The 279,616-nt window shown below is 44.6% G+C and overlaps 3 protein-coding genes and 2 pseudogenes across 10 annotated transcripts; 1 reads left to right on the top strand and 4 right to left on the bottom strand.

Annotated features, from left to right (window-relative positions):
- The first annotated feature begins 2,534 nt into the window (after positions 1–2,534).
- On the top strand, positions 2,535–71,664 carry Myo7a (myosin VIIA). 4 transcript variants are annotated; one of them, XM_032895664.1, is made up of 49 exons: positions 2,535–2,763; positions 4,229–4,288; positions 14,633–14,746; positions 18,939–19,091; positions 23,517–23,701; positions 24,130–24,251; positions 24,332–24,474; positions 24,650–24,763; positions 26,166–26,319; positions 27,200–27,276; positions 27,531–27,650; positions 28,278–28,420; positions 29,074–29,284; positions 29,715–29,850; positions 32,168–32,274; positions 38,010–38,147; positions 39,925–40,083; positions 40,389–40,481; positions 42,453–42,547; positions 43,678–43,762; positions 44,273–44,491; positions 44,835–44,942; positions 46,193–46,402; positions 46,791–46,994; positions 47,219–47,395; positions 47,909–47,998; positions 48,887–49,014; positions 50,807–50,933; positions 51,563–51,682; positions 52,061–52,234; positions 52,899–53,126; positions 53,795–53,965; positions 56,067–56,184; positions 56,848–56,974; positions 57,545–57,714; positions 58,403–58,593; positions 59,107–59,231; positions 59,605–59,762; positions 60,601–60,754; positions 64,557–64,712; positions 65,155–65,260; positions 66,016–66,129; positions 66,883–66,970; positions 67,137–67,243; positions 68,059–68,244; positions 68,646–68,762; positions 69,518–69,601; positions 70,426–70,545; positions 71,011–71,664. In XM_032895664.1, the coding sequence occupies exons 2-49, from the start codon at positions 4,271–4,273 to the stop codon at positions 71,098–71,100; spliced, it is 6,534 nt and encodes a 2,177-aa protein (XP_032751555.1). In that variant the 5' UTR covers positions 2,535–2,763; positions 4,229–4,270; the 3' UTR covers positions 71,101–71,664. The 4 variants fall into 4 exon arrangements, with proteins under 4 accessions (XP_032751555.1, XP_032751558.1, XP_032751557.1 ...); XM_032895665.1 differs by lacking the exons at positions 2,535–2,763; positions 4,229–4,288 and adding an exon at positions 21,871–21,890 and having other exon boundaries at positions 14,648–14,746; positions 18,939–19,095; XM_032895667.1 differs by lacking the exons at positions 2,535–2,763; positions 4,229–4,288 and having other exon boundaries at positions 14,618–14,746; positions 68,646–68,756.
- An 8,885-nt stretch (positions 71,665–80,549) lies between these two features.
- On the bottom strand, positions 80,550–163,910 carry Gdpd4 (glycerophosphodiester phosphodiesterase domain containing 4). Its single transcript, XM_032895071.1, has 17 exons — positions 163,728–163,910; positions 159,953–160,056; positions 154,863–154,956; positions 153,536–153,595; positions 150,636–150,734; positions 150,472–150,565; positions 149,176–149,250; positions 148,148–148,293; positions 147,711–147,793; positions 129,677–129,827; positions 114,711–114,932; positions 112,930–113,084; positions 109,067–109,214; positions 101,826–101,908; positions 100,247–100,296; positions 81,436–81,528; positions 80,550–80,581 (listed from the first exon to the last, which is right to left on the bottom strand). The coding sequence occupies exons 1-17, from the start codon at positions 163,908–163,910 to the stop codon at positions 80,550–80,552; spliced, it is 1,872 nt and encodes a 623-aa protein (XP_032750962.1).
- LOC116894736 lies at positions 135,499–137,002 on the bottom strand (annotated as a pseudogene).
- Positions 163,911–181,434: 17,524 nt separating the features above from the next.
- Positions 181,435–186,975, bottom strand: LOC116893147 (annotated as a pseudogene).
- Positions 186,976–187,033: 58 nt separating this feature from the next.
- On the bottom strand, positions 187,034–264,577 carry Pak1 (p21 (RAC1) activated kinase 1). Of its 5 annotated transcripts, XM_032892975.1 has the most exons (16): positions 264,444–264,577; positions 261,805–261,898; positions 239,566–239,779; positions 231,741–231,841; positions 231,089–231,236; positions 226,789–226,826; positions 213,613–213,729; positions 210,499–210,673; positions 208,488–208,551; positions 204,937–204,985; positions 200,720–200,832; positions 199,078–199,195; positions 195,234–195,333; positions 194,126–194,322; positions 191,274–191,411; positions 187,034–188,296 (listed from the first exon to the last, which is right to left on the bottom strand). In XM_032892975.1, the coding sequence occupies exons 3-16, from the start codon at positions 239,753–239,755 to the stop codon at positions 188,210–188,212; spliced, it is 1,635 nt and encodes a 544-aa protein (XP_032748866.1). In that variant the 5' UTR covers positions 239,756–239,779; positions 261,805–261,898; positions 264,444–264,577; the 3' UTR covers positions 187,034–188,209. The 5 variants fall into 5 exon arrangements, with proteins under 5 accessions (XP_032748866.1, XP_032748865.1, XP_032748868.1 ...); XM_032892974.1 differs by lacking the exon at positions 261,805–261,898; XM_032892977.1 differs by lacking the exon at positions 261,805–261,898 and having other exon boundaries at positions 239,566–239,776.
- Positions 264,578–279,616: the final 15,039 nt, after the last annotated feature.

Genomic DNA, 279,616 nt, shown 5'->3' with positions numbered 1-279,616 from the left:
CAGACTGCAGATGCTTCACCTGGCATCTAGACACTGCCCCCTGCCCCCACCTCCAGCAGAACTGGGCCAGCAGCTCTGTTCTTGCTTTCTCTCTCTTAAGCTAGGCCAGGCTGGCTCCTGGCTGTGAAGGAACCTCTGGTCCCTAGGAAACCCTGAAGACTAGACAGGTGGGGACAGGGTAGAGCAGGGACAGCAGCGGCTTTGTTCACCGTTTGCACCCAGGAGGCCTTGTAGTGTTACAGTTGCAGTCATCAGCCCTATGATGTACACTACATGGACCAGCAGGACCTGGCCTTCACTCCTCCAGGCTACTATGCCCTGGGGTCAAGGGAGAGGAACTCTGTTATCTTCTCAGAATAAATATTACTGCCACTCTAGAGGGACCTTTCTGTGTCTGTTTCATTTGTCCCGTTCCTCCTACCCCTACCTTATTCTCCCCCCCCCCAGAGTAAGGACGTGAAGAATAATAAAGGAAGAATAAGGACGGAAGGGTAAGCAAGAGGGTTGGAAATCACAGATGAAGCTGGCCTTGCTGGTTGCCCTGTGAGTCAGAGCCCAGCTCTGTGAATCTTTGAGGTTCCCTACTGCCAGTCATCGTGGGTCTGGCTTTGCTGAGCTCTGCCTGTCCAAGACCGTGGAGACATGGGAGCATAGTTCCTGTCCTGGAGCAGCTTTCCAGCAACTGAGGAGAACGTGCAAATCACATCTGATCGTAGTACTGGAGTGTTCGTGATCGGGCAGTGTAGAAGTCCCCAGGAGCTAACTCTCAGTCTCTCAGGTCAAGACCCGTGTCCTGTTCCAGTGGAGAGGAAACAGTTACGTGCAGGCCATAGACAGAGGCGGCCAGGACAAAGATGCTGGGAAGGTGCAGGTAGCCAGAGCTAGGAGTTCATAGGCCAGGCCACTGGCAGAAGCTGGGTTCGGGTTGTGGAAAGCGAAGCGGATAGAGTACATTGATAGATTGGAGGAGTGAGGGGTGAGTGAAGTTGGTAGGAACTAAAACCAGTTCTGCAGTGTTTCGGATGTGGTGCCTTTAAGAGTCTCAGGTGCTGGAAATCAGTGCCCCTTCTGAATGGTGCAGAAAGCAGGCCGAACCTGGAGGGGTAGGGTGGAGTGTGAGGTGTCGAGGAAGGGATAAAAATGCTTTCATAAGAGGCAAGGTGGGGGGGGGGCGAGCACTATGCTAGGACTTCCTTTTCTGCCTAGGCAGAGACAGTGAGGCAAGATGGGCATCTTCGACAGTCGCGGTGAACTACGCACACATGCTTGATCTTGGGTGGCTCGATTTGGGGAAACAAGCATGGGTTTCTAGGTTTCTCCAGTTGGTGAGCTGCTTAACTGAGTTTAGGTGTTGAGAAAGTGTTTCTGTTATGGTTCCGAGACCACTTTCTCACCCACCCACCATCTTCCCACCATGCACCTGGTCCCCAGTGAAGCCCACCTGCCCCGGTTGCCACCCTGTCGATTGGGCTCTGGATGCTCCAACCTGTGTCTCTCCCACTCTGTGCAGGCTCGTGTGACTCACCTGGTCCATAAGTATCAGCTCCGTGGGTGAAGGCTGCATTGGGTGCAGTTTGGCCTTGGACCTTGTTCTTCCTTAGTCTTGTAGCACTTGGCTGTGCCCAGCAGGTGGCACCATTGTGCCATTGATCTTCCCCACCATAGATTTCCTCCTCCTCTTCCTCCTCCTCCTCCACCACCACCACCACCACCACCACCACCACCACCACCACCTATCCCTGCCCCTCAGCACCACCACAACTCCCTGAAAAGCAGCTTCCCTGCGGAGATGTCCCAGCTGGTCAAGATGGGGCAGAAGAAGAGAAGGGGGCCCATCTCAGGAGGAGGTCCTCTAGCCATGATGAGCATGTGTGTCCTGTTCATTCCCACCCACCCACTTTTAAAAATCACACATTTAAATCACACACATCAGATGAGTCTCTGTCCTGTACGAGGCTGCTGCTGCTTAGGTGACTTTGCAAAGTGCCTGGATAATTAGATAACGGCACATTCAAGACTCCTAGAACAGACTGTGGGGGCAGGTTGTAAGGCCTGCAACGGGGAATGGGGGTGCATCTTGGGGAGTCCTTGTTTGGATGCTGTATCCACCCAAGGGTCCAGGTATTACCAAGCCTTCTATCTGGTCCCTAATAGTGTCCTAAAGGAGAGAAACTGGGTGAGTGGGGAAGACTACTGAGAGCTGAGACCCAGCAAAATCATGATCAAGGTGGACAAGATCAGGTGTCCCAACCATGCAAAGATAGCAGGTAGTAACACTCATGGCAAGAGACCCTGAGGCCCAGATGGTTGACCCCAGGCTGGAGTTCCACACTGGCCAGCAGTGCCTCCTGGGGCCTCCATGCCTTGCACCCCTGCTGGGACTAAGCCTGCCAGTGCTTTACACAGCGCCTTGGGCAGCCTCTGGACATTAGTCCCAGCCCCAGCACTGCCCGCCCCTCACGCTGATGTCACCACATCCAGACCTTGGAGGCCCCCCAGGGCTCCGCCCCCTGGGAGAAGGCTTTGGAGGAGAGGGCCGGTGCCATTGCAGGCTGGACAGCTGCCCCGAACAGAGAGAAAGAGTGACCCAGGGAGACAAGAAACAGAGTAGCCCAAGGGAACCCCACAGCAACATCAGAGCAAGACTCAAGCTGGGGCAAAGTATTTGCAGGCTCCAGCCTCAGCTTCCAGAGTCCTCCAGACCTGTGACCCCTGGCCTGAGGCTGGGGGGGTGGTGACCCAGAGGGTGTGGATAAGACCCAGGTAAGGATGGGCTGCCCTGGCTGGAACTTTTGGACTGGGGAGGAGTTACAGGCTGGGGCCTCCTCTGGAGGCCCTGCCCTACAGCCTTAGGTTCTGGGGACTGGACTCCCCTGAACCTACAGGGGCCTTGCCACCACAGGCATGGAGAGAAACTGTCCTGAGCTGTGCAGATGGAGGTTTATGCCCTGGATGAAGGAACAGTTAGAGAGCACAGAGCCTGTGGAGTTGTTTCCTGGTTGGAGCTGGGTCAGGGGTATCCAGAGGCAGGGGGTGGGGAGGGGAAGATGGGAGTGGAGGGTAGGGGCGAGCGTGGATGCCTCTCTTTCTAGGTCTTTTTGGTCAGCTCCCTGGTACTCTTATCTCTTTGCACAAGTTGCTTCCTCTCTGTGTGCCTTACATTTCCTATCTGTGACCCGAGACTATGAAGGTCAGCATCTAGGGTTGCAGAGGGTTCAAGGTAAAATCAGACGTGGGCCTAGAAGAAACTATGGTCTTTGTTCTCAATTTGAAAAGCAACAGTGTTACACACAGTCTAGTTCTCAGTCTTAGAACTGGAATGGAGAGGTGGGGTCTCGTGGGCCGGATAGAAGGGACCCCAGCTTTCCCATGGGTCTTCAGCTCTACCCTCTAAGGTCCCAGTCTGTCCTGCAGCATGAGTGAGGCAGGAGCCAGGCAGCTTCTTCAGATGCCGGCTCTCATGACCACGGCTGCTGCCCTTACAAACCCCAGGGCAGTGTAGGTCCCCAGAAGGACCATATGCCCATGGAGACCCAGGGCATGGTGGTCAGGGCTCAGGTGTCAGGTAGTGTCGTGGGCAGAGGATCAGATGTCCTGGTGCCTCTGAATGGGCCCTTGTGAAAACTTAATGCTCATTCTGGGGGGCAGGTCAGGCAGGGATGGGAGGGGCCTCACGCAAAGACCTATGGGCTGGAGCTGCTTCTGGTGACCACACTCGGTGTGGCAAAGCCACCTTGAGCCTATTTCTGGGCCCAGCTCTGTGCTCGATGAGGTAGGAGACGAGGCTCACAAACAGGTGTTAGACCATTTTGTCATGTGTCCTAAAACTGGAGCAGTTCTGAACTGGGACCGGAGCCAGACTTAGTTCTGAGTCTTCCCTGCCCTGCTGTGTGACCTTGGGTAAGAGATGGTCCTTCTCTGAGCTTTGGGCAACCTCAGAACATTAGTCCCAGCACAGCTTGACCCTCATGCTGATGTCTGGTACAGGGCTAACCACACTACTTTCTAAGAACCCTTTGGGATGACAAGGGCTGAAACAGGCTTTGGGCAGTGGAGGTGGTGACAGTAACTGAGGCTCTGGTCACATAGACTGAGCCTCGATTAGAAGGATGGGGGTCAAGGAGGATTTCCATGAGGTAGGGAGGGGTATGGGGTTGGGGAGGAGCCTAGGTGGCCATGCATATCCAAGCTACCTGGGCTCAGGGCGTGTCATGGTCTCTTCCCACAGAACGGTGTCTGGTCACTCGGGCAGGTGCTCTGACGTAGAACCATGGTTATTCTACAAAAGGTGAGTTCCTCTCTTCTCTCTGAGAGCTAGAGAGGGCCATGTTGGGTACCTCATCTCCCACCCTCCTCTCTATGTGCTTAGCCATGGAAACTGATGCCAGTTCTTTCTCTCGTCATGCTCCTACTTAGCCTTCAGAACCCAGCTGTGAAGAATTCCCCGCCTCTGACATAGCAGGTCACTGACACGTGTCTCTGGGCAGGAGTGGTGATTCATCCCCCTGAGTCCCAGACATTCCAGGCAGAGGAAGCACATGCAAAGGCCCCCGTGTGGAAGGTCTTTGGGGAAGCAGTTAGCAAGTTTGCTTAGGGAGCACCTTGGACAGAAGTGAGTCAGGGTGACAGGGCCCAAGCTGGAGCTCCCCAGGGAAGAAGCACAGGTACTGCCCATCAGCTGAGCCTTCCAGTCCCCCTAGTCCTCAGAGCCACTCTGGTTTCTCACCCTCAGCCCTTCCCCGTGACCAGCCTGAGACTAATGTACTTCTTGGTCTCCAAACTGGGAGCCAGGAATGTAGGCAATGCGCCAGGTGGGCCGGCACAGAGACTTTGGGCAGAGAGGCTGGGTGCTGTTGGGGCTCAGTCACCAGCTTCCGGTTGTCTCAGGCTATGAGAGGCCAATGGAGCACCTTGGCTGGAAGCCCCAAGGCCACGCAGGACCCGTGTCTTAAAGGCAGGCTACTGGTCTGGGTCAGAAAAATTTTCAAGGGCTCAAAGCTTGCTCAATGGCCTATCAGAGAAAGCCAGAGACAGACTAAATGGGGTTGATGGGTGGTGATTCACACAGACACCCCCATAAGGAGGATCTGGGGTCTCCATAGCCCTCAGGGGTGTTCCCCGGGGTCTCTGAAGCAGGCCTCTACCTGACTGGACTCCTCTTTCCCTGGACTATTTGCTTCTGACTAGCTGGTGGCCAGCTTCGTCCTGCAGGGTATCTTTTGGGAGCAGATCTCCAAGTGAAAGGTGGCTCTACCCATCTTCAAGTGGGGCATACCTTTCTATTACACTGTTCATCCTCCACAATGCCCTGGCCATGGAAGCGCTGCGGGCTCCATCTTGGACTTTGATGATGCTGGGGGAACCTTGAGCTGACCATGCAGGTCCCTTCTGACTTGGGGCCTTGGCTATAATTCTTGAACTGCAGATTCTGTGCCTCGTCTGCTGCACACCCCTGCCTGTCTCACCCTCTGCTCCTTCCCCTGACCTTTGCTTCCCCCTCCTGCCTGGCTACATACTCCCAGGCCTCAGGGTAGCCTGTTTTGGGGGGAACCTCTTTGCTCATGTCTTCTCTGACTTCCTTGACCTCCCTAGAGCCCTAGAAACAAAGGCAGCTTCCTCCTGCTCCTCGGTTTCCCAGCTGGGAACCAGCACCCCCACCCCAGCCCCACTGAGGTTCTGGAGTTCGGTGCTGAGCATTGCCCAGCTAAGAGTGACCGTTTGAATTCAAGGGCTGAGCTGGACTCCTGTCCCCTTGGCTTTTCAACTATGAAGCTGTAAGCTAATTGCTGCCATCATTTGCAAAGGGCTGATGGTAGCTCCTGCCTGTAGGTTTGACAGTATAATGTCCTGCTAATAATATTGTCCAGCCTAGGCTTGACATAGAAGAAGTCCACAGAGGTCAGCTGCCTCATACCGTCTGATAACAGTGCTGTGATGTGCTCTCTTCTCTTACTTTATTTAAGATGAGGAAATCCCAGGACACCTCAGAGGATCCGATGGTTCTTTTTCCATGTGTAGGTCGCCCTCATGGGAATGTGAATGGCAGGTTGTTCATTCAGTTTCTCTCCTTCCTTCCTGAACCACAGATTCAACCCTTGTATCTTCATTTCCCCTTCAAACCCATCTTTCCCAAGACACAAAGGACAGTGGGCTAATTACCCAAACTGCCCTACTCCCAGAAAACCTTTCGCTTTGTGAAGAGTTCCAACTGGCCAGGAGTGGTATCTATGGTCAGCATCCTAAGTGATTCAGTGAAGCTATGGGGTGGGAACCCAGGCTATTTCACACAAGTGAAGAAACTGAGGCTCAAACAGAGTCATTGAAACACAATCTGAGCAGGCCTGGACATGACAGGAACAAGGGGCTGATGGGGAGACAATTGTCACAGAAAGGAGGCCTGGGGAGGGGCCCAGGGGAGGAGAGGTCAGACTGTCCCTGGGCAGCTTGGCGGGGTAGAGACTTTTTGTGGAGAAGCCTGCTGCCAGTCTTTATGGCCTTATGAGTTGACAGAATCCCTAAAGAGTCTTAGGGTATCTGAGGCTCCCTCTCCTAGCCAGTTTTCATCCACCTGCCCCACAGAGCCCCCGTTGAGGCCTAGCTCCATGCCAGACAGAACCCCAAGGATGCAGACCATTCCCTGCCTCTCAGGAGAAGTTCCCAGACCAACTGAGTGTAATCTGGAAGCCATGTGATAGCACAGGAGGATAGGAGGAAGCCTGGGAGTCAGAATCAGGAAAGTCATGAGGCTATAGCAAAAGTCCCCCCTACTCCTACTCAAGGTCTCCAGGAAGATGTCCGCAGAGTGGCCAACCCGGGTGACATTGCAAAGGAGACTCCAGGTCTCTGTGGTGCACACTCAGCTTCTTTGAGGACCCTGAAGAGGCATTTTGCTTCAGTCTGACATGACTCTTCCCCGTGTTCTGTGGTAGGCCAAGGTAGGAACCATGTGAACTTGACCCAGTTCTGCAGGCAGAAGGAGGTTTGAAGATAGCTCTGGGCTGCACGCTGGTTGGATTGTGACTTAGCACAACACAATGCCTTCTTTGTCCCTTGTTACAAGTCATGACTTCGAATCTGTTAGGCCTGATATCGGTGCGAACACCAGCTCTCTCTCTTGGTTATTGTTTGCCTAGAATGCTATCTGCACAAAGACCTTGGATCAAAAATGGGCCTCGTGCGGGCAGCCCTTAGGAGAATCCTGTGTTCTTGTCTGTTCTGTCAAGTTCCTCCTTTCAGTTGGTGCACATTTATCTACTGGTCAGGACTTGACTTGCTGAGACCAGGCTCACTTATCCAAGGTTAGCCTCCAACCTGCCTATAGCCATGAATGACTGAATTTCTGGTCCTATTGTTCCCACCTTCCCGGTGCTGTGGTTAAAGGCATGCACCATGACTGGTTTATATGGTGCTGGGCTTCATGCTAGGCAAGCACTCAGCCAATTGAGCTATATCCTCAGGTCCCCGCTAAGGCCTCTGCTGCTGGGCTATTTTCTCTCTAGACATTTTGTAATGTCTCCAATTCTTTCATCAGTGATATCTTTTGTGTTTAATTGTCTTTTTAATTTTCTATTTTGATTTCTGTTTCAAGTCCTTCTTTTTATGAGTTTTTCTTTGTGTGTGTGTGTGTGTGTGTGTGTGTGTGTGTGTGTGTGTGTGTGTGTGTAACTTTAAGGGCAGGAAGGATGGCTCAGCAGTTAAGAGTGCTTGCTGCTCTCCCAGAGGCCTGAAATTCAGGTCCGACACCGACACCCACCCACGGTAGGTAGCTAGCTCACACCAGCTAGGAGCTAGCTCCAGGGAACCCAGCCTGTGCACTCACACATCTGGCATACGTACACACAGACACACAGACACACAGACACACAGACACATAAATACAAACAAATTCTTAAAAATAAACATTGTTTAAAAAAACTTCTAAAGGTTTTTTTTTCTCTTTATGGCTTCTCTTAGGGTTACAAATAAGATCTTAAATGTATAACAATATAAAAACCAAAATAACTTCGATGGTATATGAGACATGCACCTCTGAAGATCCACGTTTTCCACTTTCACAGTTTACATCTTTACATACTGTGTGTCAAACCTATTAACATAGAGTTACCACTGCTTTTTCTATTTCCAATCACAGGGGTGGGGTGGGGGGTTGGGGAGGTGGGAGAATTACACACCAAAGTACAATAGTGCTATGTAGACCAGGCTAGCCTTGAATTTAGAGATCCACCTGCCTCTGCCTCTCAAGTGCTGGAATTAAAGGATTTAAAAGCCACTGCCTGGCTTTTAAAACTTATATTTAATTTAATTTTTTCTTGAGTGACTCTTGCTATGTCGCTCAAGCCATCCTTGAACTCACGGTGCAGCATAGACCAGGCTCGAACTCCCAATCCTCTTGCCTCTGCGTCTTTGGTGTTATAGCCTGTGCTACCATACCTTGATTTTTAACATTTGAAGAACACCCTCTTCCTGTCTTCAGCCCCCCATGGTTTCAGAAGAGGAATCAGCCGTACACATAGTAAAGACTCAGCATACAAGGAGTCACCTCTCTCTTGCAGCTTCTGCCTCTCTCTCTGTCTCACAAGCAGACCTGTTTTTCTTTTTCTTTCTTTCTTTTTTTTTCTTTCCGGAGCTGGGGACTGAACCCAGGGCCTTGAGCTTGCTAGGCAAGTGCTCTACCACTGAGCTAAATCCCCAACCCCAGACCTGTTTTTCTAGTGTCACCTGCAGAGACAACCTCCCAGCACCCTGCTGGGCCTCTGGTGGGGGTGGGGGCTCTCTCCAGCCACCAGATCCATTGTCTGTCTTTCCCCCTGTCCTTGGCATCTCTTTGTGCTCTCTCTCTCTATCTAGAGCACCCTTTCCCTTCCTCGAGGAGGCCTAAGAGTCTCTCACCTATTAGGAGCCACCAAGCACACAGGATTTGTTCACAACACCCATGGGTCCACAAACCCCTCTTTGGGGGTTTCCTCATCATAGGCAGATGAGGAAACATATGTACCCCAGGTTAAGGAGTTTGTCCGAAGAACACAGCTTGTGGCCAAGTGGGATGGAATCTAAACTGGCTCCAGAGTCCATAGAGCAGATTTGAAGGCAGCGCTGACCCTTATCTGGTGGTTCTCGCTTATCTGAATCTCGTCCCACCAGGCCGAGAGCTCAAGGACATGATGTGTTAAAAGGACCCTCTGTGCCCTGCCCCACCCTTGGTTCTGTATGGACAGTTGGAAAATGCCCAGACTCCATGCTGGCTCCTCCCCTGCATTCTGTGGTTTTCATGGGCAGGCAGGCACGGGGAGGTACCCTTATAAGAGCAGGGTGTGGAACGGGTTGGTGGCTGCAGGACGGTGCCCAGATAGGATGGTGAGGTCCTGAGTCCCTGAGGCAGAGACTGGGTTGTGTGGGTAGAAGGAGGTGCTGGTCTGGCCTGACTGCCCTGAGTTGCCTGTGGCTTCTGAGTATCCTCCTGGTTCTCCCATTCTTCCCAGCCCCTGCTCCCTGCTGGTGTTTTCTAAGGGAGCAGTTGGGTTTCTAGGGTTCCAGACCAGAAGGGTTGTATGAAATGGATAAGAGAAGAAAAAAGAGAAAAGAGGTTAGAAGAGAGGAGGGCAGAGAAGCAGACAGGCTGGAAGGGTGGAGCAGGAGGCTAGAGGGCATCATGGATGGACAGTGGCCTCTGGCTCAGGGCTCCGCATCGGCTGGAGCCTGGTACCTCATCTTGTTTGGATACAAGAACACAGAAGCTCTGCCAAGCTCCTACAAGGTAAGCCTAAACTATCTCGGTGACTGGGGCTCCTGGGGGAGCCAGGGAGCCTCTGAGACACCAGACCACCCATAGGTGACCCCAGGGTTTGGGAGAGGAGGATCAGACAAGCTCAAGTTCCTCTGAAGATGCCTCCCTGGAGATTCATTCGTTCATCCATTCATTTTACCAGCTTTTACCGCCCTCTGTGCTATTCCTTTGTCTAGAAGAGCACAGTGGGGAGGACAGACAATGGATCTGGTGGCTGGAGAGAGGCCCCCCGAATTTTATTTTATTTTATCTACCGTCTTCCACTCCCCAGAGGTGGCCTGGGAACCACCTTTCTCTGTAGTCCTAAAACTTTTCTAAGTTTACTTGTGCTCCTCCTGTAAAAAACAGACCGATTTTCTCCAACACTGCAGCCAAGCTGTGGTTCCTGGAGCTCATTTCCTGGCTGCGGTTCCAGAGAAGCACCCTGGGAATCTGGGGGTGTCAAGGTCCCTCAGTGGGAGGGGTCGCAGCGGCGCAGTGCCCCTTCCTCTCTAGGCCCACGGGCGTCACCTAAGCCGCCGTTGCCATGGGCCCGTGGCAGATGGCTGGGTTTAGGGTTCCCGAGAGGGTGGCGCGCGGGATTAGGTGAATTAGGAGCCTGCGTCCCGTCGTGAGGCCACCAGACCCAGCGCACCATGGAGTCCCCCAAAAGCCCTGCTGACCTAGGCGAAGCACCCGCCCCGCCGCCTGGCAAGTGGGCTCTGGTGCGAAACTTGAACCAAGCGCTCAAGACCTTCGCGGTCCTGCCGGTGAGCCCCGGGGCTGGGAGGGGAAGGCTCACTTACTTGAGCCTCAAGTCCCCTGGTGGTCAGACGCCAAGTGGGAGGCAGGAGCTAGAAGTGCACAGGAGACTGCAGCCAGCCCTAGGATGCTGCATGGGACTAGGGACTTTGGTGTGAACTTGGCCAAAGGCACACATCCCAGGGTCTGAAGGTTTTGTCATCTGGAAAACCAAGGATGCCATGGGGGAGGGACAGACTAGCTGGACCAAGTTAAGAATAGCATTCCCAGCTTTTACTGGTGTCCAGCTCAGGGAGCACTGCGAGGCACATAATAGGGCACCTAGAGTCCCCTCTCTCAACAAAGGCTAGTAATTCGCCACCTTTCCTGCTTCTCGATGCCTATGGCAATACATTGGTCACCTCCCCGCCTATGAAATGGCCCACGGTGGGTAGAAAAATGAGTGAAGGGCCATGTTCTAATTGAGGCTCCTGTGGATTCACAGAGGTTGGAAGAGGCAGGAGGGGGCTGAGGACTGTGGGTTGGTACTGATGTGATGTGACCCCAGGTCTAGAATTAGGGCAGACAGCAGGCACAGGTGGCATTTTTTTTTTCCTCTGGGCCTCAAGTTTTCAGATACACTGACTCCTTCCCTTCCAAGACTGCTGAAAAGTGAGGTCTGGGAAAATTGAGTGGTACAGCCCCAGGCACACAGCACCAGGGGCAGAACTGAAATTGGAGCCCATGACTCTTGACTACTGCGCTCACTGCAAATGCTAGCTAGCAACTGGGGATGGGGCGTGTGCTTGAGGACAATGAGACCGCCCTGGTGGCTGGGTCTGCATAGCAGCTGGGGGCCTGGGCCTGGAAGGGGCTGGTCCTGGATTCACTGGACAATGGAAGAGCTGCGAGTTGGCCCAAGTTACACAGCACCCACCCAAGCATTTGCCGTGTCTCAAATGGGATCTTCACTGCAAGGTGAGATCCCTAGAGAGGTGCCTTTCACAGCATGGTTTTTGGGCAGTATGGTGGCCTGAGTCTGGCCACAGGTTGGGACTTGGGGCCCTTCATGGCTTCCTCCTTCTTCCCTTGCATCTGCCAGTCTTGTCGGTGAGCAGTGATGAGAGAATGCCTCAAATTCCCTTTTCTTCTTGGGTCTTAGTTTCTTCACCTATAAATTAGATGTTTTTGTGTCCTACGTGCCTTGGGAATATGATCTACCTCCTGGGACGAGCTGAAGCTAGAAGAGTCATTTCTGTTTGCTGTATGTTATGAGCACCTCCGTCTCCCTCTCTGAGCCTCTCTCCCTGGCCCACATGAGGTATCTTAATTTGGTTTTCCTGTGTTCTTTCAGTGGGATATATCATCCTCGTGTGCCAGGCCCTGTGCTGGGCCTGGAGACATCGGTGAGGCAGGGACCTGGCTCTCAGCTGTTCAGTCTAGGTTTGCATCTTGTCTTGAGGGCTGGGAGTCGTTCAGCCAAGAGCCCCAGCCTGTCTTGCTCAGGGATAACCCTCTGGAATGTGGGGAGAGAGCTGGGGCCTGGGGTTTCTCAGGTTCTGGCTGGGTGACAACAGGGCTGTTTTAACCTCTGAGAAACAGGGGACTCTCCGCATGAGGGTATATCGTGGAGGTTAATACAGTAGTTTATTTCAGAGGAACAGCTAAAGTTCTGGAAGGTTCTGGGACTTCTGTAGAGCAGTCATCCAGCACATGGGCCAGCAGGCAGAAATCATTTCTATTTCTTCTCCCCTCCATTCCTCCTTCCCTCCCTTTCTCCCTCCTCTTTTCCCTCCTTCCTGCCTGTCTTTCTCCTTTGTGGCATTGAAGATAGAACCTTTCTATGGCCTTTGTGTCTTGGGCAAGTTTTCCACCTTGGAACCATATCACTATTTGAAGCTTCTACTTTGTGCTCACTCTCTCTATCCACACACCCCCACCGCTCAGCCCCCCCCCCACAGTCACATGCCTGTCCCTCACACACAGTCACATGCCCTCATGTACACTCACACCACACACATGCTCACATCCACCCACGCTCCCCTGCCTTCTCTCTCACTGAGGTCTTTCCTGAGCCAGGCTGGGCCTGGGTGAGAGGCTGGGCCTAGCCCGGCCTGAGATAGCGTGGTGCTGGCCTGTGAGATCAGCAGAGGGGTCTATTATCCACTCAGCTGCCAGAGGGGGGCTGTCAAAGTGAAACCCCCGGGGAACTGGGGGTGTAGTTTGGGGGATGGTGGTGGTAAGAGCTTGTCTAGAGTGGACAAAGCTCTGGGTTCAATCCCAACTTTGTAAACCAGGTATTGCGTGTCATGCCTGCAATCTCAGCTCTCTAGTGGGAGAGTAGTCATCCTTGGCCAAATTTGTGGCCAGCTTACATGAGACTGTCTCAAGAAAGAAAGTGATAATCATGTGTGCGGGTGGCCTCATGTCACGCTTAGGAGGAAACCCAACCCCTATGTGTGGTTCACAGGGCCCTGTGGACCTGGTGCCCATTCCTGCCACGACTCACCTCACGGCAGCTTGCTCCTCCTGGAACCTTCCCATCTCTTCCTGCTTCCTCTGCCAAGGACAGGCAACCTGCACACGGATCTCTCTCAGAGTGCAAACTCAATGCTCCCTAGCAGGGCTGAGGAAGCCGAGGCCAGGGAAAGTCACTGCTGTGTAGCTGTGTGAGTGCACACAGGTGACCTAGGTGCTGAAGGTGTCTGTCAAGCAGTTGGAGGGGTTAAGTTGGAAGCAAAGGGGACAGTGAACGCGAACTCTCCCATCCTCTGGGCCTGGTCATTTTTCTTACCAGTCTGGGATCAAGCAGGACCCGGGCGGGACTGACTAGCTTGTCTCTGGCATGCACTAACTTCCATTCACACGAGCAAGCCATGGCCCACTGTAATTCTGGTGGGAGAGTGAGGCTGAAAGAACTACACCAAGCCCTCCCCTGTACTGGGGGGGAAGGACACTGAGGTTCAGGGGTCAGCGAGCAGGGCCTAGGACCCTGGCTCCTGACTCCAGGCCCCGAGCTCTTCCCACTAGGCCATGCAATGTGCCAGTTTACCAGGTGATTCTATTTCCAACCATACTTGATCTGAAATTATATGCTTGTTAAGATGCTAAGTTCTCCCACACTCCAGGAGAGCTTGGGAGCCCCTCCCAAAAGAACACAGTTAAAAAAAACAACATTAAGATTGGAATACAAGCAGATATTTTATTTCAAGGCCACCAAGGACCTTTGTGTCCTGGACCCCAGGCCCTCTGTCCTCTCCATAACTGCCTCCTGAATGTTCCCCCCTGCCTCGGGGCCTTTGCTCATGCTGTTCCTGATGTCCTCTCCCTACCTGGCTGCTTTTTACCCTTCAGATCTCAGTGCAGAAGTCTCCTCCACTGTGTGGTTCACTGGCTGCCAACTTGGAGTGCCATTCTCTGTCACTTTGGGTTTCTCCCTTCTGCTCTGCTCACCAGGGTCCACAGGGATTCTGGGAAGAGCTTTGTATTCAGTGGCTGCCCAATACATGTTTGTTGACTAAATCAGCAGGGAATAGAGTTGTTCTCAGTCCAGCTCTCTAAGTTCAGCTACCTGAGTTAAGTGTCAAGCTTTGTCCTGGATGCTGCAGAAAACAGGAAAATGCTCCTCTCCACGTTCCAGGTCTTGGCTCTCCTCACAAACAGGAGTCCATGTATCCTTGTGCCCCAGGCTCAGCAGAGAGCAGTGGGCCCACAGGAACCCATTGCTAGGGTGATCTGATGGAGCCTTCAATGTTTGCACAGTCTGGTGATCCCTGGGTCTCCCTTTAGGGCAAATAGAACGTAATTCAGTGTGCCTGCCTTAGTCTCTAGTCTGTCAGGTATCTGCCTGTATCTCCAGAGGCCGTGATCTGCACAGCCTCAGATGGGCTGAGGTTGCCCTCCCATACTGTCAGCTGCTCCTCTTCCTGAGCCTCAGCTCACTCTCCTGAAGGTGAGGGGACCTGGCTTACAGAAGAGGCCATTGAAGATATTAGACCCCAACCTTAGGCATGGCCACCCCGAGGCTCCCAGAAAACAAGGGTTCCCTCACCCCTCCCTCCTGTCAGATTCCAGAGAGAGTCTCTGAGTATGCTCTCCAGGCTCAACGTCAGGATCTTCTGCCTACAGGGGGACTATGTGTGGATGGACCTGAAGTCGGGCCAGGAGTTCGATGTGCCCATCGGGGCCATGGTGAAGCTCTGTGAGTCTGGGCAGATCCAGGTGGTGGATGACGAAGGCAATGTGAGTAACCATCTCTCCCCCAATGAGACCTGAGAAGGCTGCAGTGACAGGGGACCAGGAAGTGTCCAACTGCACGCGCATGCGCACGTGCACGCATGCACGCACGCATGACGCATGCCATGAATACGACACTTCCTCCTCTGCTTCTACAAGAGAGCTTCCTATTTGCACATTTCCAAAACCTCAGGCCGTTCTGGGACATAGGGTTGAAGGCTGGGTATGCTACGTTGGGGAAGTTCCTTGGCATGGCTCAGTAGAGCTTCAGGGTCAGGTTCCTTCCTTCTAAGCCTCGGTTTCCTCTTTAACGAGATTCCCATGGGAGCCTGCATATGTGGAACACCTCAGTATAGTTGGTGTCCATCTACGCATACTGGGCTTAGCCCTATTGGCCCGTGGAATTCATCATCCACATCGCCCTCAGATAATCAGTCTCATGGGAAAAGACCCAGAAGTGCAAGCTTGGTAGATCGTGATGATGCAGCCTTGAGGAAGGGGACAAAGATCAAAGAAAGGGGTGTGTGCCACTAGGGAGGCGGGTGGCCTATGTGAGGACCATGCATAAGTTCACAGCATGTGTATGTGCCTTTGCATGTGGCTGTATGTGCACGTGCATGCATATGTGTATGCATGTGTGCACATGTGTGTCTTTGTGCCTGGGGGACATAGATGCAGTGCAGAGCATTGGAATGTAGTATTGTAGTGGACACATAAAAGACCCAGAAAGCTCCTATTTGTCATAATTGGGATTGTGACCAGTGCTGTGCCTGGCTCTAGGGACAGCCTAGCCTGGGTTCCTGTCTTAGTCTCTTGGTCTGAAGAAAGCCGAGAGGGAAAAAAGAGTACACGTCCTGTCGGGACAAGGGAGGCAGGAACAGGAGCTGTGGGCCTAGGGCAGGGAATCACTGATATTCCTAGGGCCCCACAGGGCCACCCCTCAGGACTCTTGACCTTAACTTCTGTCTGGATTCTCAAGACATCTGGGAAAGTCAGGGCAGACAATAACTGTGACCCCATCGGGTGACTGTGAGTCACAAAGTTCACCAACAGTGGTGCTGGGATTAGAATTTAGGACCCCTGCTTCTGTGTGCATTCCTGCCGCCAGCATCTCAGCAGCAGCTCCAGACTCCGGTTGTAGGAGAGAGGCTTGGCCCTGGGCTTGAGGCCAGAGAGCCCTTCCCTTCTTTCTGAGGCTCTAGTTCACTGTGCAGGGAAGCTGTTATGTGACTGAGTCATGGGGAGCTGCTGGGCAGGGTGGGCTGGCAGCTGACAGGCTGGTGAAGCTCCCTAGCTCTAAGGATGAAGACCAGGGACTCTACCTGAGGGTACAGTTTCACCTGGATCAGGTTGCATGTCAGATGGTATCCTGTAACTCTGTGTCACTGGATCCTGAAGGTCCCCTCCCATCCTGCACACCCCTCCACCAAAGCCTAAGAGAGAGGACTGCGGGGGAGGGGAGAAAGTTGTAGGGGGGCGGTGAGACTGGCTAGGAACATAGGATTCGGACAATTATGGAAGCTGAGGCCTTGGGACCCTCTTTGCTATTTCCTTCCTCAACACTTTAGGTCATCGCCCTCCACAGTCCTTTCACAGACACAGTGGCCTGAGAGCAGGGCAGTCACCTCTGCTTCAGCAGGGCTCAACAGAGTGCTCAGAAAGGCTCCCTGGAGAACACTGCAGAACCAGGAAGCTCTCTGGTCTTCCTGCCTTTGCAAAATGCACTCCCATGCCTGCCAGCAGACTTCACCCTTCCTCAGCCGAACACCTGTTCCCTTCCCCAGACAGTTCTTTCCCAGATGTGTCCCCAGTCTTCAGAACTGTCTGTGATATTCCTGTGTGCCCTGCTGTCTCTCCCTCTCTCCCTACCTTCTTCTCTGTCTTTCTTCTGTGTCTCTGCCTTTTTTCGTCTCTGTCAGACTTTAGACACTTCTTGTCAGTTTCTCTGTCTCTGTCACTCTGTCCTTCAGGACCAATGCTCCACTACTACGCTTGTTACTCTTTGGCCTCTGCTGTGGGCTGTGGACCTTGACCAGAAGCCGCTGCCCTCAGCAGGGTGTCCTCCCACATAGGAGGTGGAGTTGTTTCTTAACCTGGTCATTCATTTCACGCTGAGTCTGACTGCCACTGTGAACCCAGGTCCCACTTCTCCGTTGTGTGTCCTGAAGAGAACACTTGTGGTCTTTATAACCTGGTGGCTCAGGGTGTCCAACCCATACCTGGCTGAGTGTATCCCAGGCCCCAGTGACCTGCACACCTGACAGGATTCTCCAGAGGAGATAACTTTCCCCTCCCCGAGACGGAAGCACCATTGTCTTTGCTGTTTGTGGATGAGGCCCTGGAGGCCCAGGAAGGGGGTGTAAATGCTTGGCCTCTGTCCTCTCCCCTCCCCCAGCTCCACAGAGTTCACCAGCCAGGCCTGTGAAAGACACCCTGGTGGGGCTGGATTCCCATTGCAACTGCCCCTGCCAACCCCTTACGTGCCACGCCCACACTGTCTGGGAAGGGCTTTTTTTGCTGGTCTCTCAGCCTGGCCTTCTGTCCTCACTTCTTACAGGAACTGTCTCTTCTCTAAGGTCTCAGCTTAAATGCTTCCTCCTTGGATCGATGGTCTTCAGTATCTGCCCACAGTAGCTCTGTTGAGCTCTCTGACTGACCTATTTTGGAAGGAATTGTGGACCCAAGGGAGGGGCGAAGAACAGTAGCGAGCTGCCCAGAGGCCCTGTGCTCTGGTCCCATGCAGGGGTTAGGGGAAGGGAATTTTCCAAATGGATCAGCTTTTATCAGAGTGTTTGGGAGAGAGGAATGTTCCACATGGCACTGAAAGTGTAGCAGGTCCTTGACATCACTGCTGGGCCCCTTGTGCGTTGGGAATGGCTGTGTGAGGGCCTGGATTGGATTAAGTTTTCCTTCTGGAGTGCCATGGAATGTTAGGGAAGCTGGAGCAGGCCTCTGGCTGGCCCTGCCCTGCCCTGCCCCTTCTGAGTTGGTGGGTAAGCTACCTCTTCACCCCTAGAAGCAGGGGCTGAGCTAAGGCCCGAGGAGAGGAAAATGTGGATGAGAGTGTAGCTGCCGTGGTGGCAGCCATTAGAGAGTGGGATGACCAAAGTCATGTGACCAGATCTGTCAGGGGCAGCCTGGGACTGAAGCTAGATTCCTGCTAGGAACTCCCGTTGGAGCTGATGACATCTAAGAACAGCTGGAGGAAATAAGTGTGTGTGGGGGTGTCTTGACAGGTGTGTTACATCTATTAACAAACCTCTGGGTTTAGGAAGCTGGGAGCAGAGAGGTTCCTTCTACCGGCAGAAATTATGTTACACTATGTTTCTTTCTGGCTCAAGGTGAGGGAAAGTGAGTGTGGGCGGGCTCGGGCCTTAACAGGGACCACAGGTCAGAGTGTGGTGATGTGAAAAGGCTTTTGACCCCTGCAATCCCAGGAAATTGAGACTGTAGTCTTCAGACGGAAGAATTCAAGAACTTCCTAGATGCCCTCGTCTGCCATCTGGTGGCTGTAGGGACCACTGCAGGAAAGAGCACACTATTGCAGTTCCTACCTCAGCTCACAGGTCCAGAAAGTCTCCCCACCCCAGCTCCATATACGTTACCATTCAAGCTTGTGAAGGCCATTCTGGGGCCAGATGCCCATTGCTACTGCCCCTGTCCACCCCTCACATGTCACACCCACACAGCCCAGGAAGGGTTGTTTTTCCTAGACCCAGGCCTGGCCTTTGCTTTTCATTTCTTACAGAAATTTTCTCTTTCTTCAGGATTCTGCTATTTATTAGTTATTTCCCTGGAGAGGTGGTTCTCAGAACTTGCCCACAGTATCTCTGTAGAATTCTCTGAACATATTTTTTATGTATTGCTTACTGGCCCCTGGATTTTAAGCCAAGCCCTTTCAAGTTACTGTGCTTTCTCTCTATCTTTCAAAGTGACTAGGGGACCTGAGCCCCTTAGTGATAACCACTGGTGGGGGTAACCACTGGTGGGGGTAACCACTGGTGGGGGTAGCCACTGGTGGGGGTAGCCACTGGTGGGGCAAAATCTTTCCCCTGCTCCCCTTATGTGTCTATGGAGGAGAACTGTCTTGATGAGCAGAGACCAGTAAAATCCCCAGACTCAAGCCAGTCAGAGCTGATCACAGACCCAGTCTGGGCCCAGGAGCAGCAGCTGACAGGAAGGGCTATGTTCCCTGCAGGAACACTGGATTTCCCCTCAAAATGCCACTCACATCAAGCCAATGCACCCCACATCGGTGCATGGTGTGGAGGACATGATCCGCCTGGGGGATCTCAACGAGGCAGGCATTCTTCGAAACCTTCTCATTCGCTACCGGGACCATCTCATCTACGTGAGTACCAACCATGGCTACCCCTGTGCTACACCCAGAGGTCTAGGCTCCTGGGACGTCATCAGCTCTGCACTGGGGTCCTCCGCCTGAGGCTCCACCCCTCTTATTCATAAAAGTGGCAGGCTAGGTCTACCTAGAAAGCGATGTGGCCAGACCTCATATCTGGAGCTGCAAAGATTTGTGACCCCAGGAATCTTCTTGGCATTGTCCTCCTACTAATGAAAAGGGTCTTGTTTTGAGTATTCTCTTAAAAATGAACTATTTATTGTATGTGCTCAGGGGCACGTGTGCTAAAGTTACCACATGTGGAAGTCTGAGAACAACTTTTGGGGGCTATTTCTCTCCTTCCACTGTGTTTTGAGGTAGGGTTTCTCTTGTCATGGTCCTGCATGCTCTAGGCTAGCAGGCTTGAGAGCTTCCAGCCAACTCTCCTGTAGGAGTGCTGGGATTACAGTTACGTGTTCCTGCATTAAAGGTTTTACACAGATTCTGGGCCTCAATCTCTGGCCCGCAGGCCTACACAGTAAGAGCCTTAATCTCTGGAACAGTCTTGCTGGCCCTTTATGGCTCAGTTTTGTTTTTTTTTTATTAACTTGAGTTATTTCTTATTTACATTTCGAGTGTTATTCTCTTTCCCAGTTTCCAGGCAAACATCTCCCTAATCCCTCCCCCTCCCCTTCTTTACGGGTGTTCCTCTCCCCATCCTCCCCCATTGCCGCCCTCCCCAACAATCACGTTCACTGGGGTTCAGTCTTGCAGGACCCAGGGCTTCCCTTCCACTGGTGCTCTTACTAGGATATTCATTGCTACCTATGAGGTCAGAGTCCAGGGTCAGTCCATGGGCTATAGTCTTTTAGGTAGTGGCTTAGTCCCTGGAAACTCTGGTTGGTTGGCATTGTTGTTCATATGGGGTCTCGAGCCCTTCAAGCTCTTCCAGTCCTTTCTCTGATTCCTTCAACGGGGGTCCTGCTTCTCAGTTCAGTGGTTTGCTGCTGGCATTCGCCTATGTATTTGCTGTATTCTGGCTGTGTCTCTCAGGAGAGATCTACATCCGTTCCTGTCGGCTTGCACTTCTTTTGCTTCATCCATCTTGTCTAATTGGGTGGCTGTATATGTATGGGTATGGCTCAGTTTTTAACCAGATGTGTGTACTATAAATTGTAGATTTCCTTCTCGCTGATTGCAATGGGACCTACCTCACTGTGCTCGCAGGGGAAAGACTGTGTGTACTCAGACGGTACGCATGTGTGCACATGTATGTGTGTACATGTATGTGTGTATACATATACATGCACACACATGTGTTTGATCATGAGTACTTGTGTATATATTTGGGTATGGGACAAACACACATGTGTGGACACATGTGTATATACCTTTACATGTGTGCACATAGATGTGTGAACTTTGGTTCTTTCCACATACAGTAGTATATCTATTCACAGTATTCTGTCTTTCCCACCAGTCTCATCCTAGACCTCATTTTTGGTACTGTGGCTAGTGTGGCCCTGGGTGCTGACAGGGTGTTCTTAGCTCCCTTCTCTGCTAGTCCCTGGAGATAATCGGAGACGCTGCTCTCTCAGCCCATCGCTGCCAGTCACGTAGTCACGTAACGGACAGTGCTGCTGTGTCCTGTATTATGTGTTAGACAAAGGTCTTGAACCAGAGTCACCAAGCAAGCATCTAATAAAATTACTTCAGACAAAACGTTGGGTGCAATGAGACACACACAGCACCCCCACTTTCTTAAGGAGTTGGCTTCATTTGGCAAAGTGACACCAGCCAGGTGAAGGACATGGGCAGTGCGGCCTGGTGCAGCAGGCCAGTAGGAGCTTTGGGCCTCAGGTTCAGCGGCCACCCACCTCGTCTGCAAGATGAAGAGTTACAAGGCTCTTTTAGAGAGATGTATACCATGACCTGAGGTTGTAGGAAGCAGGGATGGGTCCCAGCAGAGGGCAACACAGTGAAAGCCCACCTAGGCTGCAAGTGGAGGAGAGATGGAGCAATCGTGGGGACAGGAGCCAGACAGAGAAACCAGATGGGGAACAGTAAGGATCTGGTGGCCCATGCCAGGGAGGCCAGCTGGATGGCAGGCTGGTAACAGGGAGCAAGGAGTGGAGGGCTCACCTGATGAAGGGTGTGATGCATGGTACTGGAGGCTGAGTGGCCATCATGTGGTGACCTCCAGGAGGTAGGACACTGAGGGATCTTGCACCCATGAGTCCCTGGAGTTACATGCAGAATGGGAAGGGCCCTGGGGCAGTAGTGGAATAAGAAGGTACGTCCACAGCACTAGGAAGTCTTGGGGTGTCGTAGCATCTCCATATTTCCTTCAGTCACTTCCCTGCCATTGGGCCTTTTAGGGTGACTTTAGGCTGGATCATTGGGTCTGAAATAGTAACAGATATCAGTCTTTTATAATTGCCAGGATGACCTTTCTCCAGCAGATCCCCCCAAATGTCATGGCCTTTCATACTCCTGTTCTCTGTAGCGGTCCAGCTCCTTCCCCCAGCCCCTGCACTGGAGGATGCAGAGGTTCCTTGGAGCACCAATGCTGGGGGAGGGGCTGCGGAGTGACTTTATGGAGCCAGCCTCTGCCCTGTGTTGGTGACAGTGTCACATTCTTGAGCAAGACTTAAGAAGGAGATAAGGTGGCTCTTATGCCTCTGGTACCCACCAAGGGTGGCACCTTTGTCTCTGCAGTGGCTGTGGGAGTGGGCAGGGAGCACCCCTTTCACAAATAAGCAGACTGAGGCTGGCCAAAGCAATGTTCCTTGAGGCTGTCTCTCCGGTGGGGATGTGTTTCCCATCTGGAGATCAGAGTCAGCTATATTCCACAGTTGTGTGGGGTGGTGTGTAACAGAGGGTGGCCACAGGGTTCCCACTCAATTGTTTAGCCTAGGCCCAGGCTCGTGGAGATGTCTTTGTGGTCTCTTTTCCCATTGACTAGTTGTCTCTCTACCGGTTACTTTGACTAGTTGTCTCTCTACCGGTTACTTTGACTAGTTGTCTCTCTACTGGTTACTTTGACTAGTTGTCTCTCTACCGGTTACTTTGACTAGTTGTCTCTCTTCTGGTTACTTTGACTAGTTGTCTCTCTTCTGGTTACTTTGACTAGTTGTCTCTCTACCGGTTACTTTGTAACATACCAGCTGTAGAGGGCGGGTGAGTAGCAGCCCCTGGGAGGCTTGTTGGCTCGGCTGGGCTACTCCTCTTGGCTGGGCTACTCCTTTTGGTCTCCTTGCTTCATTTCTTTTCCTGTAGGGGCTCTTGGCACTGAGCTGAGCTGTAAAAGCTAGTCTTAGGTGTTCCTGACTGCAGTGCTTGGAAGAGTCAAGAAATGGGGTCTCTTGGCTTAATGAGTGCTTCTCTGTGTTGCTTCCCCGGGCTTGGGCTGGGTACCACAGCTGTCTTCCCTGCATGTCATACTGGGCTGAGCTGCTGGGGAATGTGGATGTTCTGGTGTCATGCACTGAGTCCTGGGAAGGTGGTAGAAGTTGGAGGGACAGCCAAGGCTGCCACCTTCCCTGTGCAGACACATCTGTCTCCAGTCTTTCTAGGCCCGAGACATCAAAACATCTATCACCAACAACAAGCAAGGCCTGACATTTTCTAACTTGGAGGGAAGAGGGAAGAGGGAGGAGGGAGGAGGGAGGAGGGAGGAGGAGGGAGGGAGGAGGGAGGAGGGAGGAGGGAGAAGAGGGAGGGAAGGAGGGGGAGGAGGAAGGAGGGAGGAGGGAGGAGGGAGGAGGGAGGAGGGAAGAGGGAGGAGGGAGAAGTAAACCCATACTATCCTGACGCTTCTCTGTGTGACAGGATCCATCTTGGCAGTACATCTTGCCCCTGCTCTCATACAGCCTGAGGTCCCCAAACTGGGACAGGCACGAGCAGGCAGCCTCAGGTCCCCATGCTCCATACACGGGGCACAGTAGCCACTCTGCCCTGAGTGGAGCTACAGAGAAAGTCACCATCCAAACCCCAAATCCCGGCTCCTTCTGTACCACATTCCAGCCCCAGCCCTCTGCTCTTCATGACTTGGACCATTCATAGCTTCCTGCCATCCCAGTCTCCCCTCAGAACATGGTCCAGTTTTTAAATTTTGCTCTAAAAGTCTTAGGTACAGAGATTGGGGCCAAAGGAAAGAGCCAACCTTTGAATTGTCTCTGCTTTGTACTTTGAATCTGAAAACACACCACCTTCCATTTTCACAAGAACAGTTCCGTTTCACCCATAGTACAGATAAGACAATGCCATCCAGGCTTAGGGACCTCTTGCTGTCCCCTCGTCTGGTCTCTGAGCCAGACCAAAAGCCAGTCTGAGACCCCCCATTGACTCCTACCGTGTCTGTGGACTCCAGAGCTGCACAGGGCAGAGACCTTCCACAGTCACCAGACAGTGCGAGCTGCTCTCCCTTGCTGCTTGCAGACATACACGGGTTCCATCCTGGTGGCCGTGAACCCCTACCAGCTGCTGTCTATCTACTCGTCAGAGCACATCCGCCAGTACACCAACAAGAAGATAGGGGAGATGCCCCCCCACATCTTTGCCATTGCCGACAATTGCTACTTCAACATGAAACGCAACAACCGGGACCAGTGCTGTATCATCAGGTAGGTGGTCCAGCCTCACCCCCAGTGAGAGCCCCGCTTCTGCTGTCCTGCTAACGCACTAGGAATTGTTCCACGGTGACACTGCCATGGGGCTCCCCAGGGGCTGGCTGTGCTCTCTGTGCTATGTCTTAGTGTATGGAGTCACCCCCACAGTCCAGATTTTACATTTCTTTTCTCTTAACACTACAAAGGCTCAGGCTAGCTTTTGAGGTTCACATTGTTTCCTGGGGGTTCCTATTAAGTGATGGTCAGCTGAAATCTGTCTTCTTTTCTCTTGGGCAAGGGAAGAGGCCAAAATACCAGTTGAGCGGTTTGCATGCTTCATATTCTTGACCAGTAGGGATGCGGGTGTGGCAGAGCCCTATGTCCCTGAGGGCTGGTGTGACAGCCAAGGCTGAGGACTTTCCTGTCTCTCCCACCCTCTGCAGCGGGGAGTCAGGAGCTGGCAAGACGGAGAGCACAAAGCTGATCCTGCAGTTCCTGGCGGCTATCAGTGGACAGCACTCATGGATCGAGCAGCAGGTGCTGGAGGCCACCCCGATCCTGGAAGGTAAGGCCAGGTTCTGAGGGTGAGCTGGGTGCTGGCACTGGGTCTATCCAGTCTCACCTGTGTTCCCTACCACCCTGCAGCATTTGGGAACGCCAAGACCATCCGCAATGACAACTCCAGCCGCTTTGGCAAGTACATTGACATCCACTTTAACAAGCGTGGTGCCATTGAGGGCGCAAAAATAGAGCAGTACCTGCTGGAGAAGTCACGAGTCTGCCGCCAGGTGAGCCCTGGCTCCCAGTGTGAGTCGGTGCCTAGATAGGCTGGGTGGGCACCACCGTCCACATAGTCTGGGCCACCTGTTACCACACTGTACTTCCTTCTGGTCCTCGAAGTGTTCAAGGTCCCCCAGGAGACTCCTGCTCATGTGTGCTCCCAATCCTGATGTCTACTTCCAGGCCCCTGATGAGAGGAACTATCACGTGTTCTACTGTATGCTGGAGGGCATGAATGAGGAGGAGAAGAAGAAGCTAGGCCTAGGCCAGGCCGCTGACTACAACTACTTGGCCATGGTGAGGCCCAGGTGACATATTGGGGGTAACACCTGTCTCAATGATGTAGGGCAAGACCAAACTTGGCAGTGTGGCACTGTACCAGCCCATCCAGGCTTGCCTGTGCCTTAAACAATGTGCCCTCACTTGGGCATATGTCCCTAATGCATTCTTACCACAGATCCATTTCTCAAGGTCAACACAGAGCATGGGGCCATAGCATATAGGAGCAACAGAACCAAGCACATGGACCTGCTCATACGCTAAGCTAGACTTTAAAGGTCTCTGCTGGGCCTCCTAAGATTGAAGGAGCTGGTTGCTGAGGCCTGGACCTCCAGGATTTGTTGATGGCAGGCTCTGGTGCTGGTTTCTGGTGCTCTGTGGCTCTAAGGCAGTGGGTCTCCCTCTACCCCTTTGAGGATTGAATGACCCTTTCACGGGGGTCACCTAAGACCATCGGAAAACACAGATATTTGCATTACAATTTATAACTAGCAAAATTACAACTATGAAGTAGCAACAAAATAATTTTATGATTGGATGTCACCACAACACAAGGAACTTTACTAAAGGGTCGTAGCACTAGGAAGGTTGAGACCCACTGCTCTAGGGGCTGTGCACACAGACTGTTAGGTTGAGAATTCCAACTCTATTCTCCAGAGAGAACCTTTTCAGGATTTAAGGTGTTGTGGGTGGGACAGGACCTTCTCTTCTGTAACTAGCTGGCTGGCTTTCTCTCTCTCTCTCTCTCTCTCTCTCTCTCTCTCTCTCTCTCTCTCTCTCTCACACACACACACACACACACACACACACACACAAATACCACACACCACATACTACATACACACCATACACACACTCAGAAAACACACAAACACATCATAAAACCATACATACACACATGCACACCACATACAGCATATACCACACCACACACATATTGCACACCACACACACAACCACATACATACCACACACCACATACAACATACATACACACACATGCACCACATACAGCACACACCGCTACATACAAAGATATACCACATACATGCACACACACATACATGCACCACATGTGTACACCACACACACACACACACACACACACACACACACGCTACTGAGCAGGCTGTGTCTACACTTCCCCTCTGTGGTTCACACATGGTTACAGTTGGAGGGAAGTCCCCCACGAGTGGGCAGGCACCCTGGAGCTGTGTGGAACTGGGTGAGGTGTTGGTGCTGTGAGCTGTGATGGAAAGGAGTGGTTGGGTGGGCCTGTATAGTGCCCAGTTCTTACTCATGTCAGAGTGCCCCAGAGAAGACCACAAGACCATTCTAAATATTCTGGGGTGTTGCCCTCCTGACATCTCCTTGACACTTCCCTACCTCCCTCTTTTATGCCTCCCCCCTCCGTCCCCAGGGTAACTGCATCACCTGCGAGGGCCGTGTGGACAGTCAGGAGTATGCCAACATCCGCTCAGCCATGAAGGTGCTCATGTTCACGGACACGGAGAACTGGGAGATCTTGAAGCTTCTGGCCGCCATCCTACACATGGGCAATCTGCAGTACGAGGGTGAGGCCCCATGGTGCCGTGGTCCACAGTGCCATACTCTGCTCAGGGCAGCATGGCACCTAACTTCCAGGGGTTGGCAGTGCTGTCTGCTGCAGTGGGCATTACAGGGGATGCAAGTCAGGCTGATTTCGGTCTCAAGGGTGGTACGCTGTGTGGCGGTCCCCCACAGAGTCGGCAGGTGAGGCATTCAGAGCTGGCTGCAGCCCTTTAAGACCTCTTCCACATTTTTTTTTCTTTAAGACTTAGTGTTTTCAAGAGAGGCTAAAGCTTGGAGTTCACACTGTGGTGCGAATGGTCAAACAGCTGTCTGTTAGACAAAGCAGGGCATGTACACTTATTTGACACTACTGCATACTAGAGTGAAGTGGTCCCGTGGAAGAAGGCATTGGATTACACTATGCCTTTTCACGGGTGTCCAGCATGGGTCCCTGGCAGAATAGAAGCTCTTGGAAATTCATGCAGTGAGTGAGTGTCCCCAGGACAAAGGCAACCCTGGGCTAGTGAGTCTGGAGAGGTAAGGGGAAACAGGTGCTTTGGGTAGAGACTCTGAGGACCAAGAGTAGGAGGTTTGGTGAAAGGATGAGTTCCCAACGCTGGTCCCAAAATACCGTGGTTGCCACTGGGTAGAGGCTGAGAGGGAGCCACTAGAGGCTCCAGCTTGGGTGCCAGCCTCAGTGCTAGGTGCTGTCATTTAGGGTCCATAGTCTCATGGTGAGCACAGACTGCTATGAGAACATCAATCAGATGTATACTGACCATGCTGATCCCACCCTCTGTGGACACGGCAGGTTCCTGAGAATAGGCGTGCCATCCTGCTCTCCTCAGGGTCCCCCTGCCCCTCTACCTCCCTTTGTGACACCATGTCCCTTGCTTCTGGCAGCCCGTACGTTTGAGAACTTGGATGCGTGCGAAGTCCTCTACTCCCCATCGCTGGCCACGGCAGCTTCTCATCTCGAGGTCAGTGCTGTCCTCTCCTAATCCGTCTGTCCCTCTGAGGGAGGGGCCTCTGGTTCAGTTGGGCTGAGGTGGGTACCATGGAGACCTTGGACTGGAGAGTTCTGTTCAAGGAACAGTGTGTGGGCCTGGGGCGCTGTTCCTACAAGGGATGGTGCTGAGAGGTCTGGGCTGGGGCTCTGTGATGTCTAGGAAGCCAAGTAGGGTGAAGGGGGACAGTCAGGGTGGGGCTGGACCAACCTGGGCGTGTGCTCTAGGTGAATCCCCCAGACCTGATGAGCTGCCTCACCAGCCGCACCCTCATCACCCGTGGGGAAACGGTCTCCACCCCTCTCAGCAGGGAGCAGGCGCTGGATGTGCGAGATGCCTTTGTCAAGGTGAGAACCCAGTGGCCATCTGTCCTCTTTGCCATGAGTTGCGGATGGACGGGTGCAAGATGTTTCCAAAGCTTGTCCATCCTGTGGGCTGGACTGCTCACTGAAGTCTCTGGCTCTCTGGTGCCCAATTTCCCTCTGCCAATTTCTAAGCCCCAAAGCCAGGCATCCCAAAGGAGTTGGCTCTGCGTTCCTCAGGGGCCCTGCTTTGTCCCCTCAGGCTTGCTTTGACCAGCTGTTCTCAGCACCCTCTAGGGTCTCACGGGGTCTGGCTGGTGGAAGAGAAGACTCCCAGTCCTTGTGTTGCTATAGCCACATACTTGCCAATCAAAGAGTCCCTAATCCGTACCATCCCTGTGCCGGATTCTGGACCTTTAAGGTCGGCAGAGGACGGAGAGACAAATGAGGGAAGATGCTGAACCCCAAAGGAACTCCTTCCCAGCCTTGGGGTCAAGGGAAGTTCTAAGGGAGCAAATGAGTGGTTGCTGAAGCAGGAGTGCATGTGCGGTAGCAGGGACTGCCCCGTGAAGACCTGGGGTGTCCATGCCATCTAAGGCTGGAGCCCAGACTCGGAATGACTGCTGCTCAGGGAGGGCCTGCCTTGCCCCGTGGCTGATGGGTACCTTTCAGGGCATCTATGGGCGGCTCTTTGTATGGATTGTGGAGAAGATCAATGCAGCAATCTACAAACCACCCTCTCAGGAAGTGATGAACGCTCGCCGGTCCATTGGTCTCCTGGACATCTTTGGGTTTGAGAACTTCACCGTGAACAGGTAACGTGGGGGACCCCAGGCCTGGGAAATGCTGTGCCTCTTCCTGTAAGCTGCCTGCCTCCAAGAACAGCCTCAGGCTTGGGAAACTTGACTTCAGTCCTGCCTAGCCTCAGGTCAGCTGAGGCCAACCCAACTGGATACTGGGGACGGTTTACCTGGGTACTTGGGAGGTGGTCTCTGGTCTCTGAACTTATGACCTGAATTGTTGCAATTCAATTCTCGTAATGTAGAATGTCACAGAGTCCCCGAGACCACCACACTGAATATGAGAGTCAAGGTTGCTGCTTAGCTGAGCTGGCTTCAGGGCTCTCTCTGATTGCTGGATGTTTGTCAGTCTCGGCCTCTCAGTGACAATCTGGTGTCTCTCTAGGGCCCACCTTCCCACTATTCTGGCATGTCCCCTATGTAGGGCCTGGTCCCTCAAGGGGAGAGCCTTGAGCCTGGCTTCTAGCCTATCTCTGTAACCCTCAGTGACCTTGGGCATGTCCTTTGCCCTTGCCGGTCCCCAGTGTCGTCTTCGGCATAGGAGTTGGACTTGATAGTTCCACCCTAGCCCACCCGATGGGAGCCTTGTGTCAAGCTGCTGAGACAGCAGGGCTGGAGCCAGGGCAGAGGTTGGGTGACACAGGTCCACGGTCCCCTGCCCTCTGCAGCTTTGAGCAGCTCTGCATTAACTTTGCCAATGAGCACCTGCAGCAGTTTTTCGTGCGACACGTGTTCAAGCTGGAGCAGGAGGAGTATGACTTGGAGAGCATTGACTGGCTGCACATCGAGTTCACTGACAACCAGGAGGCCCTGGACATGATCGCCAACCGGCCTATGAACGTCATCTCCCTCATCGACGAAGAGAGCAAGTTCCCCAAGGTGGGCACAGCGAGCCTCAGCTTCCCCACCTGCAACCTGGGAGAGGCAGCACCAGCTGCTTCAGGATAGATGCTAAAGATAGAATTTGGCTTGATCTGGGGAAGGAAGCACAGTATTGCTCCTGGGGTCGGGGGTAGGTATTGAGATTAGAGTCTTGCTATATTGATCAGGCTAGCCTTGAACTCATGGGCTCTAGACATCCTCCAGCCTTAGCCTTCCGATTAATTTAGTCATGAAGAAAAAGATGCCTTGGCCTGGAATGCTTATTTAAAGTTATGTGGTTCACCCACCTCACAGATTGGCAGTGAGGCTTACAGTCTGTGCCAGGGCGTTGGGGGGGCAGTTACTGAGAAAGTCAAGGGAGGATGGGAGACCTCCGGTAGGGAGGCCCTGGAAGTCAGGCTTGGCAATAGACACTCTATTCCCCCAGGGCACGGATGCCACCATGCTGCATAAGTTGAACTCACAGCACAGGCTCAATGCCAACTACGTGCCACCCAAGAACAGCCATGAGACCCAGTTTGGAATCAACCACTTTGCGGGCGTTGTCTACTATGAGAGTCAAGGTACAAGCGGCCGTGGGTGTCTGTCTCTACTTGTACTCAAGCCTTCTCTGTCTCTAGGTTACGAGAGTGAGGCCACAAGGTGCAGAGTTCAGAAGGGACAGAAGAAACCACAGGAAGCATGCCATTCTGTGCTTTGCTTTTAGTTTATTTTTGTCTTAAAAATAAACAAAACCAGACAGGGTCCCACTAGGTAGCCCTAGCTGGACGGTAAACTCACTATGTAGAGCAGGCTGACCCGGAACTCATGGAGATCCCCTGCCCCTGCCTCCTGAATCTGGGCTTGCTTTTGTTTTCTTATGATACTGAGGATCAAAGCTGTGCCATAAATGCCCCACCCCTGAGTTACATCCCCAGGTGGTTTTTAAAAAACACATTTAATTGTGACAAAGCACACAGGATACAAAGTTTACCATTGTAAGTGCTTTACAATTCAGGAGCATGACTCGCATTTACCACCGCCCCTTCCAGGGCTTTCCACAACTCCATTGTCATCAGTACCATCACAACCCACTCATCATTAGTACCTCCCACCCTTTACCTAGTCCTGCACCTCCATTCTACCTTCTGTGGCTACGATCTCACCACCTAGGTGCCTCCTGTCATTAGAGCCATGGGATTCATCTCTTAGAGTCTGGCTTACATCTCTGGTCAGTCTGGCCTGGGTTCATCCATGTTGTGGCCGAGGGCATTTTCATGGCTGACTTATACTCTGGCACGTGGCTATACCACAGTTTACTTGTTCATGTGCTAACGGGAACATGACTGTTTGCCCTTCAGCTAATGCAAACGGTGCTGCTGTGGGCATTGGCTCTGTGCGAGCTCCTGCTTTGGGTTCTTATGGGAAACTGAAGCTCAGAAGGAACCGGTTCGTGTGGGTGCATGAACCGTTCTTCCATGACCTGGTACAGCCCAGTAGACACAAAGTGAGGCCTAGAAACTTGCAGCAGCATGACCAGTGCATTGAAGTGGATGCCCAGGCATCTTCCTTCTCCCAAGAGCATGCAACGGGTTCATTTAAAGCTGAAAATTAAGGGAGCTAGAGAGAGAGCTCAGCAGTTAAGCACTCTCTCAAAGGGCCTGAGCTCAGTTCCCAGCACATGTTAGCTGGCTCACAATTGCCTGTAACTCAGCTCTAAGGCATCCAATGCCCTCTGCGGGCACCCACCTATAGGTGTCATATACATCCAGAAGGACAAATCTTGCTGGGTATGGTGGTGCACTGAGAAAATAGAGACAGGGAAATCTCTGTGAGTTCTGGATCAGCCAGATTCACAGTCTGTTTTTAAAAATAAATCTTAAGAAGAAAATCTGGAAATTAGGCAGGGGGGTGGAAGCCCAGCTCACCTCACCCGCAGTTCTGCAATCCCTGTAGCTTTGCAGCCTTCCTGCAGAGAGCCCTGATGAGCCTCCCAGCCAGCCAGGTGTGAAAGGCCAACCTCATGTTGGCATTCACTGTGGGTGCAATACACTGAGATCCCGCCCATTGTCCCGAATGCTCCCACCCATGAGGCCCATTGCATTCAGAGCAACCTAGGGGTGGTGGGCCATGCTCCCACATGAACTGGTCCAGAAATCAGTGTGTGTATGCAGGGCCTGATACAGTGGTAAGCACTACCTTTCTCCTTTCAGACAGGGACACCAAAGCCTTGAAAGGGACTTTCTTCATGTCACATGTGAGGCTGACATAGCTCTAATAGGAGACCCTGCTGTTGTAGTTCACCCTTCCAACATCATACCAGATTCAGGATCTGCTCTCGGGGGTGGCCCGAGTCCTGTGTTTGGCTGTGTTGCCACCCCTCAGGCATCTTTAGCCTGTGGATACCTCATCTCACGCACCTTCCTAGTTCCTCTGTCCCTGAGAATGGCATGTTGGTGCCAGTTCCAGAACACAGTAAAACACACTGTCCTGCCTAGTCATGGGGTGGTGGTATTAGCTGCCCCATTGATGGCTTACAGCATCCACATGTAGTCTCCCTCAGGTGATTCCTTCGCTGGACTCTGGCATCTCAGTTCAAAAGGCCCACAGTGGCTTAGGGATGACCCGGTTGGGAAGGGAGCCTCATTCTGTCCTTGAGACAGAGACCTCCTGTACTTCCTACCTAGACTGCGAGTGGGGATGAGTATTTGGGGGTTTGCTCCTCGTTTTCTCTGTGATCTTGGGTGAGCTACTGTCCTCTCTGGGCCCAGTGCCCACACTGGGGAATGGGTGTGGGTAAGCGAGGTGAATTCTAAGGGTCCTTCTGGCTTAGATGTTGTGGGTTTGGGGAGCCCTTGCCCAGTGATTGTGGGGGCAGATATGACTGTTCTCTGCTGCCAGGCTTCCTGGAGAAGAACAGAGACACCCTGCATGGGGACATCATCCAGCTGGTCCACTCTTCCAGGAACAAGTTTGTAAAGCAGATTTTCCAGGCCGACGTTGCTATGGTAAGATTGCTGGATGTTCCTTTGAGCAGAAGGGGCCCTGGAAACTAGGCCTCTCGGTATGAGACTCAGAGAAGGGCTATGAGGGAGGTCACTTGGGTCCTTACCACAGAGGCCCACCTCTAGACAGTCACAAGGGGAGACATAGGATTGTGTGGAAGGTGGGCCGCCCTGGACCCTGAGCGGATACAAAGAACTGCGTACTCTGCCCCTTTGAAGGGTAGGCAGTGTCAGTTGGAGTTCTTGCTGGGCTGTACGGCTTTTATTCCATTCCTTTCTATGTCCCTGTTTCCCAGGGCACAGGAGAGGGGAGCAGGGAGGGTAGAGCCACCATTCTCCCATGCCGATGCAGGTGTCTGACCTGCTTGGGATGGTGGCCAACCTTCACGTCTACCCCAGGCCCTCCCAACCCTGTCTCGGTGGCTGTTTGGCTCTCTCACGCACATCTCTTCCTCCTCACCTGCCTGTGGTTCCCCTTGTAGTTTCTCTGTGGTTATTCATCCGGCACTGTCGGCCAGGCAGCGGTTTCCTCGAAGGTAAAAGCCCCAGCCTGGGGCCCAGGATGACTGCGGTGGGAGAGCTCACCCTCACGGGGCTGACTCCAAGGGAGAGAGGGCTGGGTTTTTCTGCCTTTTGTGGAGTGTGGGGGCTGTTTTGTTTGTTTTGGGTTTTTTGGTTTTTTATTTTTGTGGAGTGGTTTTTTGTGGAGTGGTTTTGGGTTTTTAAGTTGCGTGTGCTGCAGAAATCTCTGTTTCTTAAAGGGGAAACTGAGTCCTATGAGAAGAAAGTTGGAGAAGGTCCCTAAGCCTTTTCTGCCCCACCCGTTATTGTAACTGCTTCCATGATCACATGCCCTAAAGACTCAGTGGGTCTCTGAGGACACGCTGAAGTGTAGGCACAGGTGGGCTTCTGTTTCGTGGAGCGGGACTGAGGTCAAGGAGGGCTTCATTTACCCTAACGACACATCCTTTGGGGAGATCAGCTAGAACAACTGCTTCAGGTCTTGGCTGCCGTGGCATTTCCCATTCCAAAGGCTAGAGGCCATGGCTACCACCACCATTCCATCTCCTCTCTGCTCCCCCACTCCCCAGTTCGTTGTCTCCTCTCTGTCCAATGCTAACAGCACATATTTGGCCTCCCAGAGCCCTAGCATAGACCCAGCACCCTGAGTGTCAAGGGGAGAAGTGATACCAAACCTGTCTAGATAGGGACTATCTTCCTTCCTGTGGAATTCCTCTGGTCCCCACACACACACCCACACACACACACACACACACACACACACACACACACACACACACACACACACACACACACACACACTTTCTTTCCTGGCTGTGATATACAAAGAAGACACTTTAGCAGAGATTGACTGTGACCTTGGACAAGTCCCTTCACTGTGCTGAGACAGGTTCCAATCCTGATGCGACTCTAGAATGGGTAGTCTGTGAATGTGCATATTCATGTGCCTGTGTGTGTGTGTGTGTGTGTGTGTGTGTGTGTGTGTGTGCGCGCGCGCATGCACACATATGGGTATGGAGGCCAGAGGGCCACCTTAGATATTGTTCCTCAGGAGCCATACTCCTCCTGCCCCTTCTATGAGACAAGTTCTATGAGACAAGCTTTCTCACTGCCCTGGAGCTCGCCATGTAGGTTAGGCTGGCCGGCCCATATGTTCCAGTTCTGTTGTGCCTGTTCTCTCCCCCAGCACTGGGGTTATGAGTGTGTACCACCAAACTTACCTTTTCGTATATGGGTTTGGGGGAATTGGAGTCAGGTCTCCATGCTCTCAAGGCAAGAGCTCTACTAACTGAGCCACACTCCAGTCCACGAAAGATCTACAACTCCTGGGAACGGGACTGCTCTTCCCTCGGGGTGGAGACCTATCGCAAGCAATGCTTACAGGAACCTCAGCCCTCTGCTTGGGCAAATCCCTAACTCCTGAGTGCTCATCCTTTGACTCTTGTGTCTGCTGCCCCAGGGCAGTTCAGGGCATCATGACCTACTCATCCAGGGATCAGAGAAGCGGAGGTAGGCCATCTTCCAGGCATGGGCTGTACCTGGAGGAATGTCTCATCCAGCCAAGTCCACAGGGCAGCTGCTCACTCCTGCCTGCAGTATGCCTGCTCATTGGCAGACACAGACACCATGGTGACATCCGCCTTCCCTCAGACCCTTTCTGTGCCCCGTTCACATTGGCCTCTGAACTTTTTTGGCTTCAGTCTTTGCCTCATCCCTGAACATCCGCCGATGTCCCAGAAATCAGTAATCCCTGAGAAGGAGGCTTTCCCTGAATAAAACAGAGCCAGATGAGAGCCCGGATGGCTGAGGCTGGGAGAGCAAATCCCACACAGCCCTTCATCTACTCAGCCATTCACCCATTATCTACAAATACTTATTGAGTGCCTTCCATAGGCCACATGCTGCTCAAGTCCCAGAACACCGCAGTAAACAGGTAGAAACCCAACCAAACCAAACCCCGTACTTAGTCTAGTGTTCCAGCAGAGGGGGAACCGTGAGAGATCCAGTAAATTAATAAAGCATGAAGTGTTTGTGAGGGGGCATGGAGAGGGATGAGGCAGGAGGGTTGGTTTTAGGCCCTGTGATTTTGCATGAGGCACAGGACAGCCATTACTGGAAAATTGGTAGGAATGTGAAAGCCCCCCTCCCCAAGGCGGGCTTTGCAAGGAGAGGGATGGGCGTGTGCAAAAGTTCCAAGTGTGCTCCAGGCAGATCCAAGAGACTGGAGTTCCAGGAAGGGTGCAAACATACAGTGGGGACCAGAGGCTCCTGGAGTAGATTCTGGGGTGTCATGGATCCCCATAGGGACCTTGGCTTTCCCTGGAGGAACCGATGTCACTGGAGGGTTTTGAGTGCAGAGGGATGTGGCTAATTTCCTTACCTGGGCCCCAGCTGCTTTGTGAATGGGGTTGTAGAATGCCTGATGGGGTGGCAGGGCAGGAGCCCAGTGTGAAGGCCGAGGTGGGGAAAGGAAAGAGCTAGGCTGAGGATCCACTCAGCTATGGAAACTGTGGGTGGCATCAGATTCTGGCAAGGACCCAATGGCTTGTCCCATATAAGAGAAGGGTCATGAGGAGAGTCCCTAAGGATTTGGCTTGCACAGCAGTCTGTGCACCTTGAAGGACACCAAGGAGCTGCACAACCATACCCCAGGTGACCAAGGTGTTGATGTGTGTCCTGGTGCACATAGGCCCTGGTGACACAGCAGTGAGTGAGGCAGACCTGTCTTTGTGAGGCAGGGCAGGCAGAGGGAACAACTTCAAGATGACAGAATCTTGAAGGGTGTGTGGTCTGTTCAATGTCGTGTGTTCTCATTATGTATGTCCTGTGCCACATAGTGATCATGTTATGTGCATGTTATGCATGTACATGCAGGGTGTGTGCTGTGAGGAAGGTGTGTTGTGTGCTCTTAGTGTATGTGTGCCATGTGCATGCATGGCCGCTACATAGTGTGCTTGCTGTGTGTCGATGCCATGGGGCGTGAGCATGATACATATATGCACAGGTATGCATGCCACATGTACTTTATAGTATACATTCAGAAAGTGTGCTGGGTGTTGTGTTCTTACCATGTTTGTGTCATATGTATGCATTTATTCTGGACGGTGTGCATGCTGTGTGTGAATTATATGCATTTGTCATGTGGGGTATGTATTTTGTGAGTGATTTGTGTGGTATATACATGCCTGGTGTGGACAGGTCATGTCTGCTTTATGGTGTGCATGCAGTATGCATGTTACACATGTGCATGTAGTGTTTGCATCATGTACAGCATGTGCAGTGTCTGCATGCTCAGGTGCCACCTGTGTGTATAATTCTGTATGATGCCCATGTGTATGTGCTATGTGTGTATGTTCTGTGTGGGAGTGTGTACACGGTGAGATGTGTGCACTGGGTGCATGTATGCTACGTGCATATGGTGTGAGTTATGTATCTGCTCTACTCTGAATTACATGCTCGGTATGTATGTGCTGTTGCTGAATCAAGAATCCTGATGAGGCAGAACAAATATTAACCTAGCCCTAGATCCCCTGAACACAATTTTTAATGTTCTTCAACGGAACTTGAGGTGAAAAATACTTGTTTCAGAACCAAAACATTTGCTTTCCTACAGGGTTTATTAGAAGCTATAACATATCAACTGGATTTAGTGCAGGTTAAGTACCTTTATCTCCCAATACCCCATACACATGCCTCTGCATCCCAGATTTACAGTAGTGTGTGTGTGTGCGTGCACACGCGTGCAGGTGTGTAAATGCAGCACAGGTGTGCAGAACTCCCCAGAGGTCAGCAGAGGCTGTCGGACCCCCTGGATCTGGAGTTACAGGTTGTTGCAAGCTGCCTGTGTCCTCTGAGAGGTCAGAGCAGTAAGTGTTCCTCTCTCCAGCTCCCTGCACTCCATAGTTTCGATGCAAAAGGATATGATTGAATTATAGCTCTAAAAACATACAACAAGATCAAATTTACTAGTGAGTTCTCACACAAAAATGCCCAGGAAAACAGTATGTGGTGGTACTGTGTTCTTTCTAATCTGAGTTCTGCAATATTCCAGAAGGCTTGTTTCCTGTTTGCTTGACCTCAGCTCTTCCCGAGTCCCCTTTCTCCCTGTTATTTCCCAATGTTCTGAGAAGACAACATATAGGTGGGGGTGGGGAGGAGAGGGCCTGGGTGGCTCAAGCAGCAACTGGGAGCGCAGCAGCAAGGGGCACAACAGCTGGGAGCACAGCAGCTAGGGGCACAGCAGCTGGGAGCATAGCAGCTGGGAGCACAGCAGCTGGGGAGCACAGCAGCTTAGGGGCACAGCAGCTGGGAGCACAGAAGCTGGGAGCACAGCAGCTTAGGGGCACAGCAGCTGGGAGCACAGCAGCTGGGAGCATAGCAGCTAGGGGCACAGCAGCTGGGAGCACAGAAGCTGGGAGCACAGCAGCTGGGAGCACAGCAGCTGGGAGCATAGCAGCTAGGGGCACAGCAGCTGGGAGCACAGAAGCTGGGAGCACAGCAGCTTAGGGGCACAGCAGCTGGGAGCATAGCAGCTGGGAGCATAGCAGCTGGGGAGCACAGAAGCTAGGGGCACAGCAGCTGGGAGCACAGAAGCTGGGAGCACAACAGCTGGGAGCACAGCAGCTGGGAGCACAGCAGCTGGGAGGATTATCCAGATTACCCACACTGCCCTGGTCTACAAGCAGAGCAGGGTAGGTCATGAGCTGTGCTGTCACCTCCAAGGCTCCCAGGGGGTGCAGTGACCACCCCAGGTGGCTGCTTATTGCACATGGACTCTCCACTCATCCCATCAGGAGGGTAGATGGCAATGTTTTCACTTAGGAAACAATGAAGACTCAGTACTGTTGGTGGTCAGCCTAGGCCATATATGGGGTTTGAATTAGGTTTGTCTAACTCCTGTCACTAAAATGACCTCAGTATCCTGAGGATGCCAAGTCTTACACAGGGAGGGAATAGGACTCAGAGAGACTGCTGCTGGCCCAGAGTCTCCCAGCTGATGGTAGGGGTTCTGGAGGGACACTACTGGGGTCCTAGGGAACGCCCTATAGTGGGTCTCTGAGGTCCAAGTTCCAGCCCAGATCAGGAGATCCCCAACTACCCATATACTGGCCTCGGTGACCCTCCCTGGTGCTTCCCTCCCTCCAGGACAGCTGCTGGAGGGTGGGAGGGGAAAGGCACGGCCCCTCCCATCACTGTCTGTCTGTCCCCTGCTACAGGGCGCAGAGACCAGGAAGCGCTCGCCTACACTCAGCAGCCAGTTCAAGCGGTCTCTGGAGCTGCTGATGCGCACACTGGGCGCCTGCCAGCCCTTCTTTGTACGATGCATCAAACCCAATGAGTTCAAGAAGCCCATGGTGAGCCTTGGAGGGCGTGTGGTGGGCAGGGGTGGAGGGAGGAGAGGGAGGGGGTAAGATGGATGGGGCCGGTGGGCAATGGGGAGCCTTGTTCTCTCTGGGGACTAGGGGTCTTGTCAAGTTGCTGGGAACGTAGGGGCTCCACGGTCATGTTAACCCTGGCTTTGCTATCTCCCAGCCGAGCGGTTGTACATAAATCAGACACTGCCCTGTGCCTCAGTTTCCTTGAGAATGAAAACTCACAGCCACCTTCTCCTCAGAGACCATGCTCCAAGTTTGTAGAGTGCCTGTTATGTGCTTAGTAAATACAAATGTGCTCATGATAGGGCCCCTCCTTTGAAAGCTCTCCTCCCCTTAGTTCAGTGCCCGCCTCCTCCAGGAAGTCCCTCTGGACTCCTTTGCTAGAAGGTCCCTCCTTTTTACTATTAGTGACAGCATTTGTTAGCCCTTCCATACACGGAGTAGAGTCCTTTCAGCACATTGCCTAAGAGGAAGTGGCAGTCCTGAGTTGTCACATGGGAGCTCCGGGACTGAGGGGCTCAGGCAGACTAGCTGCTAGCCCCCTGCTTCAGTGCAGGCCCTGAGAGGTGTTGTTTATCCAAAGGAGGGGAGAGGTGGGGGAAGCTGGGTGTGGGACGTGGGGAGGGAAGGAAGGAAGGCTGGGGAAAGTGGCTGAGAGGGAGAGGAAATGGAGCGCAGAAGCCGACCTTCCGCACGCTGTCCCCGCCAGGAAGCCATTTCCCAGCGTGGGTGAGTCCTGACCTCTTCAGACCTCAGGTTTCCCTGAGCAGGGCATGCAGGGTGACAGAGCTGAGCACCGGCTCCCTGGAACCTTTTCCCAGCCCAGGCCTCCACCTTTGCAGGAGCTTGGCCCCCTCCCCCTCCTCTGAACACCTGCTACACTGAGGATGACATCATTCATGTTCTTGGTTGTCACAAGGTCTTGCTATGCAGCCCTACCTGGCCTAGACCTTGCTATACAGACTATGCACAGGGACCTACCTCTCTGCCTTTGTCTCCTGCTTGCTGGGATCGAGCATGACCAACCCAGCACATGATGTTGCTATTCTTAAAGTAAATCCTGCCCCATATTTCTCTGCTGCAACCCTTTCTTGGTTCCAGTCACCCATGGGACAAGGCCCAGACTTGTAGCTTGGCTTCAGAAGGCCCCTGGCCTTGCTTTCTGCCTTTTCTGTCCTTCTGGACTCAGGGTGTAGTCCTGCCATGAAGCCATCACGGTGGCTACTATGAGCCGGTTATAAGGCAGTGCCTCTTCCCTAAGGACCTAAGCCAGCCCCTGGAGAGTCATTTGGATAACATGGTTCTGCTTGGGGGCTGTGTAAAGGGTGGCCTGGGGTTGTGAGGAGTACCCACCTCTGGGTGGCCTTCACTGTGTCCTGGCCTAGGCTCTTCAGCTCCCTCCATGTCCTCCACCCCTAGCAGGGCATACACTTTAAAGCTTCTGCCCCTTCTCACGTGCTCACCCTCCTCCAGCCTTGGAAGACCCTCCCCTAATATCCATGAAACCTCTTACGTCTCCCAAGACACGGACCTGTGTCTTCTCTGTGATCTGATCCTATAGCACACAGTTGTCCACGTGCAGGTCCCCACTTCCTGCTGCCACATGGGTCTGACCAACAGTCCTGGCCTCCTGTCTGGCTTTGCTCCTAGGAGGCCTCAACTTCTGTGTGTTTTCTGCCTGTGCTGGTCAGATACGGGACAGGGCCTGCATCCCAGTAGTGGCCTTGCCGTGATGCCTCTGGTTCTGGCCCCGCAGCTCTTCGACCGGCACCTGTGTGTACGCCAGCTGCGCTATTCGGGCATGATGGAGACTATCCGCATCCGCCACGCAGGCTACCCCATTCGCTACAGCTTTGTGGAGTTTGTGGAGCGCTACCGCGTGCTGCTGCCTGGGGTGAAACCAGCATACAAGCAGGTACAAGGCTGGGTACACCAACAGGAGAGAGGACCCCGGTTTTACCTGTGACAGTGACTGGAGCTTGACATCTACTTGACTACATTAGGTACTTCTGCAAAGATAGGGCAGGATAGAAGGACACCCTTGAAGGACGCCGTGGTGTCTGTCATCCAGTTGGTTTGAGGAGAAAACAGACATTCACAGAAGGCAGGGCCAGGCTGGGTCAGTCACACAGCCATGCAGGGACAGACCTGTCTCTCAATCTTGAGAAGGACACTTGAGGGCTTTTCCATATACTGTCAGTACTCTTGTCTTCCGCACAGGGTGACCTCCAAGAGACATGCCAGCGCATGGCTGAGGCCGTGCTGGGCACTCACGATGACTGGCAGATTGGCAAAACCAAGATCTTTCTGAAGGTGAGCACAGCCTGTCCTGGCCTCCACGGCTCTGCCATGTCCTGAGCTCTCCATGATGTTTCAGAGGGGGCTACAGGGTATCTTGATGTGTGTGTGTGTGTGTGTGTGTGTGTGTGTGTGTGTGTGTGTGTGTGAGAGAGAGAGAGAGAGAGAGAGAGAGAGAGAGAGAGAGAGAGAGAGAGAGACGATTAGAGATAACTCACGGGGCCAGGCACTGACTCCAGCTTAGAGCTGGATAACCAAAGTGTGTTGGTTGTCTTGTCAGACCAATGCCAGGCATTCAAACCCTGTGGTGGTCTGTGGTGTTCAGCCTGGTGTATTCGGGCAAGTTACTAAGCATTTCTGCCTTCTCTTCTATCGTGACAGGCTGGGCCTGTGATGGTCTAGAGCGGACCTCAGGTCGCTCCTTGTGGTTTTCTGCAGGCAGGGTCATGAGGGTCAGCTGTGTGCTATCGCCTGTGGTTCTGTCTCAGCACCCAGGTACAGCAGTCAGGGCTCCTGGCTCCCACAGCCTCTTAGGAAGTGGTGAACGAGACAGAGAAACTGGGCCCTGACAATCACAGCCCTGGAGAGCAGCTGCACAGGGACTGCGTGGGCTTCCCCATTTCCATTTCCTCTGTCGTGGGGACAGAGCAGGGCCCCTCCTCCATGGGGGCAGGGCTGAACGCAGGACATCTGGGAGAAGAAAGGGAGGAAGCAGCCTTTAGTGGGGTCTGGTTAGGGGTCCCTCTAACTCCTCTTGGTGTGGGCTTTGAGTCAGCCACTGCGTCTCCTATGCAGAAAACAAGGCTTTCTGCTTTGGGAAATGTTTGTGTTCCCTTTGCTCCTTGAGTGCTGGTTAAACAGTGAGTTCTGTGTGCCTGGCCTCCTAGTGTCTCCCTGCTGGTGGTGTGGGGTAGAAAGTCCTGTGCCCAATTCACAGGTTCAGAGAAGAGTGAGGACTGAAGTCAAGCTGGGAGGAGGGGGGCAGGGAGCAGGCTACTGACCTGAGCTACCAAGGGTCAGGTATGCGTTAGTATAGAGAACAGGCCGAATGGTGTACCTAGCACCGGAAGACTTGCAGGGCACCACTGCCCTTACGTCACCCATCTGTACTCTTTTTTTTTTTTTCCTGGAGCTGAGGACCGAACCCAGGGCCTTGCGCTTGCTAGGCAAGCGCTCTACCACTGAGCTAAATCCCCAACCCCCCAGCTGTACTCTTTAGGAATCCTTCTAAGAGCCCACATGTCCCAATGTCACTCCCCATCCATCCACCCGCCCACCTGCTCACTGAGAAGGCCATGGTGAACTTCTGAGTCTCACCCGGTGTCGGTGATTACTAGACAGTTTTTTCTTTTTTTAAGCCTTCCCCGTGTGAGACTCAAAGGCCAGGCTTCCAATCAAGGCCACATCTGCCTGCTCTTCTGTGGCTCTCACACACCACCCAATATTATGCCTACCCACGGAACATTCCATCTGTATGTGTCTTGATTGAACCAGTGAGGTTTCACGGTTCATCTCACTGGAAGGAGGACTGGGCTTGGACATGAGGGGGCTGGGGGAAAGACTGGAGATGTCAGTGGGACCTGGAGTGGTCTTGAATGTCAGGTTGACGCATATGCTATAGGGTATGTGTGGAAAGTCATAAGGAGGTTGCCCAACTGCCTATGAAGGGGACGGTCAGAGGGGGACTGATGGACACCAGGGGACTCCTGGCGGGGAGTCTGTGCCAAGATCCTAGATAGAAAAGTAGCAAGGTCTAGGGCTGAAATGATGGCAGGGAAGGCAGGAAGTGACAATAGTGAGCCAGTCTCCAGTCCCCAGGCTTCTGGGGAATGGCCGCAGAGTCTAGAAGGTCACTGCACAGGCCTTGGCAGGGTTAGGAGTCTGGGGTGCACATAGAACCCTAAGCCTGAGTTATGAAGGAAGACTGGTTGTACCTGGGTTGAGTAGGTGGTCCTGGGGATATTGATCAGGAGCTCTGCCTTCCAGGACCACCATGACATGTTGCTGGAGGTGGAGCGGGACAAGGCCATCACAGACAGAGTCATTCTCCTCCAGAAGGTCATCCGGGGCTTCAAAGACAGGTCTGTGTCAACGGCTGCTGCTCTCTCAGCTCCCCCATTGGGAATGTGCTTGGCTCACCCCCGCTCTCCCACATGAACACCAGGCTCAAACATGAACACCAAGGGCGCACATACAGGCACCATCGCACATGCACACACATGATCACAAGATCCCCAAGCACACGGGTACGAGGTTTACGCAGCTCTGCCATGTCACAGAATCCGGACTGCACGGTCGTCTGCCCTCCCCAGACACGTGGAGACGAGGGGTACATTTGCAGACACTCTGCCCTTCTGGACAGGAGTGGAGGTTTATCAGCTGTGAGGGACAGCTCACATTCTACACTAAGTACACGCATACCCCTGAGATGGCCCACACATGGCGAGACCAACTCTAAAGTACGCTTCAGGAACCACAGAATCCCACAAACCGCTGTCCACCTGGTCCCTCCCTCTGTCTCCCCCTTACCTGTGAGTCTGCCAGCCTCTTCCTCGATGCCTGCTCTTCCTCCAGGGTTCCCACCCCGACTCCCACCATCCGTCCTCCGTGTGGCTTTCAGTCTCGTTTCTCGCTGCACACAGCTTGCAGGCCCCGGAGTGCTGGCTTGTGCCATGACCCACCTGTCCTTCCCTCCAGTGTTTTCTGATTCTCAGCAGACTTGCTGTGTGGTCTCTGTCCCCATCAAGCCAGAGGTGACTGTGGTATCTGAGAAACAGCCTACTGCGTGCAGGGGAACGTCACTGGGCTCCTCAGAGGCAGACAGTGACGGGGGCTGTAGTTCCAGCCTCCCAGGTCTCAGCTTCCTCAGCTACAAAGGGAAAGATTTGGACAATGTAAAGCTTCCCTTTTGGGTTACCTCATTATTGATCTGGCCATATATCCACCCACTCAGTGAGCATCTGTCTAATTCCTGCCATAAAGGTCTCTTGTGATAAGACTGCCAGGCAGGAAGGACAGACACTGGCATCACTTCTTATTCCTGTCCAGATGGTGGCACTGTGGCGCAGAGGTTCTATGCCTTGCCCAAAATCACACAGCTTGGAGATCACAGGGCAGGGGCCCAGTGTGCTATAAAGGCACACCTGGGCCCTGACTGACTCTGGCCACCGGCTGTCTGCTCTAGAGTCACCCATCTCTGTCTCCCTTTCAGGTCCAACTTCCTGAGATTGAAGAGTGCAGCCACACTGATCCAGAGGCATTGGCGGGGCCACCACTGTAGGAAAAACTATGAGCTGGTGAGTCCCCTCCCCAGCCCCAACCCCTGATTCTGTTAGTCAGAACATGGAAGCAGCCTGGGTTACCTTGGCAGCAGGACTTAACCTGCATCTTGAGATGCCCCAAGCAGCCCTACCTGACCTCCAGTCAAAGCCCTGGTTTATTTAGCTCTAGGGGCTCATGTTTTTGAGCTTTTCTCTTGGAATATGTTGGTGAGTTAAGCATGAGGCTGAGACTGTGGAATGATCCAAAATAGACCTGGTCACATGCAACTCTGCGGAACATCTGGCTGCAGCCTGGACTTGGAGTAGGGAGATGAGCAGAAATGGACACTGGTTAGTTGAGGCTGGAGTTCCTGGAAGGATGTGGGCCTCACTGTGGGCTCTGTTTGAATGACATCGATGGTACCTTGGTGGGTCCAGTCTGATGGAGGGCCCAGTCTGATGGAGGCTTGCGCACTGGGTGTTGCTGCGGGCTTCATTCATCTCTGCCGGAGCTCAGGTCTGAGCATGGCTTGCTGTCCCTTGCAGATTCGTCTTGGCTTCCTGCGGTTGCAGGCCCTGCACCGCTCCCGGAAACTGCACAAACAGTACCGCCTGGCCAGACAGCGCATAATAAAGTTCCAGGCCCGCTGCCGGGCCTACCTGGTGCGCAGGGCCTTCCGCCACCGCCTCTGGGCCGTGATCACCGTGCAGGCCTATGCCCGGGGCATGATTGCGCGCCGGCTACACCGGCGCCTCCGAGTTGAGGTGAGAGGGTTTCTGAGCCTCAGGAGTGGGTGGTATCTAAGTGTGTGCTACCGCACGCAGGTATCTCCTGACCCCTGCCTGGTGCTGGCTGAGGAAGCCAAAGCCACAAAGGAGTCTTGGCATTGCCTGCAGGGGTGGACTAGAGACTGAGGCCCGGGTCTCTTGTGAATTTTAAGGAGACCACACATTTGGCCTGGCTCTGGGATCCAATGAGCCCGACCCATTGGGACCAGGGGACCAACTCAACTGCCTTTTGGAGTTTGGGGGAGATGGGGGTGAGGTGAGGCAGAGCTGTGACAAGGGCTACATGTTTCTCTGGCCACACGACTGCTCCTTTCCTCAGTACTGGCGGCGCCTTGAGGCAGAGAGGATGCGGCTGGCAGAGGAGGAGAAGCTAAGAAAGGAGATGAGTGCCAAGAAGGCCAAGGAGGAGGCGGAGCGCAAGCATCAGGTAAGACCGACCTCCGCGCTCTAAGCTGCTCTACAGTCTGCCTCTGTGGCTTTCCTCCGTTGCTGGCTGCTGGTCTCCTGTCCCTGCCATCTTCCTCCCTCCTCCTAGGAGACACTTCTTCCTGGTTCCCTCAGCACACAGCAGCTGAACTCTCATGTGGGGCTTGGGATGTGTCCACCATACCTTCCTGGTTAGCAGTGACACCCAGAGCGAAAGCCGGACAAGGGAGTGACTAGGGTCACACAGCCTGACACAAGGCTGTCAGCCGCACATGCTACCAAATACTGAAGTGTGGTTCATCTAAAAGCCATGGTTAAAATTGTGAGGTGCACACAATATTATGACCACTTAGCTGCAGGGCGGGGGATGTAAGGTACCCCAGCGTAATTTTTATACTGATTACATGCTGTAAGATGATATTTGAAAATATAACTGAAAATAGTTAAAGCATTATTGATATTGGTTTTACTTATCATCATCTCCGCCAGCAGCAGCACCACCAACACCATCACCATCATTACTTTGCCTTTTAAATGTGGCTCACAGTAATCTTTTGGTCAGCTCTAGTACAGTTCCCAGCTCCACAGCCCAAGACTTCATGGTTTCTGTGGCCTGGAAACAGGAGGACATGGAAAAGGGAGAGTGTGAAGGCAGGGGCGAGGGAAAGGAGAATACTAGAGGGGGTGTCCTCCTGTGGTCCAGGGATGAGGGACATCTGTCTGCCCTAGATGGGGGCGGTACAAGCACAGTCAGTCCACCACTGTGTCAGAACCCTAGTGGGGCTGCTGCTGCTGCTGCTGGTGGTGGTGATGGTGGTGGTGGTGATGGTGGTGGTGGTGGTGGTGGTGGTGGTGATGGTGGAGGAGGGGTGGTGGTGGTGGTGGTAGTGGTTGTGGTGGTGATGGTTGTGGTGGTGGCGGTGATTGTGGTGATGGTGGTGGTGGTGGTGGTGGTGGTGGTGGTGGTGGTGGTGGTGGTGGTGATGGTGATTGTGGTGATGATGGTGGTGGTGGTGATGGCAGTGGTGGTGGTGGTGATGGCAGTGGTGGTGGTGGTGGTGGTGGTGATGGTGGTGGTGGTGGTGAGGGTGGTGGTGGTGGTGGTGATTGTGGTGATGATGGTGGTGGTGGTGATGGCAGTGGCGGTGGTGGCGGTGGTGGTGGTCCCTCTTGGGCTCCCCGAAGACAGCTATTCTCTGAAGCTGTGTTGCTGGGTGCTGACTTACTTCCTCTGCATCCCCCCAACCTCAGGAGCGCCTGGCCCAGCTAGCCCGCGAGGATGCAGAGCGGGAACTGAAGGAGAAGGAAGAGGCTCGGCGGAAGAAGGAGCTGTTACAGCAGATGGAGAGGGCCCGCCATGAGCCTATCAACCACTCAGATATGGTGGACAAGATGTTTGGCTTCCTGGGGACTTCAAGTGGCCTGCCAGGCCAGGAGGGCCAGGCACCTAGTGGCTTTGAGGTATCAGGACTTTGGGGCGGGACTTCCTGAGGCACCCCAGAGCCTCCTCTGTCTCCTCTCACATCCTTTGCCCTGTACTAGAAGGCGGTGGTGACTGACTGGGTGAAGACCTACAGGTCTCAGATCCCATCCAACCTCCTCCTGCCACGTGACCCTGGTCCACCCGCTACCCCTCCCTAAGGCCATTCTCAAGCATCTACCCTTTGTCCTTGAGGCTCCCCTGTGTGCTGGGCTGTTTGGACAGTGGAGAGAAGCAGCAGAGGGCTTGCTTTCTGGGAGGAGGGGCTGGCTCTGTAGAGGTAGAGTGGTGGGGACAGCCTCTGTTCTGGCCCTGCCAGCTACAGGGCCTGGCCTAACAGTTAAGATACAACCCCTCTCTGCCCATCAGGACCTGGAGCGAGGGCGGAGGGAGATGGTGGAAGAGGATGTTGATGCTGCCCTGCCCCTGCCTGACGAGGACGAGGAGGACCTTTCTGAGTACAAATTCGCCAAATTTGCTGCCACCTACTTCCAGGGCACAACCACACACTCCTACACCCGGAGGCCCCTCAAGCAGCCACTGCTCTTCCACGATGATGAGGGTGACCAGCTGGTGAGGACACCTGCGGCTGGATCATGGCTCACAGGGCCAGGATGGGGTGGTGGATGCCACACTTGTCAAGTCAAGGCTGGGCTTCGGCCTGGCACCCAACCTGGGGTCAGAGCACATTTGTGGTGGCTGTCTATCTCTCCAGCCTCCTCTCCAAGGCTCTCTCTATGGCATGAACCACTTCCTCCGTGCTCCCCGGCTCTCTAACATGTGTACTCCACCCTCAGGCGGCACTGGCTGTCTGGATCACCATCCTCCGGTTTATGGGGGACCTCCCAGAGCCCAAGTACCACACAGCCATGAGCGATGGCAGTGAGAAGATCCCTGTGATGACTAAGATCTATGAGACCCTAGGCAAGAAGACATACAAGAGGGAGCTGCAGGCCCTGCAGGGCGAGGGCGAGGTGAGGCCACAGGGCCCCAACTGACAACTGTCTTGGGCTAGTGGGGATGATGTCAGCATGCAGCCTCAGGTAACCAGCAGAAAGCATCCTGTGGTCTAGCTCTCTCCACCTCATCCCCGCCCCAGTCCCCTACCATTCTCTGTCTACTTGGGATAATGTGTGATCATTTGCCAACTGTAAAATTCTCACCATAACTGAGGGGCCACACTGCAGACCAGACAGACTTTGCCATGGGAGACACCTCCAGAGACGCCTCGCTGGGAGGCCTCAGACATTAACTATGATTTTCTGAGTCTCAGCAGGGTTGAGGATAGAGGGTGGCCTCGTGGCCTGCACCTTGTGAGCATCTGTGTGGAATTCTCACACACACACACACACACACACACGCACACGCACATGCACGCACACACACACACACACACGCATGCATGCACGCATGCACACACACACCCCACACCACACCACGCCATAGCCCCTCTGTCCAGAGGTCTCATCCCCGTGACTATTTCACAGGCCCAGCTCTCTGAGGGGCAGAAGAAGACCAGTGTGAAACACAAGTTGGTACACTTGACACTGAAGAAGAAGTCCAAACTCACAGAAGAGGTAAGGGCTTCCTTAGGCAGCCAAGTTGCAGCACAGCTGAGCTGAGGGCCCTGGGAATAGGAGTAGGAGGAGAAGCAGACGATGCTTCTCTCTTCTGCACAGCACAGCACTGGAGCAGAAGTGTATGGAAGCACCTGGGGGAGGGGCTTCCCAGGGTGGGGCCAAGCACACACGTGAGAAGGAGGGCACTTCTGGCTGATGCATACACCATGAACTTCAACCCAGGACCTGCCTGGGAGCAGACTTCTCTGTAGTCTTTCTGAGTATTGGCACCGCCATCCGTCAGTCCATCTCTCAGCGTCTGAGACTGCCAAGGCCTTGTACACAGGGCTGTGTAGGCTGAGGGGGGTGGGGGGCTGGGACAGACAGGCATGGGTTCAGATGCTATGAGACCCTCGCGTGGCCCTTTCTGTCTATGATGGAGGATCTCTTGCTGCATTTGAGTGCAATGTGGGGCTGCTTCTGTAGCTGCGTGAGGCCGAGAGACAGACACACATCTACTGAGAATGGAGGGTGGCCATGCCAGGGCCAGGAGCCTTGCTAATTAGGTGCTTGTGAACCAGGCTGTACTTCGGTGTGAGATAGTGCTCTCACTCAGTCAGGGATGGGACATATCCTGGCTGTAAGGGTTTCCCTTGGGTGGGACTGAGGTACAGAGGGCCACAGAGAACTTACCCACGATGCAGGTGGCACCGAGCTGGTGCTCCCAGCCATGCGATGTGGTTATTAGTCTTTAAGAATGGGGCGATGACAAGCTCGTGGGCCATCCATTGTCCCTTACTCTCTGCAGTAGCTGGCAGGGACAGCACCCCATCTATGATGCTATCTGCTCCCTGTGAGGAGCCTAGCAGGTGCAGCACCCCAGCCTCGCCTGTGTCCTTGTCCTAGGTGACCAAGAGGCTGCATGATGGGGAGTCCGTGGTACAGGGCAACAGCATGCTGGAGGACCGGCCCACCTCAAATCTAGAGAAGCTGCACTTCATCATTGGCAACGGTATCCTGCGACCTGCACTGCGGTCAGTACCCATGGGGCAGTGGGACGCTGGGGCTGGGCTTCTCTAGGCGAGCCTGGGGGTCTCAGGGCAGCTGGCAGCGGCCCCAGCACCTTGGCCACAGTGGAAGCAAAAAGGGCCCGTGTTAGCTCTGTGGCTGGTGGTCACGAGACCCTAACCCGTCTCCTAAGGCATCTCTCTGTGCCTCATCTGGCAAGGTGGAATAAGAACAGTACCCACATTTGAGAGCCGAGGGAAGGCAGAACTGCGAGACAGTGGATGGAGCTAGCAGACTGTAACCTGCAGCTCATGGTTCTCATGGCCTCTCCTGAGCTTTCTGATTTAAACCCACTGCAGCTAGCTCACCCTCGGTGCAGTTGGCCCAGGCCAGCGGCTAGGTTTTTCTATTCCTAGAGACCCTGCTATTCTTTCCATCCCCGGGTCAGGACAAGCCTCTACCGATGGCCTGGGTGTTGGAGACTTGGTGGGAAGACTCTGGAGTCACCCATACAATTAGCCCAGACAGATGTGGGGACCTGGGCTTCTCGGGGAACTGGCTAATGTGACCATAGGTAGAGACTTGGGATGCCAAGAGCTTGTGTTTATATTGGGAGTGTGGGCAAGAGACAAGTTCCATCTTCCCAATGGGGAAACTGAGGCCCAGCATTAGGAAGAGACTTTCCACGGGTTATTTGGACTTCTAGACCACCTACTTGTCACTCTCACCTCTCTCCATTGTTCCTCAAGGCCAATTGAGCTACTTGAGCCAGACGCCACCCAGGGCCACCAGAAGGGAGAGGTGGCCACAGGTTATCTGTCTGCCACATCCGAAGTAGACTTCAGGAGTCTTGTGCCAGGAGCCCCAGGCCACAGAAGGCTAGAAAGTGGACTCCCTTCTCTGGCTTAGCCACTTCCACCTCTGTTGGTTGAGTGGGGCCAGATGGGAGGTTCCAGCACAGGGTTCCCACTGATCTGTGGCAAATCTGACATCGATGAGCCGTGCTAGCCTCGATTACAGGCCTGATTGTTGTGGGAGGGCTGCTTGTCTGCTTTGGCTGTTTTAAATGACCCTTGTTCTGTGAGATGATTTGGGTCATGGGCAAGATGTGTGAGCATGCATGTGATAAAAAGATGACAACTTTAATTTTATTGGCTCATGAACTCTCCCAATTAAGAAGAAGTTACTGAATTAGACAATCCTGCCTCTTACCTGACACTGTCCTCAGAGAAGAGGAGTACTACATCATTGTGTGTGTGTGTGTGTGTGTGTGTGTGTGTGTGTGTGTGTGTGTGTGTGTGTCCCCTGGGTGGTTAAGCCCTCTTGGAGCTCCCAAGACCGAGAAAATGCTGTTAAGAGAAGATGTTTTTAGCTCAGTGCAAAGTGATCTATGCACCAAGTATTCACAAGCTGGAGAGATGTGTTTCAGAGTCAGAGTCCCTGCTCCCTGGCCCTGACACCCTCCCAGGTGTCCTGTGTGTTTCTGCCATGTCAGTCACGATTACTGAAACTGTCCCTGACTGTGGGGTTCCCTGCTCATGCTATATGGTTGGCCTGGGGCTAGGCAGGGTGACAGCAGGGACTGTGACCTTTGAACTCGTGTTAGGATACAGGTCACCTTGCAGATGGTGGACCCCATCAAGAGCTTTTGCTTTATTCATGGGCCATGCCTTCTTGGTGGCCCCCAAATGTAGACCCTCTTTCAGCCTCTTTATCTAGCCTGTCTCTGTCTCCTGGGAAGCCTTGGTCTGGCTGGTCAGAAGAGCGGTGGTGTAGAGGGGTGACTGGGTGTCACTCTGAGGTATTGTCTCCACTTAGGGATGAGATTTACTGCCAGATCAGCAAGCAACTCACGCACAACCCATCCAAGAGCAGCTATGCCAGGGGCTGGATCCTCGTGTCTCTGTGTGTGGGATGCTTCGCCCCTTCTGAGAAGTTTGTTAAGGTAGGAAGGTGGTCTGGGGTGGGAAGGGTGCAGGGCCCCTCTGTGCTGGGACACAGCATGTATGTGGCGTGTGCTTCCTGAGGCTCCACAAATATTCCTCATGTAGGATTCTGGGACTTCTCCAGTTCTGGAATCCATATTCCATTGTATGGACACAGCCCCTCCCAGATCCTTGAAGGTCTCACACGTGCCCAGCTCCTTCCTCCCAGGTCCCCTTTGCCCAGGGGACAAGCACTTGGCTCTGTCAGTCCCGTTCTATAGAGGTCAAGTGTGATAAGGATAGGACATGTATCTTGGGACAGGCACTTTGGTATCACTCTATGCCAGGCTCTGGGTGCCATGGGGGGAGACCAAATGGGGCCCTGAAGGGTATCATCCAGCAGCTGCACCAGGGAGGGCAGAGATAGAATGTGAGGATGAGGCAGGAGGTGAAGTTAAGGAGGTTGACTGCCTGGCCTTGCTGCCAAGATGCAGGACGTACACTTGATTCCAGGGATCGCAGGAGTAGGCCTAGAGAAGGGGGGTGTAGGTGGCCCTGCTGAAGCAGCGGGTCCTGGGCGTGCCTGGAGGGACTGCAGGCTGCAGCAGCAGCTAGGGTGGAGACTGCCTCACGAGTCCCCTGTCTGCAGTACCTACGGAACTTCATCCATGGAGGCCCACCCGGCTATGCCCCCTACTGTGAGGAGCGCCTGAGAAGGACCTTTGTCAACGGAACTCGGACACAGCCACCCAGTTGGCTGGAGCTGCAGGTCAGCAAGGCTCACACACATGCGTGTGAGAACGTGGTCTCTAATGCCTCAGAAGCACCCCTTCATGTGGGATTGTGGGGCTCCTTGGGTTCTGGAATCTCAGGCACCCGAGAATACGAAAGTCCCAAAGTGTCATTGGCTCTTTCTGCCTGTCTTATGTCCATGGGATTTAGTCAAGGCCATGTTTCTGCAGTGGTTTCCTCCTAGGCTTGGATCCCTGGCACAAGACATCTAAATGTCCCCTCAGGGTGGATACCTATGACACACCCAAGGGGTGTCCCAGTGGGATGCTGGTAGTATGGGGGTCAGCTTCTACCCCATAGGCAGCCTGGGCATTGAGAGAGTGAAGAGACCACAGACACTCTTGGTCACTTTCAGGCCACCAAGTCCAAGAAACCCATCATGTTGCCCGTGACCTTCATGGACGGGACCACTAAGACCCTGCTAGCAGATTCAGCAACCACAGCCAAGGAACTATGCAATGCTCTGGCTGACAAGATCTCACTCAAGGACCGCTTTGGCTTCTCCCTCTATATTGCTCTGTTCGATAAGGTATGGTGGCCCAAGCATAGCCCAGCCTAGTGCTGCCACCTGCTGGCTGAAGTGTTTGCATGCATGTGAGCTATGGGGAATGGGCTCGAAAGAAACGGTGTCAAGCTCTCCCACAACGGGTACTCCACAGTCAGTCAGAGGTCCAGAGCTCTCTCCAACCACGGGTACCCAGAGGGAAGCCCTTCTCTTCCTGCTTAGAAAAGAGGGCAGGCACCTCCGCTCTCCGGGGTCACATCCGCTGCTGTGATGTGTAGCAGTCGGCCCAGGCATCAGTCCGTTCTTTCCACATCTTCTCCAGCTGTGTGAGTCCTCCTGGCGTGGACACATGGTCTTTTCTGCTAAGCTGGGCCTGGAGTTTCCTCTGGCACTGGGAAGACCCAGGGACAGGACCTTGCACTTGGTCATAGTTTGCCTGGATCTTCCCTCATCAATTGGCCTCCAGGGACAATTTGCTTAACAACATCTCTTGCTCTGAGGGAAAAAGGACTCTCACATACACACACTCACTACTGAGCCTTGAAAGTCGGTCTCTGCACACTCCAAGCTCAGAGCCTGTCCCGGAGATCAGCTTCCTGCCTCCTCTGGGCCTCCGGCCATCTTTGAAGTCCTTCTCGGACCCTGCCCTGTCTTTCTTCCCACTATGCCGTCTCTCCTCTGCTCACAGGTATCCTCCCTGGGCAGTGGCAGTGACCACGTCATGGACGCAATCTCCCAGTGCGAGCAGTACGCCAAGGAGCAGGGTGCACAGGAGCGCAACGCCCCCTGGAGGCTCTTCTTCAGAAAGGAGGTCTTCACACCCTGGCACAACCCCTCGGAGGACAACGTGGCCACCAACCTCATCTACCAGCAGGTGGTGCGAGGAGTCAAGTTTGGGGAGTACAGGTGTGAGAAGGTAAGTGGGGTGCACGAGCCACAAGGGGCCATGGCCGCCTGTTTCCTGTCCACAGGCTAAGGGCGATTGTCAGATGGTGACGACACTGGCTGGGGAGCAGTTGGACGTTTCCCGGGTTTCTTGTAGATTCGGTGCTACTTAACCTCACACGAGCTGTGTGAGTGGATGCTTAGAAAGCTGTCCTGCTTACCCACGGGAAGGGGTCCATGCACTCTGCAGTGCGCATGCGTGATTCCTGTAGGGGCTGATGGGCATACTTGTATGGTTCTTAGTCTAGGAAGTGCTCTGAAGGAGAAGATCCAATCATTTAGATCAGGATTTGCAGGTGTTTCCCAGTTTACCTCCTTTTCGGGGGACAGAATTGAGGGTCTTGTTTCTGAAGTAGCGGTGGCGCTTCCTGTCAGCGACGGCAGGATAAAGATGGACTGCTGATGCTGACAGCGGTTGGTGGTGGTGATGGTGGCAAAGGTGACATTGGTGATACAGCAGTGCTGGTGGTGATGCTGTATATGTTGATAAGCTAAGTCTGACTCTATTAGAGCCACCACACTGGCTACCAAAATTGGGAACCATTTCTACCAACTACCTACAGGAGGCACGGCTGGGAACGGGGCCGGGGCTGGAAGGGCATCCCCAGGGATGGTGACAATGGCGTGTGTCATCCTCAGGAGGATGACCTGGCCGAGTTGGCCTCCCAGCAGTACTTTGTGGACTATGGTTCTGAGATGATTCTGGAGCGTCTGCTGAGCCTCGTGCCCACTTACATTCCTGACCGTGAGATCACACCACTGAAGAATCTTGAGAAGTGGGCGCAGCTGGCTATTGCTGCCCACAAGAAGGTAGGAAGAGGGAGGGGCTCAGAGGAAGGGCAGCAGCGAGCAGCCAAGGTGTCACAGCTGGCACCTGCCAACAGTTGCAGGGCACCAGGACATCCCGCCCCATTCCAATCCTACACCACAGACATCATTCATATGTCTCTATCACTTTCTCTGGGCTGGGCACCTGAGACACAGAAGGCTCAAAGCTGGTCCTGAGGCCTGCTGAGGGATCGAGGGGTCATGGATGTTGAGGGTGAACTCTCCTGTTGATTTCTATGCTGTGCTTTCTGAGTGACCACTCAGGACTGATAATGGGAGTTATCGGGGAAATGCCCCTCTCCCCCCTGTTTCCTAAGAATTCCAGTACCTTCCTACTTGAGAACTCTAGGTACAGGCTCCTTTTGAAGTCCCAGCCTTGATCTAATATAGGAGCCAAGGGACCTGTGAAAGCGGCCACTGGGTGTAGGTACTCATGAGGGGGCTGAGTGCCTCTTTCCTCCAAGGCCCTGCGGTATCAGAGCAGACCAGGCCTAGCCCCAGGTACAGAGGTCCCCATGGATAGTGTCTCATGCTGTACAGATAGGCCTCTTCCGCTCACAGGGTCCTGTGTTACCTTCCACACACCTTTCACCTTCTCTGGTTAGCTCCCTGCAGACCCACCTGGATCTGGACGCCATCTTCAAGGGTTTCCTCTAGGCATAGCCCCTCTCTCCTCTAGAGTATTTCCTTCCTGCATCCCTCCATCCAAGAAAACCTCTTGTTGGCCATGTCTTTTTGCTTCCCATTGACATCTGGCAAGTTTCTGAAACCTATCCGCTTTGCCTACCAACAGCCTCACCTCCCAGTTCTTGGCCTCCCCAGCTGCCCCTGCGTTTATTTCCAGCGAGGCATGTGTGCGTGGCTGCTTTGGGTGGTGTGGTGGTATTCATTGTATTTTGGAGTCAGGCCTTGGGGGCATAGTGGGACAGGCATGCTCTTCTGGGATCCACAGCTCCGTTCTGTCTTTCCCTGTGTATGTCAGAGCCCTGGGTTTCCCTGCACTGGACGGAAGTGAATTTTGGTCCTTTTCAGGAGGGTGGGAAGAAGCCACCCTGGACCTGGGAATTGCAGGCATTTCCATGTTAGTTCTAGGGTGTGGGGCTGAGATCGGGGTCTTCTGGTCTGGCTTCTCCCGAGGTTCCTGTCTTGTCTGCTCCTTATTACCTTACTCTGTTGTCACATGCACCTGTCCCTCTCATGAGGACACGGCCTGCTGGGATAGGGCCCAATCACTTCTTATAGACCTTATCTGCAAATGTGCACCCTGGGATGTGAAGACTTGAACGCAAGGATTTAGAGGGAAATTAAAACAACAATAACAATGACAAACCCTGAAGCCATTTTAAACATGCAGAGAAGTTTCCAGTTGGGGGCCCCCCTCACTGCTGTGTTTGGACTCGGGGGTGGCTCTCCACCTTCTGCTTTGTGGCTTTCTCTCCACACACATACATACGTATATCATATACTGAACACATGGAGATTAAATTGGTCACATCAAACTCTCAGCTAATGCTTACTGTCCCTGGCCTGTGGACATGTTGGCCCTCTTTGAGTGGCAATGCCCTATATGTGGTTGGTTGGCATGAACACTTTTATCTGGGGCTGGTACTGTCATGGCCACATACTCATTCTGACCCCCTCCATCCTACCCCAGGACCATGGAGTTCTCACCAGGAAACACACACTTCTCCCTGGCAGGAGTGTTGCAGCAGCTCTTGCCAGGCCTGACCTCCAGGCCCATCCTCTGACTCGAGGGCACGGCTCACGCATATACCTGCCTATCCAGCTTTGTAGAAACACACTCTCGGGACCCAGCTTCTTCTGCTGTGATGCCACAACCTCTCTCTGCTCCCATGCCTCCCCACACACATGTGCATCCATGTGTTTTCCTTTTCTGCCTAGGACCCGCACAGAAAGAGACTTGCAAGAGCTACGGTGCAGGCTGGATTAGAGAAAGCAGCACAGCCGGGGTGTCTGTGGGCTGATGGGAGCAGAAGCCCCTGGGCCCTCACCCAGTAGAAAGGATAGCATTTATAGAGCCTACCCCTGGCCTTTGATCTTTATCCCACTCTGTTCTCTGCAGGGAATTTATGCCCAGAGGAGAACTGACGCCCAGAAGGTCAAACAGGATGTGGTCAATTATGCCCGTTTCAAGTGGCCCTTGCTCTTTTCCAGGTTTTATGAAGCCTACAAATTCTCAGGTATCTTAGCCCCAGCCTTATGGAGGGAGGGCAATCATCTTTCTGCAGGTACCTGGTCTTCTCAGGTTCTGCTGCTAAGGGGTTATGGGAGACACATGCAGTCAGTAACAATGGTCCGCTGGTTTGAACAGCTGATCATTAAAGCTCTCGCTAGGGACAGAAGAGGGTAGCCAGGTTATAGATGGGCTGTTCTGTTGGGCTATTCCCAAGAGGCCGAGGGTGAATGGCTGTAGCTAAGGGGAAGTGACTGGCTGGTCCCGGCCCACACAATCCATCAGCTCCAATGGCCTTGTGGACATTGCTGGGTATCTGCTCTGTGTCAGCCCTGAGCTCATTCTGGGCTTCTCAGAATTGCCAGGTCTCAGTGCCACAGACAGCCCTGGGGTTCAGATGTCTGACCTCTCTCTACATCTCACCTTGGTGCAGGGCAGGGAGCAGAGGCAGGAAGGGGACCGAGGCTGTTTCTCAAGTCGGCATTCTCTTCTCACCATTTTTTGGGTTTCACTCTGTAAGGGAGCCGTGCTGAGGCTCACCGTCCCTATTTATAAACCAGAAATAAGCACCCTCCTGCAGAAGCCACCTCCTCGTAGTTATGAGGACTAGGGAGGAGCTAGCTCCAAGATCAGGGAGGCCCCCCTCTCAGAGCCTCTGTCACTGTCCCAGGCCCTCCCCTCCCTAAGAGTGACGTCATCGTGGCTGTGAACTGGACGGGCGTCTACTTCGTGGACGAGCAGGAGCAGGTGCTTCTGGAGCTGTCCTTTCCGGAGATCATGGCTGTGTCCAGCAGTAGGTGGGGATGGCCACCAGGGCGCAGACAGTGATGGGAGGAGAGGGCTCAGCTCTTGGGGACCCCATATAACTCGGGGTTAATCAATGTTATCGGTGGGGAGCTCTTTGTCAGCTGAAAAGCACCCAGAGGATGGTAGGGTTCGGGAATAGTCACACGCCATAGGGCAGTGCAGCACAGAGCATCTGTCTGGGGCTTGTGGGAGTGTCTCAGAGATGGTGAGGTAGGGAAGGCTTCCTGGTGGAAGAGGTATCAGCTGAACCTGATGAATAAGGACATAGATGGACAATATGCAGCCAGGGCGGGCCGCTTCTGGACCAGAGCTGGCTGTAACCATGGTTACAGCTGCCTTAGAGGGTGATGTGACTGAGTTTATCACCCCAGTGGCCAGGCCTTATCCCGACCAGGCACTGTGTGGGTGTCTGGGACACTCTGACAATTGGCCTTGGTCCCCTTCAGGGAGTGCCGCATCTTGCTCTCATTGGGCTGCTCTGACTTGGGCTGTGCTTCTTGTCACTCGGGCCGGGCAGGGCTGACCCCGGCTGGACCCTGTTCTCCGTGTTGGTCCTGTAGGGGAGCAAAACTGATGGCCCCCAGCTTTACACTGGCCACCATCAAAGGGGATGAGTACACCTTCACATCTAGCAATGCTGAGGACATCCGTGACCTGGTGGTCACCTTTCTGGAGGGGCTCCGGAAGAGGTCTAAGTATGTGGTGGCACTGCAGGACAATCCCAACCCTGGTGAGTGACCGCTGATGTGGGTGCCCCGGAGTGGTAGACAGACTGTACAACTGTCCTGGCCCTCACGGCAGGTGGCTGGTGCCTTACTATATTTGCTAGACACTGGATGCCGGGCAGAACTGCCTTTACCTGCAGTTCACGGAACACTTTGTCTCTTACCTTCTAGGACAACCTTACCTCCTATCACCAGTTCCGAGTTATATGGGGTCCTCCATACTTAATAACACAAAGGCACCCCGCCCAGAGCACTATGGAGGCCAGACTCGGAGGGGAGGCACGTGGGAAATGGTGATACACAGTGGCCATGGGAACCCAGAGGCTGTGGGAATTTGGTCAGAATTTGGCTATGGAATGAGGTCAGATTCTCCTCGCAGCCTGGTAAAGGGAGGAAGTATAAATGAGCAGGAGTCTGAGGCAGAGGGCAGAGGAGAGCCACACAGAGTAGCTGGTGTGTCCAAACTGTAATTGCATTGGCTTGACTAAAAGTAGCAAGGAGAAGGAAGGTCGGGGCGGGGGGCCTGCTTCGATGGCTAAATCTGGGTGTGGGGTTTGCATAAAGAATATGCAGAGTGAAGGACAGCATAGACCTCAGTGAGGAGCCACTCATAGGTCATCCGCCCAAAGGAAGTTGCTCTAACCCACCCTTGCTTTCTGTCCCCATGCGCACCTGCTCGCCCCTGCTTCAAAGCTGGTGAGGAGTCGGGCTTCCTCAGCTTTGCCAAGGGAGACCTCATCATTCTCGACCATGATACCGGCGAGCAGGTCATGAACTCAGGCTGGGCCAATGGCATCAACGAGAGAACCAAGCAGCGTGGAGACTTCCCCACCGACTGTGTCTATGTCATGCCCACTGTCACCTTGCCACCAAGGGAGATTGTGGTATGCGGCCAGCACCGGGAGTCTCCCTTGGACCCTCCCTTGCTTCTCTTCTCACATGTGATGATTAGAGTGAAGGGTTGTAACAGACTAATGATTTGTATCTTCCATGTAGATGGTAGATGGGGTTTGGGGGGACCACAGACTTAATGTACGGGTATCTTCTAAACTTACATCAGTTGGGGAGGGGAATAGGGGTAGGGAAGGAGGATCATTGTAATAATGTCTGAAGGGAAATGGGGCCACAGCTAGATGAACATCTCTTTTTTCATGGATCACAGACCAAGGATTCAGTACAGCTCTCCAGGCAGCTCCTGTGCGAGGCTCACGTGACTGGGCCTCTCTCAGCACAGCATGCTTGAGGCACAGGAACTGTGGACATGGAAAGGAAGAGCTTGGGGTCCACCACCATGGAGACCAAGTCTCCTTGCCCCAATCTGGAAGGCTCCAGCTCCACCAGATCCCAGGGGTCCCAGCTGAAGAGCTGACCCTACCTCCCTATCTCTTGCCTCCCAGGCCCTGGTCACTATGACCCCAGACCAGAGGCAGGATGTTGTCCGGCTCCTGCAGCTGCGCACAGCAGAGCCAGAGGTGCGCACCAAGCCCTACACGCTGGAGGAGTTCTCCTATGACTACTTCAGGTGATGTCGGGTTGGGGACCAGGATGGTGCATTTAGCGATGCCCCCACCTGTGAGCGGGGCCAGCTCAGGGGAAGCAAAGCAGTTTCTGTTGTCCGGGATGAGCCTCCTGTGTGGTCTCATCTATCCTTTCTTCCTCTGGGTGGCACATGTGTCCCCCCCAGCAGATCCTCCACCCTGGGGAAAGGGCTGGGCAGGAAGACGGATGCTGTGGTTTGGGGTGCTCAGCTCTGCCTGAGGGTGCCTGGGAGCAGGGCGGAGGTTCCTGGAGAAAGTGGCATGTGTGTGCATTGCAAAGCACGGCAGGAAGAGCAGGACGGGGAGGGGCTCACGTCCTGTGATGGGGCAGGTACTGACCATCTCTGTGCCTGACAGGTCCCCACCCAAGCACACGCTGAGCCGTGTCATGGTGTCCAAGGCCCGAGGTAAGGACCGGCTATGGAGTCACACACGAGAGCCCCTCAAGCAGGCCCTGCTCAAGAAGATCGTGGGCAGCGAGGAACTGTCCCAGGAAGCCTGCATGTCCTTCATAGATATCCACTGCCACGGGGGCTGGGAGGGCATCAGGGAGGGACTCGGGGCCGAGCATGGCGGACTGGGTTCTGGCGACAGATAGAAGACCCTGACTGGGCAGGTGGAACCTCACAGTTTGCAAGGGACAGCCTTGTCCTCTGCCTCCTTTGATCTTGTCATTCTGTTGAAATATAAGTATCTTATCCTGCACTGGGCCAGGCACAGAGACAAAGCTGTGACTAGAGCCAGCCCCTGGCCTCATAAGGATGCCATGCTGGCCAGAATCAGTGGTGATGGTGCCAGACCAGGAAGGGGCCTGAACCAGTCTTTAGGGAGAGCTGCCCTGGGGAGTGGGGTGGCATACACCAAGGTCCTGAGGCAAATAAGCAGGGCTATTTCAAGGGTTCAAAATAACTTAGAGTAACTGAAGGGCAGATGTATACCAAAGAAAGGCTCCCAGAGTCTGTTAAAAAACCACGACTGCTGGAGATATAACTGGAATAGGTGTTTGCCTATCAGGCCAAGGCTCTGGGATCACTGGGATCAGTCACACACACACACACACACACACACACACACACACACACACACACACACACACACACACACACACGATTATTAGAGAGAGAGTAGTCTGTGTCCCAGGAACAGGGGGAACTGCTGGGCAGGAGGAGGTAAAGTCAGATTGGGGATTGGACATTGTTTCTGACTGTCAGGGCTTGAGGAAGGGTGGCCATGATGGGGAAGGGAAGGGAAGTGCTGAGCTGGCCTCATCTACAGGGCCACGAGAGTCCAGCCCCCTACTTCCTAGGCTAGTGTATCTCCTTCAGCCACAGACCTTCCTTGACTGCCTCTCACCTGTGCTCAAGTACATGGGTGACTACCCATCCAAGAGGACACGCTCTGTCAATGAGCTCACTGACCAGATCTTCGAGTGGGCAGTGAAGGCCGAGCCCCTCAAAGATGAGGCCTACGTGCAGATCCTGAAGCAGCTGACTGATAATCACATCAGGTGAGCAGACACTGTGAGGACCTCTTGAGGCAACTGGCCCAGGGTCAACCTGTAAAGAGCCCCAGAAGGGGTAACCCTTAGAGCAGTCCTCCAAGTCCATGGCCCGGCTCCTCCTGCACCCACTCCTAACACCCGTACTGACTCGGACTGAGGTGGCTGTCGGCCCAGTGATCTGTCAGGAAAGGCTCCCATGCTGAGAGCATTGGGCCTGCAGGATATCCCTCCTTCACTTCACTGTCCCTCCATGTGAGATGGTGTGGAGGGTCTGTGACACAGGTAGGGGAGACATCTTATACCAAGAGCATAAGATAGGAGTTACTGGTATATACTGCAAGAAGAGGGGAGGAGAATTCCAAGAGGGGATTGTGCCCCAGTGAAAAGCCATCACACGCTGTCCCAGGGTTGATACAGAGACCAAGAGAGTCACAACTGATGTGTCTTACGGCAAAGGAGCTAGCCTCATGCCAGCAGGTCTAATGACTTGGAAGATAAACAACTGAGTAAGCTGGGAAGGTCCCAGTGCTTGAGTTAAAACCCCTGGTGAGAGTCCCTTTTGCCTACATGCATACCCTATGGTTAAAAGGGTTTACTAAGATCAGGGAGAGCTAATCCTGGGGCAGAGGTAAGTGCCTGCTCTTGGAGGTCCAGGGCTCATGTCATCTTGGGTCCAATCAATCAGCCCCTCCTCTGGTCTCCTCAAGGCTTCACAGTGAGGCTTACTGTGCCTTGATGCAGGTAAGGCAGGAGGGGGCTCTTTTGTAGGGAGATTTGGTCTTTGAAGAAGTCCCAGGAGGCTTGCTTTTGAAGTCAGGACAGCGTTTTGATCTGCAGTGGGTTTGTGTGGGCTACAGTTTAACAGGGTAGTCCAGGTAGCTGCTCCCAAGGGGCGAGTTTAAAGGATGGCAGGTCTATTGGCTAAAGCTTGTCCAAAAAGTTGGGACTATCCCAGAGCCTTGGCGGCAAGGCAGTCCAGGTAAGCTATTGAACAACTTCAGTGAAGGGGTCCTGCCATTTGAGAGCAATCGGAAGGAGGGTCTGGCGGATGGGAACGCAAATGAATATATCCTTAAGGCCTGACTCTGCTCCCCAGGAGGGGCTGGAGGCTCTGTCCCCAGAGCATGTAAGGATTGGGAGCTGTGGGGTGGATCAGGACCATGGCCTCATTTATAGCCCATTCTTAGAAGACTAGGGCCACTCTCTAGGATCCACTTGATATTTTGAGTACCAAGGTGGGAGTGTTGCAAAGTGAGTGCAAGAACTTGTTTATCAGTGAGAATCTGTAAACCTTTCTGCACATTAGGCTTTTAAGGATATTGGGATTTTCCTTTACTAAGTCACTAAGTGTCCTTACGGCTACTGTAACTCGTGTGGCTGTTAGTGAGTGCCCAGGAGTGGAGACGTCCCAGACTCGGTGGGCGCTTGTTGGTTATGAGTCTGTAGCTGAGATTATGGGGAGGATCTTTAACAACATTACAGGACACGGGGCTGTCAGGATAAGGTTCCACACCATCTCACACAGAGGGGAAGGGGAAGCTGGGCCAGGTAGAGCTCTCCCCTATGGTGAGCTTGAGTTTAACATTCTTCTGCTTCAGGCTGGCCCAGTGAGGAGGGCTATCCTGTAGGCCCAGTGTTCCCAGTGTTGGAGACTCTCCAGACAGACCATTGTGCTCACTGCCTTAATGGAGGTAGATGGGTTTTAAGTAAATGGCTCCAGTTTATATGGCGTTTGGGACAGATCTGATGCAGGGAAGTGACAGTTACCAAGATGACGCAGAGGTCATGTTAGCCACCTTGTAAAGGAAAAAGGATGTTCTCGGAGGGAGAGGAGCTGAGTCCCTCACATGCAATTCCCAAGTGACCAAGTGACCACTTGTGGGTAAAAGGAATTTGGAGCAAACTCCTCAGGGAGGGAAGAGAAAGGAAATGGAAGGGCAGGGTCACCAGGAGGAAGGGTTTGGATGTGTTCCAAGGAAGGATCAGGGATAGGGCTGGATCCAAGGAAGGTGAACCTAGGGTCAGAGTCTAGTAAGGCACAGTGGTATTTATCCCACAGTGCAGGATCCTGTGACAGAACCAGGGCATCCTTCCAACCCCTGGAGATAGAACTCAGTCTTGCTCCAAAGCCAAACCCATAGGCTGGAGCAGCCCCCAGGGAAAGTCACAAACTGATCCTGGCCATGAATCAGTCCTGAGCAAGAGGGGGACTTGTTCAGGAGTGAAACTCCAGCTCTCTGCAAGCTTTCAGATCAGGAATATTGGACAGCAGGGGAACCCACAAATGCAAGCACGACCAGTCACACACTTTGTCCTATCCCGCTCTGGAGAGCAGCAGATGCTGGACTGTGGGAAGAAGGTGGTGTGTGACATTTCCTTGGTCCAGCTGCTACTGCCATCCATACATGTGTGCAGTACATAGAGGGGGAGGAGGTCCCCAGAGGGGAAAGCGAAGCGGACTCTCACCCTTATGGAGTATGCAAGGCGGCCTTCCTTTTTCAGTTACCTTTCGTGTTCCATGAACAAATGGTCTTGGTCTATCACCCGCAGGTGGGAAGTAAGGCTTTTCTCCAAGGGGTTAAAAAAAAAGTCTGTGCCTTGGAGCCCAGCAATGGACTATTAACTGTCTCTGGGCTACTCAGGCAGCCACCACCGGCACCAGGTTAAGTAGCTAAGAGAGGCAAGGCAAGAGTCCCCTCCCCCCACTCCTGTACAGACCACTGAAATGCTGTGCAGGGCCGTATCTGAAGCGGGTGGTGATGCAGGTGGACAGAAGAACTTAGCTAGATGAAACGAGTCATGGGGAGATTTACAGAAACGAACTTTAAGAGAATGGTGGCAGAGTTCCCATTAAGCTCACCTTGGGAGAGAGGGAAAGCCCTTCTTAAGGTGGTTAAAAGGACAGTCATGGTCTCACCATAGGAGACGCCTGTGCTCAGCTCATATCCAGGCTCTACATTTTGTGTGGGGATGAGCTTTGTAGTGTATGCTCTTCCTTTTGGGGACCAGCGGTCTGTGTGAGACTCCATGTGTCACTCGGGCTCAGTCTCTAGATGGCCGAGGCTGTGATAGAATCCTCTGCAGCGGTGCCGGGGTGCATGGAGACAGGTTGCAGTTTGGCCTGGCATGATTTGATTTGTTCTTTCTGATGAGATGCTGGCCTTGCTCTCCCTTCGGAGGCAGCAGAGACCTTGTTCTAAGTCCAGTCTGCCCCGAGGTAATGACCACCTAGTTCTGGGACTAGAACCCAGCATATCCATCTGTATCAGAATGACAGACATATCTTCCCATCTTTGCAAGATTCACCCTGGAAGCAAACACACCAGACCTCTTCTTAGTGCCCGGTCTTCCCCTGGGCAGGATCACCTTTCATCTCTGTGTCAGAATGTGCTTTGTTCTTCAAAACCTACGTTAACACCGCCTTGTGTAGTGCCATTCAATCCACCCTGCTCCATCAAGCCTGTGAACCAAGGGGTGCAGGCGGGTGTAGGGGGTCTACTCTAACAATATAGACGGGTTCAGGAGCTCAGCGGGTGTGTAAGTTACTTCCTTGTCATCCCTCAGGATGTGTGGCTTTGGGGATGAAATCTCAATTGACCCAGACAGAGTGCTGAGTAACTGGACTTTCATTCTAGCACGGGAGTGTCCCCGTAGCCTGGCTACTGTATGACCTGGTATGGGCACGTGGCCACATTGAGGAGCACTGTTTGGTTCCGGTTGCTATGGAAGTATCTGTGTTCGGGTCCTTGGACAGAAGGTGTAGCTCCAGGGTGCACGGGTTCCTGTTACTCTGGTCCTTTTCCCACAGGTACAGCGAAGAGAAGGGTTGGGAGCTGCTGTGGCTGTGCACAGGCCTCTTCCCACCCAGCAACATCCTCCTGCCTCATGTTCAGCGTTTCCTGCAGTCCCGCAAACACTGTCCTCTTGCCATTGACTGCCTACAAAGGCTCCAAAAAGCCCTGAGGTACTGGAGCCACACCCCCAACCCCGCCCCCACCAGCACTGAGGGGCGGGGCAGCCTGGCCACGCCCAGCTGTAGGACAGACCCTTGGCTCACAGTGCGAAGCCCACCCCTGAGTTCCCCAGCTTGACAGAGGCAGGAGCTGCAGCCCATGCTGCCCATGCTGGCTACAGTTGGAGCTTAGCTGCTCCTCGAGTGGCTTTTGCCTTCTGGAGGACTGAGAAGGTGGCTCCTGGGCCCCACTGCAGACTCTGCAAAGCTCACTCACACCCTTTGCTCTTGCTCCCTCCCCTTGCTCCAGTCACCATCCCACTTACTGGCTGGGAATGCTGGGCATGAAGGTGGGAGTCAGGGTGGGGCCAGTCTCCTGTTCCCTCTGCCCGGGCTGTACAGCTGTACGGACCTAGTAACACGCTTCCTTTCCTCTCTCACTCCGCGTTTTCAGAAACGGGTCCCGGAAGTACCCTCCACACCTGGTGGAGGTGGAGGCCATCCAGCACAAGACTACCCAGATTTTCCACAAGGTCTACTTCCCTGACGACACGGATGAGGTGAGCCCCCCTCAGACAGGGTCAAGCTCCCTCACCCTGCACAGGGTGTCTGTAACAGCACCTACCACCCCGACATCTTGCCCTTGGGTAGAATGAGACTTGTTCAAAAGATTACAGACACTCCTGGGGAGGGGGTGTTAGGTCCCCTCCATCTTGGACCTTAGCTTCCTCCCCTCCCCCACTCCCGGCTCCCCAGTCAGGCTTTCTGTCATGAGTTGACATCTTACCTTGTATCCTGACAGTAGTGTTAATACTTGCCTGATCCTGGAGACTCAGATGCCACAGTAGGATTCTGTGACAAACTCACATCTCCCAGGACCCTTCCCATCTGTATTCTGTCCCATCTCTCCTGTCCTCTCTTCATCAAACTCTACCCTACCCCCACATTGCCACAGTCGAGGGCTGCTTTTCCCAGGCCATCCTCTAGGTTGGTTTTCTTTTTCGCCCTTCCCCCAACACGCACATACTGCTGTGAGTCCCGGCCTCTGCTCTCACTATCTGGACTTGGGCCTAGGGGCCAGTACCAGGCCTAGTCCAGCTTAGAGGGTCAGGACAGTGACATCTGGGAGGAGACAGGTGGGACTTGCTTTCTTCCCATGCTCTATGCGGATCTGGACCCCCTGGGATGACCTAATAGGTCAGGGGTCTAGGAAGGGAGGAACTCAGTCCCTGCCGTTGGGGAGGAGGGACAGCAGAGATGGGCAGTGGGGGGCTGGGGAGAGGTCCTGCAGAAGTTGAGCATGTGCCACCCCTAGGCTTTTGAGGTAGAGTCCAGCACCAAGGCCAAGGACTTCTGCCAGAACATCGCCAGCCGGCTGCTCCTCAAGTCTTCAGAGGGATTCAGCCTTTTTGTCAAAATCGCAGATAAGGTGGGTCTGCACATCTTTTGGAGACTTGCTGGGGCCCCAGGAACGTGTAGTGGATTAAGAGGAGAGAGGCGCCTGCATGGAGCATCTGTCTGCCCCCCTCACATGGCACAGCTGTCCTCTGTCCCCTGGAGCACGGCACAGGGCAGCAAAGCTCTTCAGAGAGCCGCCTGCTCAGGTACCCTGTGCTCTGCAGTCACATGGCTCATAGAGTTTGTCCCCTCTGAAAATCCACCCTTGAGGTAACCTTCAGAGGGCAGACTGCTTATTACTGCTTCATCAGAGAGGTTAAGTAACTCATCCATAGTCACACAGCAGGGATCCAGGTGTGCTGTCCCTAAAGGTCTCACTAGGCAGCCATAATGTCTCCACAAAAGGACGGCTTCCTAGAGCATCCTGAGAAACTGGATGTTTCCCTCTACTGATCACCAAGAGCTTCGTGTACTCTCTACCTCAACTGTGTCAAGCATGAAGGCCCAAAGACAAAGTCTACGAGGTCCTGGATCTGGAGGGTCTGTGTCAGAGCCTGTGGGAGGAGCCGGACGAGATGTCAGAAGTCAGCCGAGGCAGACTGGCCTTGTTCTTGGCTATGCTATATTAGACCTGTGCAGTTTTCCGTGTGCCAGAGACTGGGTGGGATGAGGCCATTGCAGGCAGGAGGCCGATGTTCCTGAGACAATAGTGACAGGAATGTCAGTGGGAAAATCAGAATCAAAGCAAATGGCCCAAAGCTACAATGGCTTGCTTCATCCCTAGGTCATCAGCGTCCCTGAGAATGACTTCTTCTTTGACTTTGTTCGACACCTGACAGACTGGATAAAGAAGGCACGGCCCATCAAGGATGGTAAGAGACTGGGCTCTGGGATGCTAGGGGAACGGGGACAGGAACATGTTGGTTCAAGGCCAGACTGTGAAGCCTAATAGTTAGCCAAGGGGGCGGGAACCGAGCTGGCAGGGTCAGGAGATGTTCTTTGCTGAGACTCTGTGTGACTAGCTGCTCTGTGCCACAGGAGTCGTGCCCTCACTGACCTACCAGGTGTTCTTCATGAAGAAGCTGTGGACCACCACTGTGCCGGGCAAGGACCCCATGGCTGACTCCATATTCCACTATTACCAGGTGCTCTCACTGAGCCCTCTGCTCCCCTCTGCTTCCTGGGCCATCAGCCTTGTGGATTCACTGTGAGGCTAGGGAGAGCTTTGACAGACAAGGGCTTGTAGCTGCTGCTTCAAACACCTTCCTGTTTCCAACATGTAGTCTCCAGACAGTTGTACCGGCTCAAACTTGTCTTGCCATCTTCCAGCCATACAGGCTCGACTGCTAGCTCAGGCTGCTTCATGCCCTGGGTCCTCTGGATGGGTAGCTGGGTGTGGATGGATAGATAGATAAATGGGTTGAAAGGAAGCTTCGAAGTGAATGGATGCTGGGTAAGTGGAAGGGTAGAAAGAGAGCCATTGACTCAAGTCTCTGATTAGCAGTGTGTCCTGGCCTGCCTCAGTTTCTCTGTCCTTCTAGTGGTGAATAACATGGTCCTGAGGCTCCAGGAGCCCGTGGACAGTGCTAGGGTGGTCACTCCCCTGCAGATGTCCTGACTCTCAGTCTGGAAATACAAGGGAGTGAGGAGAGGGCTGGTACTGTGACTGACACCCTTAAGAAGATAAACAGGAAGTGGCTAGGAAGGACGGGCCCAGGAGAGGAGGGATGTGGAACTGGTTCTGGATTTCTCCATCTTGGAAAAGGGTCAGCTCACCTCACTGGCTACAGGAAAGGTGGTGGGCGATATTCCAACATGGCTCCGCCTTCAAACTGCCACGAGCTGGGACTGTGCAGCACCTTTCCTGTCCTATGCCTCTCCTGTGAGGAAGCAGGGTCAGCTGAGGCAGAGGAAGTGCTGGCCCACAGGTGGGGGGTGACACCGCCTCTGTTTCTGACAGGAACTGCCCAAGTATCTCCGAGGCTACCACAAGTGCACCCGGGAGGAGGTGCTGCAGCTGGGCGCGCTCATCTACAGGGTCAAGTTTGAGGAGGACAAATCCTACTTCCCTAGCATCCCCAAGTTGCTGAGGGAGCTGGTGCCCCAGGACCTAATCCGGCAGGTCTCACCTGATGACTGGAAACGGGTAAACATGGAGGCGCAGCGGGAATGGGGCCTCTCAGAACGGTACACTGCACATCCCAGGGGTTGAGACACAAGTGCCGGCCAGCAGCTACGCGGGATGGCCCTCCCGTGTGATGAGGGAGCCTCTATTCCATCTCTGTGGGCTTCATTCTCTAGTCCCTGTGCAAAGGATTTAGTGGCCCTATGGTATTAATTTACCCCATCCTGGTTGTCATGGTGACCTGAATTTGCTTGCTACCCTCTGGTATGCATGGGTTGGGGTAGATCCGAAACCAATTGGCTGGGATATGTGGGGACCATGGCATAAGTTGGCAACACTGTCTGTTCCATGCCTGGCTCTGATGATGTAGACAGGCAGAAGCAGAGCTGTGATTGGCCCTCCCTTATTCCCCTCCCCCACAGTCTATTGTCGCCTACTTCAACAAGCATGCAGGGAAGTCCAAGGAGGAGGCCAAGCTGGCCTTCCTCAAGCTCATCTTCAAGTGGCCCACCTTTGGCTCAGCCTTCTTTGAGGTGAAGGTATGTCTTCAGGGATCTTCTGAGGGCAGGTAGGGGTAAAAGGTCGGGAGCGAGGCAGCACAGAAACTGGAATGGAGGTGACAGCCACTGCCTTGAACACCTGCTGGTACAAGGAGGAGGGGAGCATCCCTAACCCTGGCCCACTAAGGATGACCAGAACTTGGGCTCCAAAGAGAGACAGCCATGTAAACAGACTGGAGTAATGGAGAGTGGTTTGTACTGTAATAGTGGGTCCCGTGAGGTAGCAGAGCCAGGAGGTTATCTAGGGTGACTTCCTGGAGCAGGTGATGCTGGGTTTTCCAGGAAGTCCTTTGTACCCTATATAGACAAAGCCTACAGGCCTGAGAGCTCAGGTCTGGGCAAGAAATGAAAAAGGTTAATGCAGCTGATTGTGGTGAGAGACAGGGTGTCAGGCCAGTGAGGGTCAGGGTCTTCTCCTCAAGGGACAGTGAGACTGGGAGGTTTGGAACTGGGGCAAGAGTATCACATGGCTGTTCTGACCATTGGGCAACTTTCAGATTGAGAGAAAGGATGTAGTAAAAACTCCCAGGGAAGCAAGAGGGAGAAGACGGAACCGAGTCTTGGGACCCATGAGGCTGTGGGCAGGGGGGAAGCAGGAGGCCTGGCAGGGCTGGCTCCATGTAAGCAGCCAAGCCAGGTTGATTTTGTCCGGGCTCAGCTGGCTTCGTGCCTCCCTGCAAACTCCCGTCTTGCTCTGCACTCCTGTCTGATGATGCCTCGACTTTCTTTGCTAGCAAACGACAGAACCAAACTTCCCAGAGATTCTCTTAATTGCCATCAACAAGTATGGGATCAGCCTCATCGATCCCAGAACCAAGGTGAGCAGAGCAGGAGTGAGCAGGTGAGGACCAACCAAGGTCCCAGACATAGCCCTGTTATCTACTGTCCCCACTTCAGAGCCCCTGGGTCCCCATCTTGAAAGGCTGCCTGTGCTTGCCACATTGACTCATTTGCCCTTTCAAAATCGCAACCTTCAACTGACCACCAAATTCTTGCTGCTAAGCTCCATGAAAGTCCTTTTATCGCCCAGCATTTCAATGGCACTGGATACCACAGACCGACACCTCTTTCCAAAATGGCCCTTGACTATCTGGTCAGGACGGTAAATGGTGGAGCACATGCAGGATACCTATGCTTACCGAAAGGCCAGTCCCACTATGAGGCCAGAAGCTGTGCTCCTGAATGATTGATAGAAATCACTAATGATTGTGTTCTTGCTGCATGAGGTCATGGTCACATGGGCTCTCTGCCTTTCTTTGTCATTCTTAGACTTTTTTGGACTTCTACTCTACACAATCCAAGTATAATTGTGGCCTTCCAAGGCTCTTCTCTGCCCATTTTTCTCCTTAAACTCACCCAGGCTATCTCATTGAGACCCACAGTCGTCAGTGCTCTCAGGCACTCAAGTTTCTATATTTGGTCCAAAGTATACGACAGCCTCCAAGGCTTCCTTGGGCAAGGCAAGGCATGGAGGGGAAGGGACCTGCTCCCTGGCAACTCCACACAGAGCTGGCCTCTCCCTCGCGTTCCTTTCCTCGTGTGAGGGCCCAGACTTTCTTTGAGGGGTATCTGTGCACTGGAGCTGGGGTTACTGAAGCCATGGGGTCATGCTGTGTACCTGTGTGTCTACTTGCTCTCCTAGGACATCTTGACTACTCACCCCTTCACCAAGATCTCCAACTGGAGTAGTGGCAACACCTACTTCCACATCACCATTGGGAACTTGGTCCGTGGGAGCAAACTGCTCTGTGAGACATCACTGGTGAGAGTGTCTCCTAGTGCCTGGCATGGCTCCCTGCCTCTCCTGATGGAGTCTTAGAAGCCTAGTTTATTTAGGTCTGGGGAAAATGGCAGCTAGGGTGGAGGAAGAGAATCATCATTCAGCTGCTGTTTTCCTGTCTGGCCGTTGAGCCAGTGGAGGTGGGCCTCCAGCTCAAGTGTAACAGAAGAACTGTTAGCAATGAGACCATGAGCCCAGACTTCCCAGGCTCAGCTCACCTGGTAGGTTTGTAGTCACTCCTGCAGCGAGGCATCCAGGCTTAGAGAGACCACAAGTCTGGAGCTCAAGATGGCAAGAGGAGCCCAGCCACTCAAATGTGTAGATGGGGACAGCCTTGCTTTGCTTCTGTAACGTGCTCACTGCAGGATGTCCTGGGTGCCATGTCTGTGTGTGAGGGGTTTGCCCGTTCCACTCTGGGCTCTGCTCACTGCCTACCCTTGGTTTCAGGGATACAAAATGGATGATCTTCTGACTTCCTACATCAGCCAGATGCTCACCGCCATGAGCAAACAGAGGAACTCCAGGAGCGGGAGGTGAACAGTAGAGGAGATACTGGCTCAGGCCTTGGCCATCCAGGCAGGGAGGCTGGACCAACCATATCTGTTGGGCCTCTGACCTGCCTGTCACGGAGTCCAGACTTTTCTGCATCCACCTATGGAATCTGGGCTTGCTGTCACCCTACTTCGTTGTGGCCTTCCTGGTGTAAGAGCCTGTGCTCCTTGCTCACCTCCCCTGATTCAGAACAGCTCCATCAAGCAGCGTCTTTTGAGTTTCTGTACATGGATGGAACAGGGGAGTGAAGGACAGTTTAGCTCTCTCCATACTTGGAACAACCAAGCTATTTGTGCACTGAACTGATACTCTGAAACCCTGACTGGGTTCAGGGTCCTCAGTACTGGTCTCTCCCTTATGCACTACCACTGAGGACTCCTTGGAGGACCCCTTCAATATCATCTGCTCCAGGGAGCCCCCTAGACTACCTCCTGAGTCTGGACAAAGTCTCCTGATTCTAACTGGGTCACTTCTGTATGGGACAGTTATGTGCTGGGTGTCTGCTAAAACTCCCCTGACCAACTGAGAGCATAAACCATGTGTCTTATCCTCTGGTCTCATGGTGGTCTTTGTGGCGGAGACAATGAGGGGTCAGGGTACTGAGCTTTAGGGAGGGACCTGTGAAGCTACTTCTTCTACCTGCCTGACCAGGCTACTTTACATGTGGGGTTTGGCTTACTTCAGCCAAGGTGTCCTTGAGTCTCAAAAGACTATTTGAGACAGAGAGGGCTTGGGGGAAATTATTACCACTGGCCAGAGAGGAAGGCCCAAGCATGTGCCTCTCTCTCTCTCTCTCTCTCTCTCTCTCTCTCTCTCTCTCTCTCTCTCTCTCTCTCTCTCTGTGTGTGTGTGTGTGTGTGTGTGTGTGTGTGTGTGTGTGTGTGTGTGGGGGGGGGGTAGAGCAATAGAGGATGGATCACTTTCTGGCTCTTAACGAGAGCCAGTGGAGGCAGAATGGACCTCACATCTTGCCAGAAGCTTCTCCTTGACTTTTCAAGATATATCTAAGAGTAGTAATACTTCCTTGGTGAAATGCTAACATCCAGTGATGGTGCTTTGTGACCAGAATGAGACAGTGACGTCTGGGAGTGACTGGGTAGATCTGTGGCAGGGTTTTCAGACAGGACAGTGGCTGGAGTGAGTAGCTATTGGTTTGACAGTTGAGAATCCCTTTGAGCTGGTGATGTTTCCGTCAGTGTCTCCCTGAGACTTCACATTAAGCACTCAGGCCTCCCACATGTGTATGCCTAACCACACCAGGGGTGCTGTTCCTGACCACTGCACTGCATGGGTAGGAGAGGGCAGCTGGTGTACACAGCAGAGCACCCAAACCAGGCCGCCTCATTCTATGGAATGGATGCCTCAGCTGTTGAGAAAGAGGGAAATGCCCTGTCCTATAACATTTACATAGCTTCACAGTCGACCAGAATAACTGGCCCATGCTGTAGTTTGCTCCATGTCTTCATGCTGAGGGGAAGGGTGAGGCCGGGGGTGGTGTGTGTGTGTGTGTGTGTGTGTGTGTGTGTGTGTGTGTGTGTGTGTGTGTGTGTGAATGGATTGTCAGGAGCCATTTTTGCCTGCTAGGCAGGCTGGCAGGATGTTTTGTGGGCAGACAGATTTCCTGGCCTGCTGACCCACAGACGATAAGAGGAGATACTCCGAGGGTCAAGGTGAGGGGCTGGACGTTCTGTTAACCTTGGTGGAAGGAACAGGGAAGCCTCTGTGGGAACAGATAGCCTATGTATGTGGCAGCCACTGTTTCTGCTGGCTTGTGGCTTTGCTTCCCGTGGCACTGTGGGACATAAAATTGCTAGTGAGAAATAAACTCAGAGCTGTAGTATTCACTGGAATATTCTGGAATCTATCGCTGTGTCTTCTGCCCTTCCTATTGTTAGTCCTCACTCCCCACTCGGAGGTCTGTTCGACTCACGCTGGTGGCCCCCGGCGCAATGGATGAGAGAAACATCATATAACTCAACTCTCTCCTGCTAACTCTGGGCTCCAAAACGAGGGGTGGGGGAGGGGGGAACGACAAATGATTGCTCTGAGCTCGATTTTCCTGGTAAGACCAAAGGCTATTTATTGAATGAAATGGGATCATGGATTGTGAATCTTGGGCACTGGGGAGCAAGCAACCACCTGCATACAGATCAGAAAACGAGGGTGGGAGGAGAGCTTTGTCCTGGCTCAAGCCTAGGCCACCTCTCCATCCCTGACTTAGGAAAATGTCACTGCTGTGCCATCCCACAGTCTTCCTCAGCCTAGGTGACCACAGAGGGGCAAACCACACACTGGCTTCCTGAGAGGCTGCCTTTATTATAAGCTGACGTGACTAGACACTCCTCCAGCAGGAAGAACCACAGAAGCATACGATGAGACAGCCCTGCAAACCCAGAGAGCAGCCAGCTCCAGGTCCACGACTGTGCACCGCCATTTCCCCTGGCCTGTCTTCTCAAGTGCATCCCATAGAGGAGCTCGGCCACAGTGCTGCTCCTGAAAGCCTTGAAGGCCTCTACGGGAGCCTTGACCACACCCCACCATCACCATACTTAGGTTCAGAGAGGAGGAGAAGAGGGCAAATGAGGTTAAATTTTCTCTAGTGGGAGAAGGAAGGCATAATTGAGGAGGAACATGCTGTGTAAACAGATTTCTGGGAAGGGATTTAGTTATACAGGGGTCATGGTGGTGTTCAGTGAGGTGTGTACCTAGTGATCCCTTAAATGGGAACTTGGAGGTTTGATGTTCTCTATAGGCACACTGGTGGTTCGATATAACCCCTTAGGAGACGCAGTACTGTTGAGGGGAGCATTAGCGATCTCACACCCCTCTTAGGACACTTTGGTGGTTCGAGGTTCCTTTTGGAAGCTCTGACAGAGCATTGTCATCTTTGGGGGAGCCTCGAGGTATAGTATTCTCTTAGGGGTTACTGGTGGTGGCACTAATATCTCCCTTGGGGAGATACAGGTTGGCTATTCTTCTTGGCAAGTCCTAATGAAACAGTGCTCTCACTGGAGGAAATCTGGTGGTTTGAGAGAGAGCCTCCTCTTTCAGGACTGCTGTGAAACGGAGAGAGTTTGAATATCTCGAAAGGCTGAAATCTGGCCAGAGTTTTCCTATGAGTTTTGTGTCGTAGGCTTTTTTCCCTGAAATTCTGTGGGAAGAGAAAAGATAAACACAGATTTCTCAACTGCCACTCTCCAGATTTTTGTTTACTATACAGTGGGCTCATAGTCATCCATTGTGTGTTAGAACTGATTCCGGCAATTCTAATCATTCAATCCCTGCACAAGTTTGAACAAACCTTACAGATAACCCTCCAGTTCATCCAGACACACAAAAGTGGTTGTGTGATCAAGTGTGCTCTGTAAGCAGTGACTGACATTGGCTTCAAGTGATCAGCTGTGACGTCATGCTCCTAAATTCCCAGCACTTAGGAGGCTACGGCAGAATTACAAGCTGGGGGCCAGCCTAGGCTTCCGGATGAGCTTCTACTTCAACCTACCCCTCAAAAAACACGTTGGGGCTGGAGAGATGGCTCAGTGGCTAAGAGCACTGGCTGCAGGTCCTGAGTTCAATTCCCAGTGACCACATGGTGGCTCACAACAATCTGTACTGAGATCTGATGCCCTCTTCTGGTGTGTCTGGAGACAGCTCCAGTGTACTCACATAAATAAATCAATCTTTTTAAAGAGTGAACACTTTCCCCCACCTCTCATGGAGGAACTTTGACTTGCTTGCTATAATGTTCCCAATACCCAGAAAAAAAGTCACATACTAGAGGGCTAATACATTCTCCAACATTGTTGGTGGAAAACTGGTAGGTGGGGGAGCTAGGGAATTCAGATCCACCTTCATGTAGAAAATCAACTTTAAAAGTGGGTAAAGGGGGCTGGAGAGATGGCTCAGCGGTTAAGAGCACTGACTGCTCTTCCAGAGGTCCTGAGTTCAATTCCCAGCAACCACATGGTGGCTCACAACCATCTGTAAAGAGATCCGATGCCCTCTTCTGGTGTATCTGAAGACAGCTACAGTGTACTTATATATAATAAATGAATAAATCTTTTTAAAAAAGTGGGTAAAGTATAAAGAAAAAAATCTTATTACAGTTATTTGAGAGTTAGCAATATAGTGAGGAATTGTGGGACCCAAGTAAAGAAATGTAATAACTCAAAGAGGGAAGGTTATCCAACTGTATATTTCCAGCAAAACATTCATTTTAGATATTAAAAACACAAATATAGGTAAATACTTTTAAAATGTAGGTCATACCAACCCTAAAGAAAAGTCATGGTTTCTATTAATATTATACCAAATTGATGTGAGAATAATACTATTACCCAGAATAATAAAGGTTTTACTATTGACTTAATTAACGTCATAGTATACTCTATCCAATTACAGGATGCATTATTTTCATATATACATGGGAAAATCTATAGAGATAGGCTATGTTATAGGCATTAAAACAGTCACAGTAAATACAACGGACTAATGACTATTCCAACTACATTCTCTGGAAATAGGAATTTAAAGTGGAAAATAATAGCAGTATTTCTGGAGAAGTTGGAGCTGTGGGTCTAGCTCAGGAATAGAATGTAGGCTTAGCAAATACAAAACAAACAAAATAACCCAAAAAACCAAAAAAACTGGGCTCCAATCCCAGGCTCCACTAAGAATTCCCCCAAAGACATCTGGAAAATTCCCTAATATTTGTAACAAACAAGTTCAGTTTTTCCATTATTAAAATAGTCTATGTAGGGTGTACAGTGTCATTTCAATATATGTATGTAGCATGTAATGATAAGATGATAGTAACTACCATAACTAGTACCTCAGGTGTAATTCTATTTTTTACATATATTTTATTTATTATTTGACAACTTAATTCATGTACATAAAGTATCTTAATTGTATTCAACCCAAATTCCATCTATGACTCCTGCCAGACTCTCTCCAATACCTGTTTCCTCTCTTAATGTCCTCTTCTATTTTAAAAAAAAAATAAAAAACAAAACCCATTGAATGCAGTTGGTCTTGTCTGCGTGTGCAAGGGTGTGAGGCCATTCTACAGAGCATGGGTGCCCTTTCTGAGATCACCCCTGCGTCCCCAGCAGCCTTCAATTGTCTCTACAGCCTCAGCTCTGAGGAGAGCCAGCTAAGTCCCTCCTCTGTGCGTGCTGGAATGTTACTGACTGCCCGGATCTTGTGTAGGTCTTGTACAAGGTAATAGCTACTGGGGCCCAGGAGACAGCTTCTCACAGGGTCCCTCCCCATCCCCTGGATCTTACATTCCTTCCACCCTTCTTCACTGATGTTTCTGAGTCTCGAGGGGTGGAAATAAATGTCTCATTCAGGGGTAATCATCAACAGTCAATTATTCTCAGCACTTGGACCAGTTTTGCGTCTCCACATTAACTGGTCCCCTTTGCAAAATGGAACTCCTGTGGCCCAGGCAAAGGGGCCACTAGTCTAGGGATATAAATGGGATATTTAGGGAAATAATAGTAGTATGTTCTTCCTTTGAGCCCAAAGGCTTTTGATCAAGTTCATAGTTCCAGTGTTTACTTCCTTCTGTGAAGGAGTCCTCCAGTGCAGTCACCACAGGGCAGTTGGTTACACCAAGTTGAAATTATGTTACTCAGGAATATTGGTGTGCAGCATTTTTGTTGTTGTCGTAGCCCTGTCTGGCTTTGGATGCAGAGCAATGTTGTCCTCATAGAATGAGTTTGGAACGGCCCCCCTCCCTTTCAATTTACTGGAATAGTCTTTGAAGAAGTTTTATTAGTTCTTTGGAAGTTTGGTGAAATACAGAAGTAAAGACATTTGGACATTGGCTTTTCTTTGTTTGGATGTGGAATGGCTAATCTCTACTCTCAGCTTTGGCCTTGGAAGCACACCTTTGGGCGTGTTTGTCAAGGGTTTTCTAAATTAGGTTAATGGAGGCAAGAAGACCTACCCTAAGTATGTGTGGTACCATGCTGAGGCTGGAGGCCAGATGGCCAAACCAGGAGACAGCTAGCTGAACACTAGTGTGCCTCCTATCTGCTTCCTGACTGGGAATGGAGTGTGACCAGCTGCTCCAACTCCAGCCACCACACCTTCCCTGCCCACATGGACTGAATCCCTTGAACCGAGAGCCGAAATAAACCCTTCCTCCATTAAAGGTTTTTGTTTCGTCAGGTATTTAAATCACAGCAACCAGAGAGTTAATTCAACCCCATTTCTCACTGTTGTTTTAGGTTTTCTATGTCCTTATGGTTCAATTTTAGCGTCTCCTATGTCTAGAAGTCTGTTTCTCCTAGGCTTCCGGCTTCTTACATATAATTGTTCATTACTCTCCAGTGATCCCTCTCATTCTGTGGTGCCACGTTATGATGTTTAACAATGTCCATTGCTAAATTTAAAATTGGGGTCTTTTATCTTTTCAAGAAGCCAATTTGAGCTTACTGACTGTTTATATATTTTAGTCTCAATTTCGTTCTCATCTTTGTAATTTCTTGTCTTCTACTGACTTTAGGTTTGCTTTGTTATAGTTTTTCTGATGTCTTGAGCTTCAGCCGATAGCTTTTTATTCGTACTTTCTCTCTCTCTTTAAATGTCTATTGCTTTCTTCACATTTCCCTCAGGACTGCTTCTGCTACATTCATGGGTTTGTTTTCATTTTTGTCTCGATTTTCACAGCTTTCTCTTTCAGTTTCTTCAGGAACTCATTGACTCAGTAGCATGTTGTTTTGTTCCCATGATTTGTATTTGTACCTAAAAATCCTCTTGTTAATTACAGGTCTCATTGAGGCCAAGGAAAGTATATGCTATGACTTCAATTTTTAAGTTTTCTTGAGACTCGTTTGGGCCTAATTTCTGTGAGCTATCCTGGAAAAGTTCTGTGTGGATAAGGAGGAGGTGTATTCAGTAGCTCTTAGATATGATGTTTTGCAGCTGGGGGTGCTGTTATCCTGGAGTCTGTCCTCTTATACAAACATCTGTTATTTGCATGTGTTACCCAGCGCTGGGTACACATATATATTATGATTACATTTCCTTTTGTTGGATCAATCCATTTCTTTCTACATAGTGACTTTCTTTTCAGTTTGTTTTTAGTCTATTTTATGTAAAGTAATTGTTCACGCTTGGGTTTCTGTTTTCCTTTGTCTTTTCCCATCCCTTTACTCTCAGCCTATGAATCTCTTTACCAATGGAGACATTTCTCACAGGCCGTGTATCATTAGGTCTAGCTTTTAAAATCTATGCTGCCAGGAGCTAGAGAGATTCCTCCATGGTTAAGAGCACCGGCAGGTCTCCCAGAGACCCTTGCTTGAATCCCAGCACCTAAACAGTGTAGTTCACACCATTTCGTCCACAACCATCTGTAAGTCCACTTCCAGGAGATCTGATGCCCTCTTCTGGATTCTACAGGCAACTGGCATGCATGTGGTACACCTACATACACGCGAGCAAAACATCCAAACACAAAACACAGTAAAACAGTTTTTTAAAAAATTGGTTTAGCCAGCCTTTATCCTTTGAATGGAGACTTTAATCCTTTTGCGTTCAAGGTCATCACTGAAAATTAAAGACACCTTTCTGTCATTTCTGGTGTTGTGTTTATCATTAGACGATTGACTGCTGGGACTGAAAGCCTGAGTACCCCTGGGCTGAGGCTTGTACTTATTGTGATGGTTATCCTTCTGCTGCTGTATTTCTGCTGACATTCCTTGTAAGGTTGGTCTAGCCTTATGAACACCTGCAGGTTTTAGTTGTCTTGGATTCTGTTTTTCTCTTCTCTTCTGACGCACAGCTCTTTCCCTTTGAGTCTTTGAACATATCCCATCGTGGTGACTGAGAGAAATTGTGCACTGTAGTGAGGCATGGCCTTGTTGGAGGAAGTGTGTCTCAGTTCACTTCCTGCTGTCTGCTAATCAGGCTGTAGAGCTCTCAGCTCCTCTCCAGGCCCATGTCGGTCGGTACAATGTCATGTCTTCTGCCATGACAATAAGGACTGAGCCTCTGAAACTGTGAGTTGATCCCAAGCCAATGTATGAGAGCTGCTGTGGTCATGGTCATCTTCACAGCAACAGAAACTCTGACACCCATTTCCTCCCAACCGTTAACGTTTCTGTTGAGAAGTCTGTTGTTAACCTTCTAACACACTAATACTGCTTTTAGAGGTGGGTTTTTTTCTGTCTTGTTCCTTTGGCAGTTTGACTATAATACAAATCAGAGAGGTTGGTTTTGGTCAAATTTATTAAGGTGTCCTTTGAATTTCTTGGGCCTTGTGGACAATTTCCCCATAATTCCAGCAATCATTTTACTGAAGAGATTTTTCATTTATATCTTTAAAAATGTTTTAAGTTTGATTTTTAGCATATGACTGCCTGAATGTATGTGTGTACGCTGTATGCATGTCTGGTGACGGCTGAGGCCAGAAGAAGACACTGGATCCCCTGAACTGGAGTTGCAGATGGTCGTGAGCTGTGTAGGTCCTTTGCAAAAGTAGCAAGCACTCTTAACTGTCGGGCCATCTCTCTAGTCCAAAGTAAAAGGTTTTCTATTCCTTCCCTTGTCTCCTTTTCTGAAACACCTATAACACATGTTTGCCTATAAAATGCTGTCTTGGAAATCCATGAAGTATTCTCCATTTTAAAACCATTTCAGGGCTTTAATCTCAGAAATCCTTTCTTCTATCTGATCAATTTCTTCTACCATGGCTTAAATTTCATTTCTCGAGTTCTTTAAATCCAATATTTCTCACTGGTTCCTTTTTTATGATCTATCTCCCTAATGACTCTTTCATTTATGTTATGATCTGTCTTCTTGCAGTTTCTTATCTCACCTACTATCTAAATTTCTTTCAGTTCACTTTCTGAATACTTTTAGATAATCTCTTTACTTTCTTTTCCACTGGGGTCTGTTGCTAGACCCCTGCTCCTCTTGAGGAATTACAGTGCCTATTTTTATCATTCTACTTACATTCCTATGTGAAAAAAAATATGATGGGTCAATAGTTGCCTTTTTCAACACTAGACGGTGGCTTTTCTTTTTTGAGACAGCCGCTTTTTTCATTACATAGCCCTGGCTGACATAGAACTTGCTGTTTAGACCAGACTATTCCAGAATTTGCTGTAATCATCTGGCTCCGCCTCCTGAATAGGGGGTTTATAGCTGTGCGCTACCGAATCTGGCCTATAACTGTGGCATCTGCAGAAATGGGCTTTGTTGATTAGTCTATTGTGGATACTTTGGCTCAGTGCCCATGCCCCTTCCTTGGTTGTAATTCACATTAGCAAACACAGGGGGACATCTCAGCCTGGGATGAAGATGTTAGATCATAGCACTAGCTTAGACGTAGCTCCCTTAGGCAGGTATCAGTATCCAAGGCTCCACAAGCCGACCTTAAGGCTCTTCTGCACATGCTAGCCTGAACAGGCAATGATAGGCTAAGTTGAGAACAGGATGTTCAGCTGCTCCTCTAAGGGGAAGGAGTGTTGCACGTGCCATTCAGGAAGGTCTGGTTGGCGATCTTTTGGGGACTCTGGAGGACAGAGTCTGTCAGGCCTGGGTTATCTCATTGCCTTCAGGGCAGTGAAAGGTGCCCTGTGGCTGTTTGCTGGGGACTTCTCGGAGCTGTCCAAATGCCTCCTGGGGCTGCAGCGTTGAGGCTGCAGAGCTGCAGCTTAATTGTTCGGATCTGGAGGGGCAAGGTCTCAAGGTGGTCTTGGGCAACACGAACTCGAGTGGGTAGGAAGCCTAGTGTATTCTGTGCTCTTCCTCTGGGACATGGAGTGTGATAACCTTTAAGTTCCCCAAAGTAGGCACAGCACCTGAAAAGGCTGAGGGAAGGATTCTGTAGAACTGAATAATTTAGCTGTCTGAATCGTGAATAAGAACTTGTATGGGCCACCTTATTCCATCAGCCAACTCTGACAGGCTCAGTTTAACCCCCAGAACACATATGACGGAAGAAGAGAACCAGCCTCCATGGGTTGTCTCCTGGCTGCCACATGCATGCTGTGGGGCATGCACACTCATACCCAACGCGCACACACACACACACACACACACACACACACACACACACACCACACCACACTACACACACACACCACCACCACCACCACCACACACCACACAGCACCACACCACACCACACCACACCACAGTAAATTAGTTCAAATGTAATGTATTCTTAATGTTTTATTAAAGTCAAGGAAATTAGAAAAGATATTGAGATGAATGAGAACGAATCCACAACAGTTGCTATCTTTTCCCAAGGCTATAAAAGAGTAGCACGGGTCAGGGAGTTTATAAAAAGGAGAAGCTTACCTTTCTTATTTTTAGCAGTTAAATTGACACCAGGGGCCCCCTCTGGCTTCCGGTGAGAGATATCTGTATTTTCTGTTATGTCCGTTAGGTGATCTGTATATTCACGGGGGCAGAAAGACAAAAGAGTATGAGGACATTGCATTCAGCTTCTTTTATAAGAGCATCAAACCTTCCCCTGAAGACAGAGGGTTCACGCTCAGTCTCTCTCCCCAAATGCTCACTTCTGAATACAACCACATTGGGGATTAGGTTCCCACGTGGGGATTTTAGAGGGATGCTTAAACTACAGTAACAACATCATGTGACCATGGGGCTCGTGGAAGCAGTATTTAAGAAGGCCGTAGGAAAAGAGGAACCAATGAAACCCAATTCAGGAGAAAGAAAATATCGACGACAAGACAAGAATCAAAACCCAAAGCGGAGTCTTTGAAGGACAGGCAAGCTGATGGCTGATACGAATAAAGCGAAGGGCACAGTACAGCAATGTTTCAGAGGGAAATCAGGGTAGATAGGGCAGATGCTAAAAGAGATTAAGACCTGAGCACAGTGGCAATGACTCTAACCCCAGCACTCAGGAGGCAGATGCAGGAGGACTGTGAATTTGAGCCCATCTTGGGCTACACAGCAAGGCCCTGTGTCAAAAATTAAATGAAATTAAATGATAGAAGAACTCAATACGTAAACATGAAAAGGGGGACTAAAACATACCGTGCTAATAGGTCTGAGTTTTTGGAGTAGATTTTAAAAACTTCCTTGAAAGACACAAGCTACTGAAGAAATAAGCCCATTGCTTTATTATGAAAAAAAAAAAAAACAAACAAACAACAGGTACAGATAGCTTCACAGATGAACAGAGTACATTCCAAGCAATTGATACTGCAAAGATATTAAAACAAAGAAATTACGATAAAAATACAAAACAATATTGCTCCTGAAAACAGACACAAAACCCTACAGAAGCACATGTACATCAAGTGCAGCGTGCTCCAAGGAACCAGGTCATGTCAACACTGGTAATGAATCCGTTCAAAGAAACCCACACAGTCAGTCAGTAGCTGAAGAAGAAGTGCTGGAAAGTCTAAAGCACATCCTAAATGCTTTTCAACACACTGGTCCCAGAAAGGAACCCAACAAGGGGTATTTATGGGAAAACTCCAGGTAATATCATGCCAAATGTTTTTCTATTGGCATGGACACGCTCTCATCACTCACAAATTACTTGTAATTCTAGCCAATGTGATAAGGCAAGGAAAAGAAATCAAAGGCATCCAGATAGGAAGAAGTGAAATTTTACAGAAGGAATGACCACATATGTAGGAAACTATCTGGAGGGTCCTCAGAAATTGGAAATAGATCTACCTGAAGAAGACCCAGCTACACCACTCTTGGGCATATACCCAAAAGATGCCCCACTATGCTACAGGAGCACATGCTCCACTGTGTTCATAGCGGCCTTATGTGTGACAGTCAGAAGCTGGAAACAACCCAGACGTCCCACAATGGAAGAATGGATGACGAAATGTGGTTCATTTACACAAAGGAATACTATTCAGCTATTAAGAACAAGGACATCATAAGTTTTTCAGGCAAGTGGATGGAACTAGAAAATATCATCCTGAGTGAGGTAACTCAGACCCTAAAGGACATGCATGGTATGTACTCACTAATAAGTGAGTATTAGCCAAAAAAGTATGGAATCACAGAACTTAAGAAGGTTAATAGCAGAAGGGGGCAGAGGGATGGAGGGATATGGATGGGAGATGGGAAGGGGGAGGAGAGGAGAACATGAGCAGATATTGTGCAGGGGGAGACAGGAGAGAAGCCCTGAGGGCCAGCAGAATGAATGGGAATATGCAACCTTGAGGTATGAGAGGTGGGGAGACCCTCTAGAAAGTACCAGAGACCTGAGAGACGAAAGACACTCAGGACCCAAAGGGAGGGACCTTAGATGAAATGCTCAACAGTGGGGAGAGGGAAATTGTAGAGTTCACCTCCAGTAGAAAGGCAGAGAGATGGGGTTGCCATCCCACAGTCAAGAACTCTGACCTAGAATTGTCCCTGTCTAAAAGAACTGCAGGGACAGAAATGGAGAAGAGACTGAGAGAAAGGAGGTCCTGTGACTGGCCAAACTTGGGATCCATCCCAAGAGGAGGCTCCAAGGCCTGACACTATTACTGATGCTATGGTGTGATTACAGACAGGAGCCTAGCGTGGCTGCCGTCCGAGAGGCCCAACAAGCAGCTGACTGAGACAGAAGCAGATGCTTGCATCCAACCATTGGACTGAAGTCAAGAACCCCTGTGGTTGAATTAGGGACAGGCTGGAAGAAGCTGAGGAGGAGGGCGACCCCATAGGAAGACCAGCAGCCTCAACTAACCTGGACCCCTGAGATCTCTCAGACACTGAGCCACCAACCAGGTAGCTGGTCCAAGACCTCCGACACATATACAGCAGAGGACTGCCTGGTCTGGGCTCAGTGGGAGAAGATGCACCTAACCCTTGAGAGACTTGAGGCCCCGGGGAGTGGAGAGGCCTGACAATCTTCTAGGAGACAGGGGGGAGGAGGACTGGGATGAGGAACTGTGGGAGGGTAGATGGGGAGGGGGCAATGACTGGATTGTAAAACATTAAAAGTTATAATAAGTGTAGAATATGAAAAAATTAAAAAATAAACTCACTAGAACTAATGTATGAACTTCATAAGATTTCAGAATATGAGGGCAATATATGAAAATCAACTGCATTGTAAATACTCAATAATCAATTGGAAATTACAGTCTTAAAATACCGTCTTTAGTGGCATAAACTGTAGTATTTAGAGATAAATCTGAGCATTATGAAGAATTTCACAAGGTGTAAGTAAATGGAGAGAGTTGTGTTCAGCCTTTAGCATCTTCACGCTCCACAACTGCGGTTTCAACTGTACAGAGCGCACTGGATGGGCGTTCTAGACAATTGGTTAAAAACACGGCGCCTGTACGGAACTCGCAGATCGCTTTGCCTCTGTCCGTAAGCCACGCCACATGACGACTGTTTATCCCTTCTGCGTCCCCCCCACTATGGTTGGGGTTACGAGTAGTGCAGGGATTATTTAAAGAACATGAAAGGATGTGAATTTGCAAACACTAAGATACTCTACACCAGACAGGAGCACCCACGGATTCTGGTATTTTTCAGTCCTCACAAATGACACAGTATGCTTGAACTACATGTTTGCACCATGAGAATAAACATTATTAAAACACCAGGTTTCATATTTACACATATTTTGACACAATTACAGATACAAACTATAGGATGCCTTTAAAATATTTTATCGTTACTGTGTGTATCATCATCATCGTCGTCGTCATCATCATCATCATCATCATCATCATCATCATCATCATCATCATCATCATCAAAGGTGATGAGCCAACAAGAAGGCCAAGGGTGTAAAGCTGCTGGCCACCAGCCCTGGCAACTTAAGTTCAATCCCCAAAGCTCACATGGTGGAAATAAAAACCTGAGTCCTACAAGTTCTCTCTCTGACCACTATTGATGTGCATAAGTCTGGCAATGATATACATTGCATACAAACATGGATGGCAATTTTGTTTATAGCCCCGAATTGGAAACAACTCAAACATCTGTTAATGTGTGACCAGATATCCAAAGTTTGGTTTCCGTTGCTATACTAAAACACCCATTACTGATATTGCATTAAAACAGAAAAAGAGGGTTCAACCATCTGCTCCCAGACTCCTCTTCTTAGAGGAATCCCTGTGTCCTAACCCTGCCATACTGAGAACCAATATGGCGACTTCCGGGGAACAAACCACATCCAAACCACAGCACAGGACAAGAAAGGAGACACAGACACAGACAGCATGGAAAATCTGGAATTACTACACGGAATGAAAGAGCTAGATGCTATCTCGTTGGTTCTATTTACACATACCCCTGGAAATGCAAGCTATGCGGTGGAAGCAGGTCAGTGTTGGGCATGGCTGTGGTGGGAAGGCAAGGCGCAATTGCAGAGAAATATAAAGAAACTGTTCTTCACTGTGGGGCACGGGGTCTCAGCGTGGCTCGGGCTGGCACTGAGCTCACTGTGCAGCAGCAGCAGACCTTAGACACTGGGTCCTGGAGCCTCTGTGTTCCATGGTTTGGAATTACACATACGGCCACTTCACCCAGTTTGTTTCTTGAAATAAGGTCTTGCTATGTAGTCCTGCTTAGCCTCAAACTTATAGCAATTCTCCTGCCTCAGCTTTCTTCTGTCTGACGCCTGTAATTCCAGCATTGGAAAGCTGAGGCAGGAGAATTTCTGATTTTCCTGCTTGTGGTGGAGGTTTTACAAGTACACACCTAGCTCAAAACTCGTTACAGTCTCAAATAGTCACAGCTTACTACATGCCAATCAGTCAGCAGGAAAGTGTTCTTTCTAAACACCATCACTGGAGTTTGTTTAAAATATTTACTAAAGCTGGATATGGTGGTCTATCCTTATAATCAGCACTAGGGAAGCTGAGGCAGGATAGTTGTGAGTTTGACCACTCATCTATGGTGAGTTTGACACCATAGCAAGTTCAAGACCAGCCAGTGGGACATATTAAGGCCATTTCAAAAATCCCTTTTAGTTCCATCTATATGCAGGGCATTGCTCTGGGCGCTGAAACACACCAGGAAACTACTCTTCTACTGTGGAGCTTACATCCCAAGGGATGTAAATCCCTTAGGAGGAGAAAACGACTAGCAACGGTGGGCTGGTGAGAGTCCTTGCAGGTAAAGGAGCTTGCCACCAAGCCTGCTGCATTCAGTTGGCTACCCAGACCCCTTATGTCTTAGTTGGGTTTCTGTTGCTGTGACAAAATACCATGACCAAGTCAACTTATAAAAGGAAGCATTCGATTGAACTTACAGTTTCAGGTGTTACAGTACATGATGGTGAAGCAAAAGCATGGCGGAGAAACAGCTAAGAACCACATCTCAAACTGCAAGTAGGAGGCAGGGAGGCGCACTGGGACTGGCTGAAGCGTTTCTGAAACACCAATTCCACTCTTACCTCCCACAACAAGGTGACATCACCTAATCCCTCCCAAACAGGTCCACCAACTGGAGAGCAAGTATTCAAGCATGTGAGCAAATGCGCGTGCGCACACACACACACACACACACACACACACACACACACACACACACACGCACACACAATGATGAAAATTAAAATTAAAAAAAAAAGACCAGTAACGAAGTATGAGGGTCAGATAAATACTGCTGAAAAATGATTGATCAGGACAAGAGTAAAACTAAGTGTGTGATTAAGTGAGGCCAATAGCATAGGCCTTTCTCACGTGTTATCTGAGCCAAAATAACACCTTAAAGGAGCTGATGGTGGGAAGCCTTTTGGACACCCAAGGCAGATGAATCCAGCCTGTGGACAGCAAGTGAAGACGCACTGGGGAAGGAGCATTGTGGATGCTGGTGGGGAAGCGAGGTGAGTGTGCCTGGAAGTTGTGAGGAAAGAGGAATGATGCCAGCTGGATTTTAATGGCATCAAGTCACCGTGGCCACTATGCTGAAAGTAACATTGATTTGAGGACGGGAGGGAGGGCTGGACAGGCGTGGGAGTGGAAAGTAAGGTGTGAGAGGACTGCAAAGACTTAAATGATAGTAATGGTACCTGGCCCCTAGAGGCGGTGAGATGAGAATATAGAGATAGGGATATCCAGCGGGGTACAGGTATAATTAGAGGGACAAGCAACAGATTTCACCAATGGACTGACGTGGAGTATACAAGAGAGAGGAATTAGGAATTTGGTGAAGCTCAAGTAAAAAAAGTAGAATTTCCATTATCAGGAAAGGTGTAAACAAAGAAGGTTCTGGAACGGAAGAGCAGGTGTTGTCTGAGTTTTCCACCAGACATCTCAATGGAAATAACTGAGGATCGGAATCTAGAGATTAGGTGTTGAAACGCGACACTGAGACCAAGGAAATAAAACCTGGAAATATCAGCCCTGAACTACTTGTGAAACATTCGTGCGTATCCACACGTGAGGGGCCAGAGGGCCACTGCGGTGTTATTCCTTGGAAACTGCCTTCTTCAGTGTCAGAAGTTGAACTAGGACCTCACATGGTAGGCGAGAGCTATGTTCCTGGTCATCTTCTACCTCAGTTTTTGAGGTAGAGTCTCTCGTGAGGACCTGGGGTCCCCTGTAGGCCCCGAGGATTCTTCTGTCGAGTTGTCCCTAGTACTAGGGGCCCAGCATTGTACTTATGCTTGTTCAGTAAGCACTTCACCAACCGGACCATCTCCCCAGCCCTCCAGGTCATTTTCAACTACATTATTAGACTCTTTTTCTTTTTAGGCAGGCAGAAATATCAACTTATTTAGTAGTTGAAATCTCTCTCATAGTCAGCGCTGAGTAGTGAAGCCCATCCTAATAAACTCACCAAATAAAGAGCAGGGGACCTAAGGTTGTCACTAGGTCCAAGTCCAGTTTGGAGGCAACAGTAGCTCTTTTAAAAATATATTAAGCACTAGGGGCCTGGAGAGATGACTCGTTAGTTCAGAGCCCTGGCTGCTCTTCCTGAGGACCTGGGTTCCATTCCCAGCATGCACATCATGGCTCACAAGCATCTGTAACTTCAGATCTAGGGGATCTGATGCCTTTTTCTAGCTTCCGTGGGCAACTTCTAACACAATGTGGATGACCTTGTAGGCACTATGCTGGGTGAAACGAGCCAGTCTCAGAAGGAAAATATTATGGTGTTTAATACATTCAAAACACTTAAAAGTAAACATTCATTGGAGACAGAAGTGATGGTAATTACCGGAGGCTGAGAAAAGGTGGGGACATGAAAAGTGTACAAATTCAAGGTGTCCAACTTCATTTGTTGTGCATTTACACAATGTGGCACAATCACCACCGTTAAGACGATTAGCATATAGGAGCGGGGAATTGTTGCACAAACCTCTATTGCGAGCACTTGGGAGGTGGAGGCTGAGGAATCCGAAGTTTGAGGGTAACCTCAGCTACATAGCAAATTTGAGCCTGGGCTACATGAGACCCAGTTTTAACAAGACAAACGTGTAAATCATGAGAACCCCTAAGACATACTCTCTCCAAACTGCAAACCCACAACATTGCTAGCTAGACTTACGCGGCTGTCCAACCGATTTCGCTGGAACTTTGTCTCTCTGGCACCTGCTTCCCACCCTCCAGACACCTAGTGGTCACCCTCTGCTGACTTTTAGATCTTCCAGGCGAGATCGGGCCACGTCTTTGTAGGTCTGGGTTACCTCACTTAGTGTGCCATCCTCAGGCTTACCCAGGCTGTCTCTGATGGCCGGCCTATGTTTCCTCAGCACCGACTGATCTTCCACTGTGTGAACATCATCTTTATGAATGCATTTAGGTTACTCCATGTCTTTGTTAGTGAGTAGTGCTGCATTGGACAGGAGACTATAGACAGTCCCTCTCCGTGCCGATTCACTTTCTCTGAACATCCAGTCAGTGGCAGGATTGCTGAAGCTCTGCTTTCCTGAGGAGCTTCCAAACTTCTTTCTGTCCCGGCTGTGTTATTTATATTTTTACCAACAGTGCGCAGGGTTTTCCTTTTCCCACCTCTCTGTCTTATCTTTCTTCTTTCTGTACTAGTCATTATCTCAGTTTGATTTCCTGCTGCTGTGATATTGTTGGTGTTGTTTTGCGTTGTTTTTGCCCAACAATTCCAGGCTACAATCCATCATTTTGAGAAGGCAGTAGGAGCTTGAAGTAGCTAGCCACATTACCTCACAGTCAAGGGCTAACACTGAGTTAGTACACACACACTAGCGTTCAGTTTGTTTTCTCTTCTCTCATAGTGTCAGGATCCGTCTGTCCATGGAATGATGCCACTTACACTGGATGGGTCTTTCCTTCTCAACTGTGATCAAAGCAATCCCATGGGCCAACCTAATCTAGACAATCCCTCGTCGATCCTCCTCATCTAAGTGATTCTCGATGTGTCAGGTTGACATTGAAAACTGTCACAGCCATCCTAACGTATGTGTGGTGGGGTCACATTGAGGGCTTCATTTGCATTTCCCTAGTGATCGGGGTGCTGATCAGCTTTACTTACAGTTGGCAGTGTGTCTTCTTTTGAGAAATGTCTGTCTGGGTACTTCGTCCATTTAAATCAGCTCTTTCTTGCTACTGACTTGAGTTCCTTAAAAACCATGGCCGTGAACCTTTTACTAAAGTGTGACAAGTGACTGTTCCTCCTGGTGCACAGGTTGTCTACACCCTGACGAACATTTCCTTTGCTGTGCAGAAGCTCTAGTGTGACACAGAACCACTTCTCCAGTCTTGGTTTGTTACTCTCGTTCTTGGTGTCATAGCTAAGAAGCCATGGGCTCAGGAGGAGACCTCCCTGGCAGGCGCTTCTACTTGTTCTGCGGTCTGAGTCTGTTCACTTGTTTATAGCCCACTCAGTATTGTGCAAGTGAAAAAGTTTCGGATATGAACTGGGATAATTTACAACTATGTGAATGCACTTAATGTCCCAGCCCTATACCTAAAGCCAGTTAAAATAATGAACTTCGTCACTAGTATTTTTTTTTTCCGGAGCTGGGGACCGAACCCAGGGCCTTGCGCTTCCTAGGCAAGTGCTCTACCACTGAGCTAAATCCCCAACCCCTCGTCACTAGTATTTTATTATAACTTCTATTTATTTATTTGAGGCAGGAACTCAGGATGTCTTCCAACTCACAATCCCCCTGTCTCTGGTTCTGGAGTGCTGGGTGTCAGTTGTGCATCACCTGTCTGGTCATTTATCACGAGCAGTAAGTAAATGTAAGGGTTGGAGAAATGGTTCGGGTGGTAAAGCACTTGGTTTGGCAGGCGTGCAGACCTGAGTTCTGTCTCAGAATGTGCTAGAAACCAAACTGAACCAACTCTGGTGTGCCGACCTGATAATGGCCCTGTGGCTCAGAGGACTGGAGTTCAAGTCCCAGTATGCACATCAGACAGCCTCTTAAGTCTAGCTCCAAGGGATGCACACACCCTTCACACACACACACACACACACACACACACACACACACACACACACACACACACGCACACACATGCACGCACAAATAAAAATAATATAATTTTTTAAAAAAGGAAAGAAGCAAGGAGTAAAAGCCAGGTGTGGTGGGCAGGGCCTCATGTTTCTCTCTAGACCTGGGGAGAGACGCTTGCGTTTGCTGCCCAGTTAGCCCAGTCCAATAGTGAGCTCCTGGCCACTGAGGAAGGAAGACAGCATCTGAGGAATGATGGCCAATGTTATCTACACACGCATGGTAAATATAATATTTAAGACTGTTGTTATAGCCAGGAATGGTAATGCAGCCCTATAACCCCAGATCACCAGGAAGTTGAGGCAGGAGGATTACAAGTGTGGCCAATCTTGGCAACTTAGCAAAACCCTGAATTAAGATTAAAATAAACAAAGAACCTGTCTTTCACAACAGGGTGTTATTATTTTGCCCCCCACCTCCTTCTTGTGCACTGAGAGGGACACTAGGCACTCGCACACATGGTGAGTGTCCTACCATTGCGTTACAGCCCTAGGTCCCAGATTTCTTCCACATATTCCAAAAATTCCAAAATAACTTTCTTTCCTGGATCCCAAGAACTATTTCTGTCTGAGTAAGTTTATTCAGTTGATCACATTCCACCTTTAACCTTGAAGAATTGAATAACTGAACTTACAAATATTTACGTTTATTTTGACTCTTGTTATTGACTCTTCTCTGAGGGAAATGTCAACATGTGTTTTTAGTGACAGACTCTAGGGCTTATACATGGGTCTGATTAATGGTGTTTCTTTTATTTTTATGTTTTTAATCATTGTTCTTTCTGGATCCCGGACCTGCTTCTCTCTATGCTGGCGGGGATCCAGTTCTAACTTTCATTCAAGGCTGCTTCTGCCCACCAGGAATCTGGCGAACCTCAGGCATTGGGGAGCAACCACTGCACACAGATCAGAAAACGAGGGTGGAAGGAGAGCTCAAGCCTAGGCCACCTCTCCGTCCCTGACTTAGGAAAATGTCACTGCTGTGCCATCCCACAGTCTTCCTCAACCTAGGTGACCACAGAGGGGCAAACCGCACACTGGCTTCCTGAGAGGCTGTCTTTATTATAAGCTGACGTGACTAGACACTCCTCCAGCAGGAAGAACAACAGAAGCATACGATGAGACAGCTCTGCAAACCCAGAGAGCAGCCAGCTCCAGGTCCACGACTGTGCACCGCCATTTCCCCTGGCCTGTCTTCTCAAGTGCATCCCGTAGAGGAGCTGGGCCACAGTGCTGCTCCTGAAAGCCACAGTGGTCTTGGTGTGAGCCTTCTTGACCACACCCTACCATTGCCATTCTTAGAGAAGAGAAAATGAAGAGAACATGGCTAGTTCTTCTTTAAAGGCATCTTATAGGACATAATGGAAGTGATGGAATCTAATGTCCCATACTTTTTTTAGAAGAGTCCTTTATGATGGGTCCTGGTGATTCATCCTCCTTCAAGGTGGGCTGTGGGGTTTGTAAGGAAGCTTTGTTGGTGGTGGATTCTTGGGTATGTTGAAAGCCCTGAGTTAGTGGTTTAACCGTGTTCTTGAATGGTACTGGTTTCTTCTTGGGGGCTTTGACAAATTGAGCAGTGTGTGTGTGGTTCTTTCCTCTCCTGGTTGAGCTTTCATAGTGGACTTCTGGAGTCCATGGACTTCTCCCTATTTGGGCAGGAGGCTTGCTAGGTAACTGTGAAGTTCTTTGAATCTCAGAGTTTTCTGTGGGGAGGTTTAGTCTCTCAAAATCTGTAGGACAGAAAAGACACAAATACGGATTCCTCAAATGTCACTTCTCCCCAACCCCTGCCAGCCATGTATGACATCCAAGCCATCTCTCAGCATTATCTTCTCAACCTTTCCAGTTCTTTCCTCTAAGCCCTCTTCTCTCTCTAAACTGTACAAATGTTATTATGATCCTGGAGCCCAGCATGGAGGTGAAGCTTACAGATCTACTGATAGTCTCTAACTTACCATGGAAGGTCTCAGAAGTAAAGACCCAGCCTTTGCTCAGAGTTCATGCCTCATAAGCTTTGCTTATAAATCAGCTTAAATAAAAAAATGAATAACTCTCAACTAGAGTCACAAATTTGTTTGTTTGTTTGTTTGTTTGTTTGAGACAACGTCCCACTGTGTAGCCCAGGTGGGCTTGGAGCCCATTATGCAGCCCAGGCTGGCCTTGAACTTGTGGTGGTCTGTATACCTCATCTCTCACATATAGGGATTACAGGAGTGACCCACCATGCTGGCTGTAAAGGAAGCTTTTTAAGCACAGAGCTTTGACTTGTTATTGCCTGAATAGCGCTTCAAAATGTGCCACAAAGTAAGTACCAGGGAAGTGAGTTTTGTTTTACTGAGAGGAGAACATAAGCAGTAAAGACTTAAAATAATGGAGTGAGGAAATTGAGAACACGTCTGTCAAAGAGAAATAATGAGTCTAGTTGATCTGTAAAAACACGAAAACATGTTCAAATTATCAAGAAGTTTACCACTGTGGTCAGGGGCATCAACACCCAGAAGTTGAGTCTGCAGAGCAGGGAGCTCAGGGCTAGGATGGGATTTCTGCCTGCATATACTCAATCTGGAAAGAAGAGCAGCGCATGTGGGCTTTGCCTCTGAGCTTCTGAGATCTTTACATTCATGAAATGCTGATATCATTACATTTTTAAAGTGAAGTTCATCGGTAGTTTATAAGTGAAGGCATAAAACTGACCTTTTCCCCTGTCACCTGCCTCTCCAAAACTCTAAACAACACTGTCTATGTCTGACTCTTGGTCTATATGCTCTTGCCACAGCCTCTCAGCTACCTCTAAATCAAACAAGTAACTCTAGAGTTCCCAGAGTACTGCTATCCCCCAGCTGCTAAAATTGAAGGCAAAGACAGAGCTTCCAGGATCCCCTCTCACAATCTATCCCTACCACGCTCTCCCTCAACTCCTCACAAAGAACTCCACTGCCCCTTTGTAGAGATTGTGTCCCTCCAAACTTCTTTTATTGAATACTCAGTCACACTTGTCATCTCTCCTCCCCTGTAATCGTCCACACCTAACTCTGCCCCCAGGTTCCCCAGATCCTATTTACTCCTGGCAAAAAGCTCTCAAATACCTCCTAGCCTATTCCTCTCCCACTCAGGAAGGCCCTTTAGCTACTTCTGTGCAGTGGAATTTTTCCCTAATAAGTAAAGATTACAAGGAACCAATCACTGGTCTAGGAGGCGGGACTTCTGGGTCAGGGAGAGGAAGAGGGAAAACCGGAGTAAGAAACATGGTTTGGGACTGTGGGAGCAAGGCAGACACAATTTAGGCTGTTAGGTCAGGTGGTAGATCCACCACCAGAAGATTTCTAACTTAGGATAGTAGGGGGAAATTAGGATGCTAGGTTCCACGCCCAGCCATTGTGTTGTCTGTGACTCTAAACTAATATTGTGTGGTTTTCCTTCACACAGCGACTCACTGGGTCCCACTACTGACTGCTTGTCCCTTAACTATCTAAGTCCTGCTTTGCTTCCCAAAGCCAAGTTCTCTCAACCTTTCCACACCAACCCCTCAAATCTGCTACAGACCCTCCATCTCAGTTTGCCAAGAGCCTCCTGATTCGTCCACTTTCTTAAAATATCTCAATTTCAAAATCTACCTAAACATCTCAGGAAAGACTCTTCTGATGTAACAAATAAGCACGCGGTATTCTCCCTAACGCAGCCAACCTACTTTCAAATAACGATTGTTTCCCAATTGTTCTTATATAGCCAATCTAAATTCTCCTGGCTCTTCTGAAGAATTCTCAAGACTCCAGACACGTACCCCTGAACCAAGTTGTCCTGCCTATTGCCTTTTCCTACGGCTGGTGTCTCTTCTCCTTTCCCTGGTCTTGGGATCCCTCTTCCCAACTACTAGGACTTAAGAACCTAAAAGTTTCAAATGTACCTCCAAGAGAAAAAATTTCTCTAAATTCCTTGATGTCACCCCTGCCCCTAGGTCCATCTGTCCCAGCAGATTTCAGATCAACTACAGATTGCTCAAGCAATTCCAGCCTCAGCTCCAACTGTTTCTTTGGGATCTATATCCTTGCCCAGCCTCACGACCACACTTCCCTATGGTATAATAAAGCTGCCTGCTCTTCCTGACCTTGACCAGAAACCCAGCTTCCCTGGACCCCTAGCGACAATGCCCTAATGTCGTCAGGAAGCAGCCAGAGACAAAGAAGTCCACTTACCCACACCCAGTGACATAATAGTAAAAGTAAAAGGTGGGAATGAAGGGACGCTGGCCAGCCTGGGCATGGCGAGCATGACTCTGGCAGCCTCACCCTTCTCCCCGTCCCCTCTGCCTTGCTGAAAACCATCAGATTGCATTCCTAAAGCTACCACCAAGGCCTATTCCCTTGTTTGGCCACTTCCTCCTCCTGAGGCTGACCACCAAGGTCCAGCAACAAAGTATTGAAGTCCAGCAATCAAAGATCTCTTTGCTGCCCTAATTAACCTGACCAACTAAAATTAAATGCCTCATCCTGACAGAGGTTTCCACTCGTACTTTATAAACAGCCATTTCCCTATGGCCCATGTCTGTCTCCTCTCTGTCCAGAGTCAGTTCTCTGTTCCCATCTCCGGTAAAAAGCCCCTGTCCCCTCTCCCTTGCTCCTTCCCTCTCTCTCCTGTCCTCTCTTTGTTTCTTACTCTCTGTTCTTCATCACTTTAGGATAAATAAATCCCCTTTGTGCCAAGAATTTGGTCTTGGGAGCTCTGAGACGATATTGGTCCTTACAATATAAAATTATTAGGAAGATAACACCTTTCGATAATCTGTAATGAAGAATGCCAGTAACTATGGAAATTTTGATTAACAGTTCTCAATTTGTCCTTTGGGGGGTCCCTGGGAACCCTGGATACTTTTTATAAGGGGGGAGTCACTTAAAACAACTTTTATAATAATACTAATGCTGTTTGCCTTTTGTTCGTATTGGTCTCACGTGTAGCCGCACTTCTAGAGGCTACTTCACAGGTGAGACTCTAAGAGATGGAAAATTCAGAAGCAGAAATGAGAATTTTTGTCATTTCTTCAAATCTAGGTGTTGAGATTTAAAAAAAAAAAGGCTGCTATATTTCTCGCTACGTTCTTTTTCTAAAACTGATACATCACACAAAAACCTTTAAAAATTACTTTGAAATAAACCTGCAAATAGATAATGTGCGGGGCTGGGGTATTGGGAAAAGCCCGTCTGGAGCAGAAGTGGGATCAAGGTGTGTCCCATCCCAGAGATCTCATCTAGAGAGTGTTAGCAATGAGGACCACTCCCTCCCCTGCCCAGGGCCTGTGAAACCTGGTGCACAGACTTTTGGCCTCCACCTCCGCCACCCTTGAGGTAGCCATGGGTGGCCGGGTTACAGATCAAACTTGCTCTCCTTATAAGATAATTTCCAGAAGTACCTGTAAGTCTTCTTCATGCAAGTAAGGCACTCCCAGCACCTCAGCCCCCGCCAGTGAAACCCTGAAAGCCTCTACCCACTCCCCAAGGTTTGAGCAGCTCATGTCCCCCACTCCAATTAAACAAGCCTCTCAATGAAGCCTGCCTTCTAAGAAGTCTGTTTCCCCTGCCCTCACCCGTTGCCTGAGGTCTCCATTACCTCCAGCCATTCCCACTTTGCCTTCCCTCTCAGGCTGTTGAAGGATGGAGAGCAAGGTGGGAATGACAATGTTAGGGATAAGAAATGGGGAAATATTCTATGTTTCCAAAAGCATCAGTTAATAGAAAAGGATGCAAGCTTACAGGTGAGACCACCAGAATGTGTGCAGACAGGGGAAGGAGAACCATGACTCTGGCCAGTTGTCTACTTTCTCCTTGTTATGTTCCTAATTGTATTTATGTATCATATCTATGCCCCACAGCTACCAAAATACAACTTGTAGATATAAAACACATAATTGATTGAAAATGTCAGTGGCTAAAACTACCTAGTAAGATATTACAAATGACAAGAATGTCAGAGCTTTAATGTTAGAGAGAGAATTCTATAATAGCTTCCAAGTTTCCCAAGTTTTACTGCATATCCTTCTCATTTGAGTGTCATGAGGCCTTTAATTATACACTAGGATACAACACACACACAGACACACACACAGACACACAGACATACACACACACAGACATATAGACACACACAGACACACACAGTCACAGACACACACAGACACACAGACACACAGACACACACACACACACACACACACACACACACACACACACACAGCCTTTGTTCTGTTGTATGTAAAGACAGTGGTATAGTTGTTACCACAAGTATTTTACAGTGTATAAGATTATCATAACAGACTGGAAAGATATTCCCTTGTCTTGCCTTTGAGGATGGAAGTTGACATGGGCCATAAAGCTAGAATCTCAACGTGGCCTCCAGGAGATCAGAGAAAACTGATCAACAACAACAGATGGCGAACCAACCTGTGGGCTAGAACCCACTAGTAATCCTAAGAACTGAGAGAAAGTTTTGTTTTGTAAGTAAGAGGAGGCTGGCACCATGTTAAGTCATGTGATCTCTCAAGAGCGTGGGTGGGGGTAGGGAGGACTTAAACAAAGAAACAGGGAAGCAGCCTGGGCTGGCAGGCTGTAGGACCCCTGCTGTGTGATAAGTAATGGCAGATCAGAGAGTTAGAGAATAAAAGCTCCTTTTTAAAGAAAGTTGTTTAGAAAGTCTTTCAGGATACTCATATTCTTTCTAACGTGGCCTCCACAGGAATTTTGGGTTGAAATCCTAATTAGACAAGCTACTTCTTAATGACAGGTATTATTAAAAGGTGATTAAGTTTATTTTTAGAAAGAAGAGAGTAAAGAGATTACCTGAATCACATGGAGATTTTCACCCACAGTTCAGAACTTAGATAGAGAAAAATTAGTCACTAACTCCCAGTAGAGAGTTGTGATAAATGTCTGTAACACCAGGCAGAGTGAATGCAGACATATATTATAGAAGTTATTAAGGTTAAATAAAAACCTGTGGCTTTGGGTAGAGAGCTTAACAGATGGATATATTTTGGGCTAAAGTCCTGATTTTAAGTTGCTTATTGGTATTGGAATTGATAGAAGGTGTTTAAGTTTTTTTTTAAGGAGAGTACAGAGATTACCTGAATCATGTGGGGATTTTTATCCATGGTTCAGAACTTAGATAGGGAAAAATTAGTCACTGACTCCAAGTAGAGTATTGTGATATTTACAAGTTACTAAGGTTAAATAAAAATCTGTGGCTCCAGGTAAAGAGTTTAACAGATGGATACATTTTGGACTAAAGTCCTGGTTTGATATGTTGTTTATTGATACCAATATCAATTGATAGAAGGTATTTGGTTTGTTTTATGAATTACCCTGCTAAAGGCCATTGATGCCAGCTAGTGAGGGTTTGTGGTTTTGATATCTACCACAACAGGAAGCTCAGATTCTCTTAACACGGGCTCCACAGGAATCTTGGGTTAATTTCCTGATATCACAGAATACAAAAGCCTATCAGGTTCATTGTTTAGTTTACTTCCTTTTTAAAAAATTGTTTAATCTTCATAACAGGTGTGATTTTGAGTTTTATGGTTTTATTACCCTGGGAGAGAGTGCAAGATACAAGCTTTTCTGGCTACAGACTAAGGAAAACAGTATTTTGGGAGAAAGATTTGTCTTTGTGTTTTTAAGAAGTATGATTGGGCTCTGGAAACCTTACAGAGTCATACTGATCAGATTTGATAGAGGTAGACCGCCTGAAAAAAATTGATTCAGGAGAATCAAACAAGATATCTCGATTCTAAACTTTTGTCTTGAGAGTTGTATTTTACAGAGTGTGCCTACTTGGATTCCTGGTCTCAAGGTCTTTCTGCTGGGTCCAGTCAGGACACATCGGCTACAGCATTTGCTTCATTCTTCCTACCCCCTAACCCCAAGGATATCTCAATGCCCATGTACAGCTTGAAGAAGTTATAGAGGAGTCGTTGCCCCAATTCCCTGGACTTTGGAGGGCTGAAAGTGGTTATTCTAAAGTTGTTTTTTATGACAAATTTAAAATTGATTGTAATTTAACAGGGAGGAATTAGCTAGATTGAGTTGTACAGTCATAATCTCATTTGATAACTAAGTTAAAATCATATCTTTGCTTTGGTATAGAATTTATTTGTCAAAAAAGTTTAAAAGTGCAAGGTTTAGAGCCAGTTCTTCTACTGATGTCATTATAAACTTCTGAGTTGATTACACATGTGAGTTAAGGGCCAAATAGCAAGTTCATGGCTGACTTTGTGAGAGTGCTTTCAAGATAATATTAAGATATAAAGACAACAGTCCAGATTGTCTTATATAGATAGATGGTTTTCAAAAACATCAGAAATCCACAAAATTTGAGATTTAAAGTTATTTATCTTTTGTTGAGACATATCTTCTCTTAACAGTTCCCCTTTAGCGGAGTTAATGAAGAATTTGAACGTCTCTACCTCCAGGTGAGGCAATACTTTGTGGCTAGGCAGCCACTGGACAAAACTGTTTCATTTGCAGACTAATAAATACTGTCCAAAACAGGACAAATTATGCAGAATAGCTGACTGATAAGCCCTGCCAAGATAGGGTGATCAGCTCTTCAAAAATCTGCATTTCAAGAGTCTGTCAGTTGATTTTGGGCCAGAAGGCTGAAGACTTGCACTTACATGTTGCTAACAGAGGACTATGATGGTGGAGATTTGTCTCTACAACCTCTCAGTTCTGGAAGCTGTGTTAGACTTCCTATGTGTATAGATATTTGGTCATTCTAAGATTTCTGACATGGTTGAAGTTTGGCAGTCTTGTAAACAACCCAAGCTGTTTAGCATTGAGAAGGATAATAAATTTGAAAGAGTGGATTTTCAGATGGCATACGATCTCAAACCAGGATATAAGTCAGGTATAGAATTATAGTCTTTTAGAATAGGTGACAAGGTGCTTTAGGTAATGGACAAAATTGATGGACTGGGTGTTGAGTATATCATATGTTTTATAAATTGTAGAATGTAAGTGAAAAGGTCTTTTAACTGGACAAAAAGGGAGAAATGTTGTGGTTTGCCCTGGAGCTCTCTGTATTTTGATGCTAATTCCACTGCCCCAAGGACAGTCATTTACTCAGGACTCAGGTGACTTCACCTGAGAACCTTTTCTCCTTTGAATTTGTAAAATACAGGTGAGAGGCAGGTACAGGATAGAAGGAGCCCTGTCATTGGATGAGATGGAAGGATGGGTGGGAGAGAAGTTTGGAGGAAGAGGAGGAGACTTGAATGAAGAGGGGAAGAGACAGGAGGGGGAGAGGGAGGAGCCGAGGGACAGCAATGGAGGCTGACGTTAAGATTCCGCTCTGTGTATTTACAGGTTGTTATTAATGTTTTAAGGGATGGATGGTACTGGGCTTTGTATGTTTAGGTGGGCAATTATTTCTTATCAATTGGATCTTAAAAAAAAAGGAATAAGCTGTATTTATTCCACAGCCAGCATGCCTTACAGTGCCTAACGACATGATTCATAGCAGCAACAACAGAACTTTTGTTTCCACTGATGATTGGTTGAGTTTGCAGTTGGGAACTCAAGGACAAGGGGACTAAATGTTTCTGCTTCTCCCTGATCCCCAACCCTCAGTCCCCATACACCCTCAGCTCTCGCCAGGGCTGTAAAGAGCAGGCCCTGCCTTCTAGAGGCAATGGGAGGGACAAAGAGGTAGGAATGAGCAAGGCTTTGGACCTTACCTGCAGATGCAGTAGTTTCAAGCCACCTTTCTCTTCTCAGCTCTTTTACCCTGGAAGGAAGCAGACCGTGTGTCAGCTCGCAGGCCTCTTTTAAACAGCACGATGAGCAGAAGACATGCGTTACCCAGCCAGGCTCTCACCTGACAGAAGGGCCTGTGTCTCCTCCCTTTAAAGGCTAAGTCACCAATCAGAATGACGGATGTAAAGAACCACAGTCTACCTGAACTTACATCCTTCTTCCAGGCTGTTAGTTCTCTCTCTCACCTTAAAACCACAATTCCAGGGATGCAGAGATGACTCGGGCGTCAGCTCTGAGCACCGTCTGCTTTTCTGGAGGACCTTGATCCCCAGTACCCACCTGGTGGCTCACAACCCATCGGTAACTCCAGTTCCAGGGAATCTGACACCATCTTCTGGTTTCTGTAGGCATGAGGCACTCAGGAGGGCACACACACACACATGCAGCCCAAACAACCACACATAGAGAATAGTAAAAACAAAACAAAACAAAAACAAACAAACAAAAACAAAACAAGTAAAACCAAAACCCTGTAGCATTTGTCCTGCAAGGATTCTTAAATGTGCTTTTCTGAGCAGACATAAAAAGTATGGTTATGGAAAGGGGATGCTAGAGGGGTGAGGCGGGAGTGGGTAGGTGGGTAGGGGAGTTTCCTTCATAGAGGATGGGGAGGGCGGGTGGGAGGGAGGTTTGTGGAGGGGAGACTGGGAAGGGGGACATTTGAAATGTAAATAAATAAAGTAATAATAATAAAAAAAGAAAGTCTTGGGGGGTAGGGGACGAGTATGGTCCAGAAAGAGAAAGCATTTTTTTCCCTCAAGGTCACCCAGCAACTAAAAAGCAAAGCCAGGGCCACACCCTGCTCTTCCTGGCCTGTGTACCTGCTCTGTCCATTCTTCCCAGGAGGGGAAGGAGACGGAGGCCCTTGCTTGGACAGCTGCAATCCCAGGCCTAACAGAATGCACTGAATCCATACATAGTGCACTCCTGACGGGGCGCCAGTGAGAGCCCTTATTTGAAAACGGGGTGTGGTGGTTTGACTACGCTTGGCTCATGGGGAAGTGGCGCCATTAGGACGCGTGGCTTTCTTGGAGGGGGAGTTGTGGCCTTGTTGGGGGGAAGTGAGCCACTGTGGGGGTGGACGTTGCGGTCCCATGCTCCAGCTCTGCCCGGCATAGAGAGAGTCTCTTCCCGACGGCCTTTAGGTCAGGATGTAGAGCTCTCAGCTCCTTCTCCAGCACCAAGTCTACCTGGATGCTGCCATGCTTCGTGGTGATAATGGACTGAACCTCTGGAACTGTAAGCCAGCTCCAACTAAATGTCCTTTATAAGAGTTTCCTCGGTCATGGTGACTTTTTGCAGTAATGAAATTCTAACTAAGTTCCGGGGGGGGGGGGAGGTAAGCTGCGGACCGGAGGAAATGAGAGGCTGACATTCTAAACCCAAGTTGCCATGGAAGGTATCAGAAGAAAACAACCTTTTCCTCAGTTCTCTGTAAGACCCCATTTATTACTTTTATTTAGAGGGATTTTTCATTTAGAATTATAAATACATACTCACCAGTGATAACAGAATATAACGCCGATGATAATCGCAGAAGCAATATCCAGGAAAAGCCACATGAGCAAGTAGTAGCCTGGTGTCTGCAAAACATGAACCAACCGAAGGCGGATCGCTCTGTGGCTGGAAGGTTTTAAGTCCCTCACTCGTCTACGTGGGCTGCGGGCCCGTAGGAATTGGGGCCAGACGAGACTACCTGCAGCTATTCTAACAGTCACCCTCACACGTGCAAGGGATCTGCGAGAGATGCCGTGTGCCGTGCTCTTCATCTTCCTTGACTCTCAAGGCAGACATCTGTGGGAATTACAGAGAAGTCACACTGAGTCTGTCCTGGACCCAGGACTCCAGTACAGGTCGTCTCACGTCTTGTGCTCTCTTTCTGTAACATGGTCTCCGATATCGAGCTCACATCCTCATTGCTCTGGGAAGCCATTTGCAATGCCACTGTCTATGAACTAGTACCCGGGCACCACTGATCTGCATCAACGTTCTTCACAGAAACACTGAATTATATGTAATTCCCTTTGACCCACACACCCACCCCTCCAATCTCTACCAAGACCAGCTCTTTCCCCAGCACGCTGGGAACTCTGCACTGATTCACATGGATTTCTTAAGTCTCTGGTGTAATTTTTTTCCTCTACTCATTCATTGATCCTTCCCAGAGTTATTCTTGACGCTACAGAAGCTGGTGTTTTTTTAGTCTTTCTTAAGCTTATCTGCCCAAGGCTTAACTTTCAAAGGAGCAAAATTAAACTTTTCTTTAAAAAAAGAAAAGATTCTTTTTATTCGTACCACATACAGGTGTCTCCAGAATCCAGGGGGAAGCATTGAATCCCCTGGAACTTAGTTAACTTCCGGGCAGCTGTGAGCTGCCTGATATTAGCGCTGGGAATCGAATTTAGGTCCTTTAGAAGAGTAGCGAGCACTCTTTTTTTTTTTTAATCTTTATTAACTTGAGTATTTCTTATTTACATTTCAATTGTTATTCCCCTTCCTGGTTTCCAGGCCAACATCCCCCTAGCCCCTCCCCCCCCCTTCTATATGGGTGTTCCCCTCCCCATCCTCCCCCCATTACCGCCCTCCCCCCAACAATCACGTTCCTGGGGGGTTCAGTCTTGGCAGGACCCAGGGCTTCCCCTTCCACTGGTGCTCTTACTAGGATATTCATTGCTACCTATGCAGGTTGGAGTCCAGGGTCAGTCCATGTATAGTCTTTGGGTAGTGGCTTAGTTCCTGGAAGCTCTGGTTGGTTGGCATTGTTGTTCATATGGGGTCTCAAGCCCCTTCAAGCTCTTTTAGTCCTTTCTCTGATTCCTTCAATGGGGGTCCCATTCTCAGTTCAGTGGTTTGCTGCTGGCATTCGCCTATGTATTTGCTGTATTCTGGCTGTGTCTCTCAGGAACGATCTACATCCGGTTCCTGTCGGCCTGCACATCTTTGCTTCATCCATCTTATCTGATTGGGTGGCTGTATATGTATGGGCCACATGTGGGGCAGGCTCTAAATGGGTGTTCCTTCTGCCTCTGTTCTAAACTTTGCCTCCCTATTCCCTCCCAAGGGTATTCTTGTTCCCGTTTTAAAGAAGGGGTTTATCCTGGTTTTTTGTTATTGCAGATGAATTTGCAAATTGTTCTGTCTAACACTCTGAAGAATTGGATTATGGGGATTGCATTGAATCTGTAGATCTCTTTTGGTAAAATGGCCATTTTTACTATGTTAATCCTGCCAATCCATGAGCATGGGAGATCTTTCCATCTTCTGAGGTCTTCTTCAATTTCTTTCTTCAGAGGCTTGAAGTTCTTATCATACAGATCTTTTACTTGCTTGGTTAAAGTCACACAGAGGTATTTTATATTATTTGGGACTATTATGAAGGGTGTCATTTCCCTAAGTTCTTACTCGGCTTGTTGCTCTTTTGTGTAGAGGAAGGCTACTGATTTATTTGAGTTAATTTTATACCCAGCCACTTTGCTGAAGTTGTTTATCAGCTTTAGTAGTTCTCTGGTGGAACTTTTGGGATCACTTAAATATACTATCATATCATCTGCAGATAGTGATATTTTTACTTCTTTTCCAATCTGTATCCCCTTGATCTCCTTTTGTTGTCTGATTGCTCTGGCTAGAACTTCAAGAACTATATGGAATAAGTAGGGAGAGAGTGGGCAGCCTTGTCTAGTCCCTGATTTTAGTGGGATTGCTTCAAGTTTTTCTCCATTTAGTTTAATGTTAGCTACTGGTTTGCTGTATATGGCTTTTACTATGTTTAGGTATGGGCTTTGAATTCCAGGACTTTTATCATGAAGGGGTGTTGAATTTTGTCAAATGCTTTCTCAGCATCTAATGAAATGATCATGTGGTTTTGTTCTTTCAGTTTGTTTATATAAGGGATTAAGTTGATGGTTTTCAGTCCGTATATTAAACCATCCCTGCATGCCTGGATGAAGCTTACTTGATCATGGTGGATGATTGTTTTGATGTGCTCTTGGATTAGGTTTGCCAGAATATCATTGAGTATTTTTGTGTCAATATTCATAAGGGAAATTGGTCTGAAGTTCTCTTTCTTTGTTGGGTCTTTGTGTGGTTTAGGTATAAGAGTAATTGTGGCTTCATAGAAGGAATTCGGGTGCACTCCGTCTCTTTCAATTTTGTGGAATAGTTTGGATAGTATTGGTATGAGGTCTTCTATGAAGGGCTGATAGAATTCTGCACTGAACCCATCTGGACCTGGGCTCTTTTTGGTTGGGAGACCTTTAATGACTGCTTCTATTTCGTTAGGAGTTATGGGGTTGTTTAAATGGTTTACATGTTCCTGATTTAACTTCAGTACCTGGTATCTGTCTAGGAAATTGTCCATTTCCTCCAGATTTTCAAGTTTTGTTGAATATAGGCTTTTGTAGTAGGATCTGATGATTTTTTGAATTTCCTCTGAATCTGTAGTTATGTCTCCCTTTTCATCTCTGATTTTGTTACTTTGGACACACTCTCTGTGTCCTCTCATTAGTCTGGGTAAGGGTTTGTCTATCTTGTTGATTTTCTCAAAGAACCAACTTTTGGTTCTGTTGATTCTTTCTATGGTCCTTTTTGTTTCTACTTGGTCGATTTCAGCTCTGAGTTTGATTAGTTCCTGCCTTCTACTCCTCCTGGGTGTATTTGCTTCTTTTTGTTCTAGAGCTTTTAGGTGTGCTGTCAAGCTGCTGATATATGCTCTCTCCTGTTTTTTTCTGCAGGCACTCAGAGCTATGAGTTTTCCTCTTAGCACAACTTTCATTGTGTCCCATAAGTTTGGGTATGTTGTACCTTCATTTTCATTAAATTCTAAGAAGTCTTAATTTTTTTCTTTCTTTCTTCCTTGACAAGGTTATCATTGAGTAGAGCATTGTTCAACTTCCATGTATATGTGTGCGTTCTTCCCTTATTGTTATTGAAGACCAGCTTTAGCCTGTGGTGGTCTGATAGGACGCATGGGATTATTTCTATCTTTCTGTATCTGTTGAGGCCTGTTTTATGACCAATTATATGGTCAATTTTGGAGAAAGTACCATGAGGTGGTGAAAGGAAGGTATATCCTCTTGTTTTAGGATAGAATGTTCTATAAATATCTGTTAAGTCCATTTGGTTCATGACCTCTCTTAGTCTGTCTATGTCTCTGTTTAATTTCTGTTTCCATGATCTGTCCATTGATGAGAGTGGGGTGTTGAAATCTCATACTATTATTGTGTGAGGTGCAATGTGTGCTTTGAGCTTTAGTAAGGTTTCTTTTATGTATGTAGATGCCCTTGTATTTGGAGCATAGATATTTAGGATTGAGAGTTCACCTTGGTGGATTTTTCCTTTCATGAATATGAAGTGTCCTTCCTTATCTTTTTTGATGACTTTTAGTTGAAAATTGATTTTATTTGATATTAGAATGCTACTCCAGCTTGCTTCTTCTGACCATTTGCTTGGAAAGTTGTTTTCCAGCCTTTCACTCTGAGGTAGTGTCTGTCTTTGTCTCTGAGGTGTGTTTCCGGTAGGCAGGAATGCAGGGTCCTCATTGTGTATCCAGTTTGTTAATCTGTGTCTTTTTATTGGGGAGTTGAGACCATTGATGTTGAGAGATATTACAGAATAGTGATTATTGCTTCCTGTTATATTCATATTTGGATGTGAGACTATGCTTGTGTGCTTTTCCTCTCTTTGTTTTGTTGCCAAGATGATTAGTTTCTTGCTTTTTCTAGGCTGCAGCTTGCCTCCTTATGTTGGGCTTTACCATTTATTTTCCTTTATAGCGCTGGATTTGTAGAAAGATATTGTGTAAATTTGGTTTTGTCATGGAATATCTTGGTTTCTCCATCTATGTTAATTGAGAGTTTTGGTGGATACAGTAACCTGGGCTGGCATTTTTGTTCTCTTAGGGTCTGTATGACATCTGTCCAGGATCTTCTGGCTTTCATAGTCTCTGGCGAGAAGTCTGGTGCGATTCTGATAGGTCTGCCTTTATATGTTACTTGACCTTTTTCCCTTACTGCTTTTAATATTTTCTTTGTTTTGTGCATTTTGTGTTTTGACTATTATGTGACGGGAGGATTTCCTTTTCTGGTCCAATCTATTTGGAGTTCTGTAGGCTTCTTGTATGTTTATGGGCATCTCTTTCTTTAGGTTAGGGAAGTTTTCTTCTATGATTTTGTTGAAGATATTTACTGGTCCTTTGAGCTGGGAGTCTTCACTCTCTTCTATACCTTTTATCCTTAGGTTTGATCTTCTCATTGAGTCCTGGATTTCCTCTATGTTTTGGACCAGTAGCTTTTTCCGCTTTACATTATCTTTGACTGTAGAGTCGATGATTTCTATGGAATCTTCTGCTCCTGAGATTCTCTCTTCTATCTCTTGTATTCTGTTGGTGATGCTTGTATCTACGGCTCCTTGTCTCTTCCTTTGGTTTTCTATATCCAGGGTTGTTTCCCTTTGTGCTTTCTTTATTGCTTCCATTTCCTTTTTTAATTCCTTCACCTGTTTGATTGTTTTCCTTGAATTCTTTCAGGGATTTTTGTGTTTCCTCTCTATAGGCTTCTACTTGTTTATGTTTTCCTGCATTTCTCTAAGGGAGTTCTTCATGTCTTCCTTGAAGTCCTCCAGCATCATGATCAAATGTGATTTTAAATCTAGATCTTGCTTTTCTGGTGTGTTTGGATATTCAGTGTTTGCTTTTGGTGGGGAGTTAGGCTGATGATGCCATGTAGTCTTGGTTTCTGTTGCTTGGGTTCCTCGTGCTTGCCTCTAGCCATCCGGGTTGTCTCTGGTATTACCTTGTTCTGCTATTTCTGACAATGGTTAGACCGTCCTATAGGCCTGTGTGTCAGGAGTGCTGTAGACCTGTTTTCCTGTTTTCTTTCAGCCAGTTCCGGGAATAGAGTGTTCTGCTTTCGGGTGTGTAGTCTTTCCTGTCTACTGGTCTTCAGCTGTTCCTGTGGGCCTGTGTCCTGAGTCCACCAGGCAGGTCGCTTGGAGCAGAAAAGTTGGTCTTACCTATGGTCCCACGGCTCAAGTGGCTCGTGGGGGATTGCTTTTGAGCTCTCTGTGAGGGCCTGCGCCCCCTTTTCCCTGAGCCCCTGTGCACCGGGGTCCCAGATGGCGTTAGGTGTTTTCCTCTGGAGTCAGAAATGTGGATAGAGTGTAGTCTCTTCTGGCTTCCCAGGTGTGTGTGGCCCTCTGAAGGTTTAGCTCTCCCTCCCACAGGATTTGGGTGCAGAGAACTGTTGACTGGGTCCCTTCAGGTCTGGGCATTGTCTGGATTGCAGGGGACCTGGCGCTCAAGTGCCCTAGCGAGCACTCTTTTTTTTTTTTTTTTTTTTTTTGGTTCTTTTTTTTTTGAGCTGGGGACCAACCAGGGCCTTGCACTTCCTAGGCAAGCGCCACCACTGAGCTAAATCCCCAACCCCTCCTAGAAGCGAGCACTCTTTACTGCTGATCCATCTCCAGCTCCTAGACTGTTTCCTAGTGGGAATTGTAGAGTGTGTCTATAGTCCCAGCCACTTGGGAGACTAAGGTGGAGAATGACTTGAGGCCTAGAGTTTGAGGCTAGCATGAGTGGCACATCAAGACTCCCTTATGACAACCTGTTTTCTCTTGCATGCTGCTCAGTCGAATCATTCTAGGCAGACAGAAACCCAGGCTCTGTTGCAGTAACTGGCTAGTCACAGCTCCCTACATAGGTACTAAGTGACTGGATTTAGCAGAGGCAGCAAACCAGGTCTTCAGGTCCACCAAATCCCACCAGGGTGCCAGGGTAATACAGCTGGATGCCGGCTCATTGATTTAAGAGCACTGTATTCAAGAAACAGCTTTCTCTTCGCAGACAAAGGGCTCTGGCTTCTTCCCATAGCACTAGTGTGTGAGTGTGACCCTGTGTGTGTGACCCTGTGTGAGCGTGTGTGAGTGTGTGTGTGACCCTGTGTGTGAGTGTGAGTGTGTGTGACCCTGTGTATGTATGACTGTATTTGTGAGTGTGACCCTGTGTGTGTGTGAGTGTATATGACCCTGTGTATGTATGAGTGTGTGTGTGAGTGTGACCCTGTGTGTGAGTGTGACTCTGTGTGTGAGTGTGAATGTGTGACCCTGTGTATGTATGACTGTATGTGTGAGTGTGACCCTGTGTGTGTGTGAGTGTATATGACCCTGTGTATGTATGAGTGTGTGTGTGAGTGTGACCCTGTGTGTGTGTGAGTGTGTGTGTGTGTGTAGTATGAGTGTGTGTGTGAGACTGTGTGTGTATGACCCTGTGTGTGTGAGTGTGTGTGTGTGTGAGTGTGACCCTGTGTGTATGTAGTGTGTACGTGAGTGTGACCCTATGTGTGTGAGTGTGTGTGACTCTGTGTATGTGAATGTGTGACCCTGTGAGTGTGTGTGTGTGTGTGTGTGTGTGTGTGTGTATGACTTTGATTGAGCGTTCTTAAGCCTGCAATAGCAAAGCCCTAGAGTCAGACAGATCACTCATCATGAGAACATGGACCAAGACACCTGTGAGCTCCAGTTTTCTGTGGGGATAATAAAAATAATCTCCAATGAGATTAAATTGCAGCGTGTAAAATGCATTGTAAAGATTCAGCAAAAAAAGAACCCAGAAGCATTGGATGGTAAGGGAGAAGGCACATCTTCATTACTCACAGGTGTCTCTATTCTGAAGTAGCTTAACAGGGGTCGACATGGGGTGGGAGAGCACAGTCACAGCAGGCTTAGAATGATCTGGGCAAGCAGCTCACCATGAAGAAGAGAGGGTGGCTAAGCTGATTCAGGAGCTCAGTGTTGTCTGTGGTCACAGAGTTGACATTAGAACACCAGGCCAGCGAGAAGAGCCAAGGCTCATTGATGACATACACATTGATGTAGATTTTAGCTTTTTTATATTCTCTGCAACAAAACAGAGCCCACAGAGGGTTTCCACTCAGTTGTACTCTCCATAACTAAAGGGCAACAACCACATTTGTGCAAAGCTACTGCTTAAATCACCAGACAGACAGACAGCTTCAGATCTACTGCGACAGAATGGGCTGGGGGGGGGCACGCGGGGTAAAGGTTGGTCTAGTCCTTTGGCTCCCGCAGCACCAGTAATGTTCTGGTGAACTAAATGTCCTAAAACAAAGAAAACGGAAAGAGAAAAAGAGAAAGAATGGCTGGAGATGGGGGGTGGGGTGGACAACAACAGACACATTTACAGCATTTACAAATTTGCAGATATTCCCACCACAGCCAGTTTCAAACTACAACTGAGAAAACCAGTTGTGGCTCCTGAATGGCTGCTTCTACAAGCCACTCACTGTCTGTCATCTTGGGCATGTGGGTCCCCTGGGACTCTACCCTAGCTCTGCCCGCCCTGGCTCTGATGACCTCTTACCATTTTCTCACTCACTGTAACCCCACCCTGCTCTGTGTATGCAGACCTCACTCAACACCAGACTCCATACGGATACATGTTAACTGAGAGAACAAAGGAAACACCAGTGTTGTAACCATTTTAACATTTAAACATAACGGATTTTGTGGTATTTTTTTTTAACATGGCTTTGGTGGGAGAAAACAAACCCAGCTGTCTGTAAGGCACTAGGTCAGTGGACGCCTGGGTCTGATCTCTGGTGAAGGAAGAGAACGAGCAAAGGGCTAGCAGAGCAAGGCCAGGGTCACTTCGAACTCAAGTTCTCAGAAAGCACACCAAGTCCACCTCTGCTGCTGCTCGACCTGTGGGCTGAGACCAGGCGGAAGTGTTTGCCCAAGTGCTTCCGAAGCCTGGCCCAGTGGTCACACAGGAAAGTACAAGTCTGCCACACACTAGCATGGCAAGCCCCGTGCTCCAGAGCAGAGGTTTAAGATAATAACCGCGCTTTTCTGCAGGAGGCGCTGCCACCTCCCTGCTCACAGGTGAGAACTGCCTCTAAGGTCTACAGGTCACATAACTCAGGAAGAATTTAAAGGGGAAAAGTAGTGAAGAAAGACTTCTTTGTACTGTTTAAAACTATAACTCAAAATGCAAAGTTTTAAAATATGAATAAGAGCTGTAGAAACTGTAATTAAGAACATAATTCCCTTAAGAATTACTTCAAAGGAAATGAAGTACTTTGGAAGGAGTTTAAGGAGGCACTGAAGAGGTAGCCCTGAAAATGTGGAATCAGTGATGGAAGCAAGCGAAGAAACCAATTGACAGTGATGCTCACTCCCGTACTGGAGAACCAGCGGGCCAGAGCTGCCAGCGATTCCCAAGCTGACCTGTGAGGTTAATGTGAGCCCTAGAGAAGGCCAACAAAGGTCTCAACATAGTTAGGTCACCTGATCCAAAACACACATGCGAACGCACAGCTCTAGGAAAACCAAATCTTCGGTGGGGAGGGGGAGAGCGCCAGAGTCTCTCTCTACAGTGCAAGGTGGTCTTAAACTCACTGTGTAGTCCAGGCTGGCCCTGACAATCCTCAGTCTCCCATGTGCTGGGAAAAATAGACTTCAGTCTGGAGAAATGATAAGTGAAAGGGAATTAATCACTGTACTCCGCAGTGAAGATGCATGAAACTACTGTAATCAAGACAGCAAGGGGCCAGAGCAAGAGCAGACACATCAGCTAGTGGTCCTAAACAGAAACTCTGGAAATAGACCTATACAAATCTACTCAAATAACCTGGGACAAAGCTGCCAAAGCAAGTGAGTGGAACAGCAGATTTCAACACTGTCACCAATTTGAAAGGCCAGAGGCACTCTTCCAAAAGAACATTAAAATCTCAACCAAACCTCAGACTGTATAAAAATGAGCTCAGGATGATGTGCAAGCTAGAGTATATAATGCAACAATATAAACCTTATAGAAGACATAGAAGAAAAGAATCCTGTCAGCTCTTGAGTTGAGCAAAGAGTTCTTAGATTAGAGCTAAATGCTCACTTCCTTAAAGGAAGAGCTCATGTGCCAGCCTCTTCCAAATGGAAACACCGCTCTTGCTCTGTGGAGACCTTGCAACCTATTACGGAAATGCCACAGTAAGTGAGTCACAGACTAGGAGAATGTGCTCCCTTTTATAAAGATTTATTTCTATTTATATGTGTGCATGCCTGAAACTATTGTGCAAGTGCTCATAGACTCTAAAAGAAGGTGTCAGATCCCCTGGAGATCCAGCTATGAGTGGTTCTGAGCCTCCCAGCATAACACTGGGAACTCTGGGTACTATTGTTATCTACTGAGCCATCCCTCCAGTCCCGGGGAAATGCTTTCAAACCCTATCTAACAAAGGGTGGAAAGAATTCTCAAGATTTAATGGTAAAGAAAAGGAATTTGACTGGAGAAACCCATGAGCAAGTAAACACAGCATCCTTTGCCTTTAGAGAATGTATTTAAACAAACAGATGTCACTCCATGCCTATCCGAAGAGAGAAGACCAAAAAGTGACAACACCAAACATTACCAAGGATGCAGAAACTCTGGGTCATGGTGTTGGCAGGAATGTTCAATTACTATATCCAAGAATTTGAAATCTGGAGTACTTTATCCCTGATATAAAGACTTTTATGTGCATGAAAGTCCGTGTGCAAACAGATGGAAACAAGCAGATGTCCTTCCGCTAGCAACTTATTAAATAAACTTTGGTATACACACCATTGAACACTATTCAAAACAAAAAGGAACAAACTATAGATAAATGCCCTGGATAAAATTTAATGGAATTATGAATGAAAAAATATACTAGTCCCCAAATAATATGAGCTTGTTCATTCTTGATATAACACATTATAGACATTTTGCCAGGGGTAAAGATTGTAGGCTAGGGGAGAGGACAGACGTTGCAGAAGGGCAGCGCCAAGGACGCTGGGAACCACAGCTCAGGGAGTTGTTTTCACTCCCACCCCACTGCAGCTTCGTTCACAATGGCTAAGGTAAAGAATCAATCCAAGTCCCTACCAATAGATTCATAAAATTGATTAAGAAGTGGATTAAGAAAATGTGGTGCTTATATACAATGGAATACTATTCAGTGTTTTAAAAAGGAACTTCTGTTAGCTGCCCCAATATGGATAAACCCAGAAAACACTTCCTCATGAAATACTGTATTTTGGAAAGATAAATATTGTACGATGCACTTAAATGTGGGGTCTTAAATAGTCAACCTTACAAAGGCTAGAGTAAAACGTATATACCAAGCATGCAAAAGTATGTGTGGAGAGCCTGGATGGCTCTCCTGGTCAAAGCTGCCTGCTCTTCCATAAGACCCTGGTTCAAATCCCAACAACCACTTGGAGGCTCACAGTCATCTTATGACTCCAGTTCCAGGGGATCTCATACCCTTGGCTAGCCTCTGTGGGCACTATACATATGCACATACACACACCAGGGAAACACACACGTAAGATAATAAATGGATCTTTAGAATAAGGATTGAATGGTAAGGAATTAGAGTACAAGGAAAGAGCATCATCTACACATCATAAATGTTCATTAACAAGAGAAGGGAGGCAGAAAAAGCAATGAGAAAGCAGAGGACTCAAAGATGATATTAAACCAAATAAAGGGAGGGGGGAAGGAAGCTAAGTAGAACTAATATTTTGTAAATGTTACAGCAATGATGCATGCCAGGAGCAGGGGTAAAACACTTACCTCAACCCAGAGTAGAACAGTCTCTTATAGTCGACATTTATTATACTAATATTCTTTTGTGTGAGCTCCTTAATGGACCATAAACGGCCCACATGCCGAAAACCAGGAGCCATGTACTTGACATATTCTCTATCAAAACCCGGCAGCCAAAATATCTGCAAGGACAGACAGACAGCAGATGCTCAACTTTCCTGATACAAAGAGCCCAGGAAGAATGGGTGAGACTCCATCCCAGCCCTGGTAGTAGCCTACAGGGAGCAGAGAAAGAGTCCAGCCCTTGATGAAGCAATCTAATTAGTTATATTGTCTGATGAACTCTTAAAAATGGAGATGGCTGCTGTGGAATTGAGTTTTCCCCCAGACCTTTCCGTCCTCCAGTTAAACAGTAAGGCAGGGGACAGGGCAAGCATATAGAAAGATTCAGACAAAAAATAATTGATGGCTAAGGCTGTATCTCAATGGCTGAGCTCTTTCCATGAACTAGGTACTCAACAGAGGAAAAAACATTGGTAGATATAAGCATTAAGACACTATCCCCTAGTTTCTGATGCCAAAAGCCATCCTCGAGAGAAGCTACACGGGTGTTTCCTGGCAACAGGGGTGCTGCTGTGCCTCACCTACAGGAGAGCTCCATTTGCAGGGAGATACATATTTATTCTACTCACAGCATTGATTTATTTTGAGAAATTAAATGATTTGAAAAAAATTGCAAATAGTGATTCTACAAGAAGAAACCAAAACCAAATGAGGGGCAAAGCTTTACTCAACTAAGAGTCCGTGATCTTTCTACATCATTCTTTACAACCAGTGCCCTCAAAGCGGTTCTGTCATGAGGATCGTGACCCTGCTATCACGTTGGGTCTATGTTGAGCACTGGGTCGACCCCCTGCGTGTTCTCATATACACTGCTGTGCTTTGGTGTAGTCCCAGGAATTGACTATATGGTCCCAAGCACTTTAGGCAAGAATTCTATGGCTGAGCTATATCTCCAGCCCTCTTAAATTTTTCTTAATTTTGAGGCAGGGTCTTGTTGAGTTGTATAAATTAGCCTTGAGCTTATTCTATATCCATTCAAGCTTTAAACTTGCCCTTGTCTGGCCTCAGCATCCAGAGTGGCTGGAATTCGTTATGTATGACCAGGCCTGGCTTATATACATTATTCTTTTTTCCTGCACATGTATGTATGTGTAGCATATATATGTGAATGTTCACATGTACATGAATGTACACTGTGTGCACACGCACATGTATGTGCATACATGTAGAGACCAAAAGTTGGCATGAGATATCTTCTCCATTGGTTCCCATTTTATTTTTTGAGACAGGGTTTCTCATTGAGCCTGGAGTTTGCCAATTCCAGTTAGTCTAGCTAGCAATCTCGCTCTGCCCTGTCTCTGCCTCTTAAGTGCTGAATTACAGGTGGCTGTCATGCCGGGACAGCTTCCACATGGGTTCTGGCTATCCGAAATCTCACCTCCATGCTTGTGTGCAAGTGGTTCATGCACTGAAGCATCTCTCCAACTCCTAGATCATTCTTTAACAATACGCTAATATTATATTTGGTTTACACAGGAGTCTCAATCTTTTTCCCTATTGGGGTCATTTTGACTGGACCATTCTCAGACTGCCTTCTGTAGCTGTATAAGCAGTAATTTCCATTTCTAAGGGAAGCAACATCACTACTGATCTCAGAGAGGACATAGGTGAAAGTTAAATGCAACTGTGCTCCTGACCAGGTTCCCCACCCCCAACCTCTGACATACACACTAAGAAAGACATACCAGACGCTGCTCAATTTTAGAGTCGAGGATGACCCTTACTACTCTTCGGACAAAAGTGTTTCTCAGAGGATGTCCTGGTGGAGGGCCAAAAAGGTCAAATAGCACAATCTTCTCTTCCCTTTTTGCAAGTTCCAATAACTCACTCAGCTGTGGAATTGATTGGTTGCCTGCTCTTTTTTGATCAGCCTCTGATAAAGGTTTCATGCCAAAAAATGGCTTATGCTAAAAATAAATGTATTAAAGAAAACATTGGTTCTGGTCAAGCACTCCCACACTTCCTGCTCTGTGATTCCACACAGCTTACATTACCACTCAACTCGCTATGCTCTGACGTACGAGGGAAGGACAATGGCGTCTCCATTGGCAATGTGAGGGTTTGGAATGATCTCTTTAATGTCCTAGACTTCTTATACATACACCGGAAGTTCTCCATGTTCTCAGCTCTCCCTTTTAGTCTTTTCGTCTGTAACCCATGGTCCCCATCTCCTTTATAGCACATGACTTACCACACGGGCTCTTGCTGTCACAGCTTTGTGTAATGGAAAGAGCATATGCTTTGGTTTCAGGGCTCACTGTGTTTAGTCCTAGCTGTACCACTCCCCCATTTGTTTACCGTGTCGACTTGCTAAAATCCTACGCTACCTGTTCAAATGCTTCCTCCTTCATGAAACATTTAAGTATTCCTGAACTAATGAGACTTTGATAGCAAGAAATTCTGATGGTCCATTTTTTTGTGTTTCTATAAATTTATATCTTGTGCTGGCTTTGATTTGAAGATGTGTGTATTCATACACATCTTAGACCACAGTTAAAATCCTCACTCAGTAAGCCTCTTGCTGTTCATTTAAGTTCGACCTTATTCAAGTCTTCAAGACACTGGCACAATATAGCCAAACTCTTTGCCAGAATATCACATAAATGGCCTCTAGCCCCGTTCTGAATACAGCCCTTGCTTCTCTCATGAGTTGGGCCTCCACTCATGTTTCTCTTCACATTCTTGTCTTCCAAGATCCTAGGAGAATCACTCAGTAAGCTCTGTTTGCAGCATTCCAAGACTTCTAGGTCAGAGTTCCAAAATTCTCCACAGTCCTCCTGTACACCAGTTCTAAAGGCCTGAGGATTGTCTGGTACTACAATGGACTCCATTTCTCAGTACCAACTTTCTGTATTACTTTTCTCATTGCTAGACAAAATTCCTAGCAATAAGCAATCAGAAGGAGGAAGAGTTTGTTTTGGTTCATAGTTTGAGGGTACAGTCCATCATTTCGGGGAAGGCATGGCCACAGGAACTTGAGGCAGCTGGTCACATCGTATCTGTAGACAGGAAGCAGAGAACGATGAATGCCAGCTAGCGCTCTCCTTTTTATTCAGTCCAGGACCTTAGCCCAGGGAACAGTGCTGTCAACTGTTAATGTAGTTATTTCCAACTCAACTAACCTGATCTAGATAATCCTTTATAGTCATGACCAAAGGTTAGCCTAATCCAGATGACCCTTTACTGGCAGGACCATAGGCTAGCCTAATCCAGATGATCCTTTGTAGTCACATCAGGAAGTTTATCTCTTAGGTAATTATAGATCTGGTCAAGGTAACAAGCAATACTACCCTTGATCAATATTCTTAGTTTTAATATCCTAAACTGTAAAACAGGAAAGTGGTGTAGTAATCTGTGTGTTTCTAGAATTTTTTTTTGATCCAAGATCTCGCTGCATAGTTTAGATTGGCTTCAAACTTATAATCCTCCTGTCTCAGCTTCCCGACTGCTGGTATTAGAGATCTGTGCTACCACAGCCAGCCTCTGGGATCACTTGAAGATTAAAGGTGTACCTGATATGCTTGTTAGTGGATGGGATATACTGAGAAAGAATCCTGAACTTGAAGGGTGGATGAGACAAACTTCTACAACTGAAAACCAAAAGGAACCAAAGGCTGAAGCCTGTGAGAAGAGAACGCCCAAGGACAATGGGATGTAACTAATGAAGTCCCCAGGATCTGAGGAGCATTATATGTGATAGAAAACGTGGAGTTAACATGCATCCATCGATGGCTGGAATACCCTTCAGCCCTAAAAGATGAATAATTATGCCATCTGAGGTAGCACAGGTCATCTTGCAGGGCGTCACACTAGTGAAATAAGCCTGGCATATATGCCCATGTTAGTGTCAATAATATATGGGATCCAAGAAAATCAAGAAGTGATTACTACAGCCTGGTAGTGCTAGTGGAATGGTGGGGAGACGTTAGTCAAAGCGTACGAAATTTCATCTAAACAAAGAATGCTATGTGCTGACTATGATTTTAAAATGCAATAATTCTTGAAATAATAATGCTGGAACACAATTTAAGCATTCTCGCTACACAAAAAATGTCACGTGTGATAAAGCAATGGTTAATTGGTTTGATTTATCCATTGCCTGATGCAGACATATTTCAAAACAGCCTGTTGGGCCTGGGTATGTAGCTCAGTGGTAAAGCAAATGTCCAGCGTGCATAAGTAAGGCCCTAGATTTGATCCTCAGCACTGCAAAACCAAGCAAGAAAACAAATAAAAAACCGTTATGCACCGTAAGTACACACAGTTTTTATTATTTTTAGTGTGTATTTGAACATGTTTATTTGTGTAGAAATGTGTGTAGGTATAGGTGCACGTGCTGAAGAGGATATGTGTGTGTGTGTGTGTGTGTGTGTGTGGACTGGAGGTCGGTGTTGGACACCTTCCTTAAATCTCATGCTACCTTACTTTTTGAGGCGGGATCTCTCCTGGAATCAAGAGTGCACTGCTTTGGTTAGACTGATGGGGATCCTCAGTCTCTGCCTCCCTAGTACGGGACTGCACAGATTAACAACCACGCTAACTTTACATAGATGCTGGGTGTACACATTCAGTCTCCCATGCATGCGCCCTTCAGCTTTTCTATGTATTGAATGCACCAGCTACGATGTCCTGTGTGCTGCTCAGGGGTGTGTAAGTTGAGGATCTTTTTCTTTTTCTTTTTTTTTAGTGGTTATCTGCATTTCTTGGTTCAAAGGCTCTTTCTTCTAACTTCAAAGCTTGCAGTTGACGGTTGAGTCCCTGTCTTCAAACCTCTCTTGTCTCTCTTGGTAAAATCTTCCTGGTCACATCTATGAAAGTCCTTTTTTAAGGACTTGCTTGATTAGATGAGGGTCATCTGAAAATCAGAATAATCTCCTTCCCTGAAGCCCATAACCTCAATTTTAAGTGCAGAAACCCTTTTCCCATGCCTGGTAATATATTAATAAATTCCAAGAATTAGGACATGCACATCTTTGGAAAGTCATGATTCTGCCCACATGCATCATGAAAAATGATGAAATTATCTGAGGAGAAATAACTATCTTAAATATGTATATTCTTAACAACAGAGTATCAAAATTCATGATGTAAAACCTAACAGATCTGAAAAGAAAAATAAACCAACAATTGAACTCAATTGACTTCATCGTGCCTTAGTCAATATCTGATAGAATAAACCAGTAGGAAATCCATAATAACAGAGACAATTTAATCATTGTTATTTACCTGGCTCTCATAATAATGTCTATATCATTCTATCCAGTAGTTACAGAATATACATTCTCTTTGTTTAGGTTTGGTTTTTGTTTTTGTTTTTTAAGGATTGAAACTAGGGCCTTGCACATAGTAAGAAAATGAGATATCCTTTTTTATTAAATTTTTTAAATTTTGAGACAGAGTCTTGTTATGCACTCCAGACAAGTCTTGAATTCTTTGTCTCTTTCCCCAGCTTCCAGAGTACTGGTGTCAGAGGCAAAATTGGCACACTCAAGTGTACCAGAATTTTAGCAGAACCATTTTATTCTGACATGAGTCTGGAGTGATGACCCCCTAGCCTTTGTCATTGATTGTTATCTGAGATGTTATGGGGTTATCCTTTTGAAGAATTCTCAGAGCCTTTGCAAAAACAGTCCCCAGACATGACTGGCAAACCAGGAAGTCTTGTGTGGCTGAGAGTTGCTAAGGTGATGGGTCTTTTGAGACAACCCCTAGATCGGATCAGCTTTGGTATTAAGAAGTAGACTTGTTCAAGGTGCCTTTCTGTGTAACAATAAAAAGAGCTTCTAGGAAGTGCTCAGTCCTTGAGAAGCTGACCCCTTGCTGTTGGTAAGCCTAAATTCATCCTGCACTGTGTCTCTTTTCCAGAACCCAGAACACCGACACTCTAGGTTCAGTGAGAGTTTATCTCAAGAGATTAAGCACACAGTGCTTGAGAAGAACACCTTATATCCTCTTTTGTTCTTTATGTGTGCATATGTGTGTGGGTGTGTGCCCACACGTGTACACACACACAACACACACACACACACACACACACACACACACTTCCAGAAAAATCCAGGCCCAGCAGTAATTAGTATTGAATCTATTAAACATACAGAAAAGTGAACACCAATTCTATGAAGTCTCTTAAAAGACATAGAAGGCAATCCCCTCACTGTATGAAGCACAAACACACAACAATACATAAAAACAATGTAAAAAAAAAGTTTTTGAAGCAACAGCATAGAAAAGCTTTTACTGTTGTGGTCTAAAGAGATGAGGATGTCCGCCAAATGGAACAGTGTTGGCCACATGGTGCTGGTTTTGGAGATAAGAAAGATGCAAGATTGAGGTGTTTGTGGATTCTGAGAGAGTTTTGGAGGAGCACTGGGGCAGGCAATGTGTGGCAAGGTCAGAGTTCCTATAAGAAGGTCCAGAGAGGCCACTGAATGAAGCAATTGTCAATGAGAATTCCTAGAAAGAAGCTGTGTCTGCAAAGACTCACTGATTCATGGATTAGAACTGCAGGGATAAGGAGAGATTTAAGAGTCCAGGGACCAATTACCTTATTGTGGACTGACTGAAGCTCTCTAAATGGCTACTCTTTGCCCACCTCTGTGTCAGAACTAACATCTTACTATGAACGGATTCTTTTTGGAATCTACTTAGAAGACTAGTGACTTCCATCAACCCCTCAACTAAGAATGTCACCAGATACCACCTGAGGCCTGTAGACGCTCACCCATCTCTCTGTTTACCTTTCTCATGTTTCCACTACTGTTTTTTAAAATTGCTTTGACGTATGTTGCTTTTGTTCTGTAAATCTATGAAAAGACCTCCATATAGGAACATGGTATTTAGGTCACCCTAAGTCTGTGTTTCCAGGCCATGGTTATTCAAATTTGACTACAGGTCACTAAGGTGAAAGCTACCGAATTTTGTTTTAAGCTGGCAATTTGAAGGTGAAGTAGGAGTAGAGGATGCCCAAACCATGAGACATCCGCCAAGGGGAGCTGCAGAGCAGTCCGAGAGAGAAATTACGTTACAGACAGCAACTCTGTAGCGGTGGAGCCATATTAGCCCTCCGAAACTAAAGTCCCAGATATCAGGCATGAACTGCAGGGTTTAGTGTTTGTCCCGCTAGGTTTCAGTCTTGCTTTGCTCCGGTCTTCACAGTGTCCCCACTTCTCCCATTTAAAGTGGGAGCTATGCTCTGTACCATTGTACGCTGGAGGGTTTGGGGTTCTGTTTATAATTTTCACAAGTAGCGACTGTTAAGAGATTGTTCCAAGTCTCAGAAGGAACTCCGGACTTTATAATGGAGTTAAGACTGCCAAAGACGATGAGACTTTTGAAGTTGGGCTAAATGCATTTTGTGTCACGAGATGGTCACGAGTCCCTAGGGCCAAGGGGTCAAATGTAGAGATTTGAATAAAAATATCTCCCATAGTCTTATGTGTTTGATCTCTTGGTCCCCAGTTGGTGGTGTTGCTTGGAGAGGTTACAGAACGTCTTGGAGATGCAGCTTTGCAAGAAAGTATGTCACTGAGGGCAGGCTTTAAGAGTCGTTAGCTCCGTTCACCTCTTGCTTTATTCTCTCTGCTTCCTGTGTGTGGATAAAGATGTTGTCAGCCAGCCTCTTGCTCCAGTCGCCATGCAATGCCTTCCCTGCCTTTGTAGATTCTCCTCTGGAACTATGAGCTAACACAAATCCTTTCTTCCTTAAGTTTGTTTGTTTTTTTTGTTGTTGTTGTTTTTGTTTTTTTTGTCATGGTATTTTATCACAGCAACAGAAAAGTAACTGGTACCCTAGTCATTCATTCGAGAGTTTTGTTGTGTTCTGTTTGATGGGCATGTAATGAAGACTGTTTAAAAATCTGAATCTTATTTATGTTTCCGCAAACCATTCTTTGTATTTGGCCTTATTTCCCTGACCTCTCAATTCACAAAGGACTGTTTTTATTCCATCTCTACTTTACATAGCAATGTGTCCACTTGCATATACTCAAGCATCTGTTTTCCCTTTCCCTGCAGCAACACTTGACAAAATGTGGAATCAGTGTCACGTCTTCAGGATTGCATTTAAGAACATATTCTATTCAACCCAGTATGACGAACCCTGGGGCCCTATTAAAGACACAGATGTAATTAGTATTTGGAACAAATGCTGAGAATCGTCTCAAAGCAAACTGTCTGGGGTCTGTCATGTATTGGCACAGCATTACATATAGAAAGAACATAACCACCTCTCATGTAATCAGCGGAATTGTCTATGTTTATAAGTATTAGGTTAGAAATACTACTGGAGATGAATTTATTATTTTGTAATAATGATGAGGTAATTTCTGAAATGATAGGCACTATTAGATGATAAGAGCCAGGGCACCTGGCAGTCTGCTTTGGAACAGTTTCTCCAGCAACTGCTGCATAAACAAGGCTGGGACAATGCTACCATGGAAGGGGAAAATGTTCACAGGCTCTCATTCTTAGACAAAGAACTATAGCAACTAATGATTACTGGGAGAAGGAGAATTAGCCACTTCCAGGTATGCAGCCCCTTATTGATTGTTCGATGCACAGAAGTCAATCCTGAAACCATATAAACACAAATCGCAAACAAAAATGGACTAAGCAAGTTATGTTTACATACTTGTACAAACATATAGTTAGAGTAGTCAGGTATAATTCTAATAGGTCTGCCTTTATATGTGGCTTGGTCTTCTCCCCTTAATATTTCTTCTGCATTCCTTTAGCTAAAACGTGTTTAGTCTTTTGGTTATTTTGTGCCAAGGGGGTTTTCTTTACTGGTCCAGTCCATTTGGTGTTTTGTGTGCTTCTTGTACTTTGATAGGTATCTCTATAGGTTAGGGAAATTTTCTTCTGTGATTTTGTTAAATATATTTTCTGTGCCTTTGACCTATGTTTCTACTTCTTCCTCTAGTCTATTATTCTTAGATGACATTGGTACAAAATGAAACATATTGATGAATAGAATCAAACTGAAAACCCAGACATAAATCCACATACTTATAAATATCTGATTTTAAATAAAGAGGCTAGAAATAGACACTGAGAAAAAAGCATCTTCAACAAATTGTGCAGATCCATACTTATCATTTTGCATAAAACTCAACTCCAAATGGATCAAAGACCTCAACATAAAACCAGATACACTGAACCTAATGGAAGATAAAGTAGGAAATATCCTTGAACTCACTGGCACAAGAAAAGACTTTCTGAACAGAACACCATTAACACAAGCACTAAAACCAACAGTTAATGAATGAGGTCTCATAAAACTAAGAAGCTTCTGCATGGTAAAGGACAATGTCGTTCAGACCAAGTGGCATCCTACAGAATGGGATAAGATTTTCACCAACTACACATGGATAGAAGACTAATATCCAAAATATATAAAGATCTCAAGAAACTAGATATCAAGAAAACAAATAATACAATACATGTGGGGTGCAGATCTAAACAGAATTCTCAACAGAGGAAACTCAGATGGCTGGGAAACAAAGAAATGTTCAACAGCTTTTGCCATCAAGGAAATGCAAAAGCAAACTATCTCAAGATTTAATCTTATACTTGTTAGAATGGCTAATATCAATAAAGTAAATGGTAGCTCATTCTGGCAAGGGTAAGAGGGACACTGGTCCATTGCTGCCAGGAGGGCAAACTTGTATAGTCACTATGGGAATCAGTGTGGTAGTTCCCCATCTATCTCAAGGTCCAGCTATACCACTCTTGGTATATATCCAAAGAATGCTTCATCTTACCACAAAGACACTTGTTCAAACATGTTCTTTGCTGCTCTATTCAGAATAGACAGAAACTGGAAACAACCTAGATGTCCCTTTACAGAAGAATGAATAAGCAGTATGCTTACACAATGGAGTATTGGTCAGCTGTTAAAAAATGGCATTGTGAAATTTGAAGGCATGTCAATGGAGCTAGAAAAATTATCCTGAGTGAGCTATCCCAGACCCAGAAAGACAAAAATGGTGTGTATTTGCTAATGTGTGGATATTCTCTGTGAACCAGGCTACAGTCCACAGAAGCACAGAGGATCAGTATAAATAGAGTAAGGAGTACAGGGAACAGATAGATCTCATTAGGAAAGGGGAATAGAATAGATAGATATGAATACATGGGATGGGGCTGGAATGGGAGGATCAAGTGAGGAGGGGGAGACTTATTTATGGGAGGGAATATGAGGGAGACAGCTGAAATAAAGGGACATTTGAGGAATAATGTGAAAATATACTACAGTAGAAATATACCTAAGATATATACATATATGAAGGAGTTCTATATGAAATTGCCAGATGATGAGAGAGACAAGAGTTCCACCTGGTCACCAAACAAAGCTTCCAGTACCAGGATTTGGTTAATTGAGTTGTTGGCCAAGGAGACCCCACAGGAACCCCCAAACAACTCAGGCTGTTGCTAAGACTACAGGCTGCTCTCCACTAACTGACAGCAAGGCCCCGTTGCTGCAGACAACACCTACACTACTCACTGAGCGTGGAGAAGCCGAGCTCATGCCTGCATAGAGCCGTCATCCCTACGTTCTAGTGTCTTTGGCACCGGAAGGCACTCTCCACACCATTGGGTTTTTGTTTTTTTCAATTCTCAATTGGATTTGTTTTGCTTGGTAATTTCTCTTCTTTCTCATTGATCTTGTTACTTTCACTAATTTTAAATTACAATTTTATATAAATTGTTATCCTGTTCTACATTACTTCACCCTCTTCTTATCATTATTATTAGTGGTGGCGTTGTCTTCAACGCCCGCTATGCTATTGCGGTGGCTTTCTTTCTCCTTTCTGCATGGAAAGTGAGAAATGATTCTTGGACCCTCAAGCATTTTCAGGAACGATTGTGCCACTAACTACCCTTCCAGTGTGCAGGGAGCCGGGGAGTTGGCCTGGCTTAGGTGCTTGAGAGGCACGAGCCATAGTTTTTTCAGACCCACAGCCAGACATTTTACAGAGAGTGAGAGACCTTGGAACACTCAGCCCTAAGTGGGATGCCCATCAAATCCCTCCTCTCAGAGCTCAGGGAACCCCATACATGAGAGGGCAGAAAGAGTGTAAGGGACAGAGTGGATGGAGGACTCCAGAAAAACAAGGGCCTCTAAATCACCACGAGCAAAGCTCACGTGAACTCACAGAGACGGAGGCAGCGTGCACAGGAACTGCATGGGTCTGCAGCAGGGCCTCTGTGTAGATCATGGCTTCCAGTTTAGCGGATTCCTCAGTGTGTGAATGATTCTTGTGCCTTCTCTTGGGCTTTTTCCTTCTGTTGATTTGTCTTTTCTAATTTTGATGTGATAAATTTTGTTTCATCTTATTATGTTCTATTTTGTTGTAGTCTCTAGATGAGTGGATGGATAAATATGTGAAAATCTAGCCACCAGGGTAAAGGACAACAACTGAACTGTCATTTAGACTTGCCGGGTTAGGGAGAGTCTGCTCTCTCCAGCACACATCTTTTTGAATCATGTTCTATTTTGTTTTCTGGGTTTTGTTATTCTGCTGGGTTTTTTGAAAGAACTTGGAGTTGGGTGGGTAGGGAAGGGAAGAGGATCTGGAAGAACTTGAGGGGAAGAATATGATCAAAATATATTTAAACACTTTAAAATAGTGAAATATAATAAAAATTGGAATCAGAAAATACATTTTAAAAATAAATTTAAAAAATCTAAAGTAAGATGTATAGATTAGGTACCTCATCCCTAGAACTGAATTTTATGGCTGGTTAAGACAGTCTGACTCTAGGCTTGCTGATGATGCAGAAAAAACCTACCTGTGTTACTTGTTACTTGATCCTCCTTATTCACTTACACAAACTAAGAGTTAAATAACATGGAATCGGCTTTTAAATAATCAGTAAAAGTTACGCTCGCAATAGGGGACTATGTCATTCAGAGCATAGAATAAAGGAAAAAGTTGGCGACTTGACAGTTTTTATTATTATTTTTGTATTATGTGTTTCCGTGTGTGTGTGTGTGTGTGTGTGTGTGTGTGTGTGTGTGTGTGTGTTCTTTGTCATTCTCCCATTCTCTCAGTGAACCTAGAGATTGCTCCTTTGGCAGGTCTGGCTGACTCCCTGGTCTGTCTGGCCTAGGCACTCACACTCACGTTTGCAAGGCAAGCACCTTGCTGACTGAGCTGTCTCCCTAGTCCTCATTTTTTAAAACATGACTTTTTCTTTAGATGAAGTCTTGTTGTGTTGGTTGGGTTAGCCTCAAGTTCACAATCCTTCTACTCCAGAGTCCTGAGTGCTAGGGTCATGTATACACACCACAGCCAGTTACTCCTTTCTTCTTCTGAGTATGGTATAAAGTTATGTGTTAGTTTATAGAAGACAAGAAAGTTAACTGTCCGATAAAGACAGAATGATGCTTTTTTAATAGAAGAGGCAGTAACTTGAGGGTCTCAGGCTTGTCACTTAGCACACTGACTAAGTGTGTGTCTAACTCAGCAGCCCGATCTCAACCTCCTCTCACTGGCTACACACAGATTAGCCACAGCTCTCCCGAGGAAGCTCTGTCAATCCTGCCTGTTCTTTCACTAATTGCTAAATGCAGCCTGTTCACTATCCACACACATGGAATGGGTTTTTATTACTGTAAGAATTTATACTTTAAAAAGAAATACAAGAAAGAGCCACAGAAAGGTTGGTTAGGAAAGAAAAACAAGAATTCACTAAGTTTCTAGGAACAAATCTAGAATTCCCATATCCGTTCTATTTCATTATCAGTTGGGCCATTGTAGTCCGGATCTAGACCCATGTGTTAAAGGCTGGTTCATCACAGTGACATTCGGTAGATGTAGACACTGTGGGAAGTGCCCTTGGAGAAGGATGTGGAATCTAGGTCTCTTCTTTCTCTATTTCACATCTCAAGCCCAGGGAGGCTTGCTCTGCCCTGTGTTCCCTACCACGATGTGACTGAAGCAGCAGAGCCACAGATCATGGCCTCAAGCTCTGAAGCCGAGAGCTGGGAGAATCTCCTCTTACTGTAAGCTGGTGATCCCAGGATCTTTGTACAGTGACAGGAATCCGGCTAACACACAACAACAGGTCCACGAGTCTCGTAAGTACAGGAATATTAATAAATAATGATCAACTGATAACCATAACCAATCAACGATCATTACTATCAGACAATAGATCACCAGAATGACCTTCACAGCTGTAGTGGTTTGGGTGAAAATGGCCCCCACAGGGTCACAGCGAGGGGCACTGTTCGTGTGACCTTCTGGGAGTGGATATAGACTTACTGGAGGAGGTGTGTCACTCGGGGTGAGCTTTGAGGTTTCAGAAGCTCAAGCCAGGCCCAATATGTATGTATGTATGTATGTATGTATGTATGTATGTATGTATGTATGTATGCATGTATGTATGTGTGTATGTATGCATGTATGTATGTATGTATGCATGTATGTATGCATGTATATATGTATGCATGTATGCATGTATGTATGTATGCATATGTATGTATGCATGTATGTATGTATCTCTCCCTCCCCCTTTTCCTCCTCCTGCCTATGGATCCAGATATAGAGCTCTCAGCCCCTTCTCCAGCACCATGCCTGCCTTGATGATAATGGACTGAACCTCTGAGGCTGTAAGCCAGACACAAGTAAATGTCGTCCTTTATAAGAGTTGCCTTGGTCATTGTGTCTCTTCATAGAAATAGAAACCCGAAAACAACAAGAAAATGATTTACTGAAGAATACTACCTTTTAAATATTTTAAATCACAGATAACATCGCCTCAGCTACCTTCCGATGACATATCAGAAAAAAGCAAAGGAAGCCCCACAGTAAGGCCTAAAGTTTCTCCCCCCACCCTGAATAAACCAAACTTGAATTTCAGAATTCACAATAGCACAGTTGTAGTAAGTCTAAATGCTACATGCATACCACCTAACATGCTAAAATAAAGCTATTGTTTCTAAATTTAAAAATGCCCACCAAAATCTGTCATAACAACACACCCAACCACCACTTATAACTAAGCCCAGGGTCTGAAAACAGAAACTGGCTGGGCTTCTGTTGTTCTTTTATGGCTCTGAGGCTCAAACCCAGATCGTGAACATCCCAGGCAAGGGCTCTAACACTGAACTAGAGTCCCAGGCCTAGGAAAGGGACTGAAGGAACATTTTGAAAACCCAAACCAAGGACAATATTTAACAGAAATATTAAATATAACAGGCCACAACCCCCCAGATGGAATCAAGCCATGGGAAATAATTATGATTGCCTTTTGGTAATAAGCACTATAAGGTTCCAATAAGAACGACCCAGAAAAATTACCCATCAGATTAAAATATCACTCACTCAAATTATAGACCCTACAGGTTGATCAAACACCTCAGTCTGATGAAACGTTGGCTCACCTTTAGTACTATATTTAATCCTACAAACCCTAATAAGATCTTTCAGGAGCAATGCTGTTTACAGCTAAGACATGATAGCCTTTCATTGTTAAAACACTAGCAGACTCAGCAAGATGGCTCCACAGGGAAAGACATCTACAACACAAGGCCCCCACTTTCAAGCCTCATGATCTGAGTCTGATCTCTAAGACCAATGTGTTAGAACTCCTGAAAGTTGTCCTCTGATCTCTGTCCCACACATTTGCGCACGCACACACACACACACACACACACACACACGTGAGATTTGACATGGTCTCACTCTGTCGCCCTGGCTTACAGAGGACCACTAGCCAGCCTCCTCCTCCCAAGAGTTAGAGTTAATGCTGTACTCCACCATAACTTGGCCATCTCATTATTCTCATATAAGAAAATAGCATTACAGGTTACATGCTCTTAGAGGGACAAACATTCTGAGGAAACATGGTCATATAAACATTAATAGCAGAGTGTGAACCTAGAGTCTGTAAAGATAAGTCCATCTGTACACAGTTCTTCACTGCTTTTTGCATGAAACCCGATCAGCCAGCCCTTAGAATGAGCGTGTGCTGTTTATCCTAGTAAGTAAGACAATTATTTTCAAAATCAGAGCCTCCTATGACTATATGTGGTTGAGTGGAATGTAGGCTTCTTTAGTTTTCCCCAGACATAGGACAAGCTGGAAAATAAGTTATTTTCCTTAAGTTAAGACAGGAGTCTTGACCTTTCATCAAATCTGTACCTCTTTGATATTGTCAAAGGGGAATTATAAGCACTCTAACTTGTCACTTCAGCATTGCCAAATCTCCCCTCTGCATGCCTTACTGACTCTCCCGACTACCCCTCCGCCAGCCCATGGACTCTTCTCCTGACTATTCCTCCTCAGCCTTATTTTGCTATCCTTTCCTCCGTCCTCCCTCCATCCTCCTTATGCATACACCTTTTGAAATATATATTATGAAATCTCAGTGACGGGTTAGCCTCCTGTCCCGTGGTTTATGTTCTCAAATGAAAGACATGCACACTTACATTTTAATATGTCTTAAGTATCTTGGGCTGGGCCATTGTTTAACTTCCATGTGGCTAATCTCGTGTTTCTATTTATTATAAGTTTTGTGTTCTATCTTGGTAGTTTTGGACCCAGACAGCCTGCCCAGCTGGGTGGTGCTCTGGGCCATGCTCTCCCGGTTCCCTCCCATGGCGGTCATGCCTCTTTGTCCTGCATTCCTTTCAGGTATCTCTCCTCCCCTCCAGACTCTCCCTGCATGGTGGACCTTCTGCTCTTTCCCTCCTCCCAGCCCCATGCCCATGAATCCTAAGATCCTGCCCATCTGTCTTCTCCAGCTATTGGCTGGTGGCATCTTATTTACCAAGCAGAACCAACTGGGGGCAGGTTCCCAGAAGCTACATGCAGATGTTTCTGTGTAAAGCTTTTTGGGGGACATAATTAGCATTGAAATATTAATAGCTACACACACTGACTTTAGTGTAACGTATCTTTAAAATACATCACCACCATCGTCCGTGGTTCCCCTTGGTAACAATCTCCCTATAACATAAATAATACCTTTTAAAATAAATAATACCCTTAGAATATTATGTATTCTCCAACTTTCCGAAGAAGGTGACTCAAAGTTATATCATGCATAATGTATGTCTTATATCTTATTATTCCCTTAATTAGCCTGTCTTCTTCCAGAACCTCTCTCCTCATTATTTAGGCTAAGTTGTTCTTACATGCTTCTGAAATAATAAGAGACTTACCACAGTGTATGCTAATTGTCCATTTCTAATACTGCTCCCTTTGGGCTGTCAGCATATTTCTTATACTGCTCCATATTTGTCATTATATGCCATGTGCCTTGTACCCAGGAGGTACTTAACACATCCTTGAATAGCAAAAATTCAGAAATAAATGTTTCCTAGTCTGCTTTATGAAGACCATAAAATATGCAAAGCAGCTAGGAAAGCATCATGTGCATTGCAAACATACTATCAAAGGCCATGAAATGCTTGGACAAAGCAAACAATAAGGGTTGAGTTTACAAGTTTATCATTAGTCTTTCTAGTAAATGCTGACCCACGGAACCCAAAAACTGTGACAGCCCGGCTGCTAAACTGGGGGAGACCCTGTATGCTCTAATCTGTCCTCACCTTTTGACTTTATCTCAAGGTGTAGGGACCTGAGCAGAGGAGGGTGTCATACAAGTTCACAGAACCAGAGGATATGGGTCCTACCTTTAAGAACCATTGGCCAGCATTCAGAGATGATAGGAACGTCCAATTGAAGTTGGAAGAGTGGTTACTAGCAGCTGATGGTAGGACCTCCATGATATTGGTTGTCCTAGTCAGGTCATAGTCATGCATGAGGAAAGGCACATGATCAACGCTGCAGACAGGAGGGGAAAGAGGGGGAGAAGAAGCACAGAGGATGAACCTAGCTACCATGGCATAAGCTCTTCATGGCATAAGCTACTATGGCTCTCCAAAGCCCTTCAGGGTGGCAAACACCACAAGGCCTTTTTATATGTCATCCAATCTCAGCAAAGGACTAAGTGCCAGCTATAGATAGATAGATAGATAGATAGATAGATAGATAGATAGATAGATAGATAGATAGATAGAAAGATGTCACCATTTGCCTGACTGGGAATCAATCTTTCATATATATGTATTTATATTGGTGGTGCTGAAAGAGTAGCTTTCTAATCAGAAGATTCCTGACACCAGGAAAACATAAGATACAGTAATGACCTAATATGGTGAATTGGAGTGTGTATGAGGCAGGGTCCCCAGAACCATATTAAACATGTTTCTACACGGGTTTCCTAGTTTTTTCTGAGCCTTCTTTCAGGGTAACACCTGCTCCATATTGCACGTTATCATAAAACAGATTCCCGATTCTTCCACTTTCTGGGTGCTCTGTAGAATCCCTGAGTTTATGACAGTTTCTCTTTCTTTCTCATTAAAATAATCACCAAGAGAATACCTACAATAGTCATGAGGTATTGAGGGTGTTCAACTTGTCATAGCTATAAAACAGGAAAGACTAAAGGGAGTAACTACTGGTCAAAGGACAGCTAGGACTGCAGTATTCTACTTCTGAGAAAAGGGAAGCAAATTAATCCAGACCATTGCACAAGTTTCCTTCCTGTGAATAGTAGAGAAGTACAAGAAGGGAGAGCCCAGAGGGATCCAGACATCTCGATTTAAAGGGAAGGAAATCAGAGTAGGAAAAGAAAGTTTCACTGTATTGAGTCCCATGGAGGACGGAGCCATGCAAAGTCAAAGCAGAGCAGTTCGTGAGCAATGCACACAGAGATCCTGAGTCTATGACTGTGTTTCAGTTTACACACAGGAAACTATGGAGCTTGGCAGGAACGACTTTTGGGCTGGTGCCACATCTTGGAGGTAAAGGCATCACTGCCCAGCCTGACAACCTGAGTTCAGTCCCCACCACCCACATGGTGGAAGGAGAAAACTGATTCCTATTGGTTGTCCTCTGACCTCTACATGTGTGTCCATGCACATACACACATAAACATACAAGTAAATAAATATAATAAAAGCTTTTTAAACAAACAGCTTTCAAGAAAAGAAAAATTATCGAAATCTCCCAAATTGCAGAACTCACATGAGGTGTGAGTCAGTTGATTCCATCCAGCAAGAGAGCAGAGACCTCAATAATTGTGTGGGTATTTAGAGATTCCAGAAAGCCATACCTTAGAGGTGAAGATAACTTAGAACTAGAATAATGAACATCCACTTAAGCACCTCCATAAGAGGGCTTACGAAGGCTTCCAGAAGATCACACTAGTTAAGAGTACTTCTACTCCATCTACCTGCTAGAAAAAGCCCATCACTCTTTAAAGGAAAACAACAAAACTAGCCCCCATCCATGTAGAATTACAATGTCCAGCATGTAATAAACACTTAAGAGATGTAAAGACGCAAGAATATGTAAATATATACCAGTGAGATTCTTTGACAGAGGCAAACTCAAAAATGATAGTGAATAGGATTAGACAAGGATGTTAAATAATATAGAATAACATTATAAATTCTGTAAATAACATACAAAGTAAGCAAATATAAAATATGAATGTAGAGTCAACTTTGGTGGATAAAACACACAGGAGGTCAAGGTAGCAAATGTCTAGTTCAAACCTTGCCTACAGGTGTGTGTGTGTGTGTGTGTGTGTGTGTGTGTGTGTGTACGGTATAAAAAATAAATTGAAATTATGCTAATGAAAATTTTAATAAATTAAATGAAAATTCTGCTGGATAAATTTTACAAATACAGCTGGGGAGTGGCCCAGTTGGTAAGGGACTTGCTGTGCAAGCATGAGAACCTAAGATTCCTAGCGCCCACATAAAACCTGGGCACAGCACACACGTGTAACTCCAGCACCAGGAAGTGGAGACAAGTAGATCTCGAGGGCTCCCTGGCCACCCATTCTAATCTAGATAACAAGATCCAGGTTCAGCAAGAGACTCGGTGTGAGGCAGGGGTGACAAGGCCAACTTCTGCTCTCCACAAGTGCCACACGGATGAACACTTCTACTACTTCCACATACAAACGTGCAACAGATCATTCAAAGAGCAGTGAATTTGGAAATGGAGCAGTACAGTGAAACAGAACGCAGAAGCTCTGGCCCCAAAGCCAGGACAGTGGCTTATCTTTCAGCTCCAGGGTCTGGGACTCAGAGCTAACTCTGTTTCCTGGCTCTTGGTTTTGTTGTTGTTGTTTTGTTTTTCTTTTTAAAATTCATTTATGTTCTGTTTTTTTGTAAGAGTGCCCTGTCTGCATATATACCTGAATGTCAGAAGAAGGCATCAGATCCCTTTATAGATGTCTGTGAGCACACTATGTGATTACTGGGAATTGAACTCAGGGCCTCTAGAAGAGCAGCCAGTGCTCTTAACCACTGAGCCATCTGTCCATTCTCTTGTTTTATTTTGCAAGACAGGGTCTTTCTGTGTAGCTCTGGTGGCCCTGTAGACCTTTAAATGTTTTCACTATAAAGAAACTTTACAGTAAATATGCCTAACCTGATTGAAATATCATGGTGAACATAAATACATAACACAATATGTCTATGTCTATGCAATTAATGATAGAACATGGAGAGTAAAGTCTGAATGAGAATGCCTCTCAGCCCAGTTGTGGAGAAAACTGTAACTAAATACATTTTCCCTTGATGTAAGCAAGAACTTGGGCACAGAAGCAGGCCTATGGGTACACCAGATTTCCTGGGAGACAGTGGAACCTTCAGGAAGGGGGGCCTAGAGAAGAGAAACTGGGACACTGAGGATGTGGCCTTGACGGTGATCTCAGAACCCCAGCTCCTCTTCTCTCTTCCCACCTGCCATGAGGCAGGTAGGTCTGCCCCATACGCTCCTGCCGTGAAGGTCTGCCTTACCACAGTGCGAAGGTAAGAGGGCTGATCTGTGGGCTGACACTGCTCAACCATGAGTGGGGATGAGAGGCTCTTTCTTATTAACTTACCTTATGTAGTTGTCATAGTGGCGGAAACAGGGTTAACAGATGATAACCAGTGACTTAGTTGTAAGACATTGCTTACTTACTTATTTTTGAGGCTGAGTCTTGTAAGGATGCGTGCATGCTACAGCACGAGTGTGCAGGTCAGAGCACAGCTTCTGAGATGCACTCCTCTCCTTCCACCATGGGTCTAGGACGCAAGCTAGGCCGTCAGCTTTGCTCTTCCTTTGCCCGTGGAGCTATCCAGCCAGCTCACTATTGAACTATTTGTGTTCCCTATATGTTCTTGGACACTAAACCCCTTGTCAGATGCATAACTTGCAAATATTTTCTGCCATTCTGTAGGTTATCTCTTCATCCCCATGACTGTTTGTTGTGTGAAGGGTTTTCAGTTTTATATATAAATTGTTTGTTCTTACTTTTGTTTCCTATACTGTGGAGGTCTTTTCCAAATCTGATGTCCTGAAACGTTTCTTCCTATGTTTTCTTCCGTGGTTTCCAATTACATTGTTTTTTTTTTTTAATTATAACGTTTATAATCTATAAACTGTGTGTCACCCCAGCTCTGCGTAAACCGTAATTCTTAGATCCTACCTCTGGGCTTTCGATGTTTTCTACCAAACAAACATTTTGCATCTGGTTCTTTTACCGAGCACCATGTCCTCAAAGTCCCTCACATTGTAGCTTTGTCGGAGCCCCTTTCCTTTTCCATGGCTGAATGTTTCGACGTGTAAACGGATCACATTGTTGGAATCCATTCATCCATCCGTCCTGACGCATGTGCCACTTCCACCTTTGGACGGCTGGGAATCATATTGTGGAATCCATACGTGATTTCTTCGTGGACATATTTTCATCTTGTTTACCGCCAGCCTATTCCCTACAGTAGCCGTAGAGCTCTCGTCTCCTTTGGCCATGTGAGGAGGCTTAGCATTCTTACTCCTCCCTGTGTGTCTGCCAACCACCCTTGGTCGCAGCCGTCTTGGTGGGCACTAGGTTTTGCTGCAGCTGATTCTGATGTGCGTATAGTTGAGGCTTTAGTCTGTTTTGAGTTTAATCTGGTGAGATACTGGTACTGTTTTATTCTTCTGCCTGTGGCTATTCAGTTTCTCCAGCACTATTTATTGGAAAGGTTTCCTTTCTTCACTCTGTGTTCTTAGAATCTTTGCTGAAAATCAGATGGTTGTAGATATGTGGGTGTGGAATGTCTCCCGTGGTTCACTGTTCTCTGTGTGTTTTTACCCCAGTACTCTGTGTTTTGTGGCTGTGCTGTTTTGGAGACAAGGTCTCTCTATGTAGTTTTGGCTGTGCTTGAACGTGCTATGTAGAGTAGAATGGTTTCAAATTCAGATTCTCCTGCCTCCTGCCTCCTGCCTCCTGCCTCCTGCCTCCTGCCTCCTGCCTCTGCCTCTGCCTCTGCCTCTGCCTCTGCCTCTGCCTCTGCCCCCTGAGTTCTGGGAATAAAAACATGTGCCACCACATCAGGCTATCCATGCTATTTTTATTACCATAGCATAGTAATAGATTTTAAAGTTTGATAGTATAATTCCTTCTACTTTGTTCTTTTTGCTCCAAACTATTGTTTGGGGTTGTTTGGTTTTTTTTTTTTTTTTTTTATAGTCTCATATGAACTTTAAAACTCTTTTTTCTACATCTGTGAAAACTGTCATTGGTCTGTTGACAAGGATCACACAAATCCATAGAGTTCTTGGGTATATGGGTGTTTTAATAGCACAGCGTCTCTCATTTCACAAATCTAGGATATGCTTATGTTTTGTGTGTCTTTTCCATTTCTTCACCAGTGTTTTATAGAGTTTGGGGGTGGGGGTCAGGTATCTTTTGCATTTTCAAACAATTCCTAACTGTTGTATTACTTTGCATCTAGTATAAATGGAAATGTTTTCTTGACTTGGTTTGTGAGAGGGTCTTACTATGTAGTGCAAGGTGGCCTTGAACTCATGGTTCTCTTACCTTCCAAGGCTGGGATTATAACTATGTATTACCACACCCAGCTCTTTTTTTTCCTTCGGCTGCTGTTTATTGACATTGAGGTGGGCTCTATAGCAACAGGCCTGGAGATGCTGCAGCATAAAAGGTGGAGAGTGGAGTTTCTGCAGTGACAGCAGTGGGTGCACAAGAAGGAGGGGGGAGATCAAAGCTGTTGGGAAAGCAAGTCAGAGCCAGGGCCAAAAGTCATCTATGCTGGAACCCTAGGTCCCACCCCCTCAGCCCCTACACTTGCTGTCTCCTGACTCCAGGCTGGGGCTGGGAATTCTCTAGACAGCTCTACAGGAGCAAAGTACACAGAGATGCTGCTGCCCTTCTGTGATAGTCAGAGGGTTTCCAATCCTGCATTCCTCCTCACCCCTGGCTCAAATAGGGCCATGAAAAATAGCCGGGCTCTATTGAATGTTCAAAGGCATTAATTTTCCCTAGTGTCCCAGCCCACCAGCGCCACACTATAGCCCAGAGTGAGCACTGCAAGTGTTGCAGGCCTAAAGGATAGGATAGGGGAGGGGAAGGGACAGAGGCTAGAAGAGGGGCTCCAGAGGGTCATCAAGGTACAGGCACCAAATGCATGATGTTGGTGAAGTCAGAGCCAGGGCACTACCCGGTCAGCACAATGACCACATCTCCCTTCTTGAAGAAGCCTCTGGCCTTGGCAATATTCGTGGCCAAGTTTACACGAAGGTCAGCATCCTCAGACCAGGCATCCTGTACGGCATCCTTACATAGCACGGGAAGGTGCCACGGTACAGATGGGCCTGACGAGCCGTCTGGGGATTGGGTGTCACAGCAATGATAGGAGCCCTCAGGCGGTACCAGGTCACTTGGTGAGCACTCCTGCCAGACCTGGTGAGCACGATAATAACCCCACTGTAGCACTTGAAGGAGGCCTCCATGGCACCCACGGTGGCAGCTTCTGTAGGGTCGCTGGTAATGGGCGCCAAGCAGTGGAGTTCCTCGAATAACTGCAAGTGGTAGATGGCAGCCTCTGCCTCTCGGGCAATCAGATGCTGCATGCGAACAGCCTCTAAAGAATAGTCCCCTTCGGCTGTTTCTCCGGACAGCATGATGCAGTCTGTTCCATCTAGGACTGCCTTGGCCACATCACTTCCTTCAGCATGGGTGGGGCGTGGCTTCTTGGCACAGATGGCAGGCTTCCCAACTCTGTTACATTGTCCGATCATCATCTTCTGAGCCAGGAAGACCTTCTCTGCAGGAATCTCAATGCCCAGGTCACCATGCACCACCATGATCCCATCACTGGCCTCCAAAATCTCATCAACCCTGCAGACACCTTCATGGTTCTCGATTTTGCTGATGATCTTGATGTTCTTGCCCTTCTCCCCCAGGACCTTCCTAACCTCATGCACGTCGGCTGCCTTGCGGATGAAAGACACAAACACCATGTCCACATCCTGCTCCACCCCAAACTTCAGGTCCTGGATGTCCTTTTCTCAGACAGCGGGGAGGTCCACAGCAGCACCGGGCAGGTTCATGCCCTCCTTGCTACCTTTCTCCTTCACCTGCTGTGAGGTGAGTCCATCACCCACGTAGATCTTGCTGCCCACCTCCACCACCTTGCAGATCTTCCTACGGTCCAGCCACAGGATGTTCTCATCGCTCTTCTCCGCGAAGGCGTTGTCCAGGTGATCTTTAAGTGGCTCCCTTCTTCAGCTCCTCCTCTGCAGCGCGACTGCCCTTGATGAGTTCAGTTAGGATCTCGGGTCCCTTTGTGTCCAGAGCCACCGCAACGAGACGGTGGAGAACGGGATCAGATGCAAAGCTTTCTGTGGCTGCACGGACATTCTTGATGGTCTCTGCCTGGTACTCATGGGTTCCATGAGAGAAATTCAGCCAAGCCATATTCATTCCCAATTTAATCATCTCCATCAGCATCTCCACAGATTGGGAGGCAGGGCCAATGGCACACATGATGCCAGTGTTGCGGGCCGTGATGGGCGCGCAGTCAACATCCAGGCAGAATGCCTTCTAGGAAGGTGTCAGCCATGCCTGTCTGAAAGTCAGTCCCTGCTTTGCTGTGTGGATTTGGCATGGTTCCTCATGGCTGTACTTCAGATCCTGTTGCGGTACCTAAAGTGGACGTCTGTTGAGTCAGGATGTGTCGCTGCTGTGTGGGGCTGTGCAGCCATGCCCAGCTCTTGATGTCATTATTTATTTTGAGTGTGCACGCACGTAAACCATCCCATGCACTCATGTGTGGAGGCCAGAGGATGGTGTCAGGTATTTTCCTCTATCTCATTCCATTTTACTCTTTGAAATAGGGTCTCTTACAAAACCTGGCGATCACCAACTAGCAAGACCGGATAGCACTTGGGGACCTTCCTATCTCTGTTCCCTCAGCACTGGGGTTACAAACGTGTGATACCATGTCTAGCTTTTATTTGGGTGCTGGAAATTAGAACTTTGGTCTTCATGCTTGCACAACAAACACTTTACCCATTCTGGCCCCCTCTTGATTTCTATTATAACTGACCACCTACTAGCCATAGCAATGTTACTATTGATTGAGTGTGCTAGAAACCTCATGACTGGACCTAGGACCTCACAAATACAAAACCCACTCTACACTTTCAGCTCAGTGTTACAGATTTCTGAATGATTAATTTGTATTTTTGCAATTTTGTGGAAGACAGGAAGTTAAAAATACCTCTGGAAATCGGTCTGGAAGTTCCTCAGAAAATTAAACATTGTTCTACCTGAGGACCCAGCTATACCACTCCTGGGCATACACCCAAAAGATGCTCCAACATATAACAGGGACACAACATGCTCTACTATGTTCATAGCAGCCTTATGTATAATAGCCAGAAGCTGGAAAGAACCCAGATGTATTTCAACAGAGGAATGGATACAGAAAATGTGGTACATTTACACAACTATTAAAACAATGACTCCATGAAATTCATAGGCAAATGGAACTAGAAAATATCATCCTGAGTGAGGTAACCCAATCACAAAAAACCACGCATGGTTGCACTCACTGATAAGTGGATATTAGCTCAAAAGCTCGAAATACCCAAAATACAATCTGCAGACCACATGAAGCTCAAGAAAAACGACAACCAAAGTGCAGATGCTTCAGTCCTTCCTAAAAGGAGGAACAAAAATATTCATAGGAGAGGATATGGAAACCAAGTTTGGAGTAGAGACTGAAGGAAAGGCCATCCAGAGAATGCCCCACCTAGGGATCCAGCCCACATACATACAGCCACCAAACCCAGACAATTTTGCTGATACCAAGAAGTGCATGCTGACAGGACTCTGATATAGCTGTCTCCTGAGAGGCTTTGCCAGAGCATGACAAATACAGAGGCAAGTGTTCGAAACCAACCATTGAACTGAGAATGGGGTCCCCATTGGAAGAGTTAGGGAAAGAATTGAAGGATCTGAAGGGGTTTGCAACCCTATAAGAACAACAATACCAACCAACCAGAGCTCCCAGGGACTAACCACCATCCAAAGAGTACACATGGACAGCCCATGGCTCCAGCTGCATATGTAGCAGAGGATGGCCTTGTTGGGCACCACTGGGAGGAGAGACCCTTGGTCCTACCAAGGTTGGACTCTCCAGTGTAGGGGAATGTAGGGGAGGGAGGCAGGAGGGGGTGGGTGGTTGGGTGGGGGAACACCCTTGTAGAAGAAAGGGGAGGAGGGTTAGGAAAGGGGGTTTATAGTCAGGAAACTAGGAAAGGGGATGTAAATTTAAAAAATTCAATAAAAAGAAAATATGTGATATGATTTTAATTTTTAAAAATGTGTTGAGACTTGTTTTATGGTTTATCAGATGATTTATCTTAGAGAATGGGTTGTTAAGAAGAATTTGTGTTCTGAAGCTATTTGATGTCATGTTTTATAGATGTCTGTTAGGTACATTTGGCATTGAGCACAACTTTGTCATTTCTTTATTGTCCCTCTCTGAATTATCACCTATTGCTGTTAATACAAACTAGAATTCTTCCTATTATGGTATTGGTGTCTATGTCCACCTTTAGGTCTATTAACATTTGTCTTGTTATTTTGGCTTTGAGATACTGGGTACATATATATTTAGAATGATTTCACCTTGCTGAGTTGACTATAATTTTATAATTATGTAACAATCTTCCTGTCTTTTTTACTGATTCTGACTGAAAGGTCCATAGTATTTAATTTAATTTAATTTAATTTAAGTAAGGGTACTTTATTTCTTCAGGATGTCATTTGCATAGAATACCTTCCATCCCTTCACTGACCTCAGTCCATGTGTGCCCTCAGATGTAAAGTTCTTACTATGAGACACTTGGAGTTAGGGTGCAAACTCGTAGTACAGTTATTCCGTGTCTTTGAACTGGACGGTCAAGCCATTTACATTTGTGACCATGGTGCAGTGCTGTCTGCTTCTCCGGGCTTGTTCAGTTTGTTTTCTTATGCACCCCAGGAATGGAATAACTCACAATGGACTGGGCCCTCCCACATCGATCAATCATTAGTTAAGAAAATGCCCTACAGACTGGCCTCCGGGCCAATCCTACGGAAGCATTAAGATCCCATCTTCCAAGGTATGTCTAGGTTTATGTCAAGTTAAGATAACCTTACAGGCACACAGACAAATGCTAGCACCCCCTTTTCTCTGTTCTCCAGCCTAAGATAAAGTAAACAACTCTCCTGTGTTCTTCCTGCCATCATGGACTGGATCCCCCACAACAGGGAGTCCCGAACCAGATCTTTCCTTCTCCAGGCCGTTTGGACCAGGTATTGGTCTCAGTGATGAGGAAAGCAAGCGATACATTTGCTTTGGCCGTAGTCTCTCCCCTTTGACTCCTAGAACTCACACGCACCTCTCCTGGTCCACAGAGATCTGTCTGTCTGTCCTAGGGACTCTGGGAACACTCGTTACCTTGAGGATATTCTTTTTGCCTTTAACTTTTGAACGTTGACATTATCACTCTCTGGGCAGATTTTATGGAGTGATTAGTGACCTGTGCCTGGATATTTGCTCCCTCCTGTAGATCGGAAGCTTCTGCTTTCATCACTAACTTTCCGATGCACTTCATGCCCCCGTGGAGTTACCAAATCCCTCTGGAAACCCAGCAGCTGGAGTGTTTGCTCTTCTGATTGTTCTAGAGCTGTTCAACCCTCGCCATGTTGTACAGTCTTTCTTCTTCTCCAAGTATGGTTTCAAACAGCCTGCTTCTGAGTTCACTGCTTCTCTCCTGTCTCCGTCTCTTCTATCGCCACTGTGTTATTTTCAGCTCAACTATGCTTTATTTTTTATTTATTTATTTATTTTTTTTGGGGGGGTTCTTTTTTTCAGAGCTGGGGACCGAACCCAGGGCCTTGTGCTTCCTAGGCAAGTGCTCTACCACTGAGCTAAATCCCCAACCCCTGCTTTATTTTTTTTAAAGAATGCTTCCATTTCTGTCAAGTTTTTCCGAGTACTGAATCATTCTCTTTTCTTTTGAAGGTCATCGCATTTCTTTAAAATGTCTTAAATTCACTATCAAAGACTGTACCAGTAAGCATTTGCTCACCTCCTGGTGTCTTACTTCAACTGTCAGGTGAGGTTATAGTCGCACGGACACTCTTGATGCTTATCAGTGTGTGACGTGACTGCTTCGGTTTTTGTACTCTGGCTTTGTGCTTACTTTTCTAGAAAGTCTATGTAGGCTCTGTGCCTACACACTCTTGATCTACAGTAATTCCTGCAGCCACGGCGCTGGCGTCACTGCAAGAGCACTGCCACGTTTCAGCACTAGAGGGTGATCCAAGCCCACACTTACTTCCAATTCTAAACCTTGCCCACTCACCAGGAGGTCTTCAGACACTGAAGACTCTGCCCTCTCTGGATAGAAGCACCATGGAGGGACCAGCCCCAGGCCTCTGTGCCCTTCCTATATATGGCCATCAAAACTGCAACACTGTCACACTCACAGCTGACAGAACTGCCAAGAATTGAGGCCCACACTGTTGTTGACTCCCTACTGCTAACTCACAGCTGGAGACTGCTGCAATCAGGCACAGGCAGCACTGGGTTAAAAAAACCAATAAACCAGGGCTGTTCTAGGCCTGAGGACAGGGACTGTTAGGGTTCTGCCTGTTAGGTTTCATACACCCGGAATTCCTTTCCAAGGCAAAGTCCTATGCTTGTTACCACATTCTCTCCCCAGCATAGTCTTGCTACCCAAGGTTGGGATAGCGTTAATGTGCTCCATCCTAACGTATGATCCAGCCTTGGTGGCTCACCTCTGATAGTACAGCTATCTCTGCCCCAGTACTTGCAGATGGACTCCTCTATATCTGCCCTGCAACCAGTGATGTGTACTCAAATGCTAATCTAAGTCATAACTGGTTTCCCATTAGGACCTGCACAGCTTCAGGGGTGTATCCAGGCCCACACTACAGCTGCTGGCGAATCAAGCCAGAAGACAATCCTATTTCATTGGGGTATAGGTCTAGGGAAATTCTAAAATCTCTTTCTGTGAGGACCAGCCTAGGCATGCCTGTGCTGCCCGAGGTTTGGGAACAGGTAGTACAGGAAGTCTTTCTACCAATCCTGATGTAATTAAGTCTAATAGCCACAGGGACCTGCATGGTCTGGGTGTTTGGTAGTGGGCGTGAATAAGCCCAAACCAAGGCTGATGATGGACAAGGCCAAAACTTGAGTCTGTCCTACTGACTCTGAGGTCTCTTTGCCTGAGGCTCAAGCTTACCTGGAGGCTCTGTCTAAGACCCCCACTGTGTAGGGGTTTACATTCTATGGGACACAGGTCTTCTCCAAAGTAGGCAAGTCCTGTGATAGCTTTTGTGCTCTCCTCCCAGAAAGTAGAATCTTGCTTTTTCTGCTGGTCAACACTGGGAAAGAGGTAGCAGGAGTAATCCTGTAGCTAGTTAACACAATTCTAGTAACTCAGTCATGAGTGTCGGTCTGAGGACAGGGTTTATGGGGCCATGACAGGCCTGACGCTGGATTTGAAGTCTAAGTCCCGTACTTGATTTTTCTCCTCCCATCACTCCCTCTTCTCTCTCCACACTTCTTGGAATTGAAGGAAGGCTAATTGGCAATTCTTTTCTTCCTGCTTCTTCAATAAATCCTTCCTTATTATTTTAAGAAAACCAGGCAGTATGGTCTCTTACCTGGCTTCCTCAGTTTTGTAAATGAATTAGCTGTCTGAAAGGGTCTGTCTGTGGTAAGATTATCATTAGGGGATTTAGCTCAGATTTGCCATCCTGCTGTCTCCTAAGACACTCAGATAGATTAGTAATATTAGTGCTACACGTATTTTCCTAATGTCTAATGATATTTAAAGATATTTACACTTATGAACTTGTTACCTGTACATCTTCTAGTATAAAATACCTATATGCCTTTTTGCTAATTTTCTAAGTGGTTCGTTTAGTTTCTAATAATACTCTGCACTATTGTAATGTTTTTCTTTGAATTTATTTTTTTCTAGAATTTCATACATGAGTCCTATATTTATATTATTTCCACTACTTCCTGTCCCTGCTCCAACTCCTGTTATGTGCCCTTACTCTTGAAATCATGACCTCTTCTTCTATAAACATTATTGACGTTATATAAAAATAAACAAACTAAGTCTATCTGGTGTTGTTCATGTGTGCATGTGTGTAGGGACCACCTGGGGTTGGATGACCTATCAAAAAGCTTCTCCCTGGAGAAAACAGATTCCCCCACTCTCAGTGACCACTGATTACCTATAGATGGGTGGGACCAAAAAGCTAGAGAAAGTAAACAAATGAAATTATAATTACTGCAATATAAAACAGGACTAAGAAGACAAATAGCAAAAGGCAATAAGCTGATGACTATCAACACATATTTTTAATAACTTTTAAATATTAATGGCCTTAATTCTCCAATCAAAAGATCAAAAGTTAGATGAACAGATTGACACAAAGTCCATATTTTTGTTATATATATAAGAAACTCCTTTTACTTTCAAGAATAGGTATCGTCTTAGAGTGAAAGATTAAAGTTGGAATATCGCAAACAAATAGAACTGTGGAGCAGGGATCACTACCCTAACGTGTGACCAAAAGTAAATCTGAAGGATTAAAGAAGTACACTTCGTTCTGACCAGGGAAACAGTCAACCAAAACCTGGCACACCCAGTTTCGTTAAAAGCATTCAAGATACAGATTAACCCTACATTAGTAACAGTAGGTGATTTCAGTACACTACATTCTTCAACATACTGGTCATCTGGACAAAAATAAACAGTAAAATAGGAATTGAGTGGCATTGTACATCAAATGGACGGACAGATATGTGATTACAAGTTTGGGATTTTGGTTTCTTTATAAAACACAGAAATATTAGAAGAATGTGTTTTTGTTTTAACCCCAGGTATGGGGTTTGGGGCTGCTTTGGACTGTCCACATCAGCTGGCTATGATTTGCCTGATCCTCCAGCAGAAGCATGTTTTGTTTTTGCCAGCTGAAGATAGGTTCTAGGACTGTGTGACATTTGGAATTCTGGGAACTTTTCAGAGGGTACGGAAATGCCAGGGCCTGAGAGGCGGTTGGTGGTGGTTGGTGGTCACTTAGGGGGGCTGACTGCAGTTTGACAGTTGTAGTCAAAGAAGAAACAAAAGGAAAGAAAACAGATTCAGGATCTTTTTCTCCCTCCTCTCTGTCCTTCGTTTGCTCTTAATTAGTTCTAGGGGTGAAACCAGGGGAATAAAGGGTGGGCAGAAGAAGAACCCACAAAATAGCTAAGACCACTACACAGACAGATGTTTACAGGACGCTCCACCCACACACCAAAGACTGTACTGTCTACTCAGCAGCCCACAGAACTTACTCTAAAATAGAGCGCATATTGGGGCACAGAATAAATATCAACAAATACAGAAAATTTGAAATAATGACATATCTTGTCTGACTACAATGTAGTAAAGCTTAAAACCAACAGCAAAAGAACTTCTAGAAGTTACACAAACTCATAGAAATAAAACAACACAGTACTGAATGATGAATGAGTCAAAAATCAAGAAGAAAAAATTAAAACTTCCTTGCAATAAACGAAAATAAAACTACCAGATCAAAATTCCACATGAGGGAAAATTTTAATTCCAAGGCCTACATTTTAAAAAAAAATAAATAAAAAAGAGCATAAAAACCTTAATGATGAAACTGAAAAGGTAGCAAAACAAGGGCAAACCACGCCCAAACGCAATAGACAGGAAGAAACAATAAAAACCAGAGAAGAAATGAACGAAATGGAAAAAAATGCATCTAAGAGCCAGGTTCAACCACTCTGGGAATCAGTCTGGAATTTCCTCAGAAAATTGAACATTCCACTACCTGAGGACCCAGCTATACCTCTCTTGGGTATATACCCAAAAGATGCTCCAACATACAACAAAGACAAGTGCTCCATTATGTTCATAGCAGCCTTATTTATAATAGCCAGAAGCTGGAAAGAACCCAGATGTCCTTCAGAATGGATACAGAAAATGTGATACATCTACACAATGGAATATTACTCCGCTATCAAAAACAATGACTTCATGAAATTCATAGGCAAGTGGAATGGAACTAGAAAATATCATCCTGAATGAGGTAACCCAATCACAGAAAAACACACTTGGTATGCACTCATTGATAAGCAGATATTAGCCAAAAAGCTTGAATTACCCAAGATGTAATCCACAGACCACAGAAAGCTCAAGAAGAAGGATGACCAAAATAGGATGCTCCCACTCCTTCTTCTTTTTTTTTCTTTTTTTCGGAGCTGGGGACCGAACCCAGGGCCTTGCGCTTACTAGGCAAGCGCTCTACCACTGAGCCAAATCCCCAACCCCACTCCCACTCCTTCTTGAAAGGGGAAAAAATATCCATAGGCGGGAATATGGAAGCAAAGTTTAGAACAGTGACTGAAGAACGGCCATTCAGAGCCTGCCCACATGTGGCTCATATATACACAGTTACCAAAACTAGATAAGAGTGATGAAGCTAAAAAATGCATGCTGAAAGGGACCGGATATAGATCTCTCCTGAGAGACACATCCAGAGCATGTCCAATACAGAGGTCAATGCTAGCAGCAAACCACCGAACTGAGAATAGGACCCCCTTGGGGGGAATTAGAGGAAGGATTGAAAGAGTTGAAGGAGCTTGCAAACCCATAAAAACAACAATTCCAACCAACCAGAGCTTCCAGGGACTAAACCACTACCGAAAGACTACACATGGACTGACCCAAGGCTCCAACTGCATATGTAGCAGAGGATGGCCTTGTTGGGGCACCAGTGGAAGGGGAAGCCCCTGGTCCTGCCAAGGTAGGACCCTCAGTGCAGGGGAATATGGGGGGAGTAAGGGGAATGTACAGGGGAAATACACGTATGGGGGAGGGGGAGAGGAAGGGGAGGTGATGGTGGCTTATGGACAGGAAACCAGGAAGGGGAATAATGTTTGAAATGTAAGTAAAGAAACATATCTAATAAAAAAATTTTTTTTTTAAAAAAAGAGCTCGGTGTTTTAAAATATACAAGATTGATAGAGCCTTAGACAAATGAGACAAAAACAAGAGGAATCACAAAATCTTCAAATCGGAGACTACCAGGGTGACATTAGGTTCATTGTAAACCCTATTTTATGTAAAACTGGAGTGCTGTTTTAGTATCTAGTAGTCCTCTGTATTGCACATTCCCTGTTAATATTCTTGGTAATGAATTTCATGCCCTAGACGAGCCCTGGACAACATGCAATCTGAGGCAGTAGCGAAGGCTTAGGTATGAGGTATGACTGCTAGAGTGGTAGAGGCATTCGCACATTTGAAAAGCGACGTCAACCAGCAAGCAGAGAAAGAAGTTGGAAGGATCATCTGTATGAAGAGTTAACATCACAGCAGAGAACATGACTGTGATTTAGGGGTTCACTGGACCAGAACTTTACCACAGTAAGCCCACGACCACTGAGCACTTCCAGAAGTGACCCAAGGGTCCCATTGAAACACTCAGTTTCAGTGAATGCAAAAATCCCAGTTTGGGGGCCTGGCAATCAAGTCTTAATCACTCCCTTACCATGTGCATTTTAAGCCTTATGGCCTGAGTCACAGTTCCCTTCTGTGAACCCAGGTTACTCCTCTGTTAAATCAAAAGTTCCCTTTTGTGCTTTCCTCATTGAGTGAGTATGGCAGGACTATATGCTCAGCATGTATACTATACATTCATAGGAAAAATGAAGCCTTTCCACTTCCTAAGATGCCTAGATACACATGTTCTAGCAATGCTCCCCAGCCCCACCCCAACTCCAACACACCCCCAACCCACCTCACCCCTACTCCCACCCCAACTCCACCCCACCCCACCCCACCCCCAACCCCATCCCACCCCACCCCACCTCACCCCCACTCCCACCCCAACTCCACCCCCCACCCCACCCTCACCCCCACTCCCACTCCCACCCCAACTCCACCCTACCCCCCCCCCACTCCCCCCTACCTCCACCCCCCCCCCACCCCCACCCCCCCCCCCCCTGGCCCCTGGCCCTGCTATAATCCAGGTATTCCTTTGTTTTTGTTTGGAGTATAGATACACCTTGCTGCCTAACACTTTAATAATTCTTTCCAATGCATATTAAATGCGGCGGAAGCAAAGTGACCGGGTGTGGCTCAGTGGAAATGTGCCTTCCTGGCATGTACAAAGTCCTGAGTTTGAGCTCCATCACTGTAAAAGCTGAAATTAAATTTTATTTTTTTTCTAAAAGCTGGATGTGGTGGTGTACACCTGTAGTCCCAGCATTCAGAAAGTAGGGCAGAGGGTCAGAAGTTTGCATCAACTCATCCTCAACTACACAGTGAGTCCAAGGCCGTCCTAGTTACACAAGATCTGGCTTCCCGAAACAACAGCCAGTACAGAGTTGGTGAAATAGCTCCCAAATGTGACAGCCTCGTTCTGATCTCCGGGACCCACATGATGGAAGGGAAGAACTAACTCTATCCTCTGATCTCTGTTACCACACACCATGGCACACATGTACCATGCAGAAGCAAACAAATAATAATATAGTAAAAATTAAAACAAACACAACAAAACAGATCAACAACAACAACAAAAACCAATAGCCATGTAGCCTCTGACACCTACCCGGCTGCCCATTACACATTTATGGAGCTCTCTGACGCGTTATCGCTCATTAATATGCCTTTGAATAGGCTGACGCTCTTGTCTGGAATGACCTCATCTCTCGTTAGCAAGATGTTTTCCTTTAAGGCCAACCTAGGCATAACTTTGAGCATATAGATTATTTCTATCGCGGAATAGGAAGTATCCTCCTTCACTGAGACTCCGTTGCACTTGGTCTATTCTCCTCCGAAAAGGCTTGTTGTCACAAGTGGCCTTATTCTCTGCTCACCTGTAATGATGCCATATCACGGTCACCCCGGGAAGGTAAGGATGACTACATCCCCCTCAACTGCATCTCCTCGACACTCAGAAGGTGGCCTAGACTATCACAGAGATCTAGGGAACATTAATGAGTAAGTCCCGGGTTAGTAGTTAGTGGCCTACACTGGAAAAACATTTGAATTACACGTGGTTTATGAGCTTTTGGCTAAGAACATAGAGGTAAAGGGGTATATTTTATGAGGGAGCTGTGGTTCATGTATGTGGCATGTGCCAATATGCTGTACAAACATGGAATTTTGTATTACACCATATTCTCTTTACACCTTGAGCCAACTGGTCCTTTCCCCTGAATTGGACAAATCTCCTCTTGCCCTCTACCCTAGCCCTACCTTAGGTATATATCTGTCTCCAGACCAGAAACACCAAATTCAACAGCCTTCTCAAAGGACATCATGGTATTCTCTGGCGCCAACTATGGAAGAAAGGGACATCAAGCACTGTGCCTTGGAGTCTTTCCTCCCAACATTTATTTTATGATAGAGCCTGGGAATGAAAGGGCTTTGAGAAGCAGAGCTTGGCTCCCTGAGCTCTTTCCAAAGAGACTGACTGTGATCCCCTCTATCCGGCTGAACACTGGGCACAGTAAAGAGAAGCTGACCAGGCGTTAGATGGCCTGAGTTCAAATGTGACGTGTATGACTCTTTATTCTTATCATGCCAACAACCCCTTTCCTCTCCAGAGTTGCTGGTACTTCTGAGTTCCCTTCAATCATCGACAGGCCCCATGCCTACCTGCATTTGTCCGTGCTCAGTGTCCTCAGACCTACCATGGGTGCGCCTCTATGTCCAAAGAGGGCAGGCTTAGGCCCTAAATTCTCCTTCTTCAGAACACAGGGGGAATAAATCCCCAGCGGCATCAAATAAAGACATAAAAGAATGATCAGGAAGGACAGTCCAGCAGTTATTTGTAGAGCTGAAAAAGTTGGAAAGAGAGACAAGTAGGTCGAAAGGAAAAGAGGGGCAGAGAGCCATCTCCAACAGCTAACTGCCTACGCACGCAGTGGCCAGGCCACGCTTTACTCTTCTATTTCTATCACACCCTCCATCAGGGGTTAGATGTGAATACACAGGACTGTTCAGACAGAAGACTTTTTCAGGGCCGGGTACTGCATCCAGACCACACATTTGCTAGGCAAGTGCTCTGCCGCTGACCTACATTTCAGACGAAGACATTATTACCAAGGCAAGACTGCTGGAAGTTGAGAGTAAAAATGGAAAAAGGTACAGAAGGCGGGTGGGAGGGAGGGAAGGGAGACTGAATGAGGGAGGGGAGGGGAGGGAAGAGAAGGAAGGAAATATAAGAAACATCGTCTCAGAAGAGGAGTTTGGCTGGCTCTGAAAGAGCCCTGGTGGCTGTGAAGATCGTCTGAACAGACCTGCTAACTTAGGGCAGAGCAGTGTAGTGGCAAAGGTACCAAGTGACAGGAGTGTGGGTAGAAGCTCTATCACCCCTTACTGCAACCGAGGACACATGATGTAACTTCCCTGTGTCTCCATCTTTTATCTGTAAATTAGGTCTGTCTGGCAGCTAACACTGCTCACAGAGGTGGTTCAACACTGTTGACTCATCATAGTTGATAAATAGTTTTGTTCCTTTTCCTTTTTCTTTCTCCTCTTCCCACTGCACACCTCCACCCATGCCCAGCTCCCACACCACAATCTATCTTTAATTCCTGTTATCAGCCGCTTCCCAGCACCTTCTATTTTAGAGCTCTGAGGATTCCACCCACGTGTGTGTTGTTTAAATTACTACCTATGCTTCAGTGACTCTCAGATTGGGATCTCCATCTCTAACCTCTTAACCTTTGGAATACATTACATTTCTCCAGTATTTCGTGCTCATAATCGTCCATCATGTATCTTCTTTTAACTGAAACAGAGAAAACAGTTCATTGTTGTTCTCTTTACGTTCCTGCCCTCGACATATTGTCTAAAATTTACTACAGTCACCACACACACACATATATACACACACGCATGCGCACTCACATACACACACACATACACACACACACACACATACACACACACACATACACACACATACACACACACACACACACACACACACACACACATACACACGCATACACACACACATACACACACACACACACACACACACACACACACACACACACACACACACACACACACACACACACACACACACACACACACACACACACACACACACACACACACACACACACACACACATACACACACACACACACACACACACACACACACACACACAAACATACACACACACATACACACACACACACACACACACACATACACACACACATACACACACACACACACATACACACACACACATACACACACACACACACATACACACACACACACACACACACACACAAACACACACATACACACACACACACACACACACACACACAGCACCGACATTAAGCCAACCCTTCACTTGCCTGCACCCTCCCACGAGCCAGGAAGCAAGTGTCCTTCGCTTAACCAATAGTAAGAAGAGATCTGTGGAAAGAAGACCCTACTGCTTTCCATTTGCCGAACAGTTCAACATGCAGAGCTCACTGTCTTGTCTCCACTGTCATCAAAAAAGAATAGAAGACTCCAGCTGCAGAGGTAGCCATTCTCGATTCTTTAAGTTGCTAGGTAAGACAGGGACTCACAGAGGACTTCTCTGGGTTGCCTGATATAACCAGAGCTCTCAGGACAGAGTATTAATTGAAATCGGTGAGATTTGTGTCTGAACAGGCTGTCTCATGAGTAGCATTCGGGTCAAAGCAGAATTGATGTGCCCTCTGCCCTCCCCGTCGCCCCAGATAAACGGTGTGCACTAACATGGAGGCGAAAAGACATTTTTCTAAAAGGATCCTTCTCAAAAGAAGGCTGACTCAGTCCTAGAAATACAATGATAGGCTACAGGGGTTGGTAAGTGAGACCATAAAAGACATGCCTCCATAACATGCTAAAGAAATTTCTAAGAGGTACACAGGTAGCTCTAGCTGCCATTTCTGTCCCTTTAAGAGGTGTGTTCGAGTTGGGGAGATCAGGCAAGGTTCCGCCTCACATGATGTACCTTCTGTTTCCAAGTGGGCCACGCAGATGGCTAGAGGCCAGGAAATTATAACCATCACAGTTATGAGGCTCAGGTGCACGAAGGGAGCAAAGATCTGGGGAAAAGCCAAAAGTCAGACTAGACACATCTGGACACAGTGCTGCGAGCTCTGGGGTGATGCTTACCTGCAGTGACAGCCCAGCTATCAGCCACTTGTCCCTCCAGAATTGGCTTAAAACACCAAGTAAGAAGGAGCACAGGATGATGACTAGAAAAATGAAGACCTGGGGAAAGCGAAAGGATTTTTTTTTTACTTCTAGACACCAGATTTGGATCAGAACTCTCCTTGCAAACTGCATATGATTAATTATACTACCTTAGACCCCATCTTTTCAATCTAATTACCTTGTGAGTCCTCAGTGTTAGATGGCTCCAATAACTCACTTTCATTGTTCCCAAGTCTTTGCTGTGTAGCGTGACTGGAAGGGATTACATAACTGTGTGGCTTGATGCCACTACCAATCTGGCATCTCCGTCCTTAAGCCCGGCCCTTTTCGGTTATCTTCACCCTTAGCCGTCCCCCCAATTTCAATAGCAGCCATTACAAATGTTTTCCTCCTCTTTGACTTAAAAAATAAAGAAAGAAGTGCAAAGAGGGGAAACCCTGGGACCTAGGCTTGATGCCCCAGTGTAGGGGAATGATAAGGTGGTGGGGCGGGAGTGGGTGGATTCAGGGGGAGGTGCATGGAGTGGGGGGATTTCAGGGGTAAACTGGGAGAGCGGATAACATTTGAAATGTAAATAAACAAAATAACCAATAAAAAAAAAGTGCAAGCCAAGCTCTCAAATACATAAAGTCAAAGTTACCAGCCTATCAGCAAACTAAATGCATGTAACAGTTGAACTGGTGAATTTACCTCTTGTTCAACAGCAGGCTTTACAAATATTTAAAGGCTATAGGCAATCATAAGGTACAAATAGAATGTTTCCCCTGGGGGGATCTGGTCATGTGAAACACCACTGCTCATGGACGCCTTTCTTCACTCATCCACAATAGTCAGGCATTCTGATTTTGAGCTAAGAATATGAGGTGTGCTTTGACCTGAATCTGTAGAAATATTGCCTTACAGAAGGAGCCTGTTAGTGTACACAGCACCCTTACCTACCACTCTATTAATCACACAGCTTGAGCAAGCCCTTTTCCATCATAAAAACAAAACAAAAAACAAACAAACAAAAAAGCCCCTGCAGTTCCGGGCTTATTTAAAGTGAAAACAACCAAGATATATTAAGTCTATCTCGTTAGAAAATTTCAGAGTCATCCCAGTATTGCTAGCTGACTGATACCTTAGAGTTTTTTTATAAGCAAGTCACGTTACTAGCATGTTTACAAGGACTTTCGACTCATCACTGCAATCTGAACTAGGGCCTTCCCGGCTAAACTAGAAAGTGTAGTACTATCCCTTCTGGGTTATTCTGAAAAAGGGTAAAAATAAACTTCCAAGCCCTAAAGAGTCCCCTTGCCCAGAGGGGGACTTGTTAGTGTGAAGGCCTAACCAAAGCAGTGACCTTCCAAGGGACGGTCACACCCTCCCACACACCCCTCCATCTATCTCATCGCCACAGAGTCATGACTGCAGTTAGATCCAGAAATTCTTCAGGACAAGAAGGTTTGGAAAATAATGGCAAGATTTTATCAAATTGATGGACAAAAATCCCACTGAAGATGTGTAGGAATTAATCCTAAGGAAGATGCCGGAGAAGAAGAAAGCATGATTTTATACACCAGTCTAACCTCACTGAGAGGAACAGATATCAGAGATTTTCATTCTGGGATAGATTTAAATAGCATCTTGTTCTCTGAAACTGATTCGATAATCATTACATGTATCCAAAAGAGGTGGGACATAGTAAAAACGTTCACCAAAACATGTGATTTAATCGCATACTCGCATTCCCACTTTAGAAACCAACAACAATTTCTTGCTGGTTGTGTATGGAAAGGGTAAGATTCTGTGGCTAGAATTTAGCCTAGAGCATAGCCTCGTCTGTTTCTGGATGAAACTAACAGCTGTGCCTAATGGAAGTGGGATGCCGAGGAATTGGCTGAGGATTTATTGAAAGGGAATAATACGCTTCATGCGTCCAAAGCCTAAAATGGATAGTATTGGCACTAAGACCTTTTCTTTTCCTTTCGGTGTCTATTGTTCCCATGCTCATGGTTTCAATCTCCATTTATTTTAATAATACTTAAGTTGCCCTTCCAAGGTGAATTTCTCATTTGAGTAAGAGGAGATTTAAGGGTGCCACGCAAAAGACTTGACATGTTCCCATTTGGAGAAACATGCGGTCACAACCAATGCCTGAGAAGGTCTATAACAAAGAAGAAGGAAAACGTGCTACTGGAGCTAACCTGGTCAGTGGTAGGACGAAGTCAGAAACTCCGTGCTGTAAGTACGATATTGGCCCAGAGAAGGTGGAATGAGGTTGCCTGGCCTCTGGGGACCAGGTATGAACTGACTGACAGAGGCCATGGTGGTATCATCATTTTAAAGGGATTCAATTGGGGAAAGGTCACTCAGATCTTAAAGGAGAAGTTTCAGGGAGAGAACGAAGGAAGCAGGCACTGACCCAAGGAAAGTGCCATCGTGGAAAGAGCCACTGCCCTCTCCACCATGACAGACAGAGGCTGAGTCAAGCCCAAATAGAGAAAGTGGAATGTTTTAGAAGTAGAAGTTCAGGAAGTTGGAGATGGGTTACTACCGTGAGGCCCGGCTTTACTGGCTTCAATGAGAATGGCATTTGATGGAAAAGGAAGGCAAGAGTAAGACATGTGCCTACGACTGGGACAGGAAGAACGAAGCCGGTGAGCATGACATGGACCGGTGGGACAGAGAAAGAATGGCACGGGCTCAGCAAGCTCCGTACTTCAGTCCCACTGCCAGAAACGCACGTATTTCAGTGAACGTGCACAAGCAGGTCTGTCCAGGGAGTGACGAAAGAGGACGAGATGCACGTGTCGAAGGACCACCCGGAGCTCCTCCCATCCTGTCTGTGGTCTCCTGCGAGGACGACTCCTTCTTACCTTGTGCGACGTATGCAGGGTTAGTTCAATCCTTTCCCAGAGCAACAGAAACCCAAACAACTGCAAAGTGAAGGAGGCGGGTGGTTATTTCCAGATCGCCAACGTCATCGCCAACGTCCTTCCCAGAGCTGCTCAGAGGTCCGTGTCATGGCGGCCCCACCTTCGGCTGCCCGTTACTCTCTCTTGCCAGGTTTCTTCTCACCCCTTTTAGGCTCTTCTTCCCCATGCCAGTGACCCGTGGAGCTAGTTCAAATGCCATTTTCTGCCTGCAGCTTCTATTAGCTTCCTAGGAAGAATTCATTATTCTTTCCTCTGGGATCTCACAGCCATTACCACTGATGCTTCCTGAGTTTCTGCACATTATTTTCTCTGGGATGGACTTCATGCCTGGTAGTGCTTAGATTCACTAACAAGAGAAGAGAGCTTACGAGCCAACTCTCCCAAGGGTCATTTAAATTCTTTCCAGAACTGGTGCTGATGTTATGATTGTCATTAACTTCGGAATATGATCAATACATTTTAAATCTAAGTCTAAATCTAGCCAGTCTTCAAGTCAGTATGAACACAGAAACTGCAAACCTGAGTCCTCAGACGTTAGCATACTCATGTACAAAGCACTTACATTTTACTGCAATAATTTTGTATATATGGTTTTATTTATCTTTACTCGGCCCTACAAAAATACCATTTTATTAATACTATTCTCAATTAAAAGCCTAGGCTTAGGAGAGTTTGGTTAAGTTATAGAAACCTTGACCAAAATTACTACTCGTAACCTGTGTTCTTCACTGCAGGGAATCAAACTCAGGCCTTGCACAGTGCACAGCATTCTCACCACTGAGCCTCATACTGAGCTCTCAGAGTAAACGCCCTGAAGATGGGGTGGGGGGTTGTGTGCAAAGCCAGGCCTCTCTCCTTTCTCACCATTGTCCAAGAGAGGTAGGCTAAAGTAGTCTGTTGAAACCAAGACTCTGCTAGGCACTAATACTCTCATACTGGAAGCTAACAAAGCCATTTCCCACTAATCGTGTGTGAGCATGGTACAGTTTAGTGGCCCAGAGTTTAGAGCATAGAATATATCTGCATCTTCCTCATGAAAAGAAAGATTCTGCCTTCACATTATAACTTCCAAAATGATTTTCCAAAAGTGGAAACCCATGTTTGCCAAGTACCATACTCTTACTTTCAAAGCCTTTCGAAATCTGTCACACATTGAGTCTCCCCATTATTCTATATTATTCTTTTCTTAACAAAATAGATAAAACAGCACAGGAAGGGACAACCCATGAGGGAGCTCAAGAAACAAAGAATGAGAAGCATCACTCACCAAAAGCAAGGAAGTGTAGACAGTCAGGATCCCACCTGCACACAGCACCAAAATGGACCAAAAGAACCAGCGTCCTGTCCCTAGAAAAACAACCCTGAAAAAAAGGTTTCAGTCCTTAAAATATAGGAGGGATCAGTAATAGCACGTACATTAGGGTAAAGACAGAAACAAGTTACATGACACACTAACAAATAGTAGGGACAAGAAGAGAAGCACTTGGTGGACAGAACCATGAGCACTTGGGGATTTATTTTTAATTTTAATTTTGAACTATAATCAGCCAAATATATTAATAAAGAGAGATCTTTACAAAGCTATTTATAATATATTTAAATTTATATCATCTTTAATAATCAATGTGATATATAGAAATTGTGCAATAACAAAGGAAAAAGAATCACCCTCTGTCTTAGTGTTTCCATTGCTGTGAACAGACACCATGATCAGGGCAACTCCGATAAAGAACAACATTTAACTGGGGCTGGCTTACAGGTTCAGAGGCTCGGTCCATTATCATCATGACAGGAAGCATGGCAGCATCCAGGCAGGCACAGTGTTGGGGGAGCTAAGACTTCTACCTCTTGTTCCAAAGGCAGACAGGAGAAGACTGTCTCACAGGCAGCTAGGAGGAGGGTCTCAAAGCCCACCCCCACAGTGACAAACTCTCCAAGAAGGCCACACCTCCTAATAGTGCCACTCCCTGGGCCAAGAGTATCCCCCCACCAAACCCCTAAATTAATTACATCAATGTGGCTAGTTCTCTCTACCTTTTAGCTTCTTGTCCAGGTATAGTACACTTTCTTCCATAACTGCTCTCACCTGTATGAGACAGCTGTGTCCTACACATGTTGCTCCTAAAATACCATTTATGGGAACTCTACTAGTGGCTTGTTGGGAGACACGATGTCTTATTTGTCTGGATTTTCTATGCCAAAGAATCTATACCTCTTATTTCAAGAAAACGCAAATGACCTTTCCCCTCAGAACCTAAAGAAATACTCCAAAGATATATATGTATATATATATGTATATATATGCGTATATATATACATATATATATATGGATATGGCAGGTAGCTTTCATAGCAGAAGCTTTTTGGGTAAAGATGCTGTGAGGGAGGGGCACTCTGTAAGACAGCTCATGTAAGGAGGGCTTCGGGTTGTAGCTCAGTGGTAACTATGTGTCTAGTGTAAGAGAGGGCAGGGTCCAACTCAGAGGTTGGACAGAAAAAAAGGACCCAATGAAGCTCTCAAAACGAATGAAATTGTGCCCAACAAAATGCAATTAATGGAACGATAAAAAAAATATATATCTATACATCTAAGATCCAAGTCTGGCGAGACTCAGTGGGTAAAGGTAACTTGTCACCAAGCCTGATGACATACATGAGTTTGATCTTCAAAACCCCTGTGGTGGGAGGAGAGAACTGACTCCTGCGAGCTGTACTCTTGTTTCTACACATGCACCGTGATACACACAGACACACACATGCGCGCACACACACACACACACACACACACACATACATAAATACTTTTAAAAAGTTTTTAAAAACGATTTTCAGAGAAATAAACCCTTGGATTCACAGAACAAAAAAAAAAAAAAAAAGCAGAACCAAACAGACCTCGAAAAGAAGATTAAATAAAAAGATCAAAGATGACCTTCATAGTGGTTTACATGAAGCCAAAGTATTACTACTCAAACAATGATTGTGTTGATATTGACTACGCTTCCGAATAACAAGTAAAACGTAAGACTTGACATTCAATGCGACATCTTTCCTCGCAATCATTTTGCTAGCCATATTATTTACTTTTATTTCTTCTCCGCCCCAGAAGCTGTCTGTAAGGTATTTGATCACTGGTGACCCACTTGACTGAACCCACACACTCTGGGCACGCACTCTGTCTCCCTCAGCTCTGCTGTGGACGGACCAGAGGAAAGGAAGCCCTGGGGTCTTTCTCTCTCCTTCTTCTCTTCCTTCTGTCTCTGTCATCTGTGGTCACTCTTCATGGAGGAGTGATGGGTCAAGGAGTGTCATGTAGGATGCAGAGGAGTTTGCTTATGTGACTGTTTGTACATAACGGAACCTGAAACGGGAAGTCTCTTTTTAGCCACCACTTCTTTAAACTGGGAGTGTGTATTACTGATGGCTGCACAGTGGGCTCCTTCTACATGGACCGGCTCAGTTTCAGCTGCTGTTAATGTCTCCTGAGCAGTTTTTTCTTCACTGGAGAGTTGCACTCTAAGGAAAATATTTGTCTTCTTTAAAAAAAAATATTGTTTATATTAATCTATTTTGTGGGCGCAGGAGGTACATGTCGCAGCATGCACGTGGCAGTCAGAATATTCCTTGTGGCAGTCAGTTCTCTCCTGACATCATGGGGGTTCAGGGGTCGGATCTCTATTGTCAGCCTTTACCTACTGAGTGAGCCACCTGCAAATTAAAGAAGCAACACAAGCTTAAAGCAGAACAAAAACAAAGAAACCCATGCACACGATCATAAAGTCATGGGAACCAAATAAAGGAAAAACTCTTAAAAGGCAAATTTTTCGAGAGCAGCCGAGGTTCAAAAGATCAAAGCTAGGTAGCACACTTCTCAACACAAACAAAGCAAGACAAAACAAAGGACAGTGAGGCCGACGCGGTGCTAAGAGAAAAACTGCAAATTAGAATTCTAAGATACCCTTTAGGAATAAAGATGAGGGTTGGGGATTTAGCTCAGTGGTAGAGCGCTTGCCTAGCAAGCGCCAAGGCCCTGGTTCCGTCCCCAGCTCGAAAGAAAAAAAAAAAAAAAAGAATAAAGATGAAATATGGCCATCTTCACAAAAAATAGGAACTTCCAGAAACAGTTCCCAGCAGGTTCCTGTTAATGGAAAGCTTTATGTATGTTGTCACCAGACGACTTCTGCTGTGCTCAGCTATGGGGCTTTGATAGCCTCCAGGGGTAGGGGGAGTACAAACCTGTGAATATTAGACATTGCACAGCCTTATCCTCTGGAGATCTCAATGCCAGATATCCTAAAATCCATACACACAGAGAACAATTGGAATGGGTGTGCTGAGGAATAATTCACAATGGATCCATAATAAAATCACTTAGAAACTGATAAAAACGTATTGAACATGCTCGAAGCATGAACAGAACAAAGGAAGAAACACTTCTAAAGAGAATATAATTTTTAAAACTGCTTTGAAACACAAATGACTCAAATTAAAGCAAAGTAACTCCATCAAGAAGACTTTTTGAGTAATCGAAACTGGAATACGTAATGTTGCCATTGGTAGCTTGCTGTGAGAACCATCTTTTACCTCTACTGTAAGCAGAACCGGCCAGAACCCCTTGAGAAAGTACTTTGGCAAGACAACAGAACTGCTTTTAAGTGTTCGTTCTCTTAATTCCAGTTGTACTAATCTAGACTGGGGAGCATTAGTCAAAAAAAAATGAAAATTTCACTTTATCGTCATTTATCAAGACATGATTGTTGCTCATAATGCCTAGGAAAAAAAAGGAAACAACCCCTGCCCCCGGCTAAATAGCCCTGATAGTGGAGACTTGTAATCCCTGCACTTAGAAAGTGGGAATGGATTCAGTGAGATGCCAGTTTGAGGCCGGCCTGAGCTACATAGCGAGGCTCTGTCCCTGTCCTACCACCCCCACCATTCAGAAAGCAAAGTTTATGCATCGTCATATCATATTCTGAAATTACATAGAGGTAATATTCAATATGAGGGCTAATAATCTATTGAACGTTTATGTTTATTTTGTGTAAAAATTCAAAGCAAAGTCATAAAAAATAGTATAAACATAATGGTATAAAATAAGCACAGGAGGGTTGGGGATTTAGCTCAGTGGTAGAGCGCTTGCCTAGCAAGCGCAAGGCCCTGGTTCGGTCCCCAGCTCCAAAAAAAAAAAAAAAGAACCAAAAAATAAAAATAAAAAAATAAGCACAGGAAAAAAGCTAGGCTGCGATTGTCACTTGAAAATGTATTTTCCCAATTTTCTGCATTTAAAAAGTTATTACAGAGTTGGGGATTTAGCTCAGTAGAGCGCTTGTCTAGCAAGCGCAAAGCCCTGGGTTCGGTCCCCAGCTCCGAAAAAAAAAAAGTTATTACAGTCTATTTGTTGTGCGTGTGCTCTCGTGTGTGAAGGTCAAAGGACAGCTTGCAGGAATCAGTTCTCTCCTCCTACCGTATGGGTCCTGGGAGTTGGCTTTCTGGGAGGTCAGCTGAGCATCTCTCCAGCCCTAATTTTCTGCATTTTTTTACGTTAAAAATAGCCAACTAGATTTAACTGTTTATTATTTTATATATGTGAGTACAGTGTAGCTGTCTTCAGACACACCAGAAGAGGGCATCAGATTCATTACAGATGGTTGTGAGTCACCATGTGGTTGCTAGGAATTGAACTCAGGACCTCAGGAAGAGCAGTCAGTGCTCTTAACCACTGAGCTATCTCTCCAGCCCCTAGATTTAACTTTTATAAAGAGAAAAATAAATTGCATTTCACTAAGAAAAAAGGAGGCCTCGCATCTTAACATGCCTTCTCCCACAAACACCAAATAACGGGTTAGGTTTACAAAAGTGATAGGTGCATCGGGCAAGAAAGCTGGGGTCCGGAGTAGCCTAGCCATGAAGGGGAGCTGAGAAGGGATATGTGACTTGTGTTCGGAGTTCCAAGGGACCCCTATAGACAAAAGAGGGAAGCAAAGGCTGTAGGAAAAGCAGAGAATGCAGGGCTGAAGGACATTCGTGACAAGCAAGACGTATGGACATGAGCAATCAGACGCCGGAAGGAGGATGACAGGATCCCGTCCGAGGCTGGGGATGCTGGTAGCACAGAGGAAGCTGAGAACACCATTTGGCATTCAGTGCGCTGAGCAAGCACGGGTGGAGGGAGCTGCAAATTAGGGTGCTGAGCATCTGACTGCTGCCCCTAGAGCCACACCTCTTACCCACAAGCTATGCGAAACCCACTTCTCTCTGCCCTTCCTACTAAACCACTGGATCTTTTCAACGTGGGAAAGCCAAGCCGCTCTCCTGTGAAGGAGTCCATTCACCAATAAAAATACAGAAAACGGCACTCACCAGTCAAAGCTGTTGTATTCATTGGAGGTTTCTACCCAGACGAACAGAAAAAGCACAGACAAGATGAATGCAATTACCAGGCACAAAAAGAAAAATTGCTCTTTCTGGAAAGAGAAAGAAGTGTAGCTTAGCTCCATTTGCTCATGTTACCTCGATAACTCTTGTAAACATTTGCCAAAGGTCAGTACTGCTTTGGTGTTGGACATAACCCTCCCTAGGCAAGAATAATCCGAGGTTTTACAAGGAGTAGGAACCAAAAGTAAGACAGCAAGCACAGGGAGAATGGGTCCCCTGCTGGGCTGCAGAGAGAGGCCCGTGGGTACTGAGGCAGCAAACACTGCCTAGAGTGTAGACACAGCTGACTCCATCTTGACATAGTCCTCCACAGAACCTCAGTATACCTTAAAAATGCACGTTATCAAAGGTCTCTGCCTTGCTCAAACCCTCCCAGGACTCCCTATGATGTTATACGGTCACCAGCCAAACAGCCTTCCATAGCCTGCACGGTTGTATAGGATCAGTGCTTGCCCATCCCCTGCCTCAGCTCTTCTCCACAGACTCCATTCCCAGAGACCAGCCACACTAGCTGCCTTGTTTCTATAACGCATCAAACTTCATCCTTCCTCAGGAGGAGCAAGGTACTCGGCAGTTCTGCCTGGGGTGCGTTTGTCCTAACACAAGGCTGGCTTCGTCTCTCCATCTGGAGGTGGATCAAAGGGCTTCCCTGGAGTTCCCATTTTCTAATACTTTTTTCTATTTTATCTTCAAAGATCTTACTATTTGAGAGCATTTCTCATCTATTATTTATTGCATAACTTAGCCCACTAGAATGTAAGCTGCTGAAAGGCCAGAAAAGTCTCTTGGCTAGTATGGCATATCTGATATACTTAATAATATTCTGCTAGATAAACCTGTCTCTCTTCTTCTAATCACATAACTATTCTGGCTTGAAAATTTTCAAGAGTTCCTCTCTGTGTATAGGTTAAAGCTTGAATTTTTTTTTTAGCCTAATGTAAAGATTTTAGAATTTCATATGAATTTTCTTTTCTGATCCTAATTATTATTTATTCCTTTAAATGTCCCTAAATTCAGCACTGGAAATCTAATTCTCCTTAGACACACTACTGTGTTTTTTGATCTGCAGATTTTTGGTTAGTTCTCCCTGCCCTCCACCCCAAACTCAGAATAATCTTCTATATATTTTTTTCTATGTGTAGCTTCCCAAAGCCAGTAACCCTGAGAGCACCACAGTGATAATAACCATCGAGTAGTAACAGTACAGCAAACCCAATTCAAAGGATATTCTAATGATACCTCTCCTACTCTCAGAGCAACTCCATGGTAGGCTTTGCTGTTAATTTCTCCCTAATTTGGTTTCTGAAGCACAGAGATGTTAATCTCTTAATTACCATCACTAATTTAGGGATGGTCAGAAACAGAGCCGTAAGTTGAATCTGGTGGTCTTTTCCTCTAAGTTATATTCCATCTGAAGAAAAGCGGGACTTGAAAATCATCTAGGGACTTTACTTAACCCCCAGCTACAGAGAGAGTGGGGTATGTCTCATAACCAGTTCAAGTGACAATTACAACTAGAACCATGCACACTCCGAGGCTCCGAGCCAGTGTTTCTACCATTGTACTAGACGGCCACAAGGGCTGCTGTTTTCAACGCCGCCTCCCTTTATTCCTCGCTCTGTATCCTTTGTAGATCTCAGGTGATCGTATTCTTCCTTCCCGAGCAACTGTCTGTCAGATCCACCCATCTTTCTCCCTGGCTGCCTTCACTAATCCACGCCACCCACCTCCCCCTTGGCACACTGCCACTGTCTCCCTTTGAAAGCAGAGGCCTTCCCACAACCTTCTGACACAGCCTCCATACATACAAATAACCATTCCAAGTCATGGCTCAGGCCGTGTCCTCAGATTAAAATGTTGCAACTCTCTGGTGGTGGAGATCAAACCCAGGGCTCCATATCCACTACATACATGCTTGTCATTGAGTCACATCCCGGCCTCTTTAGGTATTCTTTATTTCCTATATGACCGGGGTAAGTTCTCAAAATTACACAATATCTGACCTGTTCGCCTCTGCAACTTCATTTGCCAGCACTTCTCTATTCATTTCCGCTCCACCTAAACCTACTAATCACATACTCCCTATGTGCTTAAACCCTCTATGTGCTTAGACTCCCTATGTGATTAGACTCCCTATGTGCTTAGACTCCCTATGTGCTTAGACTCCCTATGTGCTTAGACTCCCTATGTGCTTAGACTCCCTATGTGCTTAGACTCCTCTGAGATAACTTCTCACACCATATTTAATTCTGAATCCCCTTTCACCTTCTAAATAGTTCCCTGTGACCTCTCCCTTAATACATGCCTGTGTGTGATGCATACACTTGTTACTATGTTAGAATGTGGATGTATTTTCCTTTTCCCCCAGCAGAACACAAGTTCTTTGTAAGTAGACCATGCCTGAAGCACATTTATAACTAGAATAGAAGCCAAGCATCTGGGCATGAAAAATATAAGGAAGAGAAGAGCATTCTTCATTACTCCAGGGAAGGCCCCGTCTCCTATGCTTTCCTTTAACTACTCAAAGCAGACATAAGAAATAAGAGACCTAGGACTGGAGGCGTAGCTCAGTGGTAACGTACTTGCCTAGTCTGTGCAAGGCCTTTAGACTCACAACCATCAAAATCCCAAAGATAGACAACTAGGCAGGTGAAGACATACATAGTTATAAAATACAATAACAAGGAAGAAGAGATCGAATTATTGAGAACCGTAGCCTTTAGTTGGATGATGCTTACAGTCATGTGAAGGTGCATGATTTGTCCCCCTTGTCATCTACGTGTGCTCATCACTCGGTCTAATACACCAAAGAGATCACAGAGGGCCCAGTACATGCTGCTTAGAGAGACAGAGGGGCTTCCTTAGGCTACGCTTCATGCTACCACTCAGTTTCACAGAGTTCTGTTAGTGAAAATCAAGCGCTTGCTTGGCCAGGAGCAAACCTTGTTTTCTACTGATTAGGTTTCCTATCTGCTCTCCTCCATCACCCCCTCCCTGAACATACTTTTCCCCTTGAAAACTGACAGAGAACAGAAAATTAAAGATTGAGGGAGCTGCTGAGATGACTTAGAGGTTAAGGGTGTCTAATGACCTGAGTTCAATCCCTCAAATCTGCACAGTGAAGGGACAAAATCAACTCCTATAGTTGTCTTCTGATCACTACAGATGTGTTCCCTCAATAAATAAATGTAAAAAAATTAATAAAGACTCAGACAAGGACTGCTATTGATAAAATTTTTAAAATGAAAATGAAAGATTTGGGCATTCTTGTAATCTCCTGTGAACATCTAGTTGCATCCAAGTCTTCTCCAAAATTCAATGAATAAATGTAAAAGTGAATGAGAGAATGGATGAGTAAATGAATGATATAAAAGAGACATCAAGAAAAAGGAAGGAAATAAAATTGAGGGGCTAGCCAGGTGGTCAGCAGCACAGCTCTTACCTGGCACACAAAACCATAGATCTGATCTCCAGAAAACAAAAGAAGCAATAAAGAAAAGAGAGGAAAGGGAAAAAGAAGGCAGGAAAAGAAGACCTCAAGTCCATTCTACTCTGGCTCTGGGCATTCACAATATTTTGATGGGAAAACTGGAGCTTACTGTACCCAGCCTTGGGACTTCTGATGAGTTCTGCAGTGGTTAGGGACCCACCCACACCCACACCTAAGTAGGTGTAGTCTAGCTTCTTTCCATCTCTGTACCCGGGAGCAGCAACAGGATCCAAGTTCAGGCTTTTCCCACTCTCCGTATTGCCACTGGCAACTGTAGCAGCCAGTCAGGAGGGTGATGTAGCATTTGTAGTTGAAGAACTGCTCTATCCATAGACTGACATTCTCAATTGTGTTTCTTGACTTGCCAGTAGACTCAGCTTGGGTCTCTTCCATGATTCACCCTTTTGCTGGAAGGACAAATAAAGTAATCAGAACCTAGGGTAGCTCCTGTTCATTTTCTCTAGCCTGCCATCCATAGACAATTCTACCAACGATAGATAGGTAAGAACGCACATTTACAACCAAAGGACGAAATGTGGGATTCACAGCAGAGGAATAAAAGCTTCCTCCAAGCTGCCCAACTCACTCACTCACTCACTCACTCACTCACTCACTCACTCACTCACCAAATACCGTTTGTAGGCACTGCACCACGCCAGGTAGAGTTCTCTCACTTCTGAAGTGAGACCACAACTCTACCCTAGTCAACCAAAAGGTGCTAAAAAGCCCCAATCACACAGTTTCTAACTGCAATGTTCTCTCAGGATGTTCAATGCATGGGTGACATATGAAAAATGCCATCTTCCTAACGTGCGAAACCCAACCTCCTGTCCCTTTCCCTTCTTCCTCTCTGCCATAGTTGGAGTTACTGTGATTTAAAAAAAACAAAAAAAACACCATGGCCAAAAGCAACATGGAGAGGAAAGGACTCTGTTAGCTCACACTTCCGTAGAATAGTCCATCACCAAAAGCAGTGAAGACTGGAATGCAACAGGACAGGAACCTGGAGGCAGGAGCTGATGCAGAGGCCATGGAGGGTGCTGCTTACTGGCTTGTGTCTCATACCTTGCTCAGACTTCTTTCTTGTAGAACCCAGGAACACCAGCCAACAGCTGGGTACTGTCCATCAATCACTAACTAAGAAAATGCCCGACAGTACTGCCTGTAGCAGGATCTTATAGAGGTATTTTCTTAGTTGAGGTTCCCTTTTGTGACTTTAGCTTGGTGAGGTTGACATAAGCCTATCCAGTATACTCTCCATGCGGGATCAGTCACAGTCAGCTTTAACTGTGCACGGTAGAATATTCAAAAACAGTAACAGTTGAAAAGATAAAGTTTTGTTTCGTCTTGTTTTGTTTTTGAGACAGTGTTTCTCTGTGTAACCCTGGCTGTCTCTAAATCAAGCTCTCCTTTAACCCAGAGATCCACTTTCCTCTGTTGGTTATCTGCGCAGCTGAAAAAAAAATACACATTTGTTTTCCTTTTTGTCGACATCTAGAGATCATACAATGAGAATTCAGTGTAATCGCGTGGTGCTGCGCACCTGTAACCAGTATCTACTCAGGCTGAGGAGGAAGGGGGACTTTGAAGTTGCTGTGGACTGAAGAGCTGGGGCCTGTCTTTACAGGGATCTGAAGGGAGGGGGAGAGAGGAGGAGGGAGGGGCGTGTGGCTTCACAATGGCATTAAGAACTCAGTTGTCTTCCACTTTGCTGTTCACCTCTCTCATCCAAGTTATGGCTAGCAGAAAATAGGAGAACAAAGGAGAGGACTCTGCCTTACTTTAAGGACTTTTACAGAAGCTAGCCATGGCATTTCACTCACAGACATTTTCTTATTGGTAAGAAAAAGGGGAACAGGCAAGTGGTAAGTGAACAGATACTCAGTTTTCTCAGTGTATCATGAGACGATCTTGGGTTGGTAACATGGCTCACCATGTTCTGCAATATTCTCTTGAAATAACCCAGGATGTTAAATGCATGGGTGACATATGAAAAATGCCATCCTCTACCAAGCCTTAAAACCTGAGTTCAATCCCCCAGTAGCCACATGGTGGAAGGAGAAGGCCAAATCCCATATGTTTTCATGTGACTGCCACTTTTGTGCTGTAGAACATGTATACACACACACACAATCCAAACAAAATGAAAGAAAAAAGCTTAAAGAATGTTGTTTTCATACCAAGGGACTTTCAAAGAACCTATAAATTCAGCCAGTGTGTGAGTGTGTGTGTGTGTGTGTGTGTGTGTGAGAGAGAGAGAGAGAGAGAGAGAAGTATTTAAAAACAAACAAGAAAACTCATGAAGAAAAAAACAAAAATAAGTGGTAATGATAGAAATAATTATAAAGCCATAAAGGAGCAAATGCGACAGTCTTTACTACTAGAGACTTTCAGCCATGCTCCATTTTGTTTCTTATGAACATCATCTGTGTCTTCACTGAAGAATCTCCGTCTACTGGGGCTGGCAACGTGTCTCAGCAATTAAGACTGCTGCTGCTATTCCAGATCGAACTTAAGTTCCCAGAACCCACACGGGGTGCTCACGGCCTCCATAACTACACCTTCAGGAGATCTGACATCCTCTTCTCAGGAAACCCACACACATGCATGCATTCTCTCTCTCTCTCTCTCTCTCTCTCTCTCTCTCTCTCACACACACACACACACACACACACACACACACACAAATAAAATTTAAAATATAGAACAAAACAGACAAACAAAGTCCCTAGTCTCAACTCCTACTTTGACCAAAATGGAATAGCAAAAATTGTGGTGACACTTATGGACACTTGATCCTTGACGAAGAAGCCAAAAGTATACAATGAAAAAAGAAAGCATCTTTAATAAATGGTGCTGGTCTAACTGGATGTCTGTATTATAAAAATGGAAATAGATCCATATTTGTCACCTTGTACAAAGCTCAAGTCCAAGCTGATCAAGTACCTCAACATAAAATCAGAGACACTGATTCTAATAGAAGAAAAAGTGGAAAAGAGTCTTGAACTCATTGACACGGGGAAATTTCCTAAACAGAAGTCCAATGGCTCATGCTCTAAGATCAAAAATTGATAAATGGGACCTCATGAAACTGGAAAGTTTCTGTAAGGAAAAGGACATAGTCAATAGAACAAACCAGCAACTTACAGATTGGGGAAAAAAACTTCACTAACCCCACATCTGATAGAGGGCTAATATCCAAAATATATAAGGAACTCAAGAAATTAACCTCAAAAAAACCAAACCCATTCAAAAGATAGAATATAGAGCTAAACAGACAATCCAGAACAGGGAATCAAAAATGTTCAAAGTCCTGAGTCATCAGGGAAATGAAATCAAAACAACCCTGAGATTTCACCTCACACCAATCAGAATGGCTAAGATCAAATACTCAGGAGACAGCAGATACTGGGGAAGATGTGGAGAAAGAGGAACACTCCTCCTTTGCTGGTGGGACTGAAAACTGGCACAACCACTGTGGAAATCAATCTGGCGGTTCTTCAGAAAATTGAAAATTGTTCTACCTGAAGACCCAGCTATACCACTCACTCTTTGGCAAATACAAAAAGAAGCCCCGCCATGCCACAGAGCCACATGCTCCACTATGTTCATAGCAGCCTTATCTGTGATAGCCAGAATCTGGAAACAACCCAGATGTCCCACAACAGAAAAATGGATACAGAAAATGTGGTTCATTTACATAATGGAATACTACTCAGCTATTAAGAATGAGGACCTTGGGGTTGGGGATTTAGCTCAGTGGTAGAGTGCTTGCCTAGGAAGTGCAAGGCCCTGGGTTCGGTCCCCAGCCCCGGAAAAAAAAAAAAAAAAAAAGAATGAGGATCTCATGAGTTTTGCAGGTCATAGAAACTCATAGAAAATATCATCCTGAGTGAGGTAATTCAGACCCAAAAGAACATGCATAGTATGTACTCACTAATAAGTGGATATTAGCCAAAAAAAAGGTACAGAATACACAGGATACAGTCCACAGAAATCAAGAAGGTTGACAAGCAGAAGGGCCCAAGTGAGGATACCTCAATCCCACCTGGGAGGGAGAAAAAAATCACAGGAGGCAGAGGGAGGGAGGGTCCTAGGTGGGAGAGGTGAGTGTGAGGGGGAAAAGGGAGAACATTATCAGGTATGGGGGAGTGGGGAGACAGAAGAAAAGCCCTAAGGACCAGCAGGATGAATGGGAATATGCAACCTCAGGGTGTGGGAGATGGGGGGAACCTTCTAGAAAGTTCCAGAGATCTGGGAGGTGAGAGAGCCTCAGGACTTAAAAGGAGAGACCTTAGATGAAATGCCTAACAGTGGGAGAAGGAACTTGTAGAAAGACTGGGCATCAAGTGGAGGGATGGGGTTGCCGTCCCACAGTCAAAAACTCTGACCCAGAATTGTTCCTGTCTGAAAGAGCTGCAGGGACAAAAATGGAGAAGAGACTGAGGGAAAGGAGATCTAGCGACTGACCCACCTTCAGATCCATCTCAAGGGAGGCTCCAAGGCCTGACACTATTACTGAGGCTATGATGTGCTTACAGACAGGAACCTAGCATGGCAGTCCTATGAGAGGTCAAACAAGCAGCTGACTGAGACAGAAGCAGATACTTACACCCAACCATTGGACTGAAGATGGGGACCCCTATGGTTGAATTAGGCTGGAAGAAGCTGAGGAGGAGGAGACCCCATAGAAAGATGAGCAGTCTCAACCAACCTAGACCCCTGAGATCTCTCAGACACTGAGCCACCAACCGGGCAGCATACACCAGCTGATATGAGGCCCCTGACACATATACAGCAGAGGTCTGCCTGGTCTGGCCTCAGTGAGAAAAGATGTGCCTAGCCCTTGTGAGACTAGAGGCTCCAGGGAGTGGGGAACCCTGGCAGGTAGAGGCAGGGACATCCTCTTGGAGATAGAGGGAGGGAACTGGGGGGGGGGTACCTGGAGGAAGGGAATGGTTGAAGTGTTAAGAAAAAAAGTAATTGAAAAAGGATCCCCAAGAGAGGAAAAATGAATAAGTAAGCATTATTAATGACTATTTTATAATATCTATAGAATATGAGGTCAAAGCTCCAATAAAGAGAATATAGGTAGAGGTGGGAAGCCTCCACAAATTAAGCAAGCATAAAGAATTAGGGAGGGGCTGGAGAGATGGTTCAGTGGTTAAGAGCACTGACTGCTCTTCCAGAGGTCCTGAGTTCAAATCCCAGCAACCACATGGTGGCTCACCTATAAAAAAAAAAGAATTAGGGAGAAGCAAGTATTAAGCTCCTGAATCTACAGTTGAATACTGAAAGACTATGCATGGTTAAAAGCACCCAACCAATCACCTGATCCTAGACGAGTGAGTGAGTAAGCCCCAAAGCCCAACCAAAGAAATAAGGAAAAACAAAACCAGTGCAACTCCTCCAAAACTGAACGATTCACAGATTAATGGCTTCCAATGAGATTGGATAAGATGAATGCTAGATAACTCAAAAGAATGACTGTAAGCATATTCAAAGAAACCAAAGAAGACACAAATTTCTGGATGAATTCCTAGAGAATACGAACAAGTGAGTGAAATAAGAAATGTAATATAGGATATCGTCTTAGTTAGGGTTTTACTGCCGTGAACAGACACCATGACCAAGGCAACTCTTATAAGGACAGCATTTCATATTGCCAGTCCCTGGGCTGAGCATATACAAATCATCACAGATATGAAGGTGGAATCCAATAAAGATACAGAAATATTGAAGAAAGTCAAACTGAAAGAATGGAAATGAGAAGCCCAATATTTGAATAGAAGCGCCATATGGGTCTGACGAGATGACTTAGTGAGGGAGAGCAGCTGCTCTGCAAGCATGACTTGAGGAGCCGAGCTTGAGTCCTCAGCACTATGTAAAAAGCTGGGCATGGCTATGTGTGCTTCTAACTACAGCATTGATGGATCCTACCAAAAATTAAATAAACCAAAAAGTGAGGTCAGATTCAGTGAGAGATCCATCTTAAAGCAGTAAATTAGAAAATAGAGAAGATATCTGGTGTTTTGCTCTGGTCTCTGTGTGTGCACAGATGCACACCCTACATTCATATGCATGCAATGCACATACACTCCATGGAGAAACCTCACCAAGGTGAGGAAAGGTGAAGGGGAAAACAGAATATCAGAACTTGAAGACAATGAGAGCAATTGGTCAAAGATAATTTAAAAAACAAACCTACAAATGGAACATTCAATATATATGGAACACTATGAAAAGACCAAATCATAGACATACAAGAAGGAAACCTTCATGCTAAAAGCAGAGGAAGAATTCTCATCAAAATTGCAGCAGAAAATATCCCAAATCTAAGAGAAAAGACGCCCATCTGGGTACAAGAATTAGCGACACCAAACAGACAAGACCAGAGAAGAACCTCTTCACATCATAGTTATAATAATAAATAGAACAAAGATAGCAGATTGTAAGCTGCAACAGACACCAAACCACATATAAAAGTGTACTCATCACAATAACAGCAAACTTATCAACAATGACTTCCCAAGTTAGGAGGGCTTGGAAGGATGTATTTCAAGTTCTAAACAACAACTGCCAGCCACACTGTAATATCTGAAAGGGGGAAAAATTCCATGATAAAAAATAGGCTAAGGTAATTCATAACCATTAAGCCATCTACAAAAGATATTTGATGGAATCCTTCAAAGAAAAGGTAAAGCACACCCACAAGGATACAGGAAATAACATTAGTACAGTTAGACAAGTGAGGAACAGGAAAACATCAAACATTACAAGATCAATGACATAACAGAGATTAACATATACATTTCAACAGTAACTCTTGAATGTTAATGGTCTCAATTTCTCACTCAAAAGATAGACTAACAAGTTGGATTTACAAACAGGATCCATCTATTTGTTGGTTTTAAGGAACACACCTCACCATCAAAGGCAGATAAAACCTTGGGGAAAGAATGGAACCACACGCTCTTAAGAAACAGGCAACTGCCACTATCCTAATATTTGACAAAACAGATTTCAAACCAAGGCTAATCAGAAGAAATTAGTCTTCACTTCATAATTATTAGGAGAACAGTCCATTAAGAGAGCACTACAATTCTAAACAGTCCCCAATCATAGTTACACTCAATCTTAGAAAATAAATATTACTAGATTTAAAGACATTAATCTCAAACACAGTAATAGAGGGTGACGTTAATAGACTATCCTCACCGATGGAGGTAATGTTGACAAAAAGAAGTATAGAAACATCTGAGTGTTCAATAAAATCATGGGCCTAACTTTCCACCTAAACTGCAGAGCATCCCATTCAAACATGCTCTTCTCAGCAGCCCACGGGATATTCTCCAAACTAGATAACAGATACAAGTCAAAACACAACAACTATAAGGAAATTGACACAATTTCTTATAGTCTACGTAATAAAAAATTTTGTGGAACAAAACTAGAGATCAATAAAAAGAGAAACTTCATAGAGACTGACAAACATACTATTGAGTAATAAATCGGTCATTGAAAAAATCAAGATAGAAAATGTAAAAGTCCTAGAATTATATGAAGACAAAAGCACAACATACCAAAACCTGGGTCACAATGCAAGCAGTCCTAAAAGGGAAGTTTGCAGTGAAAGGTGCCTAATTAAAAGTCCAGAGATCTCCAGTAAGTAATGGCCGCACCATAGGTAGGGCCTGAACAAACAAAAACAAGCCAAACTCAAAGTTAATAGATGGAAAGATGTAATTATGATCAGGTAGAAATTAATAAAAAGGAAAAATTAAATACACAAAATTAATAAAAGAATGAGTTGTTCTTAAAGCAAGACTGACAAACCCTTAGCCAAACTAACAAAAAGAAAACTCCATTTAGTACAATTAAGATAAAACTGGAGACTTTATAACAGATATCAAAATAATTCAGAAAATCATTATGTAGATAATATCTTTAAAACTTATAGTCCAGGTTGGGGATTTAGCTCAGTGGTAGAGCGCTTGCCTAGCAAGCGCAAGGCCCTGGGTTTGGTCCCCAGCTCCGAAAAAAAGAAAAGAAAAAAAAAACTTATAGTCCAGGTTCGAGAGATGGCTCAGCAGTTAAGAGCATTGACTACTCTTCCAGAGGTCCTGAGTTCAATTCCCAGCAACCACATGGTGGCTCACAACCATCTGTAATGGGATCCAATGCCTTCTTCTGGTGTGTCTGAAGATAGCAACAGTATATATATATATATATATGTGTGTGTGTGTGTGTGTGTGTGTGTGTGTAATCTTTAAGGAAAAAGAAAAAGAAAAAAGAAAAAACTTACAGTCCATTAAATGTGAAAATCTAGAAGAAACAAATCAATTTCCCAACATATATGACCCACCAAAATTAAACCACAATATAAACAATTTAAGTCTCTATAAAAAGCAACAAAATTAAAGAAGCAATAAAAAGAAATTCTCCCAACAGAAAAAAATTTCATACCCAGATGGATCCATTGCTGAAATCTACCAGGCCTATAAGGAAGAACTAACACCAGCGACTTGCAGACTATTCACAAAAGATAACAAAAGGATCCCTTCCTAACTGATTTTCAAGTATACAATATGAAAAGAAAATTATTGGGGTTGGGGATTTAGCTCACTGGTACAGTGCTTGCCTTGCAAGCACAAGGCCCTGGGTTCAGTCCTCAGCTCCAGAAAAAAGAAAGAAAGAAAGAAAGAAAACAAAGAAAAGAAAATTATTGATCAATCTCCCTCATGATGAAAAATGAAAAAAAAAATCTTAACAAATTACCTACAAACTGACTTCAAGAATACATCAGATATCTCATTAACTATGATAAACTATGGCTTCATTACAGGATGGAGTAATAATAGTTCAGCTTGCACAAATCAGCACACAAATGGACCCAAGAACTGAAATCACATGATCATCACTAGAGATGAAGAAATGGCCTTTGACAAAGCCTAATGTTCCTTTGTGACAAAAATCTCAGAGAGTCTACGAACAAGGGGAATGCATCTCAGCATAGGAAAGGCTTTATATAACAAACCCACAGCCCACATAATAGAAAACCGAGGGAAACCTCAGAGCATTTCCACCCAGATCCGGAATAAAACAAGAAAGAACAAAAAGGATACCAGTAGGGAAAAGTTACAATATCCTTATTTTCAGATGATGATTTTATACACAGAGACTATCAGGACTCTGCTTAAAAACTCTTAAAGATGATAAACACTTTCAACGAAGTGGCGGGATACAAACTTAAATAAAGAGCTGTATCCTTCCTACAAAACATTCTGAGGAAAGGAAACAGCTCTATTCCTAACGCCCTAGAAAATGCCTTAGAATGAACTAACTAACCAAGGAAGTGAAAGACCGCAACAATGAAAGCTTTAAACCCTAAACAAGGAACTGGAGGCGGACACTAGAAGACGGAAAGACTTCCCATGCTCATAGATTGGGACAATTAATGTGAAAATCGTCGTTCTTCCATAAGCAACCTACACATTCAGTGAAACCCTTCCCTCAAACGTCCAACACCATTATTCACAGAGACTGAGACAACAATCTTAAGATTCATATGGAAGCACAAACGACCCCAGATAGACAAAACAATCTTGAGGAAAAAGACTATTTCTGTTTTGTCTTACTGTTCTAGTCAAGAACTCTGCTGAGTAAAAGTGGAGAGAGTGGAGACCCTTGTCTCAGGGTAATCTGTCTGATTTCAAGTTATACTACAGGTCAGCCATTGTAATTAAAAACAGCACAGCACTAACACAAAGACAGTCAGATTGATCGGTGGGCTAGAATGGAGGGTCCAGAGGGAAGCCCACACAGCTAGTTTTTGACAAAGATGCTAGAAGTGTGTGTTGGAAGAAAAGAGCCTTTTCAACAAATTGTGATGGGAAAACTGGATATCTCCATGTACAAGGATGGAACTAAACATTTTTCTCTCACTCTGCAGAAAAATAACTCAAAATTGATCAACGCCTTTAATGTAAGACCCCAAAACCCTGAAACTTCTAAGAGGGAGAAGCAGGAAAACTACGTCAAGATATAGGCATAGGTAAGGCTTTCTGAATGGAAATAAGTACTAAGGAAATAAGGCCAACAACCAACAAATGAGACATCAAGAAATTAAATAGCTCTGTACAGGAAACGAAATAGTTAACCGAATGAAGAAACAGCCTATAGAATGGGACAAAATCCTTGCCTGCTCTGATTAACAAAGAAACTATACTTGGAATTTACAAAAAAAAAAAAAAAAGGAAAATAAAAAAACAAGGAAACGTCCTAATTTAAAGATGGGGGAGGGGCTTTGGAACTAACTAGAGGTCGCAAAAGATATTCAAAGGACCAATAATTATTTTTAAAAGTGCTCCATATCTTTATCCACCAAGGAAATGCAAATAGGAAGTCTTTTGAAATTCCATCTCACTCTGGTTATAATGGCTATGATCAAGAAATCAAATGGCAGCAATGTTCTTGAAGATGTTAAGAAAAGGGAGCTTTATTCATTGTTTGGCAGAGTACAGACTGCTGCAGTCACTATGGGAATCAGTTAGCACTTTCTTAAAAACATAAAAAGGAACTTTCCATATGATCCAGCTCTATTACTCCTGGGCACACAGCCAAAGGAGTCTACAGATCCTACCGCAGGGATGCATTCATGCTTACTGCTGGTCTATTCACAGTAGCAAAGTTCTAGAATCAACCTAGATGCATATTAACTGATGAATGGATAATGAAAATGTGGTCCATTTAAACAGATCCACAGCCATTAATAAGACAAATGCAGTAATCAAGTATCTCTCTGGCAAGGAGAAGCCCAGGCCTAAGAGGGTTCATGGCCAGATCCTACCAAACCATTAAAGAAGAGCTGACACCAAGGCTTCTCGGCCTGTTCCGTAGAACGGAAGGGAAGGAAAATCAAATATGATCTTAATTTATCCTAAGTTCTATAGGTTTAACACAATCCCAACTCCCAACAGGACCTCTGTGGGCTTTTGGTAGAAAGCAATATACTGCTGTAAGATTCATACAGAAAGTCAAAGGAAATAGAAAGTCAAACAATAGTTCGAGGACTCAAACTACGCTGAGACTTAGATAAAGTAACTGAGAACAGAACTAGGGAAAAGGAAAACATGGGTCAGTATTACCAAGGTAATTCACTGGAGAAGGGATAGTTAGCTCTTGTTTGCTCAGTTGGGAGGGTGGGTGGGTGGATGGCTTTGTATCTGTGGTTTTGTTTGTTTGTCTGTTTATCTTTTTTCAGTTAGAAACTCATATAGACCAAGGGGGGACTTCAAACTCGCTATGTAGCCAAGGCTGGTACTGGATGCATCTGCATAATCTGGGTACCTTCCACCTCAAGATCCTGCACTTAATCATTACCAAGTGCTTCCACTCCGGACTTACAGGTCCTGAGGGTTAGGACCATTTAGACCACTATAGTTAATTTCTACACTACTCAGTTTTCCCTCTCGAAGCTTGAACTAACAGGTCCGTAGAACTACAAAGGTTATCTTGTTTCATACTTTCACTCCCTAGCCACTTCTCCAATTGCAGTCCTTAGCCAAGCTCTACAATAGCCTCCAAAATATTGCTCTACACACGCACACACACACACACACACACACACACACACACACACACACACTCCTAAATATAACCTGCTCAGTCCAGTTTATTTGTATGTGTGTTTTCAGGGCTGAGCATTTCACAATGGACAACTAATTGGTGTGCTCTCCCAAGACAAGGTCTTGCTATGAAGCCCAGGTTGGCCCAAACTCTCAATCTTCTTGTCTCAGAATTCTGAGTCACTAAGGTTGTAGGCATGAGCTACCAGGCCCAATAAAAATAATATGTTTTGAATATGTAAAGTTTATTGTATCTAGTTATGCTTTAACGAACGTTTTTAAAAATATTTATTTATTAATATGCATTAGTGTTTTATGTGCATGTATGACTGTGAAGGCGCCAGATCCCCTGGAACTGGAGTTACAGACAGTTGTGGGCTGCCATGGGAGTACTGGGAATTGAAATCAGGACCTCTGGAAGAGCAGCCAGTGCTCTTAACATTGAGCTATCTCTCCAGCCCTAAATAAAGCTTTTCTAAAGAACTAATAAAGAACTCAAGAAACTAACCACACAAAAAACCAAACAACCCAATCAAAAAATGGGGTATAGAACTAAATCGAGAATTCACAACAGAGGAATCACAAATGGCTGAGAAGCATCTAAAGAAATGTTCAAAGTCCTTAGTGATCAGAGAAATGCAAATCAAACGACCCTGAGATTCCACCTTACACCAGTCAGAATGGCTAAGATCAAAAACTCAGGTGACAATACTTGTTGGTGAGGGTGTGGAGAAGGAGGAACACTCCTCCATTGCTGGTGGGATTGCAAACTGGTACAACCACTCTGGAAATCAATCTGGAGGTTCCTCAGAACATTGGAAATAGACCTACCTGAAGATCCAGAAATACCACTCTTGGGAATATACTCACAAGATGCCCCACCATGCCGCAGGGGCACATGTTCCACTATGCTCATAGCAGCCTTATTTGAGATAGCCAGAAGCTGGAAACAACCCAGATGTCCCACAACAGAAAAATGGATACAGAAAATGTGGTTCATTTACACAATAAAATACTCAGCTATTAAGAACGAGGATATCCTGAGTTTTGCAGGCAAATAGATGGAACTAGAAAACATTATCTTGAGTGAGGTAACTTAGACCCAAAAGGATGTGCACAGTATGTTCTCACTAATAAGTGGATATTAGCAAAAGAACAAACAAAAAAGTACAGAATACCAAAGATACAGTCCACAGAACTCAAAAAGATCAACAAGCAGAAGGGCCCAAGTGAAGACACCTCGGTCCCACTTGGGAGGGAGAAGAAAGCAACCACAAGTAGGGAGGTAGGGAGGGCCAGGGTAGGGAAAGGGGGTGGGGGAGCGGGGACAGGAGAACTTGATCTGATATTGGATGGAGGAAAAGGATTGAAGCCCTGAGGGCCAGCAGAAAGAATGGAAACAGGCCACCTTAGGAGGAAGGAGGAGGGAAGACCCTCTAGAATGTACCAGAGACCTGGGAAGTGAGAGACTCTCAGGACTCAAGGCAGGGGGTGGGGTTGGGGCACTAGATGAAAGGCCCTATAGTGGGGAGAGGGAACTTGTTGAGCCCACCTCCAGCAGAAAGACAGGGCATCAAGTGAGGGATGGGGTTGCCATATAACCGTCAAAACTCTGACCCATAATTATTCTTGTCTTAAAGAAATGCAGGGATGGAAATGGAGAAGAACCTGAGGAAAAGAATTTCCAGTGACAGGCCCAAAGTGGGATCCACCTCAAGGGGAGGCCCCAAGACCTGACACCATTGCTGAGGCTATGGGGCACTCACAAAAAGGGGCCTATCATGTCTGCCCTTCAAAAGATCCAACAAGCAGCTGAAAGAATCAGATGCAGATATGTGTACCCAACCAATGACCAGAAGCTGCTGACCCCTCTGGTTGAATTAGGGAAAAGCTGGAGGAAGTTGAGGAGAAGGGCAACCCTGTAGGAGGCCCAGCAGTCTCAATTAACCCGGACCCCTGAGATCTCAGACACTGAGTCACCAACCAGGCAGCACGCACCAGCTGAGGTGAGGCCTCCAACACATGTACAGCAGAGGACTCCTGAGTCTGGGTTCAGTCAGAGAAGATGCACCTGACCCTCAAGAGACTGAAGGCCCCAGGGAGTTTAGAGGTCTTGTGGGGTGGGGACATCCTTGTGGAGATGGGGGGGGAGCAGTAGTGTGGGGTGGGGTGAGGGAGCAGGAAGGAGGTAAGGGGAACTCTCGGGGGGTGAACTGGGAGGGGAATAAAATCTGGAGTGTAAAAATAAATAAATAATTTTTTAAAAAGCTAATAAAGTAGGAAAGTAGGATCCCAGCATGATAGCATCCAAGTTTAATACAGGTACTCAGAAGGCAGAGGGCAGAGGGCAGAGGCAAGTGAATCTCTGTGTTTAAAGCCAGCCTGGTCTAGGTAGCAAGTTCCAAGCTAGCCAGAGCTTCATGAAGAGACACTGTCTCAAAGCAAACAACAAAGAAACTGGAATTAAAAAAGAAAAAAGCAACAATCCAAAGGAAAGCCAGATAATGGTGAAGAGCATAGACAAGGGGAACAAAGAGAATGTAGCCCGCCCTACAAAATGGCCAGCCTTCCTGAGCAGTAGCCAGATTTAACTCTTCAAAGGTCAGTACTACTTTAAATGTAAATGCAGCAAATTCTTCAGTTTAAAAACAGGCAAAATGTGTTTAAGCGAAAAATAGGCAGCCAAACACGGGTGTTTCATTTGTTGAGACTGAAACCAAGAGAGAGAAAAAGGGTCTGGAGAGGTAATTCAGGGGCAGAGCACTCGTTCAGCATGGACAGGGCCAAAGGTTCAACTTATGTAACACCCCCACACACACACACACACAAATAAAAATGAGTCTTTAAAAGACGTTGACTCAGTGGGTGAATGGGTAAGGCCAAATGATACAATCAGTATACTCTACTAAAAGACCAGCAAAGTAAATATGAAACCAAATAAATAAATAAATAAATAAATAAATAAATAAATAAAGCATTAGTGGAGATTAAAAAGAGCACAGTGATGAAAAATAATTTAAAAATGTTTTAAGTTTACATGTACTTAATCACATAGTCTCCAAAAGAGAAATAAACTCATCTACACTTACATTGGGCAGGAGGCTTAACGTGCCTAAGATAACAGAATAAACAGACAAAACTATATGTGGGCCAGTGAGATGGCTCAGTGGGTGTAAGGTCTTGCCTTGTAAGCCCGAGGACCTGAGTTCAATCCCCGGCACCCACGGTGGGATGAGAGGACTCAGGAAAGTTGTCTTCCGACCTCCACATATGAGCCATTGTGCATGCACTTGTGTTATTGCACCATCACAGGTACACGCATACACACAGAAGGGATCATTTCTTAAACCTTGTGTAGAGATGATTACAACAAACTAGTCCTAACATTTATAGAACACCAAGTCCAGCTAAAAACATAGTTCACGAGAAGATTTGTTTTTACCAATTTCAGTGATCACAGGTAAAGCGACTTACAAGGGGACATAGCTCAGTAACTCGGTGCTTGCATAACGTTTGTTGAAGTCCTGGGTTCAAACCCCCAGGACAGAAAACAACAGTGACCGGCTTTAAACCTCTTTAAATCCTGATGTCTTAAGAATGTATTTTTTTCCAGAAGCCAAATTTATTATATTTTGCAGCAATAACAAAATGCAAATACTCCATGCTAACACAGATGATATAAGACAACCCAGGGTGGGGAGTCAGTGAGGACAGAGGCCACAGGTGAAGGCTAAGCCTTTCCATGGGTCAAATGGTTGTTCTGTCCCCTCAGTGAGCACTGCACAGGCCGTGCATGGCTACAAGCCATCTGACAGTCCTCTTCTCCTTTCGCTTTTCTGCACAGTTCCCTCTACTTCTTATTACTAGTTTTCACTGTATAAAATAAAACTTATTTCCAAACGGCCTGTGGCCCCAGATGGCTCTTTCAGAAATCTAAATAAATAAGTAAATAAATAAATAAATAAATAAATAAATAAATAGAAATCTTCCTTAACACGAAATAATCACAATGGAAACAAGAAAGTGGATTGGTTTGAGATCACTGTGTGTGTGTGTGTGTGTGTGTGTGTGTGTGTGTGTGTGTGTGTGTGTGTAAGTACTGGAAAAGCTAATGGCAGATGTGAAGAAAAGGCTCTGTGAGGGGAGGAGGGTAAACTGAATACTGAATAAAACCCAGCTTTTGACTCAGGATCATTACGGCCAGCATTTCAAGGTACCCACGGATCCTTTGTTTGGGTTTATGCACTAGCCGGGGTAGCTGAATTCACACTCAACTCTAACATTTATGGGGGAGGGGATCGATTAAGTTATTTCAACCCCAGGCCTCTTCACTCACTACAACAGTCTAAAGAAAGCTCCACTTAGACTTCTCACGGGTACTTCAAAATAAATGGGTAAAACTGAACCACGATTTCATCCTCCCAAATCTATTCCTCCAGAAGCCCGTCCACTCTCAATCTAAAAGATGCCACCATTCACTAGCTAGACTGAGTGGAAATTCAGACAGTGACTCCAGGGACTGAGAGTAGACATTTCTCTTGCCACAAAAACTAGATAAACGAAATGTTGACAGGCAGCATAGAACTGTGATCCTCAGAGGTGGAAACAAGCCTTCAGGGACTTCAGGGTGACAGCCTTGGGGGCCTGCTTGGCCATCCCTGGATTGCAGAGCTTTGCTCCTGTCCCTTGACAGCTGTGGAGAGGAAACCCCTTTTTCCTTAGCGCTGTGGAAACTTGGCTGGTCGGCTCACCTCCAGTGATGAGCAACCCGGGCCCGCACCCCGCAGGCTGAGCTACGGACTGTAAACCTAAGGAAACTTCCTTGTTTGGGTGATGTCTGGGAGTTCTGAAGAGATGGGAACACTACTTACGGTAACTTTACAGTCGCCAACGCAAATCTGAATTTCACACCTGTGAAGACTAGCGTTTCTCAAGATGGAGGACAGGCACGAGGGAGCCCCTGAACTGAGCACATGCACGGGGGCGTGGCCACTCGTCGTGGGGCACGGCCATGCTCGCATAGGGCTGCAGTCTGGGAAGACTCTGTGAAACCAGGCCCCCAGTCTTAGGACCAAGTATTGTGGTAAATTGTTGTTGCTGTTGTTGGTTGATGCCTGGGATTAGAACTCATGTTCTCAGAGCGACATGTTTTAATTGTGCCCTCCAAGGTAAACAAATGCTCTCTGATTTGTTATGGCTAATTTAAAAATAAGCGTAGCTATTATTGCTTGCATAATTCATGGTAGCTATTTTTGTAGTGAAATTATTCAGATCACCATTTAATTCTCTTCTCATTCCCTTAAAGGAAAACAAACAAACCTGTTTCAAACATGACAATGAGTCAGTTTTACCTTTGGGTTTATTTTATTTTTAAGAGGGTTCTTGTTGTTGTTTTGGTTTTTTGTTTTGTGGTTTTGTTTTTGTTTTTTGTTTTTGGTGTGCACGTGTCTACATGCATGGAAATGGGCAGGACAGAGACAGACTTTGTGTCTCTTCCTCTGTTGCTTTTGCTGTATTTCCAATGCAAGGTCTCATTGAATCAGAAACTCGACAGCACATTGGCTGTCTTCAGTGGCATATGCGACTGTATATACTTCAAACTCTGAAAACTGTGGATTAAATCCACTCTTTCTTTTCATGTTTGCTCCACCTCCTGTGGCTCTAAATGACAGGACCTGAAAACAGTGTCACATTCTTTTGTTTTGTTTTGTTTTGTTTTGTTTTGTCTTGTTTCCAGTGTCCCATTCTTAACACCTCCCTTTCCTTTGCAGTCTGGCAGAGTGACCAAGTTCTGCCTTGCTTGTTGTAGCATTTCTTGTTCACTTCTTTCCATTTCTTCTACTCGTGTTCTTGTATTTCGAGGCCCACTAAAAGCCCTTAAATTTCTCAGTGTGCAGCCACTGCTTAAGAGAGAGTTAATCTTACTACTCACACTCTCCGACAGCCCCCACAAAGAGCAGGTCATACCGATCTTCTAATCACACCGACTGTCCTTAAAATGCATCCCTAAAGTTTAACCTTACGTTGCATTCCCTCCCTTTCTCCATCTTACTTCCCTCCTCCATTCCCACTTACGCCGATTCCCCAGCAACACCGGACTTTTTGAACTCATCTCTTTTTTCTCATTTATTTTTCTTCATAATAATAAACGTAACTCTGCAATCAAGCTAGACTTGGAGGGAAGCCCAACAGTAAGAGCAGAGATTACAGGGAATTACAAACAGATGGGGTTGGGGCAGCCTCCTGGGCTACAGAAAGAATGAATGTAAGATGCCCACAAGTCAGAAAAATTAGAGTTGTCCACAGTAAGCACTGGTGATCATCTTGCAGGTCCAAAAATGCTTCCTGGACCAAAAATGCTCCATGGCTCCCATAATGTTCATGCCTCTACCCCCTTCCCAGAGTCCACATGTTTGCCACCCAGGCACTCAGGCTTTGCAGTTAACATGAAAAAAGAACCATTTGTGTTTGGTCCAGTGTTTGCCATGGACAAGATGCCTGGAACCGTGTGGTTCAGGATGAAGTTCTCACCTCAAATTTTTCCCCATAAATGGACCTGCTGCCAGTGCCATTGTGGCATGTAAAATTGCCAACTTGGCTCATGAATCCTGGAATAATTCTGTGAAAAGAAGAACCGTTATAACCAAATCCTTCTTCTACAGGACTCAGAGCATGAATGTTTTCTGCTGTCTTTGAAATTCTGTCGGCAAACAGCTTAAAGCAGATGCAGCCTAAGGGGTCACTGTGAGCTGAGATATTGAAGGACACGGTAGGATTAACTATGGCTGCAGCAAGCAGCAACAGGGGACAGTGGCACCTACAAAGCCTTGATCTGATCTCTCATGCTTTCATGTGTCTTTACTCATGCTGTCCCTACTGCCAGACCCTCTTCTTGCTCTCAACTTTTATTCAGTAACTATATATAACTATAACTATATATATATATATATGTGTGTGTGTGTGTAAATACACATATGTATGCAAATATGCAAATATGCATGCATGTATGTATGTATGTATGTATGTATGCATGCATGCATGCATGTATACCAGAAGAGGATGTCAGATCACCTGGGACTGGAGTTACTGATGGTTGTGGGCTGCCTTGTGGGTGCTAGGAATTGAACCTGGGTACTCTAAAGAGCAGCCAGTGCTCTTAACCAGTGAGTCATCTCTCCAGCCTCTTTGAGTAAGTCTTGACGTGAGGCTCAGCTCAGGAAAATATTGTTCATTGCTATGCCTTGTCAGTGGATTCTAAATACCCTTTATCTCCTTCAAAATAAATGTCTTACTACTGCATTAGCCACATTGGTGGTAATTACTTTTGTTTGCTACTGGCTAGACCACAGTAATGGTTTGAATGAGAACGGCCCTCATAGGCTCCTACGTTTGAGTACTTGGTTCCAGCAGGTGGAACTGTTTGGGAAGGATTAAGAGGCATGGCCTTGTTAGAGTCTGTGTATCACTGTGGGTAGGCTTTGAGATTTCAAAAGCCCATCTATTCCCAGTTAGCGCTGAGTCAAAATGTAAGCTCTCCGCTACTACTCTAGTGCCATGCCTGCTGCCACACCCAACTCCACCGCCATGTATGCCATGATGGTCATGGGCTCACCCTCTGAAACAGCCCCCAGGAAACTCTTCCCTAAATTTCTTCGACCATGGCTATAGAAAAGCAACTAAGATAACTACATCTACTCATCTCTTTATGCCAATTGAAGCTCTTGGCAAGAGTCAGTTAACGGTTGTTTAAATAAGTACTTGGAAGAAGCTACAGACTACCAACCCTTCGAATGCATGCAGGGGCTGCATCTTTTCTGACTACACTAAACTCCCGTGAGTATGCCTTATAGTTGCATGGTGCACGGAGCGATGACTGTGTAGATGAAGAGAAGAAGCTTAAGCCTTGAATTATTTACCCTTTCTTCCCAATCAGATTCTGAAACCCTAAGCTGGCACCCTCTGAGATTAGGTAGAGGTCAAAGAGTTGAGCAGTCTTTTGTGACATGCAGACTTCTTCAAAATTTCATTCTGATTGCTTCTTGAGAGCCCCTCCCCACCATCCCATCTTGTATCAGGAGACACTGAAGTAAGCTGTGGTGTCGTGGGTGTGAGCCTGATCCATGGTTAAGCAAGACAAACAAAATGAAAGCATTCAAAACAGGCCAAAAAGAATATGAAAGAATCGATCACGTAAGTTTAGTCGCGTATTCCATTCAAAGAATGAATGTATTCAACATGTTTCTGTGGGAGGCTGTTAGAAATCAGTAGTGAAAGCTGACTTGGGGATTGTGGTTTCTTAAAAACCACAGCTCTCACTGATCATAGGGAGATAGTGTTTGGTTTGTTTTTTTTTTTTACCCCAACAGAACTGGCTTGGTTTTGTAGATACAATGTTCATCCAGTTCAACTGTCTTTTGCCGTGGAGGTTCACTTTGTTGGACCCTATCTGATCCTAGAAAAAAAATAAGAGTGAAGAACTCCAATAAGATTGTGGTAAAGACACTGTTTTTGTTTGAGGGAGTTAATTTTGCTTTTACATTTAGAGTGTGTGTGTGTGTGTGTGTGTGTGTGTGTGTATGCATGCGTGCATGTGCAGACATATGTACATACATGTGGAAGTCAGAGGATGACTTCTGGGACTGGGTTCTCTGTTTCCACCATGTGAATTTCAGGGCTTGAACTCAAGCACATCTATTCACTAAGCCACCTCACTGACTTTGGAGAAACTGTGCTTGTTTCTTTTAATTCTTTCAAAATTAAAAACTGAAAGCCCGTCATTCATTTGTTTCTTTAACACTCCAGACTCTTTAGAATTTTAGGTCAACAATTTTTATAAGGAAACTTGAGATAAGAATCTTTTGTGATGAGCAGTGTTGCATCATCTTTTCATCTTTCGCTTTGTGCACTTATTTTGACAACACTGAGGTTTTAACTCCGGGCTCCTTGAACATGTTAAGTATTTTATTGCTGAGCTATATCCCAGCCTGCACACTAATTTTTTTTTTGACAAATTCTGCAAAAACAAAACAAAACAAACAAACAAACAAACAAACAAACAAAAAAACCCAACCAACCAACTAAACCCCACAAGATTGGTTGGTGTTTTCTGTTAACTATAAAGCCTGTATTTTTCAAACACTTGGGAAACATAATCACAAACATGGAAGCATCAACACACATGTAAGCCTCTGCAGTGATAGAGGTTCCTCTTAGCTTAGAGATTTCTCAGCCAAATAAATGTTGGTAATTTAAAAACTGTAGCCAGCCCCTAAGTTCTCGGCAGTTTGAAGCTGAGTGCAGAAGTTCTCCAAATCAGTTATAACTTCTCTATTCTGAGAACAGTTTTACTACTCAGTGCTCGGGCTGAAGAATCAGTAAATGGTCGAAGGTTGGCGTTTATCTAAGTCGACAGAATGAGAGCGGTGACATGAAGGAAGGGATATACTCTTGAGTACATATGCCACCTGTCTGGTGCCAGCTTCTGGTTTCTTTTTCTTGGCAGCATGCTGAGGCTTGGTGCCAGACCCTCAACAACCATCCAGCAGCAAAGCATCAAGCCCAAAACATGGATGAAGCTTTTGTTAAAGCTTTGTTAAGTATGTGTAGTGTTTGTCTGACAAGGGTTGTCTGACCCTTCTTAAAAGAAAAAAAATCGTGTATTACTTTGGAATTTCTTTTATTGTGTGTGTGCGTGCTTGTGCGTGCATTGAAACTCAGGTCAGCAGGCTGCATGAGTGTCTTTATCTGCTGAGCATCTTCCTGACATGCAAATCTCCCTTTATTTTTATGTGTATGTCTGTGTGAGTGTATGCCATGTGCGTGGGTGCCTACAGATACAAAGAGGAAGTCAGATCCTGGTGCTGGGACCACAGTTAGGTCTTCTGCAAGAGCCCCAAACTGCTGAGCCATCTCTCCAGCCCCGCAATTTCCCTTTGCTTTTAATACAACCCTAATAAAAATTTTTGAACTCCAAGTCTAAAAGAGATATGAAATACTGTTAGGTTTTTATCACTTAGCAACTTACCAAGAAAAGAAGCTCGGTTTTGTTTTTCTGCTTTTTTAACAGTCTGGACAAGACCTTTGATCACATATATTATTTTGGTCTCTTTTTTGAGACACAGGAACACGATTCAGCCCATGCTATTTTCCTGTACCTATCTCCCAAAAATTAGGATTACATACCGTCACCCCCATGCCCGGCCAGATACAAGTTTTACCAATGTTTAAGTGGTTGTTGATTTTATGATTAGAAACTAGTTTTGATCAAAATGTTAAAAGTATAACTTAGACTCCCAGATACAGATTATTATGTAAGGTTCCTATTTTAGTGACAGTGAGAGTCAGAGTTAGCATAAAGTCTCCTGACAAACCAGGTCACTTCAAGCATTACAAAATAGGTCTGCATTTGCCATTTCCCGGGATCGTACCAAATGCTCAGCTTAAACGATTTTATTTCCTCAGGAACTTAGAGTAGACACTATTATTACACCTGCTTTAGATCTGGAAGTTGAAGCTCGGATGCTTTAAGTAGTTTATCCAAGGACATACTTACTGTGGGTGAGCCAAAATGAAACACTCAATTGATTTCAGTTACATTACGCTACTTGTTTCCTCTAGATCAGCAGGTCTCAACATGGTGGTGGAGGCCCCTTTAAGGGCCCTTCCAGCCTAAGACCATCAGAAAGCACAGATACTTACATTACTATTCATAACAGTAGCAAAATTAGTTACAAAGTAGCAACAAAACTAATTTTAAGGTTGGGGCCACCACAACAGGAAGAACTCACTATATTGAAGGGTCATAGCATTGGGAAAGTTGAGAACCACTGCTCTAGATTGTTGGCTTCTATGATAGAAGTGAATTCTACCAAACACCAGCGAGCCTGGGAAAGTACTCTAAGTACTTTGTGAATGGCAGCCCAGGACACTTTGACTGCACCCTGAGGACAGATACCCCTGAGCAGAAAATCTCAGTATGCCAAGACCTTAGACCTACAGCAGCTGTTGTTATATTTGGTCATCTTAGAGGTTATCCTTTTCAACTGGAAGTTGAATCTGTGCTTATCTTAACAAGTTGGAGTATCGATCTGCCTAGCCCCATCACTCTCAGTTCTTAGACTAGACCTATATACAATTACATCGCCCTGAGAACCAACCTGGGAGAATGAGCTGCTGTGGAGTATATTTGTATATTGTGAAAGTATAGGCCGCATATGATTTACCTAAGTGTAGCAGTGGTTGCTGGGAGTTGGGGTTGGCATATGGGAATGGCAGGATGAAGAGAGTTCTAGGACACTAGATGTGTTCCATTTCTTATATGGGCACTAAATACGTGTGTATTTACAATTAGTCTTTAAACAACACATTTTGTTGTTGCTGTTTTGGTTTTGCTAAGTTTTTTTTTAATGTATAACTAAACTGAAAATTGTTTTTAGGAAGTGTGGTGGTTTGAATAGGGATGCCCCAGGACTCACAGATTCAAATGCCTGTTCGTAGGGAGTGGCAGTATTAGGATGTGGGGCTTTGTTGGAAGAAGTGTCACTAAAGCTCAAGTCTGGCCAGTGTGACAGTCTCCTGCTGCTTGTGGATCAAGATGTAGAACTCTTAACTCCTTCTCCAGAACCATGTCTGCCTGCACACCGCCATGCTTCCCGCCATGACAATATGCTGACCTCAATTAAATGTTTTCCTTTGTAAGAGTTGCCATGGTCATGATGTCTCTTCACAGCAATAAATCCCTAAGACAGAAGCAAAAGGCTACAGATGGATGTCTATAATGACAAAGGGACATCCTACTGCAACTTACTTTCAAACAGTTCATAAAGAATCATGATTACTTCATGATTCACTTCAACAGAAAAAGAGGGGAAAAAAGACACACTTCCTGTGGAATATTTTCATCTCCTTTTATTGAAGGAAATAGAAACTTGTGCTGCTGAGGCAGTAGGCTTCTGAGCATGACAAGGTAGTCAGTGGGGCTGACATGACAAGCCACAATGCTGGCCAAGCATCCTACCACAGCAGGAGAACCAAAACCACGGAGCAGGAGGTAGCAAACATCTGCAATACCCAGAGTAAGCATGTCCACTTGCAGAGAGCTTGGTCATGCACCTAAAAACAGGGTCCCCTTATTACTAGCAGCACATCACCTCGTATTTGCAGACCTTCTCTTTTGACTGAAATAGTTAAGCTACCAGAAGATCTAGTCTCAGGTAGAAACAGGCTGACATCTTGAAATATCACACAAGTATAGCTGGACAGGTGCTGGAGCCAGCCATGTGCTAAAAGTAGCTGCACTTTCCCTCTGACTTCTCACACTTCTCTTACTCAGCATGTGCTCTAGGAAATCTCTCAATGCTATAAATAAGGACAGAATGCAGGCAGCAGCCTAGGGGATGCAGGGAATCAAAAGCTGCTACATAGCTAAGACCATTTCACTAGAAATAGCACGGGGAACACTACTGGGCTATGGTTCTCCAAAACAGCTGCTAGAAGCATACACAAAGAAAAACATGGTAGTTCTCCCATGTCAGGATCAGCTGCACCAAGGTCATGGTTCAGGAAACAGAGCCTCCATGTCCCTGGCAGATTATCCGGCCCCGTGGCATTTCAAAGCTGTTCTGGTTTTCAAATACAATGAAGTGTTTGGGCAATTTGGTCACAGAAATAAAAAACAAAAGCAATTTCAACTGATAGCAAATTGATAATGCTATCAAACCATAAGTTTATAGAGTTAAGAACTAATTGTGAGGGGTAAGGAATGGGATGGTTGAGATTTCTGTTTCGTAGAAACAGGTTTATTCAGGTAAACCCTTGCTCATCAGTCCCCTCCATGCCCACAAGCTGGAAGGGAATTCCTATTTAGAAATGGCCTCTGCTGGATCAGTCATCCAGTTGCGGTTCTCTTCAGTGCTAGACGGTTTCCAAGGATCAAAGTCTTGAGAGCACTAGATCAGGAAATGGGAGAAGCAAGGAAAGGAGAAGAGAACATGAGGGATCGGAGTTCCCGAAACGAGTGTTTATTTCATAGAAGGCTTGGCACATGAGGCTGGGGTGAGCGTGGTTTCAGTGATTGTTCTTGGTTGCCTCTTTTGCTGCAGCAATCAGTGGAGTCAGGCTGGAGAGAGGCTTGGCAATCTTCAGGAATTGATGCTAGAAGAAGAAAAAGTAAAGAGTAAGAATTTGCCATTCTTACAAGACAATAAGGGCATCATTGCCAGATTAATCTTGAATTGAAGGAGAAAACTTATTATCTTTTTGTATGTGTGTGGTGCACGCATGCATGCCATGATATGTGTGTGTGTGTGTGTGTGTGTGTGTGTGTGTGTGTGTGTGTGTGTGTGACACAATTTTGCAAATGAATTCATTTCACTATATTACAGGCGCATGAGAAAATTGTCCTCAGGTCGTCAGACTGGCAGCACGTGCTCATACCCAGTAACTTGGTTCTCTCATTAGCCAAGTATACAAGTTTTATTTGTAAGTCAGTAATGTAAGAAAAACCTCAAAGGAAGGATTAATAGTTTCATATTCATATGGCACTATACAGAATATTAACACAGTAACTAACACACTGACAGCACAGCACAATGGATCCACAGACACTTTGAGTGAAAGAAGTGGACAAAAAGTTCATTTTGTATGATTTTGTTTCTTCCTAGGTAAACTCAAACTCCTGCAATAACAGAGTATTCTTTCTGGAGAAGACACTAATCCTTAGTCTGAAACTCCAGCCCTCAGCTGGGACTATCAGCATGCATCATTCATGGCTAAGAACCTTTGTCCAATCGTTGATTCCAGCAAGGACAAGTGTCCCGGTAAAGACTTTAAGGTCCTTTACAAAATTATTTTCATTGGGATGTACTTTGAGTCATATTTCCAATTAAAAAAAATTTAAGAGAAAATACCATATAAAAATGTTACAGAAAATAAGTCTTTCTGTAGCTCTGAATCTCTTACACTGGTGGGTTGTTTGTATTTGTTTGTTTTTTACATTTGTCTGGAAGATATTGACCGCTTCTTCCATTTGATAATAAAGATGAGAGCTGAATTTCTTTTTCTGAAACACATCTCATTCTTCCATCATTCCTATAATCCCTAGTTAGTATTGTTATGTATGTGGACAGACACGCACATGAAGTTATGTAGAGGCATTCTGTGCTGAAAGCTGATTCAGCTCACTGGGACAGAGACAGGATACACAGAGGAACTGAGACCTAGGTGATCTTCACCAAAGCTTGAAGATATGAATCCAGTATCTCATCCTATATACGTCTATCCTGTGTATGTTCTCACAGAAGAAGAGACACGAGACTTCATGGTTTAAGTTTCTGAAAAGCCTAGGATCTGAACGTTTACCAGGTTAACACTGACAAGCTGCAGAACTGGGGCTGAGGTTCCAGTTTTCTAACTCTTCTGACGAGAGCAACAGCATCTAATACCCAGCAGGAAGCCTCCATTTCCTTCTCTCAACAAAGTAAAGTAGGTAAGTCCTATAAACCTTCCAGCTCTGACAATTTTTGAGTCTACAGAAGCAGTAAGAGCATATACTCTTGGGAGCTGAAGAGATAATGCTGAGACCCCATATCTGCTATTTGTCAACTGTATAATCAGGCAAAAGTTATGACATAAATGGGAACAACCAATCCTGTAACTCACAGGCTTGCTGTGAAAAACATTTACATTCTTAGGGCTTAGTACCAGAATTAGGAGAGCCACTGTAGTACACTTATTAAGAACATTGCTATATCAGGAAGAAAACTGCAGAGGGTACTTTTAACAGCTACAAATTGGCACCTAACAAGGAATGTTTACAACTATCACAGACTTAGCACAGCATTGGTACATTTCCCAATGCCTAAAGTTTCCAGCACACAAATGATATAGAAGGCAAAGGGATTCTATATTGTACTGTGTGTTTAAGGAGGCTTTTCATCCCAAAGGATCCTACAAATAACAGCTTATACTTTGCAGAACCCAGATCCCATATCTACTAGGCCAGTGCTGTAAACAGTAGCCTCACTTACAGATGTTAAACATGCAGGTAAGTAAACATCTCTATTCAACTCTGTATTTTCTGAACACTAACTAACTCCTAGTCAGTCCCTATATAAGAAGAAACCCAGATATTAATAAAACAGAAGTTACAGCAGAGTGTCAAAATAGGGAGGCTCATAATTAACTAAGTCAGGGCAGTGTGCTAAGGGCCTGTTTGGTTAGTCATGCTCTGGCCTAGTGACACACAGTAAACTGAGTGATCTGTAGGCATAAAGTGTCATCACCACAAACCTTCATGTGATACTTAAATTATCAGTCTGCGCTTCAGTAAAAGGCATAAGAAATCATATGGAAATAAATGCTATGAATGATGTCACTTGCTAAAGGTAGTTTTGAAACCATATGAACTAAGCTGCGACTTCAGGATGAAGTACTTGGTAAAGCCAACTCTGGATCTCACAACACACTTAAGGATTTTCACTCCAGACAGACAGAGCATTGCTGCCAACATCTCAAGAGGGCAGATGATGAGGCTCTAGGGACTCCAAAACTGCACTCCCCTCAGACCACTGGTTCTCAACCTGTGGGTCATTGAAAGACCCTTTCACAAGAGCTGTCTAACAGATATCCTGCCTATCAGATATTTACATTATAATTCATAACAGTAACAAAGTCACAGTTACGAAGTGGCAATGCAGTAATCTTATGGTTGGGGATTCACAACATGAGGAACTTTATTAAAGGGTCACAGCATTAGGAAGGTTGGGAACCACTGCCCAGACTGATGTTTCTTTGTACTGTTACATGTACCCCAGTAAAATGCAACTTGTACAAAATTAAACTTCTCAAAGAGCTACTTCTCAACACCCAAACTCTGACAGAGGAATTCAGGCAAAATAAAAGCCATCTGAGAGACAAAGAAAAAAACTTGAAGAGAAGCTCAGAAAGTAGACTATGAGCTCAACCTAGGAAAACATGGAAAGTTTAAACAGGCTGAAGAAGAAACTGAAGGACAACTTTAAGCGAAGGCCCAAGTACAAAGTGAGATGGTGGGAGAGAAGTCTAAATCAGCAACCTCAGACAAGATACGATCAAGGGCTTGGTAGGCACCCCCCTGCAGAAGGACAGTTACCTGAAGTAGCTCTTTAGCTGAACCTCTCTTCTCCACATCCATCTCAAGACAGCGGTTCAAAAAGTCCCGGAAAATAGCCGACAACTTCTCTGGGTTCTGAAGCTCTGGCGTCCCATTGGTAGCAATGAGGTACAAGGCCTAACGATACAAAGGAAGAATCATGTTGTGTTCTCACTGAAGCTCTCTCTGTTGGTATCTAGACATGCTCTCTGGAGATCCACAGCTTATGTATGCTCTAACACACAGCTCTGATGCAGCTCTGATGCCCTGAAGAGAATATACTAACCCAAGGATCAAGTTTAACATTCAAGGTCATGTGACTATGTATATGCACGTAACATATAACATCTTTGCTAATAAAACAATTCTTTATATATCCACAACAATAAAAAAGTGCATTTGGAAAGCACTTTGTAAATGTACGAGGTGTGACAAACCTAAGGGTTTATACTTTACTTGGCATATCGAGTTAAACACCTCTTTAGTTGCTAGCAGAAATCTGCTGCTGACACTTTCACCCAAGAGAACTGTAAAAAGTCATGTTAGGTTAGACAGCAACTGTTTCTCTGCTGTTTCCCTGCCCCTTAAATGAAGCAGCTCTTGGGAGAAGAAAAATATAGTAATAGTAAATTTTCATAAACATCAAGCTCTTTAATTATAAAGATTTCTTTTTCCCCCCCTGTCTGTCCATCTTTGACTCTTTTGTTTGTTTTGTTTTGATTTTCAAGACAGGGCTTCTCTGTACAGCCCTGGCTGACTTGAAACTCACTCTTTAGACCAGGCTGGCCTGGAACCGAAGAGATTTGCCTGCCTCTGACTCCCAGTGCATTAAATGTGTGTACAACACCACACCCAGCTACCCAGTCTCATTTTAAATGACCACAGTAACTCTGAGTAAGAGGCGGGGCAAGGATGTAAGGCTACCCAGCTGTTGCACTCACTGTCCTGAGTGCTGACTCTAATCGCAGTGTTATCTCCATCACACCACACTGATTAACCTCCTATCTGAGGCAGAGGAGGACGTGTTATCTGTGGAGTGAGACAGCAAAGCTGGGACCAAAAAGTAGAAACTAGAGAAGCAAATTTCATTTTGAGATAACGAAGCACTTTCCAGCAACTGTTGCTATCCAAGGGTGATCTGAGCATGTAGTTAAGGGTAGATATCCTTATGGGGGAATTCTTGCACTAGATGGGAGAATGAACTAAATGAGAAAGTAAAACAAAGTAACTTCATATTTGCTCACAATCAAAATCACCATCTTTATTGTATACTGTTTCCTCTCCATTGCTGCTAGTTCCCTTCCATTAGCTAACACAACCTTTTGCTGCCCCTTTTCAACTCCACATGATACTGTTCCATTTCCCTGTCATCCTTCATAGCAAAACTCATGTAAGAGGAGAAAATACTTGTAAACGCCATCTCAATCTTCTCCTTTTCTGCTCCTGTGGGTTTATTCGTTAGGCATTCGTTCCCATCAGTCTACTCACTGGTCATTAAGGCCTTACTGGAGGCGGAGTTTCAGCGCTTAAGGTTTTGCCCTAATTCCATTTGTTCTCTGGTTCACATATGTTTCAAGACAGAAGCTCTTAGCATCCAGATCCTGCTAACAAACCTGCCACTTCCCTACCATCAGGAACTCTTACTCCCTTGGAACCATAAGCACAAATAAATTCTTTTCTCCTATAACTTGCCTTGGTGACAGTGCTTTAATTACAGCAGATTAAACAGGAAAGTAAATAATGCAAAGGGATGTAGTGACTGCTGACTCCACTTTCTTTACCATCCAAGGCACCTTGTCAGCTCTTCCTTCCAACACTCCCCAAGTCTACTTCTTTCCTGTGTTCTGAGTGCCACTCAAGCTACCACTCTTGTCTCAACTATTATATCAGTCTCTCACTGTCTGTTTCCTAAAGAAGCAGCTGACATGATCCATTTCAAACACAGACTGTATCTCCTCTTACTATTATCTAACTGAAAATCCTTTCTGATGATGCAAAATAAAAGCCAAATTCTCACACTGGCCCACAAGACTTAGTGGCTTTTCTTATTGCCGACTCTGGCTACCAGTCTACTTTTTCCTCACTCCTTCCTGGGAAATAGCCTCCTTTGATTTTTCCAGTCAAAAATCAAATCAAATTCTTGATACCTGGAAACTCTTGCATGAGACTAAGTATCATGGTTATTCCTTTAACTCCCTCATGTTTCTGCTGAAATAACTAGTAAGAGAAAACTTTCCTCTACACAAAACCTTCCCTATACCTGTCAATCTCTTTTATCCGACATTTTCCACAGCAGTTACCATCTGTTACTATAGAATCATTTTGTATTTTCAGAACAATCTCTTGTATATAATCAGGACTCAGCACTTCCTCCCTGTCCCCACCCCCAATTCTAGGATTGAGCTCTAAAACTGAGCTATATCCCCAGACAACTTAATATTTTACATTCATTTATATTTTAAATTCAACACTGTCTGTCTTTGGTTTTATGCATGTTACATATTTATTTTGTGTATACTGTGTATTTAGTGTGGGTACATGTATACTACATATCTCATGTGGGAGTCAGAGGGCAGGCTGTGATAACTGGTTCTCTTTTCTTCACGTAGGTTTCAGGGATTACACTCAAGTCGTCAGACTTGGCTGGAAGAGCCTTAACTCACTATGTCATCTCACTAGTTTCTTGTTTTTCCTTTTGAGACAAATTAGTCTCAAACTGGCAATCTAAAGATTGTCTCGTAAGTCTAGGATTACAAAAATGTGTAACTATGCCTAGGTACACAGGAAAAGTACAATTTCCTGGGATTAGAGACAGAAATCCAAATAATTTTCTAGACGATGAGCACACTTACTCTCAAAGGGTTTTCATTGAGGTACGGGGGCTCCCCCTCAATCATTTCAATTGCCATAATACCCAGGGACCAGATGTCAACCTTGGGTCCATAGGCCTTGCGTGTCACAACTTCAGGTGCCATCCAATATGGAGTTCCCACCATGGTGCTCCTTTTGCTCTGCTCTGGAGTTATCTGTGCACAGAATCCAAAGTCAGCTAGAAATGGGGAGAGGAAAGACACACTTAGGATACTCCATCAGTACGTGCTGTGTACTTACACATGGGCAGCAAGCTTGCTCTCTGTAATCTGTCTCACCAAAGCAGGACTCACTTGACTGCTACTATTTCATTCCTCATTCAACCATGAAAAGAAGTAGGAGGAATATTAGGAACAACATCTCTAGCCTCCTGCCTTTTCCTCAATCCAAATGGTTTGGTCCTTTATACATAAAAAACATTCCCATAACTCAGAACCTTATAATTAACTCATTCCATTATCCTTTAGACACAAGTCCCTGAATTAAACCCCAACCACCAACACTTAAACATGGCCCTACTTTTATCAACCCCTCACCCTGCACCGACAGAATCCTCTCACAACTGCCTACCCACTTCTGGTATACACTCTCTGTCTGGGCAACTGCTTCCACACCTTGTACAAAAAAACTACCTGTAGTTCACTCACACTAACTGAAACTACACAGTTACCTAAACTGTGAGCCGGTAGTAAAGACAGTCTTCTCTGGACCTCGGAAGAGACTGGCGTGTAATACATTTGCTGAACAAATCACGGAATGAGCTGAGTTACATAAAACCGTTTTTCTAATTCATTACAAGTCTCTCATACTAGACAGTTTCTTAGAAGGTGGTAAAAGTGACTAACTTGTCCCAGCACCTATCAGAGAACACGGAAGCAGGCGTTCAGGAGGGAAAGTGTTATAATGTATAAAAGGATTGAGAAGACATTGTAAGATATAACATAGTACAGAGGACTATAAATATATCTTATGAAATACCGTGAGTCTCTTTGATGAATGTTATAGTTACTATTATTTAATTACCATCCCAACAGAGACTTAGCCCGACATGCAGAGTTAAGTGTCAACATTCCTAAGCCTCCCACTTACTTAATTTGACAGAGCCATCCATTCCCAGCAGAATATTGTCACTCTTGATGTCTCTGTGAATGACTTGGTTTGAATGCAGGAACTCCAAAGCTTGTAGACACTGTTGAAGTAGTATGCACAGAAGAAAGAGACTTATAATACACAAGACTAACAATAAATTAACCTCGTTATTTTAAGACAAAGGAGGTAAGTCCTCCAGGAATAAACAGACTTCCCTATGTAAGGAGGCAAAGCTAGCTTTATAACCAAGTCTTCTGTCTCCTAACAAAGCCTTTTAAATCCCACGAGGCAGGGTGGAGGTGGAGGAGGCTGAAGAGATGGCTCAGTGGCCACACTGAGGTAAAATTGCCTCTCACTTCACTTGAGGGGATCCTATGCCTTTGGCCTCTTTGGGCATCCACATGTGCATTTAACCTTCCAACCCAAATACAACACACAATTTAAATTTTAATTAATTAATTTTAAGACTGGATGCTGATTTTGTCTTCTAATTTTTCTTTAATCAAAAGTATTTTATCAATATATTTCCATGTCTAGGAAAGGAGACACATGAAAGTGATTTTAGTAGGTAATTTTTTGGGAAAGGAAGTCTGTACTATTTGGGACACACTGAATTTGACATCCTTATGAAGCATGGTACCCACTGAATTTGTCTTAAGTTCTACATAGAGATATTTAAAAATCATTTACAAAGACAGATTTGTTTTGAAGTGCTGATAAGTTTGAGACCATGGCCTTACACACACACTAAGCATACATTCTGTGCTGACCCACAGAGCCATCAGATAAGACTTTTAAGATTTAGTAATGATTACAACCAGTAAAGAACATGAGAAATGTGGGAGCCGTATTGGATTTGGGCCTGGTTGCTTTATCACTGTTTGGCCTTAATCTTAGATTGTAGGATCAAAAGCCTCTCCCTATAATTTACGGCACAAGAAGTTTGCATTCACGGAATGTTTTCAGCCTGAACAAGACCCTTCTGGGTCTCCAACAAGGTTTGACCCCTGGTGAGCCCTGCCTTTACATGTGGAAGCCTTTTGTTCCTAGTCTGGCCAGGTACTTCTCACCTGAGTCAGAATTAGGCTGGCCTTCCTGGTTATTTCCCTAATTTATTCAGGCCACATAGTCGGTCCTTTGTTACCGAAGTCTCAGCCAGGGTTCCCCACTGTGCTTGGCAGATTCCTGCTAAGTGCTGTACTTGGGATATATAGTTTGGTCAATAAAGAAACCAGAAGCTCTCTTCCTCTTCTGGCTTGACACGAATAACCTATGTGTGTGTGTTTCTTTCATCCCACAGGCTTTCGCCCGATTCTCGGTACTGTGTCGGTGCAGGCGCCAACAGAAAAAAATCTTTTAAAAAGAAAGAAAAGAGGGGTTGGGGATTTAGCTCAGTGGTAGAGCTTGCCTATGCAAGCACAAGGCCCTGGGTTTTCTGGTCCCAGCTCCGAAAAAAAAAAAAAAAAAAAAAAAAAAAAAAGGAAGGAAGGAAGGAAAAACAAAAACCAAACCACCTATTGTGATGATCCCCCCAATACATACACACAAACTTAATACGTACCCAACAGAGCAAGTGACAGACAGACTAACGTTAGTTACAGTGGTAAATGAGAATGCTGGGTTCTGGGCAAGTGAGATAAATGACTTAGTGGGTAATAGAGTTTGCCACCAAACGTTATGACCTGAGCTAGATTCCTAAAATTCACATGGTAGAGTTGTCTTCTGACCTCCACATGCAGAGTTTGGCCTGAACACACCATATACATGTATATGCACACACATATACACACAAATGCAAAAGAATTTTTTTAGTTAAAAGTAAGCAGTATTTTTAAAAAATTTAGATAAGATTTGTATATTTTATTTTATGCAAGAGTTTTCCCAGCATGTATGTATTTGTATCATACATGTATGTATGTTTGGTGTCCATGAACCTCAGAAGAGGCATCACTATTAGATTTAAAGAAAAATAAAGCACCTATTATATAATGTTTAGATTTTTGGCCATGTTTTGGTGGCACTGGCACAGTACCTGGGATCAAACTCAGGGCCTTATGTTTACTACTCTTCTCAGCTCATCTATGGTCTCAAGCTCCCAAGTGTTTTGTTTTTTAAATCCATATCCTTTAATAGTCACTCTATAAATATACTGAAATATTCAAGGGGATGAATTATTCGGCATATGGATCATGTCTCAGTAAGCAGTATCAAAAGTAACATGTAGTAAAGTAAATCTATTACATTTTAAGAATAACAATACTATTTATTCAAGTAATTTATATTTCTTCCCAAGTTCTCTGTTGGTACAGTTCTGGGGATCAAATTAAGGGTTTCTGTCAAGATTTTATTTTATTTATTCTTACAGGAGTTGAGGTGTGTGAGCCACCAGTCATGTAGAGATCAGAGTACAGCTCTGTGGCTTTGCTTCTCTCCTATTGTTAATGCTCAGAGGTTTAAACTCAAGTCACCAGGCTTTTACTTCAAGGTCAGAGGTGAAAACAAATTAACATGACTTTTGACCCTCCAAAGGGCAGCTACATATACTCAATTATCCACTGTATCCGTAGTATTAAAATTTCATAGGAAGAATGTGATGGGGGCTTTTGGGAAGGAATTATTTTTAAAAGGTCCTTGCATTAGTGGTCGAGTAAATGAGTTCTGAACACCTAGAAATCCCAGTTTGGAATTACAATGTTGCTAATGCATTTCCTTCTCATTAACATTGGATAAATATGCAACTCTAATTTCATCCATATGCCTTAAGTTTTCCACCTTCAGACACTATATCATAAAATGTTTAATCTCACTCTTTTTTTCAGTCTCCTAACTTTTCTATCTCTCAGGGCCAGGCAGTGGTGCTGTGAACCTTAAATCCCAGCACTAGTGGGAGGAAGAAGGAAGTGGATCTCTGAGTTGGAGGGCAGCCTTGTCTACAGAGAGGGAGAGTGCCAGGACAGCCAGGGGTACACGGAGAAACCCTGCCTCAGTCTCTCAAGAGCCAAACCCCAGACTTCAGCATTGTTTATTCCCACTATGATCTTTCTGACTTGGAAATGTGAAAATGTGCCTATCCTCTGCTGATATTGCTTCTCATGGGAACTTGCTAGAAAGTTTATTACAGCATCACAGAACTCTAGAGATCTAACTACAATGAGGAAAAAAAGTATTATTTATGCTCCTTTTTTCTGTTTATTTTGTCTAAAATTATGATTACTTACTGGTTTGAAGCAGGGTCTCTTGTATCTCAAGCTGGCCTGGAACTTGCCATGTAATCAAAGATTACCTTAGACTTCTGACCTTCCTGCCTCCACCGTCCCTGTGCCAGGATGGCAGGTATATGCCACCACACCAGGCTTCTTGTCTGGAGTGACTTTATCCTAGGACTTTGCTGGCTTGCCTCTACACATCATTTAGATGCATATTCAAATCAAGGAAGAAATCTCCTCTGACAAGCTATCTGAACCACACCACTACCTCCTTAGCAATGTTAACTTCCTCCATTCACAGTACACAAATCAGGAAGCAAGGACAAATCTGTGTCTAAATAAAAGAGATGAAGGAAAATAGTATGTGCTAGAAGAGTTATAACTACAGATTGAAATTATGACTGTTTAAGTAGATACTTCTGGGTACTTTCTAATTTTTCTGCCACGGTCAGAACAGTTAGCTTCAGAGAAAAAAGTCACGATTATAGAAATTATAAAACACAAGCATACAAAGTGAATGATAAGTCCCAGAACTAACTTCTCCTACTTTCACAGAGCCCATGCTGAAGCCTCTTTTGGGTGTGAACTTTTATGAACAGTAATATGGAGGTCACTTCCTGTTTGATCTTTGGCCTTACCTCTCGGCACACAGCTGCTATCTGGCCTTCATCCATACAGGTTTCTGTCACCACATCTGTTAAGGAGCCTCCGGCCAAGTATTCCATGACAACCCATAGCTCATCTCCCACAAGGTAACTGCAGGAAGACAGGTATAGGGTGAGAAGGAACAGTCAGAACACATTATGCCACTGAAGTAAGTTTCAAAACCTAGGGACTTAGAATATAAAGAAAACTATCTCAGCCAGCCTTTGAAGAAAAATTTGGAGGGCAGAATCAGTAATTTTAAGTAGCTTAAGTATATACCCAGAAAAAACAAAGCATACATGGTCTGTGAAGTCCCACACACACTAAAACTAAAAATACTAGGTTAAAATATAATATCACATCTTAGCAAATACCAAAGGATAGCTCCTAAAATTAGAAAGACTCACTTTATTCCCATGCCTGCAAAGCATCTAGGCAGTACACACACGTGAAAAGGCAGGGACCTGGAAGCCATATTACCATCAAAAGGGAGGGCCACAGGACCTCCTTGAGAGTTCTAGTAGATGATTTGAGATCCATAAGATAATTATTGGATCTTGTTCAAGACCCTAGTCCAGCACAGCAGATACCAATATGATAACAATATTTACTGAATAAATCCTTGAGTAAAATAATATGTTAAATGTATATATATATATATATATAATATATTATATATATAATTTTAATATAATCCAGCATAACATATGTAGCAAGTGAAAGGTTGGTAATAGATCTTTTAAAAGCTGTAAAGTCTATACAAGTTTACTATGCTGTGAATAAAACGTGTGTTGGCTTAAGGTATGTGTTCTGTCATCTTTTCTTTATCCTGAAAATGGGTCTCTTACTCAGTAGACGAGGACACTTGAGATAGTTTAACACTTACCTCAAACAAAGGTGATATTTTAATTCTGTTCTGTAATTTTCTTCTGGTGGTGCTAGCTTAGAGCCTCACACAGGCTAGTCAAGCATTCTATCACTAAGCTACAATAGTAATCACACCCCAGCTTGACAGTAGTTTAAGGTGATAGAGACTAAACAGTACATGGTAAATATGGTGGTGCATGTATTGATCCCAGCAGTCAGGAGGTTGCGGCTGGTAAGCTAAAATATTTTGTATTTCCAGTTAATTGCAAGTTTATATGGGCAGGAAATGGTAATAAATTTCAGTTGACCACAAACTTACTCGTAGTTAACAATGAGGCAGGCATTGGGGTGGGGGATTGCAGATGGATGAGCTTTTGTTGAGTTTAGGAAAACAAAAAGTATCATTCCTTCTATGGCAGTCAGACTTCAGAACAACACCCGACGGAAGTGAGCCTCACATTTTAAGAGAATATAGACAATAAGAGTTATTCAGGAAGGTGAGCAGGGTAAGGAAATGCTTGGAATACAGAATGAAACAAGGACATAAGGCAGATGGGCTGAAAAGGCCTACTTCCCTAACCAGAAGGCACAGTAAAAGAATTAGTTGCTAGAAGCTGAGGGGTGGTTGGGTTAACCATCACTCAGAAGGATTCCAGCATCAAAGAGCTCAGCACAGAAAATAGTTAAATGGAAGCAGTTCATCCTCTCCTCTAACACTTAGGTTCCAAAGGCCTGAAACTTCTGTGACAGAACCCACCCATGCCATACCTGTCCAGGTAGTTCACAATGTTCGGGTTTTTGTTTTCCCTCATGACCAGGATCTCATTAATAATGAGTTCTTTCTTCGGCTGCTGCTGAAGGTTCATCTGTTTAATGGCCACCTGAAATAACAGTAAATCCAATGTGCACCAAGGCCACAACATTTACTGCGCACACATCTAGTACTAGACCTTAAATACTAAGGAAGCAATAATGAGCTAGACATGGTCTTACCCCTAAAGTATTCATAACTTATCAATGTTAAATGGCTTCGAAGGAAGTCTCTTAGCCAGTGGCATTTAACATCCTCTCAAAGACTGCTGGAAATAAATGTTCTCAGGTGCCACTCAAAACCTACTGACAAGCACAGACTGTTTTAATAAGCCCCTGTGCCATTCTGATATACATCAAAATTTGATACCTCAATGTAAAAAAAAACTTTAAAGAGTCATTAGAAAAATAGTTGGTACTACCTATTATCCTAGCACCCAGAAGGCTGAGATAGAAGAACTGTACACTGATGACCAGCCTGGTTTCATAGTTTAGACGGTCTTTTCAAATGACAGAGAAAAACAAAACAAACTACGAGAAGTTCAAAGAAAGTCAATTTTAGAAAATAAAAGAATAGTAAGTTCTGAATATGGGGCTGGAGAAATGGCTTAGCAGTTCCTAATGTTTATATGCAAAAAGGATCTTCACGGACTTTGTGTTTATATAAGTCAAATACAATCTCACTTAATACAAACGATAAGGATACTTTAGATTCCTAGGTATTAGGTACTCTTTCTAAAGTGTTGACAAATCTGTTACCTTTCTTTCTCTTTTCTTTTTTTTTTTCTCTTTTTTCTTTTTTTCGGAGCTGGGGCCCGAACCCAGGGCCTTGCGCTTGCTAGGCAAGCGCTCTACCACTGAGCTAAATCCCCAACCCCTCTCTTTTCTTTTTGAGGCACTATGTAGTCCTGATTTTGACTTGCCTAAAACTCACTAAGTAGACAGGCTGACCTTGAACTCACAGAGATCTGTCTGCCTCTGCCACCCAACTGCTGAACTTAAAAGGCATATGCCACCACACTTATCTCATTAAATCCTCAGAGGCATCTTATATGAATCTTTCTCAGCAAGTGGGGAAAATGTGCTCAGAGAGGATACCTGACTTGTATATGTGGTAATTCAGTAGTAAAGTCATATATAAAACCTTCCAAGGTTATTTCATTTTGAATCAGCAGGTAACGGAATCCATTTAGTAGACATGCTGAGGTATGCACACAACACATATAAAAGCTATTTTGTTTTAATTTGTCCTGCTAATATAGACTAGTCTGCCAAACCCATACACGTGGGAATGACTCCCATTTGAAAGCAAAATAGCTCATCTACTTAGAAATCATCCTCAGCTTGATGATAAAATGTCTCAATATTACTTACCCTATAGTACATGTTCTATGTTCTCTCTACCTTTGTTTAAGATCTTCTCTGGAATACTGTATCACTTTTACACATTCAAAAACTTTACATCAGGACAAAGCAAATTTCATTCTCAAAGTTAATGTGCTTGTTTGTTGTTTTCCCCCTTTTGCAAAGCCTGTAAGATCATTTTATTCCCACTATTGTGTCTGAAGAATCAGGTGTGTGTGCGTGCATGTGTGTGTGTGCATGAGTGTGCACGAGTGCATGTATACGCGCACGCTATGCAGAGCTTAGTTAAAAACCTCAAATGCCCAACAGCAAGCACAGGGTTCAACAAATACAGTTGGTGCTAAGAGGAAAAGAGAAGCAATAAGATGATAAGTTCTTTGTTTTGAACACACACACACTCACACACACACACATACATACACACACGCACACACACACAGAGGTAAGTAGGTAAGTATAATAAAAACTTATTTTAAAATTTAATTAATTTTTTTATTTAAATTAAATAAAACAGGAAAGTCACATCCAGAATAGACAATAGCACTTCTATAAAAGAAAAATATCTAGACTTGAACCAAAAAAAAAAAAAAAATCTAGGTTTTAGGTTTGACTGTTAAGTTTCTAAATTTGACAAATCACAGTTTTCTGAACCTCTGTCTCCTCAGAAATACATTGAAAATAATAATGTACTCAAAATATGTTTTGCATACTAAAGAACAGGCAGCATGTTACTTTTACTGAGAACAGTAAATAAAAGACTCAGTCCTAAAGAAGCCAGCATGAAGATGATAAGCAGCGGAGTAGCTCACAAGCACTGGCAAGAACGATGGCGGGACTGTCTGCTGTATGCACTTATTAAGTAAACCTAACAACCCTTCAAAGTAATGTGTTGTATTTTTAGATACAGACATTGAAGCTAAGACATGTAAGAAAGCCACCTCTGATCAAGCCAGTGCTCTCAGACCACTGTGACTCCAAAAGCTCTCCCAGTATGTTCTTTCTACTATACATATTATACATATTACCTGTAAAAACCAAGCTTGAAAACTGATCTAGAATGGGTAGATTGCCCAGCACTAGCTAAGTCATCCGTATGTAACAGACAAAAGCTCCCCTCTTCCAGCTCGATGACAACCCCACAATCATTCACAAAGCCTAAGAGCATCACACTGCCTCACTACCGAGCTCCCTCGGGCAGGAAATGAGGCCTTCCTGACCACACTGCATTAGCCACTCTAATGGATTTGCTTCCATTCATCGTTTTGTAACCACAAGACAAGCACACAGCAAAGTCAAGCTTCTTTCCTGCTGCTCACTTTTCACACAGGCATCTTCAGGACTTCCAGGAACCATCCAACATCTCCATGTCTCCCATCAAGGGTTACAAGGCCCAAGAGACTAGAAACATGGCAGGAAGGAGTCCTTAATACCTAACCTTAGTTCTGCTGTGACTCTGTAGCCCAAAATACACATGATTGAAAACTAAGAGTCTAAACCAGCTCTGATCACTTGGGCAGAAAAAGGTCAAATGGCTCATCAAAGGTGACAGAAATAACTTCAAGCAAGCATCCACGTCTTTGAATTCTCAGTAAATTCTTAACTATAATAGTGTTTATTATTCTATTTTAATTATGTGTATTTTGTTTGTGTCTATGTGTGTTTATACACAGGAGTGTAGTGTCTGCTAAGGTCAAGAGAAGGTGTTGGACCCCTTTAGAGATACAGGATGTTCTAAACCACCCAAATGAGGGCTCTGAACTTGAGTCCGTTGCCAAGAGCAGCAAGTACTCTTAACTACTGATCCACTCTCCAGCTTATACTGGTAATTTAAAAAATTGACTTGCTAACACAGAACATCAATATTTGGCTTTTACACCTTAAGCTAGCAAGAACCCAATAAAATATGTGCTGTCCCTCAAGGACAGATACCAGATTTTGATAATCAAAAAATACAAGTTGATTCTAGAAGCCACTCAGAGGAACAAAACTTTATTTTCACTCAAAGAGGAAGTTCCTTGCTCAATTTCTGAGTTCCAATACTCTTTTAACTAAGAATTTCTCCCAGGTCACTACCAACCAGAGCCAGCCCACCTATCAGCATTCCTGTTTTATAGCCAACCAAGTATAGTCTGCAAAAAAACAAAACAAAAGAAAACAAAACAAAAAACCCTTTCAATCACTTGACATTGCCTTCATGGACTCCTTTTGCTGATCTTGGTTGAGTCAGTGGGTTTTAGCTAAGGTCAGCGTTCTCGTGGCTTCATATAGTAAGGACCAAGAGGTACCTCCAAACGAACGAGGAGTCTGGTGTCCAGTGGGATCTGAAGCATACACTCGGTAGGTGCTAGACTAGAGCTGAGTCGTGGGTTTAAATCTCCTACATTAGGCAATTCAGTAAGATTTCTCAGGCAGTATCCACCTTCTTCATACTTACACCTCTCACTTTATTCTTTCTCCTGGAATAGAATCACCCACCTGGAAGTTGTCCTCAAATCTATCACTGAGTTCTGTCAAGACACCTGCAGCTACTTCTCAAACCTACTAACTGCCACAGCGTCATCTCTCACCCCGAGTTACACAACAGCCTCGCTTACTTTGTCCATTCTGCCTGCTCTGCCTGTTCTCCATACCGGAGCTTTGTTAGCTTTGGCAAAATTTTAAGTCTTATCATATTAGTCTCTTATTTAGTTCTAGCCTGGTACAGAAAGACACTAGAACTGCCCCACTGAGCCAATGGGAGGAGGTATTAACTCTAAATTAAACAAAAATCTGAAGGAGTAGAAGTACGACAGTTGGTGATGAATACTTACCTCCTGCCCTGTGGCGACATCCATTGCAGTGTACACTGTGCCTGAAGCACTGAAAACAGACAGGGGAGGGAGGAAAACAAACACAGGTGTTCAGTGACGTAGCATTTGTTTATGCAGCTTTACACACAACCCGGGAATACGTTAACAAAAGAGGCAAAATCACATCCTCCCTCTGTAGCCCTCCTAACCTCACATTTGAAAGGTAGTGTGTGGTAGTAAAGAATGAAGGCTTTGACCAGTCTAGAACTTTTACTCTGTCTAATCTTGAGCAAGTCATGACTCTGAGCTGTAGTTCCACGCATATGTAAGAGTTTAGTTCATGCTAACCACAAGGCCAAGTCCATAAAATACAAACGTGTTCAAAGACATTCATTTCTTACAACTGTTTGCCCACCTTTGTCTACTCCCTCCGGGAATGTGCTTTCATTTTGTAGAGTTTCAACCGGGAGTGAAAGGATGGGAAAGGGGCCCCAATGAGAACTTCAGAATGAGGCAAAGAAGATGATGTGCTATTAAAAGACGGTCTTTTGGAATGTCAGTAATGTCTTCTGCTGTCCTGGAAGCAGCTTACATTCATTATTTACTTTTTGGCAACACACTCAGCAATAGACTTATTTGCTATCTTTGATTAAAATGCACATTAGACACTGTAACTAGAGCCTGCTGTGGTGGCATCTGCCTGTAATCCTTGCAACTTGGAAGGCTGAGGCAGGAGGTTTGTCCGAATTTGAGGCCAACCTATGCTACAGTAGAAGATCTTTTCTTAAAAAACAAAAACAAACAACAAAAACCCAACCTACAACTAACTAGTCAGGTGTGGTGGTATTTGCCTGTAATCCTGCAACTTAGTAAACCAAGGGAGGAGGATGGGCAAGACCCCTCTTCCCCCCAAAATTAGGAAAGGGTAGGAGAGAGCTGCAAAGATTGATATTCAGCTTTTGAGATTCTACTCTATAAATAATCTTTAAAAATATAACTAATTTTTAAGAACTATGAAAATTTGGCCAATCCACATGCAATAGACTAATTCTGAAGATCCTCTCCCTCCTTACTATAGGATAGCCTGACACTTTAAAATCAGACGTTTCAATCATAGCCAATCAAAAGAAAGAGTTTTATGGTTCAAATGAAATGCATTTTCAGTTTAAAAAAATAAAATGGGGGTTGGGGATTTGGCTCAGTGGTAGAGCGCTTGCCTAGGAAGCACAAGGTCCTGGGTTCGATTCCCCAGCCCCGAAAAAAAAAAAATGATACTGCATATACTTTTCCAAATATATGTAATTCCAGAAAAGTCTGATATTATTTCCACTTCACCCTAAAAGTAAGAATGGTTCCATGACAGACATACGAACCTGCAGGTGTTTATGAACACACTCAAACACAGAGGAGGGTGTAGTGAGGATGTGAAAGGGCTTCACAAAGGGTGAGAGATGCTGTAGGTAATGCTAGACATGTAATCCTCTCTGCATGAAGTAACTAAAACCTACTCTTACACCTACAACCACACATTCTGTACATGGCTAGGTAATTTCCAACACATACTTGTAGCTATACAAACCATACGTCACCTATATATGGTGTAATTTGTAGACATGTTGAATTCTGGTCTTTTATAAGATGTTCTCAGCAAATCCTCAAGTTATGCTTCCCACAGAAGCCACGTCAATTTAAGAGGAAGTTAGTTGGATGTATGCCTTCCGGTTAGAAACAGGGGCACCAGCTCCCTAACCACCACTCTTTGACAGTCCAGCTACCTACATATAAAGTGTAATTCTACGATATTGTCTATCAAATAAGGATTCATTCACTGTAGCTCTTTCTTCACTATCTGATTATCTTTGCCAAGAGATCTTTAGTTACAGAATGTATGTCTATCTTCCTTTCCACAGACCTCTGTATTCCTGCTAATATACATCACTTTACTTTTAAAAATATTTGTTTTGTGTGTAAGTGTTTTGCCTACATGTGTGTACATATGCCATGTGTGCCGGTGTCTGAGATCAGAGGTGGGCATGACCATGTGCAACTGCAGTTATGGATGGTAGTGCGCTATCCTATGTTGGTGACAGGAACCAGATCCAGGTCTTTAGCAAGAACAAAGTATGCTCTTACACATGAGTCATCTCCCCAGCTTCTACATATTCAACATCACTATAGGGCAAATATATTAAGGTCTCGGAGACAGGATGTTTTTGAACTGTATCGTCTATGAAGGTGTAGAAAGCCACATGAGCACACTGAGCAGCACTCTCTTATTTCCATCCCAAGCAAACACACGTATGATCGGGCAGCTTAACAGTCGTCAGGTCTTTAAAGGGAGGGGCAGGGAAACAAGCGAACATTTCATTAAACTGGTGTAGTACTTATATTCTTAAATTATGGAATACAGCAACATGGATATAGGTGCTTAATAAATATATCATTCTTGCCTTAGCCCTAGCAGACCTAAGAAACAAAGCACAGAACATTTCATAGATGCTGCACGTCTACTCTTTTTAAAGGCATGTTTTGGAGGAGAAATGTCTTAATCCACAATCCTCCAATTACAGACAAAGAAACTCAAATCTAGAGTAGTAATCCAACTTCAAGTCTGTCCATATATCTATTTGCTACATTCTTAATTACTCAATTTGATTACCTGAAAACAAAATTCTATCTACATTATTGAGACAAGCAAAATAATTTCTTCACAAAAATGTAAGCTATCTTTTACCAGTCTGTACTCACAAAAGTGCTCTCTAGTAGGAAACTTAATTTTAAGGCTAAACTTAATTTTTTTAGTGTCTTTTACATTTCATGCCTTTTGACATAGCCATAGAAATCTCATTATTTTCTCTTTTCATATAGAGGTACACGTTACCTAAAATTTTGCATTAAATTGTAAGTCCACAGTTTGATTTTTATATTTGTATACAACCCACGTTCCACCACTAAGCTCCTTGCACAATTTCTCTATTCCCTTTTTCTTTGTCCCATTTGGCCTCCTCCCAGACAAAGCTGACTTCTATACTATAATTCTCTGTATGCCCCTCTGTCTCCTGCTGATTTGATCCTTGAGGGCAGAGTGTGTCTGATTCATAGCCATATTCACACTCCTCAACGCACAACAAGAACTCAATTAAGATTTGCTGAGTTCAATTCTCTGAGAAGACAGCAAATGCACTGTGGAGATGAAACTAGAGAGTAATCTCAAAGTCTGTCACCAAGTTAGAAAAATAGATCCCTTCCCACTACTACAGACTCCATAGATGGGTAATATGGAAAACCATTTATAGTTTGAGAAGCTGGTTTTATGCTAAGACAGTAAGTGACTCATTTACTCTTGCTGCAGGGGTACTTTAGCAAGGTCAGGTAATCATACATTTCTCATGCATAATTCTGCAAAATTTGGAATAATATAAAACTTCCAGATAGGTGAGGCAAAATAAAGAAAGAAGAACAAGGATGATGAGATAAACAAAACCACCATTACCAAAAAACAAGTAAATTCACACATGCAGTACACACAACTTTAAGATATTTCTCCAAGGAAACAGAATGCCCCTACTAACCCTTGTCCAATCTTCTCAAAGCGTGTGTACTTCTTCTTAGGATCGCCCACACTCACTATGCTCCCTGTGAAAGAAACAGAGACCATGTTAGCATAGTAGAATCTCAAGATACACAAGAGTTCCCATGATCCTCTTAACTCCCTAAGTTGGCAAATTTTAAAGAACTGTATCCAATTCCCCAAAAGCATACCAGCCAGACAATTAACTTTCCTCCAATAAATCCCAACCGAAAGTTTTATATCCTTGACTATTTTTTAAATAGTAATTTACTCCTTTTCCAAACTCCTAGGAGCTATTAATTTTTAAATTAACTCATTAACATTTATTCATTTGTTGCATATCAGACTGTATGCTGAGTGCTACAAGTAAAGAGAAAAAGATGAGGCACATTTAAGACAGTCACTACTCTCAAAAGAAGCTCAATCTAAGGAAAAGAGGAGCAAATGGAAGGTGCTGCAAAAATACAGGATTGCTGTGATCAGTGCTGAAGGGATAGGGAATGGCAAAAGGCACAGACAGAGACTGGAACAGCTTCAGAAAGGTGCTGCCTGGACTGATTTTGATTTTTTTTTTTAATTCTTTTTTTCGGAGCTGGGGACCGAACCCAGGGCCTTGCGCTTGCTAGGCAAGCGCTCTACCACTGAGCTAAATCCCCAACCCCTGATTTTGATTTTAAGTATAAGTTAGCCAGGTTAAGAAAGCCAAGAGAACTCTGAAGCAGGGGGCACTTTAAATAAAAAACGCAGAAGTATGAGAGAGCCCACGGGTCTCACAGTGGGATTCTAGGGCAGGGAACTGAAACCCACAGAGGGAAGATACTTCTCCAAACTCATACATTAACTGGTGCCAAGGCTAAGAGTCAGAGTCTGGTTCTTAATCTCTCAGCCCAGTAGCTTTTCCACTGATACCCCAACCACTAGGATTTGGTGCTTCTCACCAAATTATTATTATATCTTTTGATTTAAAACAAATCAAGTGTAAGTATCACTATTTAAAAGGTGTGAAGAGGAAAGGAGACTCGAAGGACAGCAGGAAGTTGTCCAGGCCAGACTGCTTTGTATAATGCCTTGTATTATTATTTAGGGATCAGGAGTACACATGATTACACAGATGCCGAGGAGTGGCTTTTACCTCCTTGTGAAGGCCCTAGCAAGGGCAATTCTTAAGACAATAAACTGAACAAACAAAAGGGTTAAACAAGAATTATTAAAAAGAACAGGAAGCTGCCAAACTAGACCACAAAGCTCTGCTTTAGAAAGCAACGTGAGCATACAAACTTGATCAAACCAGTACATCAAATCCTTTTTCAATGATTTCCCAGGCCACAAAAAAATAAATAAATAAAACAGAAAATAAAAATCAATCTACACGTACTGTAATAGGTGATATGTTCTATTTATAACACATCTTGATCTGACCTTTGCAGCTCTATGATCTGGAGCAGGGTATAGAATCTTTGGGTCTTAAAAACCTTAACTGCAGAAATGAAGATTATCCTGAGTATCTTCTCAGAGTAACTTCAATACAATTTAAAAAGTCAAGGAACTATCTTGCTTGTCATTTCCACACAGAACAGGCTCTTAAAACATTGGTTTCCCCTTCCTTCTTTTTCTATAACTATGATGGCAGGATTGTCCTCTCCTAGGTCAATAGCAAGCATCAACAAGAGCACCCTTTCCACCAGGAAGAGTCGATCCCTCGATCTTTCTCCATACAATACTCTAGACTACTCACAAAATAACAGCTATTGGTTATGTCCGTAACACTCAACGTGAGCTGCTCACATTCTCTCTTGTCTCTATCCTACGATATACACACCCAGAGCTGGTGAACACAGACAGGGTGAAAGTTCAGATGATGAGCAAGCCTTACAGCCCATAGGTCAGGAGTTACAGAGCCAGCCAGGCACATGGCTTAAACCTAGGAGCCAGATCTTTATTGTAGCATTCCATTTCAATGATTAATCAGTCACAGACTGAGTGAAGATTCAAGAAAGCTATGAAGTGCTTACGTAATTTCTCTAAGATCTCCTCATCAGACATTTTAGGCTTCTTCTTCTGCTTTTCAGTATTCCGGGTCAAAGCATCTGGCGGAGTGGTGTTATTCTCAGTAGGAGAAATAGGAGATGTAGCCACATCCCGAGTTGGAGTAACAGGAAGTGGTTCAATCACAGACCGTGTATATACCTGCATAATCAGTGGAAATTTTGGCAAAGCAGCCTTTGTTAGCATAGTGGAAACTCTTCTGAATGTTCTAGTTAGAACATCCTAGGAACCTCCCCCTTCCCCAGTTACCCTTTCTCTTATATGTCAAAATCTGCATTAGTCCTCTTCTGAGACACAGCCCATTTGTCCTGGGTAAAACAACCTTCCTTTGCTCTCACTTTACAAGAAGGGTTAGTGATAGCCTTAGCACTGAAATCACTCCAAAATGGCTAGACGACGCTCAGTAAAAATTTGGAGATTTTATCATTAGATGGAAACCTTTCTCACCCAGAGTATCAACTCTGTTTTTTCTGAGATGAATCTTGTGTGTACCTGACACTTTGCAACACTTGACATTGTTTTCTATGGAGTTATTCCCTCTTGAACTGTTGAGCTCTTACCATGAACTAACTACTCTTATTCATCAAGAGGCAGGAGGGTACAATAATTTAAAACAAACTTGGAAACCTGATGGCCTGGGCTTAATTCTCAGCTTCATTACTATCTGAATGACTTCTACCAGTTTACCTCATTTCTCTGTGCTTCAGTTTCCTTGTCTATATAAAACAGTGACACCCACCTTATTTAATAATAAATTAACATGTGAGAATGACATGGCCACAAGCAGCAGATATTAGCATTCAAACCTCAGCTTTTAGAGACATTCTATTTCCTATCCATTTGTTTGTTTAACAAATATTTGCTGAGAATTTATGGTATTTGCTGAGAATTTATGGTACGTCTAGCTCTGTACAAAACACTGCTTTACTCATGCTGAAAAAGGAAGCGTGAAAGTAATTGTTACAAAAGCAAAGGAGAGAAGTTATTAAGAAAGGAGAAACTTGGGGCTGGGGATTTAGCTCAGCGGTAGAGCGCTTACCTAGGAAGCGCCAGGCCCTGGGTTCGGTCCCCAGCTCCAAAAAAAAAAGAACCAAAAAAAAAAGAACCCAAAAAAAAAAAAAGGAGAAACTCAGGGGTTGGGGATTTAGCTCAGTGGTAGAGCGCTTGCCTAGGAAGCGCAAGGCCCTGGGTTCGGTCCCCAGCTCCGGAAAAAAAAAAAAAAAAAAAAAAAAGGAGAAACTCTATACTACCAAGGTAAAGAAGAAAGTATTCCCAGGTTACACTCCCTTTTCTAGAAGATGTGTATTTGTCAGATTTTTATCATTAAAAATTCATAATTATTTTTTGATTATTTACAGGGCCTACTGAGACAGCACACATTACTCTTCCCTGAGTCCTCTAACTCCAACCTAATAAAAAGCAGGCATTTAGGTGTTTAAACAGAATCAATTAACAAATGAACCTATCAGATGTTTCAACAGGACTGGCTTTCTGACTTCCCTAACAAAATAATGTCTCAATTTTTATTCCTATTCATGTAGAACAATTATATTCCAGATACTTAAACGTTTTTGCTTCTCCAGCTATAGTCCCTTGAGGAGAGATGACCTGTCTGTTCCCTCTAAAACATTCTCCTTAACTGGTTCCCAGTGCATGTCTATACACACAAAACTATATGTGGTATGTGCACTATCGTGGAATGTAATCTGGACTTGGATTTAATTATCTGCTCTTAAACCCTGACATTTGCTTACTAAGTGACTATGACTAGATCAAATTACTTATCCAAATCTCGTCTGCTTCTATAAATTAGGACTTAGCAATATTTATTTCAGAGATGAATGTTAAGAAAAGCAAATTTATCAATATAGTATTCAATATTTACTGCCCTCTCTCTCTGATCCTTCTGCCCAAACTATATTAAGTACCAAAAAGATAAATAACACATAGATAAGTGAGTGATAGATACATTGATAGGTAAGTAGATTTTTCTCTACTTTAGAGAGAAGACTGTGTTAAATAAATAGGCCTGCAAACCAATGCCATACAGAAACACAAACAGGACACTCAAGGGAGACAGTGACATCTCATTGATTCAGCAGGCTACTTTCCTTAAGGTAACTTTGTGACCTACAGACAAGGAAATCCATATTCTATTTATAAGTTCTTAGGCTAAGAGATAGGCCATCTAAATGGATTTCCTCCACAGCACCTCACATGAGTCATTTAATCAGCACTGAGCTTAAGTCCTAGATGTTCTGTCATTATGGAGTTCTCATAATAAAAAGCCAAAGCAAACATGAGTAGTGTTTCAGAGTATCATCGGATGGAGATCACTGTTCAATGATGCTAAATCAAAAGGCAAACCTGCAGACTGGGCAAAGTGCAGAAGGAGGGAAGTGTGGCTATTCTAAAATGCAGGGACCTCAAAGGAGGTTAAAAGAGAAATCGCTACCAGTATCCGGCACTCTTAATGTCCAGCATATTAATAGCACTAATGTATATTTATAAACTCTCTCAGGTCTTTCAGGATTATCAAAGATGCTGGAGAGGCTGACCACTGCATATTCAAGACAAAAGAAAGTATCTCTGGCAATTTGCTGTTTCCTAAGAAACTGGGATAATTTATTTTATTCTGAAAGTGAAATGTATTAATTCTATATAACTTCCTAGCCTATCTGTAAAGAAACCGGTAAGTAAATCAAGGTTAGACTGGTATAAACACCAATTACCTGGAAAACTTTAGGAATAGCTGAAAAAACAAACACTACATCTCTTTAGTCATACAGAAAGTGGTCAAAACAGGTGGTTCAGCTGGGCATAGTAGTCTGTTGTAATCTTATCACTTGGGAGAGTGAGGCAGGAGGATCACTATGAATCAAAGCCACCCTGGATTTCACAGTAAGATTCAGTCTCAAAACATGAGTTGGGGGAAAACGTAGTTCAATGACTACATCAGCACTAGTCTATGGACCCCTCCCTACACATCAGACTCCTAGCCGTAGTGCCACTACCTCCTTACTTTCTGCCGCCCCTTATCTGAATGAATCATATAGCCTTCAAGATCCCCACAGACTCACAGATTTTGTGTGTTCTGGGCGTGGAGCAATCACTGGAGGTGGGGTAGCATCGTCATCATCATCTTCATCTTCTGACACTGGTGGCACTGCTGGGGTCTCAGACACAGTCTTCACATTCTATGCAGAAAGAACAAAATCAACTGGTCCAGTGGACATAGAACTCCAGATCCCAGGTCTGCCAGTTCTTTAGAAGGTTCTCAATTCTGATACCCCTTATGAAAACTCATCAACCAAGGCCTTTGGGCAGTCAGCTGTCTCAGTAAGCTTCCTTCTCTTTTAGCCATGACTATCCGCTCACTTTGGAAGCTTCCTTTTCCCACCTAAAGACTAAAGAATAATAAGCCAGCTTATAGTTTCCTTACCTGCCTTATATAATCAAATACTCAAAGCCATGTTCAGTTTCTACTTATTCTATGAATTTTACTCTTTATTAAGAACAGAAAATACGTGTAAAGAAAAAAATTAACAGTATTTAATTTCCTATAGTTTATCACTGTAATTCTTTGTTCTTCTTAATATAGTAACTTGAAGTCTAAATAGCATTCCCGACTTCCTTCTTCCAAACCCCTGAACCTATTATGTCATAGGTATGAATGTGGCAGGTCCAGCCTCAGTCAAGGTGCAGACATTAGGATCTTTCATTCTAAAAAGGTTCGTCAATGGTTTCTCCCCAGGCTGGGTGCTCTTTCACTAAGCTTCAATCCTATCTCAGAATGAACTTTCCTAGTATCACTAGTTAGATTCGCTAATGATCTGCAGCAACTTGATTTTCCCATGCAAACTGTACTAAAGCTAAACAAAATAACCAGACTCAAGGTAAGTGGCACTAAGACATGAGCAGCGGTTTTTGTTATGGTTTTAGTGTGACCAGAAAGGCAATATGGATTTCTCAGATAAACTGACATAAATTTCACATATTTGCCTCGAACACTATGATAGATTCTGTTATCAAAGGCATGAAAATGAAAAAAGATGGCACAAGTTCTGAAGTAGGTCACCATCACAAGACAGAGCCAGAGGGTGAGGACTCCTCCCGCCTACCATCTGAAGCTCCTGAGAAAGGAAAACCAAGAGTCCCAACGACATGTGACAAACTGAAGAATTCAGAAAGACTGAACATTTGATATACTAAGGAAATTGCAATTTCATACATAATAAAAATGGATCATAATACAGCACAAAACTTACAAATCTGACAGTGTTAAGCATATAAGCATATAAGCACCTAGTTGTGATGACCATAGGCAATAGGTCATCTTCTTGATCTAAAATGTTATCATGAGGAATGTGAAGGAAGAGTTACATAATTTGAGGGGAAAGAAGGAGAAAAGAGGGGAAAGGAGGAGGTGGGAAGGAGAGTGACAGGGTTACATAGTAAGATGCCATCTCAAGAAAAAAAACTGTAAAAGAAACAGTGGAAACCAGAAGGCAATAGGATGATATATTCTAAGAGCTAAAAATTTTAAAACTTACCAATCATGAAATCTATATACAATAAAACTGTCTTTTAAAAATGGAGATAAGGGCTGGAGAAATGTATCCACAAGTAAGGGTATCTGCCACAAAGCCCAGCAACCTGAGCTTGCTCTCAGGGACCCAAAGGGTGGAAGGAAAGAACCATCTCCTGGAAACTGTCCCGACTACCACCCCCTACACATATCCACATGGGCATGTGCACACATCCCCAACATAAATAAAAATAAAGAAATAAACATTTTTAATGAAGACACATTTTCAGTTAAAAAAACAAGCCAGAAAATATTTGTTAGCATATCTTACTTGCAACTAATGCTATATATAAAAAAATTCCACTAGACTGAAAAGAAATAACATCAAATGGTAACTCAAATCCACCAGTTAAAATAAGGAGCAGAGGAAATAAAAAGTAAATAAATAAGAAATATTCTAAAAATATACATTTTTAAATTTCTTGTTGTTCTTTTTTATTATATAATATATAACAGGTATCATATAAACATCCAATAATATATAATATATATCATACATGTATTATATATTGTGTGTAATATAATAGATATTACATTATAATGTTAATATTATATAGAATGTAGCACATTAATATATTGATATAATATACAACCTGTTATATGTAATATTAATATATATGTTATATATACACACATATAATATATATACATATAGTCATTTGTTTAAGACAGGTCTCTCTATATATAGCTCTAGAACTGTCCTAGAACTTGCTATGTAGACCAAGGTAACTTCGAACTTACAGAGATCTGCCTGATTGTTTCCTAATTGCTAAGATTAAAGGTGCCCAACAAATCTTGTTGTTCTCTTTTATAAACAAAGACTGTATAAAGCAAAATCTACAATATTGCATTGTTGGGCTTCTAATATGTAGAGTGTATTCCTTTAAAGAAGTATTTTTAAGTATATATAAATGAAAGGCAACAGAGCTCAAAGAAGAAGTAAAGAAGGGCAGACTTGGGGTTGGGGATTTAGCTCAGGGGGAGAGCGCTTGCCTAGGAAGTGCAAGGCCCTGGGTTCGGTCCCCAGCTCCGGAAAAAAAAAAAAAAAGAAGGGCAGACTTTATTACGGGATCTTAGTTAACATTAATCTGAATTCTAAAGAAAATTAAGTACAGTACAATAATTAAAATATATAATGTAATTCCCAGAGTAACAACAAAAAAATCATTTTGATTACATTGACTTATTTAGTATAGAGGACTTTTGGGCCACAGACTACATGTGGAAGTCAGAGGACAATCTTTAAGAATTTGCTTTTTCTTTCCACCATGTAGGTCCTGGGAATTGAACTTAGGTCCCAATGCTTTAATGGCAAATGACTAAGCCATCTTCATAGCTTTAAGAAATATAATAATACAAGTACTTATTTAAGGGATTGGAAGATAGCTCCCTGGGGAAAGTACTTACTGCACAAACCAAGAATCAGAGGTATAAAAAGGCAGTCTCCTAGCCAGGGTTTTCACTGCTGTGATAAAACACCATTACCAAAGTGACTTGGGGAGAAAAGGGTTTATTTACTTGGCTTACACTTCAAATTATTGTTCATTACCAAAGGAAATCTGGACAAGAACTCAAACTGGGCAGGAGCTGATGCACAGGCCATAGAGGGGAGCTGCTCACTGGCTGAGTCAGCCTTCTTATAGAACCCAGAACCTTCAGCCCAAGGAAGGCATCATCCACCAGTGCAATGGACTGGGCTATTTGGTTTCTTTAAAAGCCCAGTTGTTATATGCACGTTTTTTGTTTTAATCCTAGGTCTGGGATATGGGGTTGCTTCAAATTGTCCACAACTGTTAACTATGATTGCCGTGTGCTCTTGGGGGCAAGGGGTGGGTGGGTGGGGTGATCTTTGCCAGCTGCAGATAGTTTAATTCTGGGGACTCTGGAGAGGGTATGATGTAAGAGCCCTGAGAAGGGTGGGAGGTAGGCCAAGACGTAGGCAGCTGCTGCTTCCTCCGGCTGCTCCTGGTTGCTGTTGCTGCAGTTAGGTGAGAAGCTGGAGGTTTCCTGATGATGAAGATTGGGCTAGCCCCAAGAAACAAGAAGTCCCTAATCAGCTGGACGTAGTGTAATGAGGTCTATGCCCTTTCCCTCTAACCTTCTTTCCCTCCTACCTAGTGTTGGGGAATTAGAAGGGAATTGTGGTGGGGTAAGGGTAGAGAAGGGAGAGTGGTAAGAGAACCTGATAAAAGAGGTAAAACAAATATGCCACACTGGGTCCTCTCTCATAAGTCACTGATTAAGAACATGCCTCTGAAGGGCATTTTCTCCATTGAGGATCTTTGAACTCCAATGACTCTAGCTTACGACAAGTTGACCTAAAACCAACCAGCACAGTCAGGAGTGTCTTGCTGCACCCAGACATGTCTTCTTGTATCTCTAACACAGAACTATAGGGTGAATCCAGGGGGCCTGCTGAACATCCAGTCTAACACTAACGTTGAGCTCCATGGTTAATAAGAGACCCTCTCTCATAAATGTGGAGAGTGACAGGAGAAAACTGGCATCAACCTCTGGCTTCCACATGAACATGCAGGGATGAACATACTACATATGCACACACACTAAAAAAATTTTTTTCAACACAAAGCAGAGGAAGAATTAAAGTCAAGATTCACATGAAAAACTGGAAGCAAATGGAAAAAAATCCAAACATAATAATTCTGTTAAATATCAAGTCAATTGCCACACTATAAACATGTTTCCTACATTAAGTTTAAGGCAAAACAACCAGAAAATATGTACATAAAAACAGAAGTTATAAAAGAGTGCAGTGGGTTATAGAAACTAAAGCAAACATTTTATAGACACATCAGCATGTGGAGATGTACCGCAATGGTAGAGCACTTGCCTAGCATATGAAGGACTTAATCCCAGTTTAATCCCAGCAGAGAGAGAAAATGAAAGGGGCGAAGAGACAGACAGGCAGGTGGGTGGGCGGGCAGACAGTCACACAGACAGACACACAGACAGAGACACAGAAATACTACTAGCATCAAGAAGGTCGTTTCATAATGTGTAAGAAGTAAAAACAATTGAAATAATAATTTTATAAACAAAATCATACAACATATGATTATAAAATATTTATGTAAAAAGTTATCTTATGTAAAGCAATAAATGACATGTTGAAGGCAAGAAATAATTATATTGTACAGAGAGATTTTAATTATTCTTAGGAATTCCGTTTCTTCCCTCTCAATAATTAGGAACCTAAGAAAAGAGACAGAAAACACATTCAATTTGACCTTCACACCCCATCCAGTATATGCAGAAGAAACATTCAACCACACGAGTCACTATTCCCACAGCAGAAATGCTGGGCCATGAAAACACATCTTTATAAACTTGAAAGAAATAAAGTTATCAACAGCAGGTAAGAAACTTGTCTAGAAACACAATAGAAATGGCCAATAAAAAGATGCTCAAAGCCATTACTCATCTGGACAGGCAAATAAAACCACAATAAGATATTACTTCACATGTACCAAGATGACTATAATCAGGAGAGAGAAAACAAGAGGGGGTAATTAGAACCCTCATAATTGCTGATGGGAATGAAAAATGAGGACAAGCCTGTGGGAAACAGTTCGGTAACTACTCTTGTAGTCAGAACTTTATCAACAAAGAAAACTGACAAGATTCTTCCCTGGGTCTGACCTAGAACCCTAAAGAAAAATTCTAAAAAGAAAATATGAAGGGTTTTTCTAAATGATCTGGACTGTATTTGAATGCCTTGTCCCCCATATGGGAAGAATTAGAAGGCGTGGCCTTGTTGACAGAATACAGGTTTTGAGGCTTCAAAGGCCGAGTGACATTACCTATATATTCTCTGCTTCCTGTGTGTAAATGTGAGCTCTCAGCTGCTGCTCCAGTGCCCACCCACCCCCCTGCCATGGTGGTCATGGACGCCTATCTCTTTGTAAGCCCCCAAATAAACCCTTCTTCTATAAGTTGGCTTGGCTATGGAGCTGTATAACAGCAGCAAGAGAAAAGTAACTAATGCACTATCCTATCATGATGCTCACCAATAAAAGGTCTCAATTACGGAGGTGGTTCTGAAACGATAAATTACTGAAATCACTGACCTTAAATTGAGCTTAAATTCTACTAAGGTTTTAGTATCTTAATCATAAATGTGAGGGGCTTCCAAAGAATTTTAAATATGAAACTAAAATAAAGGAGAAAAAAAACCCAAAACAATTAAGAAAAAGAACCACCCAGAAAACAAACAAAATGCACACCCACACACACAAACCAGGCTGAATAGGAAGGAAAAAATAAAAATAAAGTATATCATTAAGCAAATACTAATTCTAGACACAAAATACAATGTTAAATTTTTAAATGAAAATGCATTTGGAAATTAAACATGCAGTAGAAATAAAACTCAATATGTATAATGAAAAATGAAGAAAGCCCCCCGTCCCCATCAAAGGAATTCCAGAAAAAAGAGAACAAAGAAAATGAGGGAAGAAATAAAGAAAACAATCCAAACATATTCCCCAGTACTTGAAAGCTGGAGCATCCATGTTGAAAGAGTTCGTAATAAATGTATTTGCTCCTTTCATAACACAAGGTGAAAATGTCTATATAATCCTGAAAGTCAAGAATGTTAGTTAGGATCCTATGAGCTTTTCAGGTGACAAAAAAAAACTATATAAAAAAGCAAAAATAATAATGGCTTTGGGTTTAGTAGTACTTTAGGTAAATGACAAAAAAGTATTTTTCCAAATTCTGATAAAAAATTATCAACCTAGAATTCTGTAATCAGTATTAATAAAATATGAGGAAACAGAAATAGAAACTCCAATTCCAAGATCCAAACAACATTAACTATTTACTTCCTACTTACTTTCTCAAAGCTACCAGTAGATGTGCTTTACCAAATGTCAGAAGTAATAATAATAAAAAAATTACAGAAAATAGAATACCAAATCAGGATTGCCAAGACAATGGTGAAGAGAAGGCTAGGAAATAGTGTTATCTATTTGATGGTTTTTAGTCCCACTGGTTTTATGAAATACAATGTAGCAAGGTGGGTAATTTTGATGGGCCCATGCCAGGATCCCTGGGAAATTACTCCATGCACAGGACCTGGTGTAAAAGAGGTTTATTGGGGGAAGGGAGAGGAGTGAGGACCAACAAAATGACAGAAGCAGACAAGTGGACATGTAGACAGGCAGTCAGGAGCAGAACCATGAGGGCAGAGAAAGGGGCCACAGAGAGAGATGGAGAAGCCCAAAGAGAACGGATAGAAGGACTCTGAGAACAGAGAGAGAGCTGCCAAGTGGCCAGCAAGCACTTCTATTCTCAGCACACACCTGTCACATCTGGCCTACAGCAGGTCATGTGGTGAGAGGGTCATGTGGTAAGGTCATGTTGTAAGCAATTGTTAGGTTCCTGAGGGCAGGCTAGCTGAATGCCTATATACTAACAACTGAACTTTTTAATGTAAATTTGGATAAAAATGATAAATTTTAAATGAATATTCTTAATCTCTGTGGGTTAATTATTATTATGCAATGTTTAACTTCTCAAAGATGATCTGTATGTTTAAACCCCCATCTTCACATGTCCAAACATGTCTTTATTTTGACAGGATCAACTGCTCATTTTATTAGGTATAGGATTTATGACTCTATAATTTTCCTCACACCTCAAAGGATACCACTCCTTTATCTACCACTGCTAACAAGTAGTCTGATACCAATGTCTACACTGGCTCTACACTGGCTCTACACTGGCTCTACACTGGCTCTACACTGGCTCTACACTGGCTCAATTTTTTAAAGAGGCTTTTAAAATTTTTCTATCTTTGGTCTCTGAATATGTGACCTGGTTATTGACAGGCCTTTCATCTGAAGACTCATGCTTTTCTTTATTTAATGAGTACAGTGTCGCTGTCTTCAGACACAGTAGAGGGCATAGGCTCCCCATTACAGATGGGTGTGAGCCACCATGTGGTTGCTGGGAATTGAACTCAGGACTTCTGGAAGAGCAGTCAGTGCTCTTAACCGCTGAGCCGTCTCTCTAGTCCCTACTCATGCTTTCTTCCCCTGAGGAGCTGTTGTATTTCTTTTCCTTTGAGTATGTGTGTGTCATAGTTGTTTTTTCTCTTCCACTCTCTGTTCTCTAATTTGTCTTCCTAACTTGTGCTCATTGCCCCTTATTTTCAAATTCTCACACTGAACTTATGTGTAATTGTCCTTTAATGTTTGATTTATTATATTTTTACATTTTAAGAATGATTTAATATGTGCATTACAGAGAAGAGGTTCCTGGCAAATCTTTCTTTAGGATAACATAGGATGAAAAAGGCATATAAGGGAAGAGTTCTCCGGGTATTAAAAAGTGTGAGAACCCTCCTCTTGAGATGCAGGATTTTAAAAGTATTTTCTTCACAGGAAGGAACCCCCACCTGGCACTGTGAACCTGGTCACCAGCCCCCGGCTCAGGAGGTCACAGGCCACAGTGAAGACCTACTGCTATTGCTATCAAACTGCCTCCTAAATATTTACATCTACACTCATGGACTAGTCTACACTCATGGACTAGTCTAGTCTACACTTATGGACTAGTCTACACTTATGGACTAGTGCTTCTCAGCCGTAACCAGACAATTCTTTCTACAGTGGGCAAGTTAATGTAGAGACTCATAAACTGTTCAACTGGTGAGAATAAGTCACCCATCAGTGAGTGCTCGGCTCGGTAACAACTGGAACTGTAGCAGAGAGGAGGTGGAAAGAATATTAAAAGTCAGAGGACAGAGAGGAGAGCTGTAAAATGCTGTCTTCTAGATATGATGTACCACTTGCATTCATGAGCTCACTGTAGCTGTAGTTTCCAACACAAGATCTGCACTAAAGCCAACAAGATCAATCAAACATTCTAGTCAAGCAGCACTAACTGGTCTCAGCAGGTTTTGAATACAAAAGGAAAAGACATGAAAGTGGGAGGTAGATTTTTGGGAGATCCTGGAGAGGACTGAGAAGATGGTGTTGAAAGTGAGTATGATCATGTTACATTGAATCAAAATGAAATCATCAATAAATAAAATACATCCAAAAAAGTAAATAGTATTTCCTTCAGCTGCAGGGCTGTTTCCCTGTCTTTACATCTGTGGTAGAAATCTTCTCCTAGTGTTTGTGTTCTCTCATAGGTGCCCTAGCCGTAATCCCTACTACCATCTCCTGTACTGGAATTTCAGGCATGTGCCATGTAACTGCTTCTGAACTCCTCCTAACAGGCTTTGTATCTTTTATGAATTTTTCACAATGATTAGGTTGTGACCTGTGTTTTGTTTTGGAATACTGTCTTTCTTGAAATATATCTTTCGGCTAACAAAAGATGAGCACATGAATTCAGTTCATTACCCTGTTTCTTCCTAAAGGAACGGGAATAAGACTTGAACTTATACTAAAATGCACATCCATATATATTTTTTATTTAAAATAGTTTATTCTAGCCAAACTCCAAAATAATTGCACTTATTTTATATTCTGGACTCTTAATAAGCCCTTAATAAACAGGCTTTTGTTACATTACCCCTCAGACAGGAAAGCATTGCCCATTCCTTATTACCTAGCTTTACCTGACACTATGTTACACATCCTTTTTTTTTTTTTTAATTTTTTTTTATCTTTATTAACTTGAGTATTTCTTATTTACATTTCGATTGTTATTCCCCTTCCCAGTTTCCGGGCCAACATCCCCCTAATCCCTCCCTCTCCCCTTCTATATGGGTGTTCCCCTCCCCATCTTCCCCCCATTACCGTCCTCCCCCCACCAATCACATTCACTGGGGGTTCAGTCTTGGCAGGACCAAGGGCTTCCCCTTCCGCTGGTGCTCTTACTAGGCTATTCATTGCTACCTATGAGGTCAGAGTCCAGGGTCAGTCCATGTATAGTCTTTTGGTAGTGGCTTAGTCCCTGAAGCTCTTTGGTTGCTTGGCATTGTTGTTCATATGGGGTCTCGAGCCCCTTCAAGCTCTTCCAGTTCTTTCTCTGATTCCTTCAACGGGGGTCCTATTCTCAGTTCAGTGGTTTGCTGCTGGCATTCGCCTCTGTATTTGCTGTATTCTGGCTGTGTCTCTCAGGAGAGAGCTACATCCGGTTCCTGTCGGCCTGCACTTCTTTGCTTCATCCATCTTATCTAATTGGGTGGCTGTATAAGTATGGGCCACATGTGGGGAAGGCTCTGAATGGGTGTTCCTTCAACCTCTGTTCTAAACTTTGCCTCCCTATTCCCTGCCAAGGGTATTCTTGTTCCCCTTTTAAAGAAGAAGTCAAGCATTCACATTTTGGTCATCCTTCTTGAGTTTCATGTGTTCTGTGCATCTAGAGCAATTTCAAGCATTTGGGCTAATAGCCACTTATCAATGAGTGCATACAATGTTACACATCCTTTTTATATGTTCTGGTTTATCACGAACTTGTGAGATTAGGAGCAAAGCTGTTACCAGCACCTAAAGAACCTATCACACAATATATACATTCTCTTGTTTAAGATGGGGTCAGGCTATGCAGTCCACACTAGCTTGGAACTTATAATTGTCCTCTTTCGGCCTCCTGAAGATGACTACAGATATGCACCACCATACCTGGCTGATATGAATTCTATAAATAAGAATCAGCCATAAAAATGCCATAGAATCTTAAGAGTCAGAATCTAGACACAGATAAGTGTTTAGAGCTGAAAGAGCTCTACAAGATCATGTTAGTTAAATGAGCAAACCTTTAGGACCCAGTATGTAAACTTTCTCAACTATCAGAAAGAATGAATCATAAATCAAACATGGCGCCTTAGCACATTACTCGTGCAACCTTCTCTTTTGGCTCCTATCTCCTTCATCTGCCATTAAAATTTCTCTCAAGGTCTAGGAGAGTGCACATTAATTTTTATGTTGCCTGTGCTTTGGCACAAAGAAGATGCTGAGGAAATGCTTATGAAATGAGTAAATACATGAATGTTCAGGGGAATGGAATTTGTTTTAACTGACTTTTACTATTAATTCAATAGGAGGGAGCAACTCACGATTTTTCTGTGCCACATTTTCTTAATCTATAGCAGGGAGATAGTAATTCTGCTTAATTATTTCATGAATGAAATACAACAATATGTATAAAACCAATAGAGAAATCAATGATATGCTACAATGATAAAATCATATCCTTGATTACGTACAAATAAGGAAATATAAAACAGGGACATATAAGGGAAATGCTCTCAATTACGGCTGTCCTTGACAGTGTGAGTTGTTCTACTTGTAGACACTAAACCGAGCAGGTGTTATCCTCTATGGAAGCCATATGGCATGAGCCACAGGGCCCTTCTCCCACACTAACAACAAAGCTGTTGCCTTACTGTAGTCGCCTTTATAAGACCTGTCCTATGTCCTCTGTTCCCTGACACAATGAATAACCCTAGACTGGGAGAGTCAGAAGATTCTGGTTTTTATGTGGTTTTATGTCCAGTGCTTGTTGAGATGGAGTCTCACGTCACCCAAGCCAGTCTAATTACTATGTAGCCAAGAATGACCTTGAACTCCTGATCCCACTACCTCTGCCTCCCAACTGCTGGGAGCACAGGCTTGCACAACTGGTTTCTAACTAGGTTCTTATTGGTGAGTTATTCAGATCTGTTTATCTGTCCAGGAAATAAGGACAACAGTACCTCCTTCCCAAGGTAATTAATTATAAGGATTAATTATGTTAAAGATGAAGATCTTAACACCACGTCTGGCACAGAGTGGCCACTCAGTAATAGGTAACAGCCACTCTTTTTACAAAAGTGTAAAGACACTTAACTCACAGACCACAACTCCACTTTGTTCAGGCTTTTCTTCAATAATTTACTGATCAATAATTCATTTTTCAAAGACAGTGCATCTGCAAATACTTTCCCCATTTTTAAATCACTATCTCTTCCATTTGTTGCAAATCAGCATGACTAAGAGAGCAGGGCAGAGTGGGACTCCTACGTGTACTGACATTGACCTTTCTCTAGCTCAGTCTTATCATCTATAAAACAAGGGTAGCAATCTGCTTCACTACACGCGTGAAAAATAAAAGAGATAATGAATAAAAAGGACCCGATACATTGCAGAGGACCAGACTGGTACCTTCTATACTTGCCAAGAGCACAAATGGCTCTGCCTGCTGGCAGCAGGTTTGACAGTGCTCAGTAGTGTGTTATATATTACTATTCTCCCTGTTTAAAATCCCTCTAAGCTTTTCATTAGCTTTTAGACAAAGCCAAACTCCTACGTGTCTTGGCCTACTTTACTATGCCTCCTCACCGCCAACCTCTCTTCCGGCACATTTTTACATCCAGACATATCAAACTACTAGCAGTTCCCAGAATATACATGCCTTGTGAACCTCTTTCCCCATGCATATAATTTTCTATCTGAAATTTCTTCATCTACTTCTTACGCTAAGTACCTCATTCAGCATAGATGTTACCATTGAGATACTTTCACCAACATACTCAATCTTTAACTCAATAAATGTTTAGCAAATGTCAGAATCTGCTGCATCCCAAAGACAGAGCTATTAGTAAGACAAATACGGCCCCTGACCTCACGGGGTTTATAGCATAATGAACTGTACTGCACATGCCTTCTTATCCTTTGCAAGGCTAGGACACTGTCAAAAGACCTGGCAGAGAATAGAGGTTTCTGTAAATGTTTAATAAATCAATTTGCTGTAAACGCCTTCTTTTTTAATTTTCTGAAGTTCTTGGGATTGAACCTACAGCTTCTCACATGACAAGCAAGTACTCTGCCATTCACCTGGACCCTCGGCCATCTTTTAACTTTTTGTTTTGAGACCATTTCTGAAGTAGTTCCAGCAGGTCTTGAACTCACTTTACACAGCTACAGCCCAAGTGGGACTTAAACTTTCATTCTCCTGCCTCAGACTGTCAAGTAGCTGGGATTACAGGCTTGGCCGCCAAGCCTGGCTATAAACAGTTCTCTGTAAGAGACAATACCCCATATATAAAACAATATTCTCCCATATATCACAGCTTATTTATTATGACCTTTTCAAAGATATCAGTATCTCATTTCTTATTCATATTTCCATGAAAAAAGCAACTTCTAAAACAAAGGACACAGGAGGACTTTTTAAGGTCTTCTAGGTATACTTCCCAGCCAATTCTTCAATGATTCCTTTAACAATCCTTTAAGTTACAGAACACCATTATAGCCTCAGAGGGCACAATGAATGTTCTTAAATAAATAGAATCTACTCCCTCCAGATAAGGGCCTTACTGATGAGAGAAAGGAGATTCCTCCTAAATTCAGTTGTCTGGAAACACATCCAGGTAAGGAAGAATGTATCATTCCCATTTTACTGATGAAAAATCTCAACCACAGAAAGACAAACTGGATCTCTAATGTTCAAACCTACAAAGGAAACAGACTAAAAGCTACATCTCAGGCCACAAGGTTGGAATTTCTACAGCGCTGTAAAGCTGGAAGAAACATACGGTCAAATAGGGATAACAGCTAACCACTCCAGTTCTTTTTCTGTAGATAGAGAATCTAAAGCATGGCAGTGACCAAAATGAGTGTCTCTGAAGCCAGGCTATTTCTACCACACTGTCCTGAACCTTACTTCCATACCCGCTTATTTCAGAATGGAGGAAGCACAGACTTACCAAAGTATTAGAAGAATTATAATCTTCAGCTGACTTATCTGTAAAAAAAAAAGAGATAGAGAGAGAAGTTTCATAAACAAGTATAGCTAATGCTTTTCTAAGTGCTAAGGTGCTATGACCAAACACTTGCCAGCTTCAGATAATAGTAACAGCATGATCAGTCCTTGAACAGAAGCCATGCTAAGCACAATACCCCTTATCATGGTCTTCTTTAATCTTCACTATGGCTCTGAGTATTATTATTATAGTCACTGTAATATAGTTCAGAGATGTTAAGTACTTTGCCCAGCATGTACACAGGTTAAATAGATGATTCGAAATCTAAATTTTGATCTAATCTAAATACCAGGCCGTAACAGTATTCACATCAGGAGTTTTCAAGGGTTGAGAGTTTTCCTACGTTCTAAGATAAAGGGAAGGAATCCATGCTATGTTACTCACATAAATCATGACCAACCTATAGTTTCAGCTTTCAGAAAGGATCTTTTGGAGGCTGGGAGCTAGCTCAGTAAGAAGAGTGCTAGTGTGCAAATGCAAGGATGTAAACAAAGAAACAAACTGAATGCGGTGATACATGATTAAAATCCCAGTTCCAGGTCAGTGAGCGACACATGGACAGTGCCTGAGGAGTGATACCCAAGGCTGTCCTGTGACCTTTACACACACAAGTACACATGTGCCTGAGGAACCAGCAACAGACGATCATCATTTAAGAAAGGTCACCGACTTGGAGTGGTATATAAAATAATTGTCATCTTATAACCAGTAATATCTCAGACTTGATGAAAGAGACCCATAAGAAATTTTAACAAAAAGGAGGAAAAAAAAGTTTAAAGATCCATTGCTGTCTTTAATTTGGTTCTTTAAATCCTAAAAATTTATTTGCCAGTTCATCATCGATGGGATTCAGAAAAGATTCTATCAAATCTGACATATCTGTCATCAAGAACCCAGACCAAAGAAAGGCCAAGATCCCAGTTCTATTACATTAAAAAAAAAAAAAAAAAAAGTTGGTATGGCTTTTTGGCTCTACAGCTCTACAGCACATAGAGGATCCACAAAGGAGGAAGTAAGGTGGTTTATGACAATATGTTCTTAAAGCATACCCTGTTCCCTGGAAAGACTACTCAGCAATTATGAGTATTTGCTGCTCTTGCAAATGACCAATGTAGGGTTCCCAGCACCCCTAAGGTGGTTGATAACCAACTTTAACTCCACTTCTAGGAAATCTGACCCAGTCTTCTAGACTCCCCAGATGCCATGCATGAACATGGTGCACAGACATATATGCAGGTGAAACTCATATGTACAAAATAAAAAGTGAAAAATCTACAAACAAAACAACAAAAACATTCTAAATGGTTAAACCCTGGAGAAATCATACTTTTTCAAAACACAAAATGGTATCAGCCTAGTGAGCAAAACTATATCTTACTGCACTACCTCTAACCAATACTCCTAGCCTTTTTGAGAACTAGGCATTATAGTTAAAAATATGCTTCTGACAACATAAAAAACAAAAACGAACAAACAAAACCAAGAATGTGGGGCTAGCAAGATGGTTCAGCAGATAAAGGCACTTGTCACATAAACCTGATGACCCAAGTTAAATCCACAGGGCCCACACAGTATAAGGAGAAAACAAACTCTGTAAATTGTCCTCTGACTACATACATGTGCAAGGCAAGCAAATCTGGGTGCATGTACACATATGAATAGAATATTTTCAATAAACATTTCTCTTTTTAAAGACTCTGTATAATTTCCATAGATCAAAATTGAATTTTAAAGCACAGAGTGCCAAGAGTAGAAGGTGCTTTCAAACATTATTTTTATGAATGAGAAAACTAGTTCACAAAGGCAGAAAACACGGGTATAGGGTTTTATAAGTTAGTGTCAAAGTAGAGCTAAAACTTGGACGAGATGCCAATCTGGTCTACCTTCTCCCTAACATTACCCGGCATAGGGAATCTATTATCACAGTAACTACCAACATTTTTTTAAAAATTCAGTGTTGGGGTAGAGCGAGGAGGAAGCTAGAGTTGTGGGTAATAGAGACCAGAGTGTTTAGAGGCCTAAATTAAAAACACGCTTCCAAAGCTAGTATGCTGGCACATGCCTTCAATGGCTCTAATCCCAGCACTCAGGAGGTATAGGCAAAAGGATCTCTCTGGGGTTGAGGCCAAACATGAATATATGAAATCCTGTCTCCAAAAAAGTAAATAAAAATAAGAAACATATCATTTGCATCATAATGAGTAAGTTATAATTTTTAAAACCTAATTTGTAAAATGGGGTTAGTAAATCTTTGCCCTGACAATCCCTATAGATAAGTCACATGAGAGCATACACAAACTAACATGGTATTATCTTAATTGTGAGCACACGCACGTGTGTACATACACATCTGTCTATGTTAATACACAAAAGTAGGTACTTGCATCTGTGGAAATACAATAATTATTTAAACTATAAATCTAAACATGCATACATAGATGGCCATATATATAATTACATGAAAGTGCATAGCTATACATACTCATCCTGAAATACTTAAAGGGTCTATAATTTCAACCACATATGAAGTCCACAGGGTCAATAATGCATATGCATACATGCAACTTCCTTATAGATGTATACATGTACATAGAAAAGAGCTTCCAATATGATGTCTCTGTATTAAAGTCCCTAATATTTTAAGTTCCGATTTCCTGACTTACTAGAAAACTTAGCTACTTAGCAACCTCTCACCCCAGTTCTTCCTCAGAATGATCCAATCTTTCAAAAGAAAAAGACAGACAGACCCAGTGGGGACAGATGAGGGGAAGGAAATGCTGCTGGGAAGACGCATGGCCTCCCCTGAGCACTACTGTGGCATCATGGGAGAAGCTGCAGTCCATCATCCGACCATCTGTATACCCTTTGATACGAGCCAGATACTGGCTGGGGAAACCGTCTTTCAAAGTCAGCTAGTTCATCCTGGCTCTCACCTTCTCCAACAGTTCTGCCTTTGATGAAGGCCGCAGACACAAAGAGCACCAGACTAAGACACAAGAGTCTAGGCCTGACACTAATTCAGGCACACTACAAAGGCCACCTCTGTGTTTCATATCTGCAAACAGTGAAGAGTTGGTATATATGTACTTCTTAGTCTAATGTTCTATTTTCCCCCTCGTTTTTTGGTGTGTTGTGGGTTTTGTTTTGTTTGGTTTGAGGTTTTGGTTTGCTTTTGAGACAAAGTCTCATTTGGCTAAGGTTGGCCTTGAACCTGCTGGGTAGCAAAGAATGATATTTAATTCCTAATCCTCCTGTATCACATCTATCTACCTGGTTTTACAAGAATGCACCACAATGCAGAGCTATGCTTTAGGACTCTTAAGGTGCTATAAAGAAGACAAGTTTACAGAAATATGGGTCTTTAATACATCTTTAGCCTAGAAAAAGAAAAATATCTCTGCTATGGAAGGACATGATACAAGTAAAATTATTATAGGCATTTAGTACTTGAAAATATATGGAGCTAAGTATGAGAAGACTTGAGTCTAATCCCAATTCCACTTCTAAAAGCACTCTAAACATAATCCCTTACACAGAAAGTACATTAAAGAACATTTATAATTACTACTGACCTGATTTCCATTCAAACAATAAAACTTAAGTCCTTTACTCACCCTATGATGGCACACCTGTAATCCCAGCACTCTGAGGGCTGATGCTAAAAGATTACCATGAGTTGTAAGCCTAAACGAGCCCAAACTAGCTCAAAAAAAAGTTTCTTAAAGAAGAAAGTGGGCTTGCAACTTCAAAGACACTTATTAACGTTATTAAATAAAGATATTAGAAATAACAACAATGACAACTAGATGTCCATGCTTTATAACTATACAGAAGTCCATGTTCCTTTTATATAATACTTTGCTTTTTTAAAACTAACATGGAGGGGGCTGGTGGTGACTTAGTGGGTAAAGGCACTTGCTACCTAATTTGAAGAACTGAGTTCAAAGTCAAGAACCCACACAGTGGAAAGAGAGCCTACTCCTGGAAGTTGTCTGCTGATCTCCAACTGCTTACCATGGCATGCATGCCCCCACCCCACAAAAAAAAAAAAACAAACAAATACATAATTGTAACAGTAATTAATACATGCAGCTTCAGAATAGAGACAAGTCTCCATTTTGGTTGTCACTTCCAAACAAGCATCTCAGTGAGAGTGCCATCACACTGGCACTTTCTCTTTTCTTGCTAACCCATAAGCATGTGAGAGCGTCTGCTGTGATTACCAGAGAAATAATCTCTGTACCTGTAAAACTCATGTACTTCTGACTATTGGAGGTCTTCTTGGAGTTATAAAATTCCAACACGTCCAGAACAGCCTGTGGGTTTTTCTTCTGCTCTGACTTGGTGATATTTGATGTTTGAAGCAAGCGGGCCCACTGTTCTGGCATCCCCTTAAAGAAAGACATGAAATGTTTTCAGGAAGGCATGGATTCAGGGGACCCTGAAAGAATATCAGACAAAAATAACCCTGTTCATTATCCATTTCCCTGGTCCCTCAAACTTTACTCAGCTTCTTCTATATCTTCCTTAAGAGATTTGCCCTTTTACCAGGCTTTACCGCCTTCAGAGCAGGGGCCGAGTCTGACTTATTCCTGCATTGGTGCTCCCGCCGACCCCCGGACCCGAACTCGCTGTCATGGGGCCTCTTAAGAAAGATTTGATTGAGTTGGTGATGTAGTTCAGTTGGTAGAGCTTTATACAACATGTGCAAGGCCTTGTTTTCAATCTCAAATATTTAAGCAAACAATCAAACCAAGAAAACGAAAAGAGAAATTTGAGATCAGGAAAGTGTTCTTGCAAAGTCACTGGTAAAGAAAGAAGTTTTAGCAAAACAAGAAAGGGCTGAATCTAATAGCATATAGCCCAAACTCTTAAGACTTACAGCCAGGACTTACCGTAAACTCCCCTGTGACAGCATCAAAACCAACATGAATTGTATGCTCAAAATCTGAAGGAAGAGAAATCTCTGGCCGCTCCTTCTCCTTTTTTTTATTTGCTACCAAAAAAAAAAAAAAAAGAAGTGAGATAAATAAAAAAAATTATTATCATTTTAGCTCTTCATTAAGCTCCTGTGAAGGGCAAGTTCTATCTAATATGCATATATATATTTATATAGAGCCAAAAAGGCTATAAAGTATGGAGTGGGTCAAAGATCTAAAGTCTATGTCATTTTTACCTCCACCTCACCATATCTTTCTCATCCAAATGGTGAGGAGATGGACAAGATGACCTTAAGGGCTCTCCTAGCTTCTATGGCACAACAGTCTATAAGAATGACAAGCACTCAAAAATATTGTACCCAGGGATTGGGGATTTAGCTCAGTGGTAGAGCACTTGCCTAGCAAGCGCAAGGCCCTGGGTTCGGTCCCCAGCTCCGAAAAAAAGAAAAAAGAAAAAAAAATATTGTACCCAGATGTTCCCAAGATGACATGCCATAATTTTAATAGGTATTTCATACATATTTTTGTACGTGATCACCGCAGGCCTGAAGATCAGCTTTCCTTTGTAAACTAAGAGATTGTGGCACAGACCTGCCTAATTACCAAGCAAGTGAAGAGCGAGCCTCGGTCCTTCCATTCTTCTACTCTACCACTGCTAAAGAACTGCAAGCTGACTTAAGAAAGCTAAATACTACTACTCCCTGTGTATAGATCAGAACATAGCTAGTTTATCAATATGGCTGCAAGGGCTGTGATTTGAACCCAGGTCTAGTCCCAAAGGTTGTTTTCTTCTGTAACTTCAAAAGAACCTCTAGCCTACACTCCAGTTGCTAAGAGTTGGGCTATTTATATACTTGGCAATTTCCCTTCTACAGCAGCTGCTTTGAGAAAGAGAAGGCTACGGGTTACACCATGGCCCCAGATAAGCAGTCACTTAGGACATTATCGCATCTGTCTCACCCTAAGCTAGAATGTATAGGACATGTGGCAGGGCTTTGGAAATGCTTTCTGTTTCAAACGGCTGTTTCTACATTCCGTCTAAGCTAATCCCTTAGAAGGTTTTAGAGAATTATAATTATATGTAAGGTTAGGTAGACTACCAGCTAGAACCCCTGCAGCAAACAGAGTTCCTAAGGCAAAAATTTAGGCGAGAACTAGAAAAAAATGCCAAATCTGTCATTACTTCTTGAAAAAAGTAACCATCTCCCTCATATATGCACGGCCACTGCCTCACTGCCTCCTCACAACAAGCCCAGGAGGCAGACAGCACGGAGCATCTCCACTCTATAGCCAAGAAGACTGAGGTCAGAACTTACTTTCTTTTTTTTTTAAGTTTTTCAAGACAAAGTTGCCCTGGCTGTCCTAGGTCATGCTCTGTATGCCAGGCAGGCCTGGAGCTCAGAGATCCACTTGTGTCTGCCTCCAAGACTAAAGACACAGGCCACTACACCAGATCTTATCAGCTTGGCATGCGCTCACTGTTCAACCCGAGAAGTCTCTTGCATACTAGGACACCAATTACTGTTCAGAATCTAGATGAATGTAAACAATGAGCTACCCTTCTGAAGAGACACTAACTGATGAAATCACTGAGGCTAAACAGCTACTAGCTAGGCAGAGACGGGAAGGGCATTCCAGAAACAGAGTAAGCAAAGGCCTAGAGGAGACAACATGTGCTCAGGATGTTGCCACAGGAAAGCCAATAACTTTGATAGAGTCTTACTAGGCATATACTCTGACTTGGGGATTGAGGAACAAAAGGGGAAAAAGCAAATCTATGCTCCTGGGGCTTCAATAGCCCACGGCCACAAACCCCATCTCTGTAGCCACTGTAGAACATTCTAACGATGACCTGATGAAACACTTCCCTCACTGATAAATGCATAAACTGCAGTATATTCATATAATGAAGTTCACTGATAAAAAAGAAATGAAGTTCTCACCATGCTATAAAACGGATGAACTTTGGAAGCATTATGCTAAGTACGAGAAGCTGGGGAGGAGAGCTGGAAAGATTGGAAAGATGTTTCCGTATTTAAGAATATTCCCTATATGCCTTGGCATTTTTGTGCAGATCAGATGACAACTTTACAAAGTTGCATTATTTAGCATAATGCAGACATAGCTTCACTCCCCAGCACCCACAACCATCTGTAACTCCAGCTCCAGGACATCCCATACTCTCTTCAACCTCCTTAGGCACCAGACATGTACACGGTACACATCTAAATGGCAAAACGCTCATATACACATAAAAATAAAATAAAATAAATTTTAAAAAGCATAAAAACACAGCATATTTTGTAATTACATTTATTGAAATATCTAAAACAAACTCAGACTGAAAAGTCAACAGGGCATGAGAGAAGAGAAAATGAAGACTGACTTAATAGTAATGGAATTTCTCTTTGGTCTAATGAAAACATACTGATACTAGTTGTAATGACTGAACAAATATTTTTGGTGCTGAGACCTGAACATAGGTCTTTATGCATGTTTATGCTGATATATACCACTATGTTATACTCATAGCTCCTAACTGTTTAATTTTGTAAATATACTAAATATATATATTTTGAGATGGTGAACTATATGGTATTAGTTATATATCAACCTTTTAAATAAATGCAATTTACCATATTAAGAAAATAAAGAAAGAGCCAATAAGATGGCTCAGTGGACAAAGCACTTGCCACACAAGCCTGATGTCTAGAATTCAATCTCTAGGACCACGTGCTGGAAGCAGAGAGCCAGCTCCACAAAGTTGTTCTCTGACCTCCACACAGATGCCACAGCACACAAATCCTCTTCCTCTTCCTCCTCCTCACCACCACCATTATCATCAATCAATAGAAGTTTAAAAAGAAACAAAGGGTAGAAGGAAGAAATGAACGAGAAAGAGATGGCTCGGCAGTTAGGAGTATTTGCTGCTCTTCATGAAGACCGGGGTTTAGTTCCCAGCACTCATCATGGTGACTAGTAACTGTCTGTAGCTCTAGTTCCTGGAAATCTAACCTTCTCTCTGGCTTCCGTGGACACCAGGCACTCACATACACATATGTAGGTACTCACAAATACACATAAAATAAAATGAACTGTAAAAGATGGAAAGGAAAAAAAGGAGTACAATCAATTAAATTTAATATTTAGCTTTTGCTAAAATGTGATATCCAACATGTAAGTAGGATCACAAAATTTACTTAACCTAATAAAAGCTTATTACCAAAGCCTATAAAAAACATATAACTATAGAATATTGGATGCCTCTCCTTTGGAATTAAAAAAATAAGGATAACACCCAACACTGCTAGAATTTAACACAGTAATAAGGTATCAAACAGTACAATTTAGGTTTTTTTTAAAGAAGGATGAAATAAAGGGAAAAAAAGCACAATTTACTATTCTGTGAATCAATTAAAATATATGGTTTTATAAACTAAAGAACCTTTAAAATATATTTCATTATTAATATTTGCAACTACTAAAGTAAGAGTTCTCAATAAACTTATTAAGATAGAAAATTCAAGTATGACTGAAGACAGAAAGGAAAGGAGAAAGAATCACCTTGCTTTCATATAAGTAGAGATCTTAAGTTTAAAGATAGGAATATAGGAAAAGTGTATGTATGTATGTATGTATGTATGTATGTATGTATGTATGTATGTAAGTGTGTGTGTGTGTGTGTGTGTGTGTGTGTGTGTATTAATCCTGTGCTTAGCTTGGGGAGAGCAGCTTACTACAAAATCCCATGTTTTACTGCAGACATTAAAGTTTCAGCCAGAGTCATTAACCCTATTTTTAAATTAGTTTTAAACACCATCTCTCATTGGCTCAACTGAACTAATCTGAGCAAAAGGCAGTAAAACATTTCAAACTTAAGAGATAAATACTCCTGTAGTTCAGTATTAAAATTAACTTCACCAAATGCTTCCCAAGCTCAGAGAATTTCACTTTGGTCATGAAAATGCAGCCAGAAAGAGGTTCCAAACTAAATGCTGTATGCCTTCTTAGAATAAACCAAAGGCTCCAAGCCCTAACCACAGGGACCAGGCTTTCCCACACGGAATCTGCAACTCAGCATCACCATTACAAGCCTTCAATTACAGCTTCTCCTTCCAACCATGTATGCCTTCCCTCAAACGCAAACTGAGGCCATGCTAGAGGTCAGCATTAGGTAATGCCCTCAGATACCACCCACTGCCAGCTCTAATCTAACCACTATTGTAACCCGTAAAGAACTTGTCATTCTTGTTTCCTTTAGAGACATAATACTGCATCTCTAGAAATTCTGCCTCCAACGTCTGGCTGGGAACGGGTATGTATGTCTTAAAAGTACCATGCGTGAGTCCAATACGAGAACAACTAACAGGAACACAGTAGTAGATGCAATAGATGCTTTAGGAAGACTTAGGTCTACATTCATTCTGCTCACTTTCTGCCAATGAGACCATGGGCACTGTTTACTATTCTCTAAGCTTCAGCTCTCCTACTAGAAATAAGTTGTGGGTATTGGATAATGGTATCTAATAAAAGAATGAGATTTCATAGAAATAAGTTAACCTCTTCTCTGTATGGTTTTATAGTTCAGAAAATTTACATTTATCACATAAAGTGGTATAAAAATGCCTACTAGTGACAGAGATGGGCATGAGCTGCTACTCCCATTTTATAGATGATGCTATAACGATATTTAAAAAGAATAAATGGCAGGGTTGATGCAAGGGGTAGATCTCAGTCACGGTTACTGGAGTTCATTTCTGATTAGTTCCCTACACAGCTTCTACTAATCTTCAAATACTATATAAAGGCAGAGCATGTTAAAGATGGCTAGTCCTGTTATACATCTTTCAGGGAAGTAACAGATTGCTAGCCGAAACTAAGATTCCAAACAAGGGAAGAAACTCAGCCATTTTTTCCATCTTGATATACATTATTAATAATAGTCAACAGGGTCTTAAAGCCAGGGAAAAACCAATGTGCTAAGGGAATCTATAGAAAATCCATAGCTATAAAATAAAATACAGGCTTGCAAAAATTTCCTGTAACTGTTCTCCACCTCTAGGTTTTCAACCTATAAAGATGCAGACTTGATCTTGAGGATAAGATTAATTTTTCAGACCAAATTTGGCCTAAGGGAACTCCAGAAGAACCTCCAGGTCTACAGCTCTATCACCAATAAAAATACCTCACAATGTCCTGGTTTCTTTCCACCGACACAGACAAGCCGGACACATAGCTCATCTATATAAATATAGGGTAGGAGCTAAAAAGAACTGCTGCTCTGGCTCTCATTTTTAAGATGAAAGCACTGAAGTCTACAGAGAAGTCACTGACAAAAATGGGGCATGGTATCCAGCTTGTGAAAGAAGCAAGATTACTACCTAGGTATCCAGATTCCTGGCAAATTAAACTAGTCTTTGGTTGCAATGATGTTTGAAGGTGCTGTTTCTATCCTGTTTTAGATGGGAATCTTCTTTAAAAGCAAACAATAGAGGCTGGGGTAGCAGTTCAGTGGGTAAGGATGTAAGAATAAGGATAGAAGTTAAAATCGCCAGTATCCATTTAAAACACAAGGATGCCCAGGTGCATCTGTAACCCCACCAACGGGGAGGATTTTGGCAGGACAGAAAGAGAGGACTGCTGGGGCTTGCGGAATGTCCACCTAGCTCCAACTTCAGTAAGAGACCCTTTCGCAAGGGAATAAAGTGGAATGGGATACAGTAGTGTACCAGTGTCCTCCTCTGACCTCTACGGGTGCATAAACACACTACTGACATAGGCATATACACCACACAGGCAGGCAGGCACACACACACATTCACACACACACCAACTTTATTGATAATAATTTACATACTATTATAATTCACCTATAAAGTAAATTGAGCTTTTAGTATTTTCACAGGGCTGGACAAACAATACCACAATCTAAGACATTTTGATCATCCCAAAAAGAAATTCCCCATCTCTTAGTCATCACCCCCTCCCTTAATCCCATCCTACTCTGCATCCTTAGGCAACCACTAACATGCTTTTTATCTAGGAATTTACATTTCTAGACATTTCACGTGAATGGAGCCACACACTATGTGACCATTATGACTGGGTCTTTTCCTTAACAACATATTTCAAGGTTCGCCAATAGAGGTAGTATGGCTTAGGACTTTTTTATAAAAAAAAAAAAACAAATACTATTTTATTATATCAATGTTATATTTTATTTTTATATTAGATGGTTCTGGCTTTGGGTATCATGAAAAATGAGGCTAAAGCATTGTTTCTCTTTGATGGAAATGCTGGATAGTAACATTTCTCTACATTTAAGCACCCAAAGAATTGCCGGAATACATTCCCTGAGGCTATACCATCTTATATTCCTACCAGCAATTATGAGGCTCAAATATCTCCATATCTCACCAACACTTGATAGCATCCAGCTCTTTTGTTACAGCCATCCTAGTGTGTGGTGGTGTGAATCTGTATTTCCCTGGTAACTGATAACATTTGTTCATATGCTAATTTTCCATCCATCTCTCTCTCCTTTGGAGAGATGTCTACACAGATCCTTTGCCTATTTTTAAACCGAGTTGCCTGATTTTTAGTTAAGTTATAGTAGTTCTTTCTGTGTTGTTATAATTTCAGAAAGCTGCTTCTTGTTTTGCAGTTCCCTTTTTGATGGTGGTAAATCAGATGCATCTGAACCTGAAGCTTGTACTTCCAAGATAGAAAACCTCACTACAAAAAGAGCCCTGGGTGGACAACTGAGAACTTTACCTAAGATGAGCAGTCATCAAGTTAGCTTTTCCTTTTCTTTTTCAAGACAGTTTCTATGTATAGCCTGGCTGTCCTGGAACTCACTCTGAAGACCAGGCTGGCCTTGAATTCAGAGATCCACCTGCATCTGCCTCCCGAGTGCTAAGATTAAAGGTATGTGCTCCCACTGCCCAGCCTATGTTAGCATTGTTAGTATCAGGCAAAAGTCATCTATGGTGACACTCAAACTTTGATGTTCCCACTTTTTTTTTCCTATAAAGATGTCAGTGACTTTTTCAGATTCATCAAGATTTTAATTTTTCTTCTTTCAAGTTTTATTAATAAGAGGGTAATGAAAGGTGGGCATAATCTCACCTCTTGGAAGTTAAGGCAGGAGACTGTCATGCATTTGTGGCTGGCTAGCCAGGGATACAGAATGAGAGCTAGTCTTTAAAAACAAGAGGAAATGAGGCTGCCTAGTAAGTCTTCCTCAGACTAAACTCACAGTGAGTCCTACTTATCTATGCCTCCTTTGCTCAACCATTCATTCCTATTTTTACTAACTCTAAATCCCCAAATCTTGAGTATGGGACCAAAAGCCTAGACAAAAAATAAGGCAATCAAAATTTGCAAAGGCAGTAATTCCAAGTAAAAGTAATCTGGGAAAAAGAAATTTCCAAAGATACTTCAAAAGTCCTTAGGTTTTATGATTTGATAAACATTTTTAAAAATTAAAAAAGGAAAAGAAATAGATACACACAAATATTTTCAATTTGTCTGAAAGCTGGCAAGAGCAAAATTATTCTTAAAACTTTTGTTCAAATATAGTCCTGAGCAACATGTCAGTTTCAGCTTTAGCCACTCTAGGAAGGCAGGACATGTTAACAAGAAAATAAAAGATATTGAAGGAGAATTAAGTCAGGGACAGACAGACCTTCTCCTCAGACTACTCCGAGGAGAAAAGCTGATTTGCTTTGTTTTGTCTTCTTAAAGCACACAAATGATAAAAATCAACAAAATACTTTACTTTTATCTCCAGCTAAGATGGATCGATAGAACCGGTCCTTCTTTTTCTTCTCCTCTGGGTTTGGAGGCAGAGGTTTGGAACCGTGGTTTAGGGTTCCAGTGTCTTTGCTGCCAGCTCCAATCATAGTGCTGGTGTTTCTCATCGGAGGGGCTGGGGGTTTGTCCTGGATGTCTAAGCCGTTATTTGACATTGTCACCACCAGCAGCAGCAGCTACTAGAATCAAAAGAAAAACATAATACACTCATTATTTTTTAGCACAAGTAATTACATATTTTAAATGTTTTAAAATTAAAATTATACATCCATTCTGCACTTGTCATGAATATTACTAGCCACTTCAGTCAGTAATCCCGATGTTACTAGTAACCCAGTCTCTCCCCCCAGAGCCTATAGAATAGGTATATATACACCATGATATAGTTGAAAAGCAGGCATGGACCAGGTGAAAAATCAGTGGGAAATCCAGTAACACTTACTAGATGTTGAGAAATCCCACAGCTTTTTCAGTTCCACTCATTCATCTACACAAAGATTAACTACACCTCCAGCAGCATTCCATACATTGAATTTTCGGACAACACTTAACTTTATAACTTTAGGCAAGTTGTCTTTCCCTAAACAGATGAGACTACTGCCAACTGTCAGTGAAACTTCTGTTTCTGCGGCCACTTTACCAGGACCAAACAACATTCATGCATCTACATATTACCTATACCCTCTTTCAGGTCACACTGGCAGAGTAGTGACCATATGCCCACAAACTTACAGTACTTATACCTTTTGGTCCTTCACAAGAAAGATGCTGCCCATGTGCCAGCTCTTCTGGATATCCCTCCTCCAAACACAGAATAAATTTAAAAGAGGAAAATCCCCATGATATACCAACAAGTATATCAAGGCTTTAATGAAAACAGGCATTAGTGCCTTAGAATGTTCTTGTTCTTAACCATAGATAAATATGAATGTGTCCAGAATTTATATTTTTCCTTCATGTAATTCATGTAATAGTAGAAAATTCTACCTTTAATCACAACTACCCAGAATATGGTCTCCTTGGAATTAGATACAATAATGCTTTAGGAATTAAAATCTTCCCAAAACTACATAATAATCACCAGGCACTTTTAGAAATATGATTGCCATGGCTTGACAACCATAAACTTTGATTTAGTATGTCTGGGTAAAGCTAAAATTCTGTATTTTGAAAATAAGTAAGCTCAGTGCCAGCCAGGTTTGAATGCCATTGCTTCAGAAACCAATGCTTTAAAATGCAGTACGTTTGCCATTCTAATAATCAAAAGGATTAGACACAGAGAGAACTCGGAGAGAACACTGTAGTCAATAAAAGTAGTGGCTTTTCTAAACTTGGAAAATTCTATTCAAGTCGTTTTAATATTGTCTAGTAAATGGAAAACATCTACTTCTTTCACACTGTTTTTTCCTCATCGGCTCCTCCAGGGTCTATCAGTAAAATTTAAAGGCGCGCCATTTCTCTATTTTATAATCCTTTGCTGGCATGTCAGAGTAAAGCTAATGCCATCAGCTTCTTCAAGAGGCTCTCTCTTACCTGACCAGGCCCATTCACCAGTCTCATTTTCCATACCTCCACTCATTTTAATTCCTTTTACAGTATAGCTAAACCAACTTCTTTAATGTCTTTATGCCATAACTTTCACACCTCCATCCCTTCACACGTGATGTTTCATCTGCCCATTTTCCTATCATCCATTCTTTGAGGATTAATTCTGTTGTTTCTATGCTGCCTTTAGAAAATGTTCTGGTCTCCAAAGAGCCGGGTGCCCTTTCCTCTATGCTCCAAGGCAATGTGCCTATTTCCAGGTTATCACATTTCTTTGTATTATTAATTGTTTACAGATGACTTTCCCAGGAGTCATGTTTGCAGACCAACAGTACCTTGCCTTTTTAACTTATAGTAGATACAAGTTAATATACAGTTTACAGAAAGACAGATATATGCTGTCTTGAAAGGAATTTACTAGTAGAGATAAAATTAAAAGTCCTTTATAGTAGGACACCAATTGGCCTTACAAACTAAGGCTATCCACATTCAATTCACATGATACACTCATTATTTTTTTTTAATGTGCTAGAGATGAACTCTGGGTGTTATCACTAAGCTATACTGCCTGTTAGCTCACAAAATATTCTCCTTTTTTGTTGTTTTGTTTTTCAAAAGAGTGTCTTACTATGTGGCTCTGCTGGAACTCACTTTGTAGACCAGGCTAACCCCAAACCCTCAGAGATTTGCCTGTCTCTCCTCCTAAGTATTGAGAGTAAAAGTGTATGCCACCACACCTAGCCCTCACTATATATTCTTAATGACATTGGAAAGAGAGAGAAAAAGAACAAGGAAGGGGAAGGAGTTGAGCAGGCCCCACGTCAATGCAATGACGAGAGATCGCCCCCCCCAAAAAAAAATCTTAACCGTTTGTTTGTTTGTTTGTTTGTTTGTAGACAAATTCTCTGTGTAGCCCTGGCTGTCCTGAACTCCCTCTGTAGGCCAGGCTGGTCCTGAACTCAGAGATCTGTCTGCCTCTGGCTCCTAAGTGCTGGGATTAAAGGCTTGTGCCCCCACTGCCAGGCTCCTTAGTTAACTTTTTAAAGTCAAACTCAACTGGATATTTTTAAAATTCATCTTGACCAACCTTTAACAAAACAATTATTCCTTTCCTTTTTGAACAAATGACATCAAAACCAAGGATCTGTTTATCTGAACTGACTAGCTGGGTGGCTAGATTTTATTTCTTTCTTCTACTTTCACTCCCCTGATGACCTCTTTGCCTTCTCCAGCTCCCAGAACTCAGGTCCCTTAGTTCCTCCAAGACAGCATTCAGTGTCTCAGCTGGCAATGCCCTCCTACTCTAGGCTGCCAGTTCCAAAATTATACTCTCCCAGCTACCTTATACCTAACCAGGCTCTCCCTCCCTGGCCTCCCAGGCCCTTCGCCAGCAGCCTTATTGAATGTAACTCCCACTTAGGCCCACAACACAGGATTACCACAGGAAAGCTTCACCACATTTTTCTCTATTCTTGGCCACTTTATCATGTTTAAGAGAATTATTAGTGGGTAGATAAACTCTACTGCAATCTAATGTCTGAAACCTTGTAATGCACGATGCCATCTGGGTCATCCCAACTATACTTGGAATCCACCAACAGTAGCATATCTATAACCTCAAAAGCAGCCTCGTCCACACCATTCACCTCCTCTGAAAAGTGTCCTCACATAAGTTCTTCTCTGTTTTACAATCACTCCAGTGAAGCTGAGACCCCAGAGAAACCTGCTAGCTAAGCTAGCTGGAGTACTGTGCTCCACGTTCATGGAGAGACCTCAGTAAATAAAGTAGGAAATGGCCAAGGAAAACCCAAGGTCAACCTCTGGCCTCCACATGTGTATGTGCTTGCATATACTGTGAACTGACATATAAGAACATGGCAAACACACAAGCATACACCTGCAATTCAAGCACAAAAAACAGGAGAACTGAAAATTTGAGGCCAGACAATGCTATGTAGCAAGAGTCTATTACAAAGAAAGGAAGGGAGGAAGAGAAGGGAGGGAATGTTAATTTAAAATACAATTTTTTAAGGAAAAAAAACAAACAAACCAGGAGTTAGTGGACCTACTGTGCTCTGCCTGACATATATTCAGAAAAAAACACTTTTCTAAGCAGTTCTATATCTGGACAGCAAATGACTCAGGTTTAAAAAAAACAACAAAACAAAACAAAACGAAAAGCTGTTGATTAAAGAACAAGGCTACAGAGAAACTACAATGGGAAAAGAGATATTACCTAAAGGAAAAGACAAGCTGCTATCCACCTGCACTGAGAATTCTGGGATGTCTTGAGCTCACAACATGGGGCTTAGGGTTTGAGACAGTCCTTTACCTTTCCCAGATGAGTTGCTGAAATCCTATGAAACAATTTCCCTGGAGAACAAGCTGGGTAAATTACCTTTACACATAAGATTTCAGCCATTTCAGGTATTTTAATAACCTCTAACACTAGATCACACTTCAGAATTTATAAAAAGCTTAGAAATCTACTTGTTAGGCATCATTTTTCTAGGCCATGCTAGGTACTGGGAATAGAACAATGAAACAAATAAAAAGAAGCACAGTTTCAGAGATGTAGCCAGTCACCCACAATATGCACACGGTGAGCACAAGACCCAAGGACCCAAAAAAATATTTGTGTGATCACCGCACCACATGCCAGTTACCTCTAGAAGCAAAGGAATATACTACGCGACTTCTAATTTACTTTTTAAAAATGTTATTACATGGGTTGGGGATTTAGCTCAGTGGTAGAGCGCTTGCCTAGGAAGCGCAAGGCCCTGGGTTCGGTCCCCAGCTCTGAAGAAAAAACAAACAAACAAACAAAAAAAAACAAATAAAAATGTTATTACATTTGTTTGTTTGTTTGTTTGTTTAGCACGTGTTCACATGCTCGTGTATTATATGCATGGGCATGTCAGAGGGGAATGTATAACAATCCATTCTCTTTTTACTGTGTGGATCCTGAGGATTAAACTAAGAACATCCGGTTTACTAAGTGCCTTTCCCCACTAAGCCACCTCACCAGTCCCTCTAATGCACTTTCCAGATAGTCCCTCAGTCACTATTTAAATAAAAGAAGGAGGGTGGTGGAAATAGAGTTCAGTAGAAGGGCCGAGGCCAATTCCCAGCACAGTTAAAGAAATGGTAGAAGTTTACAATAAATTAGTCAACAAAATGAAGGAGGGACAGGAAGAAGAAATAAGACCTACTCCACATACCAACCACACTTCTAACTTTGAACAACCCAGAGCAGCTGCATAATGACATGGCCAACACTCAGGCCTGAGGAGTACAGTATGCCCTTGGTGCCTGAATATTAGAATCTGATCTTTAATTAAATCGTGCCAAGAGGTTTGCTTTGGCAGGAACCTGGAATACTGTAGCCTTGAATTTGCTGAGAGATGCCCTTCTAATGCGTCAAAGGCACTCCCACTGAGAAGCCTCCAGCCAGCTACTTGCTCTAGTATAGCAACAAGAAAGCAACTGCTGGGGCAGCAGGAAAGAAACTGTAGGTGGTTTAAAGCTACTTTAATTTCTGATGCTCCGTTGACTCTTATGTAAAATGCAAACAAGACTACTTTAGAGTTATAACAAAAACTTTTTAAGAGACAGCACCTAACATGCTGCTTGATACAAAAAGTTGTCCAACAAATTTCTGTTTCTTCCCCATCTGTCTCTAGTTTTGCCTATACCATTCCTCAAACCCATCATTCCATCAGTACACTTTCATATTCCCACCTTCACCTGCATCGTTCTAGTTCTATCTGCCTAAGATGCCTCAATGTGTCTGCCTAGCAAACTCCTACTCACTCCTCAAGGTCCAACTGGACTCACTTCCTCTAAGAAACTTTTGAAGAAGCCTCTATTTACCCTCCTTCAAAACCCATCTGTAGAGGGTTGGCCTAACACTGCTTGTATTCTAATACTAATTTGGGTCCCCCAAAATTGTTTGCCCCAAAGACTAGAGGGTGAACATGTAAGACACTGAGGAACCCTGACCTCAGTTAATTCTGATTGATAAATAAAAAAGCCAGCAGCCAATAGCTAGGGAGAAGACACAGAGGCGGGGTTTAGGTTTCCCAGACTTGAGGAAGAGAAGCGGGAAAGGAAGAGGAGCATAAAGAAGCTGCCATGGAAGAGGAAGGATATGCAGGAGGGAGAAGGAGAGTCACAATGGGATAGTTGAGCCATAATAAAGTGGCCATGTGGGCCAGCCAATTGGAGTTAAGAGCAGCCCAGATGGAACATAGAAATTAGAAAGCAGTAACTCAGAGTTATCAGTAGGAAAATGGATCCTAACAGCATGGACAGTAGGCAGTTGCCCCGCTATTGTGCTACCTAAGACATATGTAAAAGTACATGGTTGTGTGTGTCTTTCCTCTGGGAACATAAGTGGTCTAAGGCAGGAAGAAACTCCTAGCTGGGGTTTTATTAAATATTTTTTACTACATTTAACTGCATTTTATTCACACTTCTATGAAACAATGTCAAGTTTCATCTTCACTTCTTATGGTCACTAGACAAGGAATAACTCAAGGGACAAAACTATGATTAATTTCTTTGTCTCCATGGTCTTGACCCAGTAGAGACATGGAGCACCTCAGGTAATGAGCAAGAGTCCACTTTCTAAGATAATCTGGCTTGGTGGAACAACCTGGAAGGCTTCTGAGAGTCAGACAATGCCAAATCTTTAAAGGAATCTGAAACTTACCAGGGTATATAATTTACTTAAGCTTACTAACTTAAATATTTATAAGGGCATGACTACTTTCTTAATTATTTTGATTATCTTAAAAGTACTCTTTAGACACTAATGATAATTTGAGACAGAATGAGACAGAGGGTTATGCTGAGAACCTTCCTAAAGTTAAGAGAAAAGAGAGGCAACAAGGATATGGAAATGGCAGAGATTTTAATTAAAAGATGAAATTCACTGGGCTGTGGTAGCACACACCTTTAATCCCAGCACTCTGCAGGCAGAGGCAGGTGGATCTCTGAGTTCAAGGACAACCTGGTATACAGAGGGAGATCCAGGACAACCAGAGCTACATAAAAGAAATATTGTCTTGAAAAACAAAACAAACAAGACTTAAAATTCACTTAGTCTTACCTTGTACTTATGTACTTAGAACACACACACAACACACACACACACACACACACCTTCCTAACTCTTAACATTCCTTTCCTGATTCAAACCGTTCTTCTATTTCTGATGGAACTTTCTATTTGTCATTGGCTAGCTCTTTTGCATGCTAGCCTTAAAAGAGACCTGCCTATCACCCAAGCTGACTTCTCTAGCTGCAACTGCAGCCCCTACCTGACCCAGAGAAACTGGAGGCTGTCTTTTCTTTCATATTCATCCTACAGACTTTATCCTTAATTTTCAATGCTATTTATTTTTTTCAAGTGTGTGCGTGACTATGCTGGCTGCTGTCACATGGCTGTGCTCTTAGCGCTGATTTCCTAGTCACTCACTCACTTTCTGACTTGTCACCACTATGCTGTCTGACAGCCACAGTGATGTCCCTGTCCACATGCTGCTCACTCCATTTTCTTACCTCAGGCAGAAGTTAGCCAACCCATTTGATCATACCCAGGGTCTGACCACCAAATATAAACAACTCAACATTATAAATGAACCACGTACACTCGAAACACAATAGCTAACTAGTTCAAGAATTTCCACTAAAATTCTGAAACTTCACTCCAAGCTCTAATAAACTACTTACCAGTCCCTACAATCCTCATCTTGGCTTCTCTCCTTGCCTAGTCAGTCTCTCAAAATTACCCAAACCCAGAGAGATGGCTTAAGAGGTAAAGAAAGACATACTGGCAAGCCTAATGACCTGAGTTTGATCTCTGTGACCCACATAGTATACACATTCCCTCTCCCTCCCTGCCCACATCCCTCTCTCTCTCTCTCTCTCTCTCTCTCTCTCTCTCTCTCTCTCTCTCTCTCTCTCACACACACACACACACACACACACACACACACACACAGAGTCTGCCTTTCCCTCAGCAACATTCAACTATCTCCCAAAGGTTTCTATAGACTGAAGCAGCATTGTCTCAGAGAACACTATAAAATCTAGTTAATGCTTTCATTTCAAAGTTATAATTATTTTCCAGTATGACAATGTATGATCTCCCACACCTCACCCCCTAAGTGGGTGGGCTTATTTTTAAAAAGAAAACAAAAATCTCTTCAGGAAAACTCTAGTTTCCACCCCCACAACTACATGCCTCCCTACATATGCAACCATATTCTTCTTGCTTCCAGTTACAACGAAATCATGATGTCATTTCTTCCCTCAAAAACGTCTTTTCCCTATACTCTTTTCTTGCCTGACTTCTTCCCTGGAATGACCTTTCAGTTACACCAAGCTTTCCTCAGATATAGTCAGTCATTTGCTGTGCTGCCATTTAACAAAGCCTGTTGTGTACTTACAATGTAATAGACTAATCTAGTTGGATAAAACAAAACTCCTATGTTTGCAGAAATTATGGGTCTAGAAAAGATGCAGACAAAAAATAAGCAATTAAATAAAACAGTGTCAAGTACACGTGTGTGCGTTAAGTATGAAACCAGGGTTGACCAGGAAAGGACTTGCTGAGGAAGAAACACTCAAGACCTGAAGAAATAAGATGACAAACGCTAGAGAGACGGCTCAGTGGTTCTTAGTTGAGAGCCAAGTGGTGGTGGTGCACACTTTTAATCCCAGCACTGGGGAGGTAGAGGCATGAGGATCTCTGAGTTCGAACTCAGCCTGGTCTACAGAGTGAGTTCCAGGATAGCCAGGGCTACAAACAGAAACCCTGCCTGATAAACCATTTTTAAAAAGGTACATTTATCTTAAAAGTAGAGCCAAAGAGTTTAGAAATTGATGTAGCATAGCAAAGAAAAAGGAAACTCAAAATCCTAAGTAAATGTTTCCTTTTATCTGACCCAAGAAATATTAGAAAAATATAAAAACATTATACAGTATCCTACACGTGTGCGCACAACTCTCCTCTGACACCATCGTCCTCTTCCAAACACCACTTGTGTCTTTGCTTGTCCTCAGAAGCAGAGCTTCTCAAAAGAACTATCTATTAATATTTACAGTGCTGTCTCCACACCCTTCCCCTCTGTGCCAAGCGGCATCCATCCTATTTCACCAAAAGTATTCTTGTCAAGATTGCCAATCATATCCATTTTGAAAAATCTATGGCCACTTTTCTGTCCTTTTCTTGTTCAATTTCTCATCAGCAGTCACTATAGCTAACCTCGGTTCTCTTTTACATACTCTACTGTTTTGGATTCTCTTTCCCTTCTACCTTTCTGCCTTCTTTTCTCCCTTCTGTATACACTTCCATCAGTATCTTTCATATATCCAAGACTCCAGACCCCTCGACTCATACAATCCACTCTCCCCAAGATGACCTCACCCAGCCCGAAGGCCTCACACACCACCTTTGTTGTTGATAACACCAAGTTTTTAACCTTTTGACCGAACAGCTCTCTATCTGGCAGTCAATTCTACCTAAACTTCTGTTAGGCTGGAGGTACTGGTCAGAGTGGCAGCTGTAGCACAGTTAGACTTAGCATGATCAAAAGGTGCTCTTGATTATCACGGCAACTACCACAATTTTTAATTATACTCAATTATACATTTCCTTAATGAACAATAGAAACTAAGTTTGTTTTATTTACTAACATATATCTAGTAACTAAAAAGGCACTCAGCTGGCTCTTAAATTTACTAGGCTCCGAGTCTGCCCGCCAGTAAATGCAGCCTAACAGGAGGAAAAGATACAGGATCCACATAACAAGACATCAACAGCAAGTGCAGAGAGATGCTGCATAAATCCAGAAGAGAGGCCCTAACAGTAATGAAAGGCTTTCTTTAAAAAAAAAAAAAAAGTTGTTATAGATACTATTTATTTTTACAAACACACACACACACACACACACACACACACACACACACACACACACACACACATTTTATCTATCTGCATCAGATCATACTATAAATGGTTGTGAGGTGCCATGTGGTTGTTGGGAATTGAACTCAGCACCTCAGAGAAAGCATCCAGTGCTCTTTACAACTGAGCTATCTCTTGAGCCCCAAAGGAAGACTTACTTGCTTAAGAGGTGACTTTAGTGTTTATTTTTTCTGATTAAGAATAAATATAGCTATTTATTAAGTACCAACTTGTAATTTTTTGCTTTTTTAAAAAAATTTATTATGTGCATTGGTATTTTGACTGCATGTATGTCTGCATTTGGGTGCCAGAACCCCTGGAACTGGGTTACAAGACAGTTGTGAGCTGCAATTACAGAGAAGTGAACCCAGGTTCTCCGGAAAAGCAGCCAATGCCATCTCTCCAGGGTCATATTTTTTATTTTTTATAAAATTAGTTAACAATATAAATATCTTTCAATATATGAAACTTAGATAAACAAGTAACTAGCAATCATTAAGTGAAGATTTGACCTTAATTACTTTCTTTTCTATTTGTCTACTTATCATAAGCAGTCACTCAAAATGAAATCTTTTATACTAGCCCCTACCATCTCTCTGACATGATGAATAAAGCACTATATTACCGTTGACCTCCATTTTCAGCATGAAGCTCAATTATCAATCCTAAAAGCTTCTTCTATATATTCCTTCCTTTTCTTTTATTCCTCAAGAATTGAGACACAATCTAGATTTCTCAGTTGCATCCTTGGACTTCTGGGCTACAGCATCTGAGCATCTTCTTAGGTGTTTAAGAATGCATCCAGGGACAGTAACAGGAATACTGACAGATCACTGCACAGAGTGTGTTCCTGCATCCATTGCCTCGCTGGATCCTCACCAGCCCTTAGGGTGTTATATTCTTATCTTACAGAAGTCTGTGAAGCAAACACCTAGCCTATCTGGTCTCTGGACTCTTTCTTCTGCCAAAAATTGAATATAAGAAAAGAGGGAAGAGAAAGGGATCAAATAACTCAGAAAGGGTGCTCAGCAGTGAGTCACCTAAATGGCCTGCAGCCAGAAATGAACAGGGACAAAAGTCTGCTTCCTTCCAAGGTACTGAGAATTTGTTTGACCAGGGCATAATAATCTACCACATGTAAATTTGTTTTCTACTTCATTAATATCTACATTTTAGTACCAAAGACAGAAAAAACAAAATTCTTTACATACAACATGCACATAATATCACAAGATAACATGCTCTAAGTAAATTCACAGTTAAAGAAGACTTGAGTTTACAATCCAGCCCTGCCACTGATTTGTTTCCTCCACTACACTATCATAGCTTCCTGTGTTCCCCTTTACACTACCACACAAGGGTCCACACCCCATGACCTGCATCTGAACACAGCAAATGAATCTAAGTATCTCCTTTTAAAACCGACAGTACCCAGAAACCAGCACCATAGCTAATACACTATAAGTGACTGAGAGAAAACTTATTTTTAAAATTACATCTATTTATAGAGGTATGTGCTAGGATAGTCGTGAGCACATACCATGGCTCACATATCCGGACAACTCATAGGAATAAGTCTCTCCTTCCACTATATGGTACCTGGGAATAGGACTCAGATCATCATTCTTGGTGGCAAGTGTTCTCAACCAGCCAGAAAGAACAGTTACTAATGGATGATACCACATTGATACCGTGTGTGTGTGTTGTGTGTGTGTGTGTGTGTGTGTGTACATGCATACGCACATGCACATACATTGCATATATTAGTTAGTCAGTGTCAATGAAACAATAACCCTGTCAGTCTCATCTCTGTTTCCCCTTTCACTCTCCCACTTTAGGTCATTGCCTGAGGAGGGAGGATACAGAGCAAAAATAAACCTCTTCAAAAAGCCTACCATCAGGAGGGGGAAACAACTAACTTATATGGTTACACATCCTTTACATACCTTTATATATCCTATAAATCTTTCCCTCCACAGCTACCCTTACCTCAAACAACCTCCATCTTGATGCCAAAGCCAGCTTCTTCTTCAAAAGAGCACTCTCGCCCCACAACCTCACCTTCTTCTCTTATCCCACTGAGCCATCTGGTACTGGCTATCTCCCAGCCCCTATCTCAATGAAGGACTCTCGGCGAGGTCTCTTCTAGCTGGACTTGTACTTGTTCTCCAGCTCAAGCCTTCACACTCTTGCTCCTATCATGACTTTTCCTTCTGCCCACATTCTGCCTTGGCTCTCAAGGAAAAAGATGGGAAATAAATCCAGGAAGAACTTAATGGGAAGCCCCAAAAACACAGCTTGAGGGCAGTAAGGGGAAGGTCTGACACTTAAAGAAAACAAAGCTTAAGCCAAAAACAAGGAAGCTAGAATGTTTGGACCTTACAAACATCACAGCAAAGGTCCCTCCAAGCCAGCAACTTAAAACTATGAGAAAGCACAATAAAAAAATTCCAAAAATAAAAGAGAAGAGAGCTTAACCAAGAGGAAGAGGATCCAGGGAAGAAACAAAAAAGAAGAAAGAAAAAAAGAAAGCCTGGTTTTTTGAGGGAAAAGAGACAAGTGGAAAGTATGCGGTCAAGGAGAGGGAAGGAAATTGGTGAGATAGGAAAACAGGTGAGGGGACAGGCAAGGAAAGCCCACCAGCAGGAGGAGGCAGGAAAAAAGGAAGGAGAGGAAGGATTACCAGAGGAAGTGCCTAGCTCCTCTGAAACCAAGATGAGAAAGGTCCAACATAATCAACACAAGTTCGTGTCTGTACTTCTTGGTGCCAGATAATAAGGGAAGAAATTACAGTGATTAAGATATTACACAGTCTCAAGGTCTGTCATTTACTTAGCAGATCAATAACAGTGCACCAGAGAAAGACAGCCTAGTTTATAGCAGTAATCTAAAAATCAAAGAATTGGCCAGTTCAGAAAAAAAAGAAAGAAAGAAAAAGATAGCATCCTTTCACCTGTTTCTTTCTTCTCAACCCCACACCCTACACTCAGCATATCTAGCCCCAACATAAGCATCAGCACTTTAAGCCAGTCTTGCCCTGAAGTCACTGGTTCTAAAGAGACCAGCAAGATGCATATGGAAAGCTGGCTCCTCAATCTAGTTCACCTTTCCAAGGTAATTTTACAGCCTAGGAAAGCAGCAGTTACAAACAGAATGTTAAGACCTTCTCTTCAAACAAGGAAACTAAGGCTCACAGAGACTACCTAAACAGAAACAGCTAGGGGGGTCTCCTATCTTCACTAGGTCTCCAACCAGAGAACAGTATCCCTGGTCCAGTAAACAGGCAGCTAAACCACAGCACAGAAAAGCATCACCCTGGCCACCAAGCAGAAGCATGCTTACAAAGGAGTGGGGCCCCTGAGGCATGCAGTTCCCCAAAAATCCAGCTTCCCCTTCATAACCTTCCCTAGCCAATACCACTCAGGCCTAGCCCTGAGTGGCTTATCTCAATGTTACACCGCCAGGCCCTTCCCTCATTAAGAATTCTTAAAATAAGTGGAATGTAATGTTCTTCCCATTCCCTTTCCCAGAAGGCAGCAAGACACCCGCTCCTACTACCCCAGCTCAGTCTAGCTATGCCAGGCCCAAGGAAGGCCAGAATTACCTGGCGGTGGGTGCGGGGCCCAGCATCTCTGATGATCTGGTGTATCTGTCGCAGAGCCGCACCTCTCCCTGCTCAGCAGTTGGGACAAAGCCCGGGCTGAACCAGCCTGACAGGCTGGATTCGGCTAAGCGCTGAAGCACAGCCACCCAATTCCTGAGGCGCAGCACACTCAGGCCCACGTAGGGCGGCAGCAAAGACACAGAAGCTCAGTGAAGGGGCGGGGAGGGAGGGAGGAACAGAGAAAGGAAGGAAAGGAGGCGGGGAGAGCGCTGCCCCCGCCCCCTTTTTCTGAAGAGCGCTGAGGGGCGGGAAACAGATACATAACCAAAGTTCTGATTGTCTCTGCTGTTTCCCCGAACCTGGACTCCAACGAGAGGTACCAGACAGGCTTTTTAGAGCAGAGATTCTCAACCCTCCTAATGCTGCGGCCCTTTGATATGTTACCTCATGTTGTGGTGACCCCCAATCATAGAACTAATTTTGTTGCTATTTCATAACTGTAATTTTGCTACTGTTATGAATTGTAATGTAAATATCTGACGTTTTCAATGGTCTTAGGCGACCCTAGAAAGGGTCGTTCAACAATCCCTCAAGAGATGAGGACCCATAAGCTGAGAACAGCTATTCTAGAGCCTGCCAAAGTCCTCTTGAACCCCAGAGTCAAGACCTCCTCAAATCAGATTCAAGATTCATTCACACTAGAATGGAGAGGGGAAATGCATCTCTTCTGCCGACTCTCTGAACTGTGTCCTATGAAAAATTATAGCACCCACCCTCTCCTTTGAACAGAAAGAGTTCAGCAACAGCTACTGTTTGTTAAGGACTCTTTATTGCATGTCCCTGTACTTTACAAACCTGTGCCTACGCACAGCGTTATGGAGTAGGCCCTACACCAATCTCAGAATTTCTTAAGTACCTGCCAGATCCAGTCCCTATGATAGCACTGGAGCTGGATAACACATTAAAGAAACTACTCTGGTCTGTCCCCTACCAATAAAGAGTGCCTCCTGAAGACTGAAGTGATAAAAATGTAGCTTCACATATTTCCAGGACACCCAAGAGACAATATCACTCACCACACTCACCCAACTCATCCCTTGCCCTTGAGGCACATGACTGAAATCAAGTTATGCAGATTATCTCTACCAGGTCATAATTAATGAGTTTAGAGGCTTAAAATTATTTACATCTCCTTATTTGGTATGGGGTGAGGGCAGGTGGCACATATGCGCCATGGTTATGCATGTGGAAATCAGAAGATAACTCATGAGAATCAGTTTTCTCCTTCTACCACATGTGGCCTAGGGTTGGAACTTGGTTTGTCAGGCTTAGTGCCAAATACCTTTATGCACTGAGCCATCTCACAGGCTCATAAGTTCAGATTCTGCTTTAAGTTTCACCAACAGATGGGCTCTAGACAAACAGGGCAACAAAAATTGACATTTTAAAAGATCCCTGATCAACGGAAAGGAGTATAGACAAGAACACAGTTAACAGAATTTTTTTAGAGCTACCGGCAACAGAAGGGAGAAGATAGTATTAATTTAAACAAATGTCTACGATAAAAATAAATTACACATTCTGAAGACACTGCAAGAAAGCAGCACACAGAGCAGGTGTAAGACAGGACGTGGTGGATAAGAAACTGCAGTGACTTCTTCAGGGTTACACATCCAGTGAGTGACATGACCGTGTATATATACGGTCTGAATCCTAAGCCTGTTTCTTTTTAGTCCTCTTATTTATTTCTATTTTGTTTACAACGGATAACTGTTGGTCAGCTTCATACTAACTCCAAAGAGTGGGTAACCAGCATGAAACCTGACTTGTATAATATGCAGCCATCTTCTCTGACAAATGTCTGCACTTCCACTCAGTGTACCCAAATTAGTCTAACTGCAGAAGAAGACCTCTATACAGAAAGAACTCAGCTCTCTTATTATTTACCCTTCATACGCCCTGAATATTTACAGTATTTAGAAAAGGAAATGGGACTTTCTACATTAAAAAAGAACTGGGAACAGTAAGGTGAAACAGCAGGTAAAGGCACTGGCTGCCAAGACTGCTGACCTTAGTTCCATCCTTGGGCACAGGGTAGGGAGACCCTACTCCTTCCTACATTTTTTTCCCCTCTGGTTTTCATATGCACAGCATGACATATGGTTTATTCATATTCTCTGTCTCTCTCTGTCTCTCTGTCTCTCTGTCTCTCTGTCTCTCTCTCTCACACACACACACACACACACACACACACAGAGGGGGGAGACAGACAGACAGACAAAACACTAGAGAGATGGCTTGTTGCTTGGCTGGGTTCAGTTTCAGCAACTACATGGTGGTACAAAATCATCTGTAACTCCAGTTCCAGGAAATCTAACACCCCTCATCTTAGTTAGGGTTTTACTGCTATGAACAGACAACATGATCAAGGCAACTCTTGGAAAGACAACATTTAATTGGGGCTGGCTTACAGGTTCAGAGGTTCAGACCATTATCATCAAGGCAAAAGGACAGCATCATCTGGGCAGGCATGGTGCTGGAGGAGCTGAGAGTTCTACATCTTCATCTTAAGGCTTCTAGTGGAAGACTGACTTCCAGGCAGCTAGGTTAAGGGGATTTAAGCCCATACACACAGTGACACACCTACTCCAACAAGGCCACACCTCTTAATATTGCCACTCCCTGAGCCAAGCATATACCAAACCATCACACCCCTCTATTGATCTCTTTGTTGTTGTTGTTGTTATAGGTTTTTTTGTTTAATTTGGTTTAGTTTTGTGAAACAGTGTATGAACCCAGACTTGTCTGGAATTTACTTATGGACCCTAGGAGAACCCTGAACTGCTGATAATTCTGTCAGCTTCCTGGGTACTAGAATTACAGTTAAGTACCATTACTCAGTCTAAAGTGGTTTTAAGATAGTCATTCTTCATACTGTTCTTCATTCTAATTTATATAGTATGAGTGACAGAATGGGACAGAGAAAGAGAAGGAAAAAAGAACCTAGACGTGGGCTTTTTAGCTACACACACACACACACACACACACACACACACACACACTCAAAATGGATCACAGATCTAAATTTCAAGACTATAAAATGTCTATAAGATAATGCAGGAAAAGCAGGAGAAAATCTAAATGATCTTGATTTAGCAATGGCCTTTAGATGACATCATCAAGGGCAATTCATTTAAGAAAAACTAGACAAGTTGAACTTGATTAAAATATAAAACTGTTCTTCAAAAGACAATGTTAAAAAATGAAAAAAGAGGGGCTGGGGAGATGGCTCAGTGGTTAAGAGCACTGAATGTTCTTCCAGAGGTCCTGAGTTCAAATCCCAGCAACCACATGGTGGCTCACAACCATCTGTAATGGAATCTGATGCCCTCTTCTGGTGTGTCTGAAGACAGCCACAGTGTACTTATATATAATAAATAAATAAAATCTTTAAAAAAAAAAATGAAAAAAAGACACTGACAAGGAAAAATATTTGCAAAGTACATGTACAGATTGTGCTTTGCATATTTATGCAAAGTATATAAAGGATTTGTACTCAAATACACAAAGAAGTCTTAAAATTCAACAATAAGAAAACAAATCTAATCAAAACAAAGATGGAAGGAAGGAAGGAGGGAGGGAGGGAGGGAGGGAAGGCAGGCAGGCAGGCAGGCAGGCAGGCAGGCAGGCAGGCAGGCAAGCTGGGGTTATTAGCTTAGAGCTAATTAGGTAGAGCATTTAGGAAGCTGAGGCAGGTGGATCATGCATTCCAGCATAACTTAGGCTACACAGTAAGACTCTGTCTTAAAAGGCAGGTGAAGGAAAAAGATTAGAACAAATCGTTTACCAAAGACAATAATCATATAAAAAGATTCTCAACATGAAAAGCAATTAGAGAACTGCAAATTTAAACAATTATGTAACACTACTACTAATTCCTACCTAAGACAATGCTAACATCCCAAATACTGACATCAAACACTGAAGAGGATATGAAACAACAGGAAACTCTTATAAGCATATATATATTCTTACTAAGCAATCCAACATTGAACAGCTAGGTAGTTATCCAAATGACTGTTTATAGCTTCCCCACTCACCCACCCAAGGCCCCTTTTTACAAGCCAACAGCCCCAAACTTGAGGCAATTAAGACATCTTTTAATCAGCAAGTGAATAAACCATATAAGTCCATATACTAGCATATGTAGCATATATAAAAAGACATGGCAAAACCTTAAATGTAGGTTGCTAAGTGAAAGATGCCATTCAAAAAACTACATGATATCCTAGAAAATGCAAACTATAAAAACAGTGAAAGTGTGGAAAAAGAAGGATTAACAAATAAATAGTAAAGCATGAGACATTTTTAAAGAGTCATACACTGCAAATTTGCTGAATGGAAATTTTAATCTTCTGATATCACAACTAAATGTATGAAAAGGTCAACAATGGTAATTTTGGTACAAAGCAACCATGTAATGTGTCATTCTTTCTTGAAGTAATTAGATGGCAAAGGCCTACTAAGGACATTTTCTGAAATGAGGAAGAATATAAAATTAATAATAATAATAATAATAATAATAATAATAATAATAATAATAGCTTTCAAAATATTTTAAGTAGTATGGAAGCACAAGACCCAAAAACAAATAAGCTGGCGTCATTGGGAATTGGTGGGGCCTTTAACTGGTAGGGCCTAGTAAGCCCTACCAATTCTGAGACTATTTTATAAAGCTTTGTATGGTGGCACATGCCTATAATCCCAGCAATCAGGAGGCTGTATGGCAGCATACAACCACAATCCCAACACATGGAAGGTGGAGGCAGGAGGATCATCAAGGACATCTTCGACTATATAGTAAGTTTGGGGACAGCCTCGGATTCAAGAAACTCTATAAATAAATAAACCAACAACAACAAACAAATGAAAAGCAGTAAAATATATTTGGCAGCAGTCAGTAACAAAGTCACATAAATCAAAATATATTTGCAACAAAGCCAAGAAGAACCCAAAAGGGAAAAACAAATCACTTGTGGAGAATGAGAGAAAGCCTCATGGAAGAGGCAGTTACTTGGGTTGAGTGCTTATCACAGTTTGGATCTAGAATCTACCAAAGACCCATGTGTTAAAGGCCTGGTCCCCAGTTTGGTGTCGTTGGGAATTGGTGGGGCCTTTAACAGGTAGGGCCTAGTAGGCAATTTTGATGACATGAGAGATGAGCTCTTGAAGGAGATGATGGGATCCAGCCCACTCTCCTTCCTAGCCATGCTTCCTAGCCATGAGAGGAAAGTCTATGACCCACACCGCACCCCTGACATAATGTGCTGCCCAAAACGATAAAACCTCACAACTATAAGCCAAGATAAACTGTTCTCTTTAGAAACTATCTCAGATCTGTGAGAGTAAAGGGAAGCTGACTCATGGTATTAATGAAGAGGTAGAATTTTCATAGACAAAGGTACTCAGATTACATATAAGGTCCAAAAAGAAGAGCATAACATGTTTAGGAAATAGTCTGATGATTCATGGAAACAATAAATAATCTCATCATCCAGTCACCATTCAAAAATATGTTCTACACAGATTCAGTGCTATGAATGCAAAGATCACAAGACCTGGTTCTTACTCTCCACCAGCTAATACTTGATAGGACTGGAGACAAAACTGTCATCAGGCGTACCAGGTCCAAAGTATCTCCCTATCCCAATAAATGGCACTTCTGCTTTTTCAGTTAGTATGTTAGCTACTGTTCTCATTGCTGCAACAAAATACCTGACTAGAAGCAACTTAGAGCAGAAAGGATTCTTCAAGACGCAGGAGGCATGGAAGCTAGGGCTCAAGCCCTGGTTGTCAGAGCTCACAGCTGATCACACCTCAGAGACTAGTCACATTACATAGCAGACAAGAAGCTCTAAACCTTATGGTAGCACTTGCTTGTAGAAAATGCTGAAGAGGTACAGGCAAGAGGATCTGTACACCTGTCCCTAGTGACCAGCCCAGCGAGGCCTCATTTCTTAAAGGTTCCATGGCCTCCCAAAACAGTGCCACCAGCTGAGAACCAAGAGTTGAGGCTATAGGAAATGTTTCATACGCAAGTTACTAAACCAAAAGTCTGATTCATCTTTGACTCCACCTTTACTTTCTAAAACTAATGCTAAGAACAGAAGAAATAGTCTTTCTTTGGGAAGAGCACATCAATTGTTTATCTGATACCAAAAGCCCTGGAAATATAAATACAAGTAACACACAGACTGAGCAGGTTGTATCCTTATCAGGTAGAACCTACAGAAAATTCTGGCAACCATGAAAGAATTATGTAAGAAGTGTTGAAAGAGTGGTTCTCTCCTCATTGTGTCACAGAAATCACCTTGTGCTCTCCTACCAAAGAGAAGAGGAAGGTGAGGAATAGAAGAATGGAGAATTCTGCAAAAACATCCCAATAATCAGAGGGTCAAATGATGAAATGGACAGACTCTGAGGAATCACACTATCGTCCCCAGCTAACAATCAGGAGAGATGCAGCAACAAAATGTTCTCTGACCCATTACTATCTACTTGGCCAATTCTTAGGCTCGACTGAAATGTCATCAACTCTATAAAGGTTTCCTAGAATCTTTCAGTCACTTCTATGTATGGTTCTTAGAAAAGTCTATCTGAATAGTCACTCTGAATTACAAAAAGTCCTTGTTATACTTTTTCTCGCCTTTAGGTTAAAAACCTCCAATAAAACACAGACACCACCATGCATTTCTATGAAATGATACAAACTATAAATACTTTTTTTTTTCAGGTAGGTTGTCTTATTTATGGTTTCACTGCTGTGAAAAGAATCTGTCCATGACCAAAGCAACTCTTGTAAAGGAAAACATTTAATTGGGACTGGCTTACAGTTCAGAGGTTAATTCATTACTATCATGGTGCTGGAAGTGGAAACATGGAAACATGAAGTGTGCAGGCAGACATGGTGCTAGTGAGGTAGCTAAGAGTGCTACATCTGGATGTCCAAACAGTAGGAAAAGAAAGTGAGCCACTAGGCCTGGCTGAACTTCTGAAACCTCAAAGCACCCCCTGCGGTGACACACTTCCTCCAACAAGGCCAAACCTATTCCAACAACACCACACTTCCTGATAGTGCCATTCCCTATGAGTCTACTGAGGCCATTTTCATTTAAACTACCACACAGGTTCTTGAAAGAGAACCCAAACTTACTTTAAACTCTCATTCCTCCACTCCTCAGGTGCTGGGATTACAGGCACTCTCCACTACCACTAGCATAACAGCGAGTCACAATCAGTAGAATATGCCCTTCTCAGTTTTAGCTTTGACCTTTCACAGGTATGATATGTAGTATGATATCTCGTGTTGTCCCAAGACAACATGCAATCACAGGAATAAGTGACTGATACTACAGAGTGCACTGTGGTGTACTATTAAGTCCAGTAAGTTGGATGCATTAAATTTTTTTTAACTTACAATGTTTTCTATTTAAAATGGCTTTATGGTGGAGCATGCCTATAAGTCCAATATTCAGGAGACTGAGGCAGGTAGAACAGGAGCTCAGAGTCATTCTTGGCTACATGTGTTTGAGAACTTCTGGGCTACATGATGGCCTGCTTCAAAAAAAATGAACAAACAAGGTAAAGATAAAGAAAGAAAAGGAGGAAGAGGAGGAGCTCATCGGATGGCTCTTGCTATACAATCTGAGTTCAGACCCCCCCAGAACCCACATGAGAAAAGATGGATACAATAACATGCACATCTGTAATCCCAGCATGCGTCTACAGGAAAATAGGAGGTAGAAACAAAGGCATTCCCAGAAGCTCACTGGTCTGCTAACCTGTCCTGTGCAACAGTGAACAAGAGAGACCAAGATGTAGGGACTGACAATTGAAGTTGTCTTCTGACCTCCACAACATGCAACAGCATGCATGCAATCCAAACTCAAACACACACACACACACACACACACACACACACACACACACACACACACACACACACACACACACACAAGATTTTACATGAATAAACATGATGATTTTATGAGGACATACGCCCACCATTTTAAGTAAAGAACATCTATACTCTTTCCCCAGACTCCCTTAGGCTTTAAGGTAATGATATGACACACTTCTAGCCAGGACACTTTTTATGAATTCAAGGGAAATGGTTACTTTTAATTGTAAAATAGGACACAGAAGTAGTGCTAGTTCCTCCTTTGCCCAATTCTTCCTTTCTCTGGTTCTTCCTTCTTCAAACATGCTTTGTGGAGCTCCAGTACCCAGACATTTAGCCAGGATGTCACAGCACAAGGTGTGAAAGCAAACACTCTGAAGGTACCCGAGTAGGGAAAGACAAAGCGCCTGGTTTCCAGGTTCTTGTATATTTGAGCCCATGCAGCCATCAACCACCTTCCTCTTTAAGAAATTTTATTAAAGCAGCAAAATAGAAAAAAATGAGAAAAAATTATCCTTAGTAGTCAAAAACACCAATTCCTTATCAGCCATTGGTTTCTCAATTATTATTGTCATTATTATTGTTTGTAGTCACTGGTCCCTAAACATAACTGAATTCCACTTATTACCATTACAGAATAGATTACAGAAGCTGTGAGTAGATATAAAAGGACTAATAAATATACTTTATAATTTTTTATATTCCCAATAAGTTCTTTAAACAAAACATTCAGGAAAAAATAAACATTAACCTATTTTTAAAATGACATCCAGGATATTTATGCATATAAAATATACAACTTATTACTCAGGTAATAAAAACAAAACTGTAGCATACTACCAACTTCTCATGCTAAAAGCAGCCATAACAATTCGGGATCAAATTTTGTTCTGACAGAACTGGAAGTCAAGCCAAACTTTTCACACTATCCAAACACTCTGTGGATAAAGCAAACAGTGTTCGTTAAGAAACATATTATCCATTAAGGTGAGAGCTGCGAATTTTTTGCAAAAGGCAAAATATTTAAGGCTTTGTGGGTTATCTATCTCTGTCTCAACTACTCAACTCTTACCTTCTTTGTGTAAGGTTAGCCACAGACAATCTATAAATGAACACTGTACCTGTGATCCTACGGAACTTTTATGACAGAACCAGGCAACATGTCAGATGTGTCCCAGAGGCAGCAGCCAAGGACTCTTTGGTTAAGTAGCAGGCCTAGATGACCAAGTAGAAAAGGAACTCGCTAAAGTATAATGGGTAGCTCACAAATATGGAAATGAAGGGGGAACAGGCTTAAAGCTAAACTTTCAGAGCAAAGCACAAAGCTACACTGAAGAACTAGTCCAGTGAAGAGACTACTGTAGCTCCTTCAGCTCACTAGATTCACCTTCACTGACACTCAGTACCCCATTACTTTCTTACCGAGGTTCTCAAGTTCCAAGTGCGGTGTAGGCATATTAGACTTTAAAACATAGGTCACTGCCTGAGCCTCAGAGCAACCTACATTCATACCATGGAACACATTCCCTACTCTCCCCTGTACACACAAATAAATGAACGTATGTTTTAAAATTAAAATTTAAGAAGTCAACTTTAGGGGCTGGGAAGATGACTTCACAAAGTACATGCTACCCAAGTCATACCTAGAACTCATGTAAAATGCACATGCAGCACCACATATGGATCTGAAATCACAGCACTAGAAGGTGGTGAGAGACAGAGACAGGGAGATCCCTGGAGCTCACTGGCCAATCAATATAGCCAAATTGATGAATTTACCTTCAGTGAAAAACCCTCTTTTCATATAGACAGCAATTAAGGAAGACTCAACAAGTACCTCTGACTCGCTCAAGCACATGTCCTTTTGTACATACACCACACACACACAATTTCAAGTTAGCTTCATTACATTCATTTCACAAATGAGAAAAAATGAGATACAGAAAGCTTAAAACTTGACAAAAACCATAAACCTAAATAATACCACAACTTGAAACACATCACCATCTCGCTTCTTTCTCAGTTTCTTAAACCACAACTAGAGATAATACTGGTATTGTTGGAAGGAAAAAATAGAGAAAAGTACTCTGAAAATTATAATGCTTTATTAGATAAACAAGACTAAAGCCTTAGAAAGAAATTAAGCCTTTACCCCAGTGTGCTACAATGCTTAGCAACAGGTATACAACAAAATCTATAGCCCATGACAATATAAGAACAATGTCACAGACTGAGTGTAAGATTAAGTCAAATAGCAGACAGGTCAGGCACTTAGGGCAACCCCTAACAACACATACTGTAACAACATTAGCACCTATTAATTCATGCAACCTTTTTTTCCCTCCATTTTCTACTCTATAAATAAACTGTGATAACAGTACTTACCTCAGAATTATTAGATGGATAAAACGAGCTATTATACTTAAGGTTTGCAACAGTGCCTGGCACACAGTAAATACTTTAGGAGATCAAATTAATATTAGCTTTACCTTCTAGTTATCCTCACAATTTATATAGAGTACTAAGTCTCAGTTACAGCTGATTTTGGCCCACAATGACATTTAGCAGTATCTAAACAGTTCTGATTGTCATGACTTTGTGGCATATTGATTTCCAGTAGATTAATGACAAGGGCACTACTAAAGATCTAATGATGGAGCTGGAAAAATGGCTTATTGCAAAAAGAGCTTTCCACACAAGTATGAAGACCTGAATTCAGGTTACCAGCACCCAGGTAAAGACCAGACATTGCAGCACAAACCTATAACCCCAGAACTGAGTAGGTATAGACAGAGAAATCTCTGTGGCTTACTGTAAGGCTAGCTCTAGGTTCAGTGAAAGACCCTGTCTCAAAATTAAGATGGTGAGGTTGGAGATGGCTCAGCTATTACAAGCACTTGTTGCTCTTGCAGAGGATCCAGGTTCAATTCCAAGCACCCATGTGGTGGATTCACAACCATCCATAACTCCAGTCCCAGGGGATCCAACAGACATACATTTGGTGAGCATACAAGCAAGCAGATAAAACATCGTAAAGTAAAATCTTTTTAAAATCTTGTTTTGTTTCATTTTTTTAAAAGGGTAGAGAACTAGAAAAAGAAGCCTACAGTTGACTGCTGGTCTCCACATGCAAATGCACAGTAAGCACACCTATGCACACACAAATATACCACACATGTACACATACACAATTTTAAAAAAATAAACATCCTATTATTAACAGGATGATCCCACATCCACCCAACAGAGAATTCTATTACATGAAATAACAAATCCTGAGGTTGAGAAGTGAATATAGATTAAATACAACTGTAAAACTCAGCACTCAGAAGGCAGGAAAATCATGAGTTCAAGGTCTCTATATAAAACAGATCACACAGAAGTTCTACCTTCTGACCACCTCTGAACTGGTTTAACACACGAATCTATCTTCTAAATCTTATTAAATGGGGATAAACATTTTAGAGCTCCCTTTACCAAAACTCAGAATGGGCAAGAACTTTACAAAAGAACAAAGATCTGTGGGAGAACAGTTATTCTTTTCTCCTGTGCCCGGGCTACTGTTTTTCCAGGAGCTAATACAAAGGTACCTGGTGAGTAAGTATTCTCTTCTCCTCTTCCTCTCTCCACCATTCCACAGGTTTAAAATCAAGATCTAGTTCCTTCATCAGAGAACAGACACTAGTGACCTCTTTCCTCACATTCAGAGTTGCCCCAGAGCTCCAGTTTGGACTGTGGACCAGAAGGCCTTCCTCCTTACCTTGCCCAGGGATCCCTTTCATGCAGAGTCACACCTACTGCTACCCCTTCCCAAGATTAGGCAGATGTTCTCCAGAGAAGTGTAGCCTGGGTTGGACAATGTGAAGTCATTTCCTTTCCCCAGCTTACAGGAATGAACTGGGCTCGGGGAGGAGCCAAAGGCAAGTTGTAACAGCTTACTTTGGACTTTCTCCCCAGGAAGTAGCTTTGAAGAGAAAGAATGACTGTGGGTATCTTAGTGAGAGAAAACATGGAGAATGGGCTTTAGAGAGTGACCAACCAACACATACAGATATTTGTCAAGTATTTCTCACATGTAGTTCTTACCAGTATTTCATGGGGCAAGTGCTTCACAACTGTGTGTGTGTGTGTGTGTGTGTGTGTGTGTGTGTGTGTGTGTGTGTGTGTGAAAACATTAAGCAAGTGTTCATTATGTGCCAGTCACTGTCATAAACTTACCTCACTCAGTCTTCACAAGCAGCTTGAGATTACTATTTACCTTAATTGCAGAGATAAAGAAAGTGAGGGTAGGGGGTAGCTAGCTTGCTACTCATACACCCACAAAATAGTTACAGCTGAAATTTATTCCTATATTTTTTTAAGCACAAGAAAGGTAAGCTGCCATGATAATTAATTTCATATGCCACAGGCTGCCCAGATTAAATGTCAGTTATATTGTTGGTGTATTTGTGGGTGTTTCAAGATTACATTAGCATCTGAATCCATGGACTCAGCAGAGTGCCCTCTGCTCTGCTAATGGATATTGGCCAGGCTCTTTTAGAACCTGTGTGGAACAAAAGGTAAATGAAGGAGGAATTCACTTCTTTCAATTCCTGCCTTTCAGTCTGAGACTTATATCCTATCCTCTCTTCTTTCAACCCTCAGAAAAGGATTTAGATCATCTGCTGCCCTAATTCATAGGCCTCCAGACGAATATTAATAAATGTCTGGATTCCTGGATTTCTAGCTGGAAAGTAGCATCCTTTATAATTGTAAAAGCCAAAGCCACATAATAAACATTTGAGGGAGAACTTCCACTAATACAGCTTTCAACTACTTTCCTGAACTATGTGTTTTGTTTTGTTTTTTTTTGAAATGTCTCACCCTGTAACCCAGGATGGCCTCAAACTCACCGAAATCCTTGTGCTTGGGACCACAGACATACCTAGTAGAATTTTTTTTTGTGGTTTTTTTATATATATATATATATATATATATATAATAAAAACTTTTCGGTTTTCTGAGAACTTTTTTGTTTGCTTGCTTATTTGCTTATTTCTAGAGACAGGGGCTCTCTTTATACCCTAGGCTGTTCTGGAACTCACTATGTAGACAAGCCTGGCTTCGAACTCAGAAATCTGCTGTATGCCACCACTCTTAGCTTCCACTGGAAATTTTTAATGCATAGTTTTTGTTTTGTTTTTTTTTTTTTTTTTTTTTTTTTTTTTTTTTGAGCTGGGACCAACCCAGGGCCTTATGCGCTTCCTAGGTAAGCGCTCTACCACTGAGCTAAATCCCAGCCCCTTAATGCATAGTTTTAAAGAACCATTTATCCTTACATAAGCTTATATTGGGGTTTGATTATATTTCCTCATGTATAGTTTAGTAACAACCATGTTAATTACTGAACATATAGTTCCTATGTACTTGTTTCTGCTCATTTCCCAACACCTAAAATTTAATGTTACTAAAATCTTAACCTTACTTGTGCATTGACTCACGTAAGTCTGCCATGTGTTCAAGGTTACAAACCATGAGCAGTACTAGCCTTAGACCTTTGTACTTTCTCCTGAGGATTCTCAGGATAAACTTGACATGGGAAATTTTAGTCTTTAGATGGCAGAATCTCAATACAGTGGGGGAAGGGAAATACAGACTGCATGTGGAGGTCAGAGGACAACTCAAATCACCAGGCTTGGCAGCAAGTAACTTTACCTGCTGAGCCGTCTTATCAGCTTAATACTTAACTTTTGCAAGACTGCCTTCTTTGAATATTTATTCTACTTGCTGTCTGTATCACATAGCAGGCAATTCCATAAGCTTTGTCTTAGGTATCCGTGCATCAGATTTGTTCCAGACTCTGTCACACGTCTTTAAGGGAAAAAATATGTCCTAAAATGGAGCAAAGTGACTCGATCCTATAATTCCAGCACCTGAGGGACAGCAGCAGAAGAACGGCCAACTTGGACTACAGGCTGACTACATAGTGAAACTCTGAGGAAAAAAATCAAGGAAGAGAAAAAGAGGGAGAGGGAAGGATGGAGGGGGAAGAGAAAGAAGGATAAGGGGAGGAAGAGGAAGAGATTCCTAAACTGCGTTAATGCCAACCTACATACAATAAGAACAAATTTTACATTGAGTCCTAGCACACACCTATGCATGCACGTGCATACATGAAAATCTAAATGTAAGACTGCAATAAAGCTTCATAAAACAGTCTGTACTAAGCTGGGGGTAGAGGATGCATACAGGAGGATGTCAGAAATTCCAGCTGTGAAACTCCTGATGCTTGAGTGTAAGCATTCTTAAAACCAACCTAGCACTTTAAATCCACAATTTAATAGTTATAGCTTAATAGTCTGAAACAACACTGACCTTGAGAAACTCCCAGATTAAAAGAGGCAAAAGACATGAAAAAATTAATTACATCAGAGCTAGCATTTCAAAAACTGTATGTCTAGTAATCCAATCCAAGATCTAACCCAGGTCTGCTGCCCAGATCAAATATCAAAATTCTTTCAGTAGAACACAGTCTCAATCCATGTGGTAATGTCCCTAAAGAGGCACATTTCCATTGAGAGATGTAAAGTAAACTGGGTGGTGTGGCACACAGCTTTAATCTCAGCATTTAGGAGGCAGAGGCAGGCAGATCTCTGAATCTGAGACCAGCCTGGTACACAGAGTGAGTTCCAGGACAGCCAGGGCTACAGAGAGAAACCCTGTCTGAAGGAGACAAAAAAATAAGGGAGCAAAAGGGGAAAGTTCAGTGGCTGAGCTTTCTGACCCATGTCTAGAAGTCGGAATTCCCTATGTTTTTACAGAAGTTATTTTGTTTATGTCTAAAGTAGTCTATAAACCCTGTGATCCATAAATGCTTGAAGGTGAAATTCTTTACTTTCTCTTATAAAGTTGAAACAGTTTGATATTTTTAGGATGAAATGTATATTAGATGTTTTATTTTGTTTTGTTTGCAGTGCTCAGAATTGAACCCATGCCTTACACATGCTAAATAAGTGCTCTGAGCTATATTCCCACTCCTGTTGTATTTTAATAGAATCTGTCATTCCTAATAGAAGTCTCAAAGTACACAGGCCACATGGTGCTTAAAGATAAGTTTCAGATATTGCTAACAGTTTCTCTAAGAGAACTGCCCATGGAAAGAAATGCAAAAACTGGAATTGCTACTGAAAGCAAGAATTCTAACCACATTTTACAAGAGAATTTCTGTATGGCCTTGAGTTCTTCATCTACAAAACAGTAGCAAGATTAATAATCAGTAAAGCATCTCTATTACTAAAGTGAGAAAAAAACATGCAAAACTAAGTAAAACAATCTTTGCTAAAGATAAGGATGATCTGAGGTCCTAGAACTAAACTTCTTGATCTCTACCTTGCACAACATTTTCAAGCTGGAAAAAGAATGGAAAAGTCAAAAACAATGTTCTGTTTCACCAGTCTCATTTCATCTGTCTAAGCCTGTTTCCTCATATGAGAAGCCAGTGATTAGAAACCACAGAGATGTGTATTTTCACTTTCAGAGACAAAATTCCCATCGTGAAAATGACCACAGCAGTCCAGCTCTCTACTGTGGAAGAATGTTAGCAGATGTGGGAACTATTTGGTAAGAACCCTACATACTGAATCTAAACACAAGGTAAAAGCTGTGCTAAACGCCTATTTGAAGAAACTATTCTAGTTTTAAAATTCTCCAACTCTCTTGGACCACAATAGTTGAAGGACTAACCTTTATCAGACTATGCTAGAGATAGGAAAAGGCCTAGAGAGCTTTCTGGTCCTTTGCATCCCTCTCTCCTATGTCTCTACCACAACACAATTCCACTGACTCCAGGGAGCAACATGATTCTACTTTTCTTCTCTTTTCAGGGCTTTTTCTTAAATTACAGAGAAGAAAAGAGGAGTTAAATTGTAAAAGAAAAGAGTCAGGTATATTTGCAGGTAAGTACCATGATCTACACCAGAGAAGACATCTAAAGAGATCAGGAATATATAATAAGATACTGTTCTATCAAACAGTAGGTAGCCACTAGTCAGTGGTTCCCTAAACTGCTACATAAAAGAGCATGAGACAGAGGAACCCAGTATGGATATTTACTAGCCTCAGACACCCATACTATTATAAACTACCCTTGTCACTAGTAAACCAGGTTATTATAAGCTGAGCTGCCAGGTGCCTCTACTAGACAACCTTGAGGCATTTGTTGCTTCACTCAGAGTCTGAACAATTCCAAAGACAAACCGCCAGTTCAAGCAAAATAAATGTATCTATATCTAACAAGACTAAATTTTATTGAGTACTAATTCTTGCTACTCTGGCATAAACTATTTTTATTTGTATTTTTACATTTTATGCGAGTACACTGTCGCTGTTTTCAGACACACCAGAAGAGGGCGTCGGATTCCATTACAGATGTGTGAGCCACCATGTGGTTGCTGGGAATTGAACTCAACCTCTGGAAGAGCAGTCAGTGCTCTTAACCACTGAGCCATCTCTCCAACCCTATTTTTAAATTTTTAACTACCATCTATCCAAAATTCACAAGACAAATGAATGAAAATAGCAAAACAAAACCACAGAATCAACTACCTAAGGCTCACAGGGGTTCAAGGACTGAACTGACAATTAGGGAGCCTACATGAGACTGACCTAGGCCCTCTGCAAATGTTATGGACATGTAGCTTGGTCTTCTTATGGACTCCTAAGAATAGGATCACAGGCTGTCTCTGACTCTTCTGCCTGCTTTTAGGAGCCTTTTTTCTCCCACTGGGTTGCCTCACCCGCCCTTAATATGAGGAAATGAGCCTAGTCTTATTGCAATTTGATATTCTATCATATCAAGTTTAGTTGAAATCCCTGGGAGGCCTCCTTTTCTGAAGGGAAATGGAGGATGGGATCTGATGGGTGTGGGGGAGGGACGAGGAGGAGAGGAGGGAAACAAACAAAACTGAGAGAAGAATAAAAATAAATACATATTAAAAGAGAGCAATCTCCTAAACAGTGTCAACTGCAGGCCTCTCTTCTCTTGCCCACCCCCCAACTCCCCATAGAGCAGAGCCTGTCCCATGCCCTCTCTTTCCAAGGAAGGTGTTTATCCCTCAAGACATGGAGAAGCTGTACCACTTTAGGGACAGAAGATATATCCATTGGTAACGAATGCCTATGTCTGCCAACCCTTTAAAATAAATAAAAATTCTTAAAAGTGAAAGGGAAGAGAAAAAGAAAATCTAGGTTTCTTAAGAGTCATCCAGATATGCTGTTCTGATGCTGTACCTGCAGAAATAGAGAAAAGAGGGTACTCTTAGTCTCCTTGCCCTGCAACATCAAAAACCAACCTTTTTCTTTCTTCTGAAAACTTTAAGACTTTTAATCACTACAGCCATCCATTTCCAAGACTTTTTTAAAAGCTTCAAAGTCTCTTTACAATCAGATCTCACAGTAACCTCAACATTTAAGCAAAAGTAGAACTACTGTGTCTGAAGCGGACATGGGTAAGACCACTTCCTCAGTTTCTTCCCACTTTCCAAACTTAGCCAGTACCTGTGAGAGTCTCTTTCAAAGCCCTGACACTCTAGCTTAACGTCCTAAGTCAGAGAGAGAATAGGACTTAAGAGTCACACAGTCAGTCGATGCCAAACTGGAATGCAAGACCACACTGACTTCAAGGCCAGTCTGTGTCCATCTCCCCACACTTCTCCTTTAAGAGATCAGAAGATGAATGGTTTTTAAAATACCAAGTACTAAAGACAAGTACAGTTCTTTCAAATAATTTTCACTGCTAAAAAAATTAAAATGTTCAGAGTAGTGAGGATGATTTCACCTCGTACTAGACAGTAAAGAAATCCTTGGTGCTTCCAACTCTCACGAGTGTCCTCTTGTTTGTAGAAACAGACATTATTATTAACGTAGAAAGATCCTTAGCACATAATGAGACCCAGGAGGCTTCTGAAGGATGAGTCCCTGCTACCCGCATCCCCAGAAGCCATCCCTTAAAGACATACAGGATTCTCCCCATACCTACCAAACCTAGAAAATGGAACAGAATCAGAGCCTGCTTATACTCCCTTAGAAATATTGTAGATAACCCAGGTCCCAAAGTTGGAAGCAATCTTTACCCACCTAGAAAAGGGTTGGCCTGTGTGACAACCAATAACATAAGACAGAAGTGGTGGCATGGCACTTCCAAAGCTGAGTGATAACAGGCACTAGGCTTCTGCCTTGGTTGTTCTCTTCTCAGATCACTTCTTTGAGAAAATCTTTTACTATCATCTCATTCATTCTTATGAATTCGCATCCCATTTTTGAAAATTGGATACAAATCCAACTTCATCTTTCCTTTAACAACTTCTGCAGTTCGCTTCTAATTCAAGTTGGCAGATTAAAACCATATTTACCCATGTTCCCTCCCAAAGTCATGCTAAAGTGGCAGTTTAAAATATACATAAAGTATAAGCCTCAATGATGAAGACATCAGATGGTAAGAGATTTCAGCAAATGTTTAGAATACAGATAGCAAGTGGAGGACTTATGGCTAAGGAACAACTGAGGCTATAGTCTAGAATCTAACAGACTTCCGGGCTACACGCTGTGTGCTTCCTGGACAAACAACAAGAATAAGTCTCTTAGAATCACTAACTTTAAACACATGAAGAAAAAGGCCTAGAAAACAAAAGGCAAAGGCTTAGAAAGTACAAAGCAACTGTTCAGACCCAGATAGTTAACAAGAGCTTGAACCCAGTTGTTATTTTCATTACCTTTCTACACAATGTAACTTAAGTACTCTTAGGAGATCGCAGATTGAATCATTAACCCATGCCATAAAACAAGGAGGACAAGTTATTTATCAAGGTCTACCTTGTAGCCACCAATTTCACAAAGTTGCTTCACTTCTGGACTCTTTTGTAGGAACCAAAGCCGCTGAGGTAAGAACCAGATATTCTAACTGTCTGATTCTACAGTACAGAAAATGTAGGTTATTGGCATCCGACTTTAAGGAGAAAAAAAAAAACTTGGGGGCAAAACAGAAGCACAAAGTGTTTCAAATCAGAGCTGAGCTCACATACCTCGCCCTTGGTAGGGAGAAGCAGGTCTTCCTCTCTTTTTAGAACAGAACATGCCCAAAGGCTGGTGGTGCTGCATCTGCTCATCAGCTAAACAATCATCTTTAAATGCCAAATTATAAGATTGCCCACAATTCCAATTAGGACATCAAAGATGCCAGGGCAATATTTTTAATATGGCTATCAGGTGTGTGTGATGCCTATTGTCCCTCTATTTCAGCTTATTCCCATTTGAACTCCTGTCTAAATAAAATTAAATATTTGTGGTATCCACAGGAAGAATGCTGAATTAGGAATCACAAGGTGAGTTCTAATAACTTTTAAGCATGGAACCAGCAACCCAGCTTATCAGTTATGAGGTTATAAACCACTTTATCTCTGTGAGCCACATCGTGCATGAAAAGAATATAATATGCAAGTCAGAGACGACTGTGAAAATTAAATGAAAATATTTATTGGGAGATTACCAGCAATAAGGCTCTTAACATATGGTGTTTCCTCATTATTAATCACTTGGTACACTAGTCCCTATACCCTTAGAAGGATTGGTTGATATAAGAAAATGTTTAGGTGCAGACAGGAGATGAGAATATTAACAACAATAGAGTGGAGTATAAAATACACAGCACAATAAATGCTGTCACTTAAAAGAAAATGTCTCCTTGGTAAATGAGAAGCTCTTATCTACTGGTAAGGAACTTGGGCTTTCTCTTCCTCTTTGGGGACCAGACTTGACTTGATGGGCTTTTGGTGCAACCAGGTTTGAGGAAGGTGTTTCCACCACTTCCTGAGGCCTTGCAAAACTCAACCTCAAAAGGGAACACAAGTCCACACAGAAACAGTTAAAAAGCAAATAAATAAAAATAAATAATAAAATAAGTAAAAAAAAAAAAACAAAAAAAAACAAAAAACAGGCAATGAACTTGAAACTAAGCAGTGGGTTGAAGAGAAAGGCAAGGGGTCTGTAAAACATGTTATCATGGTAATGAAGGAAGGAAACAAGAGCATTCTAATTATCTATGTTCTCAAGGCCGAAGAGACATCCAGTTCATCACTTACCTACATAGGAAGAATGGAAACCTGAGAGGGCACTGAGCAGGGAAAGCTGGACCTGAACAATATTAACACTGCACACTCCAGGCATACTCTCTTTCATCTTGAATTGTTCAGAAAGTAACCCAGTGAAGGAAGTATTATTTTTCCTAATGAAAAAAATTTGGGGGGGGGGGCACTTGCCATACTAGCCAAGTAATCACTCCTTGAGCTACACCCTCTCCTTCTTTGAGACTGATCTATTTTATTTCATTGTACAGACTGGTTTGAAAGTCCTGAGGTCCAGCAAACCTACTACTTCAGCCTCCTAACTAGAGGGGACAATAAGTATGCATCACCTTGCACAATTAAGGTTATTTATTTATTTAAGAGAGAGAGAGAGAGAGAGAGAGAGAGAGAGAGAGAGAGAGAGAGAGAGAGAGAAAGAGAAACGAGAACACATATGGACCAGGGGAAAGCATGCGCCACAGCCTGCATGGGAGGTCAGAGAACAACCTTCGGCAATTGATTCTCTCTTCTACCTTGTTGAGACAAGGTTTCTACACTAGCTGGCCTGTGAGCTTCCAGCTGATCCTCCTGTTTCTCCTTCCCATCTTGATACAGGAGTGCTGAAATTACAGATGGTATCTAGCTTCTTACATGAGATCCAGGGTCCTGGAATGAACTCAGGTCATCAGGCTTAGTTAGATATGATTGTACCCACTGAGCTATCTCCCTGGAACATAGCTAATATCTTTAAAGTCTATTTGTGATGTTTATGCTAGTTATCCTTTGTGGTAGCTTTAATATGCTTAGCCCAGGAAGTGGCACTATTAGGAGGTGGCCTTGTTGGAGGAAATATGTCACTGCGGGGGTAGCCTTTGATATCCTCCTCCTAGCTGCTTGGAAGCAATCTGCTCCTGGCTTCCTTTGGATGAAGATGTAGAACTCTCAGCTCAGCTCCTCCTGCACCATGCCTGCCTGGAGGCTGCCGTGCTCCCACCTTGATGATAGTGGACTGAACCTCTGCACCTATAAGCCAACCCCAATTAAATGTTGTCCTTTATAAAAGACTTGCCTTGGGGGTCTGGCTCCTGCCCTCACAGCCATAGCAGTACACTGAGCCCCATAGAGATAGCACTGGGGCGAGCGAGAGCCAGGCAGGCACTGGGTGACTCTGTGCCTTGTGGAAGAAAATCAACTAAACATGGGCAAAGGAAATCCTAAGAAGCTGAGAAGCAAAATGTCCTCATATGCATTCTTTGTGCAAACCTGCCGGGAGGAGCACAAGAAGCACCCAGATGCTTCTGTCAACTTCTCAGAGTTCTCCAAGTGCTCAGAGAGGTGGAAGACCATGTCTGTGCTCATGCACGCACGCACACATATACATGAGAGACAGAGACAGAGAGATAAAGAGACAGAGAGAGCTTGTTCACCTGAGGAGCTAAGAATGTAGCTCAATTGGTAAAGTGATGGGTGGGTGGGTGGGTGGGTGGGTGGGTGGATGGATGGATGGGAGGACAGACACACACACACACTCACAGAAACAGAGAGAGAGAGAGAGAGAGAGAGAGAGACAGAGAGAGAGACAGAGAGAGAGACAGAGAGAGAGACAGAGAGACAGACTCTCTTGAGGGGCTAAGAATGTAGCTCAGTTGGCAAAGTGATTGCTCAATGTTCTATAAACTAGATATGGCGGTTCTGCTACCTCAAGCTTCCTCTTACACCATGCTGTGAAGGACTCTAATAGAAAGGACTCAACAAGGAGGCATAAGTGCCAAAATGTGGCTTTGACCCCAACTTTTATGCAACAGTAAATCAGTAGTTTTTCTTCTCTTAGCCCCACTTTTTTCATCCATAAAATTAATGTTTGGTTAGACAGCCCCCAAATTCTGGTCATTTATTTAATTAGTACTAACGAGTTTACAAGAAGCAATTTCTTTTGTTTCCTTTCCACAAAAAGCTACATTCTAAAAGGAGAGTAACAATAGATTTTTATTTACCCTATAAAGTAAAATGTTCAGCACTACACTTTAGTACTACTACATGAAATTACACATTTAATGCTATCTTTCTTTTTTCTCAAATACTTTAGATGCAAACAAAGATCACATACTATCCAGTAACCCAGTGCTAGAATATCTAACACCAATTATGTGAGGGTAAGAATTTGTCCTTAATGAGGGATCAGGACCCTTTGTCTGGCTAGATGTACACTTCTCATCTAATCTCTTTTCCTAAGTTCAGACAGCAGCTCTGCTTCATTTACATCAGTGTGATAACATAAACCAAGGAAACTGTGGGGCCGTAAAGATGGCTCGGTGGTTAAGAGCAATAGATGCTCTTCCAGAAGACTCGAGTTCAACTCCCAGAATCCACATGGTGGCTCACAACCATATGTAACTCCAGGGCTAAAGGATCTGATGCCTTCATCTGGCCTCTGTGGGCACCAGGTATGCATATGGTATATAGACATACATGTAAGCAAAATACCCATAAACAAAATAAAATAGTAAAAAAATTATCTTTAAACTTAGATGTAATTTTTTTCTGTCAAGAAATGGAAAAGAAGTAGCAAGATACTTAAATTTTTGGGTAAGTTCCTTCTCTGTTTTAGTTTCATTAAATACACATATAGAAGAATCAAAACACCTTTCCCACTTGTATGCCAATTACAAAATGTGAATATATAAGTAATAAAAATTTGAAGCAATGGTGGCACAAATTTAAAAAGCAATGAGATATAAAGCCAAGGCAGAACATAAAATATGGACGATTGTCACATCATCCCTAACACATATTAGTTGTATTAGCTGTAAGAGTAAAAAGAAATCTCCATATCCTATGACAACTAAATTAATAATTCACATAACACCAAAGGATAAGACTACAGAGGCAGAATACATGTTCATATAGCTAAACCAAAGCTGACTGGAGAATCTGATCAAGGTCCCAAGACCTGAAATAATCACTGAGAGTCAGGAAGTGCTCTTGAATCTTGAAAGGAAAGATGCTTGATCCCAGCTACAGAAGGCTAATGTGGGAGGATAGTGAGTTTGAGGCCATGCGGGGCAATGTAGTGAGACCTTATCTCAAGAAAGGAAGAAAAGTGTCATCAAGATGGCTCAATGGGGGCTAGAGAGATGGCTCAGCGGTAAAGAGTGCTGATGGGTCTTCCAGAGTTCCTGTGTTCAATTCCCAGCAACCACTTGGTGGCTCACAACCATCTGTAATGGGATCCAATGCCCTCTTCTGGTGTGTCTGAAGACAGCTACAGGGTAGCTGTCTGTAAATAAATCTTTTTAAAAAATCATTCAGTTCTTTCTGTTATAGAAGTTATAGAAAGTTTAAAGCTGAATGAGAAAAAGTATCCAAGATGAAAATCTAATTTTGTGCCCCCAAAATTACAAGTTCAACCTCACCCTTATTACATTCTGTCTCCTCCAAGTCCTCAGATATACACTTATCTACTTTGTATTTCACAACTTTATAAAATACACAGTCACGATCCCTAATGAACTGATTCCTTATCCACCATTACAATTCTAGTACTATCAGCCTAGCCAGCATCTACTCCTGTCTTCTTTCTTCATAAGGGAGTCCTCACGTCCTATCATCCCTCATCAGTAGCAGGTAAGTAATCTGAATCACTTTGAGAATTTATAAAAACATATTTAGGCCCCATATTTTTGAGTTTTTTACTTTGGTCTGGGATATAGTTCAAAAATTAGCATTTTACCAGGCATGACAGCCCATATTTATAATCTGAATGCTCCAGAGGCAAGGGTAGAAGGAGGCAGAAGCAAGGTGATCTGGAGTTTCAGCTCAGAGAATCACCCTTGACCATAAAGCAAGAATTTAGGGCCAGCCTAAGCAATGTGAGACCATGTCTCACAATATCAAAAGCAAGAAAAAAAATTACCTTTTGAAAACCACACTACACTTGGGAAAAAGTGATCTGGTCTCCAACTAAGAGCTAGGTGTTGCTTATATAAGCAAATCAAGCCTATTAATCCCATTTTTGCCAGTACTTAATTTCTGGATAGTGATTAAGTTTAACCAACCAGCATGTGCTATGTCCCTGGAAATTTGTAATTCAAGAGATAGGCAAGTACAATTGGACTCTATAGAAGGTTTTTTGAAGTGAGGGAGAGTCCACTTTAAGAGACTGAAAAGATGGTTCAGTAGTAAAAACACTTGAATTGAACACAGAGGATTCTGGTTCAATTCCCAGCACCAGACCAAATTAGTGGCTAGACTACAAGTATTCAAATTTTCTACACACACACAGATAAACTCATTCATATTCATTCATTCTTCATTCTCTCTCTCTCTCTCTCTCTCTCTCTCTCTCTCTCTCTCTCTCTCTCTCTCTCTCTCTCTCCCCACACCCACCCTCACCCCCATGCTGGTTTCAGTCAGTTTAGTAAGCCAACATAGGGACAAAGAAGCATGATATGAATGCTAACATAATTTATAAAAAATTTAAGATTTTGTACTAATAAAATTTCAGATTTAGTACTAGAAAAGTGCACTCACACCTTGAATACTCTCTATAACCAATATGTAAACTAGGTTTCTCAAATCTGTTTCAATCTCTTTCTAGGTACTAGAGTTTGGGGAATAGAATTAGATTTGTTATACTCTCTTATAAGTATGATTTAGGTTTGCCAAGTAGACAGCTCTCAAACTAGATACCAATTTGGAACAAGATTAAGTAAAGGATTGGACTGGACATAGAACATCCTTCTGCAAAACAAACTGCAGCAGAGGCAGTACAACTCTACATTTGGTTGTCATAGCAACAGCTTCCAGAAAAAACTGCCATTCTTAGGAGCTCAATTCTTTAATGCAATCTAAAGAGTTTATTCAAAGAAATTCAATCAACCTGGATGCATTTTTTTCTTCAGATTGTCAGTGCTGACCTTATATATTATGCCAGACACATGTTCTATCCAATGATAGAGTGCATCCTTAGCCATCAGAATTGTCGTTAACCCCTCTCTCAAAACCTGTAGTGAATTCATGCTGCTTGAAGTTGCTACAATTGATCCTGTTACTTCCTTCAATTAACAGTACGGATGCTGATAAACAGTCCCATTATTGAAAATAACACAGTACATACTATCATATTCCCAAAACACCTTTGCCTCAAGTCTTTAGTATAGTGTCCCCCTCACAATCAGCCAACCTGCATATAAAGGAACTGATCACAGAGGAAAGGAAGACATGACAAAAATAAGTGAGCACTGAAGAAATGACCAGTGTCATGCAGACAGGAGACAGGAAGGATTATTTCAAGTATAAAGAACAACCTTCATGAAGGCACTGAGGACTACAACTACAAATTCATTTCCTAGAACGGGAATGATGTCACAACATATACCAGTTTTTGTTCAATAAATTAAAGTTGAATCAAAATGATATTTACTAATATTTACTAAGTCTTCAAAACTGCTAAAAAAAACAAAAAACAAAAAAACAAAACACTGTGAGCTATGGAAAAGTTTTCACAACAAAGATCATGTTTCCTCAGTTTTTGGAGGGGGGCAAGGGAGATGTTGGTTGGGTTGGTTTTTTTTTTTTTTTTTTTTGGAGATAAGAGACACAAGTAGCTCTGGAACTCACTATGTTGTTAAAGACAACTCTGAACTCCTGATCCTCCTGCCTCCCAAAGTACCGGATTACAGGTGTGCATCACCTCATTCTTGAAGGCTTACAGTGCAAAGGAAACAAAGACACATGAAATAATCAGACATGACACAAAACTATTTTTGCTACAATTTATTTTGTGTGCATGTGTGTGGTGTGGTTGGGGGTGGGGCACACAGGTGTCACAGCACACATGTGGAAATTGAAGGAAAAGTCATGGGAGCTGATTCTCTCATGTGGATCTCAAGTTGGGGGCTTGGCAGCAAGCACCTTTACCCACTGAATCACTGAGCCAGCCCAAACCTTTATAAAAAGTGAAAATTCATATAAAAACTGTAAAGAAAAATGATAATGCAATATCTAAACCTAGATGTTATTTAGAAAACACTGCTTCAAGAAAATCCATTGAGCTGGGCATGGTGACACAGGTCTTTAATCCCAGAATTTGGGACACAAAGGCAAGTGAATCTCTTATGAATTCAAGGCCTGCCTGGTCTACATAGTGAATTCCAGGTCAACCAAGGGAACATAAAAGCTGTTTCAAAAAGAAAGACAGAGAGAAAGAGAAGGAGGGAGAGGGAGAAGGAGAAGAAGACATGTGTATTAAGCATCTGTGATTACACTAAAAACAGTTCATAAAATGATAAGGATACAGCTCAGTTTCTAGAGGCCTGCCTGGCATGCATGAGGCTCTGGGTTTAATCCCCAGAATCATGTAACCTGAGACTGGTCTTGTACTAGTAATCTCAGCACTTGTTAAAGGTAGGAAGATCCTTGAGATCCAATGAGAGCTCAAGGACAGTACAGGCTACAAAGGACTATAGTCTCAAAAAATAAAATAAATGAATAAATAAATACATAAATAAATACATAAATAAATAAATTCCCCCCTAGGTACTCAGGACACTTCAGGTTAGCAAGGAGACATGGCCCTGGACTTCACAAGGCTTAACTCCTAAGTGAAGGAGAATTTAGAAGAAAGGTTTCAAGCACAGGACTATAAATTAAAGCACTACTGTTTTCAATCATTCCAGTTGCTTCTTTAACCTGGAATGATGGCCAGAGGTAGTCGAGCATTTGTTGTTATGTGTCAGAACCAGCTAAGTGTTACATAATGTAATTACTACTTCATGTATTCTAATGCAAACCTATGAAGCAGGTACAATCAGTACAACTTCATTAAAGAAACTAGAAC

This window comes from Rattus rattus, chromosome 2 (genome assembly GCF_011064425.1).
Source record: "Rattus rattus isolate New Zealand chromosome 2, Rrattus_CSIRO_v1, whole genome shotgun sequence".
In the NCBI taxonomy this organism is placed as follows: domain Eukaryota; kingdom Metazoa; phylum Chordata; class Mammalia; order Rodentia; family Muridae; genus Rattus; species Rattus rattus.
This window is presented reverse-complemented; position numbering and strand designations above follow the sequence as displayed.

Bases quoted from the DNA above. Each gene is read 5' to 3' on its own strand.
- Myo7a (XM_032895666.1), top strand. From the start codon at position 14,648: ATGGACCTGAAGTCGGGCCAGGAGTTCGATGTGCCCATCGGGGCCATG. The intron at 19,092-23,516 runs GTGAGTACCAAC...TGCTGCTTGCAG, and splicing joins ACCGGGACCATCTCATCTAC to ACATACACGGGTTCCATCCT. The intron at 27,277-27,530 runs GTCAGTGCTGTC...CGTGTGCTCTAG, and splicing joins CGGCAGCTTCTCATCTCGAG to GTGAATCCCCCAGACCTGAT.
- Gdpd4 (XM_032895071.1), bottom strand. From the start codon at position 163,910: ATGGAAGAGACCCAAGCTGAGTCTACTGGCAAGTCAAGAAACACAATT. The intron at 150,566-150,635 runs GTAAGCATCACC...GCTTTTCCCCAG, and splicing joins TAGCTGGGCTGTCACTGCAG to ATCTTTGCTCCCTTCGTGCA. The intron at 80,582-81,435 runs GTAAGCTTCTCC...CCTTCCCCTTAG, and splicing joins AACTGCTAAAAATAAGAAAG to AGGAGCAGCTGAACATCCTG.
- Pak1 (XM_032892975.1), bottom strand. From the start codon at position 239,755: ATGTCAAATAACGGCTTAGACATCCAGGACAAACCCCCAGCCCCTCCG. The intron at 213,730-226,788 runs GTAAGTCTGTGC...CTTTCTGCATAG, and splicing joins ATAATTCTTCTAATACTTTG to AATGTGAAGACTGTGTCTGA. The intron at 210,674-213,612 runs GTGAGTCTGTGG...CTGATTATGCAG, and splicing joins GCCCAGAACACACAAAATCT to GTATATACACGGTCTGTGAT.